Source organism: Ixodes scapularis, unplaced genomic scaffold (genome assembly GCF_016920785.2).
Source record: "Ixodes scapularis isolate PalLabHiFi unplaced genomic scaffold, ASM1692078v2 PGA_scaffold1__304_contigs__length_218370807, whole genome shotgun sequence".
Taxonomy (NCBI): domain Eukaryota; kingdom Metazoa; phylum Arthropoda; class Arachnida; order Ixodida; family Ixodidae; genus Ixodes; species Ixodes scapularis.
In genome coordinates, this window is record NW_024609846.1 from 82,988,634 (window position 1) to 83,191,193 (window position 202,560).

The following is a 202,560-nucleotide window of genomic DNA, read 5'->3' on the forward strand; positions in this document are numbered from 1 at the left end:
GCGCTGTTGGTGCGCAATTCTTGTCGGGCATTGCTTGACGTCCAATGGGAATCAGGGGTGGGCGATGTTTCGGAATTTTTATGTTACAGATATTTAGCCAGAAAAACGGGATGGGTGATTTCTCGGGGGAGGGCACCCTTACAAAATTTTACGGTAGTAATTTCCTCAATTAATTTGAAGTTTAGTATTCTCTACTCTACTTTAGTTACTTTTGAAGCCGATACTCAGTAACTTATCTTCTTTTCTTGAGTAACTTGAACATGTCTGATATTACCTGGTGAAATTTCAGGGTTTAGTTCCGTTCCTGTGGAAAAAAAGAGACCAACAGAATTTCCTAGGCAACTGGCGTACGTGTTTGCACACGACCAAGCTAGCAGGTAGAAAACCTCCAAGCGCGTGTTGTAGCTGGTGGCGCAGTCTGCCGACAGGTGCAGTGGGCAGACGACAGAGTCTGGTGCATGGTTGGAAACGCCGCCCTCACTCAGGCCACAAGTCATATTCCGGAGCACCGTGCGTATTCCACGGGGAATTCCTTTTATTAACCACACATTTCCTGCTCACCAGTCATCTGAAGCGTGAAACATATGTGAGGAAAAATCGCGTCTTGTCTCGGCGCTGTGTGGCGTCCCATAGCAACCATCGCTGACGCTGTGACGTGACGGCACGGCATTCGGCAACTTCAGAGTGTCAGGAGTGGCTGTTCTTGTCATGCCGCTCGACAGTGCGACGCGACGCGATTTTTTCTGGCGTGTGTTTCACGCTTTAATTCACCGAACTCTTTCTCGATAAAACGGGGAATGTCTGCTACACAGTAACATTAAAGCATTTTAGATCATAAACAGCAAATGTCACGTTTCAAATTTCGAACACATGCTCACATTGTAACAAGAGCAGCAAAACTGTTAAAAAACGAATGACTTTTGAGCCAAGAGTTTTACGGTGGCATTCAGTGGTCACCCCGCACGGACCTTATCGTGCTGGTGTTGATCACCCTAGATCACATCATATATCAGAGCCTCAGAGGTGGCCAAAATGCGGCTCGCGAGACGCATGCGGCTCTCCGAGGTTCCAAGCGCGGCTCATGACTTCCAAGTAAACATGCCTAAGTTAAAATAAAAAAAAAAAAAGTAGACAGTCTGTGTTTTGCCAGCATTGTGCAAACATGCCTATACTGCCATGAGGCACTCTTTTCAACAACGAAGGAGGTAAAATCAGAACAGCCTGCGACTGTGACGTACAAGAACCCAACTGGGCGGCTCAGGACCGCGACGACGTTTATCCGAACATCATGGTGCTTGTTTCAGGAGGGGGGACGTATTGCGCTCAAAAATAAAAGTTTTTGCTTATAGATAGTCCGCACCCGGTGCATAGTCCGCACGCCGTGCATAGTCCACACAGTACACCCTGACAAATGCCTGCTGTATTAGCTCACAAAGAAGCTTGTATCATACATAAATCAATATTAATACACTCCGGTATTCATAAAATCCTTCACGTCTTGTTACAGTGAACGATCTAGAAAAAAAAAAGCAATAAACAAATCTATAGTTTGCACCTGTCAACAGCCCGCATCGGGTAAAATTTCAACTTTTAAACATGTATAGCCCTCAGACTATACATGCCTTGCACCTACGTCACATAATGACGTCGAACACCGGTATCCGCCATGCTGGTGGTTGACTCGACGGCCCTTCGCAGCGAGGGCAATGGTGAACTGCTCCGCATTCGGCTGTAGCAATTACCCCGTTTCCCGACGATCGTCCGATCGCTTCGTCGGCATGCCCCACGAGACAGAGTAGCCGTCAAGTTAGAGAAAGTACGAGCGGCAGGAAAGGGATGCGGCCGCGGATTATCCAGTTTGCGGGACGCATTTCATAGCGGCGAGCGACGGCACTTTTCAACCGTTGCTTCCGTTCGCGCACGCCTTTGCTTTCTGCTCGTAGCGCAATCGCACCAATGCCAAAAAATTCCGCACGTACTGGATAAACGTCATCATCGTAAGCTCCGCACGTTTTTCCAAGTTACGTCTAACAAAACTATAGGTAGCTTTGTTGAAAATATGGTGCATGTTAGCGCATGTCCGGGCCGTTAGCGGCATCCTACGCCTTGGTATGCGCATCCGCGCGGTGTGACACTGTGAACTCAACCACCAGTATGGTGCGGGCAAGGCATGTATACTCAAAATATTGTATCAGTTAACAGCGATTAAATTTATCTTCAAATTTTTTTTGTTTGTTTCTTTTTCTTTTTTTGTCGTTTTAGATGCAGTACACCGAGAATATTTTTGGTGTTTCGTGTTGTCCACATCAATAAAATATAATGTAAACAAGGACGCGCGAAATAAGAATATCGCAGGGAACGATCGAAAGCAGCTCCCTTCGGCTCGAAGATTTCATTAAAGTTTTATGTGAGGATCCCGTGTCGACGAGTATGCCCTTTGTCGAGGACTGAAAACAGCAAAGTCAAGATGGGCTGATGAAGAGAATCGATCAGTGATTCATCGATTCGAAATCGATGCATGAGCGTGTTTCAGCAATATAGATTAATTTTTTTTTAGCTACATTATGTGCTAATTTTCAAAATAAGAAAAATTCAGTCACGTTGTGACGGTCAACGTAAGTTCACGGCTCTCTGGTATTGTGCAGGAAATCGCGATTCAGAAAAAGCGATTGAACTAACTTTTCGACAATTTCCAGCCACACCCGGCGGTGGAAATGGGCCTTCAGCGTTGTAGATAATAAAATCGAGTCAATGTCACCACTGCAAAATATCAAGATTAAGATAAATCAACTTATTCTGCACTTTCGGTTGTTATTCGTGCAGCTTATCACCGAACAGTGTCCCGCCGATGACCAGAGGACTGTCGTCATTCAATGCACTATATAGCTCCAATCAAATCTGGAAGTAATGAAATAGAGGAAACCGCGAAGGCAAAAGGCGAACTTAAAGCAGCACACTTGTCCAAGGCGTTCATCCGGGTCGTCCACTTGTTCCTAACTTAGCAGCAAGAAGGAAAGCGCTGATAGCCCTTTCTCATTTTCTCTCATCCGGCGCCGCGCATGCGCGATGGACTGTGGGCAATGTTGCGACGGCCTTCGCTGGGGGCTTTAAGCTCAAAAAGAACGTCTTCCTGAGGACACGAGACCATCTGGAATCGCGAGCTGCTGGAAGTTGCAAGTGAGCAGCTTCACGAAAAAGGCGAAGAGGAAACCCCTCAGGCGCTCGACGGCTGTTTTTCGGAGGACGAAGGCGAGACCGTGATGGAGACGACGCCATGCAAGTCCAATCAGCCCAAGAGCGGCGCCAAGAGAGAGAAGTCAGCTGGTCAGAAGTTTAGCCAGGATCCTAATGGCTCTGGTCGGCCCCCGTGTGGTTTCGAGGACAGGCCCAGGGGACCGGCGCAGGAGTCTGAACCGGCCACCAGGGACAGAGCTGTGATTGATATCTCATTCAACAAGAGAGATCAGTCCTGTCTGGTGCGTTTGCGGCACACTGACTCTGACCAGCTCCTGGAGTCCGGGTGCAAGAGGAAGCTCGACGAGTACGCGTCGAGCGGGAAGCTGTTGTCCAGGTTTGAGGAGAGAGAACCCGAGGTGACCCAACAGGAGGTACCCTCAACCGACGGCGGCTGCGAGAGCAGCCAGCAGGCATCCAGCGGACAGCTGTTGTCCAGGGTGGAGGAGAGAGAACCCGAGGTGACCCACCAGGAGGAACCCTCAACCGACGGCGGCTGCGAGAGCACGGCATCCGCCGAGGACAAGGATGAGACCGGGCTGGACAGAAAATCCGTGCATGGGGCACTCGATGAAATTGTCCTGTTTGGGCCGAGCTTCAAAAGAAAAAGAATGCAAGAAAAACCAGCGCAAGGGCAGCGTCCTCCGATCGGGCCCGAACATATCCGACAGAGAGCGTCATCGGAACTTTGGCGACTGCACATCGCGGAAGAAGCTTTCAACGCGGCGGCGATGCAGAGGACGACGAGTAGTCCAACAGGAGAAGCGTTCGACCGTTGGCGGCAGCGATCAAGGGGGACCAAATCGAAACACGAAGGAGCCCGAATGCTACAGAACAGACCCGAAGCGTGTGCACCGATAGACATCGGCGCGCTTGCGGTGCGGCGGATCGGAAATCAAGAACTCGGACGCTGAGGTGGGCCCTTCTCGGTGGACGGAACCCAGGAGTAAGCGACTGCGCCGAATCAGAGTCCTGCGTTCTGATAACGATGCTTGCGCAAAAAGCGTCATTTAAAGCTCGAAAAGTGCGCGCACAAGAATAAGCTATCGTACAGGCGGGGAGATGGAGAATGCCAAGACATCCATCGCCAGGAATCATCAGCCTACAACATAGCTGCGAGCAAGAGAGCCGCAGGAGACACCGATGAATCAAGACCGGACGAAGCAGTATCGAGACAGAAGCAGCCTGACAGGCGGCGCAACAGCTCAAGGAAGTCGTCCAAGGTGAAGAAGCCACAGCCCCGACTCTTGGTTCCACACCTGAGGTCGTCACCCTCCCGAACCCAACAGCAAGAAGCTTGCCGTCGCCCATAAACAAACCATTGAAATAATAATAATAATAATAATAATAATAATAATAATCTTTATTTGCACAAAGAGCGGGCTGTGTCCTGGAGGGTGTACGAGGCGAAGCAGAAAAGCGAAAGCCCAAAAGCGAGAGCGTCTGCTGGCCGACCCCCCAGAAAACAAAACAATAAAACCAAAGAACAAACAATCAAACAACCGGGGAACAAACAATCACAAAGTGAGAAAAAGTCACAAACACTCTGAGAGCACGACCTGCAAAACACTCCCCAGACCTGAAAGCCCCCCTCACCAGTCATCCTCCCACCCCCACTGAGGGGCGACTGGAGGCCCCCCTTAATTTTCCTTGTCTCGAACACGTAAGCCTAAAAAAAAAAAAGAAGCGGACTCACACCCGTTTCGGCTGGTTATGGTCAGATGTCCAAATAACCTTTTCCGCTTATCAGAATGTCAAGAGAGCACTCACCGCTTGCTGTCAGGATGTCCAAAGAATTCTCTCCGCCGCTTGTGGTTTGAATGTCCAAAGAATCCTTCCCGCTTCTTCTAAGGATATCTAAAGCGTCCACCCCGGCTGTGATCAGAATGTTAAAAAAATCATCCCCGCCTGTGTCCAGAATGTCTAAAGAATCCTCCCCGCTGGTTGCCAGGATGTCCAAAGGATCATCACTGCTTGTTGTCAGGGTGTCCAAAGAATACTCCCCGCTTGTGATCAGATTAATGTTCAAAGAATTCTCCCAGCTTGTTGTCGGGATGTCCAAAAAATAATTCCTGTTTTAGTAATCAAAATGTCCAAAAATCCTCATCGATTGTGGTCAAGGCCCACAACGTCCCTATTTGTTATAAGAATGTCCAAAAAAACCTCCCCACTTCTTGTCAGGATCTCCAAAGAATCCTCCCGTTTGTGGTTAGAATGCCCAAAGAATCATTCGCGCTCCTGGTTAGAATGTCCAAAGAATTGTTCCCGCTCGTGGTCAGAATGTCCAAAGAATCCGTTCCGCTTGTGGTCAGAATGTCCAAATGAACCTTCGCGCTTGTTGTCAGGATGCCAAAAGAGTCCTGCTCGCTTGTTGTCAGGATGTCCAAACATCTTCCCCGCTTGTGGTCAGAATATCCAAATAATCCGCCCCGCTTGTTGTCAGGATATCCAAAGAATCCTCCCTTCTTTTGATCAGAATGACCAAAAAATCCTCACGTCTTGTTATCAGAATGTCTAAAGAATCCTTCCCGCTTGTGGTCAGAATGTCCCAGGAATCTTTCCTGATTGTGATTGAAATGTCCAAAGAGACCCGCTTGTGGTCAGAATGTCTAAACAATTCTTCCCGCTTGTGGTCATATGTTCGGAGAATATCATTCCCACTTCTGGTCACGATGTTCGATCCTCCTCGCTTGTGATCAGAATTCCCAAAGAATCCTCCAGGCTCGTGGCCAGAATGCCCATAAACCTCCCTAATTCTGGTTATAACGTCCAAAGAATCCTTGCCGCTTGTGGTCAGGATGTCCAACCCTGTCTCCCCTCTGCCAGCCATGATCAGGTGTCATAAATTGGCTCTCAGTTCTCTGCCTTTTTCTCGAAACGGCTAAGCCGGCCGCATACCTTGAAACGTTTCGCGGTGTGCTGGGCCGGAACTCTACAGTCAAGGTCATCGGCGCGCAGGCGCAGTAGCGGCTTCTTCGTTGCGGAGGGCTTGGCGGGGGTGGGACGCGGTCTTTGAAAACTCCCTAATGAGACCAATCAAGCAGCGTCAACAGCGCAAGTGAATGGGCCTTTTCTGGTTATGACTGGTTCAGCGATGAAAAAGCACGTACAGAAACATGACGAACACAGTGATTGTGCGCTTTTGACGCCGTCGAATTGTTCCCATCAGTTCGTAGCGTCGGCTGCTTTTAAGGAGAAACGATGTGTAGTACTAGTACCATCCGCCACGACCGGACGTAGGTGAAGCGGAGTAAAATTGTATCTCCAATCGCCGACTTGCTCTCTCAGCACCCGCTGTCGAGTGTCACGTCATCCCACTCTGCAGAAGAAAAAAAAAATTTCCACCAGACAAACCCGCTCTTTTCAGCCTCTTCCATATTCCCCATCCTCCTCGTTCTGCGTATTCCCATTTTCCTTACCCAACAGGCCATACTATTTTGTTTCACAAACAAATGTCTAAGGTGCACGAACTTTTTTTTTTTTTTTTGGTCCAGATTTTTTAGAGGGAATTTGCGTTGGAGGTTTTTTAGCGCCAGGACCACGGTAATGGCGGCCACCCAAAGTAATGAAATGGGATGCCTCGCACGTGACGTCATATGGCACCGCACCAGCCGCCATTGCTCCGTACCACGCAAGGAGGTTAGGAGGGGGCACGTTGAAATATTGGTGAAGCCTAGTCATAAAAAGTTTAAACGATGTTGTGGCCAACGTGACCGTAGATCTCTCTGGCAATTGGTGCGCGTGATATGTCACGTGTCAGATGGATGGTTGCTTGTAGAAGGATTCCTTGCAGGCTTGCGCGCGCTCCGTCCGGCAAGGTGCGTCCGGTAGGTTTTATAAGATCAAAGGCTAGACGAAGGTTAGCTACGGTCACGTGATGTGGTCACGTTGGCCTGATAAGTGAGGAGAGTAAGGAGGGAGATGAGAAAGAGGCGAGGAGTCAAGGGAGCATGGCTTGTGGAGGCTACGCGGCTGACGTCATGCACTCTCCTACCCATCCTCGTTGCTCCTACCCTTCCATCCTCCTTGGTACCACGCTCCTGTGCCCGCACCTTCTGCACCACACATTTCGCAAAAGTCGATTTTGTTCTTCTTGGCAAGCCTTGCGGAGAAGAACAGATACGGTGTTGCCAAATTTATGCACCTCAATAGGGTATAGACTCAGCGGCATAGACTTTCCATTTTCCCAGGGGTGGGGGGGAAGGGCGTTATCTTCTCACCAGAACTGGAGATTGAAGCTAACGAAAGCACGCTGGGATTCCATTTCCCATGTATAGGGTGGTTCAAGTCACCAGGCTCGATCTAAAATGGATCGTAAAAATCGACGCCTGCACGTAGCCATCTAAACTTTTCGTCAAAGGTGTATTTCACAGGTCGGTTTTTTCTTGTAAAATTACAAAGCGTAGTTCTCTTTTAGTAAAAAATAGAGCCAAGAAACTTGCCAGGGTCTACGGCGGGCGGCGACCCAGACGACCAAGTCCAGTAGCGGGGTGTGTTTGGCGTTCGTATTGATAGACGGCGTCAGGAGCAGCGCCTGAAGGTGCGGCCGACCAGCGAAAGATAGCAGACAACACGCAGACGCGTTTTTTTACTTTAAGTGTTGCTGTTGTTGTTCGCATTTATTTTTTAACCGAAGGTACATTGCAAAAATATTAAATTCATTTTAATAAACCATGGGGGTCGCGAGCCGTCGCGATAAGGAGGTAGCGCCATCTATCAATACGAACGCCAAACACACCCCGCGACTAGACCCCTGTCGTCTGCGTTGCTGCCCGCCATTATGGTGCCTGGAACGCGTCTCCGACTGGTGTGTTTACCGCGGCCAAAAAAGTGGTCCCTCGATTTCCGCCTGATGACGTCATAAAAGTGTCATGCTGTCGCCGGTCACGACCCTGGCGGCGTCCCAACAGTTGTGGTGTATGTGGCAGATGCCTGTTCTGCTGCAGGTCGCTTTCCACTGTGACAGTTCACGGAAGCTATGAGCAGCCGGAGTTGGGACGCCTAAAGGGACTCCGTGACGACAGCGACACTCGCGTTCGCTCGTGCTTTTCGCCAGCATTTCTACGGCCAACCACCAGGATCGCGACAGGCAACAGCATGACATTCGCGTCATTTGTTGCCACATCGGGACCACTTTTGATGTATGGGAGGGATAGGGCGGTAAACACACCAGTCGAAGACGCAATCGAGGCACCATACCGCCATAGACCCTGGCAAGTTTCTTGGCCTTATTTTTTACGGGGAAAGAGCTACGCTTTGTAATTTTACAAGAAAAAACTGACCTGTGAATTACACCTTTGACGAAAAGAAAGTTTAGATTGCTACGTGCAGGCGTCGATTTTTACGGTCCATTTTAGATCGAGCCTGGTGACTGAACCACCCTATATTTTGTCAATAAAGGCAACGTGGACATTATTTTGTTTACATGCCTTTACTAGAAGCTCGTTACATGGCACGTAAACAGCGGCTCGGTAAGAATCATAGCCCGGGCCCAGGGGGGGGGGGGGGGGGGGGGCAGGAGTTCCGATGCTTCCTTTCCCCCCTTCCCCGCAGTCTAAGCCTATATTCAGACCTGGTGTAAAAGTGTAGGCCGCAGTTCCTCCGACGCCCGTCGAAGGAGTGACATCTGTGTGCAAATCACTCCTCCGACGCCGGAAGTGACGTAACAGAAGTGACGTCACCTTGTTAATTATTAATAACTAATATAAATCATTACTACATACAGAATATAATGTGCCTTTGAAAATAAGTACAAATAAAAATAAACCCGTTCGATTTTAATGTAGCTTTACAGTAAAAGGTCACGTGACTAAACATTTTTGTCACAACATTTGTTTATTTACAACTTTTTAAACGCAGCCTGACAAAAGTTGTGAGTTATAAAAACAGTACTAATGCATATAAATACATTTTTATTGTCTTTGTGTCACGTGACGTTATTATCGTGGGTGTGGCTGCCGTGGCCCTAGCGCGTGCGTCGCGTGCGGTAGTGTGCTCCGAATCGGCTGTCCTTGCATTGTACATTGCACGCTCCTCCAGCCCGGGCGCTCGTCCTGTGAAAAAAACGTCTCGCAGCTGATCTCGTGCCCGTAGCCTTCGTTACACTGCCAGCGAGCGGAACATAGCACGACGCTCAATGCTTTCTTGTACCAGCGTGACCGGCGGTAGTGACGGCCGGCCGAGTGCGCCCGCGCGCTTAGGTGGGTGTTCGCTGTTGCAAAGACCTTATCATTGATTATCGCACCTAATGAGTAGTTTTCAACGAGCCAACGGCTGAGTTACGTTAAGGTCCTCAGTTACAGGTGGTAAGTGTGCGTAACCCAGCTGCAGAAAGGTTGAACGGATAGGAGCGACCCCCGGGACCTCCCGCGGAACCCCGGGAGGGAACGGGGGTGGGAGGGGGGAGGGAGGTCGTTGCGGGTACGCCAGTTAGATTTAAAACTGGGTCCACTTGGATTCACTACTACTGAGATATGCCGGTTCCAGTTAGGAACCAATGGAGACCTAACTGGGAATCAACTTGAAGCAAAGAATTGTAACTGCAGATTTAACTCAATTTGTAATCATGCATATTAATTTTACATATTATGCATTTGTTCTTTGTGTTTGTTTTTATATAGAACCAGATTTAGTTTTTTCTTCTGAGGCTGATTTTTGTGTAGGTGTTGACACTTGCGCCTTCGATCAAACCGAGCAGTACTGAAAAGGTGTGCCCACCATATGACACACTCGCGGTTAAAGCTGACCAGACCACTCGGTCACATATGTTGCCTGGCCCTGTCACTGCAGTAGAATGCGTAGAGTGTTATCAGAGCAGAATGTGATACATGGTAATAAAACCCGAGACCCAGGAACACAGAAGGGGACGAATGTATGAATGTGATACTCGACTCATTCAGTGAGCGCGTCGCCCTCACCGTCCTGCAACTCTATTAAATAGCAGCGTATACTCTCTGTTGTGTCTACAAGCTGATCCTGGCTGCTGGTAGACGAGGACGAAGAGAAAGGGGGATACGAACGGAGCACGAGATGGAGCAGCTGGTTTTTCTGTACTGTCTGACATAGGCGTTCGTATTAAAAACACAATTGATGCAGTCGACAGGACTCTAGGACTCCTCCTAGAGTCTGAACTTTCCCTAAAATCTGCTCTTGCCATCGCCTCTCCAGTTGAGCAAGCGATGAAGGAGGCCAAGCTCTTGACGGAAGAGGGATCCAGTTCACAAGTGGCAAAAATAAAAGCCAAAAATTCGAGGGCAAGTCCCAGCAAGTCGTCCGGCACTTGTTACAGATGTGGATTACCGCACCACATGGCGGACCATCCTAAGTGCTGGCAAAGAATGAAGCTTGCAGAAAATGCAACAAGAAGGGACACTTCGCCTCCGTTTGCAAGCAGGGAGTTTCACAAGCAAAATCCCATGTACGAAGAGTGGATCAAGCGCACGACCAAGTCCAGGTGCTAACTACCAGCTTTACATCAGCTAGGGTAGCTGATGTGTCTGTGCAAGGGGATGATCGATTGAACTGGTGAGTATGGGATAGCTGGAGATGACTTCCTGAATGTAATTATTGTTTCAGAGGTTAGATGGTACTGAATTGTGGCGATTATTAATTATTAAATGAACTCTCCAAGTGTAGGAACTATTAAACAGGCAAGAAATAAAAAGAAAGCATTATTCTAGTACATCGTTACTTATGCAACTTTACATTTTAACATTTGAAGTGTTCCTCCACCACAAAGTTTTATTATTATTACTGTTTTATATTGATTTAATCATTCAAATCTATACCACCATGTGTTTTCTTTTACATACACATTGTATGCTGAGTACAGAGTTTTGGCTGAAGCTAAGACGTGTTTTGTACACCATTTATTTGTACTAACCTTATAATTGGGAGGAAACATGTGCTTCATCACAATAGCAACATTGCTGAAGTAGAGGTTTCAAGGAACAAATACAATTAACTTGGAAGTCTGCTTGCCAGTGGAAGGACATTTTTCTATGACATCTGTGCAGTAAAAAGCCCACAAGCGTGCTTCTAATTAAAAACGCACGCTATCCAGAATAGCGCGACCCGCAAAAGCGGTTCTTCCTACGAGAATGTGCCTTGTGGAACAGTTTGAAACTCAGAAAAGAGCGTGTACCCTGGAAGGAGGGTTTCCCCCTTCTATTTGCTGTTTGGCGGGAAAGCGGCGGACCAAGTAACTCGCAAGTGCGCTTCCCCTTGCACGTATTTTCCTTGTGGGAAAGCGCAGAACCAGCAAATGTACTTGTCAGTTGCAGTAAGATGGGAAAGCAGTAGACCTAACGTTCCATAAGCGTGCTTCTCCCTTAAACACCGAGTTTTGCAGGAAAGCAAAAAACCCGCAAGTGCGCTTCACCTTACGAAGTTGTGTACTGCGGAAAAGCGACCTAGAAATACTTCTTCATTATCTACATTTATTGCAAGAAATCCATGCGCGAATCTCATCCTCCGAAGAGCACTTATGGCAATAGGCAACATTGATTGACTGAACATGACTTTACAACTAACCAAATTACAGATTTCTCACTGGCGAAATTAAAAAAAGAAAAAATCATTGATTATATTTAAACTGTTTTCTCAAAATAATTTTTTGAGAGAAATATAATTTCTCTGAAAATAATAAATACACTAGAATATGCAAGATCAACCAGAGACATATACTTTAGTCTGTCTGCCTGATTCTATACCTCTCTCTGCTGGTATTTGAGTTTGTATGCTTGTTCACGCACGCAGTTCTTTTGTTGACTCTACCCTTTCCCTTGTTTTGCTATACCTGAAGAACGAGCTGAAAAGTAGAGAGAGCGTTCAATCCTACAATTTACTTGTGCCTCAAAGAAGTCTTATATTTGCTCGTTATCCCCATATCAATATTACTTAATAATTATTTTACATGGAATGAAAGATAAATACACCTGAAAACAATAAAATAGTTGAGGTTCCAGTGGTAAAATTATTGTTTTTCTTAAAATATGTCAAAATGCTTGATTTGAAACATCGGTATTGAAATCATACTTGGGTAGTCATTTAATTACAGTAATTAAATTACTGTAATTTAATTACTTTTCTGGTAATTTGTAATTCATTACTTCCTGCTAAAGGGAGCTGCAATTGTACTTTATTTGCTTTTTAGCATCAGTAATTACAAACTTTGAGGCATAATTACAATTACTTTTGTAAGGATTTCCGGTGCCAACCGGAAATCCTTGCATCATCATCACTGATGATGACATCAGTGACGTCACTGATGACGTCACCGACATTAGCATTGTCATCATCACTGATGATGTCATCAGCAAAGTAATTTGTAATTGCAATGAATTATTTCTTAGGTAGTACTAATTGTAACTGTAGTTAAACTACTTTTGGAGCAACGTAATTATAATTAAATTACATTTTAGAAGTAACTTACCTGTATGATTAAAGTTGTGGTCTAAATCATGATTTCAATTTAAATCAACTTGATTTTTATCCTCCACCCTGTCGATATATGTGTCAGTGCATGACCACTGCAAATCATTTCATTTGCAGCATGCGACATTGAGCCCTCAATTCGTTATACGAGGGCAATGGGGGATGGCCAAGGGATGAAGATGGGCTGAACAATTTTTTTCCAACATTTTGTTGATAGTATACTATTAGATAACTTTGCACCCTGCAGGTGAAATTCGGTACGGTCTGCTTTTCTGGAATCGATCGGATGGACACTGAATCTATAAGTCGATTGAATCAGGATGTCCCATGCAGGAACCAAACTGTTTAATTTTTTTATAGCTAACTTACTAATATTGTAATATTGCTGCTTTTATGCTTCAAGTGTATAGATAAGTGGGTAGCACAAATGCTCAGAAAGAGTGGCAATGTCATGTTCTTTATATAGTTGATTATAGTGGAGATAAGAGCTTCTGGAAAAGTATTTGCGACTCTGTGTAGGTGTCAATCAGGCAAAGGCAAACGCTGCCTTGTACCGCAGAGACACGAGGAATTACGTTACACCACTTTTCTTTGCAAATAATGATTTGGCAGCGCTACAGCGATAGTAGATAGTGCTGGCAAAAAAGGGCTGTCATTTGTGGCCCTCGAATTAGGAAGGTCAGCAACAGGTTTATAATAATAATCCTGTTGCTATAATAATAATCGAGACGGCACGTGCAGTTGCCTGGTAGAAAAGCAACTTTTCTACCAGGCAACTAGAACCCAGTTGTCTGCTAGCTGTGATGCTTGGCCGAACAATGCAAACAAAGAAATTGTTAGCTATCTGGGCCAGCAGCGTCTGAAAAGCATTCATTTAAGGATTAGCAGGAAAATAAGAATAAAGTGTTGGTTTCAAACTTTTGGACATAAAAGGAATAGAATACTAACTCCAGACGACTACTACTTATTTCAACCAGCAACAAAATTCATCACTGTCATTGCTGGTTGAAGGAAGCAGTCCACTGTAGTTTCTTTCCATTCTTTGTGTTGGAAAGTTTTTGTATAATCTACTGATATGGCCATACATCCTTCGACAGTAAAACAATTTTTTTTTTTAAATGCTGTAAACAAATGCCTCCACAGCACACTTCCAGCTTGTCGGAGTAATGAACCACGTCTCTGCAAACTGTAGTGTTCTCAATACAATGCCAGTATCAAGCTTAATACTTTGCGACAATACTCTCGTGTTAAGCTTTTCCTTGTTGCACCAGTACACGCGGAGAAGCACTCGTGCTCTCGCTGTAAGTTTTCCCACATCGCACCGGTGCATGTGAAAAGCACCAGCTCTTTTTTGGTAACCTTCTCCACGCTGCGGAGAAAAGCCAGTGCTCTCGCAGTTAGCTTTCTTACGTTGCTCTGGTGCACGCAGAGAAACACCGGGCATTATTTGTGGAGTGATCAGAAAGGAAAAAAGGGGCCCATGTGCGCTAGCTATTGTTGGGGCAGGATTGATATCAAATGCAGTGTGTTGATGTAACTACTAAGGTATAAGACAAATTGGCACCCCACCAAATGTAAGTAAACAACATCAAACTCGATTTGTAATGCAGAACAGTTTATTCACATTATAACACAAAATTCCGATTCCCTCGAAGCACTTCAGATTCGGAAAGAATCATCGGACTGTGCAGCGCCTAGTTGTTGGTTTCTTCAGAGCCAATTTACACAAGTAGCAACTTGCCCAGTTTTCAAGGGGCCTTGTTTTTGGAGCCTTCTTGTTACCAGATGTGAGGCCCACAAACTTTTTGCTATAATTTCCCCAGCCTCTTAGAAAGACTATGTCGTCAGATTAACAAAACTTTGCTGGAAAAGTCGGAGAATTCTGAAGAGACAACATGGCGCAGTCAATAGGGCACCCTTGATGGTCCAGCCGTCCCACGAGCGGGTCCCTGGCATTGCCTCCTTGTGGTCCTGCTGGATCTTGGCCCTGGCCATCTTCTCCAGCATGCTCCGTACTTGCTGGCCCATGAACCCAGCGAGGACCTGCACACGGTACTTGACATTAGCACCAAAGCTGATTGTTAGCTGCAGTCACCTCACTTGTTCAAATTGTTAAAGATGTTGCCTTGAAGATTTCACAGAAAAGGTGCTGCGCCTTTAGCTTTACATACAAGGCACCTATGCCAAAACGTCTAACTGGGACCGGTTGGCATCTCGACTGGTTACAACTGGAACTAACTGGTCCCAAGTTGGAATTGGCTGTTATCAATAGGAGTGCAACTGGGATCAGCTGAGGGGTCAACTGGCTTGACTATGCCCAGATGGGGAACGGGTAGCGGTAACTGGGACCATTTAAGGAGTTAACTGGTTGGAGGGATTCCCAGGGGAAGTTTCAATTGTTTTCCCATTCCCTGTTAGGGTTCACATGCCGTGTCCATTTCGACAAGATGGGGGTGTATTGATCTTTGCTAGTGAAGGAAAAAAAACTTAAATATATAGATTTACAGAAATGGATAAACCTTTAATTACTAGGTATACATTTATGTATTTAAAAAAATATGTCAAATTTTAATGTACATATCCTTTTATAAATTGCAATATAATTAGTGGCATAAAAAATATTTACTTAAATCAACATTTATGTACATGTATAAAAATGTATTAAACATTGAAGCAAAGACCTACTCCCTTTTTTTTTAAATCGGACCCAGCAGGCCGTTGTGACACGCATGCGGATTAGTTTTGCGCGTTGTCGACAGATGGCACATGTGACGCAGTGAAAAATCACCAATCATGATTTTTAACGATGATGAAGTTGAGAGGCTGAAGGTACAGAATATTACAGTTGAGAAAGCTAGTAAATACAAGTACCTAGGAGTATGGATATGTGATGGTGCAGAATATCTCAGTGAGCATGAAAAGTATATAATAGGTAAGGGCAACAGAAATGCAGCTGTAATGAAAAATAGAGCACTTTGAAATTACAACAGGTATGAGGTGGTGAGAGAGATTTGGAAAGGGGTCATGGTGCCTGGCTTGACTTTTGGAAATGCAGTGCTATGAGTGAAATCCGAAGTGCATGCGAGACTAGATATAAAACAGTGCAGAGTAGGTAGGCTGGCTTTGGGGACACATTGCAAAACACCAAACCAGGGAGCTAGTACAAGGAGACATGGGATGGGCGTCATTTGAGAGCAAGGAAGCGGTGAGCAAGATAGAATTTGAGGATTGGTTGAGGCAAATGGATGGGTGGCAATGGGCACAAAAGGTTTTCAGCTATTTATACATGAGGAGTATAGATACAAACTGGAGACAGTGCACTAGGGAGTTAGGAGGACAGTTTTTAAGGCTATAGTGGACTTAGGAAGAGCAGGTGTCAGTTAAGGCCACAGAAAGAGATTGGTGGCTAGAGAGAATGCAGACAAAGACGGCTCTGGAAAACTATAAATTAAACAAAACAGTTATTGCCAAAGAAAGCATTTATGACCATTCTAGGGAAAGCTCATTGTTGTTTGAGGCGAGGACGGGTGTACTGCAAACCAGAACACACAGAGCGAAGTACCAGGAAATGGATACAGTGTGCACTGCTTGTGGAGAGGAGGACGAGACGGCTGAGCACTTGATACTTGATATGAAGAGAACATAGATTTAATAAAGTCATTGGGTTTTAGAAACAGCGAAGGAACAGTGGATTTCAAGACAGTAGAGATTACCAAGCAAATATTAAGTGAATGGTGGCAGAAGGCGAGAGAAAACTAGGTATTATCTTGTTAACTGATGGCAAGGGTGTTTTGTTAACTGATGGCAAGGGTGTTTATAGCCTCACTTTCTTTGCAGTGCGGAGTGAATATAGCTTTCACCTTTAAATATTCTAAGCTTAAATGGTAAAACAGAATGGCTAGGTGGCGTAAGCTACCGCCCGATCCAAAGGGCTCAGCCGGATTCGTCCATCCGTCCATCCAGCGGTCGGTAGAGAAGGGAAACCATCGCCAAAGTTGGTGTATTGATAAACGTGTCGTTATGAAAATGTCAAAACCATATCTGCGCTTCTTGCGACCCAACGGTGAACTTCGAGGGCAGAAAGATGCAGTTCAACGACCGGAGGGCAGCCAGGGAGAAACCAGACGGAAGAGAAAACAGCCGCGGAGAGCACAATGGTAAAAATGGCGGAAAGTCTACCCGAACTGGCAGCTGTTGTGACACAAGCAATTGGAATTGTTTGATTGTAAGGTGGGAGCGCAACCGCATCCTATCAGGACTTCACCTGCGCAACGCGGAAACACGGGTGAGCTCCTTTCTTCACGCGATGGAGAGAAGCTAGGGACGTCGTCACGGGTGCTGACAGACGCCAGCGGCTAATCTTTCACCTCGCACAAATACTCGCTCTGAAAGGGCGATTCAATCGTCGCAATTAGCTAACGAGGCAACTGAAGCGGTCCTTATAGCTACGCTGTGCTTCCTTCAATCCGGAAACGTGAACGTCACCGAACCTATTTATTTTCATTCTCGGTTTTTGACAATAAAGACTGGTCAACCTTCCAAGTTGTGCCGTGTTTCGTTGCTGGAGTTGGCACCGTTCTGTCAACCAGTTGAATCCAACCAGTAATTTAGCTCGCCACGTGCGCAGGTCAATTTTCAGTTCCCCTTTTTACGGTGAGCCTTGCAATCGTAGCCGCCTTATATTCGCGCTCTTTATAGTGCAGCGACATAACGCACGTGTGCATACCTCGTTGCCGATCCGGTTTGGGTGGACGCCGTCGCGGTGGATCCACTGGTGCCACTCGTCAGCTAGCCCGTCAAGGAACGTGAACCCTTCCCTGCGACACAACTCTCGCAGCAGCGAGTTCACCTCTCGGTAACGGTCATTCGAAGCCTCGATCTCTGCAGCGTGACTACGCTGCCATTCCAATGAGCAGAACCTATTCTCCCGTCTCGGAAGAACGGCAGAAAAGGCGATCTGCATCATTGGATTGCGTTCACAGATCTGGGCAGCTAGACGACGATATTTGTCGATGTACACGCTGGCACTAATATGGGAATTATTAGTGTCAACGTGTAGGATGACAACATCAAAATCGGGTAGCTTCTCAGACACCTGGGAAAACAAGTGCTCGATTCTAATACCACTAAACGGCGCAACCTCAACAGCCAACCGACTATTCAATGGCAAGTACTTCACCATCGAATCGCCGGCTACCAAAACTCGAGGCACGCTGGGGGTTCGATCAAAGCTAAAATACAAAGAGTAGCACTAGATACGGAAAAATGTATTGCTAAAAAGAACAAGACAATGCTAAACAAAACGCTTCAAAGAGTGCGAAAAATCAGTCAAAATAGCTTGCGTGACCGCAGCCGACAGCAGCGCGGCCAAGACCCGACCACAGAAGACTACAGCGGCAGACGCACATGGTCGGCCACATGTCATAACAAAGGCAACATCCGGGGCCGGGGATGATACGTTACTTCCGGCGTCGAAGGAACGATTTCCACACAGCCGTCTTTCCTCCGACGCGACTACGTCACTTCCGGCGTCGGAGGAACGATTTGCACACAGGTCCCACTCCTCCGACGCCCGTCGGAGGAAGCACTTCCAAAAGTGTAATTTAAAACTTTTTTTTTTTACTTTTAGGCTCTTTAGCGCCAGGATTATGTCGATAGTCATGGTGGCCACTAAGTAATGAGGTGGGTTAATTAGTTATACCAAAACTAGTATAACTAATTCACCCATTGCGTCACTTTGAGTTACAGTTTCCACCACCAAAAACACAAATATATAAAGTTAATTAAACAGTTTTAGAAATTAGCTAACTAACTGACCTTTTCGCCTCCAGTAGGCCCAGTGCTAAGAAAAAAAAAAAAAAACGAAACCCTAGCGCTTTAACGCAAGTTCCCTTTCTTGAAAACACCCTGCATTGGCCCAGGTGCCCCTAAACAAAATCAAGAAATGCAGGAGAAAAGAAAAGAGTAGATTAAGAAAATTGGGAAAAGAAGGGGGTACATTAAAATAAAAGTAGGAGCGGAGAAGTGGGGGGTTCCAGAGTGATGTGGTTCCACCAGGTTCCACGTGGGTTCGACATAAGTTCAACAACGGTGGTTCGCGGAATCGCCAGCTGCCCAGCTGCTTTGTGCCTCTGCGCGCTACTGGCAGCCGCACGGCGAGCGTAAACAACAGCGTGTGTGCGTGTGTGGCTCCGGCATTATTATAGCATTATTGTTTTGGGTCTGCGTCAGTTCTTTTCTCGGCGGCGGCATGAAGTTGACGGTGACGACGCTGTCCGGCGAGCTGTACATGCTCGACGTCGGCGCCGAGATGGAGCTGGAGAACCTCAAGGCACTCTGCGAGTACGAGTCGTCCATTCCGGCCCGGGAGATGGTGGTGATGCACGAGGGACGGCCCTTGCTGGACGACAAGCGCTCGTTGTCGGCGCACTCCATCAAGGACGGGGACGTGCTGCTCATTCAGCACCTGGTTCCGCCGCAGCCGAGCCAGGCCTCCAGCAGTTCGGGTGAGGGGTCCCGCGGCGTGAAGGGCCGAGCTGCGGGGGCGGTGCCCCTCGGCGATGCCGGCCAGTTCCGCGCCCCAGCCGATGGCGCACTCTCATTTTCCTCACCAAAACACGTCGAACGATATCTGGCAGTGTTGGGACTGAGCGCAGATTCCCACGAAAGGTAGTAAAGCAGCTCGTGGGGAGAATAAAAGGTGACTTCGCTGTCGTTGATTTGTAGTCTACAATCCGCTGCGTCATTGTTGTGATGACGCGTTTTCATAAACTTCCCCTGAAAGCCGATATACGAACTCGGCTTCGGGCGATGGTAACCTAATGCCAAGAAGGTTATCTAACGTCCTTATTTAGCCAAGCGTAGGAAATGACAAAGTGATAAATAAGTGGCGGCAAAGGTACGTGAGTGCCACTATGTGCCAATTTCTGCTATGTCGCTCTGAGCGAATACCCAGACATGTCAGGAATTTCTACTAAAGATTTGTTGCTTCTTAGGCCGCGTGCAGAGAGAACTGCCGAATTATCGACGTTATCTTTGAGCGAATGCCTATTTCTGACGCGGAAGGTGATATCCTTATCGTTCTGTTCGCAACCTTTCCATACCTAATGCCTCAGCGAACTGCTAATGGTTGTACCCCCCCCCCCCCCCCCCCTTTAAAATTTATCACTCCTCTTTCGCAGTGGTTCCAGCTGTTACTGTACAGTCTGAGGACTGATCAGGTTATAAGCTGCAGTCACAGTGCCGGGTTAGTTAGATGTTGGTGTGAACTGCAGATGATGCATTGCATGGCATTTCACTTGACGGGAGGGGGGGTCCTTCTTTCGACATTCCCGGTCGCAGGTACCCAGTGAAATGCCAGGGCAAAAAATAGGACCAAAAAAGTGTGCTGGCACAATCCCTGCTGAAGGCCATGGTGGCGGTGGTTCTTGAGGAGTGCTTGCAGCTTCGGGAGGGACACTGCCTTTTTGACTTGCGGTGCCTTGAAAAAACCTCTAACAGGCTGTCCCCTTCATTTCTTTCCTGTAGCAGTAAGGTTTCGACTCGTCACAGAGCTGCCGCGAATGTAGTTACGACAGCCATCCGTTTTGCCATAGCATGCCCCACACCCTGCAGTTCGCCGGTCGACGAAGTACGAGTAGCTAAAGTTAGAAGCAACTGCGCCCGCCAGGAAACAATACGACAGCCGCTTATCCCTGCTATGATTTTTGTCGCCGTGTTGGGGACATCCTGGTGTGCCAACCGGTGTGTTTACCATCCTGTCCCACCCGTGCATCGAAAGCGGTCAAGGCAACGAATGACATCGCAAAAGCTGGAGTGTCATGTTGCGGGACATCGCAGTTCCGGCGGCTGGCACTAGAAGTACCCGCAAAAGGCATGAGCGAACGCGAGTGTCGTCTTAGTCGCGGCGTGTCCACTCCCGGCTTCCGAACCTTCGATAGACGGTCGAGCTAGAGAGCGACCTGCAGCAGAATGGGTGTCTGTCACATCTACCGCCGCTGCTGCGACACTGCCGGGCTTGCGGATGGCAACGACGTGACACTTCTACGACATTAACAAGCGTTAATCGAGGGACCGCTTTTTTTGGACGCGGTAAACACGCCAGTCAGATGCGTTCCAGGCACCGTAACATGGCTGGACTGACCCCTGCTAGAGTCACTGAATGTTTCCAGAGCACTAAAACTCCCAGGCTCGATAGCACCCAAATGGTGGCTCAATCTTTTCTTCTTTTTTTTTACTGTGGTCACCATGAGCATTTGGAAAGCATATTTTTGCATAAAAACAAATTGAGAAAGAATTTTTTCTTGGGAACTTTTATCAAAGATTAGTTTAGAATGACAGGAGTGTGATCTTTCCGTAAAATTTTAGTTTACACAGTTTTTCGGCTCAGTCAATAATCTTTTTATACAACTGTGTCTTACCAGTGATTTCAGGTAGCGCGTCCCGACCTGGGCACTTCCTAACTTCGGTGGTAATTTGTGGCCTGTCCACTTGAGAGATGGGGTTGGCATCCCTGAAACCCCTTCCACCAAAGATGTTTCAGCACCAAAATGGTTGGTAAAAGCTAAAATAGGACAGTCGCAGTGGAAGCTATCGAATGCGGTACTCTGGAAACATTTAGTGACTCTAACCTTAGCATGCCCTGGCAGGCACTGAGCTGAGCCTGGGCGGAGGAGCGGCCACCCAGGGGGAAGAGGACCCGGCCTTCATCCGGGACATGATTCTCAAGAGCCCTGAGCAGCTGGCCCTCCTCAAGCACAACAACCCCCAGCTGGCCGACGCCTTGCTCACGGGAGACCTGGGTAAACGGTCTCCGCTCGGTTGCCCATTTCTGCCGCTGCAGTCTCCAGACATTTGCATAGTGTCGGAATTCCTGGGGTCTCTAGTTTTGCCGTCATCTGCCATCAGTGTCATGGAAGTAATAACTAAAGGGCGGCGCCGCCTGCAACCTCTCGGCCCGTCGTTGCTTTAAGGCTCCGTACAAGCCGCATCTTGGAACTGCTTGTGGAAAGGTTCGGGAAAGCAGAGAGAGAAAAGTAACTGAGGAAGAGGTTAGGACTGAAGTCAGCGTGGTATCCTTGAAGGCCTTACCTTTTTTCCTCTAAGAGACTTCTGAATGTGAAAGGGATCATTAAATTTTATTTTGCTTTGGCCCAGTTGTGCTCAGAATAAAGCGTGAAAGAGGAATCATCTGTTTATATACAATGGTTTTGGCATTAACTGCCCTGATGAGGATCGCTTTCCTGCTCATCTAGGGTACTGTTTTTTTCCCTCACCCGAACTTCTGTGTTCAAGGCCCTTCAAACGTGAGCAGGAAAGGTTATCCCTTGACGACAGGTGATCCTATTGGTAGGGCTTGCCGGACGTTGAGCACTAAGAGGCTGTGAGCCTCAGAGCAAGCAAAAAGGAAAAAAAGAAAACATGATGTTCAATGGCCACTGGATATTGCTGCATCATATTCAGGTTCTCTACCACCAGTTTCCGTTTCATGAACCTTAAGATGGGTTGTGTCCTTATGGAGAAGATTGCCCTGCATTGATCTCAAAGCTCTGCAAACAAACGGTGTATGCAGCTCAGTTGTTTTTTGCAGACACATTCACGAGGGTGCTCAACGAGCAGCAGAAGGAGAAGGCCGACCGGGACCGGCACCGCATCCGCATCATGAACGCAGACCCCTTTGACCCAGAGGCGCAGCGCCTCATCGCTGAAGAGATCAGGTACCACCAGCTTTATCAGCCAAGGGGGACGGACAAGCTCCATATTACCAGACCATTTCTCGGGTTGGGGAAGCTGCCTGCTTACCTGGGAAGGGGTTTTGAAACATTCTGTTGTGCTGGATCTGACCGGCCATTCGCATCAAACTTGTAAATCATCTGCCACGCACTCACTGTGCTGTTTGCTCTTTGCCTCTGCTCAGGACTTGGCCAAGAACGTTGTACAGTAGACTCCCTTTAAGACGAACACTAGGGATTCTAAAATTTTTTTAGACTTATCAGATGTTCGTTTTAACAGAAGTGCCCTAATTATGATGCTGGGCATGTCTAAATTGCTGTCGACCAATAAACACAGAATGTAAAGGCCTAAAATGAAGAGATACTTAAAAAGGGACATTTATTTGGCTCACCATGCCAAAAGAAGAAAAAAAAAAATGTTAAACACAACACTAGGGGGGGGTACTGACCCATTCGGTGATTTTTGACTGCCTCCTCCTCTGCGCAAATCGGTGTCCAGCGATGAAACACGACATCTGGCCAATGTTCCTGAGAAAGCCTTCAGAACCTTCCTGTTCAGTAAGAACTGCAGTAGCACACTTACAGCAGCATCTGCTGCATCAAATGTCACTAATGCATACCTGCCAACTCTTCTGAATTTTTCGTAAAATGTACAAATTGGGACTAATTTTACGATTTTACGAATCTTGTTCCAAATTTTATGAAAAAAAACAATTACATATATAAAACAATTTTTTAACAATTTCTTTTTTTGTATAATTGTTGCTGGTGGTATTTTGCACTGCCACAAGAGAGGGATAGGTACCGTCCACGGCAGCGTCATGGTTTTTACTATCCATCTATCCAGTGGCCACGTATCCAAACCAATCCAAAGCCCAAAGCCTTTGTTCATGTGTTCGGCGGCGCACGTTGGTTCGGCGTGTTCAGACGTGGTTGGGCGTCTCTCTTTCCGCAGGTTTTGGCCAGTTTCGAGGCGAGAAGCGCAGCTTCTGTGTTTGTTGCACATGTAATCGTAGCATTCCCCTGGTCGCAATAGCTTTGCGGCGCAACGGCGAACTCCAAACCTCAAAAGAGCAGTGATATGATTGCTGCGCCAATTGTGCCAAACTGCACCAAGGGGCTAACCCTGCTACATCCTGCTATATTTTGCAAAAATATGGGTAATCTGCACCAAACCTGCGCCAAAAAACCAATTTTGGTCGCCGTTCAAAACCGAACTAAACTGAGTACCGTAATTGAGCATGCGTGGGTTATCTGGCGCAAGCGGCCGCCTGACACAAAGTACCCTGCATCAATTGCCCATCCAATCTTGCATGGTTTTCCTGCCGTCTCGCATTCTCGTCGTGTCCCGTCTCGCGTCTTTTTTTAAACATTTTCAACGATAGACGCGGGTGTGTGTGGATGCTCTGACGCTAGCATGCCAGGTACCAGCCGTGCTGTCGTGCTGTGAAACGATACAATGTTTTTGCGCGGCAGGAGTTACTTTCTGAGCTGAAGCACTCGCTCCTGAAAGCAACGGCCGTGGGAAAACTATATTTGGTCCCTGCCTTTTAGTCACTGTGGTCGCGCGACGTTTGGTCTTGCAGTCCCCCACATCGCTGCAGATATGGCGCTTTCTAAACTGAAACTAAATACTGCCGCATGTTCATCGACATTCCTTTTCTTGTTTTAATCATACGTTACTAAACAAATCCCTCTTTAACTCAGACTGTTGTGTCGAAGTATTGTTAACTAGGTTTCTCTCGGTAGGCTTTCTTTCGAGAGCTATCCCGGTCCGTGAAATATCTGCCGCGAAAGAAAGTTGGTGAAGAGAAGTGAGCTAAAGCGAAGAAGGCAATGTCTGCACGCTGAACCCGCGCAACGCGCTTGTTTGTCTCAAGTTCGGTCGTTGTGCAAAGCGCTCCAAGAACTTTTTGACCCTGGCTCACGACGTCTTGCATCAATGTGCTCAGGTCCTTTTTTTGTGCGTTTAGCTTGTACCTTGTTTGCCGGCCTGGCAAGCGCACGCCGCTGGACTGTTTTTTTCTCGTATGCTCGACAGTTACATTTTACATACAACAGTAAAACCTCGTTATAACGAAGTTGAAGGAGCGATCATAATTATTTCGTTATAACCATTAGTTTGTTATAGCCAATGTTCATTTCCTCCCTATTTGCAAGCAAGGGGAATTATGATTGCTTTGTTATATCCATTAGTTTGTTATATCTAGGATTCCGCGTTTTCGGTTTCTATTTTTTCAAAATTCGGCGTACTTTTTTCGGTGTTTATTTTAAAATAATATTTTCGGTTTTTTTCGGCGTATATTTATTTCCACAAAATTTTATCGGCTTTTTTCGGTGAATATAAAATAAACACCAACGTACACCGGATATGATCCTCCTTGTAGCTCTGATATTTGTGATCACTCAAAGAATAGCGGCACAGATGCATTGTAAAGAAATTGACAAATTATTTGGCAAATGTTTGCAACTGTAAAAGAAACAAAAAAAAAAACAGCAGAAGTACAGACAAGGTATATATGAAGCCTATGCCCAAAATACATGGAACTTTACCTTCTGCACATCCGGATTACGTGATCTTATTATAGTACACAGACGTACTTTCGCATGTTCTTGTGGATTCGCACTCTTTATTTACTGTTAATATGACCCTGAGCTTCGAAAATGCTCTCAGAACGCTAACACTGGACACGGGCAGGCTGATGAGATGGAGCGCTGCCTGAGCCAAGATCGGCCGATTAATCAATTAATTGTGACCACCAAAAGAGACACGGTGCGACGTTTTGAAGCACACCACCACATGCAGAGCTTGCATCAAGTCAGTCTTCCTTACAACAAGTTTGAAAACATGTTCGTACACAGGGGCGGATTTGGAGGGGGGTCCGGATGTCCTGACCCCCCTCTTGATTTCTGCATGTGTAAAATTTAGGGCGTAAAACGAAGAAGAGGGGGGGGAGGGGGGTTCCTAAACATATGCTACGCTGACCAACACCTGACCCCCCCCCCCCCCCCTCCCCTCAGGAAATACCTGCATCCATGGCGGAGTCATGGGGCATTTCGCACATCACGTCTCTATTTATGATGCGTACATTAAACCAAAACGTCGTGATGGCATCCGTGTATCCCATACATTCGGACTCGTTTCGATAGACACTGTCGTTCCACTTTTTCGCCACGGCTCTGCGGTACGAATGAAGGTCAATGTGACCTTTTCCGGTTAAAACTGAATTTTAAAAAATGGAATTGACATTTTTATTGGTTTAAATCGGAAGTGCCGAACCTAAAAACTGACCTTTTTCGGTTAAAACCGAATTTCTGAAAATGGATTCGGCGTACTTTTATCGGTTTTTATCGGTTTAAACCGAAAACTCCAAACCCTAGTTATATCCCATTTTGTTATAACGAGGTTTTACTGAATATTGGGAATCATTTGGCAACAGAGCGGAGTGGCGTGGCTTCGGTTTAGATCGAGCAGCCGTTGTCTCCACTCGCGCGACGAAGCACGTGCAACTGCAAGCCTGCCTCAGTTGCCCTCACGTGCATGGAACATGATTGCATGACAGAGGCACCAGCCGGGATGCTTGCAATCCATGTTTTTGCGTTTGCTTACTTTTGACGAAAATCTGGCACGACGGGAATCAGTAAAATGGTGGCAAGCGGTTTTTCGGAATTGCCTCGGCAGTGCTAACAGCACTGTACACTTGTGGGATCTCTCAGCAGTAAAAACTCAAACAGCGAGTTCTGTCACAACATGTCACATCAGAACACAACACAACACAAAGTGCCCTTTGTTTGTACAGCACTTAAAACAAATATTTTTATTTTTCTAAGAATATCTGCTCCAAAAGCCACTTTTGCTGCTCCAAAAGCCACTTTTGCTGCTTTAAAATACTGTTTTGGTTGCTCCAAAGGCCACATTTGCTGCTCCAAAACACTGTTCTGGCTGCTCCAAAAGGTGCTCCAAAATGGCTTAGGCCAATCACATCACTGAAAGAGGTACTTTCAGGTGTTCATGAAGCCCTACACGTCGAAATTCCCGTGCTTCGTGCCGTATAAAAAGGGCGAGAAGTTTGGATTCTGTAACACGTGCACGTGTGATATAAGCGTTTCGCACAATGGCAAGGCTGACCTTAAGCTGCACATCGCTTCGCTAACCCCCCCTCCCGCGGCCGCGGGAGTGTTTTTGAATTCGAAGGTTGGCAGGTATGCTAATGGTGCTTCCGGAGCAACGTCTTGACTGTCGTCTTCGTCATCATCGCGTTTTCTGGCGGCTCAATCACTTCCCCAGTCAAAGTTTTGATATTATCTGCTCTGCAAGTAGCCTTAGAGTCATCCATAGCAATGTATGCCGCTATGTCCAACGAAACGCCGCTACAGTTCAATGAAGAAGCTAGAGAGGCGTCCTCTGGTTCAGTGTCTTCCTACAAGTCCTCACCTCACATGGGGCTTCTAGTGAGCAGCTCTGCTTTATAAATCCAGCATGGCGGAAGCAGTTTGCAATTGTAGCTTCAGTGACCTGATCCCAGGCATGAGACAGAAGATGGAGGGCACTCAAGAGATTCACTGAGTACTCTTTGCCATTTTTCATGCACAGAAGCATTCGTTGAAGCAGCGATTGTCGATAGTGCCCTATCAGAGAACTGATTACCCCTTGGTTCATGGGCTGCAGTTTTGGAGCTGTGTTTTGGGGCAAGAACTCGAGCTGGATAGCCGAAAGTCCGCTGACCTTCCCATGCCCGGGACAGTTATCGACAAGGAAGAGGACCTTCCTCTTTTATTTAACAAAGCGGCAATCCGCCTCGCGCAGCCACTGCTCAAAGAGTGCTTTGGTAGTCCAAAACTTGGAGTTGGCCTATAGCTCACCGGCAAAGTTTTCACGCTCTGGAAGCAGCATGGAGACGGCCTTGCCGATTACTACAAGTCAGAGCTTGTCAGTCCCGCTCATATTAGCACCAACAAGCACGGTAATTTGCAGCTTGCTGTGCTTGCCTCCGGTGCACACGTCGCCGGCATACGACAGCGTTTTCTCTGGAAGAAGCTGGTAGTACAGCGCAGTTTCGTCAACATTGTAGATATCACCTTGTACTCTTCTAGCAAGTGCGTCATCTTCGTTAGCCTCCAGTCGTCACAAGCCGCTTTATCAACGGCCGCGGCCTCTCGACGATAGGGCAAAACACCAGTCCGTGTCGCTTTCGAAAGCCATTAAGCCAGCCATCGCTACGTGAAAATTTATGTTCAAGCGCTGTGGAATTTCCTCTGCCTCTGCCTTCGCGCGCAAGACGGTTCCATTCACGGGCAAGTTGTCGCCCCGTGCTTGCCGAATGCACGCGATGAGAACTGCTTGCCGGTTTTCATGTGCGGCTGTGCACATTCTCTTTCACTTTGGTGCGAAGTCATTATCATTGTAGGCGTCTAATATCTTCTTTCCATCTTTTACTATGCCTGATAACATACTTTTGGCTTGCCAAACTTGCGTGCAATTGCTGTCTTCAACAGCTTTGTGGCTTTCACCTCCTCGAGTATTTCCACCTCCCTTGCCAGCGGGAGAAACTTGCACGTCCGTTTTTCCATTTTGGTTCAGTCCAGCGTCAATGGCTGAGCATAGAGCTGATGTCAATGAAGAACAGACCAGTGGAGCGGGCAAACTGCCGAGCCAGGAGGCGAGTCTTCGTTGCCGTTGCGTACGTAGACTCGTCAAGTGAAACAGACTGGGGAGTTTAGTTTAGTTTACACTGTAATTCGTGTTCAGGTATGCTCTCGTGCACGCGGTGCCTGCATGTTTCTGTCTGCCGCTCCTGCACGGCCCGACCACCCGTATCCCTCGCCACTCCAGTGCCCTCCTCCTCCCCCCTTCCCGAACACCGCCGCAGCGCAATGTGAGACGTCGCCGTTGGTGCAGTGCCATCGCGAAGGGGACCTATGGAAGTTTGAGTTCACCAGAATGCGCGCGCAAAGCGGTTCATGTTAAACTATTTTTTTTTTGCATTGCGTCTATAGGAAACCAGCCAAATGTTCTTACTTTGTTTGGCATATCCGAAAATTCTGCTTAAGCGAATTCGCCTTAACGGGAGTCTACTGTATTTCTTTTCTTGGGCTTTCCGGATGCCACAAACACGTCTGGCATGGTGTTTTGCTGGAAGGACATTCCCCTCGTTCAATTTGATTGCATGCTTGAAGATTTTATAAACAGTGCCCTTTCTTTACAAGTTCTCATATTATTTTAGTGTAAATTATATACCAACATCTGAGCATTCGGAATCTGAGTAGGCACGATAGGTAACCTAGTGTGGAGCAATCTGACCATCATTGCCGTTGCACCATGGAATGCTCAATCACTGCACCAACCACCTGTAAACATTGAGTATCTTAGATTCATTTGATGAGTATGACTCTTTCTGAAATGTAGTTTTTCTTGTATAGCAATTGCATTGCTTTCTGATATCTGCTTTGCCAGCTCTGCTAGCATTCGCTCCCTTCTCTTTACAATAAAGGACTGTTGAGAGAGAGACCAGACAGACAGACAACAGATGTTAGTGTGGAAGGTGGCTTGGTGCTGAGCGTACTGCTGGATTCATGCAGGCAGCAGAACATTGACTCAAACATGGAGGCAGCCATGGAGTACCACCCAGAGAGCTTTGGCCAGGTGGTGATGCTGTACATCAACTGCCGCGTCAATGGCCACCCCGTCAAGGCCTTCATCGACTCAGGCAAGGACTCGTCCTTGGGCCTAGCACATGACGTCGAGTTCCTCTTTTTAGGGGCGAAGCTCCTTAGGGTCTAGCCTTGTTTGTCCGGCATTTGCCCTCACATCGATCTTGCTGGTGCTCTTGCTCGTGAGCTAATGTGCTCAGGTGCTCGTGTAAGGCAAAAAAAAATGATGAAAAAAAAAAAAACGGTTGCGCAGTTGACAGGATTTGAACCTGTGCAAGGAGACCCCAGTGGATTTCTAGTCCATCGCCTTAACCACTCGGCCACGATTGCGAGACGAGTAGGGGGCTCTGAGATGTGGTAGTATCTCAAGAGCTGGGGATGTCATGGATAAAACGTTGCATGCCGCCGCTCAACGTCTATACAGGAGAGGGCGCTGCGGTCAAATGCGTATATAGTCGCGTTAAACTTTGCATGCATTGGCTCAACGTTTATAGACGAGAGGGCGCTGCGGTCAAATGCTCAAATGCGTATATAACCACGTTCCATACCACACATTCTCTTTCTGGCATGGATGAAAACGAACGAAGGCTCGGCATGCTGCGGCTCAGCGTCTACGCCAGAGGTACACAACTAAAAATTTAGGCGGGCCAAAATTGATTTTGTCAAAAACTGTGCGGGCCGCACCTAGAGCGACGTGTTGCACATCTTGGCTGCGGTCAGGCTTCCGATATGTGTCATCTCACTCGTGGCCGTCATCAGCACATCTCGCAATGTCATGTCCGTCAGGGAAGATTGAGGGCGGTTCTTGTTGATAGTCATCAGTGAAAAGGTTTGCTCACAGACATACGTGCTCCCGAAATGTGACGACAATTTCTAGGCGTGGTCCACCAGGTTTCCGTACTTGTTCTTGTCCAGGCTTTTGTAAAACTCATGCAGCTGAAATTCGAGATGAATAGTCTTCAGCGCCGGTGGACACTGGAGGTCGATAAGCTCCAGTTTCATCGTCGGATCACAGCCCTCCACTCCGATGATGCGACCCCTACCTATCCCAACAAAAAGAGAGAGGGTTGATAGCATCCGCGGTGAAAGAGGGAAGGGATCTGTTGAGAGAAAGCAACAAGTCTTCGGGTTCCGTGGACAGACATGTTGAGACAGATGCGCACCATGGACAGGGAGAGTTGCACATGCTGTTTTATTGTTCTCAGCGGGATTAGTGAAGAGGGAAAATTTGAATTGAGCAATCGTAGTTACTTCGCCGAAGACAGAGAAGTAGGTCAGAGGGTTTCACAGCTGCTCGCCAAGCGGAGCGGGCGCTCAATGGATAGAATGGCATAGTAAGCGAATTTCTGTGCTGAGCGGGGCCGCAAGCCGCTAGAAAAGCGCTCGCGGGCTGCATGCGGCCCGCGAGCGCTTTTCTCTTGCGCTTGCGGGCCGTATGTTGTGCACCCCTGGTCTAAGCAGACAAGCACCACCAGAGCTTCGCCCCAATGAACATCATTCACCACGTGGAGATGCGGTTAAATTTTTTTATTTGTTTTACCATAGTGCTGGAGTGTGTCTCCGACAGACGGTCCTACCACATCTTGTTTTGTCCCCTCGACAACTTCGGGCTTTATTGTGATTTTGGTAGTCGCCCAGAATCGGGGGTGGATGGGGTAGGTGCTTATCTTTGCTGTAGCTTATGCAGGCGACCAGTTGACATTAGTTCTGTTGGCCGTGGGCTGGGTTGCCTGTGCCTGCTCGTCTTTCACTGCCGGTTTTATGATCAACTGCCAGGATTGGGGTGACCCATAGTATTTATTACCTGGCAACTCCCTCGATGAACTCTGTTGCCGTTTCGGGCACGCTTTGACGCGCCAAGCACACTGGACTAAGCTGCACTCTGGGTGCCAAACTGTGATGAAGCAGACATTTCCAGTTGGCGACGGTAGAGCTGTGATGTGTGCACCTGCCTACCTGCATCCCAGGTGCCCAGACGACCATCATGAGCCAGGCCTGTGCAGAGCGTTGTGCCATCATGCGCCTCGTGGACCCCCGCTGGGCTGGGGTGGCCAAGGGGGTCGGCACCCAAAAGATCATTGGGCGCATCCACCTGGGTGAGTGGTGGGCGTCCGCCCAGGTGATGTCACGTGGCGCATTGCCGATGACTGCGGTGTTCACGGGACTTTGGCAATACACTCGTCCAAGTATTGATTCTGCATTAGTATCGACACTGGGATTCTTGAGAATTTATTTTCGGCGACAAAAAAAACTTGGCAGCTAATTCTTAAATTAGAATATTGCAACATAATTTCGATCAAAGGTGTTAAATTCTGGTGCTAGCTTATCATAAGTGAGGACTCTTTATTTGTATGCCAGACGAAGAGAATACTTATCAAAATGAGGATCATCCCGCCTGCTTGTCTGCAGGTCCTGGCAATGCATTTACTGATGCAGGCACTTGAAGACACTGATTTTACTCTAGAAAGATTCTACTCTGCAGCCAGTGCATCATTGCTTTTGGTGCACAGAAAAGATAGAAAGTTGTGCACAGAAAAGATAAAGAGATGGTGTTCACTAATGTGAGACTATGCGGAACCACTCGTGAAATATCGGCCCTCGAATGAGTGGGAACCCTAGTCATGGCCTCGGAGATTGCCAGTGTGCACGGTTTTGCTCTCCGGCAATCTCAGAGGACACGTCCCGGTGAACATTTACATCTATTGTGTTCCAGGAACATCTCGATGGGCGCCAGCGATGCCAGGCATTTACTAAGAGTAGTTTCCCTGTGCGAACCCTTTGTCCTTCTCCTGCAGTGCAGATAGAGATTGAGGGGGTATTCCTGACCTCTTCCTTCTCTGTGCTGGAGGAGCAGCCCATGGACATGCTGCTCGGTCTGGACATGCTCAAGAGGCACCAGGTAAACGTTCCTCAGCGTCCTTGCAGACGCGTCTGATCTCGAGCGGCACCATTGAGATTGTGCGAGCTTCCTCACGCCAACAACCTGATTGGGCGTACCGACGGGCGGCGCGTGCAGTGCCTGATCGACCTGAAGCGCAACCTGTTGGTGATTGGCACGACGGGCACGGAGACCCCGTTTCTGGGCGAGGGAGAGCTGCCGGACTGTGCCCGCCTGCAGCAGCTGCTGGCCTCCCAGAGCTGCTCAACACTGCAGGAGCAGGAAGAGCTGGCCAGGGCCCTGTCCTCCTCCTTGCAGCCAGGTGCTGCCCGGGGATTCTTCGGCTAGCCTGCCCCATTAAACCCCGCCTGCATCTTGCCTGCTTCTCTCTTTCTGTCTGCCTGTCTGCCTGCATGCATGCATGCTCTTGTAAGACACATTGCCTCTGTCCCCCCGCTTTTACTTCGGCACATACTTGTAAATGAGGCAACCTATTTCATGCGCAAGGCCCGCTTATCTTCTTTCCTGTCCATGGCACGTAAAGAGTAGTTGCAATCTGCAAAGGGAGACGAGCGAATGACAAAGCACACTGCAGCTCGGAGAATGTGTGGCTTGCGCCGCAGAATATAACAATCATAGTCTTTTCTGGTTTCGATATGGACAGATGGTGTATTGGTGTGTGCATTCATGCCTTATGCACATTGAAGACCTTGAGTTTTCATTGTATTGCAGTTGCCAAGTCGCCCCTTTGATGGAGACACGTTCATGGCAAACTTCTTTCCACATTGTCTCATCTTCCATGCGACTTGTTTGACTTTGAAACCAAAGTTGTAATCCGTGCTTGGATTGTGAGCTTGCTAATGGTATGTATGGTAACTCGCTGCACTGTTTATTGAGTCTCAAATGCGATCTGCACTTCGTCATCTGCCAATCTCCTTTTGCAAATTTAACACTTGTTTCTACTGCATGCTGCTCCAGAAAGACGCAGTGGACTCCGTATAAAGAGCAGCTTGTTTTCCGAACAAATATAGCGGTACCTTTTAAGCTGATGCATGGATGGTGACAGTCACCTACTGGTAATCGCTGCCTAGTGGGCACTGCTCGAGATGCTGCAAATCTGCTGTGCATTGGGAAGCACTGATTGGGATTGTGCCCTCACAACTTGAGGTGTTTTTGAAAGTACCTCCTGCTACGTTGCACCGACCCTGCCGAGTGGCCATGTTTTATCTGTCATACTCATAACTAACAGGGTCCGGCAGTGTAATACATCCACGCAGACGTTGCACTATGCCACACTTGAGCATGCTCCTACCGCAACCTTTCCATTCCTCTTTTTTTTTTTTTTTTAACTCTGTCAACAGTTGCAGTTTGTTGGATCATAAAAAAAAAATCCTTTGGGTGCTGTCCTTTCCTAGAATTACCTCGCACTAACCACTAATTTCTGAAGGCTGCTAAGACCCCCAAGCCCCTCCCTTGGAAAGGTGCCTTCATCTAGAGCTGCAAAATGACTAACCAAAAATATATACCTGCTTAAAGGGACACTGACAGGGTATTTATGTTTGCTGAGGTTTTTATTTGTACATGACACGTGAGAGCCCAACTACCCAAACACAGTTTGCGGCTCAAAATTTGTTTCCTTTTCGCCCGAAAACTACCGATCGAGAACTGGCCGCTTTGAATTGCGCTCACTCTCTTCTCTGTGGTCATGTGCCGTTTTTTTTTATGGTTTAGACACAACCACCAAATATAATCAAAGTTGGGGTTATCGAAAGCACACTCAATAAGAAAAAGAAATATGACACCCATTTTTTGTGGCTTTCTAAAAAGCTGCAAATCGCTGATTAACAAAAAAAAAAATGTTGCACAGCCACATGACTTCTGGCAACGCTCTTCTCCTCTATATTTATTCTTCCTCCCCAGTCCAGTTTCGGTTTCGAGCAGTTGCGTTTTTTTACCTTATTAAAAATATATGTGACATACCAATTGGGTAGTCTTCTAACACCATTATGAATCGGCTAAGGTTGTCAGTGCCTTTTTAAACAACTGTAACTGTAATCAATTAGCCTACTTATAAGTTGCAGCGCATGTGAGCAGACCGTAAAATCAGGGGGTGGGGGCATTGCTCATAGCCATGGGCCGCATTGAAACAAAGCACGGAAGCATGGGAAGTCGATTGCAAGTTAGAAACTGGCTACTAGTGTATTGCAGATAGTGTAGTAGCCACCCCAGCTGACATGCTGCTTCTATGGCAGATTGGATATATAATCGTGGTGTCTGCCTGCTCGGCCACTTCCTCTTGGGGCATCTCGGGGTGGTCAGTGTTACAACGTTTGAGAGGACGATTATTCTTCCCGGCCTGGGTCATTTAAGCATTGCTTGATGTTTGGAGCGTGGCTCTAATGTGCCTAACTCTTTACACAATCCTACTCGATGCCACAAGGCCAGACTGCCATCAAAGCTGAGCAAAGCTGCCAGCAATGAAAACATAAGAATCTCCTATTGACAAGAGCAGATGCCAGCAGAATGCAGTGCAGGGTTATCATACTTCCAGAATTAAGACAGAAGCTTTTTTTTTTTTAATTGAATTATGAGTTCCAGTTTAATTGCAACACTCAGAAATTTATCAAAACATACAATTGTGTGTATTAAGTCATATTCTAAAATTCCTTTTGTGGAGTACTATTTGGTTTATCTTTGATCCCATTCCTGATGGTACAAATTACACCGACTTGACGTAACAGAAATAATTTAATCGGACGTTTCGTCCCATATGGGAGACATCATTAGTGAAGCCAAGAGGCAGCAATGAGAGAGATGCCAACCTAAAGTCCTATTTAAGGAGGTCCGCATACATTTTGGGAGGGGGGCCACGGTTGTAGTTGCAAGCCGATGAGTCACTATGGATGCACCATAATTCCAAGGATCTCCCTGCGAGCGCGGAGCCAGGCAGACCGGCTCCCTCGTAAAATCGTAAGGCACCATAAAGTCTGTGGCAATCGATCGTCTCATACGCGTGATGCTGAAAGCCCGAACAGTAACATTTTGCAAGGGCATCCATAAGCTTGTGCCACGTTTTAAATTTGTGCAGCAATTACGTGAAGTAACTCCAGTGTATGTGTAAAGTTTGGAAATATTCAGACAACCTTCATCACTCCTTTCCTTTACCTGGTTCGTCGGAGGCTGGAAAGTAAAAAACAACCGCATCTTCACGTGGTGAATGATGTTGATTGGGGCGAAGCTTTGGTGGTGCTTGTCTGCGTAGACGCTGAACCGCAGCATGCTGAGCCTTTCGTTCGTTTTCATCCATGTCACGCTGCGGTCAAATGCTCAAATGCGTATATAACCTCGTTCCATACCACACATTCTCTTTCTGACATGGATGAAAACGAACGAAAGGCTCGGCATGCTGCAACTCACCGTCTACGCAGACAAGCACCACCAGAGCTTCGCCCCAATCAACATTATTCACTACGTGGAGATGCGGTTTTGTTTTTGTTTTTTTCCTACACGAGCACGGGAGCACGAGCACCCGACGCCAGACATTGGGCAGACATACGGACATGGGTAGACCCTAAGGAGCTTCGCCCCTAAAAGGTTATGCCAGGCTGCAGTGTGATATAACCCATTTTTCTGGAGCGCACAGCGTATCGCTATTCAATTCTTTTTATGGGAGAGGTGAGGCGGTAGCTGGGCACTGTAGAAGGGCCGCTAGTGCAAGGATGAGCTCCGTAGAAAACTGAAACCTAGAAATGCGTCCGACTTGAGCAGGGTTTCTGAAGGCCATGCCCCTCTTGAAAAGCTGTACAAATAAAAAAAATATGGTTTAGTGGTTTTTAATGCGAAAGCATTAACTCTCCCATGGAGCAAGCCGACGTTATTAGCTTTGAAGCCGCATCAAACGGCAGCTAAATTTCCCTCTCCCAATGGAGCGAAGTGAAGCCGCGATGTGAAGCCTCCCAGCTTTGAGGCCACGCAAAAAGCCATGCAACACGACTGATAAATTCACCTCTCCAAAAGTGAAGCCAAATTCTGATGGATAGGCTCCCATTGGCTGGTGTGCGTCATGACTTCAAGAAACGAGGCTCCTATTGGCCGCCGCGCGTCGGTTTTAAGGATCGCCACCTCATGCTGCTGCGGGCCCGCACCGCCATCGCGCCAGTAAAAGGAATCGGCTGGCGGCGAGGCCTCCAGAGCGATAACACGGCCAATGTCAGCGCAGCGCGATCACTTCGAGAGCGCGCGCAAGAACAACATTCATGCTTTCGCATTCACAACTCGTAGGAAGGGCTTAGGTGTATCTCGAGCCTTTTGGTTATGCTTAGCAAGTTTCTAATTACAACCATGTTTATTTTCAATAATTCATAAGTTAATTCGCAAGTTTTAGTCAATTATATAGGTAGTATTTTTGGCCAATCCCCATGGCTGGCAGTTTCTTCTTGTGAAATTTTTTTTTTTTTTTTTTTTCAACCGTTATATTTTTTAGGATTTTTTAAATGCTCTACCGAAACACCTACAAGTCAAACCGACTATATCGAACCCGTTTACATCGAATTATCCCTTATATGGGACAATGTTTTTGAACAGTAATGTTAGTGATAATATATAGCAAAAACTACGGTTACATCGAACAAAATAGCAGCCGCTACCGATATATCAAACTGCCAAGAGCGCCGTTTTGCTCTGCAAGCTGGCTTTCCCCCAACGTGCGCGGCCGCATTGAGGGAAAACCAGCTTGCAGAGCACGCTGGTGTTGTCGTTTTTTTTGTTTTTTTTTCTATTTTTTTTAGGCGGCCGCGTCGAACGCCAGGAAAAAAATACACACACGAAAAGAAAAAAACTTGCGAAGGGAGTGGGGAGAGTGTGCTCCGTTGGGGCAAAGGCAGCTTGCTCTGCTAGCTGGCTTTCCCCCAACGCAGCCGCCCGCCTGCCTTGGGGGAAAGCCAACTTTCAGAGCAACACTGCGCTGTGCAGGAGGTGCTCCTGCTCGGACGTGCTCCGTGCTCTCGGCATAGTTCGGCGCTAATGCGTGAATATAGAAGGCAGCGGCCTCAGCATTTTGGAGTCCGTCGGTAGCGTAGTAAAATTTCGTTATCGCGGATGAAATGAAGCAGCAGCAGCAGAAGATGCAAGATTATTTCATTGTGTAATATGTCAGCAGAAAGGGGATTTTTGAGTCAGTCACTAAAACTTTTATATCGAATTACCCGCTATATCGAACAGGTAGACTTTTTTTTGCGAGTTCGATATAAACAAGTTTGACTATGTTATTACATAGTCACCATCACTAGACGCAGCACTGTCAGCCTTCATGGTATGGCTCGTTACCTTTCTGTGGTGTCGTGGCTCTCCAGGGTCAGTAAGGATAATTATTACAGTAGTATTTACCAACAGTACTGCAATCAACCTTTCAAAGAGGAAATCCCAAAAGGGACGACGCCGAGCAACGTGCCGCCACGATTACCTCCAGTTTCCTGGCTGTTTCAAATGTTTGCCATATGACGATTGTGGATTCTCTGCCAATATCGTAAACATCCTCTTTTTTGTGTTGCTGTGTCCAACTCACTATAGGGAGACTTGCACCAGCTATCCGAATCTGAGAACAAATTGAGGACACAATGGTGGCGTCCAAGATCCCTGCGCCAAGTGTCCCTCTTTTGGGCTCTCTCCGTTTTGCCGGGGGCTCGTCGACTCTGGGCAGTGGAACTGCTTGACGCAATGTGTGTGCCCGTGCAGGTCCCCAGTGGTCCAAGGAGCTCTCGGAGCTGGAGGCCATGGGCTTTCCCCGGGACATGGCTGCACAGGAACTGCAGCGTGCGGGTGGGTCCAGGGACCAGGCACTGGCAGCACTCCTCGCAAAGTCCCTGAAGGGACCAAACTCCTAGGGCCCCTGCGAGGGACGCAGCTCCATACGGAACCTGGCCTTGCGCGCGATCGGGGCCCCCGTGGGGATCGGGCCCCGCGTTGGGTCTGGTTCCCTGTACGGAGACAAGGTCTGGTCTGGCTCGGGACGGGATCTGGCCAGATCCAACCCTACCACTCCTCGGTCTCGCCCCACCACTCCTCGGGGGGGACCCGGATGCACGAGACTGTGCTCAACTAGCAACACTCTTACCACACTCGGCAGTGCCGCTGTTGGGCACGAACGTCGCTGCGGAGCAAATGGAATGTATAAATAAAGTTTGTACGCATAATTTTAATAGTAAAACATGCCGTTTCAGTGTCATTGTTGATCTTGGTTGCATTTAGCAGCCAAGATTCCTGTACCAAAATATTTTTTTACTTTTCAACTATTTTCTTTTTTTTTTTAAGATGAGCTTCCTAGCATTGATGCCACATGCCTTCCAAACTAAGATGTTGAATGTTTAACCTGGGGAAAGGTTGGCCTGCCTTCAAGATATTGCAGCATTAGGATGAGCACTTTGGTGCGTGCACTATGACTGCTAAACTGGGGTCTTATATAGCATCCCTCTATTTTTTAAATGTCGACTGTGTATTGGCACCACGGAGATGCCAATATTATGTTAAAAATGGTGTCAATGCTCCAGTTGAAACAAATCAAACGATTAGCAAATTGCACCGGGTGGATGTTTCCAAAGCTTTCTGGAACGTCGTTATGTCGATTGTCCCATAAAACCAACGCTGTTCGGTAATTATGGTGCCAAGCTATGCGCGCGCTCATGCTGCCTGTCTAACTTGGCCAAGCTGGATTTTCCTTCTCTTTTGCACCAATTCAACTCCAGCAGCTGGAGTACACGAAGGAAGAGGGGGAGAGGGGTTGAGACCAAGATGAGGATGAGGTGGTCAGTGGTTTTGGGAACAGGTGAGCCACGTGGCCTCTGCTCAAGTTGCCCAACAGTAAATGCATTGATGCCACCAAGTGGCAAAGCTCATAACCATGCCAGCCTCACCGTAGTCTTGCACATGCAGGACAATTGATCTCACGAATGTGCCAGAGGAACCAGGCTTCCCAAGACTCGTTGCACTCTCCAATGGCTGCTCTTGGAGTGCTTGCCAGAATTGGCCATTTAGAACAAAAAGTAGAGCCATCCATTTAAGATACAATTGTTTCACAGTCATTAGCAGACAATGTTGACCATGTTTAGCATATTTCCGAATGTGAAAGGTATATTTAAATTTTCAGTATCCCTTTCAGTTGCTTCGCACAATAGGCTCTGGGCAGTGTTCCAGAGAGCGCCACTGTCGGTTGATCATCAGCGCCACCGTGGCCACATCGGGCAACACTGAGACGACGAAAATCGGCAGCACCGCCGGCCTAGGGTGCCTTCATGTGCGCTTTGCTTAGGGTGGAGACATCTGGCCATTTTGTTCCCACTTTTACATTTATTTTTTGTTCAGAAGTGCGTGAAAGAGCGTGTCCCTGCACGCGTCTGTGGCGCTGACTGTGCTATGGCAACATTTTGTTTTCGTCGATTTCTTTGTATTTTCCCCGTGAGCGCGTGCTGTCGGCATCGGGTACTACAAAGGGTGGCATCACTCTAAACAGAAGGTCATTGAGGCACCCTACACCGGCCTACTCTTGCCAGATTACTTTATTACCAACTGCGACTGCTGTGTTGTTGTGCGCTACACTGCCGACTGTTTTAAGAATCTATCAAACGTTAAATATATAAATGTGCATGCGTGTGTGGTTGTGTCGTTCTATCATGAGTTTTAGTAGGTGCCTTCCTCCATGGGTAGAGACAACCCAAAACGAGAGTTAGCAGAACAAAATTGAACGTCCCGATATTACGGCCAAATATAAGTGAAAGCAAGTAGACAGGGCTGTTTTCTTTCTTTTTTCAGTGATGGAAGCGGCATTTGACCCTTTGGAGCAGGTTCTGTAGCAGGCAACGTATTCGTTTGGAGCAGCCACTGACGCTTTTAGAGCAGATGCTAACGTCTGTTAGCATATCACTTGAAAATAAAAAAAAATGTATTGCATCGTTAAATGAGCTTATATTTGATAATGACCGAGCGTTCGTCTGATACTGGAGCATATTACTTATTACCTTTTGTAATAAGAACCAATGGGGCACAAAAGGTACATAGAGCTTTCTTTTTAGAAATAAGGCTCTGTTCAGAGTAGGTTCCATTTACAATGGGTACTAATCAAATTGACGAGAAATGAATTGCACTTGAGTTAGGATAAAGCCTCCCTCCGCTCCTACTTTTACACCCGGTAGTTTATTTAGCCTGTATCTATTGTTTCTGTAAAATTCCACCAAAAACCAACATAATCGCTAACACATCTATCAGTAAAAATGCGCCTCCCAAATTTGATCGTTACCAAACTCGAAACTTGAATATTATAAACTGAAAAAAAAAAGTAACAGCCACCCTTAATCATTATGAAAACCTACTCTTGCGCTTACATTTATTCAAAGAAAGCACCGCATAATTTTTTTTCTTTCTCGACGCAGCCTTTGAAAACAGGATCATATAATTGAGATCAAAGAATGTGAACCTGCAATAGTACTGGGCATAATTTACATGTAGATTGTGCTAAACCAGACGCTCATCCATGCCAGCATCTACTGCATTGACTCCGATGCAAGGCAGTGAAGCTTGACGCGCGTGGGCTGGCAAGGGGCGACATGAAGACATACGGCAGACATCATAATCAACTATCTCACCAGGAGTACAGGAGTTTGGCTCTGTCTCATCGCAGTAGCCGCCATCTCACTGTATATTTTGCAATGTTTTGTCGCGACTTTTGGCTCCTGACATCGCCGACATCTTCTGAAATATTAGAGGATGTCGGTGATCAAACCGTTAGCGCATCAACCGGCCAACGCGGTGGTCGAGCAATCTTAACACTTCGTTTCACCTTAATTTAAAGTGCAGCCGACGCTACGAGCCAATGCGATTAACCAAACGAGGTCAAAGCACGACATCGTGGCATTCAACCATCTTCCTGTACGTGCTCTTTCATCGATTAAACCAATCAAATGCAGTGAATGTCCCATGACTTGCGCTTTTACTGTGTTCGTGTTGTTTATGTTCGAGCCTTCGACTATGCTCTGGCCTTGGATGAAACACAGTATACAGTGAGTAGAGACGCTGTGAAATACATATTTCTGTTTCTTTCTTTTTACTTCTTTGAATAATAAAGTAAACCAATAAAAATATATCAATTTTTTTTTGCCCATCTTGGCACAGGTGTAGCACAATTCTTAGCCAAAATGGCAGTTTGGCGCAGACTTTCGCTCAAGGCGCAAATGGCACAGCACTTCCATCACCGTTTTTTGCATTGTTTGCGCGCACCTCAGGATAACAAAAGCTTAGACTCCGTCAAGCTTCCCTCTGTAAAAGCGGAACTAAAAGAAGCGTCTCCCCCTTCTCCCTCTTACCCTTACCCACCCTTTTTTTCTGAGTGAACTCTTCCCGCATGAATAGCTGACCTTAATTTGGTGATCAGCTTGTTTCCAGTCCCCCCGTCGCAGTGTTGAAGACGATCATGTGTTTTTCGTGCAAGCCGGCTGTAATTTGGCCGGTGTCGTACGCAGTTGCTCGTCGCAAGCTGATGCTCGTCCTCGTGGATTGAGTATGCTGTTCACTTTTACATAGAACAGAAATAAACGCTGCATGGATGACCTTTTCTCGTAGAATAAGTACTTTTTTAATTATTTCTGGAGTCGACTGTTTTCTCATAGCGGGGACGAAGTTAAAACCGCATAGGCACAGGTTGAAATAGAGCAACCATCTTGGGCAGCTACACAATCATGCTAAATGCACGAACAGTCCGATCTGCAATTGGTGAAGAGGGGAAAATGCTCACTTCGGTTTTCGGCAACTACGCTCAAACGTCCACAAAACGTCATTCGATTGTCCGCGGAGCAGAGAGCGGTGAGAATGCCAAAGGACTGATCCGACTCTAGAGCCATCGCATCGAATCCAAAGACAAGGCCGAGCTTCGAGCGCATTCATTCCAAATATCGAGTCGAATAGCGCATTTAGGAATCAATCTCAAGTCAGGCAAAGCGAATGGAATGCTTATTTTACGCGTTTAACAACATTTATTCAAATCCGTCGGCGGTGTATTTTTTACGGCTTCGACGGAAACCTGCGGAGCTTCACGCCTGCTAAGCTTCCGGGGTTGCGACAGTCCGATACGCAACAGTGTTTACAGCTTTGGTGTTTGCTCTTCTGCGACATCTGATAGCAATGTTAAGAACAAAAGACCAAAATCGCACGGATCAACACTTTCAAATTGATGCGTGAACCGCCCCACGAGCGAACAGGCTCGCGAGAGGGCCTTCTCAGTGTTGCAAATATTTGGAGCTAGATGGCACAACGTGTCACACCAAGCTTGACTGCTTTGAGGGTATAGTGATTACATGACTGCACATTATTTGACAATGAAACTGGCAGGGACGGTAATCATATATCGGTGTTTATAAAAACTCTGCTGTCTATAAAATGGGGAAGCATTATTTAAAATTTTTTTTATTCGAGTTTTTGTAAGTAAGGACAAGGTAGATCCGTATACGAAGGGAACTTCAATCAGAAGCACCAAGTTGTGCAATGGGCTCAATAAAAATGTGCATTAAGGAATGGCACTTTCCAAGGAACTCTGAGATGCCTTCAGTTCGAGCGGCATATTTAAACAAAACAGGCAAACTTGTGCAACAATTTTGGCAGTCGCAAACAAAACCACACTTTTAGGTTTCACAGCAATGGCTATATATTTGTCTCTACAATGAAGCATGAATGTCAAGGGGTGTTGCGATGAAGTTATCCGTGTGCCACCTCGAGAGGCGTGCTGCCTTGGCTGCAGCTCTTTGACCCAGACCAGAGCGCTCCCAGGTCACTTCTGGGCAGTCTGGGCGACCCCAAACACCAGCACCGGTGCTGCTGATGAATGTCATAAGTCCATGCAATCTTCGTCTGCAGTCTCTTCATCGGCAGTGTTTGCTGCTCCACTCTCCCTGAGATGGCAAACAGAAGACGAGTTTAAGTATGCTTGACATCCTGCAATACAACTGGCTCTCGGTGCAACTCAAGCCAGCTGCCTAGAACACTCGTATCTCCCTCAATTGTACAATGTTTTAATGATTGCTACTGTACTGAGGCTATGTTAACCCTTGCCATCATTGGCAAACAAATATATGTGTGGCATTCTTTGTTTTGAGGATTTATATAGGTAAAATTCGAACTAAAAAGAGCAAATTCAGGTTTCATTTTTACGAGTAAATATGCTAGACCAATTGGGTTATTTTGCCGGCAATTTTAATATTCGAGTGAGTCTATGTTGTAAACGTTTGTTCACAGCAAATAAAGAAGGTGTTTGAACACACTTCGAAACTGTTTACACAACCATAATTGACCTCTGAAACGGATGATTATGCTACCTCGCATTAAATTCAGCTAGGTAAGTGCATTTGATCAAGGCCATCTACCATATCCACTTCTATGTATTGTGGCTTCCTTTTTGAACTCTAAAGCCTAGCAAACGGATGTAGAAAGCTCTGTAGCGTCACGACTCACTTGCTTTCTTTGGGTGGGTCCACCAGGTTCACTTTGGGCTGCCACACAACCAGAGCCATGGAGGCACGCTTGCGCCTGCAACCAGAAAGAGTCGTCAACTTCCCCCCACATCGTCCCCCACCACCTTGAGATGGCTCATGGAGAAGTGAGAGTTGAACAAAGCCATAAAGGACTTGTGCACAAAATGTCGGGTGGGCAGTGGCACACATTCTGGTAGACAACATGTATGTTATTGAGACTCTCCATATGGTGGCATATAGGTGCCACCATATGGATTTCGAGCAAACTAATCAAACAGACCATCTTGAGAAGTGTTTCAACGCAATGGTCTTGTCTGCTTCGCGGATCAGTACACTGGCTGAGAGCGGCGAAAATAACAAGTTGAATTGGTTTCACGTCCAGATACTCAAACTAGGTTGTCCTAAATGGGTAAGTTTGCACACACTCATTTCCCGAGCTTAAAGGGAGTCAAGTCGGAATTACATTAAGATCTGTGGATGCAGCAAACCATTTGGCTTGCATGAAACTTTGAATGAAATGCACTCTGTTCTCATTACATGCAGCATTATCATGACCAGTACAGTGGTTTGCTAGAGATCCTACTGGGCACTGCCATTTTAAGCAATGTTGGTGCCATTTAATGTTTCTGCCATGATGCTGTTGAGGTGTTCAATCGTGGACCAACCAGGATAGGCAGCAGCCATTACGAACGATGTAAAGTGTGGGCTTGTGGCGATCAAATAAATGCGTGCCGATCTTAAAGGAGCATATAAGTATCATAATTCATCTTAAAAGAGCATATAAGTATCATAATTCATCACACAAAGGGGAAAATTAGTGAGGTCTTGCAAAGCACCAAACATTTCTCCTATGGCTCTTGAGGTGACAACGAGAAAGGAACTGAAAAGAAAAGAGTAGGAACTGACATGTCCTCCATTATGGGAAGCAGGGGGTCCCTGACAGCCACACACTGCTGCAGCTCAGGACAGAGCAACAGCTGGCCTTCCTTGGGTTCTTGCACACTCCTGGGCACGCAAAATAAAAATATGCCTCCATCACAAATGCCACTTGAGACATCCCAACTAGTGCTAGCAATTCATTTACATTTATGAGAAGCAATTGGAGCATGCAGCAATTTCTGAATTTCAGACTTTGTGGTAAACCTCTCAATGCAAAGTCAGAGTTTGCAGAACAAATTTGTACTGTGTCAATATGTTCAATATGTCACTACCTCAAATTCCCGCATCACTATTACAAGCAAAGTTCAACTAAGCTTCACTACTACTATGTATATGTATATCATCGTTGCTTCGTTATATTTTCTAAAATATAAATTTTTAGCTAAATTACTCCGAAATACGAACAGGATCCTCCTTAATAATGTTTTACATCTTGCTACAGCACCTAAAGAAAATTGCAGCTGCTACAGAATGCAAAAAACCCGATCCACAAAGTCATTTTTTTTTAATCTTACCTTTGATGAAGGTTAAATCACACTGGATTTTTTTTTTCGTCAAAGGCACATAGCACGACAAAATCGAACATGAATAAGGTGACCAAATGAATGAAACCATTTATCCTATCATATAGTACACACCCTACCTTTTAGATTTCTCCGAAATAATATTTACACTTATCAAGGCAAGGTATACAGTACCAATTTTCACAATAGTAGTTCATTGCAACTCAAGAAAATAGGGCGAGCGAAAGGAAGGCCGTGGAGGAGGAAGCAGGCAGACCACTGGAGAGAGGAGGTGGTTTCCCCCTCTCCTCTCAAGCATACCGTCTGCTTCCTCCTTCCCAACCTTCCTTTCCCTCGCCCTACCTTCTAGACTTGCAAAGGGCTATAGCAACAGACATCTGGTTCGTCTTCCTAGTGTTTACCTTTCCATTTGTCAGCTAAATATCACCGTCATATACTAGTTTAGGACTGGCAAATCATTACGTCTATCCTTATAGGATACCACTGTAGCGCGGAGATAAGTTAAATCGTCGACAACTCGTCAACCTCGTAAATTGCCGACTCCTAAAAAAAAAAAAAAAAGACCACCAGAAGGCAAAGACAAATGTCACGGTGGCAAGGGCACATACGCATCTTGAGGCAGGGGCGTGCTGCAGACGCCTTCTTGAGGGAGGGCCAGCTGCCTGCAAGGAGTTCAAGGAAGAGTCAGTATGTGCCTTGACCGGCACACGGAGCAGTCACACGCAACTGGGCTCTCGTTTCCCACATTGAATTATGCACCAGAGCTTGGTTGCGGCAATATTCTGTGGGAGACAGGGTTTCCATTCCGTAGAAGTGGTTCTCACGAATGCCGCAAACCACAAACAATCTCGGTATATCTTGAAGAAAAGTTCCGAGTACGAGTAGAAAATTTGGCATAGCTTTGTAACCGAATAAAAAGTAAAATAACACTGAGGGCAGTGACAGAGCGGAGAAAGTGGACCAACCAGGAACTATCAATGGAACATTTCCATAAAAGCAAAATGCACCTCACAAACAGCGACAGCAATAAAAAGTCAATACCTAGATTCTTTCCGAAATTCAACCACTTCAATCGCTATCATCACCAGAGTGTACGGCATCATTCACATGCAAATGGTGGACCTCTGGTGGCCAATGAAGGAACAAATTGACATGTGTGGAAGCAAATACCACAAAACTTGTCAATTCTAGATGTTAGCAGGGTGCAGTGCCCGAACTGCATTCATTCCGGACTCACGTCTCATTAAACCATTGTCTCACACTCGACCCACAGGCCCCTTGATGTGGCGAGTTCTATCAACTGCTTTACTCGTGTCAGCACTTCATACAGATCAGTAGTTCCTTTGTCACCATCGAAACCGAAGCAAATGGGGAAAAAGTACACGACAAAGAACCCATTCCCGCCTGCCACTAACACACGAAATTGACAGTGCCTCGTGAAATACTACAGTTACTGCCATCGGCATGCAAAAAGTTAAGCTGATACTTGAACCACCAGATGAAACTGCATTTTGAAAAGGGTCTTTTGGAAAAGCTAAAGGGGGTTTGAACAACTGTATCAGTTAGATTTCAATTTATCTGCATGACAGAGGTTTAGTTAGTGACATGACATTTTTTCTGTCGGATGTTCACTTGCAATGGTGGCTTGCACAGCAACATTTATTTTTATGCTAATTATACCGAGTCGACGGTGGCACCCGTTTAGTCTGCTTATTCCATTCAGCCCTCGTCTTTTACTGTAGCAAATTTGGACTTCATCTGAACAAAGGCTGAAGGCAGCACCTACATGTCAACCGTGTCCAGGCTGAGCTCACTCATCTGGGCTACCATCTTCTCTTCTGTGATGAGCTGCTTGCAGGGTCTCAGCAGCCTATAAGAGGACAGACAATCGCTCGTCACACTCTATGCACTCATTTCACCTTGCGGCTGGAGACAAGAATCATTGGTCGCAGGTTCCCTCGAAACAAAAAAAGGGCCAAACTGTCTTTGAGGCAGCAGCAGCAAAGCAAGTGCAGCCTTGCACGTCAGCTGGCCTTGCCAAAGCTCAAATGGGAAACGGTAGCAAAGTGGGAGTTATTTCTTCCTGTCCAATCCTTGTTTTCACTACTAAATCAAATCTTCTGGTGGCCCAAACATTTTTTGCAAGCTGACACAAAAGTTTTTTATCTCCATGTTGGTCTATAGCAGCGGTTCTCAAATGGAGGTCCATGGACCCCAAGGGGTCCATGAAGAGGTTCTGGGGATCCGTGAAGCCTTGCCTCATCAGTAGGATTCCGTGTTTTCCGAGCTTATTTCCAGTGAAATTTGGAGGGTGTTTTTCTGAGTTTATTTCTCACTGGGGATTTGGGTTTTATCCGGAGTTTATTTGTGCTAGATTTCCAATTCTTTGAAATTCGGAGTTTATTTTACTGTGTAAAATTGAAAAAAGAATTCAAAAACAAGATAAATAAGGTCCGGGTACCATCACCCGTTGTCCCGAAAGAACCTCGACGTGCTAAAAGGCAAACCCCTTTTGTCACTTTTTGGCAGTAGTTCTAGAATTCGAAAGAAACTGAAGTGGAATCCCCTCGAGACCACTGACCTTGTGTGCTTATAAAGTTTAGTTGTAAAACTCAGTCTTTTTTGCTGTTTATTTCGTCGCTTTGACCTTGAAATTCTGAGTTTTTTGGATAAATCCGAATTGACAGAAAATTTACCGAAGGGCATTTTTCAACTCTTTTCGGACTTATCCGAAAACACAGAACACTACTCGTCAGTCAAGCCCGGCAATAAAAGTCTTTTTTCAGATTGAGGAGAAACGTTACAATTTTCGGGCGAGTTTTCCTGTATGTATGTCAATGAGAGAAGTCTACCTCACACAACCCTTAGTTATATCTATTTATTAAACCATTATCATAATTCAACTACAGACCACATATAACATACGTCACAGGAGTCGCGAATATCCGCACTATAAGCGGTACCGCGCTATAACCAAAACATCAATTTTTCAGGCCAAAATATGTGCCATGAGACAACTTACCTTTGTTAAAGAATTTATTTTATGTTAGGTGAAAAATAAAGCTGAGTTTGAGGAAAGTCTTTATTTCACCAAACTAGTACAGTTCTGTCTCAAGTGTGTCACACATTTTGAAAGAAATGAGCGACTTTTCCCTGGCGCAGCCTTTTAACGGCGTCGCGGGTTGCGGATGGACGTTGCGAGCGTTCAGGATTGCTAACCCTAATCACTTTTCTCCGGTGATGAGAATGTGTGAAAATTCACATCCTTCATACGGTACGCGCCAGTAATACCTTGAACTTGAGCACACGCATGAAATGCGCCAAATAAGAAATCCGGGCGGTGCTCGAGGACACAAATGCTTAAATCACCACTGTAGTCGAAGTAAACAAACATGACGACACGGGCGTTTCTGCTGTCTTGAGAGCGCCGCCATGACATCGCCGCACGAGTAGGTGGATCTTCCCTTATAGTACGTGCTGGGTTATCATAGCGACACACAACGAAAATTCACAGTCAAGGATAGTGCTTTTACGCGGAAGGATGAGCTTTCACCACGCCGTCTACGACGACGATCACAACTGATGCCATGTTTGTGGATAGAACAAGCCGGCCCGCGACCGGCATGCAATGTGCGCGAACACTTCTCCTCGACCTGCGACTGGCCTGTCGTCGCGGTTGTTTTCCAATGCAGCGGAGGGACGCACGCACGTGAACGACACGTGCGTGCGTCCCTCCTTCGCTATTGCCACTGAAGCCTCTCTCTTCGCTTCTCCCTGCTTCTTCGAGCAATCTCCTTGCCCCGTGAGTGCCGCTTGCGGCTAGCCAAGATCTATACTCCATTTCACCTTCAGTCCGAGCGCAGCGTGGAGAGAGTCTCATGTGACCTTGAGCTCCCTGCGTCACTCTGCCCAACAGGAAGGTCACGCGATTTTCTCCAGGCGCTGGATCGGCTGGGATAGCTCGTGGCGTCCACTGCGCTCGGACTGAGGGTGGAACGGAGTATAGGTGGTGTTGGGCTAGCGCCGTCAGCGCCGTTATCTAGTGTCGCACAGGGAAGCTTGCTCGCTGCTCCGGTCGTCGGCGCGGTCGGCGGGCTGTTCCAGAAACCGCACTATAACCGGTATTTCTCTTCGCGCGCCTGCATTTTAAGCGGTATGTAATTACATGGAGTTCTATGGGAGGCGAACCGGTGGTTTAAAAAAACCGCGTTATACCCGGTCCTGCACTATAAGCGGTTACGTTGTAAGTGGTCTATACTGTATACCTTTCCCGTGACAGATTTTGTCAATGAAAGAGTGTGTAATTGATGATTTATGTATAATACAAGCTTCTTTGTGAGCTAAAAAGCAGACATGTGTCAAAATGTGCCGTGTATGAGAAGATTTTCGTGTTGACTAAGCACCAGGGGTGGGCTATGCACGGCGTGCGGACTATGCATCGGGTGCGGACTATTCGTGACTCCAATTCACCATAGGTGGCGCCACTAGTTTTCAAAAATGGCGGGGAGGGTCGTAGATGCGTGCCGCTGCTAAGCACGTCTAGTGTGTCGGCTTCACTAAGCGACACACATTATTTCTACTTATACAAGGAAGCGAGAATGTTATTAGTACAAGTCCCCGCTCTATCCTGAAAACAAAAACGGCGTTTGGCGTAATATTTACGCCAGGGGGCACGTTTTAATTCTAGAACGAAATTGAAATTAACCTCTATTTTGGATTTAATTTCTCGGCATAGGCGTTAATTTAGGATTCTTTCATAACTCAAGATGTGTCTCACAGCATAATTACCGAGTTAAAGAAGTTGTTCGCGGAAACTTTTTTTTGTGACATACATGTCTGATCCAGGCACTTCAAAATATATTGGAGAGTTCACTGTCCCTTTAATGCAACATAGAATATTGTATTCGTTGAAAAAATCAGTGCTGATATTTGTGCGTTCTTGCTGCCTTTTCTTGCTCAGATTAGTGCCATGTGAAATAATGAACTGCAGGCCTTTTAATGGGCTTTGGGGTATTTAGATGATTAATTGCTTTAACTTTATTTCCAGGACAACAATAACAAAATCAATCCCATTTTCATAATATATAAACAAAATGTATAAATGAAGAAATGCTGTTCTCACTACAAAAACCCAAAGACGGAATTTGAGTCAAACAGCTGGGTATGTTTGTGTGTGTGTCTTTTAAAGCCATGCGCGACGTATAGGACTTTATAGTACATCCAGTGTTTGACAGTTTGTACATCTTAATAATGATGTCAGAGTTTTTCATATGCTAAAAAGAAAACAAAATGAGACCGTTCTGGAAATGCCATTACGGTTAAATAGCATATTTTTGTGATTGTGGCATTTATTGGGGGCCTACATTGTAGCAATTTCTATTTATAATAATAATAAAATTAAGGTATTTTAATACATAATTCCTCAAGCTCTAATACAATTTGCTGCTTATGATCTAATTTCATATGTGCAAACAATTATGACAATCAAAAGTTTGCAAATTATCATTGCTGATGCCAATTGCAGCATTTTTAATTACGCTATAAAATAAAAATAGGCTAAAATCAATGAAAACATTCTAGCCAATTTGAGAAATCCATGTAAAATTACATTAATTGTGGGTAAAGCATATGGTGCCACCAAAGTTGTGACTTTTGACAATCGGAAGAACTTCCAAAGTCATTGTCCAAACCAAATGCCACCCCCCCCTTTCCTTTCCCTCCTCCCCCCCCCCCCCCCAAAGAAAAGATTTTTTTTTTTGTTATTAATTTTTTTAGAACATTTAGTTTCTCTCATTTTTGCACGCCAACATTTTGCTAATTTCGGCCTTTCCAGTTCAAAGGAACGCCCACCTGCAGGCACGTCCGCTCACTGTAGCACGTTGTGTTGGTGTTGGAAGCCGGTGAAACAGTAGTGAGTTTTAGTATAGCGTATACGAGCCAACACATGCAGGGTGTGTTCGCACTAGCATTGCATGATCCACACTGCGCGTCGCGATGACACGCATTCGCAATGTGGACCACGAAACTTTAATGCAAACGCACAGCGCTTGCTTCTATATGCAATACTCAAACTCTCTAATAAGGTGCAATCCCATACCGGCTGCAGCACTACATTGGGACAGTAAAGAGTGTTGTTTGCATTCAATGTTGACATTTTGCGAGCCATGATCACGAGCAGTTCTGCCGTGCCCGCTGAGTAGTAGAACCAGGGGACCTTCACAAGAGCGCTTCCCGTTTCTGCCGTGGGAGGGCGAGCAATGAGCTGGAGATGCAAATAGCCCGAAAAATACGGTATTTTCCCTGCGAATGCACACCATTGGCATTGGGTATAACAAAGAGACCCAAACTGGGCTCCTTTACGAACGCCGAAGTTCTCACGGGTTCCCGGAGCTCTGAAATTTTTTCTACAGTCCCGGCCCTTAAGTAAGATGCTTTCCCAGTTTAAGCACTGTTTGATCAAATCTAAGTGACTCATCAACGCATAACTACTATCAGTACACTTTGTAGTGCGTTCATCATTACTCGCAAGCTCCGTAGGACCCCTAACTGCTTTATCGCGAAAAATGCCGAGACCAGGAAGGGTTCTCTTGCTATTGGTTAAAGAAGGTAAGGGTTCTTTGCGACCGAAAAGTTTGAGAGCTCCTGCCCGAAAATAAAAAAAAAAGCAATGCCGAGGAACCCACTGTTCCACTCAGACCCAAGATCCCCAAAGAGAGGCAAGGTCCCGTCAAAAACGGGGGTGCATCTCACGAGTCCTCAGGGACCTGGGCGTGCCGCTTGAGCTGCCTCCGGGGTCGAACCTCCTCGGCAGGGCCCCAGCTGCTCACCACCTGCTCCCAGGCCGACGCCTGCACCGCAACAGGGGCCGTGAAGCGCACCACCTGAGAATGCGGGCAGGAATGTGCGTGAGTATTCCCCAGGGGCACTGCGAGAGCACCGGCGCCAGATGCTAAGCCGCAGTCTGCACAACGACGATTCAATGCGCTGCAGTCTGCAATGACGACGAGACGTGGCATTGTCCACGCGTAATCCGCCCTCGAATCCGTCGGTAGTTTCAAACTTCCCACCGAACGGTGGACTCCAGCACGATTCAACCGGCACTAACTATGGTCCGCTTCATGTCCGTCATATAGCACTGTCAGAGCTGCTTGTACCTGCACGTCACTTTGCGTAGAGTCGCATTCGCACGAGAGTATATGCGAGCGAGACACTAGACAAAGCCACATGGCGGTGCCAGTAGCTTCGAAGACGCCGATCGTAGCATCAACCCTCAAGGGCACCATACTACGCTTGAAATTTTCCGTCTCACAGCCGCGTCGCCGAAAATTGTAGGGCGTTCGGATAAAGCCACGTGGGACAGCCCACCTCGTAAGGGTGCCTCACCTGCTGCTCCTGCGGGGGAGTCGAGCACAGAGCCCAGGGCATGTTCTCGGGCACCCGGTGGACCCAGGCGGAGGACAGGCACCCCTGCCCTGCCAGGCTGCTTGTGGTTGGGTCCCAGGCTGCACTGTGGGACATGCTACTCGCAGTCGCCGTCGTGCTCGTCGTCGTGCACCCACCCAGGTACACACCACTGGAAGCAAAGAACCACAAAGCGAATGCAGGTTTCTTTTTGTCATTGTTTGGATTGGGCTTTAGACCTTGTTTTTTTTTGTGTTTTTTTTTTTTAGCAGCATATTTGTATACGATTGTTAAACGTCTAGTTTTGTCTGGCTCTTGTGCCCCAGTCTATGTTGCTTCACAAAATTTAGCCTGCTCTAGTGAAGGACTGAGGATCAACCTAGACCATCTGAAGACGATCTGACGTGAAAGTGACATCTCGGCTATATGATGCCTTCTCCGCAACAGGCTGTCCAATAGGTGACCGGCGTTTGGCAGCAGCCTCAAAGCACTCTGGGTATTATTCACCTCCGGTTCGTAGCTAGCAGCCGACGCATTCCGCGCAGCCCCATGACAGCTATGGAAGCGTGTGCGGGTGCTGAAACCCGATCAATCCGGGCCACCTTTCTCTGCTGCTGAGTGACTTACGCACTTCTGAACACCTCAAGTTACTTCTACGGATATCTTAAGGGGGGACACTACCCAAAAAAGTAAATTTTTGAACCACTTGTCTGATTTAAATTATATTTACAGGGCTTGTTTCTGTTGATGTTGAGAACATTTCTGCCGGTTTTTGTTAACCTGGGTGAAGTACAAAAAAAATTGCAAACGTTCAAAGACGAAAGTGGGCGTGTCTGCTTAGGAAAACTATCGTTTTGAAATTACTTATAAATTTGTTGTTTTCATGTGTTACATTGCATTAGGAAAGTTCAGAGTAGATAACTATGGAGCTATATTTCTATGTTACACCATCTTTCATGACAAAAAAGCCATATAAACACAAATACAGTTTTTTAGATTTCCATCCTTTGTCCAAACTTTGAGTTCTTGAGCATGAAAAATGACAAAAATAAAAAATACAAGCTCATAGTTATCTTCCCCTTAAAATTTCACCCCAGAAACACTCATGAAAATTAATTTAAGTTGCATAATAACAAAACGATAGTTTTCCTAAAGTGAAATTTATGCCAAAAAGTGGAATGGAGAAAAATGTGTTTAAAGTGCTCCAACCTCTACCTTTTCTTTAGCATCGGTGGACCGAAAATAATTTATAAAAAATTAATTATGCAGTGTAAACTAATGAAACTTTCTGGGAATACTCTCCAGATGTTGGTGGATGTAAATATGACATTTTTCAAAATCAACTTTTTTTTGCAGAAATTGTTTTTTCTGGGTAGTGTCCCCCCTTAAGTAGTAGTCGGTACGCAAATGCATCGAGAACGGCCACGAAAGCGCAGAGTGAGTGCGGCCGGCGGCAAGCTGCACTCGCACCGCGCTTTCCGGATCTTCGCATGAAAGCTCAGGTTAGATGTTTCGTTTTCCTTTTGAGCGAGCATTTTTCATTTGGGTTCTGTTTATTTTTGGTGGTTACGTTAGATCACATCACCGACTGAAATAGGCGCAAATGTAAGCCGTGAGACGCGGCCAACTGAAATGCCCAATCGGAGGTCTGGCATACTTTTCTCATTTTGTTAGAACACCTGAGTCTGGGTAAGAAAATCTTCAGGCAACCAAAAGTTAAAGACAGGGAAAGAAGTCGGTCAGACGGCGTTTCAAACTCAGCTAATATGTTTTCTCGCGCGATTGAAATGCCACTTCCGTACAAAAGTTAGTTTCAATGACATCTGACTATGTGACAATCCTTGCTTTTTAACACTCCCGCGTTTTTGGTACTTCAACTAAGTTGTCCCCTGTGAACTACCATAACCACCCCCCCCAATCCCGCACGTTTTTTTAATGCTGTCGAGTAAGAAAGCATGCACAAACGAGCACCGATTTTGATATGAGCTACGCAGGGTCATACTACCGCTTTATTATCAGTCAATATGAAGGTGCTCTCCACTTGCTTTTGTTTCCTTATATTACAAGAAGCTGACCTGTCCTTTTGTTTATTTATATTATAGCAAGCCACCCATTCACACCGCTTCGCGGGAACAGTCTGCGATGTCAGTCGATGGAACGATTAAACGGCCTGGCGATGGCACTGTATGTCGACGAAACGTCATGCCATGAACTGATTGCCTGCGAGATCGCATCTCGCGTTCTCGCAGATGCTTTGTATGACAAGCAGTGCTCACCCCTTCGCGAATTAATCGAGACCTTTTTGGTGGGTGCCAAAAGACTGTTAGAGGTCGTTACTTCCCGCGGCCCCTACCTGAAGAAAGAGAGAACACGTTGTACTGGCCTGTAACAATATTGGCCGCACTAAACGGTCACCGACGTTTGTGTGTCACAGGTCACCTCGCTCCATCACTCGCTTAACAGCAACAGCCCATCGTTGCTTCCATGCTTTGTTTCACGGGAACTGGAACATTGTACGCCCTCTATGGCTTGTGTTAGAAGAACATACCGCGGAGCTGTAACCATTTTCACTGTGAATACAGCACGGCTACCACGCCAAGGACTCTCGATGCAGTTGGACGAACCACGACCCGCACCGGACGAATCGGAAGCGTGAAGTCGCGGGGTGCCTCGCTTCGGATGACGAAACTTCCAGCTCAAACGCCGGTCACCTATTGTGGGAACCTTTGTCGGGATTCGGGCCCTCCAAATGGAAGTTATAAAGGGAAGAAAGGAGGAGTCATAGTACAATCTGAATGTTTTAACCTTTATGTTATCGTGCTTGACATAAACATACACACTGTTCAAATGGGAAGGGGAAAAAAAAGAGTAAGATAGGTTCTCACCCGCCATCCCCCTCCAAGAAGCCTACTGACGGGCTGTAGTACATCTTCTCAGGCTTTCATAGCAAGCTTGAATTGCAACCAAAATTGGTGTGCTACTGACCTGAAGGGAAACAAACACAAGTTTTATACAAAGAGCAAAGCATTAATAAATTATGCTCACTATGCACAAGCCGGGCCACTGTCCTAGAATAGAATATAAAAAGAAATACTAGCCAGAACTAGTTACGCAATTGCAAAAAGATTTGCGTTGCTTTGCTTCGAGTAACAAGCATTATCAACAAATCTCAACGCTTCGGAGTATTTCTTGGTCCACAAATGTGGCCCTCACAGATGCGTATGATTGCGTATGCAACCAACGTTCAGGGATACTTCTTTTTAGAGCGACAATTTGTTTCCCCGTTGCCGTGCGGGACGCGAGCCATCATGCCATGGCGCGAGATTAAAGGTCTGCCCGAATAGAAATGCGTTGTATCGGCAGATTGTAAAATCATTTGCAATTAAAAAGGCACCGGTCCTCAAAACACAACAGGGAAAACCAGGCTGATGCTGACTGCGCAACTAAAAGGCTCAACGAAACATACCTCTGTTGGACGGGCCACTTTCATACAATAACGCTGAACAGCGCAGTCAACGTGCGACGTACGGAGACTGGTGCTGGGTTGGGGCCGTCGGTTATAATGAACTGACCGACAATGGGATGACTGATGTGATGATGCTATAGGTAACTTGTGTATCTGTACGCTGCACCCAATGCTCAGCGACCTACAAACACAAAAAACAAAAACAATAATACTACCTTTAAATTGGCTTGGCTTGGATATTACAATATTCACCGACCCCAACTTTATTAAACGTGCAAAGTGCGATCATGCTTGCCAAAGACCCAATCCTTGAATAATAAATTGAATACACAAAGTATTTATAAACTAAACAAAATAATAAACTATTTTAAAGCGCTTCTTGGAGGTTTTACTGATCTTACTTTTAGTTTCGGTTTTGGCGCATAAAATTGCTCAAGCGCGACTCTGACGGGTGTACTTGTTGCGTCCTTACTTTAGCGATGTAAGAGGTAATTAAACATCAGACCGATAGTCGTATCTGTTGCCCAGTTTGCTGTTTTACTCAAGCGTTTTATTTTATTCCCTTCATTTTCTGCTGGTAAGGCCACTCAAAGCACGCCCGGTTTCGCTAGCTTCCCCGTGTTCACGCCAAAAAGCACGCTTGCGCTAGCTTCCCCACGTTCACGCCAAAAAGCGCGTCCATGCCTGGCTTTTGCAGTTACATGGCAGGAACCGGCATCTGTCACGCCAAAGAGCGGGGAGACTTGTGCGTGTGAAGGTGGATACTAACGGTACCACCAACATAGGTACCGTACCAGCGGCGTATCCAGAAATTTATTTTGGGTTGGGCGGGGAGGTGGATACGGTAGAGGCTCGGTATCAGACTTGTACGAAACGCGTTACAACAAGTAATGAATTACTTGTAATCAGTTACACTTTACTGTAATTTTGTTGCGCTTCAATTACTTCCTTTAAGGCAGAAGTAACGATCCTTGTAATTGAATTACTCTTGCTGTAATCGATTGCAAAAATGCCCATTCGAATTTTTCTCAATTTCTTTTTGTCCTTTTTTTTATATGGGAAAGGGGGGGGGGGAGGGTTAGATGGGCTGGAGTCACTCAGACCTAGACAGCAATCAATAATTTTATTTTTTTTTTATTTCGAACTTACTAGGCACGCGACCTCGAGGATTAGTAGGCCACTTCACTTAGAGTGCCTTCATACACACGCGCGCTTTTGCTTGAGTGGTGACATCTCAGCCATTTTTCCACCCAATAGTTCTTTTATGCATTTTGGAGCGCGCGCAATCTGTTGTCACTCAGCTCGAGCGCGTAGCTAAATTTGTCTAATGCATAGACGCCATTTTACGGCCCAAGTCACGCACCGAGTACGCGAGAGAGTCACGCGCTCTGGCAGATTCAGGGCAACAGTGGATGTCTTCACGCTGAGACAGACAGACATGTAGGCACCCTAACTTCACTAGGGGTGTCGCGAACCGGCCGCGGTTCGAGTTCGACCAGGTTCGACTTTTTCGAACCTTTAGTGGAAAGTTCGTCGAACCTTGTATTGAGGTTCGACTCGTGTGCGCATGCGCGACAGGCTGGCCAGTTGGCTTCGGATTGGATGGTAATGGCTAAGAGATGAATTAAGTGCAGCGCTGATCGGCTATTTCAGTCAATACAGTACTAAAATTTAAGTTATTAACTTCTTCAGTGAATAGAATTAGTTTCTTTTAATTGCAGTTGTTTACACAATAAAATAACCCTTTACATAAAAAAAGAAATTCTCCAAACCTAGACATGCTTGTATCAAGGTCTGGCCACACTGTCCACAAAGTCGAACCGGTCGAATCTGGTGAAAAGTTCGAAGGTTCGTCGAACCGGTTCGACCCAGTCGAACCCCGAAAGTTCGACCAAAAAATCTGGTTCGACAAAAGTTCGCGACACCCCTAAACTTCACTATGCTTCGTTTCCTGGGTACATTTTTTTGGTACACCAGAGACTACGTCAGGGTATCCAAAATGACAATATCCAGCCTCTTGTGAGTAATGTATTTAAACAGCGCCCTTTTTATTTATTTCTTTTTTTCACAAGAGGGATTGGGTGTTGGCGTCACTCACTCAGCTCTAAACAAAAACGGTCAAGGCTTTTTTTTTTCTTTCTTTGGGAACAACCGAGTACAAGGCTCAAAAAATTAAACTACCAAAAAAAAAAAAAATATATATATAGACCTTTTTATTTTAGTAGTTGCCTCACCGGCGGACAGAGGGCGCTGACGCACTCAGCGCCATTAGGTTGCTTCAATTTGGTTGTTTTCGGTTTCAACGTGGACGTGGCTATGTTGCTGTTTTACTTTGTTTTATCTTAATTTTGTGTAACGATTTTTTTTTCCTTGTAGCACACAACCAATGAAACACTGGTATTGAGCAACTTTGAGGACTACGAGGTGTATTTTAGCCTAAATTGCGGGCTTTCTTTACCAACTCCTTTGATGTGTCTGATTTTGGTCGGCTGCCAAACGCCTGACTGACGTACAGGAAGATTACCATCGTCTGCTCCCGTACTCGATGGTACCAGCTTCCAGAAAAACAAACTAATGAAGAGGCTAACATGTGAATGTAAAGAAGCATATCGAAAGCTTGACTGGCAATGTGCTGAAACGCCTGGAACAGAAAAACTCGCGAGTTTACTTCTCACTGTTTGGTTTTCGTGGGCACCCAACCTTTAGCGAACTTCGCAGACTAAAAACGTATCGTGCAATGATGCAGATAACTAATATAAACAAGAAGTATCGGCTCAGCCTCTTTTTTTTTTTTTTTTTTAAATTCAGTACTCGAGCATGTTTTGACAGGCCGAGTAGAAAATTGCTTAAATTATCAACCCTACTGAAGTACTCGTAAGCAGCATTTCGCGACATTGGCCGTAGGAAATAAATGTTTATGTGAACATTTGCTTATTAAAGATATCATAAAGTGACAGGTCGGTCAAACTAAATCTCGCATTTGTATTCCACAATATTGGCCAAATAAAATAAAGGCGCAGGAAGAGAAATACCTCGTAACGTTTGGCTGAGTTCTAGTGCTAGGCACCACTTCACGGACGTGTGTGAACAAATATTTATTTGTTTGAACATATTCGCTTTGTAAATTTCGGCGTCGCCAGCCACCAGAAGTAAGCCTCTATTCACTATCAACAATCCTGGACTCAAGTAATTGTTGTGCAGCCGGCTCTTTTTTTTTTTTTTTCGGCTTCAAATTTTCTGATTTTTGATACTGGGAAAACATAAAACAACGTATGCAAAAAAAAGAAAAAGCGTCGCCATTATTGCGCATGCACCGAACCCAAAGCGCGCTTTTTATTTGCAAATACAAACGACGTTATTTCTTTTGTGCATGCTATTCTAAAACTCGCTACTGTTAAGTGTCTGTGGCAGTTTCTTACGTGGAAAGTCCCAAGCTATGTATTAAAAAAAAATTAAGTGGATGATACTGGTTATCTACATATAATCAATAAATCACTTAAATGAATGTAGGAATGGGCGCGAGCACGGTATACAATTTCTTAAACTTCATAAGTAAACCGACCAACCGAATGTTTACGTCGAAAAAAAAGATTGAGTACCTCATACACATGTAGGTGTGATATTATGAAGAAACAAATCGCCTGATGTTGCCGTACCATTACATCTAGCCTCAGATAAAATACAAGTTAAACGTTGGTTAAACGAGTTTCCTCACATAATCAAAAGAAACTGTTTTCGATATATTATAAAATACAAAAAAGCGATACTTTCAGGAAATACAGAGTCTCCTGCGCTGACTATTCTTGACGGCTTCCGATCCTAAATAAGCGATATAAATATACGTGCTTCTTACTGAGAATGTTCCGTCACTTTTAGTAAACAACCTCGGTTTCATAAGGACCTTTGAACCCTCATGATATCTTAGTCGTCGAGTAGTTTCCGAAGTAGGACAAGAAAGCGCGGTGAAACGCGACGAAAAACACGGATACAACGCACCCGCCAAAGCGCGGAGGGGAGAGCGGAGCAACAAGTTGAAGCAACCTAATGGCTGCCGCGTCACGTGGTTCCAAGATGGCAGCGCCCATGCGGAGGAGGATCAGAGTAGCGCAATCTAGAACGCCGTCTCTCGGCGACTAGCGGCGAACGCCCGGAGGTTCCAACTGCGGTCAGAAATGCATGGAGAACGTGAGAAAATCGTTGTTTCTTCAGTTTTGTGGGGATGTGCGGAATGGAAATCATTTTTGACATAATAATGAAACATTTTAGAATAATATGCGATAAGTTTTGTGCCATACAAGGACGTAACTTTTTTTTAAAAAATTGCCTGAACGGCATCATGCAGCAGACGACACGGCGACGTCACACCATTCACGTGACCCGCTCCGGCCAACCCGAAAAGCCCATCTCCGCTGCGAGCAAAAATCGTCTGCTTCAAACGCCATTGCCTTGAAAATTGCCTTCTCAAAATTTACACACACATCCGATATTGTTAAAACTTTGATAAAGTGCTTAGTGCTTTACTAACTTCACGACAGACTAGTTTTGAAAAGTGTGAACTCGCCGTTCATTTTTTAATCAGCCGTGTTGTGTCGATCTCCATGTATTCTCCCATAGGGCGGGCCGCCTCCTGGAACCCTGAGTACCACGTGACTCGCGCCGAGCCGCTCTGTCGGCCATGTTGTCGGCAAAACACGGGGTTCAAAGGATTGCGCTACTCTGCTCCGTAGGAGCTATATAGCTATATAGTGCTCTAGTCGATAGAGATTTTAGCACCTACGGGTCGAGAGAGCCGCGTGGTTGGGACGCCATAACTGTGATGCTTTTTTTCTGCTTTGCCGCCAGACTTTTACAACCGCCTATCAGGATCATCACCCATAACCTAGTCTAAAGCGTTTTGTAAAGACACACTAAATTTGCTTCGAAAAACATTTTGAAGTGCCTGGCTAGGGCTACGACCGCGCTACAATCTTTTTCTGGTAAAGTTCACTTCAAGACACACGTGTCCCCTCCGGGCGCTTGTTTTTGGGAGTTCAGTGTCCAGTTGTGGTGGCCTGTCCAACTGAAAAACGCTTTCCACAGTACAATCACTCACTAGAATTCACTGCATAGCAGGAGCTGACAGCAGACCGATCGACTCTCCTAAATTTTAACGGGCTCCAACTGATGAATGACATACCAGAAGCGTCGATAAAAGGTTGTTTTAAGAATATGGACCCGTTTTAAGATGTCAACCGAAGGTAGACCAAACAGCATCCCATTGAATAATGCTGGATAATTTTAATAAAATATTAGGGCTGTATTAAAATTAATGCAATTCGTAATTCAATTAAAAAAAAAGCCACGGGAATGATTTGGACATAGAACCCATTCTAAGATTTGATGAAAATGACCTTTGCAAAAACGCTCTTCTAAACACTTGAACACATTGGGAAATGCGACACTGCAGAACATTAAAGCGGCGATGCAGATTTTTGTGCTTTGAATAAACACTGCTTAGAACGGATCCCCAATGTTAATGACTTTTGAAACACCAGCTCATTTTTCACCACATGCAATCAAAGTTGCAAAAAAATTAAAGAAAAGGGAGCAGCGTTCACCCCCTCAACTCGCAGCCAGAACAAGCGGCCATGGTTGAACCCCCCCCCCCCCCCCCCCCCCCCCCCCTCGAAACTGCGGGTAAACGACACAACACTAAAAAGTCTCCAATTTAGAGACTTTTTAGTGTTGGGTCGTTTACCCGCAGTCTCGGGGGTTTTTTCAACCATGTGCAATGTACACCAGCTTGTTTGCGCCCTTACTTTTTGTTCACAAGCGGCCAAGTGATCTGGAGCTGATTACATGCAGCCAATGTTGATCACAGCCATACGCTCGGGTTGGCAAGGCACAGGACACACGCAGAGTTTCATACATTGTAATGGTTCGGCCATAATCGTCATTGCAGCAATTGGACAAGGGCCACTACCCGAATGCTCCTCGAGCTAAGGATTATCACGAGCCCATACGAGTGCCCATGCAATGCTCAGGTCCAATCTATGAGCCACATTCAAATATCGTCACTGGAGGATACCGCAATCCCTCGGTTACGTCGTAAAGTTTTGCGAAGAAGAAATTGAATGAAAGCACTCGCTTTTGTCCTTGAAATTACACTGCACCATAGGAGTTTCTTGGCCAGTGGCGTTATGTGCTAATATCCTCGAGTCCCACTAGTGCCAGTCAGCTCACGAGAAGTGTAAAACAGACCAACTGAATATCATTGCACCGCCCCTTTACAGTTCAAAACAAGTTAGAGCTAGTGCACTGCCAAAGCTGGTCTTTTTAAGACCAGCTTTGGTCTTAAAGACACTGGATGGCAACATAATCGCACTGACAGCTGCTTGCAGGCATAACCACCACATCAGTTACACAAGTTCGAAAACTCGTATAGGAGAAATAAAAACGAGACAACCGAATGCAAGATTCACAAATTTTATTATCAAAACATAAACCTATTATCGGCCTGAGATCATCAAAGAGGTCATTTAGAAAAAACAGCCAATCACTTTTCTTCGGAGGGACACAGTGGACAGCAGGGACAGTGGACAGCAGGGACCCCTAGGGTAAAAATGGTTCCTATGCACATAAAAGAGATTGGGTTTAAAAACAAAGCAATAAAAAACGATGGGTGGTTCGTCGACTTCTCGAGATTCATTTTCACAACCGGCAGGAGCAGGAGTGGATGTGCTCGGCAGAGCGCCCTCTGGGCTGCACAACGACGGCGGGCGCAAACCAACTAGAGCGCTCAGTTATTGCTCAGGATGATACCTTGCTGCTGCCAACACAAGGAGGGTACCACACCCACAAGTTTTTTAGTGCCGACGACAACGAGACTTCTTTTGGCTTTCATTTTTTTACCCCCAATTTTGCCCGTGCTAAAAGTGCGAAGTTACGACCTCTCTCCCCCTCCAGTGGGCATGTGCACAGAGGCTCCTCAACTCGACGAGGAACAAAAGGGGGAAAGCACAGCTGTAGAATAACGAGGCCAGGACGAGTGTAAAGGTAAAAATAAGATGGAAAAAATACAATACAGGAGCATTAAAAAAAAAAGGTAAAACCAAAGTTACTAGGCTGCTGCTGGCAGAAATGAGCCAAGGTGGGGAAAACGTAGATGGTGCTTGCGGACGCGCAGTTGTATGTACACCTGTAGAAATGACAAACATGTACACGAGGAAAAAAAAAAAAAACATGAACGGAAGACGAAACAAACAAACATGGAATACTATATGAGCAGAGTATGGTACAAGAGTCAAAAGGCCAAAAAATTGTAAAATGGAACAACGGCTGGCTAACGGGCAGGGGCCCGAAATCCCGCCGACATTCTTCTCCGACCCGTCTCGACATTTGGTAGAAGCCCCTTGTGCACCTTTGACTGCTAACCCTGGTGGGGAAAAAAAATCTCTAACACAAGAACACTCAAGGACAGCGGACGACCGTCCTCCCCTTCACTGCTGCCTCGGCCGCAGTTTCGCGGATGCTTCCCGCGAGAGGCTTCAAAAGTCCGCCGCGCCGCGGGACCGTTGCACCTGCGCTCCAATGCGGCTCCTTCGAGCACGTCCACTCTAGAACGAGTATGCTGCTCTGCGGGCGAATTGGCACGGCGGGTTCCTCCGGTGGGGCACGGGGGCAACCCGGGTGCACCCCAGGAGCACCCTAGGGCACAAACTCTGGCAGCTTGCGGATGCGGGCCCTCTCTTCCTCGGTGTCGTCGCGAGCAATGAAGACGGAGTGTCCCAGGCCGCATGCCACTGTGTGGATGTGAATGCCTTCGAGAAGACGCACCTCCTGCGGGGTCGTCGACGACTTCTGGCGGCCTTCGCCGTAGCCCTGGTAGAGACACGCGGGAGGGGGAGGGGGGTCAGGCATGGGCTGTTACCTCTCAGAAAGGCAAGCTACCGACACATGCAGGCCACAGTGGGGCCTGCACTTTCTGGTGTCTACTTTGTCCAGTGTTGCACCACCTTACTTCTTTCTCGTTTATGCTACTACACTTTCTAGCATATAACACGCATCAAAATTTATGGAAAACTTAATGCAAAGTAGGGGTGTGGGTTATACGAGAATTTCAGCAAGGGTGCGGTTTCACAGCGATGGCCGCGAAGTCAGGGGGATAGATTCCTTGGTGTCCCTCTTCTCCGGTCTCACCTACGGACCAGAGTGTTCTTTCCACCTGCCCCTCCTTTATTCGAATAGCCATAATTGCTTTGATCTTGTGGGCTCCGCGACGTCCACAACTGCTCCGCGCAGTCATAAAATTTGTTGCTAAAATATAGAAAACTGAGTGGCGGGACGGAACTATGACCGCTACCACATTAGAGAGTTGTAGAATAGCGCACACTAAAGCTTTGCACATGCAAAGAATAGCGTCGTCGCCATTGTGCACACTCCGAACGCAATCCAGGTTTTGCGCCTTGCGTGCGCAATTTTAGCGTGCGCTATTTCTCGGAAATAGCGTGCGTACGCTATTTTCGAGTCTTTGCACTTCTCCAAGGAGGATTCGTGATGAGAAGTTGGCTAAAGCCAAGACGAGCAGAGTTAAAAAAATCCGCTTCCAGGATTATGTTGGTGGCTGCTTTGGTGGCGTCATGAGTGCGACGTCGGCGGCATCCTCGCGACTGTGATTTTCAATATGGGACGACATTGTACTCGGTTTGGCAACGATCACCGGGAACTTGATGCTTGCGACGCGCAAACATTTATCGGCAAAGGCACGATGTGCGAAGGTCAGTACACGAGACCCCTCTTGCCGAGGCGACGCAAGCGGACACAGCCGGTCAACCGCTCGCATCGCATTCTCATGTTTGAACAAATCTAAAATGGTACTCTGGACAAAAAAACTTTTTTTTTCTAAAGTTACAGCATTTCGTGTGTGAAATAAAAATGGTGACTGTATCTTGGTGGCGTCGCAAGCGCGAGCTACTTGGGCTTTTGCGTCGCGACAGAGAAACGCTATTCTAAAACTCTCTTGCGTCGCGTGCGCTAATACAAGCGCTAAATTTTGTGTCAGCGTGCGCTAAAATTGCGTAGATTATTCTAAAACTCCCTATTGAGTAGTCATGCGTGCGAGAATGGAGGAACAATGAGAACCTGAAAGCTGCGTGCCGTGACCAACTAACGTTTTGCGATCCAAAGACTGGTGCATACTCTGAGCTTGAAAAAGTGCCCGTGAAGTTCAGAGGACAAAAGAGGTCGTAGTCATGCAGTGCCTTCAGAGATTCAGCGTTACCGTTACTTTTCTAGATGGGATGCCGCAGAACTGCTAGGCATGGACGACGACGCTATCTGTGACATTGAAGATGCCAGCAATGAGTGTATTCAAAATAAAGGTATGGCTTCTAGCAAGATCTGGACACTACTATGACTGACTAACGCAAAAAGGTTTTTTTTTGTGTAGTAAGTTGGGGGTGCAGCTTGTAGGCCAAGATACGGTATGCAAACTTGTATGAAGGGAAGCCTCCCTGTTACCTTAAGTGACAGTAATGAGAATGCTGAATCATACCTTTTTTTAGGTCGGTTTTCCACCAAACATAGACAAGCTTGTACTGTAAGTGCCCGCACTGCGAGTGTACTTGACTTTGCTGCCTTATACAAATGTTTGCAAGCCACCATGCTTCAAAAGCTAGTGTGGCCACCATGGACAGAAAATGCTTTGTTTGGGTGTCAGTCTAGGGATTGTGAGCATGCCTTAGCAAGGCTTGACTATCGGACAATTTACGTACGACAGCAGCAAGATGGCGGTGCCGAGAGGCCGGACTTGCAAACGTCTATACACTCCATGTGGGAACTATAGGCGATGCTTTCAAAAAAGCGAGTAGCGTCAATAGCGGAGGAGCTGGCATTCGGCAGTGAGATGCGTTCAGCAGCCTGCGGCGCCTCTTCGTGTGCGAAGCTGTGGCGGCGGAAGTGCGCACAGACCGAACCTTGGTTTTTCGAGCCGATATGTTGAGGGTGACGTCGCACAAAGACTAGGGCAGAGCTAAGAATGCTTTAGCTGTTCTCGCCTCTTATATATCCCAGGAAATAAATTTAACATCTTGTGTCAATCACACTGCAGACTGGCTTCCGACGAAAAACATTCCAGGCTTCTAAGAGTGCAACTACTGTGCTTTTCGCAAAATCAAAGAGGCATTGTTATCCTGAAATTATCTACCACGAAATGATTGAGTTGAGGGTGGAGAATCAAAATCAAGATGCTTTCAATCGTGATTTAAGCAAGACCAATTTCACTGTGATGACTTTCCACAAGAACACCTTTAACACAACAATAATTTCCCGCAAAGCTAATACCATAAATACATTTTTATTATAGCTTGTCTGTAATTTGATGCCGTTCATGTAAATTTATTTTGTATGTAATTTTAAAAAAATATTGGCGAAATAAAATTTGTAACAGGCTGAACACGAGCAAAAAGTAGTGCTCTTTTACGCTAATTGGAGAAGTGAGCTTTTTTTCTAGTAGTGCTCTTCTACGCTAATTGGAGAGGTGAGCTTTTTTTCTATCTTCCACTTCTTTCGTTAATTACATTGCATTTTATGCAAGCATATCAGAATGCGAAGGAAACAAAGATGTGTATGTGTAAACACACGCACACAAACCGACAAAGGAAGTGTCTAACAGGGACAGGCACAGACAGATATAATTGTACATGTAAGATTGACCTTACATTGGTGAGTATAAGTATACAGCATAGACCACTTATAACGTAACCGCTTAGAGTGCAGGAACGGATATAACGCGGCTTTTTTCAACCACTGGTCCGCCTCCCGCACAACTCCATGTAATTACATACTGCTTAAAATGCAGGAGCGCAAAGGGAAATACTGGTTATAGAGCGGTTTGTGGAACAGCCCACTGACCAACCGGCACAGCAAGCACGCTTCCCTATGCGGCACCAGATAATGGCGCAAGCGGCACTTGCGGGGGCAAGGATGGCAAGAAGATTGCATGAAAGAAGCGAGGAGAAGCAAAGAGAAAAGTGAGAAATGAATGACGACGCAGCGAGTTACAACGCAACGAGGTAGCGAGGTGCGACACACGCACGCGGTTGCTCCATTCCGAAAGTTTTAACGAGCCACCCAAGCCTTTCGGTTTCACCACCTCGCTCGAGTGACGCAAATCCAACCTCCTTTCTTACACCGCGCTCAAAACAAAGGCTGGATAGCAGAATAATTCTTGCAGCTTGCTGGCTTGCTTGTTTGGACCGCGTCAAGCATATCGTGGGGAAATTGACCGTCCATCCCGATCTGTCCCTGTCTCCCAACCCCAAGATGGCCAAGAAACGACAAGCTCTGTCTCTCGAAACTAAACAGGGCATCATCAAAGATGTCGAAAGTGGCATGAAAAAAGCTTCCGTCACGGACAAGTACAACATCGCTGACACAACGGTCTCTACTGTCTGGAAGAACCGGGAGCAGCTACAGCAAGATTCTGCGTCGCTCTCAAGAAAGAGGATTCATACGTCAACGTATGAGGGAGTAGACGAAGCCTTGTTTAGGTGGTTTCACGAAGGGCGAGCCAAGAACGTCCCAGTGTGTGGCCCGATGCTACAAGCGAAGGCTAGGTCCTTAGGACATTTGTTTGAACACGAAGGGTTCAACCCTCTCAAGGGATGGACCCAGCAGTTTCAAGACCGCCACGGGATTAGCTGAGGTGGGGAAGTCGAATACGCCAGCATTCAGGCATGGTTTTGCATTCATCTCGAGACAATGCTTTCCGCGTACACGGACAAAGATATCTGCAATGTTGATGAAGCTCGTCTGTGCTACAACATGCTTCCCGATCACACTCTAGCGACGAGAGGTGAACCCTGTTGCGGCCACAAGGCTTCAAAGGAGCGTGTCACGGTTTTGTTTTGTGCAAACATGGTGCTTGTTTATCAAATCAGAACGACCCCGTTGCTTCAAGAAGCGAGAATGTCTGCCTGTCGTGTACACGGCAAATAGAAAGGCTTGGATGACCCAACAGTTGTTTGTTACTCGGCTAAGGAGTTTCGATGAGGCCATGGTCGTGGAAAAACGGCGCATTGTTTTTATCATGGACAACTGCAGTGCTCACAATATGCAGCCGCACTTAAGCGCAGTCAGTTTGAAGTTCCTGCCGGCAAACACCACTGCTAAAAGCCAGCCTCTCGATAAGGGCGTCATCGCTACAGTGAAGGCACTCTACAAGAAGCGCATGTGCGAAAGAGTCGTCTTCAAATTGCAACGAGATGAACCCATCAAGGTGGATTTGAGGGGCGCCATCGACATGATCATTGCGTCGTGGTGGCAAGTAAAAGCCACAACCATCTAGAAGTGTTTTCACAATGCAGGGTTTGTGCGCGATGCCGGGAATTTGGAGGACGCCAATCAGAGCAGTGATGCGATTGATGAGGCGACCGGCGCGGACAACACGTAGTCTGACCTTGTGGAACACCACTTTGGTCCTGCAAACGACACATTTTAAAACTATGTAGATGAGGATGAGGATGACTCAGTCATCCGTGAGGAAGCAACCACCGATGAAACTATTGTTGCAGCGATGCGAGGTTCTGGGGCGAGTCCACCCGAAGATATGTTGGACAAAGACGAAGAGAGCACGCCGGAAGTTTCAACTAAAGACGCACTGCAATTCTTACAGAAACTGAAGGTACACTGTGAGCAGAACTCCTTCAGCGACGAGGTGTTCAAATGCCTTAGTGCTATTGAAGACCAGGTCGTCCACAACGCCGTTAAAAGGCAGCGCCAGGCAAAAGTCACTACTTTCTTTCAAAATGCGTGACACACTTGAGAGGGAAATGTACTAGTCTAGTGAAATAAGAACTTACCCAGACTGAGCTTTATTTTTCATCTAACATAAATAAAAAAAAATGTTTGACAAAGGTAAGTTGTCTGATGGCATGCATTTTGACCTGAAAAATTGATCTTTTAGGTATTGTGCGGATTTTCGCGACTCCCGTGACATACATTACATGCGGTCTACACTGTATACGTTTTGTCTTACCTGAGCCTGTCACTTTTACAGCGGAACTATTAAGGGTTAGGTTCCCCACGATCGTGTCCGGTATCAAACGCCTGTAGACAGAAGCCTACCTGGACAGCTACCGCCATCTATTAGCGACGGCGGCAAGCACACAACAAGTCTGGTTGCTGCCATCGCTCGTAGGTGGCGGCAACCTTTCCAGCTATCATAGAAGAATGGATAGTTAGGTATGTTGGTGGGAATTCACCGTAGGAAACAGCGTGAAAAACAGACGATGACAAATAAGCACACGTAACGAGCGCAGCGCTCGTCACGTGTGGTTCTTCATCCCTGTCTGTTTTGCACACTGTTTCCTACGCTCTTATCAGTTTCGGTTTAGACTTAGGATGGGTTGCCGCGTGCCCTTCCGGGGAAAGAAGACTGGCTGCGGAAGGAGCGGCGACGTATGCAGCAGCGCGAATGGGTCCGCAACCACTGCAAAGCCGCTGCACTGTCGCCTCGACTTCCACTGTGTTGAGCGCTTCAGATTTCCTTGCCAAAGAAGAGCACATCGCTCGCCTGGAAAGCCTCTGCCGAGAATAGAACCAGCGATGTAAAGGGCGCCGACGGGCAAATGCCATGAACGACGATCGTGCCACGGAGGCCAAGCGCAAGCGCGAGGCCCGGCGACGACTGCACTCCACGCCGGCTGAACAGTTCCCAGGCGACGGCGAGGTTCACAATTGTCACTTTTTATACAGTCCAAATCCTTCTTCATGAAGTACAGACTGTAGCCATACTGGTCCGGAAAGATCATCGACATGTATAATGATACATCTTTGTAGGGCATCCCTCCAACGAAATGGGCACTGCATACCTGCGAGTTTGAGATGGTTTTTCAGTTCGTCCCATCGGCGCTAACATATGTAGGCGCTACTGGCATAAAAACAAACACAGCGCTCAAAGCAGCAGTGTAGTATATGCCAGCCGTGCCGATACGTGGCAGACATAATCGAAAGAACAAATTTCTTGCATAGTATGGCATGAACCCACCATTGTCGCCGCCCCACAAAACAATGGCGAGTTGAAAAACTATAAAACTTTGTTCCCACGAGACACCACGCATAACTATTGAAGCGTTTAACGACGCAGCAGCTCATGCTGTCGTCCCAGTGCAGCCACACCTCTTTGACTTCAATGCAAACCAACATACGCGGAGTGGTTTCGTTTCACTGAGGTTCTCACTGCCTACCTTCGGTAACGGCCGTGCGTCAGCGTGCCGGTTGCGCCGCAAGGAGTGAATAGAGAAGTTCTTAGTACCACACCCTCTGCCCAAGAAAATAACAAGAGAGAGAGAGAGAGAAAGGGCTAACCAGCTCGCCATATGTCGGGTGTGGCCCCCAGGAGATGGTGCTCTCGTCGGCCAGCACCACAATGCTCTTGTTGGAGCAGCCAATGTCTCGCACGTTCCAGCCGGTCAGATCCTGGATCGGCTTCGGGTACATGGTCGCCTCCCCGCCGTGGTTGTTCATGCCCCAGAAGTAGAGCACCCCTGCGGCAACGTGGACATTGCGCACCGTGAGAGACCCGCTTGCCCAGTCTCCCCAATGGCCGACAGAAATTACTCTCAAAAGGCGACTGGCAACAGTTCCTTGACCCAGTCAATCACAATTCACGAGGCTGTATCGGGGCCATAATGTTCTAAAACAAACCTTTCTCTGCCCGATAACAAAGCCTCAATGTCACATTTACTGTACCTTCTACCTTACTGAAGAAAAAAAGAGGAAAGGAAACAGCCTCTCTAGATTTCGCTTGGGCGTCACTGATTACTCGAACATTGTAACAGGATACATTGGCCCGGGATTGTATCGCGATACAAGAAATACACCAAAAATGTTTCCAGATACTGAAATCCAGATACTGATTGAAAAATTGTATTTCGATACAGAAATATATATACTAAAAGTGTTTCTAAAATACTATCTTATTTCGCTACAGAAATATATATACTAAAAGTGCTTCTAAAATACTATATACCCAACCCTATTAGTACTGCAAACGGAAATGGCGTCAACGAGAAATCATGCTGAAAAAATATTAGTTGACTTGATACAAGTGCATTCTCTTGAATCAAGCATCGCACCCCCCCCCCCCCCCCCCCCTCCCCATAGAGCACACAGATATTTATTTTTATTTCTGAAAAACATAAAACACTGCAAAATTAAACTCAAAATTTCAGAGAATGTACCTTTTTCGAGTAATGCGTGCCGTCTGATGAGTTTCTGCGAACTACAAATGGAGGGCAGACCAACATGCCTCTGCTTGTCAGAACACAATGGCATTGTGGTGATATACTGAGTTTCAGTGCTTTTTACACTCCATACCACCGATACAAACAAACCAAGTGTCAAAATGACTAAATATACACGAAGATAGATGCTGAAAATGTTGGTCATGCGGGACGGTGCCCCACAAAAATGGCGACAGCGGGAAGATAGGCCTAGAAAGAGTTTACGCATGCACAGAACCTTACGGGGAAAAACGTCCGTTGGGGAACCTAGCAAAAATAAACTTAAAATTTTCAGCAACAAAATGAAAGCCATTTACAATTTCTTGTAATGCCAAATTAGAGTGCAGCTCTTGAGGAGGAGGAGGGGAGGGTCCATACCCTCTCCTCCTTCTCCCTCCCTCTCATTCTCCTTCCCCCCCCCCTTCCACCCTTGTCATGTCACACGTGACCCTCGTGACGTCATTATGGAAAACATCTCATAATGAAACGCGCAGTTACACTGACGGCGACGCTGCTCAAGCCGGAAACTGTCGCCCAAGAGCTGCGCTCTAAAAAATTATGCCGTCTGCGCACATCACTGCCTGGTGCTTCACGACAATCACCCTTTTGTAACCAGAAAAGTATGAATTCTGATTCTTTGATGGACGGCATATGGGCATGCAGTGCTGTCAACAATATTCCAACAGATGTCCAGGGGTGCTCCCTTGTCTTTGACGGCCTAATAAAGAAAACAACCGCATCTCCACGTGGTGAATGATGTTGATTGGGGCGAAGCTCTAGTGGTGCTTGTCTGCGTAGACGGTGAGCTGCAGCATGCCGAGCCTTTCGTTCGTTTTCAACCATGTCACGCTGCGGTCAAATGCGTATATAATCACGTTCCATACCACACATTCTCTTTCTGACATGAATGAAAACGAACGAAAGGCTCGGCATGCTGCGGCTCACCGTCTACGCAGAGATAAGCACCACCAGAGCTTCGCCCCAATCAACATCATTCACCACATGGAGATGCATTGTTTTTTTTTCCCTACACGAGCACAAGAGCACGTGAGCTCACGAGCAGGAGCATGTGCACCCGACGGCGGACGGACATGGCTAGCCCCTAAGGAGCTTCACCCCTAAAATAAACCCAAGAAACACCCTACAAATTTGATGAAAATTTGGAGGGTGTTTCCTACTCAGAACTGAATAGCATAATTTCCAGATACCAAAACCAGCGTGCTACTTCCGGTGCCCACATTTGGCGTATGCCTCAAAGAACTCAAAGCAAAGCGTCGGCAAGCACTGATACGGGAAAGCGTGACTGTATGGGTGGGTGAGCGAGAGAAAGACAGACGTGGTGCTGCTCACCCAGCTCGCTGAGTGCCATGCTGAAGGTTCCCCCGGCGAAGATGACACGCAGGCCCCGGTTGGGGCCATCGAAGGCTTTGATCATGCGCGGCACCATCTCGTCCTTGGGCTCGTTGTGACCCAGGCGACCATAGCCTCCGAAACCCCACGAGAAGCAGCGCTTGCGCCGGTCCAGGGCAATCTGCAGACACCCACAGCCGAGGGAAAAACCTCAGCAACTTCGTGTGTGTACAAATGCCCATCGTCCCGTTCCGAGGAATGGCTTCCAATCTCCTGCCTTCCAACATGTTGCATTTGATTCTAGATATAATACGATACATCACTTCCATAAATTAGACCTCGAATAAATTGACTGTCGTTTACTTTGATTGTTTTCAAGTCTCGAAAATGTTTTCTTGGGCTTCAAGACTGGGCCGGGCTTGGGCTTCTTCAAACTCAAGCACGGCCCAGGCCGGTCTTCGGCTGTCCCAGGTCCGTGCAGCGTTCTAGTCCGCGACGTCACAAATGGTCACTCCTTCCCCATAAATGAAATGGTCATCGCTCTCTCCACCTCAACGTAATGGCCAAGCTGATCCACCTCTCCTCCACGCGCCCGAAATGCCGAGAAAACAAGTACAAGTGGAAAGGAGGTGACTACCAACTAAATTGCATCTTGCACCATCAATACTGCTCTAAAAAAAATTAAATTTTTTTGCGTAAACTTCATTTTCTGACATGCGTGTCCCAACCAGATTGTTTAAAAATAATGTTTCTTTTTCTTTTCAGTGGCCCTTTAAGAAGCAATCATTTTAATTTGTTTAGAAAACAGTATACGGCATTGTACAGACAAACCTCAATATATCGAACACGGATATATAGAATTATTGCTTATATTGAATCGTTGTCGAAGTACTGTAGACCGTTCCGTTAGGATCATAGCAGAGAGGGTAAAAGAGAAAAAAATGCACTCCCCCTCTCACACCGCATGTCGTGCGCTCCGCCGAGTGGGCTGTAGCTAGCGTACGGCTGGCGTGCAAACTCTGTTTAAAATCGCGTCATTTTGGAACTTTCAAGCGCAGATGCGCAGATTTTGGTATGCCAGTTATCGTGTAACACTATGCTAGATAAAAGACTCACAGGGTCCAATTGCGCTGTTACCTGCGTGCAAATAAAAAACAAAAATAGGGAAAACTGCGTCAGATTGGCCGGTCTCTTTGGCGAAAAGAAAATCCGGTTGCTGTACCTATTTTACTATACAAAAGTTTGTACTGGTGTAGGCCTTTAGCAACCATGAGTAGAAGTCTGAAATTATAAATAAAACATGCTCTCCTGCTGCAATACAAGCAGTAGTTGAGGGTAGTACTGCCGGCTGACTCAGCTGCTATTTAAGTAACGGAAAAAAGATATGCTACTTGATCATTTAGCAATATAGAACAACAGAGAGCTATAGGCTGATTTTGGAGTAGCCACAACTATTCTAAGAACGCGAACCACTTCACAACGGCAGCCACGAGCGAGAGTTCGATGTTCGGTAGAGCCCGCCAATACAGCCCAAAGATGGAGAACGGCAACCTCCCGGTTTGTCGTCTGCTAGCGGAGTCGGGCACGTGCCCTCTCTCTCGTTTTACCCCGCCGAACTTCCCGGATGTGTAGAGAGGGCGCTGCGGTCGAACAAAATGGTGCCGCCCAGAGAGCGCTAAATGGAATGGTCTGTAAGAATTACATGCATTTTAAATTTTTTATAGCAAACTCGGTCGGTTAAAAAATTAATATATCGAACTCTTCAGCGCCGGAAAGCTGCGCTCCGGAGACAGGCGGCAGGCTTTCCCGCAGCACATCGGAGGATAAGCGGGCTTTCCCGCAACACATCGTAGGATAGCGGTGGCGCAGCAGGCGTTTGCGACTTTTATTCAAGTGCATGCCCGCATAAAGCTTTATGCCTGTGGTGCCGGGAACGCCATCCAGATTCGGCGGTATACAGGCTCAGTCCAATCAGCTCAATCGTATCGCCAGCAGCGCCAGCATCGCCCTTTTCATGCCCTGTGCGTGGCTCCCACTGTTTCGTAGCTCCGGGTTCGTTCCTCCGACGTTGCGTCAATCGCATGTGGTGATGGCACCGAACGTTAATAAACGTATGTCGCTGAGATTTGCGACGAAGCTTGAAATCATCCGCCGCGTTGAAAAAGAAGAAAAGAACTCCAGCGCTGCCAAAGCGTACAACATACCGCGAAGCACTTTGAGCACGCTAATGAAGACGAAAAGCGACATCAAATCGAAGGCTGAACGAAGCAAGCACTCCGGCGCACGCCGTATGTTCGGACACCGGCCTTCGAAAAGGTGGAAAGATCACTTCACAAGTGGTTTATGGACGAAAGGGCTCGGGACATTCCGGCGTCAGGCCGATGCTTCAACGGGAAGAAAAGGACTTCACGTTCATCCACCAAGCATAAAACGTCGCCTCAAGTAGCGGGTGGCTACAACAATTCAAAGCCTGTTACGACACTGTCGGGAAGACAGTCTTGCTTTTACGCCGCTACTGCAGTGAAATCAACGGTAGTGGTCTGGCGCTGATGAACCCCTTGGAGACAGTGGAGCGGGCCGTGATAAGGCATGCGGTCGGCTCCATGAAGCAATCTACGCTGCGGCAGTTTTTTTTCACCGGAATGAATAGTTGACCTTAACGCTTCACGTGAGTACAAGTCATTTTTTGCCACTAGCGTTTTACTGATTAAATCGCGCTGTACTTTAACGCTTTTTTTTGTGCGATTTTGTATATCGAATTTTGATTATATCGAACTATTTCACAGTCCTCGCACTGTTCATATAACGAGGTTCGACTGTATAGTATATGTCATGTGACGTCAATTCTCCCGCTAAATACAGGCGAATCTCATAAATTCAAACTCTCTTATTTCAAACTTGCAGATAATTCAAACTATCATGTAGGTCCCATCCTATGCGCCTCTATGGGCGTAAACTCTCAGTAATTCAAACAAATTTGTGGTCCGTTTCTAGTTTGAAGTTACAAGATTTGACTGTATCCTGGGGAAACTACATTGGTATACAGTATAGACCACTTACAACGTAACCGCTTATAGTGCAGGACCGGGTATAACGCGGCTTTTTTAAACCACCGGTTCACCTCCCATAGAACTCCATGTAATTACATACCGCTTAAAATGCAGGTGCGCAAAGGGAAATACCAGTTATAGTGCGGTTTCTGGAACAGACCGCTGACCGACCGACGCAGCGAGGACGCTTCCCTGTGCGACACTAAATAACGGCGCAAGCCGCAAGCGGCACTCGCGGGCAAGGAGGTTGCTCGAAGAAGCGAAGAGAGAGGCTTCAGTTGCCATAGTGACGGAGGGACGCACGCACGTGTCGTTTCACGTGCGTGTGTCCCTCCACTGCGTTGGAAACCGCAACGACAGACCAATCGCAGGTCGAGGAGAAGTGTTCGTGCGCGTTGCATGCCGGTCGCGGGCCGGCTGCTTCTATCGGCAAACATGGCGTCGGTTGGGATCGTCGACGTAGACGGCGCAGTGGAAGCTCATCGTTCCGCGTAAAAGCGCTATACTTGACCGTGAATTTTCGTTGTGTGTCGCTATGATAACCCAGCACGTACTGGAAGGGAAGATCCACCTACTCGTGCGGCGATGGCGTGGCGGCACTCTCAAGACGGCAGAAACGCCCGAGTCGTCGTGTTTGTTTAATTTGACTACAGTGGTAGCATTTGTGTCCTCGAACATCGCCCGGATTTCTTATTTGGAGCATTTCATGCCTGTGCTCAAGTTGAAGGTATTACTGGCGCATACCGTATAAAGGATGCGAATTTTCACACGTTTTCATCACCGGAGAAAAGTGATTAGGGTTAGCAATCCTGAACGCTTGCAACGTCCGTCCGCAACCCGCGACGCCGTTAAAAGGCTGCACCAGGCGAAAATCGCTCACTTCTTTCGAAATGTGTGGCACACTTGAGAGAGAAGTGTACTAGTCTGGTGAAATAACGACTTTCCTCAAACTAAGCTTTATTTTTCATCTAACATAAAATAAATTCTTTTACAAAGGTAAGTTGTCTCATGGCATGTATTTTGGTCTGAAAAATTGATGTTTTGGTTATAACACGGTACCGCTTATAGCGCGGATTTTCGCGACTCTCGCGACGTACGTTATATGCAGTTTATACTGTATAGTTTATGTGACATGCATTTTCCCGCTAAACTTCGCAGAGAAGCCGAATTGCTGTATAGGTCACATGACGTAAATTTTTTTCGCTAAATTTAGCGGGAAAACTGAATTAGTCTGCAGGTCCCGTGTTTCCTGCTAAATTTAGTGGAGGAACTGACTTGGTGAATAGGTCACGTCACATCAATTAGCCCGCCAAATTTAGCAGGGACACTGAATTGATGTGCAGGACATGCGACGTCAATTTTTCAGCTAAATTTACCGGGGAAACTGAAGTTGTGTATTCGCGACTCCAGCAAAACGGACGCCACCAAGCGGGAAAACCGGGAACCAGCCGGTCCAGGTCGCTCCGCGCCCATCCGCGTCTCTGGTGGCTTTCGCGGACACGTGTTGTCGGCGCGGGGGCGAACGATGTAATTTGACGAAGGTCCGAAAGTTTGCATGAGTGTTAATTAGTGTGGCGAAGCCTCTGTAGGTTGTTTCCTTCCATCACGTGTTCGAAAGCCCGTTTACTCCACAACACACGCTCGCGTGCTTTCGATTTCCTGGATGGGGAGGAATCACGGAAAAACGTTTCGATTTCTTGTCTGTCTCGAATCACATTCAAAGTAACGACTACTTGGTAGCTGATAAGTGGTTTCTTTATAAGGATGTAGAACAGTGGACTGAGGACGACAGAGGAGGTGTTTCACTGGAGGGAACACCAACGTTGCAGTCAAGTGAATGGGAAGGTTTGACAGCTGCTTTTCTTGAGTTTGGTTGTGTTTGACTAGCTTCCAAGTTTGTGCCACCCACGCCGGTCGGTGCGTTGACTATTCATCTTGGTTGATTTTCGCCGAAAAGGCCTCTGAACCACACTGAAGGAGTTGGGTTGATTTCGCAATTACTTTATTCAGGAAAACCTGCTCGCTGCATATGATTAATGAGGGAAATTATCTGCTTTCAAAAGGTGCACGTCTCGCAAAGTTAGAAGCTGTCACGGCATTATGAGCTATTGCGCATCCAATATTTATATTATATACCCGTCGAAGCCATCAGCAATATATGTCTTCATTGCTCAGGTTTACCGGCCACGCAAAAAGCTCATTTTCTCCGTTCAGGATTCGAGGTCAAGTTCAATGCAGAGAGGTCTGAGTGAATCTCAGATGAAGACTCTCTTCAGTTCGTCCGCATTCGTCTCCTTGCTACCGGCTTGGACCATTCGGCTAAGTTTAAGTACTATCTCTCTGTCTGTCAAATATAATTCAGCAGTTCATCTAATAGCTAGTCAACTAAGCTCATATTTCAACCCGAAGAATATACTAATATCGCTTTAGTGGGACAGTTCGTAATATAATACATAACCCGCTCGTCAAAATGACTTCTCGATTGCTACTAAAACCAGAATTGAAATAAGAGTATCAGCTGCGTAGTGGGGCGCCAGCGGGTTAAAATGCTCCTCGGCTCAAGAAGCGCTCGCTCAATTTTCGTAATTTTCCTGCAGCCTGTGTTGTTGACCGCACAAAACATGATTTCGCAGACAGATAAGTCGCATGGTCGAGACATGCGAGTTAGCTGAAAATTGCTCTTCGTGGAACAATTCTATAGTCATCGCCGCTTTCCTTAGATGATCAAAACTGATTAAAGTCTATTACCGTCTCTCCGGAGCCCAAAGTTTCGGTTTTGAACGAAATCTCCGAAACGAAAGTTCGACATGAAAAGAGCAAAAAACACCGGAAAAACAAAACTATGCGTTGCAAGTTTATGTGCACCGGCTAAACTTAACCATTTCAGTTCAGATACCTATAAAATTTGGCATTAAACAAAAGAAAATCTGTTAAATTGAATGCGCCACCCGTTCAGGCAGCCCGGCCGAGCCGACGCGACCTGGACTCAGCCGCCATGTTTGTTTGGTGGTGGCGCCCCCTATAGGTCGCTGGAGTCGCGAATAGGTCACGCGAGATCAAATGTCCCTGCTAAATTTAGCGGCAAGTGCATGGACAAACAAACTTTTGGGATTGGGTGGTAGCATTAAAACACTTCATGCTTTAAAAAGTTGTCGCACAGTTAGGTTTCCTTCAACTGCAGTGCAATTGCAGCTGGGGCGGTAGTCGCTGCCCTGTGCTTCCTCACCGTGTGGTTGAGGCCCGAAGCCACGTCCACTATGTTGACGTCGTCTACGGGCACCACGTGTCCTTCGCGGGTCTTGTCGATGAAGATCTGCACCCGCCGGGGGACCAGCTCACACTTGAACTGCAGCTTGTTGCTGGTCACAAAGTAACGCCCATCCGTGTTGTGACCTGTGCAACACAGAGCCCACCCTTAGACAACTCTTTCACGGACGCACCCAAAGCCGAAGAAATTCACAATCGTATGTATGTTCTGGCTTACAAAAGCGCTGAACTTACTCAAAATTTTTTTAAGGTGCCTTAATAAAGCACTTTGCTAAAAAAAAAAAAAAGCAACATGTACATTGCAAGGCATATTTTGGGTTGGGAGCGATTTCGAGACGCGTTTCTATTTCGAGATGTTGACCCCTAAATAAAAGGAACAACTAAGGAGAGGTTCTTAGATGCAAACCACATGCTATTAGTTGCCAAAAGATTGGAGTTCTAGGTTTAGGATCCCCTCGACATTGGCTTGATATTCAGAGGCTACTATTGTAACTCTGTCATCTTTAGACAATATGGCAAATGTGCATGCATGCTAAGTGATCCCCAAAGCTTCGCCATATACGCTGGAGGTAGTAGAATGTTTAGAACTAGTGATGGACCAATTCTGCTAAACTTCAAAATCAGCAAAATTTCAGCAGACGTCTGCGCACGTGTGAGAATGCGACGGATTGCAAATGGACGCCGTCCGGTCACCATCGTACAGTATGGTACTGTAGTACTACGAACTAGGGATGGGCGAATATTCGGTTATTACGAATAGCCAATCGAATTCTGTTCTATTTGGCATTCGCTTCGAATCGAATTTAAGTATTCAACAATATAGAATTATTCTACACTTCCAAATACAGTCAACCCGAACTATATCGAACCCATTTACATAGAATATTCCTTACATCGAACTATTTTTGTGCACAGTAATGTTATAGTGATAATATATAGCAAAAACTAAGGTTCCATCGAACAAAAATAGCAGCCGCTACCGATATATTGAACTGCCAAGAGCGCTGTTTTGCTCTGCAAGCTGGCTTTCCCCCCAATGCAGATGGCCGCATTGGGGGAAAACCAGCTTGTAGAGCACACTGGCTTTTTTTTTTTTTCCCCGTGCGACCGCGTGTATTGCCCGGAAAAAAAGAAAATATATCTTTTGCGGAGAGAGTGGAGAGAGGGTGCTCCGTGCTCCCTCTCCCGGCTCCGTCGGCAAAAGCGAATATTATTGGGAAATTGTAGTAGACCGTTTCCGCTGCCCGCTAAGCACCCGGATAGCGCTTCGTAATCCGGCAGAAAATCTTGAACTATGCAGATAAGGCTGTCGGCGCGCATGCGCAGCTGCGGCGTTTCCTTGACGGATACAGTAGCGGAGGAGAAAAACGGTCTACTATAACTCCCTATTTTTTCTTCCAAATTGACGCAACCGCCAAGAGAGAGAGAGAAAAAAAAAAAAAAAAAAAAGCCAGCTTGCTTTGTTAGTTGGCTTCCCCCAACACAGCCAATTTTAAGGGAAAGCCAACTTGCAGAGCAAAACGGCGCTCTGCAGGAGAAGGTGCTCCCTCCCGTTCGACATGCTCCGTGCTCTCGGCATAGTTCGGCGCTAATGCGCAAATATAGAAGGCAGCGGCCTCAGCATTTTGGAGTCCGTCAATAGCGTAAAAAAATATTGTTATCGTGGTTGCAATGAAGGAAAAGCAGCAGAAGATGCAAGACTACTTCATTGTGTAATATTTCACCAGAAAGTGAATTTTTGAGAGTCAAATCCATTAAAACTTTTATATTGAATTACCTGCTATATCGAACTAGTAGACATATATTTGCAAGTTCGATATAAACGGGTTTGACTTACTCTGTGACTCAAAAAAAATAATATTTAAAATAATATTGTTACCTCTTCCGGTGAAGGCTCAGCTGCCAATGAGGTGCCAAAACCGAAGCTCGCGTATCGTGTCTGCACCCACTACTACCCAACCTCAGTGTCACACTACTTCTGCAAGAAGTCGCAGCAAAATTGCCAGTAAAATACAATAATGACACCGATACAATTATCTTGTAGAATATCACTTTATTTAGGAATATCTATGTCAATATGAATTAAAAAGAAAAACAAAAACCTACATTTTTTTCGCCCGAGAAAATGAAATATTAACTCTTAGGTCTGGCAACAATGTATTTTTGCCAAATCTTTAGAAAAGTAAAAAAATTGGCATTCCCAAATTTTCAATTTGGAAAAAGTTCAGCTTTTTACTATTTACCAACAAGGAAATGGAAGTAAAGAATTTGGGAAAATTAAGCATAATTACATTTTATCTATCCCACTAAGGAGAAAAAGAAAGCTTTAGGACACCCCATAGTTACTGCAAAAGCGACAATACAAATTTTACTGATTATTGTTAAGTTTGGGCTAGTTTGCACCAGACATGATCAAAATAGTGCAAAGATTAGGACATAGTAAAAGTTAACCAACAGGACACAGAACTTTACTGAAATTCATTGCCGAGCACATTGTCAAAACAAAAGAAATAAAAAAAAATGAAGTGCATACAATCACGCTCAAATTTTTGCCTTTGCTTTACCCAGTTGCACTTGCCATTTTTTTTTTAACACCAAAAGATTAAATTGAGCATTCATAATTTGCAAGGAGATACTCTAGAGACTGCACAAAAATCTCAAAACATATTTTTGGGGCCAATTTTCGGCAACAGAAAGGACCTCGTTTTCAGCTTGCCAAAACCCGCTAACAAAAGGGCAAAACGGGCATGCGGCTGAGTGTCCCAGTGTTCAGGCTGCCTGAGAAACGAAAGCAAAAGTAGCAGAGGAGCCGCCATGATGCTCGCCTCACCGAGCTGTCCGTACTCGGGGCAGCCGAAGGTGTAGACGGCCCCCTTGCAGTCCACCATGACGCTGAACTCCCCTCCGCAGGATACCCGCACCACGGGACGCACTTTGAACACCACCTGTGGCTCAACAAGTCCTCCGTCAGAGGCATGCCGTCGTGCGGAAGAAACGCCGTCTCCCGCACAGACAGACGGGCACATCAAAAGAGGACCCACCCTGGTTGGAACGTGAATAGACTGGTTTTGGGAGCCCACGCCGCACTGGCCCATTTTGTTGTCGCCGCAGCTGAAGACACTGCCGTGGTCTGGAAGGGCGCATGGTCAACGCATTACTTTCACACGCGCAGAAAAATACAAGGTTTGCACGAGGAAATGTTAAGGTTTTTTGGCAGGCAAAAACGAACAATGCCATCGCGGAATGCTACAACTTTAACGAGTGTTGAAAAGCAATTGTATGAATATTGAAATAAACGGCCCCTGTCCCATGCCAGTGGTAGATGCCAGCCAGACAAACAGGGGCCCAGCTTACAGAGGGTGCTAATCGACCACTCACTACGAGATTCTGCCCCGTGTTGAACCAGTCACTGGTGCCATAGTTTGGCAGCGGTGTCAAGTGGACGATTTATGTCATCCCCGTTTTTCTGGAGTAGTAAACGTGTCTTACTACTACTATAACATGTATAACCAAAGGACTGTGGCCCTTAGTTCAAACACTCATACAGTCCCAACTTTTCATTCAGCTACTGCATTGGGCTGACGCTTTTGCACCCTGCCTTCTGGTGTAGTTTCAGTGTTCAGCGACGTGTGGCTGGCCTATGCACTGCGCAAAACCCTCAAAACGTGTTCTCGGGTAGCTTTGGTACTACATTAGACTAAGTTTACATTATGATCCTATTTCCTCCACAGTGATGCGATTGGTCGGAGTCACTTTGGAGCAACTTTTGAAGCAGCAAAAACAGCTTTTGGAGCAAGCACAAACTTCACCTTCAATCATACCGCTGCAAATATTACGTTAAGATTCATGTGTTGGTTTGTTGAACTGGCGGAAAATGTCTAATTTGCCTTCCCACCTCTGTGAAACCTCACATTTGCACCAACTGCACGGCATTTTTGATTCCCTCGAACAAGGAATAAGCTTCAACAATTGTGTGCAGAAGCACAAGACACGACAAGTTGCTGATTGATGAAGGACACTAATGAACTCCAGTGCATAGTTATTTCAGGTACAAAATCAAAGGTAAAGCAAATAGCATATATTCCACTGAAATAATGCTAAAGGAGCAATGCAACAATTTAAACTTCGAAAAAATTTGCAGTATTTGATTTTTCAATTGTTTATCTTACCAAAAGTGATGGAGAAATCGCCTAATTCTTTTGAAATATCCAGATTTCGTTGCGTAATAGCAAAGCAAAGAACGGGAATATTTCGCAATTAGCAGCCGCGTGGTGGCGGCCATGGGAACTGAGGCGTGACACGTCCCTAGGTACATTGTAATAAGTTGGCAAGAAGTGACATTTAAGGGGGGACATAAGCCCAAGTTTCAAAATTTAAAAAAAATCCATTTTACCATTTTAAGATTTTTGGTTTTAGAAACTAATTACACACCCTCACACTAAATTTCATAACCATGCGCCAAGTAGTTACAATGATATAAAATATTTTCAACACATTGTGAGGCAGCAACAAAGTAAAGCAGTTCAATGTTAAAATGTACTTTCCTTAGTTCCACTTTTTGCTGCCAATTTCCTACGAAGGAATCTTTTGTTCAAAGGTAAAATTATTCTGATACCACAATCAAGATGTTTCTGAACTGAAATTTACTGGGGAATCGGGCTATCTACTTTATATTGCTTTACATTAAAAGGACTATAAAATTACCTTTTTCCTTTTGCCAAATAGCTTTTACATTAAACCTTCAATGTTCACTGAATGCCGAAGAGGCATTCGTTTTCGTCTCGGTTTATTAACTTCTACACAAAAAATTCATGAAATTTCGCCTTTTTCTATCCCTCCAACTGACCGCAAAACAAACTGGGGCGTAATTTTAACGGTCGTGACGTACTCTGGGACAGGAACCGGAAGTTCTCTCGGCAGTAGGGGAATGGGAGCGTTAGCGAGATGGGGGCAAGAGTCCGGTTTCTTTTAAAACTTCTATAACGAAGAATTTTTTTTGGCTCCCCATTTTTGCGTTTTGTTTCTTTTAACACCTTTTACGACATGCAATGGATAAAATTCGATTTCAGAATTGTTTCATGGTCGCTTTCAAGTCCTCATTGAGAAAAAACTATGTTTTCAAAAATTGACATAGGACAGATATGCATCTCATATCTTGAGATAATCACGCTTTCTGAAATATTTACATTTGAGTTATAAAAACTAGATAGCCACTTTATGCTCAAGCAGTTAAAATTGTGCTTAATAGCTTCATTTGCATATCATAGATTTCTTTTGGTGAAGAGTGACACACCTTATGCAGGTATGTAAAGTTGTCCTGGAGAGCTGGAAGTTTGCACAGTACACCTACATCTGAAGTTAAATCTCCCCTGCAAATTTCATTCTGATCACTTGAGTAGTTCAGAAGTTCAACCTCTAGCCAGTGTCGTCCCTTAATGGGGCCCTACAATCATATTTAAGCGTCTACCTTGCAAGGCCCCTTTAATATAATGCTATATTTTATAAATATTGTCGTTTCAACAGGAGTAAATGCATCAAAGACCTCATATCATCGAGAAAGTTGTACTAGTATATTCAGTTTTATAAATGCCATCTGCCCGAGGTGAAAGAAATCTATTCTTCCCTTGGGCCTCATCCCGTTGCTACCATATAAGTCCAACTTCCTTGCAAATCATCGCTCAGACCAACCTTCAAGGAAACCATTTCGATCACAAGCGGACGCTGCGCGCGCTGGAGGCTTTGAAAGAGAACCCAACCATATTCTTAATGTCCCCATTGCGCATCACTGCGCTTGTGACTGGGAAGACAGTGTAAGAGTTGAGAGTGGCGTGGAGGTGCCCAAATGTGAGTTCTTTAATTCAGATGTGACAGGGAACAACTACCACAATTCTTTTGCCAAAGCTCAAACATTGTTGCACGGCCCCATGAAAATAGAATAAATTAGAGCACCCAAATTGATGTTTTGCACAAACTAAAGGTTCTAAAAAGAATGCAATTCTTAGATCAGATGACAAAAAAAAAAAGTTTTCGCATTTGACTATGAACATTAATAAGTTTATACATAGGACTCCATAATAACTTAAATCGGCATGAAATGACAAATATGCCTCCTTAAAAACAATCCCTTTGACTTCGTTAAGTTCATTCCAAAGCTTCCATTTACAGGTCCACTAATTATAGTTTTAATTTACTATACTGACTGTGCCATTGAACAGATATGAAGCCACATAAAGGTAATTCCTAAAAAAAAAGATTTGACATTACAACAAAATAAACCGGTAGAGCAATACATATAAATCTCGTGTGTGTGCTTTCCTTCTTAAAAATGTTATCTTTAAACTTTCCTTTCTCTTCTTTTCCTTGACGGTCCTGATTTGTAGAAAATGCTTTTAAGGTCATTCATGTCATTGCTAGTTGAAAGAAATGTTTTTCGTTTTTCGCCCTGAGTTCGTTTTATTTTTTCTGTGGTCAGTAAATATAAATCTCCTAGCAATAATCAAGTAGCTTAGCTAAACCCCGAATTTGAAAAGGATGTCGTCAGAATGTTGCAGTTTATTATGCACACAATAGCCGTAGCTTTATTAAAAAATCACGTGTTCTGTCTCGTTCTGGAAGAGTGCCTTCTCCGTAGCATGCAGGTGCGCCACGGCGAAACAAAATATAAAAAATCGAAGGACGTCAATTCTGCGGTTGTCGCTTCACTGCAGCACACCAGTGTGTGGTGAAAAGTGCAGTCAATGAAGCTAGCTAACCTGTCAGAACAAACCACACGCATGAAAACTATTATAAAATCTCTGAGTATTGTTAGTGTTTCATAAACATGAAACCAAATAGGACATCATTTGATGCAATGATCAAAAGTTCTGAAAATTTTCACAAGCCTACTGTAACAATTTGGCCGTGTAGTGATGAGGCCTGAGCTATTATATTTTCCATATTAGATAATCAACTGATATTGACTTTTGGCGCAAACTTTTTATATTTTAGCAAAATGTGGCAGGATGTAGCAGGGTAAGCACTTTGGCACAAATGAAGCAGAAATCACACCACTGTTCACATAAGTTTGGCAAGACCAGAAACCAGTTCATTTTACTGGGATTGGGTCCAAGAGGATTAGCTGCGTGTTAAATTTGCCTCGGGCTTCCTGGTGGCGCAAGATACTGTCTGCAGAGGCCTTTTAAGACCTTGTGCACTGAAGACGTAAAACCAGGAAAGATCGGGGCGGCTCACCGGTGAGGAAGAGGGTGTGGCCCCGGCCGCAGGCAGCGCTCACCACGACGGTTTCCTTGAGCGTGTCCACAAGAGTGGGCACATCCCTCACCTTCACGTCGCACTGCCCCAGCTGGCCCTTGTCGTTGCGCCCTGGGACACAGGAGGGGACACGGTCCAGTGAGACACCATGCACACGACACCCCTTTGCCGAAGCATACTAGAAATACTGGTAACGAGTGCTTGAAGTAGAGTCGGCTCTCAATAACTCCAAGTTCCTTTATTAGAATTGTCTGGCAAGGTCGAAGCACGGGCATGGTCCCGGCCATGGTGACAGAAATACTTCAGGTGGTGTAACACTGCGCCTCCGCCGAAGAGCCGCCGTGGCAAAGGTCGGCAAGAGATTCTCCTGCCGCCCAGGTGTGGCATCGACGCCACCCTTTAGTGAACGGTAGCATGTGCCAAGCTGCAACGTTACGCAGTTTTCTGCGGCTATCACTTCGTTTCTGGCCGGTTTCGGCCTCCGGAAGATCCCGGCCACAAGGAAGAAGTGCTTCGTGCCCCGGTGCAACGCAACACGAAACGTGAGTGGAGAAGTCATCCCTTTCTGCTACTCCCAAAGAGGACCGCCTAAAAATGTGGTGTGATGCGATTTTGCGCAAAGACCACCTGCTTTAACCGACAAACTTTTTATGCGAGAGACATTTTGAGTTGAGGCTTGTGAGTAGATCTTTGAAAGCTGTCTACAAGGGCCACATCCTCGTAAATGTCCCATGGAAAGCTTCTCTAGCAAAAGACTGAGTGCTAACAAAGATTCCGGGCTATCCCTGCTACCCGACTAAGAACGATAGCAAAAGAAAAGAAACCACTGACCGTCAGTGCCCACCGTCCAGCAAATGGCATTGTGCCATGGAGGAGTGCTCAGGGTACAGTTACTTGGTGAATACCATTATTAACAGATTCAGTTTTACTTCACCTGGAAGTGCGAGAATGGGTACTTATTCTCTGAATTATGTTAACAAATTAGTTCTTTATTCTATAAACAATCCATACATCAAAGCATATATCTGCTTCATTGTGTCTGTCGACTGAAACTAACGTTCAACGAGTCCCTCGGGTTCGAGCAGAAGCTCAAACCCGAGGGCCTGCCCGTCCACAGCCCGTTTACCACTCCATAGCCCAGTGTGCAATCTCAATGGCCAGGCACGAACGAGTTTCTCGCTTTACAGAGAGGGAAGCACGAGATAACGCTGAAAATGACACCAGTCAGAATATCCTCATATAAGATAGGGAATATCCACAGCCGCTTGAAAATGCTGCGTCACATGCAATTTAACGCTTCCAAAGCTGCACTGCAGCTGCTGAACAGTTCACTTTCTGCATAGCAGACGCCCTTCATAGGCCTCGACAACTCTGATGCCATCTGTTGGCACGAATGAGAACCAGGGACGAAAGCTGGATAACCCCGAAGACGGCGGTACTCCACCAGAATACCGCTCTACTCATACATGTGGTTGCCGTAAGAGCTCCAGAATAACCTGCTATCATGATTTTTGCCAAATTTAGACAAAATTGAGCAACGTTTACATTATCTTTAAAGTGGTGAAACATATGCAGGATGTTTCACGAAAGGTGGACAAATCCGATATAGCAAAAACTATGTGTCACAACAAAAAAATGTTTGTGTTGTTTTGGTCCTGGGCCAGGGACCCATTTAGGAAAATTGTTAAAGCTTGGGATAATTAAGTTGTTAATTATTTTTGCATAATTATTATTTTTTTTTAATATTGAGCTTAAGGGCATGGTTTCAATTAGAAAATTGCTCAGAATCATCAAAAAACACTAAATCAACAAATTGCAGAACGATAGGAGGCACGCGTAGCATTCTACGGCTTTCTGAAAAACCGCGCAAGTTCAACCCCGATGGCACCGCGCCCCATGGAGAGATAGTGCAACCAGCCCCTGCTGCATTGCGCGAGCACAGCACAACGCAGCAGAGGAATTGCTGCATTAAAGGCATTGCTCGACTCTTGGGGAAGTTTTGTCCACCAAATACATTGATGTCAACAAACGCACCCGGGTCTATGGTCCGCTTTTGGACAACAAAGTCGTGCAAATCGGCAGGGGAAACCTTCGCGAGGCTTTCTGCACCGAGCACTGGTGAGAGCTATGCAGACTGTGTTAACCAATCTACATCTGGAGAGCTTGTTTAGAAGCCCTTAGTTGGGAATGTCACAGAACATACTTATTAAGGTGTACCCGTGTCAACGGAAGCAAGCCAAAGTTGAGGACATGACATTGTCAGCGAGTACTGAATAATAATATTAATAATAAAAAAATTGTTGGAGTGTGTCATTTTTAATAAGAAGCGCTTCGGTGTCCTCGCAAGCTTCGAATTAATGAGTCGACTAGTGATATAGCAAAATATTTTCCTGGAAATTGAGTCCATTAGAGGTACTGCAATTAAAATCACTTAATTTCAGTCACTATATCACTTCCTAAGTCACGACAAAAATTTAGAGTAATTTGTTCACAACCAGGGAGCAACGCCGTTGGACATGAAGTGAAATGTAGCTTAACCCTTTCCTTACCATGGAAAAAGATAGTACATTTGGAAGAACAAAAAAAATAATTTTTGATTGATTGATTGAGGGCTACCAATCCCTCCACAGCCTTCATTTATTTTCTCTTTCTCTCCCCTTCCCTATTTCTCTAACTACCAGCACATGGCTTGTTAGGATACATTAAAAAAATGTAGTCAACAAGCTTTTTTCTAAATTATTGATAATCTGGTCAAAACGCTTCCTAAAATTATTGAACTTGGAACATGTGCAGAAAAAAAAAAACAGTTGAAACAAGTAACTATATCAAACAAACTTAAATAATTCAAAAAGCACAAAATGTGCCTTATAGCTAGGATTCAGTGTTTTCCAAGTTCCTTTTTCGTCAAGTTCGGAGGGTGTTTTTCCGAGATTATTTTAGATTAATTCCCAATTCCCCGAAATTCGTAGAAGTTTGCAGCAATTCTTATTGAAAAATAAATAATATCCAGGTGTAAACATATGCTAGGTAAAAAAAAAAAAAAAAACACACTTGTATCAATTAATATTTCTTTAGCTGGATTTGGCATTGGTGCCATTGCCACTGGCAATTCTAATTTGTCCGATGACAAAAAGTTGCACATAAGTGCTGCTTCGATAAACATCAATTCAACCTCTCCTTCCTCCAAACACAAATAGTATGGCCTCAGTGAAAACCAGAACCGTGGCTTTTGTTGTGACCTGAAAGTACAACGACCTCTCGTCCCGAATGAACCTCGACGAGATAAGCGGTAAGACCCCTTTTGACAATGGTTCGAGCTTTAAAGATAACTGTGGTGGTATTTTCCCAGGACCATTGAAGCCTGTGCACTGATCAGCCTTGACTATAAAATATTAGTACATTAAAATTCTGAGTTTGTCGGAACCCTATTCATAGCCCCCCCCTTGCACCTCTGCAAGTTAGTGCTCCTCTAAATTCTGAGCACAACTGGCCAGAAGTCGATTGTGACTAAAGCGAAGCAAAAGACGCATATTCCTGTCCCTTTGGTGACTGGGCCACTCACCCCAGGTGAACGCTTGTCCCTGGTCGGTGATGAGGACCGTGTGGCAGGCAGAGCACCCGGAGAAGGCCGCCTTCACCCGCACCCCTTCCAAGCAGCTCAGCCGGTGAGGGCCCCAGAGGTTACGGTCGTGTCCCTTGGCTCCTGCGGGACATTGTAGAAAGGCCCACCTCAGCGGTGCCGATTGAGGGAAGGAACCGATTGCACATTTCACGACTGCTGGAAGAACCGGGAGGCTAGAGCATTTTTACGAAAGTTTGTGGACGTAAGTTTTTTTCTGTCAAAAAAGTGCCTTTGTACCCAGAAAATACCAAATCAAAATTATCTACATTGCTCTTTTCATTTTTCGTAGGGTGATTCTCTAGCAACCGTGATGTCGAGAGATCGCTACGAAAATGTTCTTCGGCAGCAGACACTTCTCCCGTGGCTATCCTGCAGTGGACTTCATTTTGGAAAGCTGGAAGCCGCGCAGTTTGCAGGACAGTACACGAGCGTCTTTCTTGTGCCCGTCTTACCACTTTGACGGGAAAAGTCAAACGACGATGGCCGTGAGACTGAGACTGAATAACATGCAGAATGAAAACCATCCGAGTTGAAGGGTACAAGTGGCAGGTGGAACAGCAACACTAATGAGCACATGGGAAAAGATCACTGAATGAGGAAAACTACCTTTGAACAATTGACAAGTGCCACGGTTACACAATACAAGGATGCAATGAGCTTGCATATTGCATCCATAAAAAGATGCAACATGTTTTATACATCAGTATTGTATGACATACACAAAACATGCTGCCAAAAAGACAACAGAGAGGAAAACAGCTGCCTTTGACTCATTCTGTGATTCAATTGTTCGGCGTCATTTTAGGGCCACAAATGAAGCTTTTAATAACACAAGCATATACTCCCCCCTCACGAATTCCACTGCAAATACTGTATTTGTTGGCCTGTTCAACCAAAAGATAATGCCTCCTTTGATCCCCAAACTTGTGCAACCACAGATTAACATCCATTGCATAACAAAGTTGGATTCTCAAATACTCATCTAATTTGGCTTATAAAAAGCATCCCACATGACAAAAATGCTGTAACAAAGGCCTTTTTATTTAGGAAGGTTTTTTGCAGCACTATTTTTGAAATGCATGCTCAGTGATGAAGGATGTGATATGAATAGTATGACACTTAAATGTTAGAATAATTTGAGTACTAAACTGAATGCTTTCAAGTTCTGAACATTAGAATAAAACTCCCACTGTTAATTCGATCAGAAAATAAGGCCCTGGCAACTTAATTGTACAGATGCAGAAGTTGGGATTGAGAATGTGGTGTCACCTTCCGACCCTTGCACCAGTGGTCCCCCCTGACAAACCGTCCCAACCACATCCAGGTGCTGAGCTCACCTGGCGCCTTCTGCTTGTCCTTGGGCCTGCGGCCGATAGTGTCCCAGTTGGTTCCTCCAGAGAACAGGACAGTGCCCGGGGACCCCTTGCTTTCCACCCGCTGCAGGCGGAAAAGACACGGCGTCACAAGAGCACTCTAGTAGGGTACGTTGTTGGGCTAGTTGGTTCATCTTAGTTAAACATATAAAATAGCGCAAAAAAGACAAGGACAAGCGCTAACTTTCAACTAGTTTTTACTCAGGAAAAGCAAGCATATATATATACACACGACAGGCAAAGTAGCACCACATAAAGGTTGACTAATTTTGTGCACAATCATTCAAAAACAAACTCATTACTACGAAGTACAACAGAAGTGTCGCTGACACATGCCGCCCCACTTTTTTTGATAGAATGCTTGCAATAGCTCTCGAGCGACCGTCTCTCGGCTTCTACCCAGGACATGGTTACTCTTCTACCCAGAATCCTTCTGCTGAAATTGTGGAACGCAGCCCCACGTGTTGCAATGTATAGGCAAATGCGAGCCATATTTATTTTTTACTGATAATGCGTGCTCCCGTGCTCGGTCATTGATGCACCGCCCCGTCTGGCCGATGTAGTTGAACGTTAGCGCTTGTCCTGTATACTTCTTGTCCTTGTCTTTTTTTTTTTTTTTGCGCTATTTTATATGTTTAACAAGAGCACTCGCTTGCGGGTTGGAGGACGTGCCGAGAAACTGGGACGCGCCGGCGAACCTCAGCAGCACGCAGGGGGCCACCGGTTCAAATAACGCGAGTAGGTGCGCGTTCCCGCATGTCATCGCCGTCGGTAGTTTTTGTTAGTAGGTTCCATTTCGACAGGAAAATCGATTAAGAACCGCTCGACACGAGTGCTGGTATCCGTGCCGGCGAACCGCGACCTGTCACTGCGAGCGCGGACGCGAGGCGCCGTTGGATCCCGGCTCGGTTTGCTTCGCCGGGTCTGTCGCAAAGCGTGAGGGCATGCCCACGCGCGGCCGGAGGAACGCAGCGCGGTCGGCGCGGTGACGTTTGAGGAGTAGGGCGGGATCGATCGCGGTGCGCCAGCACCTTCCCTGCATCTGCCGGTCGCCCCTCGAAAAGCGACAAAGAGCGCACACGTTCCCTCAAACACAACAAAGAGAAAAGCGCCGAAAGCGGGGAGGGGGTCCCGAGAAGGAAGCGAAGGCCGCTTTTGTCCGCTCGGGAGCTCCCAACTGTCACGAACGAATGCAACGGGGCGCGAGGCTGAGATGTTTATCGGAATCGCCGAACGGTCGACGGGGGAAAAGCATAACTATCGATCGGACCGTGCACGCAGCCGGCAGCGCAAAGCGAGTCTGAGCTCCGAACGGGGCGCTTACGAAACCACGCTTCTTGTCCTGGCCGTCGCCGGACAAGGGGCTGTCGTCGTTGCCGTCCTTCTCGGTTGCGTCCGTCTCCGGCGACGAGGTGCCGTATTCTTCCTTAATGACGGGTGCCGCGTCGGCGGCGCCTTCAGTGCCGTCGGCTTCGTGCAGGCCCGTCACGCCATTGTCCGTCGCCGGCTCTTTGTTGCTGCTGCTGTTGTCGCGGGCCGCCTCGTCCGGCTCGTCGAGTTCAGTCTCCTCCTTGACGAGCTTACGCCTTTTGGCCTCCATACTGTCGGAGTTTCGAGGAGGGCTCACGGATTACGAACCACTGGCGTGACCGGTCTGCACCGGGCTAATCAAAACATTGAACACGCTCCCAAAACACCCCGACCGATGGAAATGCCGCCAAGCTGGAACGGATTATGGATCTCGCGAGACTTCAATGGGTACACCCGAGAGGACGCTACGAGCTTTAACGCGGCTCTGGAAGTAGCCGCAACCTGGTAGCCAAAATAATAAATAACGAAGTGAGATGTAAAAAGTGAGCTTACTTAGTTTGTAAATATATAAGTCAACATACTATAAAGTAAAATATTATATTTAAAACGTAAATTTGCAATGTGAGCGAGTAGCCTTACAGTGGCTACTCGATCGGCATGGCTCAGCATGAAGCATAGAGTTAATGCAGGAAGTCCAGAGCCGTATATGTAGAGAGTTTGGCCATTCGTTGGGAAGTATAGGAGACAAATGAAGCGGCGCCATTGGCCGAAAGCGGGCTGGGCGTGTTCCAAGGCGTCTTCAGAAATTCGAATGTGACCAACCAGAAGCCGGAAATAATACCCTGGCGGTGGTCGCGAGAAACAAACCTGATAACTGCATTGGAGTGACTCTTGATGGCTGAAAATATGGTACACGTGATGTTTCAATCACACTCATCTAAAATGATGGTGGAAGAGTGCGACTAGCGGAAAGATCGACATAACCCTTACGCCAAACGCCGAGCGCCGGGAATCTGCCGTCAGAGCGGCCACACTCTGCCCGCGCAAAACAGAGTTGAGCGGTGCATTCGTTTCTTACATCTTTCTGCATGATCATGATGAAACAACACGTACACCCTATTTTCAACCACAAAGAGTTACTACACTTCACTCTTACGCACTTATTAAAACCATATACGAACATTGACCTTCGATGATCGATCGGCTCAGAACTGTTTCTCGCTACCACCGCTAGGGGATTCTTTTCGGCTTCTGGTTGGTCAAGAGAGCATGCCAAGCCCTCTTTCCGAGTCTGCCGCACGCCCTGGCTCTGCCCGCGCCTCCCATTGACCAAACTCTCTACATATTCGCGACTCCAGCAAAACGGTCGCCGCCAAGCGGGAAAACCGGGAACCAGTCGGTCCAGGTCGCTCCGCGCCTCGCCGCGTCTCTGATGGCTTTCGCGGACACGTGCTGTCGGCGCGGGGGCGAGCAATGTAATTTGACGAAGGTCCGAAAATTTCTTAAGTTTGCCTGAGTGTTCATTAGTGTGGTGAAGCCTCAATAGATTGTTTCTTTCCATCACGTGTTTGAAAGCCCGTTTACTCCACAACACACGGTCGCGTGCTTTCAATTTTTTGGATGAGGAGGAATCACGGAAAAACGTTTTGATTTCTCGTCTGTCTCTAATCACAATCAAAGTGACGACTGCTTGGTAACTGATAGGTGGTTTCTTTATAAGGATGTAGAACAGTGGACTGAGGTCGACGGACGAAGTGTTTCACTGGAGGGAACACCAATGTTGCAGTCAAGTGAATGGGAAGGTTCGATAGCTGCTTTCCTTGAGTTTGGTTGTGCTCGATTAGCTTCAAGTTAATTTGAGCCAGTAACGCCGGCCGGTGCGTTGGCTATTCATCTTGGCGGTTTTTCGCCGAAAAAGACCACGTTAAGGGAGTTGGGCTAATTTCGCAATTACTTGATTCAGAAAACCTGCTCGCTGCGTATGATTAATGAGGGAAATTATCTGCTTTCAAAAGGTGGGGGACGCGTCTCGCAAAGTTAGAAGCTGTCACGTCATTAAGATCTATCGCGCCTCCAATATTTATATTATAACCCCTGTCGAAGCCAGCAGCAATACACGTCTACATTGCTCAGGTTGACCGGCCACAAAAAAATACTCATTTTATCCGTTCAGGATTCGAAGTCAAGTTCAATGCAGAGAGGTCCGAGTGAATCTCCGATGAAGACTCTCTTCAATTTGTCCGCATTCGTATCCGTTCTACCGGCTAGAACCGTGTGGCTAAGTTTAAGTAGTATCTCTCTGTTTGTCAAATATACTTTTATTCAGCAGTTCACATAATAGTTAGTTAACTAAGTTCATATTTCAACCCGACGAATATACTAATATCGCTTTAGTGGGACCATAGTACGTAATATGATACATAATCCGCATATTCGTTAAAATGACTTGTCGATTGCTACTAAAACCTGAATAGAATACGAGTATCAGCTGCTTAGTGAAGCGCCAGCGAGTTGACATGCTCCTTGGCTCAAGAAGCGCTTGCTTAATTTTTGTAATTTTCCTGCAGCATGTGTTCTTGACCGAGCACACAACTGGAGCTGTTTCTTGAAACGCGGACAGGCACAAAAGCTCAATTTGCGGACAGATAAGTCGCATGGTCGAGGCATGCGAGTTAGCTAAAGATTACTCTCGGTGGAACAATTTTGTAGCCCTCGCCGCTTTCCTTAGATGATCAAAACTAATTAGAGTCTATTACCGTTTCTCCGGAGCCCATAGTTTCGGTTTTGATCGAAGTCTCCGAAACGAAAGTTTGACATAAAAAAAACAAAAAAAAACCGGAAAAACAAAGCTATGCTCGGCAAGTTTATGCGCACCGGCTACACTTAACTGTCTCAGTTCAAATACCCATAAAATTGGGCATTCAACAAAAGAAAATTTGTTAAATTGAATGCGCCACCCATTCAGGCGGCCCGGCCGAGCCGACGCGACCTGGACTCAGCCGCCATGTTTGTTTGGTGGTGGCGCCCCCTATAGGTCGCTGGAGTCGCGAATACGGCTCTGAGGAAGTCGAGGAAGTCGGCGCGGCGTTTAGCCGTTTTGCGCGTTTTGCGACTTCGGCGAGGACGCGAAGAGTTTCGTGGCGCCATCAGACGCTAGTGAACGGAAGCTTGCGTGCTTTCTGCCTTCTGGCTCACCTCTGCCTTTCTGTCGCTACTCTTGGGAAATGTAGCGACTCTAGCCAGAACAACCGAGGACCCGCTGCAGTGTGGTCCGTGATTCTGTGATGTTTGCGATCACCTGCTCCCGCCTAACTTTGTGGAAGGCCTCGGCTATGTTTATGAAAGTTTGTCCATTCCCCTGTCTATAAGTGCCCGATTTCCTATTGAATTTGTTCCTTTCTTGATACGTCCAACCTACTGTGATGAGTGAACTCACGCCCGAGGAGGTGAGTGGACTCTCCGATGTCTCGTCGACACAAAAGCTTGACAAGTTCTCCGATGCGCACCGCTGTTTTCTTTTTTTCTTTTTTTTTTTCCCTTAGTTTTAGATTCTCCGACCACACTGGATGATTAGGGGTACTTGTTGCTGGGTGCGAGGTATATTCAATCGCTTTAACCGAGTCAACGCTCCACGACCCCCTCTGTTTGTCTTTTTTTTTTTGCAAGTCAGCGCGACCTTAACCATGCACGTATCCAGTCGTCCTCGCACCCGCAGCAGGCTAGCCCCTGGCCCAATCGACTGCTATCGGCTGGTCGCGGTGGGACGTTGAACTCGCGGTTTCTGGGAACAAAGCGCCCGTCGCTTATTTCGTTAGCGGCCGCGCAGTTCGGTGCCTGGTTTCGTCAGCTGTTCCCGCGACCCCCGCACGCGTGTTTCACAACTCGCGGCCCTTTGTCGATTCGGAACGGCGCGAATCCTCCTAATTACTCGTCCTCGCTCGTGTGCGCTCTTGTTTTCGTGGGTGCACCGTGCAGTTGTCGACGTGAGCCGAAAGCGAGACCTTCCTTCGGACGTTTCCAGCCGTTGGAAAAACCAGTGCGGTCGCGAAGGCCACCTCGCAGATAGGGCCGAGCGTCTGGGGGATCGACTCACAATCTGGCTGAATGTTTGTGCTGCGTCGATCGGTTGGGGGAGTTTTTGCTGATCGTACAATTTATACGCAATTAGAGACAAGGGACTGTACTTCTAATAGCCTATTCATACCCTCTTGGTAATATATCTTTTCTTTTTTTTTCCCCCACATCGGTTGCACAATTACCAAGCAACGTCTTTGTTTGTTCTTGATTTTACTAGGCTAGAAACGGTGTGGTGGCTAATGAATCTTTGAATACTTTAGTGATTCTCCCTTCAATTTACCTCTGTCACAAGTGGAGCATTTGCATATATCATTGTTCTCAGAATCATTTACAAGCCCGCACGACTCGTGTCACTACCTGTAGTTCTCTGTGCAACAAAGATTCCTTTTGTCTTTTCATTGACACCATTGTAGTCGCTATGCTGTCGCACATGTTCGAGGGCTGGTCACACTGCCGCAAATATTCAGTGGCCAAAAGCGAGACATGCAAAGTTCTGTGCTCATTTCAGCAAGCATGATTTGACTCCTTGAAAGCATACAAAAAGTGTGAGAACCAGAATAATTTTTTCACACCTCCACAAGTATTCACTGGCCCAAATACCAGATATGCAAAGCCATGTACTCATTTCAGTAAGCATGGTTTGACACCATGAAAGCACACAAAAGTGTGTGGGACCAACTTCATTTTATGAGTTTGGTCTTCAAACTTGGTTCAGTTTTTATTTTTTTAAAGGTATCAACCGCAAGAGTCAAAAATTGCTGCATTGTCGTTGAAGGAATCTAGATTAAAATGGTCTACACTGAAACATTGCCATGGCTACCATGTGAACAGAATATTAATTTATTGATTGGTAATGCTTTGGTTAAAAATGTTTCGAATTGTTTTTGCTCATTTGCTTGAGACTGCAAGTTCCTTGGTAACGCGTTGCAGCCCTGAAGAATAAAACTGTTCATAGGGCTTCCCCTAGTGGTGCCAAGGAGCTAATAATGCCTTTTTACCCTTCTAATGTAGTCTTAATTTGACAGTGCATTTGAGTATATCCAGTAAGAACAAACAAGATCAGTGAGGCCTCAAATTCAATGACAAGGCAGCAAAGATATGGGGCATTTCGTGAGTTCCCTGCAGGCATGATCAGAGTCTTTGTGAAAGGCATGCAGCACTTGAGAGACTTCCGATGTCATGTTACGAAGCGCGGCCGTTTCCCTGCAAGGGGCTTTGTTATGTTTTGCACTCTATGAGCTGCCCAAGTCGAGTGGAGCCCGGTAACTCTTTCAGCTGCGCAAGCGGCGCCTGGCACGCCTCGCGGGAACGGTGAACGATGCCCCGGCGGTGAGGGGTTCGAGGGCGCCCGAGGAGGAGGGCGCCCCGGAAGAGGTGGCGGGGGCGGCGGCGTGCTCCCGGAGTGAACCCTGGGAGTCGCCGCACCAGGACCCCTGCAAGAGGCCAAAGGCACAGCCAGAGACTGCCCCAGACAGCAGCGGTAAGTGAGGACTCCGTCGAGTCACGTCAGGGGCATGGGCGGCACCTTTTTTACGACTGGGTAGTGGCAAAGCAAATCAAAATAAAGGTTGCAATGGTGATGTTAAAAAAGAAAAAGAAAGGCACACAAAAGTAATACATTAACTGAACTCTCCGACGTCGCTGCACTGTGGTGTGGCTGCCATCGGCACTGTTCGTCTGCTTCACTTCTCCCGGGTCTGGTTTGTGCGCACATGTAGTACCTACACCTGGTGCGGGCAAACGAGTAACCATCCTATCTAGGGCCATTAAATAGACTATTCTTCAGAGTAACAATACATCAGACGTTCAAGATTGGATTGGATCGTAACGGCTGTACCTTTTATAACGAGTGGTAGCTTGCGCCATTTAGCCTAAAACAGCAACAAAAACCTGATTTCTCCTTTCAAGTCATTGTGTTTCCCTAACCATCAGCAGGCCATGAAGATGATTGCCCAGGCATCGCTGCGGGAATCAGTGTTGCTAGTTGTCCCCAGCTTCTGCTGACATGTCCGACTGAAAATGCAAGAAGTCCCATTGCCTTTTTTAAAAACATGTCACAACGGAGCAAATCTATGCAACGAGCACCACACATTTACAAATCAAACTGTCAGGTTTCAGAATCGTAACAATCTCAAATGGCACTTGTGCGGGTACGAGCGGTTGTCACGTGCCTGAATGTCACACGACGCTAACAAACAAATGACTGTCATGGTAGTGTAGGACGACGGTGGGAAGGAGTGCCGATGCTCTTGCTCTAGTTAAAGCAATTCGTGCTTACAAAATCGGGGCCTACAAAGCGGGGTGCAGCTACATCCATTCAAAGTAGCTCTTTGCACTTTAATTTAAATTTTGGTAGCTCAAAAATTGTGACAATGGAGGCGGGCAGTCTAACTGTTGGAAGCCCCTCGTGAAAGCGAGGTAAATATTGAGCATTTTCCTAGAAAATATGAAAAGAAATGCAAGTCGATCGATCGATTTTGCCGCTTGCAGCTACAGCAAAGGCCTGTCCCATGGAGTCCGAGAGCGGGGATGTCCACATGCAGACGGTGGACACAGACAATGACTCCTGTGAAAAAAGGTAAGCTCCTGGACAGTGTCTGTCTTGGCAGGTTGAAGGGCCTTGCAGGCCTTTTAGTGACAGGGACGAACCTGACTTGCTGTAAAATCCAGAGCAAATCGGGTGAAAATTAAGAAAACTTTCGGTGTGCAATCAAAAAAGTTGAAAAAAATGCTATTTTTTTGGTTATGTGTCCCTGCCAAACCTCTTATTGTGGCAAGAGGAAGTGAAGCAAAGATTTTTGTATTTCCCAGTCAATGTTCACTTATATCCCACCATTGCTAACTAGTCACATTTACGCCGAGACCATTATTGACCCGAACACTATGATTACAAGAAGTGAGCTACCTTTTGGTGTTTAAGAAAAAATTGCAAATCAATTCATATGTAGGGGTGGGGCATCTCTCAGGATATTGCGGTACTCAAACGTTGTATGCAAGTGTTGCATTGCTCTGGGGGCAAGACGTTTCCACAGAACTATCAGCTCGCACTCGCAGCTGTTGTGCACTGTCTGGCAGAATGCAGCTCAAGTAGCCTTTCTACTGCAACTGAAAGGGTTACACAATGCTACAGAAGCCTTAATAGTGACCACAAGCTCACAAACGTGATAAACAAATGGACGGATGGATGCTAACGGCTGTGCCTTTTATAAAGAAAGGGCGGTAGCCTGTGCTACCTAGTCTAGAAACCACAAGTATAGTTTTTCCTTCCCTCCCATTTCCTTCCCCTCTGTCTTTTGGTAACTATCACCAAGTAGTGTGGAATAGTGCCGAAATGACCTTATAAAAATTGGACAAAAAAAAACAAAAAAAACACCCCTTGCCCTCTTTTGTTTAGCGAGGGAGTAGCCAGTTTTTCTCTGGCAAACCTTATCAACGCCACCCCAACTCTTTGCCCACTGGGGAAGACAAACGGATGATGGATACAAATGGCTATACCCTTTATAACGAGCGGTAGCTTGCGCCACCTAGCCTAGAAATTAAGAACCAAAAGTATAGTACACAAAACATGGCTTGTCTATGTCGCCACACGATGGTGCTGATTGTTGTGGTTTCCGTATGCATGACACCATCTGCCAGCTGCTTCGAGCACTAAATGCAGCCCACGCTGCGGTGGTACTATGAATTCCCTTCACCATATCAACAGTCATGCTCGTCAAGCTTTGCGATCGTAACTATCAAAAATGGCAATCGATATGCACTTCATTCCTGTTATCATTGCCGCAGTTTGTAGATGAATTTCATTTGTAAATGTGCAGGCCTCTCCTTGTTTTGGGTCAGGTTGGCCATGAGCAGTATTTGTTTTTAATTTCATTTGTAAATGTGTAGGCCTTTCCTTGTTTTGGGTCAGGTTGGCATTGAGCAGTATTTTTTTTTAAATTTCATTTGTAAATGTGCAGGCCTTTCCTTGTTTTGGGTCAGGTTGGCCATGAGCAGTATGTTTTTAAGCCTCCCACCAGTTGTGATATAAAATAAACTTAGACACATTGCTTTTTTTTAAAGCAATACACTGACGATTTTGGTTTCTTGAAAAACTGACGTCAATAACAAAGAGGTTTCACTAGTCTAAAGAGAGAGGGAACATTTTGAACAACGGCCAAGGAAATCTTGGTGGGTTTCTTGTTGTTTTGCACGCTCGGACCATTGACGTGCTCAATGTAGCAAAACGAGCAACGGCCTGATGAGAATGTCTTTCCTCCGGGTGTAGCTTCCTGTCTCAGCTGGACGTAGACTCTGGTATTGAGAACATGGAGGTGGACGAGCTGGAGAGGCGGGACTCCATCAAGCACAGGGTGAGCAGACGGCAGCTTGTTCTTCCTCGGACAAAATTATACCAATGATGCCGTTGAAAGACGAAAGTCGGTAGGGCCGAGATTAGAACTTCAAGGTGGCTGTCAGTCAGAAAAATGGACAATTAAAATAAAACTAAAAAATACTACTTATCACTTTACATTATCACATTCATCATTATCTGACCTGCATGTTGCTTTTTTTTTTTTTTTTTCCTTCTTTCGGAAGGTTTTTTTTGGGACACTAATAAAACATTTACTCGATGGAACTGACTGATTTTGTTATGCTTTCATTCTGTCGTCTACAATCCTGACATGGTTTTATTTTATCTTTAAACTCTGCTTTACTAGTTTCATTATGTTGAGCTTGGCAAAAGGTGTCGGGAGCCACAGAGCACACAGGATGCTATCTGCCTTTCTTTGCATTAGGATCTACCTCCTGCTTCACCTGCATATATTTTATCTGGTCCTATAATTAAAGTCTTTTAGTCAGGGATAGCTACTTCGTTGAAGTGATTTTATAAGTACATCTTAATATAAAAGAAAGCTCCTGAAAATTTAGTTGAAGCACAGCAATATGTAGAAAAAACAAGAAAAAAAACATGCCCCTGATTTGTTTTTTTATTGCAGGACTTTTAAAGCTCTGTTTTATTCTTTTCTACCCCACACAGGGATGACTGTGATGTTTATTTATAATGTTAACATTAGTGTTGTGTTAGTGTTTTCTAATAGAAATTTTGAATAATACGCTACTCAATATTTGCTTTGAGATTAACTGTGATATTCATACTTTTTTAAGTGTTGATTGCAGCGGGTTAGCCCCGTTGAGTGCGCTTCTCACCGAGCACCTGCACACTGGGGGAGCAGTACTTGCGGAGCTGGCGATTATGCAAGAGTATATGTTTGGCAGTGGTAATTTGACTACCAACCTTCATCATTCGTGTTTATTTATTTTATATTTTTTAATTGGGGTTGTGTGGATATTTATACAGCGTGTAGTTGGTCAGCCATTTCAAATTTGCGACGAGTCACTTGCTGTAGATGAGAAGTTTAGCCAGTGCAGTACAACCGCTAGCCTGGGGCCTTTAACATGCACAACGCAGTAGTGGTATGCCACCGCACACCGGTACAATGCTCATCCAGATTGAAACCGGCAGGGGTGGGGATTGAGCCCAGGATCCCTGTGTTCTGCAGCGCGAGCTTCCGCTCCACGTGCTCAGAGCTGGTGTGCGCTAGCCCACTTGGCCACCGACCCCCCACAAGTTTATAAATTTCCGCAATTACAATAGCTGCGACAAATTTGTTGTTTACGTGCCAGAGTTCATAAATATAGTTATATTCAAATTAACTGAGCTTAGAAGTGTACAAGTGGACGGTTAGGAACAACTTTCACGAGTTCAGCCGAATTTCTCTTTAAATTAAGTATGGTGATTCAGTTCAAAAATATTCAGCCTAAGTTACTATTCGCTCCGAACTCAAAATCTACTACTTGCACATGACTTAGTGAACATCTATGCCCTTGTAGATTGGAACATTGTATGCATGTGTGAATACCTCTACAGAAGTTTTTTAAGTTTTGCCACTTTTGGCTAGCTAGCCCGTATCGTCGCTCTTCTCTTAATTCTCTTAACGATCGGTCAATCGGTGGCCCGCAGGAGAGCAAGGAGACTGTGGAGGAGCAAGTGCAGGCCTGTCTGGGACGGGTGTTCCAGGCACGCTGGTGTCCCAACGTGGCCACGCCCTCGGAAGCAGTGGCGGTGGCACTGCCCCAGACAGAGGCGGCCTGCTTCCAGCTGCAGTCCGGTAGAACTTTTTCCTTCCCACCCCGGTCGTGGGGTTTGTTGACCACAATCCGCGCCACCCAATTGCTTTTGTGCACAAATGGTAGCTGCTGCACATTGGCTGGACACCTCTTTAGTGTCCGACTGGACACACGTGGTATTTCCAGGGAAAGCTTGGGGGTTTTCTTGAGCAGCCAAACTATGAATTGTATTTAGCCTTAACTGAAATGCTTTCCCTGTTAAGGAGCTGCTTTGGCACATCTAAGCCTTGCTGTATCTTGGCAGTGCATCAGCACACAGCTACAGTCGAACCCGGATATATTGAATGCAAAGGGGATCGTAAAATACTTCGATGTGTCGATAATTCGATATACAGTCGAACCTCGTTATATCGAACAGTGCGAGGACTGGGAAATAATTCAATATAACCAAAATTTTATGTACAAAATTGCACCGAAATTGCGTCAAAGTGCAGCGCAATTCAATCACTAAAAAGCTAGTGGCAAAAATGACTATTCACGTGAAGTGTTAAAGGGGCCCTGCAATGACTTTTTGACTGGTTTTTAATTTGCACTGAACCTGAGCGTACTGAACGTAGTAACTTAATCCAACTTTTCTTTTCTCAAATTTCGCTCTATTTTAAAAGTTATAGGCAAATTAGAATTACAAAAACAAGCAAGAAATAACCTCCTTCATGACGTCGTAGGTCCTGCCTTGAGTGGCCTTGAACTAGAGGAGGAGTAGTGAGCTCATCGAGCGCACACGGCTGCCGCACTCCGTGTCGACGGCTCGAGAGGGCGCCACTAAAACACGTGTTGGATAGGCTGTATGAAGCAGGCGGCCAGGGCAGCTCGTATTGCATTTGCAGCGCTACTAAACACTAATTCGACATAACATTTCATTGGCCACAAGCGACAGCAAACACGGGGTAAAGATCAGCTCAGAACGGGAGCCACTTCGCGCTGACGCACCACCAAATGACCAAATCACCAACAGGGCCCGCGCCAAAGCCTTCGGAACGCTCGGAACCAATCAGATTCTTGAGCCGGTATACGACCACAGCGCCGCCGCGTACATCCGAGACCTTTCTATGCTCCTCGTTTGTCGTAGCCTCATCCCACTAGCCTTTTCTATTATGTGCCGTTTTTTTCCGCCGCTTGGTGGCGGGTATGTCGACGGGTCATTTCTCGTTTCCGTACTTTCTAAACTGCATTTGTTTCTTTTCTGATCTAAAATAGTGAACAAAAACTACTTTCATACATAATTGAAGCGGTTCGCGACACTTATATTTTGTATCTCGACTAAAAAAAAGCTCTTAGAGGCTCTGACCAGTGACAAGCCCAGGACCAAAGACGTCACATTTTGCGCGCTTTCGGTACCGCGGGTCGCCCTCGTCGGTGGAGGAGGTTTCCGCGTCGTCCGGTTAAAATATGACGCACTGATATTTAGCTATTCTCTTCGTGCCCGCTAGCTTGCCCCAACCGCAAGAGAGGTGGAGACCGCAAAAAAGGTAGACGCTTAAATATGATTGCAGGGCCCCTTTAAGGTGAACTATTGATTCCAGAGAAAAAACTTTCAGCCTTTCTACTCTGGTGAAGAAGGAAGAGCAGCGGAGCTGTACTATGTGCCGCCATCTATGAGCGACAACAGCAACCAGACAACCGACAAGCCGGTTGTCTGGTTGCCGCTGTCGCGGTTGCCGCCGTCGCGGTCTGGTTGTTGCAGTTTATAGATGGCGGTAGCTGTCCAGAGGGTAATGTCGAGATTTATTTGTCTACGGACATGGAAACTGGGGAAAGCAGCCCTTAACAGCTCAGCTGTAAAAACTGCCGCAGCGTAGACTGCTTCTTGGAGTCGACCGCATGCCTTATTACAGCCCGCTCCATGGTCTCCAAGCAGTCCACCAACGCCAGACCACTACCATCTATTGTGCTGCAGTAGCGGCATAAAAAGGCAAAGCGGCCACAGCTTCTCTTGAAGTCGGGAGCGGAGCGAGGTCCTTGGTGTTTGAAGGGCCAACTTTGGAAGCCATCTCGTCTGGAGCCAGCTCGCGAGTGACCTTCGTGGCAATTTCCACGTCGGTTAGTTCGGCCGTGGTCTCCGCCTCTTCATTATCAACCACAAACGTAAAAATTAGCTCCACATTCATTGAGTGCAGGTTTTTCTAAATCAACAGATGCTTCGGCAACGTTGGATTTTTTTCACATTTTTCACCGCGGCAGATGATCTCAAGCTTTGTCGCAAACGTCAAGGACGTATGTTTGTTTACGTTTGTCGCCATCACTACACCACACACGGTTGATGCAGTGTCGGAGGAACGAAAACATGAGAGTGCGGGAGCTGTGTAACAAGCACACAAAAAGAGTGGTATGACTGAGCCTGTATACTGCAGAGTCTGGATGGCGCTCCCAACACCATAGGCATAAAGCTTTACGTAGGCATACGCCTGTAAAAGTTGCCAACGCCTACGCTGCCACCACTAACCTCTGATGTGTTGTGGGAAAGTCTGCCGCCTGCCTCCGGAGCGCACGCCTGGCGCTGCGGGGTTGATATAATAATTTTTAAGCGACCAAGTTTGATATAAAAAATTTAAAATGCATGTAAATCTTATGACAGTTCAACAACGATTCAATATATGCAATAATTTTATATATCTGTGTTCGATATAATGAGGTTTGACTGTTCAAAAGTGTGCTCGTAAAAGCTCCAGTTGAAATTTCTGAATGTCTCTGCTAATACTGAATGTCGTGACAAACGGGAGCTTACCAAACAGAGCATCCAAGAGCCGCTAAATACAGTAGAGCGTAGTTGGTGGAGACTGCAAACACCGCTGCACTGTATCTGACTATAGTGCGCACGCTTGATTAACGAAATAAAGGAGCGGAAGAATGACGTGCATGCTTTCGCATTCTCGACTCATAAGAAGTGGTTAGGTGTACCTCGAGCCTTTTTTTTTTTTTTTTTGCTTATATTTTTTGGGGTTAAGGGGTTGTGCAGCGACAGCAGTGTTCAGGGAAAGGGCGCACACTACCGTTCCAACAGCGGGCACTCCTTGCCCTGCCTACATGCACGCGTGTGCATTTTAGTATGATTGTCGTTGTCTTTCCTCTTTTCCACAGTTGCTTTTCTACTGCGTGTCCTCATGCATGTATGCTGGCTTGGCGGTCTGCCAACCAGGCAACGCAAGCTATGTGCTCGCCACTGGCGCAATCGGGGTGCAATCAGATCGCGGGAAAAACAATGGGCGGCCGGCTTTGGTTTGCTATATTGCGTGTCCCCCTCAATGAGAGTTTGATAAAAAATAAAAAATGAAAGACATTTACAGTTTTCTGTAATGCCGAATTACAGTGCAGCTCTTGAGGAGGAGGGGAGGGCATGCCTCTCCTCCTCTCCTATTCCCCTCCCATTTGGCGGACAATTTTCGCTAAATTTAGCGAAAACTTTTTTTGCTGTATTTAGTGGGGAAATATTCCCGCTAAATTTAGCGAAAACTTTTTTTGCTGTATTTAGTGGGGAAATATTCCCGCTAAATTTAGCGGGAAATTAACCAAAATCTTTCTGCTAAATATAGCGGAAAATTTAGGGAAAATTTCACCTGCTAAATTTAGCGGAGAAACTGAGTTGGTGTTGAAATCGCGTGACATCAATTTCCCCGCTAAATTTAGCGGGGAACTTTTTTTGCCAAGTTTCACGTTTCCCGCATAATTTACCGGAATAATTTTCTTGGATTTAGTGGTGTCACGTGCGACGTCACGAGGGTAAAATTTTCCCGCTGAATTTTGCGGGAAATGTTTTCGCTAAACTTAGCGGGCATCGTTTCCCACTAGATCTAGCGGAAACATTTCCCCGCTAAATTTAGCAGGAATATTTCCCTGCTGAGTTTAGTGGAAGAATTTTCTCGCCAAATTTATTGCAAAAATTTTACCCTCGTGACGTCACATGTGATGTCATTATGGGAAATGTGCCATAATGCAACACACGGTTACGCCGACTTCAATGGTGATGGCAACGCCGCTCAACATGAAAACGGGCGCCCAAGTGCTGCGCTTTAAAACAATGCTCCTACACTATTACATATGATTTTCAAGGGGATGTATGGACTGTTCAATATAAATGATAATTCGAAATACCCGAGTGTGATATAACCGGGCTCTACTGTATGAACTAAGCACTCCTTAATGTGGTCACATTAACTTGCTCTGTAGGCTTCCGTGCTGTGCAATTGTAATAACTCCCAGGGGAGAGAGTTTCCTTGGCTGTCAGTTGTTCCGAAGAGATGAATGCTTCTCTAGATCAAGGTGATTTGGAGAACCCGTGCCATACAGAGTGAGCATTTGATCCACGGTGCTCAGGAAGAAGAAACCAAAAACAAAGGGCCAGAAAGAAAAAAACGACTTATCGGTATGCTTGTGGATGGCAGGCTATAAAGAGACACACAAGGATTGTTCGATGGCGAATTCCTCACTGTTTTAAGATGAGCGAAGGCACGTGTGTATGATGTTAAGGTCGTGCAAGGTGCGTGACTTTGGAGTCTCTCAGCTTATGCGTGCGCATTTCCCGTGCAGCCCCCTTTGGCGAGCTGATCCAGCACATACTGTCTGAGAGCCTGCAGCTGATCCGGCTGTGCGAACACAACCCGTTCCAGAAGGCAGGCCCTGCCGAGGACGACTCTCCGGTTCCTTCTGTTTGGTGAGCACTTTGAATTTCTACGACAAGCCTGGTGAAGAAGATTCGCCATCTCAGAACGGCGAATCGTGGGAGCCGACGTCGGTGGTCTTGGTGGGCCCAGGTTGCTGGCCAGGCAGTAAAAAGCACTAAGGTATCGCTCGAAAGGTCGGCACCTCGCCATTTCAAGCTTCAATTTGAGAGCAAGTGCCCACAGTGTTTTGTTGGAAAGGGAAACTAAACCTGAGAAGAAAGTGGACAGCTCGAATGCATTGTGGTAAAACAAGCACACCTAACATTTTGCACGCTTTTTTTTTTCTGATCTTCTGTCGTTCTCTTATTTCTCCTCTTGGGACCATCGATGTTAGTGCCTACGATGTGGCACATTCCATTCACACTTTGACTTGTCCTCACTCGTCCGGGTGTGCTCCGGTCCTCGTCAGACTGAGGCACTACCGTCGAGAGCTGCGCAGAGGCTTTGGGGACGTGGAGATGTTCGTGTGAGAAGAGCTAGCCGCCACTCCCCAAGTATCCGGCGCTGCTAGTATTCTAACTTGAGAAGCATTTTGCGATAGCGCAAACACTTCCAATGAGCTATTTCTTTCTGCTCTGACTCGATGTCACCGCCTGCTGGGGCTCAAGGGACGGTTCTTTTCCGACTCAATCCGAGATGCTCACTCTCGCAGTGTGAGCCCGGAGAGGTCGGTGGGGGATTCGGCGGCCGACAGAGGAGCGGAGACCTCGAGGGAGCGGTCCGAGTGTCCGGCCCTGGAACACCTCTTCGCCTGCTATGCTCGGGTGGCCTTGGAAGAGCGGAACGCTCCTAAGGTACACCCACCGGATGCTTTGGCGTGCACCTCGCTTGGCCCGAATTCTGCTTTGCGGGTTTTCATGCCTGTCCGTGCGGGCGGGCCGTGTCTGAGGAGCATTCTGCATGCCCCGTGTGTTCCAGCGCTGCAGCGAGCACCCACTGAGGGAGCTGCTCTCGGAGGTGAGGGCCCAGTGCGTCCACTTTGCCCTGCTCCTGCTCAAGGGCACCCTCTTCGGCCCCTGGTGAGGAACTCTGGCACGCTCCTACCTCAGATTTATGCTGGAACCAGTTTAAGCTGCCTTCTTGAACGGCTGGTGCCTTTCTCTATCATCAGGGAACACTGGATTTTTAGGGCATCTGTCTGTGGAACTGCATTATAATCTCTAATTAAAATGTAGATTTAGTGAAGAGGGGTTGGTGTGTACTTAGAATATTGGTACAGGTGTTTGAGATACAGTTGAACCTCAGTTTAACGAAGTCACCGGGATCTGCGAATTATTTGTTAAATCCGGAACTTCATAAAATCGAGAAGGCCATTTTTTGGGCATGGGCTGTGCAAAAAATCTCAATTTGTTCGTTAAATCGGGAAATTCGTAAAATAGGGTTTCGTTAAATCGAGGTTCAACTGTACTGATGTAGAGGAAAAGTTGTGGCACAATAAAGAGCTCCTGAAAAAAACTTTCTTTCTTACCAGACATTTGTCGACTTACAGAGATTTACCTTCTAAGCACGCGCAACGTTGTGTCGAGAGAAAAATTGTGCATCCTTCCAGTAGCAAATTTTCCTCGAATCAAAGATGAACTTTTGCACCATTTTTATATTTTTCTGCATATTATTTTTTTGTCTACAAGGGCGTGTCTTATGTATTGACAAATATTAATGTATGTACAAACTAAAGTAAAACTTGCAGTTTCTCAGAAATACGGCTTGCTATTTCGCTTCTTTTTCTGAGCAGGGTGTTGAAGTGGTCCACAGAGTTGTGCGCAGTAACAGAACGTGCTACTCGAAACTACACATCTCGTGCATCTCCTTGCAGTTGGACGGTGACTCGCGATATTGTGGGCTCCTTCAGCCTACAGCAGTGCCGTGTGCCCCCATGTTCGATGCAGGTCTCCCTGCAAGCGTTCTCTGCTCCTGAGTCCCCTGCTGAAACAGTCCCTTCCCAGGGGCTTCCTGCAGGAGATGATGTGCGTGGCACACCAGGACCAGACATGCTTCGCACAGGTCAGCAGAGGGCTTGCCTGCCTTTCAGTCTGTGTTGAGGTCATACAAAAGTCTGAAATCATGTTCGAATAATTTTTTTTTAAATTTTGGCTAGCTTAAAGCTTTATTGGCACATTTTCCAGGGAACTATCGTAAAAAACTTTCAGCCTTTCCACTCTGATGAAGAAGGAAGACCAGCGAAGCTGTACCATGGTAGGAATGAGGTATTGGCCAGTCGCAAGTCGGCAAGCCAGAGTGGAAAGGCTGGACAGCTACCGCTATTTATGAGCGACGGTGGCAACCAGGCTATTGGCAAGCCAGTTGTCTGGTTGCCGCCGTCGCTCATACATGGCGGTAGCTGTCCAAAGTTAAGTGTTATCATTTGTTTGGCGACAGAAACGATACTGGGGAAACTAGCCCTTAACAGCTCCGCTGTAAAAATGTGAGGACACAAGTTCCAGCCAAATGTTTCTTGCTCCACTTGCATTCAACCTACCCCATGTTGAATGCACTTCTGTTACAGGAGTATGTTACAACTGGTGCATTACAGGAAGCTGCTAGGATCCAACCATATAACAGATTCCACGTTCAAAAGCTCATATTCTCCATTTGGCACTTTATGTGAACATTAAGGATAAAAGCTTTCTTTTTTTTCTCGATTAGTCGTAACACCCTTTTGGTGTCTTTGCAGCTTTGAACATGAACACGCCTGAGCAAGGTATCCAATGCCACAATCACATCTATGAATGCGGGCGTTGCACAATCATTGGCTTCTTCCTTAATGTCCTCGTCACTTTCAGTGTCTTTAGGTGCGGTGAATTTGAGGACAATGTTTGATTTGCAACCTCTGAACTGTACTTACAGTTCAGGAGTGGGGATGGAAGTCCCCGTCGCTTCCTGTGTGTGTCTACAATAGGTGAAGGGAGCTCTAATTTTCGCCATAGCACATCTTCATCTCTTGCACACTTTCGACATCTTCGTCGACATTACCCTTTGTTACCGCTTGGCGTAGCCCTGTGCATTTATACCCACACTTGTGGAGCCAGTGCTGTAGAGTGGCGGTAGAAGCGCCGTCTCTTGCTAGTGTGAAAAAGTGTGTTGCATCTAGGATGGTGAGCTTGGTCAGAGTGTCTCCTCATTCCATCGTGGCTAGCTATCACCGGACAATACTCTTCCAGTAGAAGTGCTTAACATTTGTTCTGAGTTGGCATACTTTGTCCCCTAACCCTGTCTTAGCCCAGTTGAGACGGGGAACCTTTGGTTTCAATCTCCTTTCCGTTGGCAAGGATGCTGTTTAGAGTTGTTGGCGCCAGCCTGTGATTTCCGTCTCCTTTCGACTGCGGCTGCGATTCAACGCCTGGTGTGTTTCAAAGTTCTCTTTAGAAGAGAGTGGATTTTTTTACGCAACACCATAACTGCCATCCGACAAACATGAATGGTACAGACTCGGAACTTAATGCAAAGCAAAACCAGTAGAACTGAGCAGTGAGCCACTGAAACGACTACAGTACCGAAGTGTGCGTGCATACATTTTGTTTTGGTGGAAGATGAGGAGATGAATGAGAGTTGAAGTTCAGGTTGCTGTCGTTTCAAAAGCGAGCGTCCAGAGCTTCTAGGTCGTGCATACGTGCTGAGCCGCTGAGGGACTGTGCCCAGACAAGAAGAGGGGTAGCAAAGAAAAAGCAGTAGGGTGGGCCGTTGGCGTGAACTCACAGTCCTTTTGCTGTTCTGATCAGTTCAGGGGAGAGAAGGCGCTGTCTACCTCATGCTGAGGGTTCGCTCCCTCCACGAACAGGTGGACTAGGGTACTTTGCTCCACATCTCTAACTTGGTATGTCACCACATAGCGACAATGGCGACACGCGTTGGCACTGCCGGCAAAGTTTTTGAACATAAGAAATGGGAAGGCAAATTTAAGAAATGTAAGTTTAATGCACATACAGTGCAATCCACTTATAACGATAAAGAGAAGAAAACACAAAAAGTCAATTGTTATAACCGATTATCATTTTATTTAGACTAGGAACTGATTGTTTCTAATCTAGAAACTGATAGTTATAAGCAGTACATCGCTATATGTGGTATAGTTGTATGTGGATTGCACTGTATCTTCCTTTGGAAGTTTTATAGGACCGGCAACGTAAAAGGCAGGAAATTGTGCTCTATTGTAGTGCTCTGAACAAGCAGTTTGCACCTCTTAGAGGGGCATTTCACTGTTCCCCCAAAAAACAAGACAATTCATTGTTGCTTGTGCTTATACCTGTTGCAGGTGTTTGGGCCACTGCTGCAGGGCCTGGTGCAACGCATGCGGCAGTGCTCGCTGCTGACAGACTCCTTCAAGGCACCCCTTCAGGCGCTCGTGGAGCTGTGCGACCTTCGTTGCCCCCCGAGCTCAGCGAGACCCTTCTGTGACCTGGTAACGGGACGCGCACTGGCCAATCCACTGAGTCCAGACAGGGGTCGTCGCATGTTTGGACCAACATTTTGAGGGTTTACGGGGCGACTTTGTATGTTTTGTGCGAGTTATTTGTTGGTTTTGAAAGTTCTCTAGTATGTGTCTGTACAGTTCTTTTATTTCCCGTTGTCTCCTTGCGCTTTCTCCCCTACTTTTTCTTTACTTAAAGCTATTGAGTTTTCCTCTTTAGAGAATAGGCCCCGTTTTAAGCTGTATGGCTCGAATTCGCCTTCAAGCCCAAGAACCAGTCCTTACGTTTCTTTTTGTTGCTGTTTTGGTGTATTGCAAAAATCACTTTTTGCTTTATCTTTTTTCTTTGTGTGTGCCTTTTAGTTATAAAGTCACAAGAAACTTCATGCCGCCAACTGCCTTTGTAACAAGCTCTACAGGGCTTCGAAAGAAGTTTGCTGTGCAAGTCCATTTGTTTCTACGGGTTCAATGGGGAAAAGGAAATATGCAAAGCCAAAATTGCAGCTCCCCCGTAGCGCTGGCTTAGGGCATCCATTCCCAAACTGGGTAATAGATTCCTAGGAGCCTGCGTCTAGGTCTCCCTAGACGCAGGCTCCTACATTGACAGACGCAGGTCTGTCAATGTGCACTGACAAACAATGTCAAAAATAATTATTTTTTATATGTTGGTGAGGTGTGCTGCACTGTGTAGCACTTGTCATCTACAAGTGAAAAAAGCTGAAAGCAATGTCAGCATATCAGAAGAAGTTTGAGGAAGACATCACCTACACTACTGGAAAAAAAATTCTGACATTTAAGTCGCAAAAAGAAATTTTTAAAACGTCGTCTTGAAACTTTTAAGTGCATTTTTATCTCAGCTTCACTTTTGGCGGCAAATCCCACCTTAATAAAACTATTGTTTCAGTATGAAACTACTGAGAGACTTAATATTTCCAGATTATATGCCGAAATTTTATCGAGCCCGGTTACTAGGAACTTAGATTTTGCATTTTCATGTTCCTTTATTATAAAAAATTGTAATTTGCAAAACTTGGGAATAGTAAAAAAAAAAAAATAACTTTCATAAATTTTTTTTTTACTTGAAAAATGCATTTTTTTTTTTTTATATTTTTTTATAGTAATTAGAAACAAGTATTCTAGTATGCATTCCACCAAAAAAATATGTGGTTATTGATGCTTTTTCTTAACGATAGATTCATTGTGCAGATTCCATGCAAAGCTATGCTTTGCTTCGTTCTGGGGGTATAAAATTGGTTTACATGGCTAACACTTTGTATTCCTTCCTTCTATATGGCTACAAACACCACCTGCAAATTTCACGCCGATTGAGTGAGCAGTTCAAAAGTAAAGATGCCCAGGTAGTGTCCCCCCTTACGAAAGGGGGGGGGGGGGCACTTGAGGCATCTGAACTGCCTAGTTTTCACAATGTAGAAGGGGAAGGGAGGTGCTTGTCAGCTCTAGTTCGAGGCAGACGGTCATTTCTCAAGATCAAGAAGTGTGGTTGCGTTCGGGTAGCATCTTTTGTTTTCCTTTTGCTAATTAATTGCCTTTTCTGCGGAGGAGGAGCATGTTAGGGGAGAGCACAGTGTGAGTGGCATGAAAATGGCCCCTTTCTGCCTCGCAGATGGTCCAGGACCCCCTGTGGCTGCCCCAGCCCGTGTCGGCCGCTACAGGCAAGGAGGTGGCACGTCTCTCCCTCCTGGGACCCTTCTTGGGGCTCTCCGTCTTTGCCGAAGACGACGTGAGCTCCTCTTTTTGACCACCCTTTCTCTCCTTTATTTTATTAATGCTTTATGAGTATAGCTCTTGGCCTGGTGCTGATGGAAGGTGTTCTTTGAACCATATGTTCTGGTGTTTGTGCAGTTCAATGTGCCGGACATTTTGGGAGGAAAGGTTTTTTTTCCCCAAAAGAAGTGTATGGCGATTTGCTAGGTAATTGTGTTGCGTACATGAAACATTTTTGCAAACGCTTATATCATCATTCAGCAGCACATCTAGCCTTTTCAACCAGATGCCTACGTTCACGGTGCTCTTCATCGGATCAGTGGCACGTGTAGACTTGAAATGCTAAACCTGGTGGTCTTCCAGAACCTTCTTACCCACTCCTCGCCTACTCTCCTCACTCCACCCCTAGTCACAGGACCTCCCTGTTAACCTATCGGTGTCGAGCACCTCACTCCTCCCGTCCCATCCGTCAAAAAAAATCGTCGTCGAGCCTTGCAGCAACAATGCCGAACGCCAAGCCGAAGAATGTTCCACTATAAAAATAATATAGGCATCGCCAAACGATCCGTCTCCGCTCAAATAAAGCCCGCGCGTTTGAGACCAGGTGCCAGAGTTCGGAGCTCACTCTTATTTGATCCAAAAATTGTAAGCAATTTTCAGAACTATGTAAGGAGAAAATGGCGACCAATGACACCTGCGAACTTTGCATTGAATGACCGCTCCTACCTGGAGCCACCATCCATCGCCATGTATTGGCATTCATTCAAGCATGGTGTGACAGTAGTGAAGGGCTTGGAGGAACTACCCAATATTCAATTCAAAATATTTTGACCAAAATCACGTTTCACTTCAGGCTCAAAATCCACTATACGTATTTGCGCATGCCTAGATGCTATAAAAAATTGGGCCATTCATAGAAGGGTTACGGTGTATTCAATAGAAATTCCAGCAGACTTTTTTTTAGTATGACTGTAGATTTGTAAATGACCCGGTATCTCATTGTGCATGCAACAAGAATTCTGCTGAATTGAAAACGTAACCACCTACGACATTTTCGATTGATCTGAGTGATTATTTGTTTATGTGGATTTGAGGAAATGAGAAGGGCTTTAGGGGCTTTGTATAGTTGGCATTTAACTTTGGTTCTGTCTCAAATGAACATTAAAAGAAGCGGTTTTTTTGGTGTTTCAGGCACGCATTGTGAATGCCTACTACCTGCAAAGCGCCATGACCTCCGAGAACATGCATTTCGTCAACAAATCCCTTCAGAGCATGCTCGAGTTTGCCAGGGTAACTACCATTTTTTCTCTTTCTCATTGCCAGTAATGAAAGCTTGCCCAGTCTCGAGATCCTTACACTTCACAGCCTTGATTAGACCAAGAGAGTGACTTGAAGTCCATGCTGAGGCTAGAACTTTTTTGTATTCCTGTGCTCTTTTCAGGCTCCTGTTTTAGGGGTCAGGATGCAAAGATTTAACAACTATGAGGATTTTTCTCATGAAGTACCGTAGAACTTCTTTGATATGCTCCCTGTTGATATACTTTCTCTGTTTGTACGTTTTCAGTCAGCACTCCTGTCTAAACTGCCATAGAAATTATGTTTTACAACAGAACTGTTAAAGGGTAACTGCAAAGAAAAAAAAGTTTTTTTTTAAACAGCCTAATTGGGACAAGCATGTCACAAAACAAATGTTCCGCGAAAAAAAATATTTTTTTTATCAATATTTACGCCACAGGACGTAATTTAGTAGAGTCAGAACCTCTCCACATTTGAAACTCCCGCTCTTTCGACCCCCGAGGAAGAGGAGTACGCCCCGCCCCTCACTCTCCTTGCGTTGCGGAGTTGAACGACGCAGCGTCTCGACTTCCGGCAGGATCTGGCAACTACGCCAGGCCGCGGTATTGTTTTGGTTTGACGCGGTTTGCGAGCACATGTAGCGAAGACGTGACCGGAGAAGTGCCCCTGTGATGTTCCCGAAGATGGAAAGTATCGTTCGTAATCGTCGTGCGTGCTTTGAAAGCGAAGGGAGTCACAGAATCCACGAGTGCGCAACCACAAGCCAAGGTTCACGACAGCGCTGCGTTGGTTTCGGCGATCTCGTTCTGTTTGGTGCAATACGGCGATGCGACAGAGCTGAAACGTTCGTGGTGTGTGTAATGCGGTGCTAACACGGAGCACAAATTGGTTGTGGGGTTGACGTTCAACCAGTTAAGTCCCGTCGTCGTCAGCTGATCCAGTCAAACTGGTCCGGGAGGACGCTGGGAGCGTTTTTAAAAGTAAATCTGCCTCGTTCTGTTTCAAAATGTGGAAGTTTCCCGACGCATACCGTGAGTAAAGAGCTGCGGGCGTTTTCAACAAAATTACGTCGTTTTAATTGAACAATGGACTCCGAATTGTTGTCCTAAATCTGCCGTTTTTATGCTTCGTGTTGTTGGACTGCGTTTGCACAGCGACGTGTTGCATCGTGCGGTGTGAATAAATTTGGGCACGATTTCGTACCTGCCTACAGATGCATGAACTGAGACCGTTTTTACGTAGTGGACATAGTGCTTTTTTATTTTCTGTCTAGTCGCGGACGTTAGGTACACACGGGGCGAATCTCGACGGCCTCCAGAGCGATATGACGAGAACGTAACCGGACACGTTTGTCGCTACGCGAACGCCCGATTGCCTCCAGCCAAATAGCATTCCTTTCGGGGCGACATGGCTGCTGGAAGGCTCACTGTCGGGATCACGCATCCGACATCTCCGAAAAGTCAGCATTTGCACGCGCAAACACGCAAAACAAAACAAAAAAAACAATAAAAAAAGCACGCTAAGCAAGCAAAGAGGAAAACGAACGAACCGCGCTATGAAAGCCAAAACCCCGCGTCGCTTCCTATCACTAACACCTGCGACAGCTGCTAAACACACACTACTTCACTTCAAGAAGTCTCACTCAAGCACCTGGGTCAGCACGAAACGACGAAACACTGATCACTTCGGCGAAACGATTAGTCGAGGTAGGCGAGACAGGCGGGAGCAGAGACTTCGACGGCCATGAAAGAATGGCGAAGCTTTTTGTTTGTATGAATCCAAACGGAAGTGCCCGTCTTGTAAACCTTTTGTAAAGAATAATAACTCTCATCACGTGGGTTATTCTTTAAACGTAAAAATATGCCGCTCAAAAGGAAATTGCAACATATAACAAAGGTTTAACAATCAAGTTCTAAGCTGTCAATCAAACTCTTAGCCAATGAGAACCTTTTTGGATTGACGTCACATAATCACAACTTCGTGGCGCGCGATTTAAAACGGACGAAATAGCCGCAAACTAAAATCAGTCTCACGCAATAAATATTGCTGTAAAAAATGTTTTTTCTCGCGGAAAAATTGTTTTTTGACATGCTTGTCCCAATTAGGCTATTTAAAAAAAAACTTTTTTTTCTTTGCAGTTACCCTTTAAGGGGGAACATGGGCCTAAATTCTAATTTTTTTTTTTAAATCTATTTTTAAATTTTAAGGTTTTCAGTTATATAAACTTATTAAACACCCTTACACCAAATTTGATAACCATACGCCAAATAGTTCCATTGATATAAAATATTTTCAACACATTGTGGGGCAGTAACAAAGTAAAGGAGTTCAATGTTCCGATGCATTTTTCTCAGTTCCACTTTTTGCTGCAAAATTCATACGAAGGATTCTTTTGTTCGAAGGTAAAAGTTTTTGGGTACCACAATCAAGATGTTTCTGAACTGAAATTTACTGGGGAATTGGGCTATCTACTTTATTTTGTTTTAAGTTGAAGTCCTCAGTGATAAAAAACTAAGTTTTCAAAAATTGACATAGGACAGATATGCATCTCATATTTTGAGGTAATAACTCTTCCTGAAATATTTGCATTGAAGTTATTAAAACTAGATAGTCCGAGGTCCCATATCTCCCACTTTCTATTCAAGCAGTCAAAGTGATGCTTATTAGCTTCATTTGCATATCATACATTTCTTAATGAAAAGTGACACATCATCTTACGCAGGTATGTAAATTTGTCCTAGGGAGCTGAAAGTTTGCACAGTACACCTATATCTGAAGCTAAATCTCCCCTGTAAATTTCATTTTGATCACTTGAGTAGTTCAAAAGTTTGACCTCTAGCCAGTGTCCCCCCTTAAGGGCTAGTTCTCCAGGATTGGGTACGGTACCAAACATATTTCGACACCCGTGGTCGACACAGCACTCTGGTTTCTGCCGTCGCTCATAGATGGCGGTAGTTGTCCAGAGTGTTGTGTTTGCCGGTTGTCTGCTTGCCGCCGTCACTCATAGATTGTGGCAACCTTTCCAGCCTCGGCAACCAGACAACTGGTTGCTGCCGTCGCTCATAGATGGCGGCAACATTTCTTCGGAGGAAGAGAGCGGGAACGGAACGAGCGGCGATGTGCGCGTCAGTGCGAATGGTTCCACAACCGCCGCAAGGTTGCTCTCGCCTAAAGTTCCACTGCGTTGAGCGCTTCAGATTCCCTGGCAAAAGAAGAGCAGACTGCTCGCCTGGAAAGCCACCGCCGAGAACAGAAGCTGCAGTTCCGCTGCTCTACCTTCTTCATGCGATCAGCGGAAAACACTATCGAGAAGCGGCCATTTTGAATTCTATGTTGGCTGCCAATGGATTGGCTTGGTTTGGCAGCGCTACCTGAGCACTTCTGAGTCCTACCGCTAGGTGACGCTATGCTAGCCCTTTTTTTCCCATTTAGCTGCACGTCATCATCACCATCATTATTATCATTTTGCTTTGTTTTTTGTTCCTTCGCGTCGCCAGTCGCCATTTTGCGCTCGTGGATTTGCGCCTCTGATCTCGTTCAGACAACGCTGGCTTGGGCGTCATGGCCCCATCTGTTCTTCTGCTACTCGACCATAACGCTAGAAAAGAAGGCAGCGATTCTCAAGCTAACAGAAAGCTGTCGAACGGAAACGGAGGCGTAACCTAAAACAAGGCACGCAGGCGTAACCTGAACCAAGGCACTATTTACGGCTTTTTTAAGCCCACTTGGAAGTAATAAAGGCAAGTTTTTCAATCTGCTGATTTTTCGGACTGCTCTATTATTCGGACGTCTTTTCGGTCCCAGCGAAGTCCGAATAATAGGTCGGCAACTGTACTTCTGCTTAAACTGTCATAAAAATAATGTTTTACAGCGGAGCTGTTAAGGGCTAGGTTCCCCAGGATTGTGTCCTTGCCGCTCTGACCTGGCCGTCGTTAAAACTGACGCGCAGCGGTTAATGGGAGCCTCGTCGACACTTGCCAGCCAATGGGACTGAAGCTGAAATTCATCATCGCCTTTGGGATCGGGGAATTTAAGTGCCATTGGCAAGCTTTCTGCTTAGTTTCATAGCTGGGAGCTGGCTTCACTTGGAGAAAGGATTGCAAGTGCCGTTTCGTGCGCTTTCAAAGCTGATGACATTGGCTCACTCCCTGAGACAGTTAATGCTTTCACATTAAGAGTGCAGGTTTAGGGGACAGATGGATACGGCCGACCTCTTGAGTCTGGTGGCAGCTTGTGCCATCTACCCAAAAACCCCGGGGGAGCGCCCACCTGGCTTTCGCTGAAAACTGGGTTAACCTGGCAAAATGGGCATTTCCGCAGTATTTTACGGTAGCTGTAGGTGGTGCAGCCAACACTGCTGCACACGGCAGCACTTCATTTGAATGATTGCCGGTCAAGGCAATTTGTGAGGGAAATAAGTGGGATTTTTTTACGGCGATGGCTGATATGGGCTCTTCGTGCCATTGGAATCTGTGTCCATTGTTGTAGGCCGTTCGTCGTCAGTATTGCCATATGCTCGAAAGAGATTGCCTGCCATCGTGGTCTTCTCGAACTCAATCCTGGGTCTGCTGCATTTGAAGCTTGCACGTCATCCCAAAGCTACGCCACCGCTTCGGGAACCTGCATTATCAGCATTTGATAAACACGGCGGATACGAGTCTCGCGTAGCACCCGCTAGATGGCCATGTGTTGCAATGGAAAATTCTTCGTTATCTTTAGTTAATTTCGAAAGTAGTAGGAGTTAATCATCGAAATCAATAGCTTTGGTTAGGTGGCGCAAGCCGTCACTTCATTAAAAGGGTTTGGACATATCCACCCATCCCATATCACCTAGAACAGGGGTTCTTAAACTGGGTTCCGGGGAACACACGAGCTGGTGTCATGGGTTCCGCGAACACCCAAATTGCAACCCCCCTCCCCCTCTCCCCCCTCCCATGCCGCAGGCTGCGCGGCAGGACCATGCAAAGCGCCTTCATCTCACTTTGTACTGACATCGCGATTGATATGGTATATGGGAAGCAACACGAGCAAAATTGCCTACAGATGTGCATCTGTTGCTTCTTGTTCGGCAAATATGGAGGGGCGAGGGAGGGGGGGAAGTATTCCGCGGCAGTTTTTGAGGCTTTCAGGGGTCCCGTGAGACCAAAACGTTTGAGAACCCCTGACCTAGTATACAAGGCCTCTACATTAGGTTGTCGTTAGTGTATCCGTGAGCCGCCTCAAGCGGAAAAAGCGCCGAAGCCTTGGGAGAGTATGGCGCAGAGCGGCAGACGCTTGTGTTCCGGCGTCTCTGCGTGCTAGTGTATTTCTTCTTGCGAGGCGCCGAGGAACGCAATGGCGGCAACGCCGAGGCGTCTCGCCATTCGTCTCAGGTAGAACGGAAAGTTGTGTGCTCGTAAGAACAAAGCCATTGCGGGGAGTAAGTTCGTCTGCTTCTTGTGCACAGGCGTTGCGACAGTGTCGGAACGCCAAGCTCCTGTTGGCCGATTTAATAAAATAGCGAGTATGCCTCGAGGCATCCAGCATTGTGGTCTACCCATGACCCTTTCAGTCGAAGCCAATCGGAGCTCGAAGTCGTTCCGACGTCACCGCAACTCCCACGCAAGAAATAGACGACTTGCTCTCCGCACTAACACTTTGCCGTCAAGACCACGTGGTGCATGCACGCGATGCTGATGCCCAACGACTTCGTCGTGAAGTGTCGCAGCCACCACCCTGAACGTAACATGGACTAACACGGGATTGCCGAGTTTTTATAGATGGACCTTTTTACAGCGCTGTCGGACCGTGGCAGTCAGTTTAAATTATAAAGAAGGTGGAATGAGTGAGCTTTCACCATACTAGTACCGTATTTGTTCAAATATTGATCAGTGTAGGCAAGCTGTTGCAGATCGAGTTTTCAAACTTCGCGGGAGCTGAAAAAGCCTCCGAATAATGAAGAAGTCAGAAAGATCTCTAGATTACAAAACTTGGCTTTCTTGAGCCCAAGCGGGTTTTTGAGAGCACCTCGTGTCCTGTTAAGCTTGCGGGCGATTGTGTCCACCTGCATTTGCATCGGCGTCGCGTCCTCGCCCGGCAGAAGTGCAAGAAGAGGTCACGAAGTCCAAAGCATGCATTGACACGGGGCAAAAGGACGACACTGCGAGGCATTGAGGTGCGAAGTTTAGAAGCAGTTAACAGTACACTTCACGCTTCATGGATGGCGACTGGCACGAAAACGGAACAAGAAGATGGTTGGCGATGGTAAACCAGCCAAGGAAAGAAATTAAGACGACATCGATGATGTGTAGAAAAAAACTAAATGCATAGCATGGCATGCCTAGTGGCTGGGGCAGCAGCACTATAATAGTGCTGCCAAAGCTGTCCAATTCATCAAAAAAATAGAACCAAGCCCACAGTCGAGCCAGCAAAAAATTCAAGATGGTAGCCTTTCGGTGGCCATTGCTCATAGCTATGTTAGTCCGAAAAATCAAACTTTCGGCTGCAAACTGTTTGAAAAATTGGGTGTTAATATGTACTACTATTTCAACTGGGTAGGTCGCAATTCCTCGTCGATGTCTGAAATAACTAGCAAGTCTGAATTTTTGATGTACGAAACATTGGTCGGGGTTTTTGTATGAACAAGACTTGTATACCTATCTTTTCATGGGGCACGTGGGACGAGGCAATCATTGCCGTTTACAAAAGGAGTTCAGCAAGCGGTGGTATGGTGCCTGGAACGCGTCTCCGACTGGTGTGTTTACCGCGCCCAAAAAAGTGGTCCTTCGATTTCCGCCTGATGACGTCATAGGAGTGTCATGCTGTCGCCGGTAGCGACCCTGGTGGTGTCTCAGCAGCTATGGTGGGGATATGGCAGACGCCTCTTCTGCTGCAGGTCGCTCCCCACTGTGACAGTCCACGGAAGCTACAGCAGCCGAAAGTTGGGACGCCTGGGACGCCGTGATGACAGCGACACTCGCGTTCGCTCGCGCTTTTCGCCAGCATTTCCACGGCCAACCGCCAGGATCGCGACAGTCAACAGCATGACACTCCGGCTTCTATGACGTCATTTGTTGCCACTTGGGGACCACTTTTGATGTATGGGCGGCATAGGACGCTAAACACACCAGTCGGAGACACGTTCCAGGCACCATAGCGGCGGCAAAGAGCAGCTTGCGTGGTTGCCGACAGCATTGCTTCCTTTTGCAGACCCAGATGCATCACGTCTTCCGAGCACTACTGATGAATGCGGGCAGCCGGGAGAAGGTGCTGGGCTACATTGCCTCTGTGCTCAGGGCCAATGAGAAGCGATCGCAGCTCCAGGTGGGTCTCGTGGGTGACACACGTTGGAGTTCAGGTTGCACCACTCAAACGAAGCCACAACTATGGCTGGGGACGTTGGAGGATACACCGTGGTTGTCCTCTTGTTAAAGCAACTTCTCTGAAATTAGTTCCTCATCGTATAAGTTCCTTTACTACCGTCTAAGTTCATTACAACAGACCGGGTTACAACAGACATTTGGATATAACTTACCGAATTGTGGAGTTTGGTTGGTTTTCCTCTACATAGTACCATTGACACAACTTCCTATCTGCATACAACATACTCCTCTTAAAACAGACCGAAATCTTGGTCAAAATCAAGGTCTATTATAATGAGCTTAGACTCAATATTGTGTGTTTATGTCGTTATAAAAGTATGACAAGCTGTCTTTATTATTTGTAGCTCAGTGCACAGAGTTCTAGCAAACTGCAAAGGTGTCGAACCCAGCAGGCAGTACTTGAAAATGGGTGTCTTGGAAGCCTCGGACTGCCAGAAGGAACTTCGCTAGGAGACGTAGCTTCTTAGGCCCCAGAAGGGCATGACCTCTTGGCGGAATGTTGGCTGCCACTCTGGCTTTCTTCCAAAACTTGCTTGAAATCTTTTCAGAGTAAAAATTTTGTACTTTGGCATCCGAGAACTTACTCGCGTCCAGCGTTGCTCTGTCTGTGTAATCGTGTGATATGACCTGCAAGAGTGACTTGGACCTACTCGAGTAAAATTCTGAACACAGCTTTTTTTTCGAGTCAAGGTGCGGAGGTTTTGCTGTTTCACCCTAGCACTATATGGACGGAACATGCAGCCTTGTGGATGTTTCGTTGCTGCACATGCAACTGATGCAGATTTCTCCACCATTTTTTGTGCTTTGTTTCCTGTTAAGTCTTATAACGAGGTGTGTGCCGACACCCAAGTGTGATGCTGTCTCTGTTACAGGTGAATGAACGCCTCGTGGCCACGGACGGCTTCATGCTCAATCTCATGGTGGTGCTACAGATGCTGGCGGTCAAGGTTAAGCCGGACAAGGTCTGCTCAACCTTCTGTGCCACCTTTTCCTAGAGCGGCGAAAGCACCAGGAGCCTCGTAATTAGGTCACTTCAGACTAAACAACTAGGCAAGGGGGTTGTTCTGTCCACTGATCAGTCTGTTGTTTTACAAGTATGGGTACCTGGCAGCTAGGCTCAATGACAAGGATAAAGGGACACATCTTGGCTAGCACATTCCTTAGAATATAGGCCGATGCATTTTTGTTCCCGTCTCCACAAATGAAAAATGAGGGGTCGGCCAATAATAGCGAGTAAAATTTTCCGAGCCCATCGAGTTAACCGGGATGCCATGTTTGCCCGCATTCTCACCATTGGGGTTCAATGGGCATGCTTTACAGTTGTTTTCTTGTTTGTTTTTTCAATCTTAATTGAGGGGCCTATAATTTGACGGCTCATTGCGGCGAACAGAGATTTCCGCTGCATGCTGAAAAGTTCTCCGATGATGTGTTAGTTCTCACTATATTTCGGCAGGTCGTGCCATCCGCCTTTCGTTTGGTTGGCACGGGAGCTCCCAAAAATGTACTTTTTTTTTTAGTAAGGTCACTGACAGCATGAGAACGGCGGGACGCCTCCCTCGAATGCCCGGCTTCGGTGCTATTAGCCTTGCGACATGCTTTGGCTGTGTGTTGCCGAAGTTGGGAAACTCGCGCTGGTGGTGGGACGACAGAAAGCCCTTCCTGCCGTTTGCATCTTGTTGGTGACCGAACCGTAGCAGCATGAACGAAGGTGGCGCTTTGTTTTTCAATGAACACACTCTGGCCTCTCCGTCCAGGTCGATCCTTACTACCCGTTCCATCCGGCGTCGCGTGTGGACATCACCGGAGACACGCGGCTCAGGATGACAGCCCAGGAGGCGGAGCAGTTCTCCCAGGAATTGCGTGAGTGTGAGCATGTTCCGTGTATAGCTGGACCGGCGCCAAGATGCTGACTTTTCGCACTCCAGCGCCACAAACAGGGTCTACTCTAGTCCAGTTTGGAACCCTTGAAAATGAAAGGAAGATCCATTGGTGGATCCTTATTGAATGCGTTAGCGTGGCCCTTGGGAAACGCTAACACTCACATTTTCACTTTTTTGTCTTAGGGGGAAGCTCCTTAGGGTCTAGCTTTTTCTGGTGTCTGTGCTCACATCAATTGCCATGCCATCTGTCTTCTTAAAAAAAAGAAAAAATGTTTGCGCAGTCGGCAGGATTCGAACCTGTGCGGGGAGTCCCCAATGGATTTCTAGTCCGTGGCCGGGGGACATAGGCCTATGTTTCAAAATTTTTTGAAAAAAATCATTTTTCAATTATTAGGGTTTTGGTTTTATAAACTAATTATACATCTTTACACTAAATTTCACAACCATGCACCAAATAGTTACTTTGATATAAAATATTTTCAACATATTGTGAGGCAGTAACAAAGTAAAGGAGTTCAATGTTTGAATGCATTTTTCTCAGTTCCACTTTTTGCTGCAAATTTCATACAAAGGAATCTTTTGTTCAAAGGAAAAATTATTCTGATACCACAATCAAGGTGTTTCTGAACTGAAATTTACTGGGGAATCGGGCTACCTACTTTATTTTGTTTTACATTAAACAGGGGTGGAACGGCTGCGCCATTTGCGCCATTTTGCGCCAGACGCATGTGTCTGCGCCATCCTGCGCCATGTTGCAGAAACTGCGCCAAAGCCAATACCTCGCGCCATTATGCGCCAAATCGCAAAACGTGCGCCAAAAAAAAACGTTTTATTTTGTCTTGGTTTCGGTTTTTATCGACTCGATTGTCAACAATGAGGGCGTTTAGCCTGGTCGGCCTTGCAATCCCTTGTTATGTTTATTCCCCTTGTCTATCCCGAGTCGGAAGCGCGCGAAAAAACTCGGATTCTAAGCGCTACACCACCTGCGACTGGATTGTTACTCTTCAACCATAAGCGGTAGGGCAAGTAGGCCGAGGTGAGGTCGAGTCGTTAAGCGTCAGATTGCATGAGGCTCTGCGGCCCGGGATCCGGGCGTCATCCAGTCGAAAGCAAATGAGCAAAATATTCCTTTTAGTGCTTCATCGTTAGGAGTTGGAACTGCATTCTTGCAAGATAAATCGTGATTTGATAGAACTGAAACGCGGTCCGATCCGAAACCTTGCCGGTCAGCAGCTCTACTTATCTGCTCGGCGTACTTTAAGCTTGCTCCTGCTTATCGCTTCAAATAAGATAACTTCGTTAATCGTAGTCTGCTGCTTCGATATCGAGTTGCACAATAGGATAAACTCGAAATTTGTTGCCCTGTTCCTCCGTGCAACTGCACGTCCGTTGTTTACGCACGCTACGTGGTTCGCACATATAATTACTATGTCGAGCACGTGTGGGTTCTGCGATAAGCAGAGCTGGTTTGCATCTTGAGCGTCTGAAGGCCACTCAGAAAATATCAAAGACGCTATCTTCAGAAACATAGAGTACTTGCTGTTTGATTCTCATTAAGGCTCACAAAGATTCAAGTTTTCGCATATATTACACTGTTATCCCCTCTACCTAGGTCCCTAACCGCTCATGTTCATCTCTGCTGCTAAGCACAATTGAAATTGCTTTCGTGCTTGTCTAAGATACAAGCTTAAGTGCAATGCAAACTGATCTGAGCTGCTCCTAGCCTGCTCCAGAATGTAGTTTTAGCTGCTCCCAACTTGCTCCAAAACAGCTGTTTCAGCTGCTCCCGTGGCTGCTCCCAAGTACATTTCATGAGTTCCACCCCTGATTAAAGTCCTTATTGAGAAAAACTATGTTTTCAAAAATTGACATAGGACAGATGTGTATCTCATATTTTGAGGTAACCACTGGTCCTGAAATATTTACATTTTATTTGTAAAAACTAGATAGCCCAAAGTCCCACATCCCCCACTTTATACTCCAGCAGGTAAAATGATGCTTAATAGCTTCATTTGCATATCATAGATTTCTTAATGAAGAGTGACACATCTTTTTATGCAGGTATGTCAAGTTGCCCTAGAGAGCTGAAAGTTTGCACAGTACACCTACATGTGAATTTAAATCTCCCTTGCAAATTTCATTCCAATCGCTTGAGTAGTTCAGAAGTTCAACCTCTAGCCAGTGTCCCCCCTTAACCACTTGGCCACGACTGGGGACGAGTAGGGGGCTCTGAGATGTGGTAGTAACTCAAGAGCTGGGGGATGTCATGGATGAAACGTTGCATGTAGCCGCTCAATTTCTATACAGGAGAAAGCGCTGCGGTCAAATGCGTGTATAATCGCGTTAAACTTTGCATTCATTGGCTCAACATTTATAGACGAGAGGGCGCTGCAGTCAAATGCTCAAATGCGTATATAACCACGTTCCATACCACACATTCTCTTTCTGACATGGACCGTTGACTTAAGCGGTGGAGATGCGTTCCCACCACTTCTAGCTGATCCAAGCTGATTCGCTAGAACCAATGGCTCTGCATTTCAGTGACCATAAAGCAGTAATAATGAAGTCGAAACGCAACCCGGAACTCAGCACTACCTATGAGCAATAAAAACAAAATCGGCACCATCAGCACTACCTATGAACAAAATCAGTATCATCTGCACCACCAGAGCTTCGCCCCCATCAACATCATTCACCAAGTGGAGATGCGGTCAATTTTTTTGCTTTCTCTTTTAGCTTTCTCTTTTGCTTCCTCTGCTTCTTGCTGCCTCTGCTTCTTGCTGCCTCTTTTTGGCATCGTTAGGGGGTCAGTGTTAGCGTTACCCAAAGGGGGGTATGTGTGGTGTTTCCCAAGGGTCATGCTATTGCATTCCCTAAGGATCCACCGATTATTCTTCCTTTAATTATTTTGACCCCCAACTCGAACCAGCACTAATATGTGGTTCACACTCCATTTTGTATCGCAAAGCAAGGCACACGCACTCCACACACCTGCAAGTTCAGACTCTCCCCAGCATCTGCGCGCGCATAGGCTTCCACCCCTTGACATTGCCTCCCTCCCGCCTTTGTCCTTTGCTACTCTCCTCCTCCCTATGCACTGTGCTTCTCTTTCCATTGTACTGTCCACAGACATATGCCATCACCTTTTCCCTGTCATGTGGGTACTAACGCTAGCACATTAATAACCTTTATTGTCGAAAGAAAACCATTTTTGTGAGAAATCCTTTGATTTGCTTGTACGAAATGACCTGACTGGGTGTTTTGAATATGATTGCAGACCTGATATTGCCACTTTGAAGCGTGTCCACGTGCCATACTGGAGCGATATGTGAGAATAGATCAGAAAATTTCCAGTTGTCGACCGAGAAAAGCGAGTTGCGTTTTTTTCTCTGCTGGAATGCACTATGCATCACTGAAAGCTTTGTCTCTACCGGACTGGCAGTTGGGACATGATGCTAAAGTTTTAGAAGCCAATGTAATTCGACTCAAAAGTTGAATGTAGGCACGTGCGAATAAGTGTACAGTCGAACCTCGATATAACGAACTTCAATGTAACGAAATCCTCGATTTAACGAAGTATTTTATTTTTCATAATTTCTTGCCCATAGACCCCATGTATTTTTAGTCTCTATATAACGAAGTCTATTTTGCTCCTATTTCAATATAACGAAGCGCCATTGCCATAGAAGTCAATAAATAAATAGACTCTAAAGAACAACTTCGCAAAAAAATTGTGGTTGAAAAGAAAAAATTATGCGCAAACGCGAGCGCTTGATAGGTTACCTCACGGGGACAGGCCTTCCAACACTGCCCGAGGATGCGGCGCCGGTAGCGCCGGCGAGGCATGCGGCAAAGCGCATTCCGCGGGGCTGGCCAGAAAATGCCGAGCAAAAAGTTAACACGGCATAACAGCATCACCACTGACATTCACTGATCATCATAGTCCACTGTACCGCGGGTAGCGCGGGAGCCAACTTCAGCGGTGGAGCGACGTGAAGGCGCGACCGCACGGGCAGTGCCATCTAGGAGAAGACCGAGAAGACCGATTATCGTCTTGCGAGCGTGATGTAAAGCAAAGTGCGGGCAAGAGTGTTGTGTAGGTTGGAAACATTGGCACCGCCTAAACAGCTTTTTTTTCAACCGGGTGGTTTACTCACGTGCTTGCTGCCATGGGGAAACGTAAAGTTCTTTCTTTGGATGAGAAAGCAAACGTTTTGGACGCCATCTCCAAAGGTGAACGGAAGAAGGATGTCGCGGCTCGCTTTGGTATACCGCAGAGTTCCCTTTCAACAATTCTAAAAGCAAAGGATTCTATTCTCGGCTCTCTGAAGAGTGGTACAAGCGGCCAAATAAAGCGACTGAAAGCTGCAACTTATGAACATGTGGATAAGGCAGTCTTCACTTGGTTCATGGACACTCGTGCGCAAAATATCCCACTGAGCGGGGCTGTCCTGCAGCAAAAGGCCAAGGACTTTGGATGTCTTCTGGATGAAGACAAATTCAAGGCGAGCAGTGGATGGCTGCACAGGTTCAAGGCCCGGCACGCAATTGTCGGAAAAATGACAAGTGGGGAATCGACGTCGGCCGATGCGCCCGAAGCTGCTGGTTGGGTCGAAAAGGAACTGCCGGGAATCATGATGCGCTACAAGCCAGCTGACATCTACAATGCAGATGAGACTGGGTTTTTTTATAAGATGCTCCCTAATAGGACACTGGCCCTTAAAGGAGATCGATGCCACGGAGGGAAACAAAGCAAGGTGCGGGTCACGATTCTCCTTTGCGCGAATATGGACGCGAGTGACAAGCGGATGCCGTTCATAATCGGAAAAAGCAAAAGGCCGAGATGCTTCAAAGGTGCTCGGGACCTCGAGATCGAATACACGTCCAACACAAAGGCGTGGATGACCCGTGACATCTTCCGCGGATGGCTCGGTGACTTCGACAAGGCGATGAAGAATGACAGCCGCAGTGTGTGTCTACTGCTGGACAACTGCTCCGCGCACCACATACCAGACCTGGAGCTATCAAACGTGGAGCTGCAGTTCTTCCCACCGAATTGTACGTCCCTGATTCAGCCGCTCGACCAGGGCATTATCAACAGTTTGAAGTGTGTGTATCGTAGGCGGCTGATCGATAAGCTCCTTCTCAACCTTCGCTTGAAACGTTCAACAAACGTTGACATTTTCCAAGCACTGGAGATGCTCTCCGCGTCTTGGAAAGCCGCGACGGACGGAACCATTCAGAACTGTTTCCGGAAAGCTGGGTTTGAAACTCCTCCAGCATCAACAGCCAGTGCTCTCGGGGAAGGCAGCGGAAGTGCTCCCACAGTATCGTCCTTTCCAAGTGAAGATGAGACGGAGTCAAACCAAGAGGCTCTTCTGGGAGCATGGCAGTCCCTCCGTGGCGACGGTGTTGTCCCCGACGATGTCTCTCTGGACAATTACCTCTACGGGGACTCGTGCGTCGTTGCAACGGAAGAGGTCTCTGACGCTTCCATCGTGCAGGATGTGGTCGGGAACTTGACGGAGGACGACGACGATTCTGAGCCCGATGCTGTCGAGCACTTCCCGAGCACTCGGGAAGTGCTCGACGCAATGGACGTACTGAGGAGGTACACGGCGTCGCATGGGCAGCAAGATGCCGTGCAAGCGCTCTGGGCGCTCGAACGCCGTATGACGCCGCTGCTACTGTCCAACAAGACGCAAGCAAAACTCACGGACTACTTTGCCCCTAAATAAAAGTCATTTTCGGTGAGTTTTCATAACCGTAAAATGTTTCGGAATTTTTTTTTGCATGCTAAAGCCAAATTTCGATTTAGCGAAATTTCAATGTAACGAAGTAAATTGCGAATTTTACTGACTTCGTTACATCGAGGTTTAACTGTACTTTGAGTTCAATGCAAATAGTGGTTTCGGCTGAATATTTTCTGGTCGAATATTGAATATAGTTTCTCAGACCCCTTCACTGCTGTTACACCATGCTTAAATGCAAACCCAGCTAAACTCGTGAAGGTTCTTCCCAAGCTTCCACTTGTCCATTTATAAGCTAGTTTTAAACTGGCTACATTTATGGACTGTGGCCTTAAGAGGTCTGATTTCTTGGAATGGCAGGTAAACGACAGATTTTACATATAATTGAACCTATAGAAATGCCCAGCTATACCTAATATCTTGGATTTATAAATCTTTTTGTATGCAAGTATTTTATAATCAATCTCGAATTTGAACAAAAAAAAAAAAAAAATTATGCTTGATAAACACACCTCAAGGCATCTCCGCTTAACATATACATGATTTCCACTCGACGTCAGTCCACCTTTCTTTCCGGTGGCAAGAAGCGTCTCATGAACGCAGCAGAAGCTACACTCTCATGCTTTCCTTCCCCCATTCTGTCTGACCATGTGACCTCAGTGTAAGCTGTGTATACTGTTGCATAACTGTCACAGTTTAATGTTAGAAATTTTACAGCAATGGAGATATCAACATTCACAAAGTTTCCATTTCTTTCGAAATACACCAGGTGCACGTGCACCATCCCACTTTAAAAGTGTGCTTTTCTCCCAAGCATGTGATTGCGACATTCATACTTTCCCCAAATGTTGATCGCTGCGGGTTATCCTGTCGAGTGTGCTCCTTACCGAGCACCGTTGCACTGCAGAGAAGCAACACTCACGGAGCTCGCTTTCGGAGCTGTTGCTTTGCAGTGCACCTGTGTTCGGTAAGAAGCACACTCACCAAAGCTAACCCCCCGCAATCAGCACTTTGAAAACTACGAACATCGCAGTTAATCTTGAAGCAAACATCGATTAGTGTATTATTCAAAGCTATTATTCACAATTTTTAGTATTTGGACAACCCTTGCTGAAGGTGATTTCTAAAACTTTTAATATAAAGATAAAGCTTTTTTTTGTTTAGCGTCAGCAGACGCTATTTATTTTTGTGTATTCACGAACTCTGCTGGCCACCAGTTTTATTTAGTTTGAAATGTTAGTAAAATGTTTTTTTATCCTTCTCAGTTTTATGACGCCAAGGTCGCTAAGGTTGTCGGTGTAAGCTTATTTTGTGACATCTGCCCTATCCTGGCACATAAAAAAAAAGGTTTTTAGGGAGTTCATATGCATACCTGCAAGCTCTTCCAAATCTATCATAAAATATATGAATTGGGACTAATTTTACGATTTGACGAATCTTGTTTTGAATTTTACGAACAAATGCTAAAAAGAGACCGCTGCTGGCGGTACCTTGCACTGCCACAAGAGGGCGATACATACCGTCTGCGGCAGCTTCATGGTTTTTACTTTTCTTCTACCCAATGGCCACGGATCCAAAACAAATCCAAACCCCAAAGCCTTTGTTAATGTGTTCGGTGGCGCACGTTGGTTCGGCGTGTTCAGCCGTGGTTCGGCCTCACTGTTTCGGCCAGTTTCGTGGCGAGCAGTCTGGCGTCTCTGTTTGTTGCACGTGTAATCGTTGTAGCACTCCCCTGGTCGCGGTGGCTTCGTGGCGCAATGGGGAACTCCAAACCTCGAAAGAGGTACTTTCAGGTGTTCTTAAAGTCCTAAACGTCGGAATTCCCGTGCTTCGTGCCATCCAAGAAGGGAGAAAAGTTTGGATTCTGTACCACATGCACATGTGATGTAAGAATGGGGCGTGCTTCGAACAAGACAACTTTCTAAAGTAGGCGAAATTGGGAACAGCAAAATCGCTGACAAAATAGAGCATCATTCATCCCGCAGAATGCCTACCTCTTTTACCTTCCCCCCACCCCTCCCCCCGCCTCCACGGCCATGGGAGTTTTACAAATTTGGAAGTCCACAGGTTGGCAGGTATGCATATGCCTCTTGAAAGGAGTACTCCGGCGATTTTTTTAGCTACCTCAAATAACTGTATTTTCAGAATCACCGGCCTTTACTCTTTCTGGTATACTATTTAGTATAGCAAAATTCAGAACAGTTATTGTGATATAGGCAACTGAAAATGATGCCGAACCCAGCATTCAAATATACCCACACTTTTCAGTGGCGTGACGTCGGCGGAAGGCAGGTTTGCAGGTCGGGCGGGCACTCTAAAACTTGACTATGCCGAGCATTTGTTTCGGGCTCATGGGTGCTGGAGCAAGCTTCCATAGCATTCATTTGGCACCATGACACTAGTAATCAGTTGGAAAAAAGTCTGCAGTCCAAAAAGTGAACCCCTGCCTTCTGCTGACCTCACTTTTTCATTGTTGCCAGTGGAGACTTTCACTTTGAAAAACACGGTGATGACCAAAATTGCAAATTCAATAACTTTGCAAAAAAAAATAAAAAATGAGAGGCATTTATAATACTCTGTAACGCAGAATTAGAGAGTGCTGCTCTTGAGGAGGAGGAGGGTATGCCCCTTTTCCTCAACCGTACCCTCCCTTCCTGCTCTCCTGCTCGCCTCCCATTTAGCGGGAAATTTTCACTAAATTTCCCGCTTAATGTACTTGGGAATTCTTTTTCCTAAATTTATTGGGAAAATTTTTCTACTAACTTTAGTGGGGAGTTTTTTCGCTAAATTTAGTGGGGAAATTTTCCCGCTAAATGTAGCGGGGAACATTTTCTGCTAAATTTAGTGGGGAAATTTTTCAGCTAAATTTAGTGGGGAATTTTTTCCACTAATTTTAGCGGCGGCTAAATTTAGCGGGGAAATTTTTCTGCTAAATTTAGCGGGGGAATTTTTCCACTAAATTTAGCGGGGACATTTTTTCTGCTAAATTTAGCGGGCAAATTTACCCATAATGCAACGCGCGGTGACCCTCCTGACGTCGGAGGTGACGTCATCATGGGAAGCGTCCCGTAATGCACCGTGTAGTTAGGCCGACGCCAATGCCGACGCCGCTCAATCCGGAAACGGGCGCCTAAGAGCTGCGCTCTAAAAAATAATATTGGCAAAATATTTTAACTTTTTCAGCTATGTCTGTTGGTGTCTTTAGCAAATTTTCAGGCAAATCGGGGACTATGAAGAAAATGCTGGAGTACCCCTTTAAAGGGAAGAACGACAGAACAAAGGCCCAACTGGCGGCGTTTGTGTTGCAGGTGCGCGGGAGGGAAAGCAGTGGTGCGAAGAGGCGCCCAAGTTTCCGACAGAGTGCCTGTTCCTGGCGCTGCAGTGCGCCCACCTGGGCCTGAGCCCCGCCCTGGGGCGCTACGGACGGCGCCTGCGAGCCATCCGGGACCTGCAGCGCATGGCCCAGGAGATGGCGGCCGCCCAGCCCCTCTGGGAGCACCTGCCCAACGCGGAGCGCAACCGCAGGCTCATTCGCAAGTGGAGGGCTCAGGCCAAGGTGAATGGGCACGGGGGTGTAAATGGCAACGACCGTTGGATATTGCCACGTTTGCGGCAGATGTGCCTGAGTTCGCGGCACAGATGGCTGAGTTCACGGTGCACGTGGTTGCTACCCAGAGGTGCGGAATTTGGACCCCGCTGGGACAGTTCTTTTTTTTACCAACTGTTGCTTTTCTGGAAAGTTCCGCTTCCTTCTCCTCTTTCGCCGTAATCATGCATCCTGGTTTAGAACCTTCCCAAACGTGGCTCGCATATAAGGGCAGCCGTAGCACACCGCCTCGGGTTAGTCGCCCTTCCACCGCTGCCGGAGAATCTGTGAATTCCTCTTGTTGTTCGCTGGCACGAGTTTCCCTCGTTACGTGTTTGTTTTTAGTTTTATGTTCGTCCGCTCTTTCTTCTTTGCGACAATATTTTTTGTGCAGCCGAAAGATTACCCTAAACTTGAGCAAGCGCATATTTGTCAGTCAAGCAAGGCCGTGCGTGCCAGTCGTGGCGTTCCGAGCTCCAAATACCTTCAAGTTGAGTGGGCGGCGGAGGCGATGCGCGTGAGCTAGCTTGAATTGCTCGCTTCGAAACGCTTCTTTTTACACTTGTCGGCAGCTTAAGAAACGCAGGTCGTAACTTATTATATTCACGCGCCTCGGTTTGGGATTCATTCTTTGGCAACCTTGTCAGGTAATGCCACGATCTTGTTGGCTCGGGACTCGCCATGTTCTGCGTTTCTGTGACTAGGCTGTGAACGCTTCTTCTATGCAAACATGTTTTGAAGCCACAATCTTGTGCCTATAACTTTCACTGACTACCTAAACTTCAACGTGAAAGATGTAAACAAAAAAATGCCCTTTTCTCACACTTGTCAAGCTGCAAAATCCAGCGCAGGGACAGTTGTCTGCCTTAGTACCTGTGGCACTCCCGCGGCACCCTCTAGCTCAGTTGTTCTCGAGCATGGACGTTTTGGGGACCCGCGAAAGTGATGGGGGACCCTATGCCAGCAGGGGAAAAGGGGCGTTAGGGGTATAAAATTAGAATGAATTGCAGTGTGGAAAGGGCACCCTTTACTGTTATAGACAGGCAAGGTAAGACGCATGAAGTAAAAGGATGAATAGACGGTTGGATGGTAACAGGCGGTAGCTTGCGCCACCTAGCCAGGGTCAACAAAAAAAGCAATATTTTTTAAGAAAAGAGGGTGGGTTTGACGGTTGAGGCGAGAACTTCGCGGACCCCAAAATTGACTTCACGGACCCCTGCAGGTCTGCGGAACCCCATTTGAGAATTGCTGCTCTACCTTGTTGCAACAGTGTTGTCATCGTCCACATACTTTGCAGAAAATCTCCAAGAGCAAGGCGTGCGCAGATGCCGGCCTCTTGGATCTGCAGCTGTTGGGGCGCTGCTTGGGCTTCTACAATCAGGTTGCTTCGGTGCTTCTCAAGGTTCTAGAAACGTGAGTTGTCCATACTTTCTCGGGATCAGAGATGAAAAGCTAGAACCGTGGGGACGTTGGACGGTCCACTTAATTTTGGGGTGGGACCCTTGTTTGGTCCACAATGCGGTGGAATCCCTCCCCGCTGTAAAGACCGGCAGACCGAGGATGTGCATTAGGGGAAGCAAAGTTGAAGTATACCCTTCGTGATGTCGGTGTAAGCATTAAAGTTACCATTATGGCAAAGATGCTAATGTTTGGAAGATGTTCCCCTCCCCCCCCCCCCCCCCTCCAAGAAAAGGAAAATTGTGACTATTTTACTACGAGAAAGATTTGTGACTGTGTATGCTGTTTCTTAGTTCTCGGGGCTGGCAGAATATTGCCGGGCCGCTCTTCTGATGGATTTCCTTTCTCGAGCAGGACGTCTCCCACGGAGGTTCCTCAGTTGTTTGCTGCCTACCCAGAGTGGTACATCGAGGACATTGCCGACTTCCTGCTCTTTGCCATTCAGTGAGTAGCCTCTTCTTTGGCCTTTCGAGCTCGTCTCTACGATTGTATTTGTAGCGAGGCAAACTTTGGCATATCTTCTTAAGTGGGTGGCAGCAAACTGCACAAAAGAAAAAGGAAATGGGGACTCTGTCACTTTCGGTGTGCAGAAATATCATGCCGTCTTCTTTATTCGTGAGCATTAAATTTTGTTTGAGGCTTCTTTGGGGGTGTGGGTTTGCTTTCAGTGTGTCGGGTATGGTAAGGGGTCATTGGCAACAGCTTTGGTGAAAGCTCTTGACTACTCTGGATTGCTTTAGTGGGTATATGTAGTGGGCATTGAAATATTTTTTCCGAAACTCTCTTCTCTGCATACCTGACCTGGTGCAATGTTGTACTACAAGTCGTGTGTGTGGGGTATCGAGAGGTTACAAACGACACTCATGTTGGGTTTGACAGTCTATTCACTTCATCTGCATTTGTCATGCCAGGTATCATTGCCATCATTAGATAAGGACTTGGCGAGTGACGAAGTGACGCCAAAATGACTGAAGGAAGTTGTGAATGCTGGGTCATTCTTTCAGTCTGCTTCACTTTACCACACTTGCAGCATAGTGATAAATGCAAACGTAGAGCCAAGAACTGCTGCAAGCGACTTTATCACCGTTTTATCTGCTGGTGCATTTTGTTTAAATGAAGAAATGCAAAGTTTTGTACACTTTGTTCACCCCTAAACTTACAGTGCAGGGGTAGCTATAATAGTAATAATAATAATCATAATAATGATAATAGTTTTATTAGCACAAAATCATTCACATACATTAATTACTGCCTCACGAAAGCACTTGCGTGCTTGTGTGTGAGAACATGCAATCGCTAAACTAATCAATCGTCTCCCGTTCACCACCTGACCTTGCTCTCTGCGCATGGGTGTAGGCAAGAGTGGGATTGCATGGTTAAGGATAGATTCACCGACCAATATTTCGGTGCCGAAAATTTAAACTTTTTTGCTATTTCGGATTAATCAGAAACCATGTTGTATCGGGTGAAGATAGTCGACTCTCGTTGATTGATTTAATTGATTTAAACTCGTGGATAATTCAAACTAGCATGCAGCTCTCATCCTATGCATCTCTATAGGAGGAAACTCCCAGTAATTAAAAACTTTGCTTTGTTCAAACAAATTCTCTGTCCCCCTCGAGTTTAAATTAACGAGATTCGGCTGTACAGTTTAAAAGTTTTATTTTCCTGGCTTTATAGACCAGGAAAAGGAATATGAACGTTCATGAAGCTAGCCACAAAGGAGTCGCCATTTTGAATTCTACTTTGACTTGGATTGGCTTGGCAACCAATCCAAGCGCTGCTAATCCAAACAGCTAAGTGGCGTTATTTTTCTCTGTATATTTTTTACGCCACACATATCATCATCATTGCCTTTCGTCTTTGTCTGTTTTCTTTTGTTTTCCAACTGGTCCGAGTGGCTTGTATGGTTCAGTGTTTCATGTTGCATTCAATTGCATCCCTTCCTTTATTCGCCTCTCGTCACGTGCGCTGCGATTTTTGATTTTGGGACATGTCCTCTTCGGCGACACGCTGTATGTAACCATGCTACCATCCATTATTCTACCACCGCAAAACGTCAAGAACAAGCACGGACGGTATCTTACAATGAATCAGGAGAAGAAAGCCACCATAATCGAGTTGATTGAGAGCGGACGGATGCAAGTCGACATAGTGAAGGAATTCAAGTTGCCAAAGCAAACGCTGTCGAACCGCATGAAAAACAAGTCGAAGATATTGTCTACTTTCGAAAGCTCTTGCTTTAAGTTTGCCGCGGTCGGCGACGAGCTTGAACCATGTGCGGAACTCGGTGACGACGAAATTGTGCGGCAGGTGCTCGCTCAGCCTGCAGAAAACGATTTTGGTTGCAAAAGAGGATTACGTTGACTACCCGCTGCCATCGACAGTGGACATACCAAAGTCTGCATCATTGGCGTTCAATGGGTACGATGAGAGCACGACGTTCATTCAAATCTAAGCGGATGCCATCGGACGCGAGCGGAGCAGAAGGCAGGCAACTCTAGGCGCCTTTTCTTTAGCCAGTTTAAGTTCAATAAAGATCAGTTTTTGTAATCTGCACATTTTTCGGACTGTCCTAATATTTTTATTTTTTTTCCCGTCCCCAATAAGTCCAAAACATCGGTCGGCGACGGAAGACGCTCGACTACGAGCATATAGCTTCCACCGCACCGTCTGCTCTGGGGTGTGAACGGAGTATAGTGAACGGCCCTGCGTGGTCCCCCTCCCGTGCAGGTACCAGCCGTCGTCGATGGAGTCCCAGGCGGGGCCCCTGGCACAGCTGCTGGGCTGGCTGCTGTGCTGCCCGCAGTGGCTGTCCAACCCCTACCTGGGGGCCAAGCTGGTGGAGGTGCTCTTCTGTGCCAGCCCCCTGGTGCAGCCACCGGGCAGCGCCTGCGGCTTCTCGGCCGCTGTGCTCAGCCTGCCCCTGGCCCAGAGCACCATGGGGCCCGCCCTCATGCGCTTCTACACCGACGTCGAGTCCACGGGCGCCGCTTCTGAGTTTTACGACAAGTTCACAATACGCTACCATATCAGGTCTGCCCCCATCTTTGTTTCCTGGACTCTCTCAGTACGGCTAAATAAAGTCTTTGTAGTTCTTGCGAGGGGCGCTGAATGGGCCCTATCTTTTGAAAGCATGCGTCGTCCCCTGTGGCAGTTGGGATCAAGCAAGGGAAAGAATGACGATGGCTCCTCTGGAGCTTCTAAATAAGATATGTTTCAGAAAAAGGACACTTCGGCCAACTTGTCGGTTAAACTTATTGTTGACAGTTAACCTAGAGCTTTATCTGCAACTGTGGGGAACGCGTTTCCGTCTTCTAGAATTGGCGACGCAGTTCAAACTGAACAAAGCGATTTTGCCCGAGCTCGTTGACACCACACCCTTCCCAGAGTACCGAAACTCCCAGGCTCAATAGTGCCAAGATGGCGGCTCAGAGTTCTTTTTGTGGGAACTTTTATTGGAGATTAGTACAAAATAACAGGAGCGTGATGTTTTCATGAAATGTTAGTTTACAAGGTTTTGCGGCACAATTATTATTGTTTTTATACAACCATGTCTCACTGGTGATTTCAGGTAATGCGTCCGCTTGAGAGACTGAGGTTGGCATTCCTTAAACCACTTTCACCGTATATGTTTCGCCGTCAAAATGGCCGGTCAAAGCTAAAATAGATCAGTCGCATCAGATGCTTTTGAATGCGATACTCTGGAAACATTCAATGACTAGAGTAGCCTACTTAGTGGCTCTAGGCTCCTCAATGTGATCTGGATGTCGCAAAAAATAAAACCATGCCTGGTACTGCTGGGGGCTTTCTCGCCTTTTCCCGCCATACCACTGTTTCCATCTGTGCTTTCTGCTGGGACTCCTTGTTATTTTTAAAACTGTCTGTAACTAGGTGCAGCTAAACCTAGTTATAAATTGACAAAAGTTGGAAATATGTGTGCTTGCTAATATTTGTATCGCATTATTTCTGGGATTCTTAAAAGATGTCTCGATTTTCTTATGGACAGAGGATCTCACGGTTGTGCAGCACATGGCGCAAGACTCGCGTAAATAGCTGCTGTCCCTTTTTTTTTTCTTCATGTTTTCTGTACGACATAATTATAATGAAGGCATGTTCGTGTTTATCATTAGCTGCCAGGTGCATGCATGTTAATGCATCTGGAGGTGCACTTCTAGCTCTCGAAATTTGTGCCCTGCAGAGAAGCGGTAGAATGAGTAGAGGTGCGCGAGATACACAACCTCTCGCTGGCACGGCTGGATAGCATGTCGATAAAGTTTGATAGAACCTCTTTGATGTATGGCTTTCAGCCATCCGTAACAAGAGCATAAAACTACAATCTAAGGAAACATACTGGCCAATAATTCTCTCGATGGAAATAGATGGAAGGGAGAAGAAACCCTCGTGCAACGGTTTATTTCTCGCGTATGTCCTTGAGCTTGAACCACCCAGAATCGAGCAAAACTGTCAGAACCGAACTTGGCAGCCACTATTTTTAGCACTGCCACCGCTCGATGTGGCGGAGGGTGGCGTCTTCTCGAGAGCGCCGTTGTTGACGGGCGCCCTGTCTCCTCCCCAGCATCCTGCTCAAGAGCCTGTGGGAGAGTCCACGCCACAAGGAGGCGATCCTGAAGGAGGCCGCCCAAGGGCGGCAGTTTGTGCGCTTTGTCAACATGCTCATGAACGACACGACGTTCCTGCTTGACGAGTCCCTGGAGTCCCTCAAGCGCATTCACCAGACGCAGGTGCGACACGGTGGTCAGCGTGACTGGACGCTTTCGGTTGCCAAACTCCCGTAGGCCTTGCTCGCTGGGGTTGAACTCCCCTTTCCCTGCAGGCGTTTGTGACCGGTTGTTCGAGGTACCACCTTTTTACGTAGAATGTGTTTTTTGTTGAAGATATGTTGGCGAAAACATCAGACGTAAAAGTGAGACGTGAAAGCGGGATGCAGAAGCATTACGACAAGGAGGGAGTGGCATTTGGGCACTGCAGCACGACTTGCTCGCGGGTGGCACCTCACTGCCGTTGGCTGGTATAGGCAATCGTGTAACCATAACAACGACCGACGGTGCTCCCGTCATAAGTCGTGATACGAGTCTCGGTGCATGAGCGATTATGCCGTTATCTACTGACCCAGAGACATATTCCACGTGGGACGATTTTGTCAGATATGACCAAAGTACCACTGCAAAGTTTTTTGCGTGCCGCTGCTGCCCTCCAAACTGCTGTTATAATCGCGTGCCACTGCATAAACAAAAATGGTGGCACTTGAGAGGTAGCGGTTTTTGTGCCTCTTTTAAAGCCGGCCAGAAGAGTTAATCTAGTGACGTTGGCGGCAGTTCTGAGGATTCCCACGCTTCGAGCGGTGCACTTACACCTGCAGCCAAACCAACGTGTGAATAGATTGCAAACGGGGCTGGTATAGGGATTCCCATCAAAGTCATGTACCAGAGAGTGGGCATGGATTTTTCGGCAGTTGCCCACTGCGGTCGCACCAGTCTAGTATAACTTTACCCTGATGTGGGTGACGCATCTAGGATAAGCTAAATTTCGCCATGCCGCTAACTAACCCTAATCTGAGCACACTTTAGCATAGCTGTGCCTTGCGTCGACGCACGACTACGGATTCTACAGTCCCATTCTTCTCTCTCCCATTGTTGAAAAACTCTTCTGTGGTGAAGCCAAGCTCATCGAGAAAATTCTTGACTATATCAGCACTTCAGATGCTTGGCATATCAATACTTCAGATGCCTGTACCAGTGTTGCGAGCATACTTGAACTTTGTTTCACTGTTTTCATATCTTAGTTGTATATCAGTTTTCACTGTAGGTAGACTTTCTTGTCTATGAAGTTTCTAAGCTTCTTACTGCTTCACTGCAACATTGTTTGTGTTTATTGTTAAAAATGGACAGTGCAAAGACACTGTCAAAAAGTTGTGGAGGCTTCAACATACTGACAAAGACCAAGGTGCACGGAATGTGTCCCACACAAACCATACTCGGTCTGTAATTTGTGCAAGATTTTTCTTTATTTATTATTATATTTTTTTCTTCTAATTTCTTATATCTTCATACTTTTCCAAGTGTTGATTGCTGCGGGTTACTCCTTTGAGTGCGCGAGCGCCATTGCACTGCAGAGAAGCACATTGCTTCTCTGCAGTGCACCGGTGCTTGGTAAGAAGTGTGTGCGCTCAACGAGGCTAACCCGCCACAATCAGAACTTAGGGGAAAAAAAAAATTAATATCACAGTTTATCTTGAAGCGAATCCTGAATACCAGAAATAACCCCAGAAGCACCCACTTCTTTCAAGCGCCCACAATTAACATTTCCCAAATTTGGGAATTCTGTAAATTGTATGTTAAGGAAACCTGGGGATGTCAACTTTCGAACCACTCACTCAATCGCTGTGAAATTTGCACGTGGTAGTGTGTAGCCATATACAAGGAGGGCTTGCAAAGTGTAGCCCTGTGAACCATTTTTATGAGGTGCTATACCCCCTGAATGAAGTAAAGCATAGCTTGGCATGGAATCTGCTCATTGAATCTACCGTTGAGAAATGGTGTTGATAACCACATATTTTTCTGGTGGAATGCATACTGAAATACCTGTTGCCAGTTACTATAAAAAGGAATTCACGAAATATGCATTTTTAAGCTAGAAAAGATTAATGAAAAATATATATATTTTTTTTTTATCCATATTAGGTTTTGCAATTTACTAAAATTACACAATTTTTCATAATTAAAGAACGTGAAAGTGCAAAATCTAAGTTCATAGTAACTGGCTCTATAAAGTTTCGGTATATAAATTGTAGAAATTCAGTCTATGTATATTTTCATACTGAAACAATAAATTTATTAAGTGAAATGTATGGCAAAGAGTAGAATGGAGAAAAACTCGTTCAAAGTGCTCAAACCTCTACCTTTTTTTCAGCATTGGTGGACTGAATATAATTTATGAAAAAATAACTATGAATTGTAAACAAATTAAACTTTCTGGGAATACTCTCTACATGTTGGCAGATGTAAATATGACATATTTCAAGCTCAACTTTTTTTGCAGAAAGCAACTCCACTTCATTTTTGTTTCCTGAAAAAAAAAAAAAAAAAAAAAAATGTTCACTTCAGTATCACCCAAGAATACCACACAACAAATATTATGACCTTGTTCTGTCTAAATGTTTCTTAAATGGCCCGGCAAATTTTGTAACATGCGAAGTTGCCGAAATCGGCTACCGCAAAATACTGGGCAAGCGCCCACTCAAAATTTAGAGATAATCGCGAACAAATGAGATGGGCGCTTGTCCGGTCATCAATTTTATATAGAAATGCACTGTGAGTATTTTCTCAGATATTACAAATTTGGGAATGGGCGCTTAGTGTGGAATGGATGAATGCGCGGTATTCTACGGTAATTCTAGCGGGCAAATTGAGGCGCAACCAACAGTGCAGTCGAGGCTACGGCATTGGTGTAGCCAACATTGAGCTAACCGTCATCACTATTGCTCCTTTTTGTTTGATTTTACTTCTTCGAGCAAGGAGTGATGTCAGCAACGTTTCCACTCGGCGCTCAGCGGTGTCCGCTTGATTGGCGTAAAGTGCCTGCGCAGAATGCTTCTTTTGAATGGTCCCGCCGTTACCTCTGTCTCCTGTGTGACAACCGCCATCGTCATTTCATTGTTTGTGATTACTGTCTCTCGGAGTTGCATTCACACCATGTGTGCAGACTGATACCGTGGTTGTGCAGACGTCGTTGAATGTCATGGGCACCAAAACATAGAGGTGTCGCTTGTGCTTGGCATACGGGGGGGGGGGGGGGGGATGTGTTTTAGTTTGCTATATGGAGTGTCCCCGACATAAGAGTTCGATAGAAAAAAACAACACTCCTATACTATAATATGTGATTTTCAAGGGGATGTTTGGACTGTTCAATATATAAACAATAATTCTAAATACTGGGGTGTGATATAACCGGGCTGGACTGTAGTTGGCTCTTGCTTGGAGTAGCTACGGTCCGGTCCGCTGTGATCGAAGCATCCAAGAATTGCCAGGGCCTGACGCATTGCCTGCTCGGTCTGTCACCGCACGTGGCGGTCTGCAGGAGGAAGCGAGGGACGTGGAAGCCTGGGCGCGGCTGGGGGCGGAAGCCCAGCAGGCGCGGCAGCGGCAGCTGTCCCAGGACGAGCGGCAGTGCCGCTCCTACCTGACCCTGGCCAGGGAAACCGTGGACATGCTGCACTACCTGACCGCAGACGTGCCCGAGCCCTTCCTAAGACCCGTGAGTCGCCCACAGCCCACCACGTCTGCCACGCGTTGTCTGGGAAATTTTGGTCCGAGCAGAAGAATGACTGGCCCCTGGCATTTGGCATTTGGGTTTCCCCGAGCAGACACTACGCTGCCTGTCGCAAGAGCGACAGTTACGTTTCGTGGTATTTCATTGTTCAGTACCCTTTAGTTGATTCGGTCTTGTTGGGATGTTGGAATTTGGTCGAATAATCCGACGATCAAATCGTAAAATGGGCTGGAAAGGGGCCCAAACCAAGTTCACTGTGTTGACCGAAGTTGTCCGTGATCGTTCGTTACTGTCTGCGCTTGTGACACGCATCCAACAACACGTTTATGGAGGGTGCCGATACTTTTCCAAACGAAGCAAAAGTTAATGCTCGAGCATTACTGTGACTTGCCTCCGACGAACAGACTCCGAAGCCTAGATTTTGAGGTTGTGAGGCTTTGTTTGTTTTTGGCCTCCAAAATATGGCACATTTCTCTCAAAGGCGCCGAACGCCCGTTGCTTGGTGAGATGGCCACAAATTTTGACGTGCAATCGTTTCTTTCTCTAAGGCAGCAATAAACTGCCGCGGGAGTTTCATTTGGCCACTTGCCCCGACGCCTTGACTTAGCGATTACCGTCGATGCAGGAACTGGTGGACCGGCTGGCGGCCATGCTGAACTTCAACCTGCAGCAGCTGTGCGGACCCCGCTGCAAGGACCTGAAGGTGCAGCAGCCCGAGAAGTACGGCTGGGAGCCCAGGAGGCTGCTGGACCAGCTGACGGACATGTACCTGCACCTGGACTGCCCGCCCTTCCTCCAGGCCGTGGGCAGGGACGAGCGTTCCTACAGGGCCTCCCTCTTTCAGGTGACGCGCTAGAGGGGGGGCGAAGGGTCACGAGCAGTTACTAGCGTTCGCAACGCACTTGGTCTCATTCAAACGCAAGGCTACGAACCAGTCCTGAAAAAGGCGTGCTCTGGTTGCAGGACGCAGGAGCCCGCATGCGCAAGGCACACGTGAAGACCCGCCCTCAGCTGGAGCAGTTTGAGCAGCTGGCTGCCCGCATTGAGCGCTCTCTGGCCGAGGCACGCCAGCGGCAGGTGGACTATGGGGACGCCCCGGATGAATTCAGGGGTGGGTGCTTGCTTACCGGACGTGTCTCTGCACCGACCGTTCTTGCAGACGTTGTCATTCCTCCGGAGCAATGCCACTTCGGCCGAAGAGAGGGACCGTCGACAAATTCCGTCAAATGGTTTGAGTCGCGCATCTTTTGCCAAACGAATGAGACGAGCACCATTGTGTTCCACCTGTCGCGTTGGGTCATCCCAATCTGAAATGCACGAGATTTGCTTCATCAATATCGGCGGGCCTCGCAACGATCCAGTTGGAGATGCACATGCGACTTTCCTTCTCGCTGAGTGCGACAAGATCGCTGTTGCGGCTCCTGGGTGACTGCTTGTCGTCGAGGGTGGGCAGAGGAAAAGTAGTTTTCCCGCCGTGAAGTTGGAACACTAGCTTTGTATGAATCTCTCTGTGATGAATATAGACCGCTGCTCTAAAATGCCCAGCACAATTTGTTGCATTAGATACTTTTCAAAAGTCGTAGCTATGTAGTGGCAGTTGCAGAAGCTCCGGGAAGTCTACTCTAATCGTATTGGCAAGAGGACAGGATTGCCTAAGTCACACAATCTCAATTTTATAAATGCAAGGTTATGTACATGGGTCAATATGTGGAAGCCAGTTCCCTGCTTTGTGTTTGGCATGAGCTGATAGTATGAGGGCACCAAAGTATTTTATTGGAAAAGATTATGTTTCTTTGAGGAACTAATGATAGTGATACTTTTTGGGGTTTCCTCACTTGTGTCGAGTAAAACAAAGGCACTCTAAACAAAAGTAAACGAAAATAGGAAATGTACTGGAGTCTGCGAATGAACTGGTACAAACATGCACCAGTTGATATACCCTTGTAGACATGCCATGTTTTCCTGCTGGAGAAAAGCTGTGTGATTTCCGCTATAGAAGATTGTGTTTAGCTCTGGAGAGGGTGGATAAACTGACTTTTAGAAAACCTCCATTAGTTGCTTGTGGTCATAACCTAGAGGGCCGAGTTAGAAGGCAAAAAAGGAGTACTGCTAAGGTCTGGCTGGCTGCATAGGAGAGGTGGGTTTAGTGAGATACAGGCTGTTGTTTCAAGCAGGACGAGGGACATGTCGGCATCTTAACATGAATCCTTAACAGCTAGTAAGGTGTAATTGAAGTGAGCATGGCTGATACTAAAACCAAATCATCTGCAGCTGACCTGAGATCAATTTAGAATACGAATGCACAGTAACTGAGAATGCATTACAGTTATGATTTTTTTCAATGACATCGGCACATCGGCAGTATGACTCTGGTGGCATCATTGTATCTGTAAGCACTAGGCACGTGCAAATACAGGGGTGGAACGGCTGCGCCATTTGCGCCATTTTGCGCCAGACGCGTTTGTCTGCTCCATCCTGCGCCATTTTGCGGAAACTGCGCCACAGCCAATACCTCGCGCCATTATGCACCAAATCGCACAACGTGAGCCAAAAAAATTGTATTTTGTCTTGGTTTCGGTTTCGATCGACTGGATTGGCAACAATGAGCCCGTTTAGCCTGGTCTGCTTTGCAATCTTTTGTTCTGTATATCCTCCTTGTGTGTCCAGAGTCGCAAGCGCGCGAAAAAAACTCGGGAATTGTATTCCAAGCGCTACACCACCTGCGACTGGATTGTTATTCTTCAAGTAAGTTGGCCGAAATGTGGTCGAGTCGTTAAGCATCAAATTGCCTGAGGCTCTGCAGCCCGGGATCCGGACGTCAGCCAGTTGAAAACACACTAGGAAAAGATTCCTTTTAGCGCTTCATCGTTAGAAATTGGAACCACATTCCCGCGAGATAATTCGTGATTTGATAGAACTCAAACGCGGTCCGATCCGAAACCTTGCCGCCCAGCAAACTCTCACGCGAGCGGTAAATCTGCTTGGCGTACTGTAACCTTGCTCCTGCTTATCGCTTCGAATACGATAACTCCGTTAATCGTAGTCTGCTGCTTCGATGTTCAGTTGTACAATAGGATAAACTCTAAATTTGTTGTCTTGTTCCTCCGCGCAACTGCACGTCCGTTGCTTACGTACGTCACGTGGTTCGCACATATAATTACTATGTCAAGCATGTCTGGATTGTGGGATAAGCATTGCTGGTTTGTACTTTGCGCAGCTGAAAGCCACTCGGAAAATATCAGACACTATCTTCAGAAACATATGGTACTTTCTTTTTGGTTCTCATTAAGGCTCACAAAATTTCAACTTTTCGCATCTGTTACACTGCTATCCCATCCGCCTAGGTTCCTAACAACTCATGCTCATCTGTGCTGCTAAGCACAATTGAAATTGCTCCCGTGCTCGTCTAAGGCACAAGCTGAAGTGCAATGAGAACAGACCTGAGCTGCTCCTAGCCTGCTCCAAAATTTAGATTTAGCTGCTCCCAACCTGCTCCAAAACAGCTGTTTCAGCTGCTCCCGCGGCTGCTCCCAAGTACATTTCATGAGTTCCACCCCTGAAATAGTGGATTTTGAGTTCGAAGCAAATAGTGGTTTCGGCCGAATTTTTTCAAAATAATTATCAAATAGTTTTTCCAAGTCATTCACTACCGTGCACCATGCATAAACGAAAATTCAGCTGAATTTGGAAAGCTTGTTTCAGACCTTCCACTCATCCACTTCTAAGCTCGATTAATTTTAATATACCTAACTATATGAACTGCTAACGTGAACAACAGATTTGTTGCGGCTATTTTAATTTAATCAGGGGGATTTATAAATCTGCTTGTTATATGCATAAATTCTTCTATTTTAAATCTGAAAAAAAAAAAAAATAAGCCTAGGGGGGAAATATGCTAAGTCTGCCTGTGGGGCAACCAGTCTAAAAGTGATTTCCGGTAATGCGTTTCTATGGGAAAAAGTGAGTGCATTTTCTCTGCGCTCGATTATGGCAGCAAATATTATGAATAATTCATACATACTAGATAGCTTGGAACATTTCTCAGCCTCACAGGTGAAAATATTGGACATTTGCGGCGTTTTTCTTTCAAATTTATAACATTAAAAACGGTGCTAAAATGGCTTCGCATATGTATTTAGGTACACTGTCCGACACTGTTAGCGGGAACACGGCATCGGCACTTTTCTGCAGAGAGGTTGACATGCTTGAGCAATGAAGAGTATCTCAAAAATCAAGAAAGATGTTAAGAGCTAGGGGAGAGTGAGGAGGAATGGAGCACACAGTTTTCACGCTATACTTTTATGTGTATTTTAATGGGCACATAGAAACAAGTTTGGTGGTCTTAAATGTGGCATGAAAACCCTTCACATCAGCTGAACAGCACTTTGTCCAAACTCTACTAGAAATGTAAAAAAAGAAAAATGGCGAAAGCAAAAGTGTGTCTGATCCCACTCTCCCCATTAAAGAATAGGACACATGCAAGATTGAGCCAAAAATTGTACTAGTGAATATTACAGGCAGACGGGTCTTCATCAGACATGAAGCCGGATTGCAGTGGTCTTTTCCTCCGACTGTCTGTGGTTTTGGTTCGGGGATTAAGAGCGTGGTAACATTTTAAACGGAACAAATAAAATGTGACCTAAATGCAATATACGCACTAAGATTAAATGATTCATCATTATTACAGGTTAACATTAGTCTTGTCTACCAGTCAGATCAGCAATTTTTGTTAAGGCAGGACTGAGGTGCTGTCCCATTTCCACCACCGTCTCACTGTCCTATTCTTTCCAAACTGCTTTGCACACGGTAAATTGCTAAGTTTGGCAACATGTGAAATGGTAAGCTTAAAACGGCGGTGGTTAAAACATGTGTGCTACGCTTTTGAGTGCCAAAGCGGCGACCACTGACTCTAGTAGTGTACACCAAGCCAAGCAGGTATGCCATTACAGTGGAAAGCACCGCTTCCACGGCATCATCAGTCTAGCATTTCATCAACTTTTTAGAATTATTCACTGAAGAAATGTGTTAGCTGTCCCACCGCTCCCCCTGTCCCATTCCTCCCCGCTCTCCCCTACACACTAACACTGGGTCAGTACATACCGGTGCATGTAGACGATCAAAATAAAGTAATGTCAAGTAATGAGTGCGATTTGCAATAAATAACATTAATATTATTCCCTCTGCTGCTCTTACGTGGGTGCGAAGATAAGTTTGTTCTAGCTTTCAAAAATCAAATCTGCATGCTCAAAAACTTTTAAAAAGGGAAAAGCCAGGAAACTCTTGCTGCTCGATAAATTCAGCATTGTAATAAAGAGAAAAACATATTTTATACCGTGCATACTTTTACGCATTTTAAAGGGTCACTAAAGTGCCTTTTGAGATACTCGTTTTATTGTCATATCTCAGTCTACGAGCTCTAAGCATTCTAAAAAACCCGAAAATACATTCGTGCGGGGCCGATTTGCTTATCGAAAAAGTGATAAAAGATTGCAACACTTACTGTTGTCGCAGAACAACAGATGGCGTTACCGAACCGTGCTGAATATGGTCTAATGACAGACGGTGCTTGTCAGCCACTCACAAACGATGGCTTCCCACATGGACGAGCGGCCGACCAGTCCCGCGCAATCTTTGATCACTTTTTTAAAGGGACACTGACACCCCCCAAAAAAATTTTTTTATTTTTTGCCAGGCGCTTCATTATGGTGTCGGAGGACTGCCCAATTAATATTTTGCAACAGAGTAGCGTATTTTTTTAATAAAGCCAAAAGACGCAACTGCTCGAAACCGAAACCGAAACCCGACAGAGGTCGGAGAAGTGGAGAGAAGAGAGCGAGTGGCGGAAGTCACGTGGCTACACCCGACCGTGCGTTTTTTTTTTCTCCTTTCCGTAGCAGACGACACGACATGCGGCGTGTGATGCGGCGTGCGGGAACTGCTCGCCGTGCGATTACTTGCAGTTATGTTTGTTCCGCTCGTTGTTCTGTGCTCCAACATGAGTTGTTTTGTAAATTGAGGAGTTGGAGATGAGTAGTGAGTGCCCTTGGTGAATTTCCATGATCGGCTCCGAAAAGAATACGCCCAAGATGTTGCGTGAAGAGCTGGCTCATATGTCCTGCATCCGAAAAAAAGTGGCACTGTGCGACAGAGTTTCCGAAAGATCAACGGGATCGGGACCAATGGCTGGCTGCAATTCCTGTAGAACATATACGGGCACCTCGGAAAGCGTACGCTACCTGATTTATATGCTCCTTGCATTTTGTGGAAAGTGATTACATTGAGTTCGCAGGTGTAAAAACGGAAATCCCATACCATTTAATTCAGCGAAGTATCGTCCGCAACATTTGTTTGTTTCTTCAGTGATGATTGTAAAAAAAATAAGAAGATATGTAAACATCGGAAAATGTTTGAAAAAAAAAAAAAGAAATTTCCCGGGGGATCGAACCCGGTCCTACCGCGTGTGAACCGGACGTCTTTCCCACTGAGCTACTAGGACATCTCTTTTCTCATGGATCTCTTTCCTTAGTAATAATTCAGCCAGTAAACTAAGTTGGAAAGTTTGCTGTCGATTTTTCTCTAGCAAAAGCACTCCCGGGTCGAAGTCGGGAAGCACCACGCTTTGGGGACATTCGCACCTAGTAAAGAAATCGTACGCGTGCATATTCAACTCGAAGTAGACCCGTTGTGCTTGACGTTTGCGTGAGCGATGTCTTTAGCCACGAGAAGGGAGCGACGGCTCGGCGACGTCTTTGTGCAAATCGACTTGGTGGCCGGGCGTGTCGTACGGGATGAATACCAATTCTTTTGATCAGTCCCAAATTTCTCTTTTAACGGTAGACAGAATTTGCCGGTACCGCGAACGACAGTACTGAAATAGAGGTCCCACGCCCGTCGTCTGCTGCCATCGCCGTCCCCGCGAGTCCCACGATACGCGAAACGACGAACGCACAGAATGCTTCCGGTTGTCTGTGGAACTTTTTTTTCAATCAACGTATTTACAGCTTTTTAGAAGCCACAAAAAATGGGTTTCATATTTTTTTATATTTTTAATATTGAGTGTGTGCCTTCAGTGACCCACGACTTTGATTAGATTTGGTGGTCGCATCGATACCTTAGAAAACGGCCCGTGACCGCGAAAAAGAGAGTGAGCGAGACTCGAACCGGCCAGTTCTTGATCGGCGGTTTTCGGGCGGAAAGAAACCGAATTTCGAGCCGCAAATTCTGTTCTAGGTAGTTGAGCTCTCATATGTCACGTACAACTAAAAACCTCGGCGAGCATAAATACCCTGTCAGTGTCCCTTTAATATGTAAATCGGCCGTGCATGAATGTAATTTCGGCATTTTTAGCATGCTTAGAGCTCGCAGATTGAGTTATGACCATAAAATGCGGATCCCAAAAAGCACTTCAGGGCCCCTTTAGCCACTTGCACATGGCGGTCATTTTAGTGGCATATGAATCTCGCAGATTATCATTATTAGCGTCATCGGAATGTTGGCGCTCCTCGAACAAGTTCTATATCTTTTTTTACTGTTATTCTTGCTCAAATTCGCCGCTTGTCTTTACCTCCTTGTCGTGGAACATAGAACTGGACCCGGAATACTGGGAAGTTAAACATTGCTTACTGATCGGAAAAATACTCCAGCTAAAGCAATTTCACTCTTATAATGTTAATAAAGTATGTACAGTCAGCATCAAAATGAGCTGGCTTGTCGTAACGCCGGCCGGAGCGGCGAAAATCCTGCATGGGGTGCCGCTGTCGGGATAAGCTGCTGGGAGCGAGGCTGGAACAAACTGCTCCGATTTCATGCATGGGGTAGGTTGGTAGAAATAAGTTGCAGATCTAGTGTGAACTTGATGCCTCTCGTTGTATGGCCGGCTGTTGATTTTGATGCATCATCACGCCATGCATATTTTTAGTGTTCTTTATTTTGTTTACAATCAGTTCTTGTTGGCAAGGTGCACGGCTTATTATTACTACAAACCTCTCCCGTGCATGAAATTGCAGCAGTTTGTTCCGGCCTCACTCTCAACGGCTTATCATGACGGGGGCTTCCCATGCGGGATTTTTTCAACACTTGCCGTCGTTTTGTCGAGTCTGCTCATTTTGATGCCGGCTGTACTGTCCGCTACGGCCAAAATAACAAATCTAATTCTTGTTATTTTCCGGCCAAAAGACAAAATGCATGTGCGTTTTCCCATAAAATTGCTGAGGAGCACTGCTCAAGAGGACTGGTTTCTCTCTGTTTCAATTTGAAACCGGAAGTCCCATAGACTCTAGCATATATTATAATAACTCTTATCTTCCCAAGCACGTGAAATTTGTGCGCCTTGAAACACAAAGCAGACACCAGCGAAACAAGAAAGGGGCGACTGTTTTTTGCTCTTTTTCTCAGATTGCGAGCAAGCGTTCCTTCCCGACACTGCAATTGAACTTACTAGTTTACTGGTGTGTACTCATGGACAGCCCCAATTTTGCTTGGAAAGTTTGGCGCCACAAGAAAATTGTGACAGAGGTCCAGCATTGTATTTGGACCGATTCTGTTGTGCTGTCTTGTGGCTGCTTAACAAAAGCCGGTCACCGCCGTTTACGGCAAGAGGCCAGCGATTGGCAAGGCACTGATGAGAAATAAATCTCGACCCAAATTGTATCTCCAAACCAGAATGCTATCAGCACCTCGTCATTCGCTGCTCTTCTTCCTTAGGTGGCGATGCAGGCAAGTTGGTTCATGACTTGAGAAATTGGGAGCAGCGCGCAAAAAAGACGAGGACAACTAGAGTATAAGTATCTTCCTGCCCTTTTTCTGTGGTAAATGACAGGAGGACACTTATACGTACTGCTGCGTCGCATAAGCCACCGCGTGCGGGGTGGAGAAAACCGAGGAACAGCTGGTGGCAGCGTATCAACGTCTTTATTCGGTTGTGTTCCGCAATATATAGTTTTCTGAGTGGGAGGAGGATACTGATAGGGTGAGGGAAAGGGAGGAGGAGGAACGACGGGGTACCGACTATCTCTTGTGTCGGCGAACGGAAGAAACGAAGTCAGCATGCGCGGGAGTGACAATGCAGAAATAATAAGCTAGTGACAATACAACAATTTCTCTCCCCTTAATAGTGAAACCTATCTAATGGTTTACGAAGGATGGCGGCCTAGTCGGGTCATGTAGCCGCTGGTCCCTGTCGGGAGATAGCTGAGCGGTAGGCCCCACAGCCGCTTCGACGGCTTGGGAAGGCGATGCTCGACTTGAAGCCTCTGTAGCGTTTGATGCATGGCTATCTGGCAGACCCTGCGGTCTTGCATCGTGGCGGGGGAGTACTTGGTCGGTGTGCCGCCGAATAACCGCTGTCCGGTTATTCGGCGGCACACCGACCAAGTACGCCCCCGCCACGACGTTCCACGGTCGCCATCCGGGCTCCTGTCGTGGTCTTGACGCGCCTGGGTGTCCATTTCTCATCGGCGCCATAACTGCGCACATAGACGGTGCTGTCCGGTTGCACCGCCCAGTCATCACATCCCTGTGGTGGCTCTGCGACAGTTTGAGGAAAACATGCGTCTAAACGAGAACGTATCAAGTAACCCAGTAGCATCTCGGAAGGCGATTTCCCCGTGCGCTGAGGAGTCTTTCTATAGTTGAATAGCAACCTCGACAGTTTGTCTTCCAATATCTCCTCTTTCATTTTACGAAGGCCATCTTTCAGTGTTCGGACTGCCCTTTCGGCTGCTCCGTTCAACTGAGGGTGAAAAGGGCTGTGCGGAGGTGAGTGATGTGGTTTCTCTTTACGAATGTGGCAAATTCTTGGCTAGTGAACTGCGTTCCGTTGTCAGAAACTATTGTACGTGGCATGCCGAAACGGCTGAAAATGTTGCGTAGACAGCTGATCGTACTCGCTGTGGTAGCATGTTTCACGGGTACAGCTTCGATCCATTTGGAATGGCTGTCCACCACTACGAGTATCATCTTCCCAGCTAGCGGTCCTGCAAAATCTATGTGTAGCCGAGACCACTTCTCTAGGGTCTTTGGCCAAGGCACCGGGGGTGCTGCTGTCGGCATGGGCAAGTTTATTATGCAGTTGTGGCAGTTAGCCGATAGTCTTTCGATGTCGCGGTCTAGTCCTGGCCACCAAAACAACGATCGGGCAACAGACTTCATAGCCAAGGAACCTTGGTGCGTTTCATGCAGTAGCTGCAGCATTCTCGACTGGGCTTTTACCGGTATGATCGCTCGATTACCCCAGTATACTAGTTTGTGTGCCATCGACAACTCCAGCTTGCGATCATAAAATGGCAGCAAAGAAGGCTCCAGTCCCTTCGTGCTTTTAGGCCAGCCGCGCAATATGTACTGCTTGACATGAGCTAAGGTGGAATCGGCGGCCGTAAGATCTTTTAGCTCGCGCGTTGTCACCACGCCGTCATCCAAGGTCTCCAAGGAAAGAACATACTCTGGGGGCTCAACGTCATCTTCCGGCTCCGTTGACAGCATCGGCAATCTGCTTAGGGCGTCCGAGTTCAGCAACTGCTTTCCTCGTCTGTAGTGCAGCTTGTAACGGTAGCCACCCAGGTAAAGCACCCAGCGTTGAATCCGGGCGGCGGCCATTGCTGGAGTCAGACGGTCAGCTCTCAGGAGGCCCAGGAGTGGCTGGTGGTCGGTAACCAAGGTAAACCCTCGACCAAGGAGATAATCCCGAAACTTTGTCACACCAAACACGAGTGCGAGGGCCTCTCGCTCAAGCTGAGAATAGTTCCGTTCTGCTTGTGTTAAGGTCCTAGAGCGGAACCTGATGGGCTTGTGAACATTGCCTGAGGTGTGAAACAGGACTGCTCCCACGCCATACGGCGATGCGTCGCATTCTAGCTTTAGCTCCTTAGCCGGGTCGAAATGCACCAGAACCTTCGCTTCCTTAAAGGGGCACTGACACCCCAAATGTCATATTCTTTTTTATTGTCTAAAACGATGCAAATTGTAGTCATAGACACGCAAAAAAAAAACCGCATCGCAAAAAAAAAATTTTCTTGCGCGAGCGCGCGCGCCTTTTTATTTTTGCTGTTTGTATTTCCCGCGCTCACCTCCTTGCTTCTTCTGATCGGTGACGTCAAAAATCAGGAAATTTAGAAGCTTTGTAGGCGGCATTTCTATAACATTTAATAACGGCAATCGTAAAACATGTTTTTTAACGCAATGACGAACGCACTACGGCTTTTCTTTTTGAAATACCAAAAATCAGATTTCGGTGTAATGTCGCTTCCTGGATTTGTGTTCTCCCTCGGAAAACTTGGCGGCACTCGAGCAGAGGCTTATCGCCGAGTCGGGGAACAAACCGGTTTTTCCCCGCGCCGGCTCCCTTCTATCCCGCCTGCTCACCTCCCCCTCTCTTCGGGTCGCGGTAGCAACGGCGCTTTGCTTCACAGCGTGGTGCAGAGGTCCGAAAGAAAGTCGAGTCGCAGGAGACCGCAAAATTTGACTCACTACACTGGCGCGGATTGCGCGGGAACTTCAAATTCGGCATTTGGAAATTGTATTTTTAATTCACAAATACTGAATTCCCAAGTTTCGAATTTTGAGGGTAATGTCCCGGCATCATTTTCAATCGTTTCGGATAATAAAATAAATTACGATTTTGATGTGTCAGTGCCCCTTTAAGGCATTGCTTGGCCCTGTTGAAAGCGATTTCCTGTGGTTGTTTCCACTGGCATCGTGAATTTTTCTCCAATAGTCGATATAGCGGAGCGAGGAGAGTTGACATGCTTGGCAGAAACTTAGCATAAAACGTTAACGTTCCCAGGAACGAAAAGAGCTCACTGATGTTACGCGGGCTAGGTGCCTGTGCGATTGCGTCCACGTTTTTCTCAGTCGGGTGAAGGCCTTGCTTGTCTATGCGATGACCGAGATAAGTGACGGCCGGTTGACGAAAAGTGCACTTGTCATACCTCAGTTTAACACCGTGTTCGCGAAATCGCTCCAGCACGCTTTTCAGTCGCTCTCCGTTATCGTCCTTTTTTTCGGATACAAGCACGTCGTCAAGATAGGCTTGCACACCCGGCAGGCCCGCAAGTATCACATCCATTTTTTTTTTTAAAGATTGCCGGAGCAGAGGCAATGCCAAACGGAAGCCTATTATAATAAAACAAGCCCCTGTGAGTGTTGATAACACAAAGCTTCCGCGCGGCTTCATCCAATGGCACCTGATTATACGCGTCTCGCAAGTCCAAGGTGCTGAAACTTTTGCCACCATTTAAGCGTACAAAAATATACTCAATAACAGGCAGCGGATATTGTTCAACTGCGCAGGCGGGGTTCAATGTGGCTTTGAAATTGCCACAAATTCGTACGTTGCCGTCTTTCTTAAGTACTGGGACTATGGGGGTTGCCCATTCCGAGTGTTTTACAGGTGATAGCACACCAAGAGATACTAGCCGGTCAAGCTCGAACAATACCTTATCACGAAGCGCATAAGGGATGGGCACGGGGAAATCACCTTACAGAACTTTGGGGAAACTCCGTCCTTCAGTTGCAGGCTGGCTGGAGGTCCCTTGATTACGCCCAGATCCCTGGAGAAGACTTCCTGGTAGTCACTAAAGATGTTGTTGACTGATGAGCTGCATTTTGGGTCTGGCGCTGCAGAGTCGTGTCCTGCAGAATAGACATCCCGGCATCCTTCAGCTTAGCAAGGAGGTCCCGGCCGCATAGGCTTGGTCCAGAACAGTCCAGTACAGTCAGGGAGCAGTTGACGTCCACGCCCTCGTAGCACACACGGAGTTGAAGCTCACCCAACACTGGAATACGACCTGTGTAGCATGACAGCTTAACACGTGACGGCTTCAAGCACGGCCACACCTTGCGATGTTTCTCAAAAATTTGCCGTGATATGACACAAACAGGAGATCCGGTGTCGACTTCCATTGGTAGTTTTACTCCCCCCCACGTTGACGTGCGGCGAATCGGCGGTTCGAGAAAGTTCTTCCTTTCTGAAACCAAAGTCCAGATGTGCGTTTCATCACTGCCTTTCGGGTCTGACGTAGCTTCAGCAACAGCCAAGGTCGTTGCGTGAGCCAACCTAGTCACTTGGCTTTTGCGGGCAGCAGCGTTCCGACATTTCTTTGCCAAGTGACCATGCCGTCCACAACGATAACAACAAGACTTGGCCCAGCCACAGCTGTTGTCATCATGCTTTGTGCACCTGCCCCACCCTCGCGGGGCATCGCGCTTTACGTTATCTTGTGCTGAAGAATGACGACGCGCTTGCACTTGCAGTAGTGCTGCTGGCTCCGAAGACATTTTTTGGGAGTCGTTTTTGGCTGTTTCCGCCGAAACCGCTAACGCTTCGGCTTCCTCTAGTGTTAGTTCTCTTTTAGCAAGCAGCTGCTTTTGTAACGTACTTGAGCGCACCCCGCAAACAATTCTGTCCATGCGGTCCAACATGCTGCCAAAGTTGCAATTGTCTGCTATCCGGCGTATTTCAACCAGAAACGCATGGACGGACTCGCCTTCCATTTGACAACGGTTGAAGAACTTGTAACTTTCCGTTATTTCGTGCCGCTTGGGGTCGTAGTACTCATTCAGGGCTTGTACAACCTGTTCATAAGTCAAAGAATTAGGCGTGCGGGGGGCTACTCTTCCTGCTAGTACTTGTACAGTCTTCATGCTTAATGCCGCCACTAGCAGCGCTCTTCTTTTAGCCGAGTCTGTGACGGTATTAGCCTCAAAGTAGGCTTCGACCTTAATGAGATAAGGTTTCCATTTATCTTTGTTTTCGTCGAATTCCGGTAGTTGCAGGTAGGCCATAGCTGTCCTCGGGACGCTGCTGAGCTGTATGGCTGCCTCCGGGGCTTTCTTGTCCGCTTGGGCGAGGTCCGGACTCGTCGCCACTGCTGCGTCGCATAAGCCACCGCGTGCGGCGTGAAGAAAACCGAGGAACAGCTGGTGGCAGCGTATCAACGTCTTTATTCGGTTGTGTTCCGCAATATATAGTTATCTGAGTGGGAGGAGGATACTGATAGGGTGAGGGAAAGGGGGGAGGAGGAATGACGGGGTACCGACTATCTCTTGTGTCGGCGAACGGAAGAAACGAAGTCAGCATGCGCGGGAGTGACAATGCAGAAATAATAAGCTAGTGACAATACAACACCTACACTGCAGAGACTGCTTGTGTCACCCCGTCTTCAAAGATACCATAATCATTGGCAGGGGGCAAACAAAAGTGCAAAGAGAGGTGCTGGAGGCGCATGCTATCGAAAGAGCTGGCTCGGGGCTCTGCGTCAGCCAGCCTTCGGTTTATTTTCACAAAAAGAGATTGATTTTATTGGGCAGGAGATCGAACTATAGGGGGCGCTCTGACCCGTTTGTTTTCCCCACGCTCGGTGTTTACTCAACACAAGGCCTGTGCACATGCCGACAGGCCTTATGGGCATGTTCATGTCATCTTCTACAATAGAGCGCAGGGCACTGCTTAATGTAAAAAAAAATACTAACAATCGACGAAGCTACGTTTAGTGCCGGATCTATCCTCGGAGAATGCGAGCTTAACCCACTTCGGCTTTTGTGCCGAGCTGGGACCGTGCATGCTGCATTGTTCATGCAGGCCGTAGCGGAAACAAAAGAGCCCCTCCTCCCTCTCACCGGAGGACACAAACTCCAGCCGAGTGCTGACGCCGCGTTCGGTTATGTCGGCCGAGCGCTGAGTCATTGTATTTGTTGTCCCCATCCGTGTAGCTCTAAAGTTAACCGCTTGGGGCGTCAAGGTCTGTCCTCCTCCCCAATAGATGCATGGTGAGCGACTTGTCATTGGTTGTTTCGGCGTTGGTTGGCTTTGTGGTGTTTTCTCGTTTGAGCCGTTTTTAATAAAACTTCAGTTGATAGTCAGCGCTTGTCCTGTGCTCTACTCTTGTTGTCCTCGTCTTTTTTGCGCGCTGTTCCCAATTTCTCAATTCCTTAAATGGAAGGGATGGGCCTCCACGCGCCATGTGGGAAAGCAGACGCATGTGAAAGCTTGTACCGTCTACGGGACTGCATGGTACGCTTTCGGCAAACCCATCATGTTTCTTTTTTTTTTTTTTTTTTTTGAGGCCCAATATTGCTTTTTTGGTCTGATTACCGGATTTGCGGGTGTGTTCCGGCGACCTGTGCAGACCCTCTGATGGACACCCTGATGGAGGACCCCGTGGTGCTCCCCAGTGGCAACGTGGTGGACAAGGGTACCATAGTGCGCCACCTGCTCAACTCCAACACGGACCCCTTCAACCGGCAGCCGCTCACAGAGGACATGCTCAGGCCAGGTAGGAGCCCCGGCGCCCTGCGGCGATGTCAGCCGTCGATGCGGGGGCTGTATTATGGGGCGCGGGTAGATGTTGTGAAAAAAAAAACTGCCAGTCTTTAGGTATGTCCCGAAGGCGGTCTAAATTCATGGCAGTTGTGGATTCTCTATGACGTCATGGTGTGACCAAACATCACGTGACTGCATGACAGCGTGGTGTCGCAGTATCGGGTGAAGTCATGCGACTTAATGTCGCATGAAGATCGTCAGGCTGATGATGTCATGCAAACATTGTGATGTCATTGCGGTGTTCGCACGACCATCTTACTGTGAACCTTCCAAAGCGCTCATGACGTCGCCTGAATGCGCCGTCGCTTCATCTGTGCGACATGAACGTTGAGGCTACATGTCGCATGCACGAATGCGTTAAGAGCTGGCCCCATGAAATTGGGTCGGCAATTGTGAGTTGCAGTAATGGAGTGCAAAGACATAAACTAGTAGACTTGAAATTTTATTTACCTCGTGCGTCTTTAGGTCTAGGCCAGCTTGGCCCGTGCGTGCCTGTTGAAGCTGACTGATGACATGTTAGTGGCGCCGTGCAGTTACTCCATTCTCTAAGGGAGTAAAAAAGTTTGCATAGCACCGAGCATTTTTAGTTATAATAGTAGTGGATTTTGCCAATTGTCATACAATTTTTGAAGTTCCTTTAAAAAGGAAACTGAAGCGGTTCCGTGTTTTTGGAAAAACACTTAAATCATCTTCATTCTGGCCTCCACAATAACGAATATCAGAATTATATTTCATATTGATGTGCCAAGTAGCCACAGCGGCATTTTCAAAATGCCGCTGAAGTCCCTTCTTCCAGGCATGTTCAGCGGAAGGAAAAAAGTTTTGACGTATTATATAAGGAGTTCAACATTTCCGCGCATTCCGCAAGCCTGACCCAAGCAGTCAAGGAATGCTACACACATTCTCCTTCAAGCAGCAAGCGCAAGGCAATTGAAACCTCTGGGTATGACATCACACCCAGCGGCTGGTTTTTCGGTTTTTCTCATGTCTATTGATATGTTCGGGCCAAATGCTTGTGATATTCAAATTCACGGGACAAAAATATGCTAGAATTCACCTCTAGCTTCTCCTCTTCAGCTTCCCTTTGAATGCACCACATAGAAATTTTTTTCTTCTGCAAAATAGTGCTCGAAACAAACTCTTCACATTCGTAAGGCATGAAGCATTCATCACTTTTGGAACATTACATTTAGGGTGTACCGTATTTTCCGAACTATAGTTCGCACCCGGTGTATGGTCCGCAGGGGCAAATTTCGCGTAAAAAACAAAAGTTTCTGCTTAGATAGTCCGCACCTGGTGCATAGTCCGCACCTGGTGCTTAAGGGGTGTCCAAACAGGACACTACAAAACCCGCGACTCTGGCAAATCGTGCCGCGCTCTGCCGCGATCCGCTTCCGGCCGTCGGAGGGAAATTTCCCTCCGTCAATTCTTTCCGGGGGGAAACTTCCCTCCGTCAAATCTCCCCCTCGCTTCCTCCACGGCGGCCTTGCTCTGCTTATCACGTGGGTCCGGAGAGCCACTCACACGCTCTGTTGGCTGTCGGTCAATTGCTCAAGGCTTCCGCTCACAATACGGAACCGCATCGGACGCCATCACGACGAAAGCGAATCTCGACAAAGAAAGCAGATCCGAGGCGGGCGAAACGCACCCTTCGACGCAGGAATGTCCCAAATCCACCCAAAGCCGGACCTCCTTGGCCTTCGAGCCGAGGTGACGGCGGTACGCGAGGGCGTTGACGAGGTGAGACAGACGCAGGTGGCGTGTGACGTCAATCTGAAGAGGAGAGCAGTCATGATCGTAAAAATTTTCACGACTCCTGCAAACATTTTCACGACTCCGACAGACCGTAAAAATAGAAGCGTCCGCTTCGATTTTCACGATTTGTCGGAGTCGCGGGTTTTGTAATGTCCTGTTTGGACACCCCTTTAGTCGACACGAAAATCTTGCCATACGCAGCACACCTTGACATATATCTGCTTTCTTAGCTCACAAAGAAGCCTATAATATACATAAATCATCATTAACATACTCTTTTATTCACAAAATCCGTCTTGTCATAATCTGCGATGTACAAAAAACAAAATTCCTGTATAATCCGCACGCGTAGATAGTCCGGGCAGCCTAAAATTTCAAGTTTTAAACATGTATAGTCGTGGACTATAATCTGGAAAATACGATAGTTTTTTTGTTTTTTTTTTGCAAAACAGCATTTACGAGGCTGCATTCCTTTTTAACGCAGAATGCGTTATGTGGCTGGCACCTAATCCTTTTTGGTCACCAAAAGGAAACGGTAGTCGATAAGGCGATTAGCAGTCAAATACTGACAGAGAACTTGTCCCCTCACGAATTGAACACCAGTGCCAGCCAAACGTCTTCCTCGAGTGCATCCGTGTTAATCTAAACGGTGGGAAAAAAACTCGTGAGCTGACCTACAGCGACTCTCTGCTCCGTAAAACAAGTGCGCTCCAGACTTTACCAGAGAAAGAGCATAAAAGAGAGCGTCAGAAAAGCAAAGGAAAGAAGCAGCCGCTACTTTAGATGTGTTCACTTTGTGGCAACTGGTTGAGGTAGTTGGCTCAAGCTGGTGCCAGGACCCTGCTTGGAACTGTTGCGTTTCAATTGTTCCATTTTCTGCACGCTTTGTCCAGTGCATCTCACGCTCCAACAGGCTCCGAGAAGGTTGCATTTGCATTGCCATCGCAGAAGATGGCACCCAGCTATTTGTGCCATCCGATCTCCATATTAGTACTGTTTCTTCACACTAACACATCGCGTCTGCGTTACCACTGCCTTTGCCACGCTGGTACAGCAAAAGGGCGACTTTTTCTTCGGCTACTTTGTTGTTTGCTGAACTTGCATAGATGGCCGACTTCAATGGGTTTGCACCGCACCTGTGAAATGAGACAGTAAATTCCCTCTTTAGTGCATGTGGGATGCAAAAGTGGCCGTATCTGACCCCTTCCATTTGCCAAACAGCCGAGGACCTCAAGCGGCGCATACACGAGTGGAAACAGTCCAAGGCCAGCCAGTGAAAGGGCAGCTCTCGACACCGCAGCCATGGAGCCGTTCCCACTCCCACCGGCGACCAGCCCCGACCCGCCCCACGTGCACTGGCTGGTGGTGTGCGTTGGTTCGTTTGCTCCGACCAGTGCCCGACCGATGGGCCGCTGCAATAACTGCAAAGTGCCAGGACTGTGGGTTGCCGGCGTGGTGCAAGGGACGGATTTCTGTCGCGTGGTTCTCTCATCCGTTTTGTTTTCTCTCAGACTTCCATTCTCAAAGTGTCTGTTCCATCGACGTTTCAGTGTGGGCGGTGCAGCGGACTCTGCCCGCTCTGGCTTGTTGTTTGTTCGTGAACGTGAGTTGTAGGTCGGAGAATGTATCTTGAGAGGAAGAGAGCCCAGGGTTGTTGTTGCTGTTGGCCAGGTGTGTGGTATAGCCACGTCGTCGTTCGTCCAACGGCGCAGTTCAGAAGCAATGTTTGGTTTACTAAAGGGTGAAGTCAGGTGTCATGGCGGAAATGTGTGTTCTTCATTCGAGTGGAAACGTTGCTATAGTCGACAGGTTGAAACCCCCCCCCCCCCACTTCTGTAGATGGGTCTATTCTTCTTTGGCAGATGCATACTTTTGGTGGATCGACTGAGCAAAGTGCAGTCAATGCGGATTGCAAGTTCGTCTCTTGCACAGGGGGTTGCGATGATGTCGGAATGGCAAGCTCTTATTGGCTGATTGAAAAAAAATAGGGGGTAGACCTCAAGACACCTAGCATTGAGGTCTACCCACTATACTTCCAATCAAAGCCAATCGGAACTCTGCGTCGTTCTGACGTCACCGCAACCCCTGTGCAAGAAGCAGACGACTTGCTCCCCACATAGGAAAACATTAATTTGGACACCGCATTTTGTATGTCTATATTTTACCCGAAGTTTGGGTTTACAAAGTAAAAACTGGGCTAAAGGAGACAGGTTTTGCTTTCACATTGATCGTGGGCCATGTTCACACATACAGTCTAAGCTCATTTCAACAGACCTGGTTACAACAGACATTTGGATGTAACATACCAGTTTGTGAAGTTCAGTTGGATTTCCTCTACGTATCATTGACTCAACTTTATATCTGCATACAACATACTCCTCTTACAACAGAACGAAATCTTGGTCAAATTCAAGGTTTGTTATAACGAGCTTAGACTGTATTAAGTGCTTCATATTTTTTCGTCATTGAGATTTCTGCATTAGCAAGTAACACGGGCACGCTTTTGGCTGTGCCTGTGTTTACTTGCCAGCACCCAAGCTGTTTATTTGTTGAAGTAACTAGATTTGGTCAGAACACAGGACCTGATTTTCATACTTTTCGTTTTCTGAGATGCTGCTGATGCAACTTAGGTTTAATTACCTAACGTGCTACTGCATTGAAGAAGATCCACATGGCCAGATGCACATTACTCCGCTGATCCACTGATGAGTATTACCGTAGTACAACCTCTTCTCACGCTTTCTAGCAACCGCCCGAGGCTTGCGTGGGGCACCTTTTGTCATCACGGTCACTGCAAGACGTCATCGAGAGAAATGCATGTTAACGGGGGCTAGACAAGGTTGCCAGCTCAGATTGAATCATGCCCTTACTCCAAGCCTGGAAATGCCACAAGCTTGGAAGGACTGATCACTGCATTTGCAGTTTCAGATGCAGAAGTTGACTGGTACATCTTCACATTTGGCACTTTGATGGCAAAGCATGCCTCTGACTGAGCAACATTCTTTCTAAACGGATTCAGTTTTTTTTGTTTTTTTTGTAGGCTGTTGCTGTAAGAGGAGAGCAGGGAAGAGTAGGAGTTGTGATCAAGCTGAGATGCTCAGAGAACCTCCGAACGACTCTGTGAAATGCTTTCCTTGCGCAGTGGCGTGGCTCTGTCGTGCGATCGTTGTGGGCATCCGTTCCTTGACAGGATGTGGTGTCGGATGAAAAGGTACAGCATTGTGGCTGCTGACCTCTGTGTAAAGGCTCTGTATGGACCTTTTTTTATATAGATTTGTATCATTATACGACACATTTCCCAATGTGAAAAGTCTTGCCAGACAAATACTGTGTGTGGCCTTCAGTTTTTGTAGAGGAAAAACATTTTGTATGCTTCTTATAGTATACACACTTTTGTCACGATAAAGATTACTGAAAAGCCGACACTTGGTCTGTTTCTTTTTTTGTTTGTGGTTCATGTAAGGAATTTGTACTTTGCAGGTAGCAGTGGGAGGGATGCATCTACTGTGCATGTATGGAACCCCATTAATATGTTTTTCAAGGAACTGGGAAAAACAATACATGCTCTTGCAGGAGGCTGTAGATGCACGGCCGGGCTTACTACATCGCCAGGGGGTCTAGGACTTTATGGTGTAGGGCGTTTCGGCGTAGGACGTTTCGGTGCTGACTTTTCGGTGCGTGGACATTTCGGTGCACGGACTTTTCGGTGCACGGCCAATCAAATTTACGGGTTTCTTTTAGTTTCCTCTAAACGTAAAAGCACTATTTTAGCTAGAAATTCATTTTTTTTGCACTTTATAATTTTTTAGACTTGATCATCCATTTACGATCACTTACCGTAAAATACCGCGCATCCGCCCGTTCTACATCCAAATTTCTAATATATGAAAAAATATGCACAGTACATTTATATGTAAAATTGATGACCGGACAAGCGCCCATCACCCGTTTTTTCGCGATTATCTCTAAATATTGAGTGGGCGCTTGCCCAGTGTTTTACGTACTGATATCCCACCAAAGTGACTTTGTTAGGCGCAGTACTATCCTACGTGAGGATTGGAGACTTGGGGCGTTCTGGTTTGTTTTTGTCGGGGTTTCTTTTCCAACGTACGCGCTAATCACATGTCTCAAGTTATCTTGAACAATCTTAAGCTTCTTGCTATTGGGGCCTCTCCTACATAGATTACCAATAATAAAGCCCACACCTTTAGACAGGGCGCTGAGAACGCCTGTATTGACCTTGCGCGTAAACACAATAAGATGCGTCTATTGCGTACGTTTGAAAAGAGACACCGGAAAACGAAACACAACGTCCAATGTATCGAGCCTTCCTGTAGGACTGTGCTGAGCCTAACAAAGTCGCTTAGGTCGTATATAGGTAAGTGGTCGTAAATATATAATAATTATAATAATAATAATAATAATAATAATAATCTTTATTTGCAAAGAAGTTTTACCTCGGGTGGCTTGCTCGGCTAAACAGAAAGGTGAAAGCCCGTACGCTTGTGCGTCTGCTAGCCAACCACCCGGTTGGCTAGCCACTGATCTCTATGACAATTGCTGGATCGCGTTTGCCCGCTCCGCGAATGCGGTCACTGGCGGCCATCTTTAGGTAGAGTTATATCACCTCTAGCCAATGTAAGCTGCTGCAGCCGCTATCATCCATCCATGGCAGATAGCGTTTTGGCAGGTGGGGTGGTCAAAATAGCGTGGGTGATATTGCGTGCTTGATTAAAATTATTTGACGAAACATGTTTTTGAAACACGGCGTGAACAGTAGTCCGGTTTTTGAGGACCTGGTAAAAGTTTCACAAAATCGCAGCACCGGGAGAAAAGCAGCACAGTACGTATCGAAAGTCGCATCGAAAGAAGCATCGAAAGCAGACTTAGATTAGATTAGAACGCGATTTATTAGCCAAAAAATAATCAGGGAGTGGGATTGGGGAGGGCACCGGTGACTGAATTCGAGGTCTGGGTGCTGGCATATTAATAAAAATCAGGTTAGATGAAAGAGTCTACTTTGGCCTCATGGACGAAGTCCAGTAGGCTTCGTAGAATCTTTCGTTGTCGGTCTTCATTTCCAGTCCAGTCCAGTCCAGTCCAGTCCAGTCCAGTCCACGAAAGCAGACGACGGTACGGAGTCTGCTTTTGATGCGAGCTGCGCTGCTTTCTGCCGGTGCTGCGCTTTCGTAGAACTTTTGCCGGGTCCTCAAAGATAAGGCTACCGTTCACGCCGGGTTTCAAGAATCTGCTTCGTCGAACAACTTCAATCAAGCACGAAATGTCACCCACGGTACAGTGTACTAGATCTACGGCTATTTTATGGCAGCCTGCCGCCATTGCGCTGTCCGCCATATTACTATGATGGCTAGAGATGATATAACTCTACCTAAAGATGGCCGCCAGTGACCGCATTCCGGTCCATAGGAGGAGCTGGTCAAACGCGATCCAGCAAATAGACATAGAGATCAGTGTGGCTAGCAGACGCCAACCGGGCGGTTGGCTAGCAAGTCTACAAATTTATAAAGTGTGAAAAAAATCATTTTGAGATAAAATGGGACTTATTACTTTAAGAAAAAAACAAAACAATTAATGACCGTGCACCGAAATGATCGCGCACCGAAATGCCCTACACCGAAATGTCTAGATCCGTCGCCAGGTGTCCTAGGCAAATTAATTTTGGCCCTCCTTATCTTTCTTGGATAAGCTTGAATATGAGTCATACATTGGTCCAAGTTATTTCGCACAACTATAGAGCAGCTGAAAGTCAATTTTCATGCAGCAGAAAGAAGGTTTGAAGCATGTATACATTTTCATTAATTGCACTGCAAATACTGTTAGGATTTATCTGTTTGCCTGGCCAACTAAATGACAATGCATTTGCCCTCCCATGTCTGTGGACCTTAGAGTCACAACGCCGCACCACATAAATCGCGTAAGTCCAGTAGCGTACCAACTAGCTCGAGCGAAAGGGCAAACCAACAAACTTCAAAACTTTTGACTTCCCCAGACGAATTGTGTCGTTCTGTGCCCCAGGCGCTGCGGCGTTAGGACAAAAGGATCCCCGTTTCGGAAAGCAGCGTAGGATAGAAGGAAAGACGCGATAGACCAGTGAAGGCCAAAGTGACATGGGGTTAGAGCCGCAGTCAAAGCTACAAAAGTTCGGAGAGCCGCAGAATAAAAGGAGGAAGGGAAGGGGGACTACTTTAAGAAGAAAGGATATAAGGGAACAGTCCTTTCCAAAGGTGACAACTGTAATTGTAGACTACAACAAAAAATTAAAGGGAGATTAGGGTGACCACCTGTCCCGCCACTCGCGGGACTGTCCCGCATTCAGGGCTTGTGTCCTGCGTCTCGCAAGAAATGCCAAAATCTTGAAAATGTCCCGCTTTTCCCACTGCTGCAAACTTCACTCTGCAACTCATGGCGCTGCTGAATAACGGGGCACGGGGAAGTGCGGAGGTCGCTGCCAATCTTCCAGCGATGCAAGCATTGCGGGAAGCGACCGTCCTTTTCGCATTAGAACTGACGCGCCTTTCTGCCTCTCTTTCCTTGGATGCGAGAAAATTGCCCGCCAAAAGTTGAAAATAAATTATTGTAAGTATTTGCAAATCGCGCTGTGTCAATGCAAAAACGTTGCTGTCAACTTTTTTTTTTTTTTTTTTTTTTTTTTTTTGTGAAGATGGCTACACAGGACAAAACGACTGCAGCTCACAACGGTCAAGAACAACACATAAGGTTCAAAATTTCTGTTGGAGCATGTTGGTAAAAATAAGAATCAACAGGAAACAAGAAACCATAAAATATTTACTGTTTCTTCTTTCCTTCTGATGCATTGAGTTCTGGTGCAGACGATTTTATGTTTTCAACTTAGGCACAATGTGCCATTAAAACTCAAAATATATCACTGGGAGTGAAAATTATTTGAGCTTAATTACCGCAATACGATTTGCAGCTGTATAATATGCTTTGAGACAAGCCAGGATGTTAAATGTGCTAGCAGAGCCACATTTCGGTGCGCCTGTTGATAATTTTCCTCGAATATTTATTTTTTCTATGCACCCAGTCAACACACAACATCCTGAGGACATCCTCAAAAGGTCCTATCATCCTCGTCCGCTGAAAGTAGTCCATGGAATGTCCGCAGGATGAATCCTACGGGCCATCCGGAATTCGTCATCAACGTGGCGTCCTGAGGACATCCTCAGAAGGTCCTTGCATCCTGGTCCGCTAAATTCGAGCAATGCCTTGCAGGTTCTTCGAATAAGCTTTCGGGATCAAATATGGAAAAAAAGAAACCACTGCAAAGCCAAAATGCTGCTAAAAAGGTTAAAACAGTTTAAACTAGTTTAAACCGCCGACCAGCGCGCGCCAAGTTCATACAGCGATTGCGTGATGTCGTCGCAATGCGGCTTTTGCTTTAGAGCTTGACCCACATGCCAAAACCGCCAAAACGTTCAAGACATATTTAAAACAAAACCACAGAAATGGAGTCGGACATAAAATCTACATAAAATCCCAAGTTGATTATAGTATTTAAAGATTTTGCTGTAGAATACACTATGCCGCCGAAGCAACGGCCGAATCCGCTTTCTGCACACTGGCCTAGACCTGTGCGCCGGTCAGAAATCGCCGGCGGCGGCGCGCCGGTGTTTGTACCTCCGGCGGCGGCGTGTTGACGGCGTGGGGATCAACGGATCGGCGGCGGCGTGGCGCGGAAGAGGGAGGGGAGGGGGGGGGGGGGGGGGGGGGGGTGTAAATTAGAGAGTGAAGGGGTGAGAGAAAGGAGTCATTTGAATTTGGAAAGCAAGATGCAAATACCATAAAAAGGAACACACTTTTTTATTCCATTTTTTTTTTCTGGAGAGGTATACATGGGCAGACTTGTACACGTTACTGAAAAATAGTAAGGAATTACATTTACAATTACTCAAGGCTAAATTGTAATTTATTACGATTACAATTACCCTCCCATGAAAGTAATTGACCGTTACCCGAAAAAGTAATCCGTTACTTTCGTGGCGTTACTTTTAACATTATTGTTATCAAGTAAGAAACAAAGGGAAGAGGGTTATTCAAGTTCTTATTCTTGCCACCTGTTCCTTTTAATGACCTTAAGTATTTTGAGCAACAGCTGGCTCTTATATGTCTCGTCAGACATTTTGCATTATCTCTTACTCAATATGTCGACTGCTACGCTGAACACAGTTTGAGCTGAGGCACTGGATGGGAGTGTCATATTGTTCCTCACGGATGCTTCATGCTCTGCATTGAGCTTTTTCAGCGAAGCAAGGGAAGTACTATTTTCCTCGCGAATGTAGAGCAAAGCTTCGTCGTTGCAGCCGTTGCCTGCTATTTGAGAGATTTAGTAGATCCTTCCGATGCCTCCCATACCCGCAATAACGGTACCCGTTAACGATATGATGCATATGCAAAGACGGCGGCGAAGTATCGGATATCGTTATCATAGTCATCGGACCGATCTACTAAAATTCTCCATTGCCTAAATCGCGAAGCCGTAGAAGTCATCAATAGCAAAACACAGTTGTAACAGTAAGGTGATAATTAAATAATAAATAAGGTTTGGCTCGATATTCTTCTTCCTTTGGTTCTGAACAGTTCGAGCCTCACTTGAGACGTTGGGGTGAATAAAAAAAAGTTTCCACTATATAAATATCAGTTATAAAAGAAAAAGAAGGACACTCATAACAACAATTAATTAGAACATCGGTTAAAACAGGGAAATGTAAACGCACGTTCGCCGTGTGTATCTTTTTTGGTGCTGTTCAAAAACGCACGGAGCACGAACCGACTGCAGTTTACTCCTGTGTTCTCCAGATAGACGTCCGCTGATGCCACGAGCAGCAAAGAGTAGCGCTATGGCCCCACTCACAAATTTCACCCTCTCCTCAAGCCCAGAATATCAAGTCTACGTCAGCTACCATTATGTTTCATTTGTAAAAATATCTGCTTGAGATAAGATGCGTCCTGCTGGGGCAAAACAGGAAGAAGAAGAAAGGAAGACTGTTACCATATTCTAAATGCTCGCAAAAAGCTGACTCACAAAAAGGGTAGGGTAGACGGAGCGTTGTCTCCTGTTGTGACATCATGAAAATGGTCGTAGTCACTATATCCGAGAAAGACATTGTTAATTCTTATCAGTGCACTTACCGCCTCGAGCTTCTCGAAGAGGCGCACAATCACTTGGTATCCTCCTCTCCCCGTCTTCGATCGCAAAGAAAGACAAAGGGATTAAAAAAAAAAAAAAACGGAAATAACCTGCCCCGCCCCCCCCCCCCCCTTTTTTTTTTTTCTTTTCGTGAATTGTTCATTTCGATTTTTTTTACATTGATGTTAGGGTAGATTCAGGGGCTTGGTGTTGCAAAAAAGGCTTTGAGGAACTGAAGAGTGCCAAGCCTCCCTTTATGCTAGTCGATTCGCGTGACAGTGCCACTGCTTTCGACTTTACAAAAAAAAAAAATCTTTATTTGGAATGGGGGCGGAGGGGGGGGGGGGGGGGGGGGTTGGTTCTGACAAAAAAATGTAACGGATTACAAGGAATCCGTTACGTCAAAAATGTAAGGGAATTACTTTAAAATTACTCTAGAAGATATGTAATTATTCCGTTACAAAATTACTGATAAATGTAAGGGATTACAAGTAATTTCGTTACTTGTAACGGATTACGTACAAGTCTGTACATGGGCCTTCGCTGTGAAGAGTGCGTCTGTTAGAAGAATCAGGTACTTCGGCGTCTTATTTATTCTCGTTTGTAAGAGAATATGTCGCCGGCTGGCAGCCGCGGTGAGGACCGACGACAACAGGTATTTTATCACCGCGTTCCACTTCACCACGCGCTTGTCGCGCGCCCCGTGCCTAACAAGTCGTCCGAGCACGTCCTTCGATTTCTAGAACTCGTACTCTCATTCGGTACGCCGGAAGCCGTCATCACCGACAACGACAGGGTCCTAACCTCTCGTTCGGCTTCGCGGCACTTCGCCGACAGGCACATTCAGAGCATCCCTAACAGTACCTTAAGCTCCCGAAGGTAACGGGTTGTCGAACGCGCCAACGGAAAAATCCTTCCATGTCTGCGCGAAAGAACGTCAACGGCGACATCGACCATTAATTGGAGCGATTATCTCCAGGCAACCAGCTTTCAAGTGAACCAGCAGCCGTACGCCGGACTCCAGACATCACTGTTCGAACTCCTGTTCAACTTTGCCCCACGTCGACCAATGGAATTTTCCCCGCTTCCCGACGAGGTCGGCGACGTCCGCGCGAACTGCGACGCTGCAAACGCGAACTTCGCTTACCTTCATGGCATGAAGCGTTCCTACGATGCAAAACATCGACCAGCTTCATACAGCGTCAGGGACAGGGTAGGGTTCACGAACGGCCTTCCTACCTCGAAACTTGGCCTGCTTTTCCACGGACCGTACGTTGTCACTTAAGTCATTACCAACGTGAACAATCAAACCTACACCATTTCCGGGTTTACCCCGCAAGGCACACCGGATTGCCGCCAAGCTGCCGCACGATAGCTCTTTTTTTTTTTTTTTTTTACAAACAACCTGCAGTGATTGACGTCGATTTCAACCAACTCGCCTTGCGCCGCGGCAGATCCTCCGATTACAAGCGCATCACGCCGACGCCGCCCTCCACGATGGCTAGACGCATAGCAGAGGATCATGACAACATTAACAAAATGTGCAAGGGCGCAAGCAAGGATTTTGAGCTCGGGAGTGTAAGCAAATACGCTGGCGGCGAAGACCCGTAAGGAGAGCCTCCCCGACTCGACCGGATGGGGGCTCGACTTCGACCCCCGATGCTGGATCCCGGCGTGGAAACGAGAAAGGAGGACCCCTAGAAGCACGACGTGACAGGAACAAGCCAGGCGTGTGGATCAAAATAAAATACGTTTGAAAAAAGCCTGAAAACGGAGGCGAATATAGCCCTCTTGTATCAAATTATTTCACGAAGTTTTCATTAAATCGGTTTGCAGTCTACAAAATCGGTCATTCCGTTATAACACTTTTAAAACACAGGCGAGCTGGTAAAGAACTTCCATAGTAACGGGAGACACGGCACGATAACAATAACAGACAAGACAACAAGTCTCAAACACAGCTTTTTTACCCGTTTTCACGTCAGGAACTCTAGTAAAGGGTCCGACTCCTCGCGAACCATTATTAATTTCCACCTTTATGCGGAGAATTAAGGTATATGTGGCTGGATTCTACTATATATATTATCGAGACGTACACGTTCCAGCGCCAAAATCATCGCTTTTTCCCCCACGACCGAATCTCGTAAGTCTTCGCGTCGTAAGTCTTCGCGTCGTTATTTCATGTATGTGCTCTCCCCCTCTGTAATGCCCTCGGGCCCTGAGGGTACATTAATAAATAAATAAATGCTCAAAACTTTCTTTTCTGGTTGAAAAAAAAAAAAGGGGGGTATAGTTTATTTGAACAACGAACGCTCTTATATATACGCCAAGACCCTCACCACCAAAAAGAACTCTTTAAAAAAAAAGGGTATCACCACACACCCTTTTGTCCCATATAACGCACCCCAAAACTCTAGTTCGACGCACAGACGGCCATACATTTTACGAGGGTCTTGATAACGGAGCGATATAACTTATTAAATAGCTAAAGTACGTATCAAAGACCACATAAAGAAAGCACTGAGGTTTTGCAGTAGGACCAAGAAAACCCCGATCATTATTTTTTTTTTGTAGTCAGTAAAACGTACATTAGCTATTTTAATAAGTTGTACCACACGGCTATCAAGCCTCTCGTGAAAGTTAGTACTGTCAAATCGACGTCTGAAGTTTTAGGGTGTCTTATATGGGACAAAGGGTCTAAGAATAGACCCTTTTTTAGAGTGTAGGTCACTGAAAGCCGGGCATTCAGACAGATCCAAATGATTCATCGTCACACCAACCTGCCTCCCAGACGACCCCGCTTGATGACTGACCAGCCACATGCGATAACAGGCAACTCCATCAGAACCCTTACTAATATGATACACGCGTGACGAGATGTCCCTACAGCGTGCAATTCGCTTAGTCGATGAAACGACCGTGTCGACAAAACGTGTGTCCGTGAAACGTGTGCCTATGAAAAGTTGTCTGCGATACGTAATTCCACGAAACGAGTTTCGACGAAATGAGAGGGTTCCTTTACACAAATCCTGCCTGAAAAGTTACATCTGGGTTCTTATGTTTCTTTCTGGCGCCGCTGAGGACCACCAGAAAGGGGGTTGACCTTTCTAATTTGTGCTGAGGTTTGAAAACTAAATTTACACCGAACCTATTTGCCACTGATATAAAGTTATGAGAGATCCATGGTAGTAAGGCACACACACAACATTCTTCACAACAGGTTTTTCCACAGGAGCCGGATTAAACCTTCAGCACCTTGAGCACAACTCTAATAATTACATCGTGGTGATGGCCCGCTTCCAAACGACGCATCTTTTGCAACTCAACTGCCTCAACAACCCAAAACATACGGGATTCTTTACAGGCGTTATCCATCGCAGACGCAATTAGACCACTCTTAACTATTTTCAAGTGACAGCTGTCAGCTGCCAACAGAGGTTTGGCTGATTCCTTGCCGCACCTCCAGCACAGGCCCTTTTCCGTGTACAACATTAGGTCTATAAGTACTTAATTCGACTGTTGCGATGGCAGGATTGTGTGGTCCAATCGACAAGGACCGCACAACCGTGTCAACGTGAACATAAGTTGTTTAAAAAAAAAAAATCTCGGACTACACTGGAGCAATTCACGACCCGATACACAGACCCTGATTTTTGAATAAAAAGAGAACCATCAAAGCCCACGGCAGTGGACTCTAAATGAAACTCCAGAATGGTGATAAAACTATCTACATCAATCCCAGTGGCAGACTGCCACTTCACTAGATTATCATCGCACCACCTTCTGACCCTTATTAACAGCTCCGACTTATCCAGAGTAATAAAAGTCCTTGATGTCTACAGTTGTCACATCGCACCTTCTCCCATGATGCGGATTCAATATTTCAATCAATTGCTCAGAGTTTTTGAGTGACAATGGACTGTTGCTCCACTCCTGTCAGGCATTTGTGGATAAAAACCGACAACACCTTCTGCCAAGCTCAATTTTCGTTCACAACCATTTTAACAATTACACCAGGATGGAATTGTTACAGTTGTGCTCAAGATGTAAGGAACGTACGTTTAATCCGGCTCCTGTAAAAAAAAAAAAAAAAAAAGAAAAAACGTTTGTAAGGAATGTTGTGTGTGTGTGCCTTACCGCCTTGGAATCTCTCATAACTTTATATTAGAGGCAGAGAGGTTCGGTGTAAATTTAGTTTTCAAAGCTCAGCACAAATTAGAAAGGTTAACCTCCTTTTCGGGTGGTCCTCAAGGGCAGAGTGTCGAACCGATATTTTTATCGGTTCGGTTCGGGTTCGGGTTCACGGCTTTCGGTTCAGTTCCGGTTCAGTTCCGGGGCGCAAAAATAACGGTTCGAACCGGTTCGAACCGGTTTGAACCGCTAAATTGAGAATATATTTTCTGCGTTGTTCTGTCAATAGGCACTATTTAGGCCATGAAACTAACTGCTGTAAACAATCTGATTTTTGCGAGGACCTATTCTTGAGAATTTCGCGAATCGCCTACAAATCGCGAAAAGTGGGTCCCGCGAACAATTTCGGTAGAATGTAAACAGATTGAAATTTATAGTGAGATTCCACCGCGTCGAGAAAATTACAACCCACGAATTATTCCAAAACTTCAGCTTTGACTTAAATCGCGAAATATTGAGCCCACGAAAAATAAGTCGTTTACAGTATATAGTTTTCTTTTTTTTTTATCGTTTGTTCAATTCAGTTTTATTTTCAGGTACAAAAATTATAAAATTCTGTTATTTATACCTACACAACAAGAAAGGAAAATCTACATTAACATACCAAACGTCGTGTTTGTACGACTCAACCTCCCTTCGTTTACCAGAGTCACATACATTGTACCTGAATCGCAATGTTTTCGCGAAGTGAAGTAGGTTGCCTAAAATACCCGTGATTGGTACAACTTTGTATCGCAGTATCAGATGTTGAATCGTGGTTTTGCCCTTGAACTAAGAAATTAATTACAGTGAATAAAATCATGAAATGGGCACCTCGTCGCCATATATACCATAAAATGTGTTTTACGGAATACGTTTCACAATATATATATGACAACGAGACGACTGAGCTTAAGGCAATATAATTTTAAAAATGTCACGAAAGTCACGGGACAAGTCCTTCCACTCTATATTTTATAAAAACACTAAGCGACAATCACAATGCTTGTTTTTTCTAACTAGCATTGTTTGCTCTTAGCACCATGATGGGGGCGACGAATCATGCGAAAAGGAGTGGCTGAAATTGTTCACTCTAACCTATGAGAACCTTCGTACTGAGATCAAATCTGACTTAAAACAGTGCTTACCCATGTGAACATTTTCTATATTGGATAAACTGGCATAGCCTGGTTCTGAGGTTTGCTCTTGACAAAATGCCGGTCAATTTAATTTGCAAATAAGCATCACCCTCTCTAATTGATGATTTTTGTTAAATAGAACAAAGTGGGATTTCATGCTCTACTCAATTCGGAAGCTACTTAATGGGACACTTTCTGAGAGTTTAAGTGTGCAATCGTCATAGTTCCATCATTCGTTCCAGTAAAAAAAGGCGGTAATAAAAACACATAAAAAACGCAATAATAAACTTCTATATATTTGAGAAGTTATATATGCGTGAGGAACACATATAGTTATTTAAACTAGCTTCAAAATAAAAAACAACAACATTATTTAAAGCTTTTCCAAATCACCTATAACGTGTCTATAGAGGATAAAAGCGCCGAAAAAGATTTGCAGAACATCTTTCAGATAATTTAAAGGTGCATTTACTTATATATCTTTGAGGTGAGGATCTTCTATTTATGCTGCCAAATATTCAGACAGGAATTAAGTATATTTGTATTATCATCGATAAATTTGACTTTATGAAGTTCACATAACTGCCTGAGACCGACACGGAAGGACGATACTCGAAAATACGCCAGCTGTTGAGTCTTCGGCAACGTGCTTTTGTTAGCTGTTTTGCAGTGTAAAATACTGGGTTGTAGGGTATGCCAAAAAACACTGTGGTCACATGATATATCGCAAGGCAAATACACGAAATGTGCAGAAATAAGGAGATGACACGCAATTTGTTCTAAATAATCCATTACACAACGCTTTACTGCAAAAAGAAATGCATAGAAATGCGTACAATTATATCCCTAATTAAACATAGATTCCGCGCAGGGCAAAAGAAGATTTTTGGAATCCTAATATAAATCACTTTTGGGCGTCAGCTTGCCTCAGCTCGAAACGTCGCGAGATACTACCTCGGGAGGCTAATGTTACCTTAGGTTTTACGTGCACTTGTTTTGGGGCCTTACTTCACGACTCTGCTCTTTGTCAGTCATGTGCTGCAACATTTCATTAGGCTGCCGTATATCATCGCGAGACTGCTATAAATACTACACAATTTTACACCTTGGACGTATACTGCTAGTGTTGCGAACGTCGCACTTCACCAGAAAGCTGAAGTATTTAACATGGTTTGCACGTGACGTAATCGCACTAGATACTGGTTGTCATTGAAAGTTGTTCTTGCTGAGAATATCAAATCCGATGGGGCAAAATGCACGCTGCAAACTTTTCGCGCTCAGTGCAAGCTATGTATTTGAGAGGCACACATTTTTTTTTGTTGGTGCATCGTCGTTAGACACGGCGCGAGTATCTGGCACGGCGAAAACGCTCTTTCTGGCAAGAGTGTTTTTACAAATAAAAGTTGTACCAGCTACCCATCTGTCACTATCGTTTCCAGGCCACGCTTTCTAGTCTGCGCCGAAAGTGCGGGGTAGAGGAATCTTTACGACACAGTATGCTTTAAAACTACCCCCCTCCCCACTCCCTTTTTTTTTTAGTTGCTCCTCAAGATACTTTTTATTCCTCAGGGGTTGCCTGCTCCGTATTGAGTGGTGTTCACTCGACAATTATATTTGTGTCATTCGTTAACAGTAATTCTTCCTTGCTTTTACTTTGCACCAAACTGTGAAGGTTAAACAAAATACAGGGCGGTCGAAACTTGGAGAACTTGAAAACGACACTCCTGTGAGACTTAGAGCGGCTGCCAACGTTTGGCTATCCCCGTGAGGCCACTAGGATCTTTCTTTTCAGGTATCCCTCACGTAGACACTAATAGTTCCATGTAACGTCGGACTAATACGTCACATTTAGACCCTTTAACACTTCTATTCTCGGTACAACTTTCTGAGGCAGTTCAGCAATAACGAAAACATGTTTGGGAGCCTCAATGGTGTGCATACATGTAAAATGGGCCGTGCAGCATTTTTTTACCTTCAGTTCAATAAATACCGCTAAGTTGTAATCCCTGACGTTGATAACTTGCAAAAGCATCCATTAGTTTGCCCCTCCGAGATATGGGAGACAGTCGAAAGAAAGAAATGAAACAGCTTTCCCCTCCTCAACTCGCAATTAGAACTATCAGCCACGTGATCTGATCCTAATATATGCAGCGTCAGTGTTTATCATAGTCATAAGCAGGGTTGCCAAAGCAGAGCATGGGCTAATCTTCAGATATAGTTTTAGTTGGGCTATAATGGGGCCCGAGCCCCACTAAAGCGACAAACAGGAACAAACGACAGCGGCTAGCCTTAAACCAGAGTATTTCGCAATTTGACAGGCTTTGTAGAATAAAGAAGGCTATGCTCAAACACGAGTATCATGCACACGATGGTACCATTTACAGGCTTGTAAACACTCGTGCTAACTTCGCGAGGACCGAACAACTCAAAGCCGTATAAAGGTACCATCGCGACCATGCTGCATGTGCCTGAGGCTTGTCGCTTTCGTTTGCTTCTGCTTCTAGCTCTAGTGGGACTCGGGCCCATCATAATCTTTGTGTTGAACACGAGCCGTTACCCGAATGTTTGGCGATACTGGTTGTCATGAACCAGAGCATTTGACTCGGGATCATGACAATCGGGTACATCATGATGTCACGGAACTCTCAGTGCGAAGTTGTGATTTCATGTGACGTCACGGTATCAACAACGTTAATAGATCTAGCGACGTCCTCAATTGGAATCGACTTTACGCGGTGAGTCACGTGACGTCACGGGGTCACGTGATGTGACATTACTTGACAGCATGTCTTGACATTATGACGTCACGTGACGATGTGACACATGGCTATCCATCGTGCCAATAAGAAAGCGCCGCAAAAAAACCAGGATTTATTATACATTGGAATTCTGTATATGACGATTTGATCAATACTTAGAGGAATTCACGTGCCAATTTTTTATTCCCAAATAATAAATTTGTAATACTAACAAAAAAAAATTACCGTGAACCGTTTTGAACCGGTTACCGTTATATTTTTTTCCGGTTCCGTTCCGGTTCAGTTCCAAGATGGCGGCGAAGATTTCGGTTCGGTTCAGTTCCGGTTCGGCTAAAAATAACGGTTCTGTTCCGGTTTTCGGTTCGGTTCGGTTCCGGTTCGACACCCTGCTCAAGGGTGCCCGAAAAAAGCACGTGTACAACACGTGCCGGAACGATTGATGGCGTCCGCCTCAATTATCTCTCTAACAGTCTTATCTTTGTGCCTAGCGAGAACAGTGGAAGAAGCAAATAATGGTTAACAGAAAAAGAGTATTTGCGGTCCGCGGCGGGGCCACGGATCGGTTGAGATGTGGTGCGGTGACGCAGTGTGTATCTACGCTGAGGCTCTTGGATTAAATCAGTTGAAAGTAAGCGCTCTGTGGTGTTCTTCTTCTTTCTATGTCTTGAAGCGCAATCATGTTTTCTCACGCACAATACCAACTCGCCCAACAATCAGCAATGGTAGGAGAGTTCTGAGGGAGACCATATGCGTATTGTGACCTCTGGTAATTGTGTAAGCACACCGTCCTTAGCACTGGACAGTGATATGAAGCGTTTTTTGTGTCTCTATAAGGTCCTGTTTTGTGGGTTTTCTAAAAATTGTAAGGGCTGCGCTGGAGCTGGAGTTGCCTGTTATCGCATGTGGCTGGTCAGCCCTCAAGCGAGGTCATCAGGGTGGCTGGTTTGTGTGAATCATTTAGATATGTCTGAATCATGAACCATGGGTTCTGTCTGAGTGTCCGGCTATCGGTGACCTAGTGAAGGGGAGGTGTTTCTTTTTTTGGTGGTGAGGGTCTTGAGGTATATGTAACAACGTTCGTTGTTCAAATAAACTACAAACTGTGCTTGAGACTTGTTGTTTTGTTCATTCTTTTTTATCGTTCCGTGTCTCCATTTTCTATGGAACTTCTACATTTATTGATATATTTACAGGAGTAAAAATGAAAGGGAAAAAGCATACAGACACAAGTGTATCTATTCATTTTTTATGCATAATATAGTAGGTATAACTTACACAGAAGCAGAAAAAAAAAAGCACCAATTACCCCCCCCCCCCCCCCAAAAAAAAAAAAAAAAAAAAAAAAAAAAAAAAGATGGTGGCGCCGGCGGCGCGCCGAATTTATTGTGCGGCGGCGGCGGCGGCGTGCTGGCTCTGGGGGTTCCGGCGGCGGCGCAGGGCGGCGAGAGCAAAACAGGCGGCGGCGGCGGCGCGGCGCGGCGGCGCACAGGTCTACACTGGCCGCAATGGCCGCACTACAAGTCGCGCGCCGCCGACGCCGCCACGAAAGGAAAGGGAGGCGGGAAGTTATTTGCGCGGGAAAGAAGCTGGGCACCTTTTCGAGGAGATGTGCGAATTAGGTAAGTAACTTTTAATTACTATTCAATGTGCATTTGCAGCGTAGAATGAGGAAACTATGTCTCCTAGTGAAGCGTCGGCACAGGTCTGAGGGTAGCCAGGAGTATCTGCTCAAGCTTAATTGTGTTTAGTGAAATGTCTTCTTTGTTGCATAATGGCGGCTTCCGACAGGGCTGCAGGTCGCCTCTTTCGCCGAAATCTTGCCCGACGTGTCAGTGACAGTGTTGCGCTAATTGAGACCTATTCACACTCATCGGAACAAGCAAGCTCTAGCGATTCTAGTGAAAACCACTGTGATGCTGTCTATGAAAAACTAGTAGCATAGGAAAAGAAATAACACCTTTGTGCTTAGAAGTACCTTTATAAACCTCGGGAATAAAAAAAAAATACTGGGTAAATTACTTGCTATGTGTTTGTTCACATAAGTGCTCTTCCTGTGCAGTGTCCAAAACACACAAAATAGTTCCTGACTGGAACAATAGCAAATAGAATAAGTGCTCACGACCTCTAACGGTTTTAAGACTGTTCGGTCCTGAGGTCACTTATTTGTCATTGATTTGTTTTCAGTGAAACTGTGTATTTTTGTGCAGCATTTAAGCAATCCAGTACAACCTCCAGCTCTACACCTCCTTGCCGTAAGGTTGCCAGTAAAACTGTATAAAAGGAACCTGAGCCTGAAGGTATGAAACCTTTCGGATTGCCTTTGATAGTTGGTTTTAACAATTTTATACAATGCTCCTGTTGATGGTTCAGGTTTCAGTCGGCACACCTTGGAAATTCTACACATGATCCGGCTGAGGCTTGATAACCTGAATGCCCTGATGGGCACTGTGTTAGAAGCTGTGAACAAGCACAAGGAGGACGACGACAACTTCCCCGTTCAGGAGCCAACTGGAAGCTACAACACCTTCATGGAATCTGAGTGCCAACTACAGGCTAGCGAAGCCATGAGAAAAAAAGCTGGTAAGTGGAATTATGGAGCATTTGGCTAGATGCCATGGAAGTGCCTGGTATTTATATAAACCTGTTTTTCTGTGACACAGGTAAATTGGTTCGTGGGACTCGGAGGGAAGACTGTAGGGGCCACTACTCGTCGACTGCTGGAAGCTCTAATGACCCAAAACGTTGTGGTGAATTTCAGCTGGAAAGGGCAAAAGGGCAAGGCGAAATTCCAACAACTGCAGTGTGTTGAGCTCATTTACCGTAAGTACACAACACATTATGGCAATGCTTTATTGAAGGAATGGTGTTTGGAAGTAGTGTTTTTTTCCCCTAAATAACCAATAAATATCTAATATATGCTCTGAAAGCGCACAACAGTTTCACAGTGTGATCAGTTGGCTGGCTATAATAATGAAAGTATTTCTGATAATACTCAATCGCCTCAAGGAAGGGATGAGCATACTCATGCCATTGCTGCGATTTCGCCCTATAGCTAGCACTCTGGGTTTTGGGTGACTAGTAATAGCAAACCTTACAACTTTTCAGAGGCTGTAAAAAGAAACCCCCGTATCACAACGACACGTCACGACATTGAAGAGGTAATCAAGACGTGGCTACGACACGCGGCGGAGAAGCTCAGGAAGCTTGAGGAATCTGGTCTTGGCAACATCCCCTAACTTTTTATTAGCATCTATATCCATGTATAGTGTGCATCTTCTTTAATTCATGCTTATTTTTTTCTTTTCAAGCCCATCTTCAGGTAATACTTGTTTGACCCGCAGCCACAATTACACCACAGAACAAGTTTTGTTAGTTTGTCATTATCATTTCCAGTTATTTTAGTGTTCAAATTCTAGTATCTTTATCTAATATTTTTTTCTCATTATTTATAATGAATGCCTCTTGTCTGCAGCTAAATGAGAACTTGTTAGACCAGCAGCTACAATCGCACAACACGAGAAGTGATTATCATTTCGTTATTTTATTTTTCAATTTTAGCACTCTCGTCTTGTTTGATTTTTATAGTTTCCAGTCATTTTGCTTAGGAGCCCTGACAAGCCGAAATTCATACTTTCTTTGTCTAAATAAAAAAAAATAGAAAAAAAAATCTCGAAAGAAGCATTCTAGCACGCTAACAGACCCTTTAAAAATCCCAGTTCTCGTTTCCCGTCTGGGCTCCTCCTTTCGTTTATCTAGGGACGTCGCAGGAAGCCTTGTCGCTGTCATTCCTCAAGGATTTCCCATGACGTCCCTCCATAACCGAAAGGAGGAGCCCAGATGGGAAACGAGAACCGGGATTTTCAAAGGGTCCGCTAGCATGCTAGGAATTCTGTTTCGAGAGGAAATTATCTTCTTAGGTATTTTTTTTTTAAACAAAAAGTTTGGCCTTTAATTGATCCAGAGTACTGTTCTTGCTTGTTCTATTCAATAAATATTTTGGCTGGTACTTTCTGCCTACTCTTCTGTTAAAATAATTATAATTTTTTGTGTGCGTTGGTTTCATGGTTCTGAAGGAGCCTGCGCAGCATCCATCGCAAGCCAGGTCAGCATTTGCATGGGTGACCCCAAAAAGGCCAGTCAGCTATCAAGCATCGCCTAATGGTACTTTTGAGACATGGTGCCCTGACCACATGCAGCAAACATTAAAAAGAATAAGCACCCCAGGTGAATGAAATCAGCTGTATGTTCTCAGCAGTCGTGTCAAAATTTGTCACTATATTTTTCATTTTGACTAATTCCGTAAAATTAATTAAGTCAGCTCTTTAAATATTGGTTTAAGAGCTGAACTGTGATTAGCAATGTTGTAGAGCATCAGGAGAAAGCTACAATTATACTGTTTAAAACAAGGTGTGGTTTCTATAGTCCTGTTTAAAAAACAAAAAATACCTCAGGAATTTTAAAACGCCCTTTGACCACCGACCTTGCAATAGCGGTCTGTGTGCCTTGGTTCATGGGTGTTTTTTCTTGCCTTTCAAAGAGGACTAGTCAGAGCACACACTGTTGTAAAAATCATAATCGATCATTTCTTATGACATTCTAGAACTTCAAATACCACTTGAGCTCCTAGACCAATAAATAGAAAGTTGATCAATTAATTTTACCAATGAAATAAATAGGGACATTTTCTGAAGATGTCTGCGTCATCATATAGTTGCTTTTATCCGTCTAATGTTTCATTATTTCATGAAATTCGCTGCATGTTATCTGAGGCACCCTGTATATATACAGGGTGTTTCACGAAAGGTGGACAAATTCGATATTGTGAAAACTACGCGTCGCAGCAAAAGAAGACATTATTTTCGTCCTGGGCCAGGGGCCCATTTAAGAAAATTATTAGAGTCGGGGATAATTAGATTGCTCATTTTTTTGCGTAATTAACTTTTTAATATTGGGCATGGTTTCAATTAAACAATTGCTCAGCATCGTTGAAAAACACTAAATCGACAAATTCAGAACGATAGAATGCACGCGCAGCATTTTACGGCTTTCTGAAAACAGCACAAATTCAACAAGCTTTTAAGTTCCGGTTTGCTATCAGAGCGCTTCTCGGCCCCGACGGCACCGCGCCCCGTAGAGTAATAGTGCAACCAGCCTCTGCTGCGTCGGGCAATGACAGCGCAGCAAAGGTTGGTTGCACTATTTCTACACGGGGCGCGGTGCCGTCGGGGCCGAGATGCGCTCTGATAGCAAACCTAAACTTAAAAGCCCGTCGAATTTGTGCTGTTTTTCAGAAAGCCGTAAAATGCTGCGCGTGCATTCTATCGTTCTGCAATTTGTCGATTTCGTGTTTTTCGATGATGCTGAGCAATTTTTTCATTGAAACCATGCCCAATATTAAAGAGTTAATTATGCAAAAAAATTAGCAATCTAATTATCCCGTTCACGATAAGGAAAGAGGGACATTTAAGACAAACAGACAAGACAGGCTTTCGCAAAGCCTCTTGTCTGTTTGTCTTAAATGTCCCTCTTTCCTTATCGTGAATTAATAACCAACACGCTCAACCATCTACATAATTATCCCGGACTCTAATAATTTTCCTAAATAGGCCCCTGGCCCAGGACGAAAATGACCCGAGTTTTTTTTGTTGCGACGCTTAGTTTTTGCAATATCGAATTTGTCCACCTTTCGTGGAACACCCTGTATATTTCTGAACTTCATTAAGGATCAAACGCTTCCTTGACGATATGCACTGACTGAACCAGTAGGGTGCCTTTATCCCAGAAAGGTCCCCATGCAGTCCTTAGGGCTGGCAACTCAGGATGTTCTCAGGACATAATGGGTCTGGACAAAAGATCATTTGAGGATCATTCGAGACTCTTTCAGGATGTCCTCGGGACTACCCATCATCCTGGACTCGACATCCACAGTACATCCTCAGGATGCCATTGCGTTGACTGGAATTTATTTTCCCTCCTTGTGCCCCAATCTCAGGTAAAAAAAAAAAAAAAACTGAGACTGGCGCACAAGGAGGGGAAAATAGGCTTCCTGCTTCTACCCCAGTCTCGAGTTAAAAAGCAGCATGGTAAATTTCCCCCAGCTCGACTGAGCACTAAGGTAATTTTTGCGATTGCCACAGTCTAAATAGAATACCGTTCGTCTCCTACCCCTACCTACCTCACCCCCCGTGGTCAGCGTGTCCCGCATTTCGCTACCAGGAAGGTAGTCACCCTAAGGGAGATCCACTGGTGGGTCTTTAGAAAATACGTTAGCGTGACCCTTGGGAAACGCCACCCCCTTTAGGAAACGCTAACGCTGACCCCTTTTTTGTTTTGGCTTTCTATTTTGCTTCCTCTCAGTTTTTGCTCTCTTTTTGGTCTCGTTACGGGGTCAGTGTTTGCGTTTCCCAAAGGGGCACGTGCGTGGCGTTTTCCAAGGGTCATGCCAACGCATTTCCTAAAGATCCACCGATAGATCTTTCTTTAATTTTTTTTTTTTCTCGGCGGGTTTGCGCAAGACGCAAACTGAGGCGAAGCGGGCTTTTTGAGCCCGCTTCACTTCATCCTGCGTCTTGCGCTGGCCCGCGTCGGCTTGCCATTTCTTGCGCGGCGTTTCTGCCAGCCGAGCATGACGCTGCTTCCGCTCCTCTGTCTCGTTCGCCTGCAAGTTCAGATCCGCCCCAGCATCCGCTCGCGCATTGGCTTCCGCCAGGTGACGTCACCTCCCTCTCTAATCGCCGCTCCGCGCGCGCATTGGCTTCCACCCTATGACGTGGCCTCCCTCTCGCCTTTGTCCTTCACTACTCTCCTCCTCTCCACGCGGCGCGCTTCCCTTTCGATTGTTTTGTCCGAAGCTTTTTCCCGTGACGTATGTACTGATGCTAATGCGTTAATAGGGAATGGACCTTTTGTAGAAACATCGGTTCGAGTGTAAAGGATTCTAGTACCCTCTCTCTCTTCGTTCTGGCCAAGCAGAGAGGGAAGATGGTTTCTTTATGTCGACTTCGGGGCAGAAAATAAGATGGGGACAAAGCCGAGTTTGGGGGAGCCGTATCTAGGTGACAGCGCCTCAATGGGCGAACAGGACGTGGCTGACGTTTTGGGTGTGGAACGGGTGGGAGAGGCCTTGCGCGCGCGTTGTTTTCTCGCCACTTAGTCTCGAACCCAGTCGCGTGTCTAGGTGGCAGCACATATTCGCCGAAAGGTCCATTGTAGTAGACCGTTTCCGCAGCCCGCTGAGCACCCGGATAGCGCTCCGTAATCCGCCACAAGACCTTGAACTATGCAGAGAAGGCTTGCGGCGCACATGCGCAGCTGCGGCGTTTTCTTCGGGAATATAGCGGAGGAGAAAAACGGTCTACTACAACTCCCTAATAACACCGCACAACAGAACGTTTCTTCAACCACTAAGCAAAAATGAATGCCTGGTTCGCTAGCTGCCACTGTCCCTGATGCCCGTTATGCGTATACCATTCGAAATTCTTTCTGTAACAAAAAGGAATCAGGGCCGCTGGACATACCTATGTGTCAAAACGCAGTCCAGTTGTATGTACTTAGTGTAGAACAAAACAAAACTGTGAGATTTTTTTTTTTTTTAATTCTGGAATTTTTTTTTTGGGGGGGGGGGGGGGGGGACACAGTAGGGGCAAAAGGGGCACGCTTACCAGAGAGCCGCGAGCCGCACTTGAACCATCGAAGAGCCACATGCGGCTCGCGAGCCGCAGTTTGGCCACCCTTGCGATAGGACCCTGCTGCTTCGTGAACGGATGTAAGCCGCGTTTCAGCTTACGATGGACCGCAGCGGACGCTACGAGCCATTGCAGCCAATCCAATGCAGTGTGAGTGTCACATGACCTTCGTAAGAGGCGCAGCAGTGACGTGCAACTCAGGCAAGAAGGTAGAGCAAGGGAAAGGAAGGCAGACGAATCGCTGGAGAGAGGAGGAGGTCTCTCCTCCTCTCCCTCGCCCTACCTTTTTGAGCTGTAACCAACGTTACTAGAACACTCAGTTGGGAAACTCGCCGTCGAAACCTGGGCCGCTGGCGTCCACCGAGACCGAGCTAAATACGACAACAGCGCCACTCTTCATCATTTGTCTGTACTGTGGTCACCTCGTGCTTTTAGAAAGCATGTTTTTGCGTAAAAACAAACGGAAAAGACACTTTCTGTATGAAATTGATTGGAGTTTAATACAAAATGAAGGGCGCGTGATGTTTTTATAATCTTTTGTTTGCAAGGTTTTGGGAAACAATATTGTTTTATACAACTATGCCTCAGCGGTCCTTTCAGGTAGAGCGTCCCGACCTAGGTGCAGTTTAACTTCGGGAGTAATTCTTGGCGCGTCCGCTGGGGAGACGGGGGTGGCACCCCTGTAACCTATACAGCTGTATCTGTTTCGGCGCCAAAATGGCCGATTAAAGCCAAAATAGAACTGCAGTTCTTCGAGTGGCCGCTATGGGAGAAATGGCGGCGTTGTGTTCGCCATTAGCTCGGTTCTGGTGGACAGATTGGGGCCACTTTTTCAGAGCAGTCTCCATGGCAGTTTCCCAACTGAGTGGTTCTAGTAACGTTGGCTGTAACCTACTATAAACCCTTTCTTTAAGGGCGCCGCCGTCTTGAATTGTCGTCACTTCCGGTATGGGCGAAAACATTGTTTTGCCGTCGCCACGCCAATAGAATGCATTTAGGAGAAAAGCGTAACCGTCACCCTTTCTCGTTTTCTCTTCTATCTATTGTTTTACTACTTGCAGGTTGAAACGTTTTAATATTTTTCCGTCGCCCATACCGGATATTCCTACTTGGCGGTCGGGGGCGGGCTGCGCTGGATTGACTGGAATGGCTAGTAGAGTCTGCTACCATCAAATGCACAGTGAAATGGAGCTCAGCTACAAAAAAGGCGAGAGTGTAAACAAACAAAGGCGAACGTTTTATTTGTTTTATTGTAGTGTCTAGCGTTACTTCCGACGGAACCCGAAATAAAAATTAAAATTACATCCGGCGTAACTTTACCCCAAGGTTTCGAGTTAGGTCCGACGTAACCCAATATGAAAATTAAAGTTACGTCCGACGGAACTCGAAATAAAAATTAAAGTTACGTCCGATTGAACTCGCAATAACGAGTGAAATTACGACGTCCGACGGAACCCGAAATAAAACTGAGTTAAAGTTACGTCCTGTGTAACCTACGCTACCTACGCGCATGTTTCGCTTTACGGCCGATACATGACGTAAATACAAAACTATCGTGAACTATATTACTGCGTTACGTCCGATGCAGCATTCGTGAATCGGTTAAAATCTCAAATTTATCCGTACCTTTAGCTTTTTAGAAAGTGCTGGAGTGTGTTCTTCGCACATCGAGGCTGCTGAGGCCCGTCACATACATTTTTTTTCCTTTTTCTTCTTCCTCTCCTTTAAGACAATATATTGCATTTTTTTTCGATATCGAAACTCTTCTTGCTATCTTTGCCACGTTTTTTTTTTTTTTTTTTTTCACCTGCTTGTAGCCCTTGCTGACTCGGGCTGACAGCAAGGTTGATATGGCTAAAGGCCGAGGGTCAATTGCCATTCTCACACCCGGATGGCACCCTCGAAACAGCTCTTTATTTAAGACAATCTGGAAGAAAACACTGAAAACACTAGTGCGCTTGGCGACTTGAGTAGTACGTGAAGATTGTGCCAGTTTTCAACAAGTCTGCAGGAAACCCTGCTGCTGTAAACGACACGTTCGTATCACAGTAATTGCTTCGAACATCCGCAATTCTCAGAAAAAGACGAGAAAAAAAAAAAAAAAAAGATAATGTGGCGGGCATTTGTACCTGGAGGTACTGGTGAAGTCGCGATTTTAACCAATTAACGAATGCTGCATCGGACGTAACGTAGTAATAATTCACGATATGTTCGTGTTTACGTCATGTATCGGCCATAATGCGTAACATTCAATAAGGTTGCGTTGGACGCAGGACGTAACTTTAACTTTTATTTCCGTCGGAAGGTAACTTTCATTTTCATTTCGAGTCTTTTATTTTTATTGTCGATTTTGACAAGAAACAGAAACTCAACAATCAATGATAATTACAATGATAAAAGCTCGTGCACAACATATAGGGCTCGAGCCTGAATGTTAAAATTCTCTAAAGTTCTCTAGAGCATCCAATATTGGCACCCAGTCGCGCGGACGCTCTAACGTGGCGTACACAGATTTCAGGCGGCGTACAGATTCCGTAAAGTACAATCGAACAGGCCACGCGTCCACAAAAGCATACCTTACAGTCATTCTACTGCACCATATTGCAAGCAGGCCCAGAAGCATAAAAAGGTCAACCGGAGTTTCGCTGTCTTTGTGAACAGGAAGGAACCTGATACCACGCGACGTTAAGATAAAATCTTTTTTAACAGTTCTCTGGATAACATCAAAAAAAAAAAAAAAAAAAGAAAAAAAAGAAAGGCGTCTTAGCAGTCTAAAAATACATGTTCCGTAGTTTCGGGCTTTTTGCACAGAAGACAGTCAACGCCCCAAGGGACAAATAGATTTTTCTGATGAAGCCAAGTTTTTACTGGGAGAGTGTTTGTGCGTAACTTAAAGGGCAACTCCGCTTCATTTTTGATATTTAGAAAACTATGTAGCCCTCTTCAGTATCATATAGGAAGACCCCATGACAAATATTACGATCTAATTCCGTTTATATATTTAATAAACTGGCCAGCAAACCTCCAAGCGAGCCAAGTCGCCGAAATCTGCCAACTCTAGCGTGCGGCGCGAGGCGCAATCATCAGCGCAGTCAATGCCACGGAGTGTGAGCGGCCAACGTTGAACCACTACGTCAGAGGCATGACTACGTCATTCTCACGTTTTGTTTGTTTTTACTTCTCAGGGCGAAATTGAACGATGACGTCATGAGTTTCTCCTCCCGGTGTTGGCTGACCGGCGTTCACGTGATCACCGTAACACGGATGCGCTAGTTTGCGATGCCCTGCGCGCTTATCGGTCTGTTTCTCCGCTCCCCTTCTCCTCTTTCGTCTTTTCCCCTCCCCCTCTCCTCCGGGCCACCACCGTCCACGCAGTCCACGCCGTGCGAAGCGACCTGCCCGCGTCCAATAATAAAAAAACAGACCTGCCCGCGTCGCGTGTCCTGTTTCTCGCTCCCTCCCGAACGTCACAAGACCACGTGGTTCTACGTGACGTGGCCATGACTCTGACGATCCGAGACCAATGTTGCCTGACGCCAGGGCCGTAACCAGGGGGGGGGGGGGGGGGGGTGTTAGGGGGTTCTGAACCCCCCCCGAAATTTTTTTCTGGGTACGGCCCCTGGTCGGTGCACTTGCAGCCAGCTGATTTTAATCTCCACCTCTGCGCACGCGCAGTGGCACCGGCCGGCTACCGGGTACCAAAACCGGGACCGGTTCTTCGGTTTGCTATAACTCTCCATTATATGCCACCGATGCACATGATTTATAGGCAAAAATAAGACAAAATGGCCGCCGTTGTCCCCGAAACCCCCCCCCCCCCCCCCCCCCCCCCCCCCCCCCCCCCCCCCCCGAAATTTTTTTCTGGGTACGGCCCTGCCTGACGCAACCGAAGTTTCGGTTTCGGTATCTGCTGATGTTTAAATTAGGATTACACAAATAATCTTCCACATTTCGCGAATCCGAAGACGTAGAGTTGTTTAGTAGTGCTTTGTGAATGTGAATCACATGGAAGCCTAAATTTTTCGGAATTGAGCGGAGTTGCTCTTTAAATAAGAAGGTTTTAACGGAAGGTGGGATTGACATTTTCTTAACTCTAGATAACACGTCCTGCCCTGGGCCAGCATGAAACATAGAGCGGTAGACAGGTGCAGGAAAGACAGCGTCCATAATATCTTGCGTAAGGCGTTTTCGGGTGAAACCCGACAAGTATTCAAGAGAGAAACGTACTATACAGTCAAAAACCGGCAAGCGTCAATCACTTCGTGAAGAAAACTACCAATTCGCCTTTGCTTTTTGTAACACGTAGACACAACGAACGAAGGAATTTCCTCCGCAAGTGTAGTCTGCGCGACAGCACGAAAACAAAAAAAAAAAAAAAAAAAAAAAAAAAACCGCCATACAATTTGCTTGACAAATAGATATGATAGGGACAGCCCGCCTTTGTTGACGCAGCGAAACAGATTATCGTGACGTACTCTTTCCCACCCAGATCGCCAAATGAATACAGCAAAAATATGGTGTAATTTGTGTACATTTACTCTAGCGCAAGCCAAAACTTGAAGTGCGTACAAAAAATGTGGCAATTAAAAACATGTTACAGACAGTGGCACGCTTAAAAATTGACATACCCCCCATTTACCCGCTTTCTCGCGCGTGTCTTGAATTACCGTCGACCAGTATTCATTTGATCTTTTATAATTTTGCAGTGGAACACCAAGGTACTCAGTTGGCGTTGATATAAAACAGATACCTTCAAAGACTTCAGGCTTCATGGCCCATGTCCCATGCCAGAGGCCGCAGCGCGGTCAGCTCGCACCGCTTCGACAATACTTCTCTTATCTTTGCAAAAAACAGCAACATCATCGGCATAAGCCATAAGTTTTACTTCTATAGGCAACCTGCAATGCTCTTTGGTTTGTCGCCATCTAGCGACTGAAGCACGAAATACTGGGTACCCCTGGGAGTGGCGGCTGCATTGTTCAAACGTGAGCTATTACTCTGGTGCCTAGTGTCCGAAGCAAGAAATACTGGGTATCCCAGGAAGCCGTGATCGTGTAACGTGCCAGTAGAGCGAAAGCTACGGCTTTGGTGGGCCAATCGGAACGTGACTGCGTATCACCGGAGCGCGCCTCAACTCCGGAGCAGTATCAGGCTTTTCGCTGCGTCATGCTCCAATATGTGTGCGTTGCGCTCGTATACGTCGCGCATTTCGCAGCATTCGGCACGCAATGTGGGGCTTATCGTTCGCCGTTTGCCAAGTTACAACGAGATAGGATATAACCGTGCGCTCTGCACCCTGCTGGCGCCGTCTGGCCATTGCCGGCTGCCTATACCTTGGAGAGAAAATCCATTTATAAGTCAATTTTCAATTACGCTTCTACAAAAGGGCTCGAGAAATATACTGAATAGCAACGCGGACAATTGGCAACCTTGCCTGACGGATGACTGTACGCTAATACGCGTTGTTAGCTTCCCGTTAATTATGAGCTGGGTACATCCTGTATATGCCAAGCGAACGAAGTTTAATACTATTTTGCCTACTTTAACGTTTTCTAATATTTTATACAATACATTGTGCTGTACAGGATCGAAGGCCTTCTCCAGGTCGATTTGAATCATGGCAAGGTGTGGCCTTGAGCAGTTTCACGTTCAAGGCCACACATACATATCAAGAAAACCATTTCATTCCACCGCGACGTCATGTTGTAGCGCCAAAGCGCGAGATTTAAAGCGGTGGCGCCAAAGCGCGAGACTTACAGCGGTGGCGCCAAAGCCGAAAGCGCGAGACTTGCCGCTCATTCACACTGGAAGCGGATCCGCGTTCGCAAGATCCAGTACACTTGCACGCGCACTTGATTCGCAACCGCTTTGCGAACGCGGATGCGCTTCCAGTGTGAGTGAGGCTCACGCGACGTCAGCAGCTAATGACGTTTCAAGCGCGCGGCGCGAGCAGCACCGACGGGACCGAGCTCCGGGCTCGAACAGAACAGCACGAGCCTGGCAGCGTTCGACGATGTCGCAGGGCGGTCTCAGCGGAGCCCCCTTTTTATGTTCTTTTCAGTTTTTGTGTGGTTATAAAGATCAGTTTGTTGATTTGCATCGACGGACGTCTCTCCTGACCTTTACAATGTCATCACTGTTAACAGGGGCGTCCTTACTGGACAAGAGCGTGGTGACGTTTTGATTGGATTTTGGATGACAAAGGATTTATTTAGAGGCCGAAGTCTTTTTGCATCCCTCGTCAGACAGACAGAATGTCAGGAAAGGGACCGCGGTCAGTCCTTGATGGAGCGTTTTTTTGGCCCATTGAAGACTCCTCGTCGTCTGAAACTACTACGTTCAAGGCAAAGTGGCAAGCCTACAGGAAAGTAATTTCGGAATCAAAAACTTCCACTTCCAACTTCAAGCTTCATCTCATTTGGCGTCTCAAACAAATTCGAAATATGTATTGCAGTATCAGTATTTCTCTATTTGTGTTTCTGCCCTTCCTAAAATGTATTCCTGTACTTGAATTTCTGTATTTGTATTTCTGCCCTCCCTAAAATGTACTCCTGTATTTGCCTCTCCAAAGATTTTTGCCTCCATGAAAAATGTATTTCCGATACTATCGCGATACACTTTTACAGATATTTTTGAGTATCAGTATTTTAGCTACTATTTTAATGTTTCACAGTATTTGTATCTCCAAATACATTTTTGAGTATTTCTGCCCAACCCTGCTTTCGTAGATAATTAGAACCTTAGCGGGAAACGATATGTATTGACTTCTTCCTCCTCACTCTTGCCGGGCTATTTACCAACTCGCCGGCGCGCTCACCCTTTCGCATATTGCTGGTATAAAAGATACAACTCGGATATAAATAATTTTCAGATTTTAACTATGGGAAGATACTAGTTTTAAATGACTTATAGGTTTCAGTCAGCAGGCAATAATTCAGTGCACTGCAAATTTAGTATACTGTCATGGTCGCGAGTATCTGGCTATGACACGAAAGCTTCTTTAGAATGTTTCCTTTCATTATTATTTGAATTATTTGCGTTTCAGAAATTTTCCGTAAAAGAAGCATTAACTTGTAGTTTTTTAAACGATTATTAAATTTTAGTCATATTTTTAGTTTCGGTTTTATCTTCGTGTGGCCGGTCCCCCAAAAATCTATATGGGTGGTAAATAGCATTTTGCCGGCCGTGCCATGCCTTTAGCAGAATATCCTTTAGCGGAAAGGAGAGTTAATGGAAAGGAGCTTTGGGGCGGCGTCGACTGACAGGGGTGTGATTCTATAGGGATCTTACAAATAAACGAGCAGAAGAGAAGGAAGAAATCTAGTCAATGTCACAGTGGTCACAGCATTGCAATGTTCTATTTCTTCGTTTAAAGCAAACACCATAATTCCGGGAGGCAAGAGCAAGGTATGTCGGCTCTCTTTTTTTTTTCTCTTTTGTGGCTTTTTAAGGGATCGAAATATTTGTCTGTTAGTTTAATGCCAAGATACATCGGAATATTTCGAAATCCGACAACACAGCGAACTGTCCGTCGCGACTAAAGAATTAAGGGCATATACATCGGTGGATGCCAAAATGTTCCAGAAGGCGGGACTCATCATGATAACACAAACCACACCGACTTGACATAACAAAAATAACAATTTAATCAGACGTTTCGTCTTCCATACGGGAGACATCATCAGTGAAGCGAAGAAGCAGCAATGAGAGAGACGCAAATCAGAAATCCTATTTAAGGAGGTCCGCGTACGCTTTGGGAAGGGGGCCGCAGTCGGAGTTACAAGAATTATGGTGCATCCGGAATCACTCCGGATGCACCATAATTCCAGGTATCTTCGTGGACCCCACCTTCGTTCGCGCACCAAGGTCAAAGCGTTCTCGAAGCCAAAACTGTAACCCGATGTCCAACAATGGTCAACCAGGGGCCCTAAACTCGTCAAAAGTTGGAGCCGAAAGTTCGGGAAGCGCGCCGATTGGTCGTCTGCGAAAAAAGCGTGAGGTCATCATCGTGATAGGCCGATCGGTTCGCTCCATCAACTTCGGTTCCAACTTTTCGTTTGACGAGTTTAGGGGCCCAGCTTCGTCTTTGCTCTAGTGGCATGTGTGACTTTCACAACGAGGTAGAGGTCCTTAGAGCGATAAACTGGCTGCTGAAAGTGACCCCCAATTGGCCGCTGCCATGTTGCCCATTTGTAACCACTAGACACCTGACCTCAGGCAGGTATCCGGGGGAGGGGGGGGGGGGGGGGGGGGGGGGGGGGGTCGGGGGCGCTGTAGAGCTGTTTCCTCCACATGCTCCATGACCAGATTCGCCATAGTCACAGAAACCGGACTGCCTATTGAACAACCTTCTATCTGGTGATCGATTTGTTCACGAAATGTAAGTATAACAATGTCCTCGACTGCTAACGATGTGCGTGAGGGGAGCGTGTCATCATTGCATAGGCGCGTTTCAGCTACTCTAAGAGCTAGAGGGGTGGGGACATTTGTAAACAATGATAGAACATCAGAGGAAAGCATTACGTCATCCTCGTAAAGGACGTGACCTCAAATGTGGCCCACAAACTCCTGAAAATGACATTCTGTCAAAACGTTTGTTACAGTTACGGGAGTGATGAGTTCAACTAAATATTTAAACAGGCTGCAAGTGAAAGAACTAATGAATGAAACAATCGGGCGCGATGGACACTCACGTTTGTGAAGACCATAAAGTTTACGAGTAGACTCGTCAGAAGAAAAAAGAAGACGGTACGTGGCGTCGTCTAGGCGTTTCTTCTTTTTTTTAAATATATATATATATATATATATATATATATATCACGGAGGTGATCAGAAAGGGATCTATCAGATTTTGAAGTGTGGTCCCGTGGAAACCTCACGAAATGAGCTGTGTCAACAAGAATCACCTGCCATCAAGAATCACCAAGAATCACAGAGTAAACTTGAAACCAACAAGGGTGTTATACTGGTGGTAACTGATAAAACCCTTTTGCTCTACTGACGTCTAACCCCTGGTTAACTCAGTTGGTAGAGCGCTCCACTTGTAATGGAGAGGTCCCGGGTTCGATACCCGGAACAGGTAAATTTTTTCGGTCGCTCACCAGTCACCTAGCTGTGTTTGGAGATTTGTGTTTGTCCTTTGTTCCTCTTGTTTCTCTTCTCCAGGGATTATTTTCATCATTCTTGTCCATCTCGCTTGCACCTTTGCATTTAATTACATTATAATTATAAAACTGCGCCTGCGCTGTTTCGCTATAGTTTCGCTCTCTGCTGAAAAACGTGGCGTCGGTGGTGATTGTTGACATGGTCGGCGTGGTGGAAGCTCATCGTTCCGCGTAAAGCGCTATCCTTGACTGAATTCTCATCGTGTGTCCAGCACGTCCTAGAAGGGAAAATTCATCTATACTCGTGCGGCGATGTTGTGGCGGCGGGCGGCGGAGAAAAGCTCACCGCAAAACCGGCAGATGCGGAGAAAAGCTCACCGGCCTTTGAGCGGATACAAAAAAAAAATCACTGTTTTTTTTTTTTTTTTTTTAACTTGGAGTATTCTTTGTCAAACGTGGTAATTTAACACAATTCGCATTCGCCACTTGATTAAAGATGTGTCCTCTGTTTTGTAATATTCTTGAAGTTCATTGCGCATATTTACTAATTCCTCAGAAATTTCTAATCATCCATTTTGTATACTAATGAAGCCGCAAGTATAAGACCAGAACATCGTACACCGGTAAAAAAAGACAACGCTTTATTGACAGCTGACAGTGCGCCGTCGGTAACTCTGCCAGATAAAGTTTTTTTTTTTTTTTTTGCGAGCTAATATGAATAGCGGTGTGTGAACCATTTCAGCTTCAAATATTGTGTTCAGTGCCTAATAGATAAGTAGGTGTTTGTTGATGTAATCAGTGTCGTCTACGCTGTTTTTTTTTTTTTTCTGTTAATTTCAATAAGAAAACTTTAGTTGCGAGAACAGCTTCGTCCTGTCGTGTTTGTTGTCTTCACTCCGTAGTCGTCGTTTGAGCGGTTTTCATCATGCATGACCTTTACCAGCTCGCGCTATTCGCTACCTTACAGAGGAACAATGGTGCCAGTGAGCTGCTCTGAAGGTCGTGGGTGGCTCGCCGTAGAAGGGCACTATCACACGAAGGCAACGTGTGGAAACACCAGCACGAACAGCTAGAAAACGTGCATGTCCGTGGAAGAAATGTGCCTCGATATCCTACTGACTGTTTTATCTTGTTTTCAAAGGTTAACAAAAGCTTCAAAGAGAATCTCAGACACTGCGTTGTTGCGCCTGCACTTTCGGATTTTCGGCGTTTACAGTTTGGATTTTTAGGTTTTAGGGAGAGATTATTAGGTTTTCGAACTTTTTCCTGTTCTTCAAGTTCATAAAGTTTTCAGTTAGGCTTTCGTAGCTTAGACAGTAAACCACAGAAAACACTGCTTACAACAACAACTCACCCGTAATTATTGATTTGGGAGAAATATACCCAATAAGCTTAACAAATATTACGAAAAAGGACATTTTCTTATTTTACAAAGTCGGCGATTTTTAATTATAATAAATTGACAGATGTTACGGGTGATCCAACAGCCTCTATATAAAAATAAAAAAAATATCGGTGAGCTTTTCTCCGCATACGCTCGATGGCCGGTGAGCTTTTCTCCGCATCCGCCCGTTTTGCAGTGAGCGTTTCTTTGGTGAGCTTATCTCCGGTGAGCTCTTGAGCTTTTCTCCGAGATTCTGTGGCGGCACCCTCAAGACAGCAGAAGCGCTCGTGCCGTCGTCTTTGTTTACTTCGACTACAGTCTCTGGGTGATGTTTGAGGAGACAAATGCAAAGAAAGAACCTCTTTGCATTTGTCTCCTCAAACATCACCCGGATTTCTTATTTTGAGCATTCCATGCGTGTGCTCAAGTTCAAGATATTAGTGGTGCATATTGTATTTAAAGGGTGTATAAAGGGTACGAATTCGGACGCGTTTTTATCACCCGAGCAAAGTTACTAGTGTTAGTATTCCTTGAATGATCGCAACGTTTATGTCATCACGAAATCATATTTCCACGTTGCTATATCTCTGCTAAGACATTGTCTTTTGCAATCGCAGAAAAGGCGTGTGGTGAGATGTGTACTATCAATAAAGTCAGTGTTTTAAAGTCGTGATCGTCCAAGACGGCGTACTGCATGTTTTTCTTTCCTTTTTTCCTCCACTCTGCCCTGCGAGCCTATCCTGACAAAATAAAAGTTAATAAAGCTTGAACCCATAGAAAACTCTGCGCATTTTCTGCCACGCCAGTGAGTGACATCGTGTGCCCTTCTTTTTAGAGATGCTGCGGGAACAGCTGACGGCGGCGGAGAAGCGGTTGTAGTGCTGACGACCTGCTGCGCTTCGTATCGGCGTATAGGACCAGTGCCATGCTGTCGCTGTAGCGCAACATATCTAATTGAATTTCGCTCAGCTGCGATGAGTTTATGGCTATCGCGATTATGAGAGGTGCCGATTCAGAAAATATCGGCGCCATCAGCGCAGTAAAACCCTGTGGTAAAACCTACCGGCAAACCGCCAGCTTGCCGCTAACGCTTCCATCATTCTCCTACTGCCCGGTGCCATATAGTACGTCACGACCGTTAAATTCACGCTGCGGTTTGTTTTCCGGTGAATTAGAGAGAAAGAAACACTCGATATTTCAATAATTGTTTCGTGTAGAAGTTAATAAACCGAAACGAAAACGGATGCCTGCTCGGCGTTCAGTAAAATGTAAAAGTTATTTGGCAAAATTAAGAAGGTAATTTCATGGTCCCTTTAATCTAAACATACCTAGATGGCGCCACCGCGCCATCACTGGTATCACTAGCTGCGTTCGATTTACTTACACCTCCTGGGGCCCTAATCTGGACACTTGGCGAAAAAGTCGGCGAGAAATCCGGCGGCTCTGATTGGCCAACGCCGCACTTGACCTTGGCGCCGGCCAATCAGAGCCGCCGGATTTCTCGCCGACTTTTTCGCCAAGTGTCCAGATTAGGGCCCCTACACTGGTGCAGAAAAGTGTAGGGCGGTGTACCTCGGGTCGTATCTAAATACACATACCGGAAGTAGGCTGCCCTACACTTTTTGCACTGGTGCAGGAGGTCTATAAGTAAATATAACGCAGCTACTCGCGTCCCTGACACCAGGGCGTGAGCCCCGTGCCGTTTTTCTTCGTATAAACAGTTTGGCTCCAACTCTCAGCCCGTCTGGACATGTCCGTCTCGGGTGAAGTGCTGTCGACCCTCGGTAAAACAATTGTGAACGTCGTGTTTAGCGATCACGTCGCAACGTTACCGTTGCGTGTGGTCGAAAGGGAAGGCAACAGTTTGCTGGGCAGGAAATGGTTTCCAGCGCCGGGGTTCGGAATGCACGGCATTCAAAAGCTGAGCAACTCCGAAAATAATCTAACGGAAACTTTTCAAGACATTTACGGCAGCGACTTGCCAGGATTCACGGGAGCACCGCTTCACATTAAACTGAAAGACACCGCCGAGCCTAAGTTTCTCAAGTGATGTCCAGTGCCATTTACCCTTCGTGAAGACGCCAACAACAAGCTGGACAGTCTCTAGAAGCATAGCATTTTGAATCCAACCCAGTATGACAGCTGGACGACGCCACTGGCCATGGAGAGAAAAAAACAAAAAACTGGTCCCTGAGAATGTGTGGCGATTATCGAAGTACGGTGAACAAGCCAGTAAAAAGCAATGTTTACACTTTACCAACCACCACCGAAGTATTTGCTGCGATAGGCACCAGTTGCATCTTCATAAAACTCGACCTCACTTAGGCCTACCAGCAGCTAACGCTGAACGATGTGTCTGCAGAGCTCCTCACGATCAACACATTGAAAGGACTGTAACGATTCCGACGACGGCCCTTCGGTGTTTCGCCAGCGACTGGACTGTTTCAGCTTGTCATCGACAGTCTGATCTCTGGGATTCCTGATGTTGTGGCATACCTGGATGATATTATCTCTGGAAAGACGGAGCAAGAGCACAACGAGCGAGTGGAGGCCGTGTTGCGACGGTTGCAAGGGGCCAAACTGAGGGTCAACAAAGACAAGTGCCGGTTTGTCAAAGCGAGCATCGAGTATCTAAGACACATCAATGCCTCGTGAATTCACCTGAGTGCCAGCAAAGTTGCAGCAATCCACAGTGCTCCAGCTCCCACCAAAAAGAAGGAACTACAAGCGTTTTTGGGCATGGTGAACTTCTACAGTCGATTCCTGGAAGGGAAGGTGGAGGTTGCAGAAATTTTGCATTGGCTGCTAGACGACGGGCGTAAGTGGACCTTGTTACGACCGAGGAGTTCTCCGGGCAGGATCACGCAGGGCCAGGCCAGGGCAGGAACCGCAGGACGACTGCAGGCAGGAACATCACGAGACGGGAGGGTCTCTTACGAAAAACTGTTAATACATACTTACAATAGTACACACATCGTCCGAGAGCACCTTTGCGACCTCTTGCTCGCTCCTTTTATAAGGTCGCTGTTCGGTACACCAGCGGTTGGCAGCCAATGGTGACCGAGGTGCCAACAAACTTCACATACACACTAAGCCCGGTCCCACTTAGTAAGAGGGACATTTCTTCGATTTTTTCCCACTTAACTTTAAGGGGGGCGACAGACCTCTTAATATTACATGAAGATGCTCCCTCTTAATTAAGTGAGACACCACCCCTCTTAAAGTAAGCGAGGCGGCGTCTCCCTTAAATTTGAGGTCAGAGTCCCTTAGTAAGAGGGACAGTTTTTAGATATTTTCTTTCTTAAATTCGGAGGGACGGTGGCCCGCTTAAAATGCAGGGGTATAGTCCCCCTTAAAGGGGCCCTGCAATGACTTTTTTACTAATTTTTAATTTGCACCGAACCTGAGCGCACTGAACGTAGTAACTTAGTGAAACTTTTCTTTTCTCGAAATTCCCTTTATTTTAAAAGTTATAGGCAAATTAAAATTACAAAAACAAGCAAAAAATAACCTCCCTCATGACGTCCTTGGTTGCTTGAGAGTGGCCGTGAACTAGAGGAGAAGTAGTGAGCTCATCGAGCACTCACGGCTGCCGCACTCCGAGTCGACGGCGCGAGAGGGCGCCATTGAAGCGTGTTCTGGATAGGCTGTATGCAGCGGGCAGCCAGAGCGGCTCTCATGCATTTGCTGCGGGATTAAATACTAATTCGGCATGACACTTCATTGGCCACAAACGACAGCAAACACGGGGTAAAGATCAGTTCATAACGGGAGCCACTTCGCGCTGCCATACCGCCAAAGGGCTAAATCGCCAGTCAAGCCCGCGCCGAGAGCCTTGGGAACGCTCGGAACTGGTCGGATCCTCGAGCCGGCATACGACCGCAGCGCCGCCGCGTACATCCGGGACCTTTCCGTGTCGGCGCCTGATCCCACTATTCCTTTCTAGTATGCGCCGCTTTTTCCACCACTTGGTGGCGGGAATGTCGACGGGTCATTTCTTGTTTCCGTACTTTATGAACTGCATTCGTATCTTTTTTTATTTAAAATACTGAACAAAAGCTACTTTTATAAATAATTGAAACGGTTCGCGCCACTTATATTTTGTATTTCGACTAAAAAGAAGCTTTTAGTGGCTCTGACCAGTAGTAAGCCCAGGACCAAAGACGTCACATTTTGCGCGCTTTCGGTACCGCGGGTCGCCCTCGTCGGTGGAGGAGGTTTCCGCGTCGTCCGGTTAAAATATGACGCACTGATATTTAGTTACTCTCTCTGTGCCCGCTGGCTTGCCCGAACCCCAAGAGACGTGGACACCGCAAAAAAGGTGGACGCTTAAATATGATTGCAGGGCCCCTTTAAGTCGAGGTCACGCTGCTTATACTTCATACAAAATACATTCTGCAGACATGTTCCGAAGCGAGTCGCCTCGACATCCGCGCTTCGTACGCCACGAGGTAACCAATCAAGAGGTTACTTTGTCATGTGGCATACAAAGCACGGATGTCGCGGTGACTCGCATTGGAACATGTCTGCAGAATGTATTTTGTATGATGTATAATCAGCGTGACCCCGGCTTTAAATTACCTCTGTTATTGTATCATACAATTTCTGCTCCTTCGTGTTTTGAGTGTCAGCTGACATGCTGCACTGCACTTCTCGCACTTTCGCTGATATTGTTTAACCAAAGTTATTCTGTGCTGCGTAGCAGAATTGAAATTTGATCTGTATATCTTGTTTGATAAACGGAATCAATGTGTTAAAGGAAACAGTAACAATCTTTAAGAGTAAACACTGTTTTATTTGCCATGACACAAGAAAATATTTTGATATGTCTTTATCAAAATAATAATTCTATAAAGATGTTCTGGTAGCTTTTACGAATAAAAAAGACTTAGAACTACGCCAGAAATCGGCGTTTCTTGGAAACTATTACACAAAAAATTTCGTGCTGCAAAGTGACTCATTTTGCCTGTCATAAACACTAACAATACAATCGTGCTGGAAAAAAAAACTTTTAGCGGATAACACAAAAAGAAAAGTACATTCTAAAAAAAGCCCGTGCGTCTACTTTCTCGCACAACACTTGGAAAGACAATAACCATAACTCTCGGAGGCAGCTCAGCGAATGTAGATGCCGAAACATATGATTATACCAAAAAAATGAGTTGCGACATTAAGCACAACAAGCGTGATGTTTTGCATTGGTTAATGTCACAACTCGGACTGGCTTTTTTGCTCTAATCTTATGTTTCGGCATCGTGATTCGCTGAGCTGCTTCCGTGAGTTACGGTGATTGACTTTCCAAGTGCTGGCTCGGGAAAGTAGATCCCTGTGCTTTTTTTTAGAGAGTAGTTACCTACGTCATAGCATTAAAAACGAATTGTTCGGCGTCTCTTGCCATCAGCAGAAGCTCAGAATTTCTGATGTTTTTGAACGGCCATAAGCGATTTTATGAGCTTCTCCGACATAAACTGAATCGAAACACTTTATTTTCAACAAGCAGACCCTAGAGGAGTTCAAGGATTTGTCCATATGCCACAGGGTAGGAGAGTCCCGTTATGTAATACACCCATAAGCACATGACTAGTGCCCCTCCATAGTCGTGCTAGCGGTGAGTTTCACTGACCAGTTCCCAGAAACGGTCCCTTTCTCCGAACCGAAGAAAGTCTTGGGTGTTGGAACTTTTTCGTCAAGGGTAAAATCGTCCTGCAAGCAGCAATTGTTAAAAAACAAAATTGCGTCAGCGTCAAACTTAGATTTCTAATTTTGCATTCGCTTTTTCACATACCATAGGTGATGAAAGAACTTCTGGCCAATCGAGGCCGGAGGATGGTCTTAATGTTGAAGAATGTTGTTGGGTTGTCTCCGCAGAAGGCCCCTTTTACATCCTCCAGGTTTCCCAGCATGGTGACGATCGTGTTATGGAACCGAAGTTGTGCATCCACCTTTAGCTGAATGAAAGACCATATTGTTTTCCTTTAGATACAGAGAGTGGGAATTAGAATAAAGGTAATGAAGCGCTTTCACCTGTTATCAAGCAGTTGCTAGGAAACAAATGCGAAAATAAAGTGCAAACAGTTCAAAGATTCGGAACCCAATCTGTATACGAGTAAATAGCGAGTGACATTAGCGTATGACGTAACTTCTGCTACTATTAATTTTTGGTACGAGAATAGACTGCAGTTGTAATTAATTTACGAGAATCAATCGTTTCTGTATTACCAAGACAAAACGAAAACGCATTTAGTAGTAGATGAACTTTAGAAGCCCCATGTGCTTTGGAAAGCATGGATTGCATTTGCGGCTCGAAGCTGCAGAAGGGATCTAGTGCATGTTTTAGAAAGCAACATAATCAAATAAAAAATTACATTTCTGTAAACATTTCGCCGCAAGCCATTTATTTATTTTTTTTATTTTTTTTTTTCAGAAGCAGTGCATATGCCAACAGAACGTAAATAGAGCCTACCTACATACCAGAATACAAAAAGTTAATAATTACCGAGTTCGTTGTGAACCGTGTGCGGGTGGTGGCAGTAGGCTCACTACTCAGGGTGGTGCGTTCCACCGTGCAGAGGGTCCCGGTAGAGCTCTTTACACGAGCAATCCGAGCGGAACCCCCGCCTGATTCCCTTCATGTCAACGTTCGTTGCCATTGCCTCACTCTGAAAACAAGATTGTTAATAACGGTCAGTCATTTAACGCCCATAGTCAACCTAGCCCTAAAGCGCATAAGAAAGAAAAAAAAAAAAAAAAAAAAAAGAAAGCTTCTGTTTATATATTTTTCGCGGATGTACGACACAGAAAAAAAAAATATTCAGCCAGCTACAGAAAACAAAGAGCATAATAAACATCATAAAATCTCCAAAAACAAAAACATGGTCGGCGCCCCCCCCCCCCCCAAAAAAAAAAAAAAAGCCTGTAGCTGTGCCGGCACGACCGTCAAAATAAATATAACGAACAAAACAGTACGCCAAAGAAATAAAAAAAAAAAAAATGTACTCACTGGCCACCGCTACATCCTTCCCCGCTTTCCGCAGACGCCGCGACGCCGACGCAACGCGAACACGCGAAGAAAAAAAAACCTTTATTTCTTCTTTTTGTTTTGTGCTCGTCCAATCCCCCTGCCCTTTTCACAAACATACACACACATTATGGGTTTTTGCTCGCCGCCCA

General features: G+C 46.1%; 5 protein-coding genes and 1 long non-coding RNA gene across 9 annotated transcripts; 3 read left to right on the top strand and 3 right to left on the bottom strand.

Moving 5' to 3' along the window:
* Positions 1-14,267: 14,267 nt before the first annotated feature.
* On the bottom strand, positions 14,268-18,255 carry LOC121836096. Its single transcript, XM_042290814.1, has 2 exons — positions 17,396-18,255; positions 14,268-14,712 (listed from the first exon to the last, which is right to left on the bottom strand). Exons 1-2 carry the CDS (start codon positions 17,849-17,851, stop codon positions 14,506-14,508), a joined length of 663 nt encoding a protein of 220 aa, XP_042146748.1. The 5' UTR covers positions 17,852-18,255; the 3' UTR covers positions 14,268-14,505.
* Positions 18,256-18,680: 425 nt separating this feature from the next.
* Positions 18,681-38,134, top strand: LOC8026371 (protein DDI1 homolog 2). Of its 2 annotated transcripts, XM_002403439.5 has the most exons (8): positions 18,681-19,175; positions 21,318-21,470; positions 22,259-22,385; positions 28,980-29,107; positions 31,019-31,147; positions 31,847-31,950; positions 32,068-32,251; positions 37,663-38,134. In XM_002403439.5, exons 1-8 carry the CDS (start codon positions 18,920-18,922, stop codon positions 37,809-37,811), a joined length of 1,230 nt encoding a protein of 409 aa, XP_002403483.3. In that variant the 5' UTR covers positions 18,681-18,919; the 3' UTR covers positions 37,812-38,134. The 2 variants fall into 2 exon arrangements, with proteins under 2 accessions (XP_002403483.3, XP_029835044.3); XM_029979184.4 differs by lacking the exon at positions 21,318-21,470 and having other exon boundaries at positions 18,709-19,175.
* Positions 38,135-42,588: 4,454 nt separating this feature from the next.
* Positions 42,589-55,974, bottom strand: LOC8026370. The gene is made up of 9 exons (XM_002403440.5): positions 55,767-55,974; positions 55,186-55,285; positions 52,283-52,472; positions 51,650-51,780; positions 46,686-46,769; positions 45,508-45,561; positions 44,343-44,441; positions 43,417-43,491; positions 42,589-42,857 (listed from the first exon to the last, which is right to left on the bottom strand). Exons 2-9 carry the CDS (start codon positions 55,227-55,229, stop codon positions 42,794-42,796), a joined length of 741 nt encoding a protein of 246 aa, XP_002403484.4. The 5' UTR covers positions 55,230-55,285; positions 55,767-55,974; the 3' UTR covers positions 42,589-42,793.
* A 6,241-nt stretch (positions 55,975-62,215) lies between these two features.
* LOC115319303 (protein RCC2 homolog) lies at positions 62,216-92,751 on the bottom strand. Of its 2 annotated transcripts, XM_029979183.4 has the most exons (10): positions 92,267-92,751; positions 90,907-91,006; positions 89,510-89,650; positions 85,927-86,058; positions 81,738-81,826; positions 81,527-81,641; positions 78,656-78,822; positions 72,380-72,560; positions 70,113-70,291; positions 62,216-63,626 (listed from the first exon to the last, which is right to left on the bottom strand). In XM_029979183.4, the coding sequence occupies exons 1-10, from the start codon at positions 92,540-92,542 to the stop codon at positions 63,453-63,455; spliced, it is 1,554 nt and encodes a 517-aa protein (XP_029835043.3). In that variant the 5' UTR covers positions 92,543-92,751; the 3' UTR covers positions 62,216-63,452. The 2 variants fall into 2 exon arrangements, with proteins under 2 accessions (XP_029835043.3, XP_040355751.2); XM_040499817.2 differs by having other exon boundaries at positions 81,527-81,826; positions 92,267-92,716.
* A 2,552-nt stretch (positions 92,752-95,303) lies between these two features.
* On the top strand, positions 95,304-163,403 carry LOC8026372 (ubiquitin conjugation factor E4 B). Of its 2 annotated transcripts, none has more exons than XM_029979181.4 (25): positions 95,304-95,699; positions 97,606-97,810; positions 98,821-98,908; positions 100,595-100,679; positions 102,332-102,479; positions 107,023-107,146; positions 107,809-107,950; positions 108,075-108,175; positions 109,043-109,157; positions 111,406-111,552; positions 113,186-113,302; positions 114,478-114,576; positions 121,771-121,884; positions 122,816-122,905; positions 123,698-123,803; positions 132,882-133,129; positions 134,457-134,572; positions 134,972-135,061; positions 137,351-137,653; positions 139,197-139,362; positions 142,718-142,894; positions 143,535-143,753; positions 143,873-144,020; positions 158,032-158,178; positions 161,202-163,403. In XM_029979181.4, the coding sequence occupies exons 1-25, from the start codon at positions 95,676-95,678 to the stop codon at positions 161,255-161,257; spliced, it is 3,375 nt and encodes a 1,124-aa protein (XP_029835041.3). In that variant the 5' UTR covers positions 95,304-95,675; the 3' UTR covers positions 161,258-163,403. The 2 variants fall into 2 exon arrangements, with proteins under 2 accessions (XP_029835041.3, XP_029835042.3); XM_029979182.4 differs by lacking the exon at positions 95,304-95,699 and adding an exon at positions 96,118-96,378.
* Positions 163,404-179,729: 16,326 nt separating this feature from the next.
* Positions 179,730-180,710, top strand: LOC121836098. Its single transcript, XR_006077780.1, has 3 exons — positions 179,730-179,797; positions 179,878-180,037; positions 180,323-180,710. It is a non-coding gene; the product is annotated as an uncharacterized LOC121836098 (long non-coding RNA).
* The last annotated feature ends 21,850 nt before the right edge of the window (positions 180,711-202,560 follow it).

Excerpts from the sequence above, each read along its gene's own strand:
- LOC8026371 (XM_002403439.5), top strand. The coding sequence starts at position 18,920 with ATGAAGTTGACGGTGACGACGCTGTCCGGCGAGCTGTACATGCTCGAC. Across the intron at positions 19,176-21,317 it reads CCAGGCCTCCAGCAGTTCGG|GCACTGAGCTGAGCCTGGGC; the intron begins GTGAGGGGTCCC and ends ATGCCCTGGCAG. Across the intron at positions 21,471-22,258 it reads CTTGCTCACGGGAGACCTGG|ACACATTCACGAGGGTGCTC; the intron begins GTAAACGGTCTC and ends TGTTTTTTGCAG.
- LOC121836096 (XM_042290814.1), bottom strand. The coding sequence starts at position 17,851 with ATGGTGAAGTACTTGCCATTGAATAGTCGGTTGGCTGTTGAGGTTGCG. Across the intron at positions 14,713-17,395 it reads CAAACCGGATCGGCAACGAG|GTCCTCGCTGGGTTCATGGG; the intron begins GTATGCACACGT and ends TACCGTGTGCAG.
- LOC115319303 (XM_040499817.2), bottom strand. The coding sequence starts at position 92,542 with ATGGAGGCCAAAAGGCGTAAGCTCGTCAAGGAGGAGACTGAACTCGAC. Across the intron at positions 91,007-92,266 it reads AGGACAAGAAGCGTGGTTTC|CGGGTGGAAAGCAAGGGGTC; the intron begins GTAAGCGCCCCG and ends TTCCGCCTGCAG. Across the intron at positions 89,651-90,906 it reads GGACAAGCAGAAGGCGCCAG|GAGCCAAGGGACACGACCGT; the intron begins GTGAGCTCAGCA and ends AATGTCCCGCAG.
- LOC8026372 (XM_029979181.4), top strand. The coding sequence starts at position 95,676 with ATGAGTGAACTCACGCCCGAGGAG. Across the intron at positions 108,176-109,042 it reads GGCACCCTCTTCGGCCCCTG|GTCTCCCTGCAAGCGTTCTC; the intron begins GTGAGGAACTCT and ends TGTTCGATGCAG. Across the intron at positions 123,804-132,881 it reads GCAGTTCTCCCAGGAATTGC|GTGCGCGGGAGGGAAAGCAG; the intron begins GTGAGTGTGAGC and ends TTTGTGTTGCAG.
- LOC8026370 (XM_002403440.5), bottom strand. The coding sequence starts at position 55,229 with ATGTACTACAGCCCGTCAGTAGGCTTCTTGGAGGGGGATGGCGG. Across the intron at positions 44,442-45,507 it reads ACGCCCCTGCCTCAAGATGC|GAGTGTGCAAGAACCCAAGG; the intron begins GTATGTGCCCTT and ends TTGCGTGCCCAG. Across the intron at positions 43,492-44,342 it reads CTTCCCATAATGGAGGACAT|GCGCAAGCGTGCCTCCATGG; the intron begins GTCAGTTCCTAC and ends TTCTGGTTGCAG.